Source organism: Melanerpes formicivorus, unplaced genomic scaffold (genome assembly GCF_026170545.1).
Source record: "Melanerpes formicivorus ecotype bairdi unplaced genomic scaffold, bMelFor1.0.p_v2 SCAF_23, whole genome shotgun sequence".
Taxonomy (NCBI): domain Eukaryota; kingdom Metazoa; phylum Chordata; class Aves; order Piciformes; family Picidae; genus Melanerpes; species Melanerpes formicivorus.
In genome coordinates this window covers 10003898-10285348 of record NW_027142375.1, presented here as the reverse complement: position 1 = coordinate 10285348, position 281451 = coordinate 10003898, and the positions used below count along the sequence as shown (strand labels likewise).

The 281451-nt window shown below is 41.7% G+C and overlaps 7 protein-coding genes across 8 annotated transcripts; 3 read left to right on the top strand and 4 right to left on the bottom strand.

Annotated features, from left to right (window-relative positions):
* Window positions 1-10565: 10565 nt before the first annotated feature.
* On the bottom strand, window positions 10566-13981 carry SOSTDC1 (sclerostin domain containing 1). Its single transcript, XM_068152492.1, has 2 exons — window positions 13621-13981; window positions 10566-11522 (listed from the first exon to the last, which is right to left on the bottom strand). The coding sequence occupies exons 1-2, from the start codon at window positions 13823-13825 to the stop codon at window positions 11107-11109; spliced, it is 621 nt and encodes a 206-aa protein (XP_068008593.1). The 5' UTR covers window positions 13826-13981; the 3' UTR covers window positions 10566-11106.
* Window positions 13982-44431: 30450 nt separating this feature from the next.
* On the top strand, window positions 44432-67654 carry LRRC72 (leucine rich repeat containing 72). Its single transcript, XM_068152403.1, has 9 exons — window positions 44432-44670; window positions 46204-46299; window positions 49955-50024; window positions 54410-54491; window positions 54815-54928; window positions 59929-60018; window positions 62019-62183; window positions 64805-64832; window positions 67286-67654. Exons 1-9 carry the CDS (start codon window positions 44432-44434, stop codon window positions 67446-67448), a joined length of 1047 nt encoding a protein of 348 aa, XP_068008504.1. The 3' UTR covers window positions 67449-67654.
* A 3460-nt stretch (window positions 67655-71114) lies between these two features.
* Window positions 71115-101295, bottom strand: ANKMY2 (ankyrin repeat and MYND domain containing 2). The gene is made up of 10 exons (XM_068152488.1): window positions 101081-101295; window positions 97838-97902; window positions 83819-83957; window positions 80694-80792; window positions 78410-78570; window positions 77029-77243; window positions 75813-75948; window positions 73613-73741; window positions 73057-73198; window positions 71115-72267 (listed from the first exon to the last, which is right to left on the bottom strand). The coding sequence occupies exons 1-10, from the start codon at window positions 101145-101147 to the stop codon at window positions 72044-72046; spliced, it is 1377 nt and encodes a 458-aa protein (XP_068008589.1). The 5' UTR covers window positions 101148-101295; the 3' UTR covers window positions 71115-72043.
* A 297-nt stretch (window positions 101296-101592) lies between these two features.
* On the top strand, window positions 101593-160368 carry BZW2 (basic leucine zipper and W2 domains 2). Of its 2 annotated transcripts, XM_068152490.1 has the most exons (12): window positions 101593-101708; window positions 122088-122152; window positions 127014-127190; window positions 128497-128600; window positions 132797-132862; window positions 139304-139439; window positions 142744-142853; window positions 145468-145638; window positions 146772-146918; window positions 151079-151217; window positions 158138-158260; window positions 159907-160368. In XM_068152490.1, exons 2-12 carry the CDS (start codon window positions 122095-122097, stop codon window positions 159933-159935), a joined length of 1260 nt encoding a protein of 419 aa, XP_068008591.1. In that variant the 5' UTR covers window positions 101593-101708; window positions 122088-122094; the 3' UTR covers window positions 159936-160368. The 2 variants fall into 2 exon arrangements, with proteins under 2 accessions (XP_068008591.1, XP_068008592.1); XM_068152491.1 differs by lacking the exon at window positions 122088-122152 and having other exon boundaries at window positions 101635-101708.
* Window positions 160369-184779: 24411 nt separating this feature from the next.
* TSPAN13 (tetraspanin 13) lies at window positions 184780-198882 on the top strand. The gene is made up of 6 exons (XM_068152486.1): window positions 184780-184889; window positions 193310-193477; window positions 194809-194889; window positions 195740-195853; window positions 196525-196635; window positions 197734-198882. Exons 1-6 carry the CDS (start codon window positions 184827-184829, stop codon window positions 197806-197808), a joined length of 612 nt encoding a protein of 203 aa, XP_068008587.1. The 5' UTR covers window positions 184780-184826; the 3' UTR covers window positions 197809-198882.
* A 3619-nt stretch (window positions 198883-202501) lies between these two features.
* Window positions 202502-208622, bottom strand: AGR2 (anterior gradient 2, protein disulphide isomerase family member). Its single transcript, XM_068152487.1, has 8 exons — window positions 208573-208622; window positions 206515-206652; window positions 206183-206246; window positions 206055-206107; window positions 204835-204908; window positions 204396-204459; window positions 203415-203498; window positions 202502-202821 (listed from the first exon to the last, which is right to left on the bottom strand). The coding sequence occupies exons 2-8, from the start codon at window positions 206642-206644 to the stop codon at window positions 202772-202774; spliced, it is 519 nt and encodes a 172-aa protein (XP_068008588.1). The 5' UTR covers window positions 206645-206652; window positions 208573-208622; the 3' UTR covers window positions 202502-202771.
* A 22601-nt stretch (window positions 208623-231223) lies between these two features.
* On the bottom strand, window positions 231224-240746 carry AGR3 (anterior gradient 3, protein disulphide isomerase family member). The gene is made up of 8 exons (XM_068152548.1): window positions 240668-240746; window positions 238274-238406; window positions 235656-235719; window positions 234190-234242; window positions 233483-233559; window positions 233175-233238; window positions 232076-232159; window positions 231224-231320 (listed from the first exon to the last, which is right to left on the bottom strand). The coding sequence occupies exons 2-8, from the start codon at window positions 238377-238379 to the stop codon at window positions 231271-231273; spliced, it is 498 nt and encodes a 165-aa protein (XP_068008649.1). The 5' UTR covers window positions 238380-238406; window positions 240668-240746; the 3' UTR covers window positions 231224-231270.
* Between the last annotated feature and the right edge of the window lie 40705 nt (window positions 240747-281451).

Here is a 281451-nt window from a genome sequence, read left to right as displayed (position 1 = left end):
AAAGTTTCTGTAAGGAACAATTGTGGACATTGAAGGAAACAGATGTGAAAGAGAGGAAAGAATATGAGTTATACAGATTGCTGAAGGACTTCTGGAATGGAGACCCTTTTTACCAGTGAAAGCATTAGCAAGAAGTTGAACTGCTGTCCTCTAAACAAGTATTGGTGTCATTGTCTTCAGTACTGTTTATCAGGTGAGATTTTCTTCTTTTTCTGTTTTTTTAATCCATTGACTCAGAAACTGTGTTCACCTGTTTCTTTTCCTTTTCAGTGGCTCTTAAATTTTCTTTCCTTGGGAAGTATTTCTCTACACCTAATTCCTGACTGATGACATAGGTTTGTCTGTTGTCTCTTTTCAGGACTTCCAGGTTTGCCCTGACTTTTCCCTACTGTGCAGATTGCTGTCTGTTTGGCATCTCTTCTTTGCCATCAGATGCCCTGAATTAATTTTTCTTCTAAAGGTAGGCACTTCCAGCATCCACAATCATTTTGGACCTGATAGGTTCCGTTATTCTGACTTTTTCTTGCAACAGTTCTGTTCAGATATGTTCATGACAAGTTGTTCCACAACATTCCCAGTTTTTTCTTCTTCCTTTTTTTTTTTTTCTTTCCTTCAGTGTTACAGACAGTCTGAATTCCTGACTCAGGTCTTTATCTTTCCATTTCATAAAGAGCACAGACATTCATCTAGTCAGCTGTAGCTGGTTTTCCAGGAGCAAAATAAAGTCTTTTTTTGTTTCCATGGCTTCTCCCACTGTATGCTGGTTCTAAGGAGTAACTAAGTAGGATATCCACAAACACAGCCTTCAGAATTATTTTCCCCTTCCCTCTTGACATGGTTTTGCATTGCTACCCCTGCTTCACCAATCTCCTGTGCTTAGTACCTTAGAGTTGATGATCTCCAAGGTCCCTTCCAACCCATGCCATTCAACAATTCTATGATTTAACATCACCATCAATTTGTGTCACGTCTTAGCATGAATTAAGAAAACTGGGATTTGGGGGTTACATGTTTTTAATACTCACATACAGCAAGGGACAGGGGCATTTTGTGACTGCATCATTTGTTTCAGTTCCAGTCCATCTGTATTTTTGTTGAATCTGCCTAATAATTTGGTTACTGTGCATATAGGTACATGCTCATACATAAACAGTTGAAGTGAGATAAAACTTCTCACATACTGGGAGAACAATTTTACACAGTTTTTAATTGGCTAAAGAGGGACAGAGGCAACATTTTTGCCTCAAAGCAAGTAAAGAGCTGCCTAATCCATCATTTCTGTGCAAGGGTATAATAACATCTGAAACCACAGTAGTAGTTTTCAATTAAGCAGTAAATATGCCAATCCTATGTTTGAAGAGTAGAAGTCTTTTCTTCTTTTATTGAAGAAAGAAGATACCTACAAACTGGAATCAAGTTGCAGAAGTTAAATTCACCTAAAAATTTAACTTTTTTTGGGAAAAGAAAATACATCTGTTCTTATGACTGAAACTTGCAGCAGTGTTGCCAGAGAGAATTAAGTTATTGGATAGGTAGAAATCATACTGAAGGGTTTTGTGAAAAAATAGTAAAAGAGTAAAATTCCTTAATTTCAAGTTGCAACTGAGTCTTCTGTAAATGTGGTATAAATTAATTGAAGAATTGTCTCTCCCTTGCTTTAAAATAATTGCTAAGCTCTTGAAGTATTTTGGTTTTAATGCAGGCAAGATGAATTTACCTTTTCTTGACCAGCAGCAGAATTCACTATTGTGTGTTTTAAAGGGAAATGCACACAATCAAGGAATATTTTTAAAATTGAAGTGAATTGTTAGAGCAAAATAAACAAAATAAACCCCACAAACAGCATAACAATAATACTTCCTACTATGGAAGTGCAAGATCCACAAAAGACAATATAAAGCTAAAACTATTTAAAATCTGAGAGCCATTTTTTCATCTAACACAGTATCTGCAGCATTCTGAACAGTGAGTCTTTTAGCCAGAACCTTGTATTTGCAGGATTATATTTCACTAATTTTATCCAGATATAGAAGTTCCAACTTTGTTGGTGGCAAACCACAAAGTGAACATCAAGAGCTTTAAGTAGGCAAGGGGAGTATCACTTCTCTTGAGAGTTTTTCTGTTGAGGTAGCATAACAGTCTTGGCTTTATTTAAGTCACCAGTAATGTCCCTAATTGTTTAAGTCGCTGTTTAGAGAGACAGACACAGGTTCTTTGCACATTTAAAGAGATTAGAAAGTCCCCCAGAAGACAATATTTCAGGTTTTATCTGTTGTTATTTCTAGCAGTTTACAAGAGATCTCAGAGGTTTAGGCTTTGACATCATTTCTACATCTCTATATGAGAAATAAAAATAGCAATTGAGAAAGCATAGCCTGGGTAGGCAGTTTATTTCCAGATATTTTATTTTCTTTCTGATTGATCATTCGAAAAAATAATCATGTGTAAGTTTTTTTTGGTGCTCCTCACAATCTTTTACATGTTGCCTGTGACTGAGACCTCCTCACCCCTCCAAGAAGTCCTTTTGGACTGATATATTTCAGTCTTTGTTGCTCAGAGTATTTTCTCTGTGGTGACAGTGGTTCCCAATCCAATATCATGTCTACGAACATGTAGCTTGAGGCAGTGTAATAGTGGAATGTTGAAAAAGGCAAAACTATTTTCCCTCCAAATCATAATGAATACCTTCAGGGAAATCTTATTTCATGTTAGCATAGTTTTATGTTTCTATTTTTAAAAATACGATTGCAAAGGGTTATTTCTTGCTCTGAGATTCTTTGATGAAAGAGGCTATAGATGTGTGGAATACATAAAATGTTGTGCTACTGATTTGCTCCTATTGCTATGTGAGATCAAAACAGCATGTATTCAGCAAGGGAGTTACGCACATGCATAACTTAAATGATGTAAATAGCTGACTATCAAATATCAAAGAATGTGCACAAAATCACCGATAAATCCGATCCCTAAGGGGAATTCTAAGTGCTATTGCCTTAATTAATGAGACAGAAGTGTTCCATGATTTTTAGTTTGTTAGTAGTTGAAGTGCAAATAGAGAATATGAATGCTATAAATGTAAGGGAAATTTGTTCTCCAAAGACAGTGGAAGCTTTTCATAGTTGCACCTCATTTTAGATAAGTGCTGAAAAATATGCTGAGTTCCACTTTTTCTATCATGTAGTTGATATCCACCTTTGGCATAGTTCTACATGGTTCAGGTAGATAAATTTTCTCTAGAGTCTTATGAATATCTGATAACACAGAGAAAGCATCTTGGTTATGTTCTGTGCAAGTGCTGGAGAAAAAAAAAAAAAGACAGAGATTTTATTAATTTGATGTTTAACCCATTTTAAAGCTTCACCCTAGAATGCTATATTCACCCTAGTGTGTTTATCCACTCTGCTCAAAAATACTTCAGGTTATTTCTCTGGGGTATGGAAGGTTAATTCAAGAGCTAATGAGTATTTTGTGTACACAAAGTAAAAGAATTTAAAGATAAGATAATTACCCCATAGGATCTAAGCTAATAATTCATGTGAGTCCCTGACTACAGGAGTCTCTGTGAAATTCAGAAACATAAAAGATTTGAAGGAAGTCTTCTACTGCTTTGGGGAGTGCTTTGGCAGGCAAGGCCTCATGTAATTTTTCATTAGAAATGGTTGAGTAGTCTTAAACATTAGATTCCAGGAGGGTCTTAGTATGCTCTAGGTATATTGGTCAGATGTTGAGTAATGCCAAGAGGAGGAGGTTTATTTATCTGTTCAGCTTTTAATGTCAGCATTTATTGTGCTCATTTATAAGATTTATGTTTCAGGATGTTTGACTGTCAAAGTGTCTTGTATGGTGACCCTAACAAAGATCAAGACATGGAAGCCAAGGCATAGAAATTTTGGAGGTTCTTTTCCACTGCCACTGTGACTTAAAAGCTGGCACCAGCCATTAGGGTTACCTTGGATGAAAGACTAATGATGGTTTCCTTTTCCCAAAATGATTGAAAGCAGAAATAATCTGAACTGATTCAATATGTAGTTTTAAGACAGAGATGCCAGTGACACAGATGAAACAGTACAGAATACTTAAGAGATGAAATTAGATTTGGAATAGAGTTGGGATTTTCACTGATCTAAATATTTGTTTAATTTTTGGTATGCACATATTATCATAGTGTGTCTTACTGCTTCACCATGTTCTGTGTTCTCTTCATGCAATGTTTGTGAAGGGATGAGGAACAATTCACCAGACTTAAAGGGATGGACAGAATCAAATAATAGCAACGAAAATGCGCAGATTTGGTATGAATAGGAGTACAAGCTTTACTCTTTATTGCTACACTGAAAGCGTTACATCTGCATCAGTTGTCATGTTAATAATGATCCTTACTCTTAGAATCCCAGGAATGCTATCCATTATTCCCATATCTGAAGAATATAGATAAACTAAGTTTGCCAAAGTTCATATAGGAGGGGTTAAAACTGTGCAAGTTTTTACTTAACAAATGAAGACTGGTCCTAGCTGTACCATCAGGGACTGAAATTACACTAAGTAAGCCAAGACTCTATCCAACACAAAAACTGGACTTTGCCTTCATGAAGTATTTTAATGGTGTATATTAGACAAATCAATCATGTGGACCTAGTTCATTTTTCTCTTCTTTTAAGGAGTTTTTAGTGCTGTATTATAACTTTGGCAGTTTGTTAGGGAAGTGCCTTAAAATGAAGCCTGCCTTGTGGAAAACTCTGTGAATCTTTTTTTCTCCTTCCAAACATTTGCTTTATAGTGAGCAAAATCTATGGGGTGGCAGTCCCTATAAACAGTACTCTTGTTCTAATCCTTTGCCTCATCGTTTGCTGGCTTGTCCAGTTTTGGCATGAAAATGTCAGATTGGAAATGGTCAGTCCTTTGATCCTGTTCAGTTTTAAGAAAGATTGAGGTTACAGATTTTTCCCAGCTGCAGCAATGTGGCTACCTGTCATCCAGCAATTAGATAGACTCAGCCTGTTTAATATATACCACTGAGCAACCATCAAAGGTTAACCATTTTCCAACATACTAATCTAGTTGGATGGAAACCAACTACCTAATGAAAAATGCTCTGTATGCTGTTACTGGTTTTCTCAGTAATGCAATCCAAGTTTAAAAATTCTTCCTGACATTTGCCTGTGCCAGTGCACTTGTGTTCCCACATACGCCGGTTTCTTCAGTACCCAGCACTTTAGGAAACTGATTAATGTATCCTTTTTTGTTGTTGAAACAGAGATGTGGAACAAGTAACCTAAATACTGTAAAGAAAAGAGACACCATGAGAAAGAGCATTTAGATTTTGCCAGACCCAGAGGTTTCAAAGTAGAGGGCAGAAGCAGGCAGATTTGCAAGGGAGTGCAATGTTTGTGTACCACAAAGTACTGTATTCTCAAGTTCATATTCAGACAGTGGTTTGAATAGTCTGCCTAATGAGGGCTTTTGTGGAATAGCTATGCAAAAATGTATTTAATTACAGAAATAAAAATGGAAATACATCTTAATATGTACTTTATTCTTGGCAAAGGATGTGGCAAACATTTTCTTCTGCAGAAGTGTCAAGATTCAGAACTGTTGGCAAAAAGCTCACAAGAAAATACAGGGGCAATAGTTACAGGGCACCTAGAAGAGGTTTATGGATGACTCACTACTTGTATTCCTAATAGTCTTGTTCACAAAATCAGATTACTGTAATTTTATAAGGCTAGTACTGAGAGGGAATCTGCTGGCAGATTTTCATAGGTTGTAAGCAGGATTTGAGACAAAATTTTCAACAAGGAAGTCCAGGTGTGTGATTGATTGATAGCTTTCAAAGAAACCAGTACATGAACCTTTTCAGTTTAGTTCTTTCTCCTCAGAAAGAGGAGGCTGTGGACGCTGACCAATGTAGTGCAACATGAGTTTCTGTGAAGATTTCAGATTCTGAAATCTCTCAAACTTGTACTGGTTCAGTAGGGAACGTGTGGATGGTACAGACACACTGTGCTGTACATTGTTCCCACATTCTTGTGGGAGGAGAAGACACAGAGACAGTCGGAAATGGTTATGTGCCATGTAGATTTAAACTTGGCAGTCTGTTAATTCCCAAGGGGAGCATGTGCATTGGCTAATGTTTGGCTTGGCAATCTGCAGACAGAACAAGTCTTTTGAAGTCTCATTAAAAGTTGTGATGATCAGAAGAAAATGAAGGACATCCATCACATGCTGTCCTCCATGTGTGTGATGTCATTTTGTTCCTTTTTTTTTTTAAATCCATTTTCTCATCTTTCTCCTCTTCTAGACATTCAGACATTTCAATGTCTAAAAACCAAAGATGCAATGCAATGCAATGATACAACCTGTTCCCTGCTGCTATGAACTGTTTTGGCTATTGTCCTAAAAACTGCAATAAAGATGTACAAAAGCAAAACTTTCAGCAGGCATTTTTCAGTGGGGAAAAAGCCATAATCTAGTGATCCTTGTTAAAACCAACATTTTTGCAGCTTTACAGTTTAGAAACATTCAGACCTCTGTTCTCCATCCCAGTTTAATGGCCATAGGGAATCTAAAAGAACTTTCTTCAGCCAGCCCCAAAAATAAATGAATAAATAAATAAGTAAATAAGTAAAGTAATGTAACAAGCAACAGATGTTTAAACTTGCTTCAGCTGCAGTTATAACAAAGTCTTTGTGCTAACGGTGTCTGGTTTTTTTAAAGCTCGGCATAGTCCTTCCATTTCTCAGGGGCTGTTCTTGTGGTAGGGCTAGAGAAATACTTTCCTCTTTAGGCCCTCATCCTCAACTCTCCACTCTTCCATATAAAAGAACTTTAATGAATATGCCTGGTTAGCTCTTCTTTAGCCCACCAAAGCATTGGACTTCACAGACTGGTTCATGCTTTTACTGAGTTTCTTTGCCATTTCCTCACTAAGTTACTTCTCACTGGTCTAACTAAACAAATGAGATGTGGAACTCCCAGGTCAAGTCAGAGCATGACTTTTCCTCTCAGTACTCAAAATTAAAAGATTATACATCCAGTCATTCTTAAAAGAGATTTAGATATTTCTGTATCAAAAGGAAGTGTGCCATATTAAGTATACTTCAGAACAGCCAAGGATTTATTTAAACAGTGATACACTCTTGCTCAACTACTAAAATAGGGCAGGGAAGAAAAAACAGGCAAAGTGTTCAACAATACATCTTTAGATTATTTAGTATTTTTTACTTAAGTAGATAGTCACACAGGTTACTTTTTGACAGCACTTGTCTTTGCTGTTTAGTAAACACAACTATATTATTGCTGTAGTGTATTCTGATTTAGGCCTCTTTTCTTTATTTTCCCTTGCATTCATGAAGGACCATATTCCACAAGTAGCCCTATCAGAGTCAGTGGTCCTGATTTTTATTGATATTAAGATGTCCTCTGTGTTTCTTTGTGGTTGTATAGAGGGATTAAAAAGGCTTGAACTCTAGCTAGGTAATGTAAGGCTACCTCATTCACTCATATGTTTTCAAACTGAAGTCTGTTAAACAAAAATGGCTCCTAAAATGAAGTTACACTCCAGTGTTTGTAGAGATTTTTCTCAGCAATTAGTAGAGACTAGTTATTTTCATGACATGCAGTTTGATGAGCATTAATCAAGAATTAAGAGCATTTTGTTGTTGTGGAAATACTGAGGAAGGTAAATATTTGAATATTAACTCAGTGATGGGAAATAACACTTGTAAATCCCACTTCCCTAGTGTCAGTCTATGTAACTCATGCAGTGAGTGAGCTGAAAGGCTCCATGTGCTTCAGAAAGATCCACAGGCAGGTTTTTTGTTTGGGGGTGACACTTGGGCAAAATTAACAAATCCAGTGACAGAATGTCTGCTTAACTCATAAATCTCTAGAGAATTTTCAGTTGTAGCCGGGAGCAATGTTGATATGTATGTCAATGAACTTAAAATCAAAGCCCCTTGCCTGGCCTAGGGGAAAGGAAATGCATCATGAGAATAGGATACCTTCCAACACTAAGGATTCCTTCTAATTTTCCACTGAACACCTCCAGGTTAATACTGTAGCAACAAGACTCTCAGAGTGGAATGTATTGAACAGTCCTTTCTTGATTAATGTTGTACTTCTCTGGGAAGGATATAAAGGTCAAGGTTAGGAGGACTACAGTGATTTACTACCAGGAATCTGTTAGGTATTTTGAAGGGTGTGATTCAAATGTCTGCTTTATTTCCAAACAAATGACTGAACTTGGATTGGGTGCTTTTGATTCCAAAGCTGCGGGAAAGGAAAGAGCAATATTACTATTGCTTAGAAACTGAATCAATAAACTTTTCAAGGGCCTTTCTAGCATAGACTGCAAGTGTCAGGCCCTTCTGACTCCCACAGTTGGTAATGTCTTAATGGCACATACTACCTACCACTGTCTCAAGGGTTCCTCTGAGTGCTACCATGCTATCAAAGTGATTAACATCTGGTTGAGTTTGTTTCTATCACACAGAATCACAGAATGTTAGGGTTTGGAAGGGGACCTCAAAAGATCGTCTAGTCCAACCCCCCTGACAGAGCAGGAGCACCTAGAGCACGTTGATGTGATGTCTGAGGAAAAATGATTTTAATTCATTATGTCCAGCAAAATTTCAGGAAGTTATCATAATGGAAGTGTGTCAAGTTATTCCCCTTCAGGTAGTTCTGTGTGAAAAGACCAGCCAGAAGTGCTCTCTGTTGCTAAATGCAAGCTCTTACTAGATGTTCATATTGTTCCTACAGTCAAACTTCACTGCCTGGAGAAGAGTCATGAGCAAGATGTGTGGGGTATTTTCCACCGTTCTTATTCCTGGGACTCAAACACAGAACAGGCAGAGCAATCTTACTGATATGTAGTGATTATTTGCTGTGAAAATAATTTTGGTTACATTTTGGTCCATTATGTCAATCTTTTGTGCTTTATCATCTCAAACAAGTATCTGGAGAACACTTTTTAAATGGGCATATGCTTGACATTTGGAAATAACAATTCCCTCATAAAATAGATTGAATGACACTATAATGTCTATTAAAATAAAAACTAGGATATCTGTAGGTCCACTGAACTGATGTACCTAGGAGCAATGTCATGTCACCTCTCTCCCTGATAACTCCTTTATTCATCATCTGTCCTCTTAGTCTTAAAAGAAGCACCTTTAGGATCAGAGAATTTAAGTCTTGATGGTCTCTGATCTCATTGTTCTGATACGTTCATGACCAAGGAACTCAACTTGAGAAAACTAGGTCATTAGTGCATTGTTTTTAACTGTACCCACAGGTAGATCACTTTGTATTTTTTCTTTGACATATCTATCTTTTTTACACATAGCAGATTTTGGAGAGAATTCTTGGATGTTGCTTTGAAGAAAAATCATTACATCTTCTCAATAAAACTTAGGATTCACAAAGTCAAGGAGTTGCAGTGGTTTTCAAACAGGTCTGCATTAACGACCAAGAAAGATCTCTGCCAAGAAATTTATGATGAATCTTTTGGAATTAACATGCAAAATAGAATGAGATAAAGTGAAGGTCAAAGGGAGCTTGTGTGAGACCTTATCAGAAAAGACTTTTCATTACCCTCTTCTTGGGTATTCTTTTCTTCAGGTGGAAGTGGCTTGTAAAAGTTAATGATTTAAAAATAGCAAAATCCCTTGATGAAATCTTGCCCATAGTACTTCAGTGGAGTTTGAAAGATGAAGAATAGGTGATTCATGGACTATGTGTTGACAGGTAGATTGCTTACTGTACATTTCCTGCTACATTCCATAACAATGTGTAGATAATATGCAGGATATTGTCTACTCTATGGGAAAGATGAAACTGTTATTTTTACCATTAGTGTTACCATCAGTCTTTTCTGTGCTCATCTCTAATAAAAGGAAGACAAAGTGGTTGTGTCCTACTGGCTTGTAAAATTTCCTTAATACACTCTTCTTTTGCAATATACAACTTTAAGAATCATTAGATAAGCACCTTGGTTGGACCACTAATAAGCACCATCTGCTTAACAGCCATATAAGATTTTTAAATCCAAAAAGACCCCACAGAAAGATTGTTTTAATGTTAAGTATCACAGATAAGATGTTTGCTTTTAACCAAGTTACAGCCTCCTTTTTAAGAGTAAGTATTGGGAGTGATGAAAAGATGGGCACTTTTGTACATAGAGCCAGACCATACCATTTTTAGCAGTGTTTATTTTTGTAAAAAGAAACCAATGAATTTGATAGACATCATACCTGTCTTTAGATTGCACACTTTTAGACAAAAATAATACAGAGTGGAGAATGAATGAAACTGAAGCTTTTTTTTTGTGGTTGTTATTGCTACTTCAAAATAACACCTAAGTCTATGAATGTTCAAAATGAAAATATATATATATCAAGAATGCTAAAATGTCTATTTTACATTATCTACAAAATGCATGTTCTAATCCAGCCATCAATCATAGGAAAATACTTTGATACATGAGAAAAACTATAAACATAAGAACATTTTGGAGGGAAGTAACACACATAGAAGCTCATTAAATAATTACAACAACAAATAAATAGTTTGTTCAGCTTTACTTTTTTTGCTGCCATGCATATTTTTCATTTTCAGTATACTGAGATAAGAGAAAGGTCAGCATGCAAGGCTTTTTTTATTTAGAATGAATCTGAAAGCAGATACTAGGTGTTGTATTTTTAAGTTGTCAGAAGTTCATAAAACATGATGTAGAAGGCAATAGATGTGATAACTGTTCTCATGAAAACACACAACAATGCATCTTTGTACAAAATAGACTTTGGTGAATATTCATGGCAAATTTTCTTTGCCTCCACGGCTGGAGAAAATGTGAAAGTTTATAGTGTGGGTTTGGAAGGCTGGTGTTATTCCCCATCTTGAGCATTTGGAAAATCACCTAAAAGGTCCATATGCTGAGAATGCCCCTTTTCATTTTGGTCAAAGCAGTAAGCACGTAGCGTCAACTGAGAACACAGCAATGGCAGACTTGTCTTTAAGCAGTCAGAATGGTAAAGCAAATGGTTACAGGTGAGTTCAATTTTGGCACAAGGAGAGGGGGATGAGAGAGGATGGAATGTCTGACTTCTAACTTGTACTGTGTTTGCTGGATTTACTGCCTCTTTTCCTCTCTTTGTGATGCTGGATAGGTTTTGCTTGAGAAGTTCCCTCAAAGTTGTGGCTGGACTCATTGTGCTGCCTGGTGTATCGCTTGCACTTGCAGGCTGTGACCACAGTTATTTTGTAGGTTCTTATACTTCCATCCTGGCACTGAAGCTGGATCCTCTGGGTGCGGGTTTTGTCATTGACACATCTCCACTCCTGCGAGCTCCGCCTGCTCCAGTATTTGGTTCCATAGCCTCCTCCAATCCAGTTGGGGAGCAGTGGCAAAGGGAGGCATTCACCAGCACACACTAGCTCCTTCAGTGGATTGATGCTGGTGCACTGGCCATCTGAAATGTACTTGGTGGATCTCAGTTCCCGACAGCCAACCTGAACACGATCTGCAGAATGCACAGAACAATAAACACAGACTGAGAATGGAGAGGTTTCCTTAACCAGTCATTTTCACATTAATGAGCTCTTTTGCAGAAGTTAAAGTAGGCTGTAATCTTTACAGGACATCTTTTTACTGTTGTGTCCCCCAACACAAGGCCCTGAAGCACAGATGGTATCTCTGGGTATTACCACAGCATAAAGAAATCATAATGATATGTACTTCAACAGTTGTGGTGGAAAAGGGAATTTTATTCTCTCTCCTTCTTCTCAGGGATGTACCTTTTAGAAGAGGAAAAAATGCCCCAAGGGAAGAAATGTTTCCTGCTTCTTCTCTGTCTAGGGAATTTGCTCTGTGATGTTTACAACAATTATGTTGGATCATTAGCAAGGGGGAAAATAGTGCTTTGGAAACTGTTTATGTGCTTTTAAATGAATTCCAAATAGTGTGTTTCTTCTCATTCCACAGTTACAGTGGACTGAGTTTCCCATGAGCACAGCTGCTTTGAATGTAGATACTACAGAAATGATAACAGCTAAAGTTACCAGGGCATGGTGTTCTGCATATAAACTTTGAATGATTAGCAGCAATGATTTCAGTGTGATTGTTTTGCCCTCAGGGTAACAGCATCTTTGTATCTGTAGCAGTCTTTATATTAGATGTAACATAGAGGATCCTGTACATTCTCTCAGGCAACTGACACAGAATCAACAGACAGAGCTTCTCACACAGGCATGTTTGTACCCGTCTGTATGTGCAGCTCTGCACCCTGCAATAAACACAACTGTTTATTTCGGTAATTACACTTTGAAATAAACGCCCACAGCGTGCTTAATTTTAATAAGCAATCTTTACTGGCTGTGCTCTCCCGCTTTCTGAAGGACAATTACGGCACAGATTCTACACACAATGCAATTAACTAACGCCTTTAAAACAGAAGTAATTACTAGAAACATGTTAGAGTGAATCATAAAAAGGCTTTGAAGGTACATCTACATATCACAGCTACAGGCTGCTTCTGTTTCTGCTTGGATTTTTGGAAGCAAGTTCTGAACAAAGACACTTAGATTACTTCACCCCATCCCTTTTGTCTCGGGATGGGCAGTCAAAGGGACTGTAAATCTGCAGGTTGATCCAAGGGACTGTTTTCACGGCTGTTCTCCTGCCTGCCTTGCGGAAGAGATTCGAGTTTGCCTTCCTGCAGCTGCGCTCAGGAATGTACCTGGAAGCAGCTGGTCAGAGATTGGAGTTTGTCTCTCTTGTTTTTATGTCTTTCCTGGATCAGCGTTTTTGCAGTGACAGCTCGCTGACAATGAATACCTACTGGGCTGCTCCAGTAATCTCATCCTGATGAGATGTTTCCTGTGCACTTACACCCTCGGCATTCATAGAAGCTGACACACCTGGCTTAGCTGAAAGGCATCGGTGTCGCGTTTGCCTTTGCTTTCCAGGGATGACGCTATTTTTATCGAGTTACTGTGAGTGGGTTGGTGTGTGCGTGTGTGTCTGTTTGAATTTCTTTCATTCTAAGGAGGCGGGCAGGGGAGGGAACAAAGTCAGCAGAAGATTTCCAGAGCCCCATGTATCTGACATGTATACATACAACTCAGCAGGAAAAGACTAGATATAAAAAGGCAAGTTAGAGCAGAGATCACAGGTAAATCACGATCTGATTTGTTTACTTTTGCTGGAGGTGTTAAGCAGCTAAGTGCTAGAGCAGGAAGTAAAACTGAGCAGCGGGAATGAAATACAGAGTTTTTTATTGCATTTGAAAAGTAGCCCGGACACCTCCCCCGCCCGCAGTGAGAGGGTGAGTTAAGGAAGCGAGCGCTTTGGAAATGCCTCTCACTCCTTTTCCTTGATCTTGCTTTCCCGCCGGATAACCCACAAACCCGGCTTTCCTGCATCAACCTCCCTCAGGAAGCAACCTGCCCGAGAGAGCCGGTCCTACAGGACTCGCACCCCGGGGGCGCCTGGCGAGGCAGAGCCCAGCAGGGAGCCAGCAGCATCTTCCCTCGCCCCGGCTTCCGGGCGCTGTTGTGGCCCCGCGCTCGGAGGGGGCTGCGGCCCGGGCCGCGCGAAAGTGCCACCGGTGGGATACTCACTGTTACGGTCGGATCCCGCGCTGGGGTAGTGCCTGCCGCCGTTCCTGGCTTGGTTCAGCGTGCTGTTGCTGCTCGGGCTCGCCGCAGCAGGTTTAACAACGTGTGAATAAAGTATCTCTGTGGCATCGTTCTTGAAAGCCAAAGAGCTTCTCGTGAAGATGCAAGCCAGGAGAAAGCCGTAGAAGGGAATGGCAGGAAGAAGCATGGCTGGTTCAGTGTCTGTTTGACAGAGCTGTAGGAAATCTTCTGCTGCTTCTGGGTAACTCTGAAACTGCTCGTGAAGGTTTCCTTTATATATTCAGAGAGGCTTGGCATTCATTCAGGTGTAAAGTTGTGGATAGCTTCAGAATGAAAACCCACAAAAGGGGTGGGATCTTTACATGAGCCTGCGAAGACCTATTACCAATGGGAGGGAAGACTGCAGTAAAGGAGGAGTTAGATGCACTAATTGCAGGATTCCTGTTTGGGGCTTTTGAGGGTATCAGAAAACTCTTCGGCACCACACAGCAGCATTCGGGCTGAGAACTAGAGGCTGCTGGGTCTGCCCTGCCGTGCCACACGGTCCTGCATGCCTGGCGTGTTTGTGCGATGTGACTAACACGATGTCAGAAGTCATCTCAGTCCTGTCAGGCAAAGTTACATTCCCTCTTCTCCAATGTGACTTTCAGAAAACTGGCTATCTCTGTAAGGATGCAAAAGTTTATAGAACTTACAGAAGACTTCTAGTTACACAAAAACACTGTCTTCAGTATACCAAGATCACTAAAAAAAATATTGTGAATAATTTAAAGCTGCCTCTAGATGCTTTAAATTATGCAGCTTTGATCAACAAGGAGCACTGCTAGAGAAACTACTTGTTTTAGGGGAATATTCTCTCCCTGGTGTGCGGAGTTACAAGTATGTATTTCCGTATCACCACACATAAAAAGTATCTCCTCTAGGCTCCTTGGTACAAAAATATCCATATTCATAGTCTCTCACTATGTTCATTCACCAAACCAGGTCTTTTCTTTTCTTTTTTTTAGTTTTGGATGTTGCCTAGAGCATTCTTATATTTTTAATGTATTATTTTGTGTGATAACAAAAGCAAAAAGGAAATAATGCTTGTTTTGGCATACTTTTTTTACTGCATCACACACTTATTTGATTTTACAATAAATTACATGGCCCAGCTCCAAACTAGTGTAAATTGAGATGCTGTCAGTAGGCCAATGCTTGTCTGCCTGCTGATGAATGCTTTATAGATTTTCATTATAAATAAAACAATGATCAACACTGAAAACAATAATGTTCTAATTAAAAGGCAACCTTTCTCTTGGGAAAAAGCATAACCATGCAGGAGGCCACATTATGAAAAAGTTAGACTCTAATCCCTCTTAGACTCTTTGTAACTGAGTTGCTACGCATAGTTATCCTGGATTTTGTTTGCTGCAATGAAACCAAAAGTGGAACACACGTCAGTTACCTATGTTGTCAGGGCCAAAATTTCAGTCAGTCAGAGAAGACAACATTGTGTCATCCTGGTCCCAGTAAGAGATCTGACTGTATCAGCAACACTTTGCTTTTGCATCACTAAGAAAGTTACCCTGGATTTCTGCAGGAGTAAGGAGAGATCCACAGTAAGTGCCAGATTGATAGTCTTTGCTTAATACACTGGAAAAACAGGAGCGCTGCAAAGTGAAGTAAGTTTTACTGGCAGAGCTGTGTGTGGGGACGTTGATTGCCTGCATCTATTATGACTAGCCCAACCCAGTTCTGGAATAACAAGAATGTTGCAAGGCAGAGTGAGATCTTTCAGCACAGTAATGTATGGAGGAGTGGGATCACTGCTAACCCCTGATGAAGCTCCAAGTTCCATTCTCATGGAACATCTTACTGAATCACTAAAGCAAAGATGTGCATTTTACCTTCCCTTTTAAAAAAGTACAAAATTGTCAGAGAAGATTGTACATTACAGACCATTTATATTTGAGCATTACTTTTCTTCAGCAGCAGCTAATGAAGGGTCTACTGTGTCAATGCTCAAGTCCTACTTCACAGATCACACAGATCTTCACACACCTCACCTTCCCTGCAGTCCTTGAGGTGAATTAAGCCAATACAAAAAAACATGGAACCCATTTTCCAGTTATGCACTTGTGGATACCTGTCAGGAGACTTCTTCCTAGAGAAAGATTTTCTTACCTTAGACAAGACTTGGGAAGTTTCTTTGAGAGCTTCTTTCCTTGAAATAAGGCTTAATCTTCTCACAGGAAACACAAATGGGACCTTGGAGTGGCTATGAACTTGGGTCTGCAACTTGCTAAGCCTCAACCTTTTCAACTTTCATTGAAAGCTAAAAATCATCCTTGAAAAACTGGGCTATATGAAAGCATTAAGATTGTCACATACTTCTCTTGGTCTTGTCACTCAGAGAAGGAAGACCTCAAGAGAAACACCTTACAGCCTTTGTAGAGAAGTTTGGCCCTCAATTTGCCACAGGAAAGATAATACAGATGAACTCATTTTCCTGTGCACTAGGCATAGAGTTGACATTATTTTAATTTCATTTGTATTTCCCACTCATTGCAAATAGCATGTGGAAAGTTCACTATTTCAGTTTCTTAGTCAGTACTGTCAACCTCCCTGCTTTGAAAGATAAGCATGCTTCTGAGGAGGTTGTCAGTTAATTTGGTTTATACTTTCTTTAGTCAAGCCTAGAGACTGCAGTCTCACTTTTTCTGAGTCTTCCTGAGAGAGATTAGAAGTTGCATGAAAGGAAATGATGCTGTTCAGTCAAACTGGGTTATTCTTCTTGAGCAAGCTGCACAATCAAAAGAAGTTTCTTGATGCTTAGCTCAGAACAGGTTTTTTGCTGTTGGTAGATAGATGATTACAGTAAGCTCTCAAAGGTGAAGGCTGTAAGTTACCTTTGTAGCCTCCAAAAAAGGCTTCTAGAAGCTATAGTCTGTCCTTATTCTAGTCAGATACAGTGGCTTGTGTAGAACATTGCTCTGTGCTTAATCTGTAATATTTGCCATAAGGAATATATTACACAAGTTCTTTGAAGTCTGTACTGGCTTCCTTTTTGCCTCTGGGCATAACTCAGGATGTTCTTATTGATCTATAAAACCCTATATACTTCGAGTCCTAGGCAATAAATTCTCTTTCCTTTATCTCCATTATGATGCATAAGATCAGCCAGGGTGTACTGACTATACTTGAGTGTCTGGAGAATGCTCAGCATGAAAGGCCCAGGAGACTGGATCTCACTGCTGCTATGGATCCACAAGAGCTCTGTTCTGCTGCTGGGCATGGTGAAAATGCTGCTGTTAGTCAGATCCTTGGAAAGTGACTGAGGGGAATTTGATGTTTGTATATGTGCCCAGGGATGAAGTGCTATATTTAACTACATGCCTTTCCCCCCCGCAACTCAACTACTTTTTGTATCTTAACAGCCTTGCTTCTGAATGAACTTAAATATAGTAGTAAAGCCATCCATCACTCTTCAGAGAGTTATCCACACCTTAAGTCTTGCTTTCTCCATTTTCTAAGATGGAAAGAAACACACTTCTCTCAATGAATGTGGAATAATACAAGGCATGTGTTCTGTTAAGATCCCAAAAGAGAATTCCCTTCTTTGTGGTCATTTATAAGTCTGTCAGGATCCCATCCTCCATGTTTCTTAGACACTATAATGATGTCCGAAGGGCAAAGTTTTGTGTGGAGTGCACACACCTGTCTAGCAGCACAAAACAGCCACAGGGAATAGAGGGGTATGTGCTGACAAGTACAAATGACTGCCAGAAAGCCTTGTCTTTGCAAACCACATGATCACTGAACATGCACAAAATAAGAAGAAATTCCCAATTTTTCATCAAACTTGGGCCTGCACAGTTTTAATAATGACAGGAAAAGGCCAGAATTAGAATGAAAGCTGCGCAGTAAGAAAGGCTCAAAATTTGTTGTCCCAAAGAGAAGGCCATCAGAGCATTGCACTCTGACTTATTTCCAAGGGCAGTTATTTTGATAGTAAGTACAGGGTCAGATAAACAACTGCAAGAAAAAAGAAACTGACATTTATTACTTTGCACCTTAAAACAGAAATGACTGTCAGGCTATTTTCTGTTAAGCAATAAGCATATTAGTAACGTACTTCAGAGCAGCATAAAATGTGATTTGGAGCATGATAAGAGAACATGTCTGCAAGTGAGGTAAAATTGTAATAAATGCAACTGTTGAGAACTTGTAAGCTGTTGTGCAACAAGTCAGCATAACTTTAAAGCTCATACAGAAAACATGTTAAAGACCCAAGGTACAGCCCCATGCAAATGTTCAAACAAAAGATACTTGGAATACCAAGGCATTTCAATTCCAAGTGGTACTTCTTAATTTTCTCAGTAAATTACATTTGAGAAATTCAATGGCAAACATAACCTATATTCTCATTAATGAGAATGATTAATTAGTTCTGATTTATGTCTTCTTCATCTCCCTAAGATTTCATACTGCAATTTTATTTTTTTCTCCTTGCTCTTATACATAATGCAGACAGAATAATTTAGATCAGGCTGTGGCTTCAAAGGAGGCAATTTATCACTTTTAGCACAAAAGACATTAAATAGGCTGAAAAGGGGGAAGTACTTCAGTTTATTTTGAAAGTCTAGGAACATTTACAGCACAGTGAAGAACTGTTGACATGCACTAATTATAATTGCCAGGTCTTCCTGAGCATTTGTAGTACGATGTTAAGACCAGATTGAAGACAGTGTGGCTTATTATAATCCAAATCATGTTTTATGATATCTGCATATGTTGAAGAAGAAACAAAAAGAAAATGAGGTCTTACACATTAAAACAAAACAAAAAGAAACAGAGAGAGATAATAGATTGTTTACTGAAACAATTTTCAGAAACTCCTAGGTGACCCTGAAATGTAACACTTCTACTTTAGAGAGTTTTAAGGCAATAAAGCAGGATTCTTCATATGTGTATAGACACTGGACTTTGGTATCTACATACTTTCTAAAATGCTGCCCTGAGGAGCGAAAGTCCTATTGATTTTCAGTGAGCCAGTTGCTTAAATGCTTTTGAAAATTTTACCCTCAGGTTAAAATTCTGAAACTCCTACTCGGTGTTAAGCAGGCAGAGTCCCAGCAACATGCCCCAGTTGCAAATAAAATAGAAACTGAGTGAAGGTTTTGAAGTCTGACTTGTTTCTTTACATGTAATTAACTGAACTCTTAATATATCACTCTGTTTCAGTAAACTGCTTTGTGTTTCTAATTATGTGGTCTGAAATGATTACAGTGTATTTAAAAAATGCACACTCTACAACAAACCAGCTAAGGAAATCTGGCATAGTGTCAGGATTTCCTAGGCAAACACTTGCCAAACCTGTTGTTAGATCCAAAGTCATAATTTAAAAACAAGCCTACAAGGTATCTGGAAGAGGATCCCTCTTTCCTTCCTTCTGCTCCATCTTCCACTCCCTTACAAGGAAATCACTTTACCTTATCAAAACAGAACAGTTACTGACATTTGTCTCCTGGTAAGAAACCTATCCCTGCTACCTTCAGATTTTAGATTTGGCTACTGTACATTCATGCTAAAGAAAAATGTTACCTTCACCAAGAATGTGAGTGTCCAAATTCTTCAATCAGATAAACATGCTCAACTCCCTGCTGAAATTAAGGAAGTACCTGAGGGCAAAACCTGCCCCCAAATTAGAATTTTAATAATTGTAATACTGTGTAATCTTTTTCCCTTCCAGGAGACAGGAATGGCCCATCCTGCACAATGAGTTCACAGACTTACCATGCACTTGGTGTCAGGGTTCCACTTATAACCCATGAACCAGAATATCATTGAATAAAATGTGTATGGTTTATTTTATTACAAGTAATCCATCCAATATTATGGCCCATTTGTACTAGTATTGATAATCTCTTATTTGTACCTGTAAGATCTACTACAATGCAGCAAATGCTTCCACATTATCACCCCCAGAACAGTTTTAAGCACTGGGAACCTTAATTAAAGTGGACACATCTGTCTCTCTCTTTCAAAGGAAATTTAAGAATACCTTCATGTGTTGTTTTTCAGTCTCAGGTGCTGATATTTCCTTCCTACCTGAAGTTAGTTTTAGTCATCCAGTTCTAAGTACCAAACTGTTTCATACAATCAATGAATGAGTTGGGCTGAATGAAATTAAGACACAGACCCAAGGATCACCTACCTATGCAGACACTGCAGCCCATTCCAGACTTCCTTTCCAGCTACTTTAATTACCTTGAATTCAAGTGTAAAAGAAAATGGGTCTGTGGTGACAGGTTGGACTCGATGATCCTTGAGGTCACTTCCAACCTTGGCGATACTGTGATACTGTGAGAAGGAGCTGATAAATCCCCGATGATTAAAGATCTTCTTACCAGCATTGTCTGGGATCTCCTTTAGTACAATAAAATTACATTTTTACTAAACTAAAGCTCAGTATAGCTTACTATGACTACAGTACAGCCTTAACTAATAGAGTGGCAAAATGCATACCAAGAGCCAAGTTTCCAAACTCATAGGGCTAAATGTGTAACAGTTCTTTACACGTTTTTACAGCAAGAACATTTTGCTGTTTCTGTTGACTCATGTACACAAAGATAATCTACAGAAATGCATGTTTGGTTAGCAGTGTGAAAAAAATTATTGCCATAAAGCTGAGCGGTGGGAATTCAGTACCTTCTACTCATTCTCCAGATTGTATGTAACATTTAATATCAAAACACTTTCAGGGAGGAACAAAGAATGGAAATTCTTTGCAGCAATAACTGTCACAATTTCAAAATCTTTCCTTCAATCCTAGTCAGAAAAAAGTAAAAATCTTCACATTATGGGACTCCTTACTGAAGAAATTTCAGAAAAATAAGAAAGTCAAAGCAGATGTTACTATTTTGATTGTATTCTTTGATTATTCTTGACTTTTAATAATGGCAGTTCAGTACCAGGAGGATAATTCCTGCCTTAAGCATGACATTAAGTTTTAAAGGACTATTTACCTTATATAAGCTTAGAAGTCTCTCAGTATACCTTTATGGTAATAAACAAATATTAGCTGTACTTATCATAGTATCAGTCATGGTTGGAAGGGACCACAAGGATCATCTAGTTCCAACCCCCCTGCCATGGGCAGGGACACCCCACACTAGATCAGCCTGGCCAGAGCCTCATCCAGCCTGGGCTTAAACACCTCCAGGGACAGGGCCTCAACCACCTCCCTGGACAACCCATTCCAGGGCTTCACCACTCTCATGGTGAAGAACCTCCTCCTCACATCCAGCCTGAATCTCCCCACCTCCAGCTTCATTCCATTCTCCCTAGTCCTATCACTACCTGAGATCCTGAGAAGTCCCTCCCCAGCCTTCCTGTAGGCCCCCTTCAGATACTGGAAGGCCACAATTAGGTAATCTCGGAGCCTTTTCTTCTCCTGACTGAACAGCCCCAACTCCTTCAGTCTGTTCTCATAGGAGGTGCTCCAGCCCTCTACTTGCTTAATCACAGACTTTTAAGCAAAACCATCCTCTAGCCTGAACTGCAGCAAGATTTCAGTCTTCAGCTAATGCTCTATATATCTATATAATCACAACAGATTAGCATTTAGGATTAAAGTGTAGTTAAAGTAATACAGTTACAAAACAATTTAACAATGAGGCTGCTGTCAGCAGAAATGATCAGCAGTGATTAATGTAAAATGCCTACTTCTCCAAAGATTAAACTTGATGTCCATACTGTTCATAACTGACCTAACAGTGGTTCTTGCCACTATTGAACCTAACATCACTGTCCAAAACTGAAGAGGATCCTTAACAAACGTGTTACTCCATTTTCAAAACCTCGTCACTTCATTCAGACAATGAAGACATTCTTTTTCAAATGCAAAACATGGTTGGGAGAGACATTTATTTTGGGACTTCAGTCTCAAGTCTACTTACAATTACAAACTGGTTTAGATGACACATAAACAGTATTCAGGAAAGGAAATGTCAGAACATTGTTTGTTCACTTGGCCTTTCTGCAGTTCTTCAAAGCTTTTCACAGCGCTGCTTTTCTACAATGTATTCTAACATGGAAACTTTATACAAATAAAGCTTTCATAACTGTTAACATCTGAATTTGTTTTTCGTGAGGAATATATCCAATAAATTTTCACTTTGAGGAAAACCAGAATAGTGTCCTCCCTTCTGGTAATTTTCATCTAGAATGTAGCTCTCATCTCACACATTCATGCCTGCCTGATTAGAACAACCTAACAATTTTTACTGTAAATGGAAACTCCTTCAGGTGAAAATCCCTGGCATGATTCTTCCCTGATGGTAACCAGATAGACCTCCTCTAAGTCCAGGAGATGGGTGTTTACTTTTTAAGGTTGGATGTAGCAAGCCACCTTTGTATAAACAGCCAGTAAGAGATAGTATTTTGCACAAATTTTGGGGTTCTTTTTGCTGGCTACCTTTGCTACCTCTTGGGAGGGCAGCATCATGAGCTCTTGTCTTCCATATCCCAAATAGAGTTCTGCATGACAGATGCTCACTTCCATCCATCTGTTGTGTGGCTGAATGGAATTAGTGTGCCACACTGACTCCCCCCTTCACTTTTTCCACTGCAAAGTCTGGCAAATGTAAGAGATGGGATAATGACTGCCTGGCATTTCCATGTCTGTCTACCTGGTCCCTCTCTGCAGGAAGCACCTTTAGCAACCAACAGGGGAGCCAGAGAAGTGGGAGGGTATCCCTCCAGAGATTTTTCTGCACAGTTGAAGCTTCAAGAAAGGAAAAGTATTTGAGATACTTACTAAGGCTGCATACTTACACAGCATCAGAAAGAGCAAGTAGATCAGGCAGGTCCAGGAGGCAATATGGGGATAAATTTTCTAAAATAGGTATTCTGAGGAGATTCTCTTAACTAGTCAGTGGCAAAATATTTCATACCCATTTATGTCAAAAATGAGTGAAAAAGAATTTTAGTAGTTTCTGTGACAGCTGAAAGTGCCTGTTGCTGTAGAACTTCTTACAGTAGCAAAGAACTGTATCTGTGAAGGGGTTTTTTTTTCCTTTTAAAAAACTACTTAGAGGAAAAGGACTTCACAGTTACTTCTGATTCTGCATGTACAAGGAGTTATAGTACAATTTCTGGTGTCTAGTGGTAGTGGATATAAATGCTGTTATATCTCAAATGCCTACCTCAACTTTCAGGTTGTGCCCACTTAGTCTGCATCCAGTTCTACCTCTGCTTCTTACTTGAACTGTGGCATGCTTACATACATAGCATGTTACAAGTTGTGCATAGAATAGGTATTCTGTGCTCCTTCTAGAAAATAATACAGAGAACATAAAAGAAGGATATCTTACTCAAAATATTTTCTTCTGGGCAAGCCAAAACATAAGTCTTCTCGACACTCAGTATCATTATAAGGTCTCTTTACAAAGCACTAAAACTGAACTACTGGAGCTAATTTACTCAATAAGACTTTAATGACCTTCTCTGTTCCTAAGTGAAGTGAGAAAAGTGGTTATTTTATTACTATTCATTTCGTCAACAAGTCTAAACAAAAATGGAGATGATGGTTACTAAGGACAAAGGTACCTGTGGCCATGAAATAATTGTATTTGATGTTCTAGAAAACATTTAAACTGTTTAAGATAGATAATTTGTTTTTATCAGTTGTCAGAAGGAAGAACTATGCATGCTTTTGCAGCAGCATTAACTTTCTTTAAGGGTACAATTCAAATTTTGTTGAAGTCAACAGAAATCCTTCAATTGTCTTAAAGGGAGTTGGGTTTAGAGCTGAGAGACTAGCTGGCTGTGTTCCAATAAACTTTGTTCATAGCATGCACATGAAAATAACTTAAACCATGTGTCCAGTAGGTGGCATATGAGATCTCAGACTCTAAAACATAAATAAACCAATGGCATGTCACCACCAACACAGGAAAATGCTATTTCACCCGTTAGATCTAAAAGGCCAATATGAACTATAGCTGTCTATGAGCTGCAACCAATGTGGTCTTTTTATGAGCTTTTGTTTAATTAGCATTCTTAGAGTCACATTTCCATGGTAAGAAGAACTGATCATATTTATGAACAGCATGGCTGTAAAATATTTGATTTATTCAGCTTGTTAAAAATAGTTTACATTTTTGATTTTTCCATTCCTTAATGTATATTACTAATGTCAGCACACTTGTGCTTACAATGTGTGGGCAGTCCTTCCCAAGTCCTTCCTCCAAACAGCTGAAGGGGAACTCTTTCTCATTCTTCCTGAGTTTGCTTAAAGGTCATTAGTGAATACACCATTCCCTAGAAGCACCTTTGCATTGCTTCCTATAGACATTCAGCACTGAGAGTCCAATTTCAATGTCATGCCACATGCAGTAATGCCATTGTAAGAAATATGGGGTGATTCTTGAAAGGAAGGCTTGAGAGTCCTCTATGCCCATTCAAGTCCTCTTTGTATCACTAACTGTTCTTTATTTTGATACTACAAGTGACTTAACCACCATCTAAGGCTAAACACCACTCTGTGAAACTACAATACGTGAAAGAACTTCAAAATATCTTAGTTATCCCACACACAAAGATTAAAGGAAGGAAGACTGTCCCAGGAATAAAGAGGCTGCTTAATGTAATCATACCTCAGGATTGCACTTGTTTTTTTAAGGTCCTTTTTGGCTAGGGATGATGTAGAGGATTGAAGTCGCTTGTTGTTTGCCTTATTACCTTCAGTGAAACATCTGAGGAGACAAACACAGAGTTTGCTCTCCAAATCTAGCCTTCAGCTTTGTGGCACACATAATCTTTGCATGGTAAAAGTTCAGGCTGTATCAATCCAAATTGGTATGGGCTTCAGCATCAGAAGTTGGCAGTGTGTTTGGAAATAGCTCATTGATCTCATCTCATAATTTTGAGGCCAATAAAATGTTTTGGTTTTTTATTTCTAGGATTTGCATTTCTGCTGTCAAGCATGTGTGGATCTCAGAATATTCCCAAGACTTAACTTTCCCATAATTCACACCACAAACCCTTAAACTAATACCAAGGCATTATTTTAGCATGAGTGCCAGGAGGTGGGAAAACTCTTACTGTACTCAGAAACACTGATTATACTCCCTGGCTTTGTGTGGGCCAAGCTTTTGTTCAGGCAGTCTGCCTGGCCTGCACCCAGCCAAAATCAATTGTAGTAGAGGTTCATCAGCTAGTACTGGGAGGTTGTTTTTCCTTCTACCAGTGTAGATTGTTTCAAACCAAGCTGCAAGTGGGCTATATACAAAAGTATAGATGGAAAATTTGTGGGACATGTGGCATAGGGTGCACATGTGTGCAGTCAAACCCACTTTGCAGTTTGTAGTCTAGACACGGCCTTGGCTTGGATTTGGAAACACCAAACCTCAGAGAGATGAAAGTAGTGTTTAATACCCTAAGGCAGATGGGTTGGAATGTGGAGAAAACCTAATAACACAGGTTACTTTAAAGTCTGCAGGATGACTGTGGTCAATCCCGCTTTTTTAGATGGGGAGGGGGGGATTTAATCTCATCGAAATTTGGCAGGTACAATTCAAGATAAATAGTTTGAACGTCTAGTGGCTGTGGTTTGGAGGCAAAATTAAACTTGTAATAAATTTCTGTAAATTTTCTTTCTGTATGTTCTGCTAAACACAACTTCTCTCTTGGAGGCAGCTGTAATAATATAGTATTTTACCTTTATAAAGTGCTTTTCATCCTGAAAATTCCCAACAGGCTTTGCAAACTGCATTCATTCCAGATCGCCTAAATGTGATTAAGCTGCATGGGGAGCAACAACCATACAGAGAGGCACAACGCATACCTTAGACCATGGAAGTTTTGGCTAAAATCACTACCTTGAAATTCTATCACTGCTAAAAGCAGAGTGCTTTTTATTTTATCTACATGAAAAGGCCAGGAATATGAATTTTTCAGAATACTCAGTTGATTGTAAACTTTACCAGTCTACTAAGTACCTAGGAAGGTAGAATCAGTGAAATTATTTGGTTGGGACTGGAATAATAATAGTCAGGGTGTCTCAAAACTAATGTTAGGCTTTCCTTGCCAGATGTATCTAGATATTAATTCCAGCCCCCTATATTTTGCATGCAGCTGAGATAGTGGTTGGGTACAAAGCCTTAATGAGGCTGCAGACAAAAGCAAAGCATTTTCCTACAAGAGGGTAGAGAACTGAATGTTACTATTAATCAGTTGCAGACTTATATGTTCTGTTAAAAATAGAAAATACTAAGCACAGCAGTAATTCAGAAAGGAAAGTACTGTGTACAAACAATCAATGCAAGTAAGAGCATTAAGTTAATGTATATGCTAAGATCATGAGCTTTGTCATTACAGTGGGACTAAAACGGAGGATACAGTGAATGCTCATTTTGTTAGCTTACAAAACTGTCATATAGCATTATATTTTGGCATCAAGCATGTGCAAAGATCCAAAAATGCTCAATACAAGTTAGAACTGAAATGTCTACTTCTCCAGAAGAAAGAACTCTTCCAGAGTTCAACAGAAATTGTGTGTAAGTGAGGCAGGATCTAGCTTGCTGGGGAGTAGCTCCACCGTGCATTGAAACGCCGTTAGTTAAGTCTTGGGAAGTACTGGCTTAATGAGTGGTGTAAGAAATATTACATCAAATTGAAACTGCATTGTTGTACATTGAGACAAAGGTCTCAACAACATTTCAATGCATTTCACCAGAAGAAACAGATTACACTGATTCTTGGTTTATGTACCCCATACGACCTCCCTCCTGCCAAAAGGCCAGTCTTTTTCCGGGCATTTTTAGTCAATTGTCAATAAAAGGCTTATGGACAAAGCACAACTCATATGGAACAGATAATGTATGTGTATATAAAACATTTCTAATTGTACATTTTCTTTTCCCCTTTCTAATTGTAAACTACATACTTTCCTCCTTTTCTTTTTGTATGAGCTTTTGGAAGAATTCTCTTAACACTGGACCTTTTAAAGTTTAAAATGAAGTAGTGATAACAATTGATGCTGTTCTTTGGAACGTATTGTTCAGTAAGATTAGAGTTTCTTTTCCACTCACAGTCTACTGGCCAAGTTGTGTGTTGTTCTGTGCCACGGGCTGTAAAGTCTTGTAGACAGTATTTCTTTGTCTCAAGGATAACTGTTTAGAAAAACAGAAGGAAAATGCTCTATTTATTTTTAAGTGTATGGAAGGCAAATTTTTCTTGTTTCTCAGACTGTATTTGTAGGACATTCTGGCTGAAGTCTTTAAAAGAGCCAAAGAAAAGCAGTTTGTTCATGGGGATGGTTTAGTTTCTATGGGCTTTGCATTCACCTGAAAAAGAGCCACTAAAACAAGGCACAATTTTTATTGCATCCTTCAACTCTGAGCCTACCGAAGCCATAAAACAATTAGGTAAAATATTCATTCTAAAGGCTACATATAGGGCACAATATTAAAATGTTATTTGTGCCCTGGTGAGACCCCACTTGGAGTACTGTGTCCAGTTCTGGAGCCCCTATTACAAGAGGGATATGGAGGTGCTGGAACGTGTCCAGAGAAGGGCCACAAGGATGATCAGAGGGCTGGAGCACCTCTCCTATGAGGACAGACTGAAGGAGTTGGGGCTGTTCAGTCTGCAGAAGAGAAGGCTCCGAGGTGACCTAATTGTGGCCTTCCAGTATCTGAAGGGGGCCTACAGGAAGGCTGGGGAAGGACTTCTCAGGAGCTCAGGTAGTGATACGACTAGGGGAATGGAATGAAGCTGGAGGTGGGGAGATTCAGGCTAGATGTGAGGAGGAGGTTCTTCACCATGAGAGTGGTGAAACCCTGGAATGGGTTGTCTGGGGAGGTGGTCGAGGCCCCGTCGCTGGAGGTGTTTAAGCCCAGGCTGGATGAGGCTCTGTCCAGCCTGATCTAGTGTGGGGTGTCCCTGCCCATGGCAGGGGGGCTGGAACTAGATGATCCTTGTGGTCCCTTCCAACCCTGACTGATACTATGATACTATGACTCTTTTTTGAAAATTAAGAGTAAACAGAGATTCAGTTTTACTGCATTTCCCAAAGCTTTTGTATTATTGGATGGCCATGGTAGATGGTAGGATGATAATATACAATACATCCAAGTACTTTTGTACTGTACTCCGTAACCTATATGGTATGAACCTAAACCTGCACGTTATGAAGCTAAAAAATGTGTTTCAGAAAGGTACTAAAATGTGAAGGAAGCCTTTGGCAGATGCAGGATCCATTTCTTCTGCTAATTTGGACATTGTTGATGGTAAGAATTTATATCTTATCTGTAGTCTTATGGTTTGGGCTTTCATTTTTTGGGTCACAAAAATATTTCTCATCTGTAATACTACCTGGTACTTTCCCTTTTAAAGGTACAGGCACATTAGATTTCTGTAATCTCTAAATTGCCTTTTCTTACTCTCCCATTTATCACTGCTCAGTCTCTCAGACAGCTACCAAGCTACTCAGCTGAACACAAAGGAGTTATTTTTGTCTCTAAGAATATGGTATGAGGCCCACTATACACAGAGTACAAAACATCAAGGCATTCATGACAAAAATCTAATTTAGGAAGAGTGCTGTCAAATTCCCAGCAGTATCGAAGTGAAGAAAACCTTAATAAAAACAGATATATGTGCCCCTGCCTTTTACAAGATCTGCTTCATAGAATCATGGAATCAGTAGGTTGGAAAAGACCTTCAGTATCATCAAGTCCAACCATTAGCCCTTCTCTGCCAAGTCCACCACTAAGCCATATCCTGAAGCACCACATCTACATACCTTTTATATATCTCCAGGGACAGTGACAGCCATCTCCCTGGCAGCCTGTTCCAATGTCTGACAACATTTTCAGTAAAAAAACGTTTTCCTAATGTCCAGCCTAAACCTCCCCTGGTGGAGGTTCCCCCTAATTCCTACTGACTCAGCAGACATGGTTGGGCACCTTATGCAATTGAGAATCAGGTCATTGATTCCAGACTATAGCTGTAGACTCCTAATTTTGAAAAAGTATTGAAAGTGTTGGCTTAAATATCAAGAACTTATGAAGCTTTTTTTACAGACAGTACTATAACAGTATCACAGTATCACAGTATAACTAAGGCTGGAAGAGACCTCGAGGATCATCGAGTCCAAACTATCAACACAGACCCCATGACTAGACCATGGCACCAAGTGCCACATCCAATCCCCTCTTGAACACCTCCAGGGACGGTGACTCAACCATCTCCTTGGGCAGCACATTCCAATGACTAATGACTCTCTCAGTGAAGAACTTCACCTTATATGATACAGTACAGAATCTTAAAATATATAATCTGTATATAAACCTTATTGCCGAGACCTCTTTCAGTTTAGGGCACAGACACATAACGAACAACAACGCTACAGGAACCACAGATTCTCATTTTATTTTCTGTTCATGTCTTCCTGTCTTATCATTCTGCTAGTAGAGAATTTGAAGTGATGTTGTATGCTTTTGTAAAGACAGAACCAGACTCCACTCAAACACACACCTATAGCCCTGTTCACTAAAAAACTTCAAATTCTCATCTGGCTTTCTGTGAGGTTTTTTTCAGCCTGTCACGTTTCCTTTCCCTATTGTTACTACAGACTCCATGGGGTACCATAAGTGAAGAATCACCAGAATTCTCCATTGTAAGATCTTCCTTTTGTGCTGGCTTTTGTCCTGGCAGGAGATAAACCATCTTCACTTTGTCTGGGACACAGATGGGTATGGGCAACATTTTTCCACTGCTGAGTCATTAATCAAAAGGATCTATTTTTCCACTTTTTAGTGGCCTCTCTTTGTCAAAATTTTGTTGTTGAGTAGACTGTTGAATATTTTCTATTTATATAAACCTGACATTTTCCTAGAGCAGCTTGAATTGATTAGTGTAGTGTCAATATTCTCTAAACTATGCAGTTTTTCTACTCTTTTAATAAAATATGGACACTTGAGAGCTTCCTGCCTCTGTGGCTCATTGAAAGACAAAAATGGGCAAAATATAACCCAGCAATAAAGACCATTTACCATGATTTTTTCCAGATATGGCATTTTGGTAGAATTTAAAATTTGTCCTTGAGCATCCAAGTACTGAAAAAAAAAAGAAATTGTGAGTTTCAAAAATCCATTGTTGGTATCTGTGAAATAGCTGTAGAACCATTCCTCATGCCTTCAGGAACCTCCTAAAGGATATGTTGTGGGACCCCATCTGGTGGATAAACATAGTCAAAGTAAATATTTATATTTGCCAACAAGTTTGGGGCTTTTTTTGCCTCTATGAAGTTCATATTTGCTCAGATATCTGACAGTTTCCCCAGCCTTATCTAGTTTCTAACTCAAGGAAGAAGTACTATTCTGATGCAAATCCTTCACAAGCATGGCTTCTAAGATCATGGAAGACCTTTGTGCTTAAAGTACTGAAATGTAACTAACGTTGAATGTTGATGACACCCATGGCTGCGTTTCTCCATTAGCATTAAAATGCATGTGCTTCTGGACTGTTTGGGAGGCTGTTATTCAAATCTCAATGCATAGGAATGGGTTGCTTTTGTGTGAGCTCAAAGGAGAAGATATGCTCCAAAAGCACACCTAATGCTCTCCAGCCACAGGACCAGGCTAGAAATACCTTTAAGGAAACCTTCCCGAAATGTGTGGTGTGGATGTTAGGCTCTTAGCACTAACTCTTACATGCCACAAATCCTTTCCCATTCGACTCCCCTACTTACTAACTTCACTATCATTCATCTGGCTCACTTGAACCTACCTGCAGAGCAGGGACAACCTAGATGGCCTTTGTGTATGCTACACATTTACTTGAAAAATTGCATTTTGTCTGCTACTTTTCTATTTCTCATGAAGCAAACAAATAGAAGAGAGAGAGAGAATCATATCTATGTATAATTATAGCTGATGTGCAGAAAATTAGTCTTATAATTTGGACTTTCCTACATCCGGACTTTCCTACATCCTAAATGTAAAACTCAGGCAGTGTGTTAGGAACTCTTATCAGCATCACTATATCTCTATTGAGCTATGATACACTGCTGTAAGCTGGTTTCTAGGTCAAACTTGGCTGTAAATTTGTAAGCATACACAGCCACGTATAACTTTGGCAGAATCACAGAATCACCAAGGTTGGAAGAGACCTCAAAGATCATCAAGTCCAACCTGTCACCACAGACCTCATGACTAAACCATGGCACCAAGTGCCACGTCCAATCCCCTCTTGAACACCTCCAGGGATGGTGACTCCACCAGCTCCCTGGGCAGCACATTCCAATGGCTAACGACTCTCTCAGTGAAGAACTTCACCTCATATGATACAATACAGAATCTTAAAATATATAATCTGTATCTTTAAAACAAAGGACTCACAAATTGTTGCAATTCAGAGAAAGGCAGTATACCTGTAAAGAAGGGACAGCACTTAATGCAAAAGTTTTCTTTAGGCATACCCAATTATTATTCTTATGAGGCCAAGATTTCTTCAGTTGTTTTAACATCAAACTTAACTATTCCAGCTTTGCAGTCACTTTTAGGATCAGTATTGCCTATCAGATTGATGCTTGCATTTAAATAGAGCTTTTGATTTTATTTTAAGAATGTAAGAAAGACTTTATTGGGTCACACCATTGGTATATCCAGCCCAGTTTTCTGTCTCCAGGAGTGGCAGCAGGAGAGCCTATTAACATAGAATAATCAGCCTAGGTGTTTTCAGCGTGTATTGATTTCCCATGGTACATCATTGCTGCATTAGGGATGTGGAGGTACATCCCTACCTAGTGGTGATATTGAGGTGGTGGAGTCACCATCACTGGAGGTGTTTAGGAGTAGACTTGATAGGGTGCTTGGTTGCATGGTTTAGTTGATTAGGTGGTGTTGGATGATAGGTTGGGCATGATGATCTTGAAGGTCTCTTCCAACCTGGTCTATTCTATTCTATTCTATTCTATTCTATTCTATTCTATTCTATTCTATTCTATTCTATTCTATTCTATTCTATTCTATTCTATTCTATTTGTCTAATCCGTTTTTGAACCTGTCGACGCTCATGTGGTAACAAGTGCCAGCAGCCCTCTACCTTGTGTTGTGGTTTAACCTCAGCTGGCAGCCAAGCACCTCCATCTCAGTGGGATGGGGAAGAGAATTGACAAAAAAATGTAAAATTTGTCAGATTAAAGAATAGTTTAATAGCTGGTAATATTAATGAAAATGAATGTAGTAAATGAAAACAGAGAAATAAAATCCTGATTTGATGCACAATGCAATCACTCACCGCTCACTGACTGATGCCCAAGCAGTGATCTGCCTCTCATGGCCAGCTCTCCCCAGTGTGTATACTGAGCATGACATTCTATGGTATTGAGTATCCCTTTGGCTTAGTTTAGGTCAGCTGTTTTGGCTTTGTCCCCTCCCAGCTTCTTGTGCACCTGCCTGCTAGCAGATTATGCAAACTGGAAAATCTTTAATTTAGGATAAGCACTACATTGCAACACCAGTGTGTTCCTGGCATTATTCTCACACTAAATCCAAAACAGAGCACTGTACCAGCTGCTAGGAAGAAAATTCACTCTATCTCAGCCAAAACCAGAATGTGTGTTTAAAGAAATCCTTTGTTTTATCTCTGATGTTCTATTACTTCTATTAAGTTTTTATATTGCAGGATATAGTCAACCTAAGTTCTCCCTCTACCTTATTCACTATTTTCATGACTTCATAACCCTTCATCACTTTCCTTCACAGCCTTCACTTTTCACTGCTGGATACTCAAAACCCCGTAAGGTTCAATCCCTTACTTGTTTAAGTTGCCCTGAGAGTTACATGTTTTCACACACCAAGACACTGCCAAGACATAAAAAGAAAAAGAAAAAAGCTGAGAACTTCTTAGCAAATTCTGGAATCCTACTGCCTTCCTGCTGAAAAGAAAACAGAAGGTTTCCATATTCTCAGTCTGATAGTTCTAGTATGACAGCTTACTTACTGCTTATTTCTAAAGTTTAAAATAAAATAAAAAAATATCTGGAGGACATAGTTTGCCTTTTCTCCTTGCTAATTTTAATTTACTATCTGATATATAATGCTGCTCATTAACTTCCAATTTTTGAGTACCTTATTTTTGCTGCAGCAGGCTAAGACATTTAGCTGTGCTTCAGTAAAACACTTTCCTCTAATGTGCCATTTGGTTATTCCTTTAATGCATTTGTCTACCTACAGCTCCTTTAATTACGTTAGGCTCCTCTGGAATGTCTTTAAAGTTTTCCTCAAAGACTCTGAACCATATATATTCATTGCCTTCTCTGACACTCAGTATTTCTCCTGCTTTAGCTACTTAGGCTGAATATTGGTTGAGAAAACTTTCCTTATCGCTCTCATTTGAGAGGTATTTTATCCACCTCATATGTTAGAGGTTTAATTTTGCATTAGTAACAAGTATTACATACAAGTACAGAAGCTTAAGGCCACAGGTAGCTATCTTCTTTTCTCCCAGGAGGAAAATACAAGTATTGTGCTGACTGTTACTGATGTATAGAACACAAAGGCCTCATTCATTCTCATTTCAAGGTCATCACTATGTGATCTTCTTTGAACAACTTGCAGATAAGCATCAAGAAGTGCTCCTGAATAACAATTACTAAACTGTCAAGACAGTAATAGTATGATTGAAGAGAGCACCCTCTAAATGCAACATGTACTAAGGAATGTGCAGAAAACTTCCATGCCTTACAGTTGTGATAAAATGGGATGTGTCATTTTTAATGTAATGGTGAACGGGATTCCTGATTGGAATCAAGTCTTAAATGAATGGCTTATTTAGCCAAGAAGAGAAGGGTTTTGACATTTTTAATAAAGCAGAGTGATGTGCAGAAAGCCCAGAGAATATAATATCCTTCTTTGGCTTCTTTGTTCCTCTGTGGGAGGCCACTGTATAGCATTCAAGGAAATTCCTTGGTGCTGCTGAGTTTTATATGAGTAGATTGACAGGATGCACAGTTTGGCACAATTGTCTATTACAAATAGCAGGGGTGGCAAAGATTCAAACTGACCTATACTTGTGGAATAATTTGAGTAATTATTCAGGGATCATAGTGCAAATACATTTAGTCCTTTCATGTGGAGTTCAAAATGCTGCAAAAAGCTCATAGTATCCCACACAATTGTGAGTTCCCTGCTGCACATGTTGAGTAATAGCGTGGAGAGGTACCACATCAGAGTGAGACAAGAAGATACACACAACAAGGTTCTAAAGAGTGATAAACTGATTCTGTTTAATTTCTAGATATATTTCATAGAAGTAGGACACATATGTGAATACTGGATGGTAAAGATTCCCATGCCCAGTACAACCAGGAATGTCATGTATACTAATTAAGCAAACAGAAACAAGAAAATAGTTTGTATGTATTTTTTGAAGTGCATAGAACTCACAATAGAACAGGTTTCCAGTCTGAGTGCCAGCTAAGCACAGAAAGGATAATTGATTGGCTTTATGCACCATTGCACAGTGTCTAAAGGCATTCATAAATATGGTTGATTACATTTTGAATATTGCCAAAATGAATACAATCCCTTCACTGTTGAACAAGATCATAACATTTATATTGACAATTGAGACCTTTGAATAATACATAGGCCCAGCACATCTTTTCTATAAAATTAAGACTCTTTTATGTCAAAAATAAAAAGCAGATTGCACAATCCACATACTTAGGATTTTGTCAGCATTTTTCAATTAAAATTGCTAATTTGTATAAGTTATGTCTTTGTCATATAATTATGAAAGCACATTCTCACTGAATGGACTTGGGACTGAGTTCAACTTCCAGTCTGTATGTCTTTTAATGTTCTTACAGTCAGCTAAATGCCCTCTCAATATTAGATATAAAGAAAATTCTTATAGTAATAGGACAAGGGGTAATGGTTTAAAACTGAAAAAGTATAGATTTAGATAGCAGGAAGAAATTGTTCACTGTGAAGGTGGTGAAGCACTGGAACAAGTTGCCTAGAGAAGTTTTGGAGGCTCAAAGCCTGCAAGTATTTAAGGACAGGCTGGATGGGGCCTTGACTGACCTCATCTAGTGGAAGGTATCACAGTATCACTAAGGTTGGAAGAGACCTAGAGGATCATCGAGTCCAACCTGTCACCACAGACCTCATGACTAGACCATGGCACCAAGTGCCATGTCCAATCTCCTCTTGAACACCTCCAGGGACGGCGACTCCACCACCTCCCTGGGCAGCACATTCCAATGACGAACAACTCGCTCGGTGAAGAACTTTCTCCTCACCTCGAGTCTAAACCTCCCCTGGTGCAGCTTGAGACTGTGTCCCCTTGTTCTGGTGCTGGTTGCCTGGGAGAAGAGGCCAACCCCTTCCTGGCTACAACCACCTTTCAGGTAGTTGTAGAGGGCAATGTGTCCCTGCCCATGGCAGGGAGTTTGAAACTAGAGGATCTTTAAGGTTCTTTCCAACCCAAACCATGCTACGATTCTTTGTGAGGCTGAGAGAATAAAACAATGTTCCCATTTAAATATCGTCTCAAAAGTCAGTATTAAATACAGAGACATCTTTCAAGAAGACAGATTCACTTTGACAAAGCACAGGCTGAGGGAGAATACGTTCTCTCTCTGAAAAACATCCGCTCATCAGCCAAAATTTGGAAGAAGTTATTTCAGATTTTCAGGAGCATGGAAGCAATCACTATATTCTGTGAGTGCCCCAGTCCAGCAAGAATCATAGAATCATAGACTGGGTTGGGTTGGAAGGGACCTTTAAAGCAATCAGTGCATTGAGTGTAAAAGTGTCACACTGTGGTGTTGCCAGGAAAGCTGCAAAGGCACATGCACACTGGCTGTTCTGTAAGGGCCATGAGGTCTGACTGCCTTGCTGAGGTGACAAGATGCTTTGAGGTCACAGAGCACCATTTTGAAATGTTACCATGGGACACCGCAGGTACCAGGTCCAAATACTCATTTGTATCATTTTTGAACTTCTGTGAGAATTTCCCAGAACTGCTCTCTACCTTTGTTGAAGTTATTTCTAAAACACTAATTAAGACTTTGAGTTTTTTAGGCAGCATGGGAGAAGATCAGAGAAAATTGTTCAGGATGTGCTGTTTGATTTTAGTGCATACATTGTATGCCAAAGCTGTTTATGTATGTGGTTAGTGTGGTAATGGAAAGGTGAGAAAAAATCAAAACACACACACACCAAAAACAAAACACAAAAACAAACCAGAAAGCCAGTTGCAATGAATGGCAGCTTAGCTTGTTCTTATTTGTGGTGGGGTTTTTTTGCTAGTGATTTTTTAGGATAAACCAGTATTTAACTACAATCCTGTCTACCCAAAAGTTAAATATTTGGCACTGCTTACTAGTAAACTAGCACTAGCATTAAAAACTGTAAGATTTACTGTCAGCTATTAATGTTCTAATAATGGATGTGTTAGACTGTTCTGAGAGTTAAGATGGGGCAGTTTGCAGATACATGTCCAGCTCCAGTAAAGTCTGACCAATGCATTGTCAGACATAGGAAATCTTGATCGAAACTACCCCAGTGCAGACTGGCTAGTATTTTATTCATGGCCCTACAGAACTCACCTCAAATACTGAGTTCCACCTCAAATACTGGGTTCAGTTTTGGGTGCCTTACTACAAGAGGGACTGGAGCATGTCCAAAGAAGGGCAACAAAGATGATGAGGGGTCTACAGCATGAATCTTATGAGGAGCTGCTGAAGGAACTGGGGTTGTTTAGTTTGGAAAAGGAGGCTGAGGTGAAACTTTCTCACTATCTGCAACTGCCTGGAAGGGAGTTGTAGCAAAGCAAGGGGCCAGTCTCTTTTCCCAAATAACAAGTGACAGCCCAAGAAGAAACAGCCTCAAGCTGTCCCAGGGGAGGTTTATATTGGATACTGGAATAATTTCTTCATGGAAAGGGTTGTCAAGGCTGCCCAAAGGAGGGGTTGAGTCACCTTCCCTGGAGGTATTAAGACTGTAGATGTAGTCCTTAGGGACATCATTTAGTGGTGGGCTTGGCAGCTCTAGGTTAACAGTTGGACTCAGTGATCTTAGAGGTCTTTTTCAACCTAAACAATTCTAAGATAATATTTTAATCCAGGCATTTAGATATGTAAAGTCGAGTTTCAGAAAATGTTTCTTTTTTCTTTCAGAAAATATTTTTTTTTGTCTTTCAAGCTGAAACTAGAGAATAGATTTAAAAGCTATTCAGATGTCTACAATTATGAACAAGTGCCTAGTGTCACCTTCCAAGGCACACAGCATGAATCAGTTTTCTTAATCAATCAAATTTTGCAACATTAATTGGGCATACACATTGTAATGGAAAGTTATTCCTACTTATCAATAAGCAGACACACAAACCAGGGAGCTTCCTTGTATGAAAAACCATCAACCAAGAGCAAATCTCCTGTTTCCTCAAGGCAAACAATCAGGTAGCTTTGACACCTGCAGCTACTGGAAACATCTAAGAAGGAATCAAACTAATAGGATGCAGGGGAAATATAAATACAGTAAATGGATTGAAAATACTACAGGTGGTGCTCAGAATTGTATAGTCAGGAAGTACTACTCTTTGCTAATAAAATTCTAGAACTCACCAGAAGTTAGCTTAATGTGTGTTGAAGCAATTATCAACTATATAAAGGAGAAAACTGTATTATGGATTAAAGCAGTGTTTGTACAGCAAACTATATGAAGGCAGAATAGTTCTTTAAAATGAGGATTCCTTTGAAGGTATTACAGTTTAGCTCAGGGTTAGGGCATAAATAATGTCACTACCTCTCTATGTACATACCATGCCTCTACATATCATTGCAAGACAATACTATGAGAAATGAGAAAATGGGCATAAGAAAACTTCAATGTAAAATTATTAAACTGTTCCTACAAGACAGTGAAATCACCATGGCTACCAGCCATGGCCTCTAAAGTCAATCAAAACTATGTAGTTGGTGAGAATCTTGCAGTTCTTTCTTGCAGTGCTCTTCAAGCACCTTCTCCAGCCCATCATCATGCAGTGTTTTGTGTTCCTTTGCTCTCAGATATGAGTAAGAAACAGAATCAGAAACAGCTGTGAAACATAATTATGCTATTTTCATTGCACTGTTAATTGACAATAACATAAATTGATGAATGTAATTATATGAACATACAAGAAAAACACCAGACAGATCTAGATGGTCTGTCTCAGGCCTAGATCCTATTTTCTGTGTGGGACATTATTGTAATGGTGGCTTCTGCCATGTACACAGATTCAAGAGACCACTAAGAATTAATCTATCAACTGCCTTTGCTACACTGCTACAGTGTCCAGGTGCCATTTCATCCTAACTCATAGTTTCATAGTTTCATAGTTTCATTCAGGGTTGGAAGGGACCACAAGGATCATCTAGTTCCAACCCCCCTGCCATGGGCAGGGACACCCCACACTAGATCAGGCTGGACAGAGCCTCATCCAGCCTGCTCTTAAACACCCCCAGGGACAGGGCCTCGACCACCTCCCTGGACAACCCATTCCAGGGTTTCACCACTCTCATGGTGAAGAACCTCCTCCTCACATCCAGCCTGAACTCCTTTACTAATTTTTAGAATCTCTAGCTTAGATACAGTACTGAGTATATGGTAATAATTAGAGAATAACAATAGTGTGCATGTAATTAATTCTCACAGCTTAGGTAGGTAAAGCTCAGACCTCGGCTTTATTTTATATTTGCATATGATCATTTGCATGTATTTCACATTACAATAGAAATTCACCACAGGATATGCATTTGCCATGTTATATCTTGATGGCATTAACTGAACAACTGCGTTATTATACTTTCTGTTGTTACTGAGAATGCCTGTGCTCTCTGAACATGTTCCCCAAAACCCTCATGGTTCCACAGGCAGTGTTTAGGGCCAGCAATTGATACACACTATCCAATACCCAAGACAATTAATTTAGAACTTTTTTTGTGCATCTCTGCATGGAACAGTCTTGCACCATGTAAACACAGCCTCATTGCCAACATATTAAGAAGGCAGAATACCAGAAGGTTGTGTCTGGAAATGACTTTGGCAGCCATCACAAAATGGAAATTATTTGTGGAGGTTATGAAATCAGCCCAGTGACAAAGAATCCTCTGGATTAATAGACACACTGCTATCAGGCATCAGTAAGAACAGCATTGACTTCTACATGTAGAGAGCTCTGCAGACAGTATTCTTTCAAAACCAGTTATTACTTAAAGGCTAAGGTGGTCAGTTTTGTTAGGAAGCAGTATTAAAAGTCTTACACATAATATGTTTTGGCACAACTCTAACCATTCAAGTTGATCGCTAGCTTCAAACCAAACACGTTGTCCCAAAATCCTGCTCCTGAACTTGTTAAGGTCAATGGGAAGTTGTCAGTGCCATCAGCAAGATTAATAGCAGGAGTGAGAGAAGTGTTTCAAATACCTGAATGCTTTACACAGGGTGGAGTATTTGAAACATCTGCACAGGGCTTGCAGCTACTGGACCTACGGGAGACCTGCACTCTGCTGGAACAATAGCTGGAATCCAGGTGGGATATCCTACTGATCTTTCCTCAGGCACCTGATAAACACTGATAAAATATTTCCGGTAACAAGAAGAAAAAAGGAAATATGCATTTATCTGCAGCGTTTTGCATTCACTTCACACCTTCCCAAGAGAAAATTATTTACAACCTCAAAAGCAAGTTAATTGTACTAGTTTCTGTAGCATTAGTAATAATGCAGGCAATTAAAAATTTGTCCCAGATAATTCTCTTCTTGTTGATAGATGTTCTGTAAGTATGCAGAACTGCACAAACGTGTCAGATGGAAAATAATTCTGTAGTATAATCTGCTTGCTTTGGTGAGGTTGCTTTAGATAGCCTCCAGAGATCACTTCCAACATGAATTAATTGATTCTATAAAATGAAGATGCAGGTTTTAAAAATACTCTCAATGAAAAAGCCATAAAGCACAGTACCTTTGGTAAGTATTTGATTACAGAAGATAGTAAAGGAAAGCACTGTGCAAGCACCATACTGTAGTGCTGTATATTGTATCCATGTCCATATAGGGGGTCAGTGCCATCTTAGTGTTTTGTTTTTCATTATTAAGTATTTTTCTTTGTTACAGTACATAAACATGCTTTAAAAATACAGGCCTTGTTGGGGAGGTGCACTGAAACAACATTAAATCAGGGGTCAACAAGATTACAGGGGTAAGACTAGTATGCAAGTAGTTTAAATTACCTGTGCAAAAATGAAAATAGAGTTTACTTACAATGTTTGGGACATTGCATGAAACAAAAATCTTACCATGGTAACAGAGAGAGAAATTGAGACTTTCAAAGCTGTAATTTTTAGAAATTATACAGGACATGAGAAATAGAAATTGAATATAAACCCCGACAAATAAACAATGTTGCTTTAAAATCATAGGCAAAGAACTGAGGTTTGAAGATTATAAACTTTAGTGATTACAAATGTTGTGTATTAGACATTGATTTTATCAAGTTGCATCTTTCACAGCTGTTGATTAGGTTAAGTTACAAAGAGCCATCATGCTATCAGGTTTTCAGCAAAGCCCTATTGTATTGGGGGGAAAAAAACTGTAGAATGATTTAGCCCATCACCTACTTGTTGTCCAAGTGTCACTTGCCAGACTGCGATAAAACTCTTCCCACTGTATTTTCCCCAGAGAGGATGGAGAATGTGGGAGACCAGACTAGAAAGCATCCAAGTCCATATATGAGTCCATATGCTAGGCTGCATCAAGATGGGTGTGGCCAGCAGGTCGAGAGAAGTGATTCTTCTCCTTTCTCTGCTCTTGTGAGAACCCCACCACAAATACTGTGTCCAGTTCTGGTGTCCCCGTCATAAGAATGCAGAGCTGTTGGAGTGAGTCCAGAGGAGGGCCACAAAGATCATCCAAGGGCTGGAACAATTTTGCTATGAGGATAGGCTGAGGGAGCTGAGGTTGTTCAGCCTAGAGAAGACTCTGGGGGGGCATTCCAATACCTGAAGGGACCCTACAGGATGGCTGGAGAGGGACTTTTCATAAGGGTGTCTAGCAATAGGACAAGGGGGAATGGTTTTAAGCTGAGTGAGAGTAGGTTTAGACTGGATCTTAGGAAGTTCTTCAGTATGAGGGTGGTGGGACTCTGGAATAGGCTGCCCATGGAGGTTGTGGATGCCTCCTCCCTGGAGGTCTTCAAGGCCAGGCTGGATGAAGCCTTGAGCAGCTGAGTCTAGCTGAAAGACATCCCTGCCCATGATAGGGAGGTTGGAGTAGATGATCTCTAAGGCCCCTTCTAACTTAGGCCATTCTATGATTCCATGATATACAGGGGCTCATCAAGGTATTGTGTGCTAGCACCTTTGTCCATAAAACCAGGAGATCTGTGCTCTCCCTATTTTTCTGTTATCCCAGACTTTAAGATCATTTTGTCATGTTGCAACTGTGTATCTACATATAAGCAAATTGGTTTTAGTGCAGAAGAATAATAAGAACATTTCAAAAAGGCACATATAGCAAGTAAGTAATTAATTCTGAATATCCCAAAGGACAAGTGATCATTTATTCATTCATGCACAGCAATCCAGGAATAGGATTAAATAGGTGATAGGTTACACATTTTGGAAAAAGACATCTAGTCAGCGGGGGTTGCTTAGCCTGGAGAGGAGGAGACTCAGGGGTGACCTTATTGCTCTCTACAACTAACTGAAGGGGGGTTGTAGACAGGCAGAGTTGGTCTCTTCTCCCAGGCAGCCAGCACCAGAACAAGAGGACACAGTCTCAGGCTGCACCAGGGGAGGTTTCGGCTGGATGTTAGGAAGAAGTTCTATACAGAGAGAGTGATTGCCCATTGGAATGTGCTGCCTGGGGAGGTGGTGGAGTCACCGTCATTGGAGGTGTTCAGGAGGAGACTTGATAGGGTGCTTGGTGCCACGGTTTAGTTGTTTAGAATAGAATAGAATAAACCAGGTTGGAAGAGACCTTCAAGATCACGGTGTCCAACCTATCATCCAACACCACCTAATCAACTAAACCATGCAACCAAGCACCCTGTCAAGTCTCCTCCTGAACACCTCCAGTGATGGCGATTCCACCACCTCCCCAGGCAGCCCATTCCAATGGGCAATCACTCTCTCTGTGTAAAACTTCCTCCTGACCTCCAGCCTGAACCTCCCCTGGCTCAGCCTGAGACTGTGTCCTCTTGTTCTGGTGCTGGCTGCCTGGGAGAAGAGACCAACCTCTGCCTGTCTACAACCCCCCTTCAGGTAGTTGTAGACAGCAATAAGGTCACCCCTCAGTCTCCTCTTCTCCAGGCTAAGCAGCCCCAGCTCCCTCAGCCTCTCCTCATAGGGCTTGTGTTCCAAGCCCCTCACCAACTTTGTTGCCCTTCTCTGGACATGCTCCAGCAAGTCAACATCCTTCCTAAACTGAGGGGCCCAGAACTGGACACAGGACTCGAGGTGTGGCCTAACCAGTGCAGTGTACAGGGGCAGAATGACCTCCCTGCTCCTGCTGGCCACACTGTTCCTGATGCAGGCCAGGATGCCATTGGCCCTCCTGGCCGCCTGGGCACACTGCAGGTATGTTTAGGTGGGTTGATTTGGTTGATGGGTTGAATGCGATCATCTTGAAGGTCTCTTCCAACCTGGTCTATTCTATTCTATTCTATTCTATTCTATTCTATTCTATCCTATCCTATCCTATCCTATCCTATTCTATTCTAAAATATGGTGATAGTTGAGTCTGAAGACAAAAATATTAATTTTCTGCCCAAGTTTCTTTGTACTTTGTGGCAATGTTGTCAACTTGCTGACACAGAAATAAAAAGAAAATCACTGTATTGAATTTTAAACAGTTTCTATTTAGGCATCCAGGCTGAGTTTGTAGCTACCAATTATTAATAGACACAAGCAACTCAAAACCCCAAAACATATCAAAACAAACCTCAATCCACTTTTATGTCACACACCTGTGTTGGAATGCAACACAGTATCTTCTACAGGTTCCTTCTCCATACATTACTGAATTTGTTTGTCATATCATTTTAATTGGACTAGCTGAAAAGACAATTTTATTATTAAAGTTGACTTTTGTCATCTTGCTTTTCACAATTCTGATGCGAAAGCTTTATCTTGATTGAAAAGACAACTCAGATGTAAAATGAAAAAAGAAATTGTTTTGTATGCCAGTTTCTTCTTCTCTGGTACTACCTTAAGGGAGGTTGTAGACAGGCGGAGATTGGTCTCTTCTCTTAGGCAACCAGCACCAGAACAAGAGGACACAGTCTCAAGCTGTGCCAGGGGAGATTTAGGCTGGAGGTTAGGAAGAAGTTCTACACAGAGAGAGTGATTGCCCATTGGAATGGGCTCCCTGGGGAGGTGGTGGAGTCACCATCACTGGAGGTGTTCAGGAAGAGACTGGATGAGGCACTTGGTGCCATGGTTTAGTTGATTAGATGGTGTTGGGTAATGGGTTGGACTTGATGATCTTGAAGGTCTCTTCCAACCTGGTCTATTCTATTCTATTCTATTCTATTCTATTCTATTCTATTCTATTCTATTCTATTCTATTCTATTCTATTCTATTTCCCCTTTTTATCACGGAATACTCTAGATAGTTTTCAGAAGCTAAAATAAGTGATTAAAGACATTTCTGTTGTCAGTTTTATACTTTTAAGATGTCTTTCTCATTTGTGGTTTCTATTTAGCGTTACCTAGCTGAAATGGAAGCCACCCACATATTTTTTTCCATGAAAATTAGATATTTGCAATATAATACTTGCACTGTAGTTCCATTCCTCCATCATGCACATTACATCTCGTTTCAGTGGTCTGAACAAGCAAAGGCATGCACATAATGAATTCCATGAGGGGCAGCTTATTCGTACACTCACACACAGCACTCTCGCTCTTTGTCTATCAGTTGCACATAACTTGCAATGAGTATTTCTGATAAATTGAGTAGTCTGTGTAAATTCAGGCCTAAATAAAGCTCCACATTTTCAGACGTATTTTTATCGTAGCTTGATCAAACATTTTCTGTTGTCCTATGCAAACCTAAGTGCACAGGCACACCCTGGAAAAGGCTTTCTCCTATTTTTCAGCTTGTGCTACACAGCAAAATGGTTATAAAAATAACACAGCGACAGTTGTTGGCACATGTGGATGTCATAAACATTTTGTGTTACTTTACAACCAAGCTCAACCAAACACACTATGGTGGCAGTGGGGCTGTTCCAGAAGCAGGCACGGGAGACGTGTTCTCAGGCACCCAGGTGATTTGCCACTTACAGATGACTACTACACACGGTGCAGATTAGTTGCAAAGCCAACTCACACGTGTTTTTCTTTATAAGTGACATATACACATTCAGGCACATAGGATTTGTGCTTAAAACAAACCCCAAAACCAAAAAACCAAACAACCCCCCCCAACCAAATCCCCAAACCTACACATGAATGTTTTGTTTTAAAACAATCCCCGGGCGCCTCCCCATTTCCCTCAGCCGGCGTCGTCTGAAGGTTTCCCCGGGGACACCCAGAGCCCTTCTTCCTGAGCCCCAGCTCTCCGGAAAAGCGACCCTCGCTTGCCATCGACCTTCTTCCCCTACGGGAAGCCCGGCCTTGATGGCCGCCCAGCTTCGGGCTGCCGTTTCGGTGTTCGCGTGGCACCCACGGCCAGGCCACCCTCTGACACCCCCGCAGCTCGCGCCCCGTGCCCGCGGCCGCCTACGAACGGGACCCTAAAATGGCGGCGGCCGCCAGCACCGGTGGACAGGTGAGCGGAGCGGCGGCCTCTCCCCTCACCCCGCCCCGGCGCTCCGCCAGCTCCCGCACCGCTCTGCTGGCGCCCGGCGCCCGCCACCGCTCTGAACCCCGGCCGCCCCTTGCGCGGCCCCTCGCAGCTCGCCCGCCCCCGCAGCGCCCCCGGCCCAGCCCCACAGGCGGGCGGCGCCGGCCTCGCCCCCTCGCTCTGCCGGGCTGGGGGTGGGAAGGAGAGGGGAAGGCACGGCACTGAGGACCGAGTGAAGGCGTGCTGAGGTCCTCCCGCGGCGGCAGTAGGAGCTAACCTCCCCCGCTCGCCCTGGCAGAGCGCGTCTGTCCCGGGGCCTGGGCTCCCTCGAGAGAACCGCCCGCAGCCCCTGCGGGACAGCCTCCCCTTCTTGGAAGGATTTGGGAGAACCCCCACACCTGACCTCTGCGGGGGCTGACAGAGGAGCTCTCAGGGTGGGGGGAGGATAATAGAATCATAGAATCAATAAGGTTGGAAAAGACCTCAGAGATCATCAAGTCCAACCTGTCACCCAGCACCTCATGACCACTAAACCATGGCCTCAAGCGCCGCGTACAATCCCTTTTTGAGCACCTCCAGGGATGATGAAATCTCACATCATGGGGCTTGAGAAACACAGGGCTTGGAGCACAGTCTTCTTGACTGTCGAGATCAGAATCTGGCTCTCTGTTCTCTGCAGTGGATGTTCATTCCCCATTGGCATGGCAGGCACCCCTATGCCTTCAGCATTTCCAGAGATGGGTGTCAGCACACTTGGGGTTGTTGCTCGCCTGCTTTGCTCCACTTCTTGTGCCATCTGCAGATTTTTTTCTGTATAGAAAGAAAAATATGGCCATTTGTGCCAGGTTTGGCTGGGACCAAATGGCTGTTGGCCATATCAAGTTCCTGCGCAAGTGGCCACCCACCTCACATCAGCTATGTGAAATAAGGGGTTCATGCACACTGCAAGTCCCACAAGCTCCTTTCTTCATCCATTTGGAAAGAGTCACAAGTACAGCATGTTTGCAAGCGTGCTCACAGTTATTTCATGTATATTAAGTGTGCCCAGAACATGATGGAGTGGTGGTGCAACCAGTACAGGCCGCTCTAGATGTGCCTGTCAGTGCTCCCAAGCCATTTCGTATTTGCAAAGTTACATATTTTATATGTTTTAAATAATAGTGATCTTAATGATGTTGGGCATAGTAACTCATACATTAAAAGTGTTATTTGTTTGATAGACATTTCTTATCAACCACTAGTGAGATCCATAATCATGTTACTAGTATTCATTGCTTCTACAAATTGCAGCACATCAGTAATGCACTCTGCCAATCAAAATTGTGTCTACATTTTTCAACATTAAACATGCAAGCACAAATGTCTGGGTGTATAATTTTCAAATGTGTGCATGGAGTAAAATTGTATGGAGTAAAGTTGCAGCTCTCTTGCACTGGGCTGGTTGACCTGACTGAGGAGCCCCATTCTCCAGACAACATACTTTACTTTTTCACTCCATGCCTATGCATTATGATTCTCTACAGGAAAAGTAGTGTAACATAATTTTTGTAGTACTTTTATCAAGTTTAAAATAGAGACTGCTAATTTAACACCTCTTTATCTTTCTTAAGACTCTGTTGCTCTGTTACAGTTTGCAAGGTTCTGTGATGCATAGATTTTGTTGTGCATATTAATTTGGACACTTGAATATGCATATGTCAAGATGTAATGAATTTATAATTATTCAGCATATGTACTGTTCACTGTCAGGCAATAGAAAAACAGCTGAAGATCTGTGGCTTTAAGAGGAATGTGGATGTCTTAGTGTTGTATCTGGCTGGACAGTAAGTAAAATGTTTCTTGGTTTGGCTGTTGGTAAAAGTAGAGCACACGGTAATGTATTGAATACTCTCTGAACATCATTTTTATGTGAAATATCAGTAAATCATATTTATCTGTAGTTCATACATGTTAACAGAAATACACTCAGTTAACAGCTTCAGCCCTTGATGTGCAGTCCTGCTCCGGCAACCCAGAATGGTTCCAGGATCTGTAAGTTATCAAAGTTGCGCATGAACTTCTACCATAGGAGCTGAGAAGTGAGGCTTAATGGACTGATCTCTGCCTAACTGGCTTGTGAAGCTGGGTGGGAAGAGTATCAAGGTGGTAAATAAAAAAAATGTAGGATCTGCCCAGTCTTAAGAGCTGCCAAAGTTCTGACCTCCCTGAAGAAATCTCATGTTTTTAACAGTGAAACTCACTGGCAGCATCTTTGAAATTACCTGTGTCTCTGCTAGTAAGAGCTGAAGGGTGGGCAGGGCAACGTGGAGTAAAAGAGCACTTGTTTGGGTCTGGCAGTACTGATCAGAAAACTGATCTCTGAGAGCTTCATGAAACACTTAAGATGTAGGGCAGATGAGGAGAACAAATCATGCTAAGTGAAGGAAGGCAAAGCTTTCATGAACTTGTGGGTGATCTAGGCTGATAGAGGTGTATGTTGTAGGATGAAAATGCTGAGAGGCTACCATAGAAAGATGGTATGTGACAGGGCATACTTCAAAGTTTTTGGAAAGCATACTTTGAATTTCTGGCCAGGGCATAATTCCAAGTGTTACATACCTGTCTGCAGCCTCACAACTGCATTTACTGTTTGTACAGCTGATATCACATATAAAGATCTAGTGAAGTTTAATACCTCCAGAGACAAGGTTCTCAAGGTCTATAGGTCCTGTGGATGAAAAAAAACAAAATGAAGGTCTCAGAGGATTTCACTGTTGTCTAGCCTGGATTTAGTGGAAATCAGACGGTCTTGAAAATCTGTGTGCCCACTCATATCCCTAAATTCCATAGCACATCTCCTAATTTACACCAAGAAAATGTTCAGCTCTTTGTGAAAAGAAAATGTAAACCATATAGTCACTGTCAAAATTATGAAAATGTGTGTTGTAAAAATAAGGAAACATTCATAAAATCTAAGGGAGGAATTTAAATACTGAGAAAGTTACAAGATGCATAAGTCTATTTTCTAAACAATACAGGAAAATTATCACGGGCATGTGTAAAAGAATTAAGATTGTATATACAGTCTTTACAGACACATTGTCTGATTTTTAAATACTCAGATGTGTGCCCTCACTGGCTTTGAAGTATTTTTTTTGGTTTGGAATAAAAAGAAATGTTCAGATGGCAGATACAGGAGTGATATGGCTTTTCATGAAACCGTGTTGAGAAAGATGATGCAAGCTGGCTTCTTTGATGACTGGAGAGAAGGGAATTCTTTGTATTCTATACAAGTTTATATAAGCCTTCAATCTCAGCCAGTCTCAGTATCAGATCATGCCTCCTTAACTGTTGGTCTGACATAATTTTCTGCTGGTTCAAATAAGAAAATGAAGAAAAAATAAAGGTAAAGTCAATCAAATAAGAGGGAACGAGTTTGTATTCTTAAACCACTACTGTTGAAGTGACATGAAAGAAAGTGTACTTTTGGACACGAAAACTGTCATCCTAGGAAAACTGATTAACTTAGCAGTAGGTAGGAAAAGAGTGCTGCAGGCCAAGGAGGATCAGTTCATAAGAGACAAGCTAAGTCTAGAAGGCATACAGACAGGGCCAAGCTCTTTTAAAATGTTAGAGGAATTAAGCTCTACCTGGGGCAAATTAAATGCTTTAATACCAGAAAAGGAAAAAAATAGGCAAAACAAAACAAAAAACCAAAACAGATCAAGACTTGGAGATAATCAAGATGAGGCTGTTACTACCAAGCAAGTAGAGCCAGTTAAAATGTAAATCTGTAAGCTAGGTATAGAATGGCAGTGACAAAGAACATGAGGGAAATTTTGGCTTTGCTGCCTGAAATATAGTTCAAAAGTATGCAGGTAGAACTATACAGAGGAATTGGACAGTAGCCCTGTAAGAGCTCTCAGTGTCCTGCCAACATTCATCTGCTTGTGCTTGCTGCTTGTAGTGATGTATTTTCTGGTTACTTGTGACAATGGACACGAAAATACGTACTTGCAGGGCTTGATTTTGGGGATTATTTGAAAAAGCCAAAAAGCAAGTTTAACAAAGTAGCAGCATGGGATAATAGTATCATAGTATCATAGTATCATTCAGGGTTGGAAGGGACCACAAGGATCATCTAGTTCCAACCCCCCTGCCATGGGCAGGGACACCCCACACTAGATCAGGCTGGCCAGAGCCTCATCCAGCCTGGGCTTAAACACCTCCAGGGACGGGGCCTCGACCACCTCCCCGGACAACCCATTCCAGGGTTTCACCACTCTCATGGTGAAGAACCTCCTCCTCACATCTAGCCTGAATCTCCCCACCTCCAGCTTCATTCCATAATCTAGCTTCATTCCATAATCTAGATGATTTTCAGAAATGCAGGAGAATAAAAGGACAGCACCTCAGGGTTTGATCTTGGCAGACTTTCTTTTCGAATACAAGATCAGAAAAGGTGCCCACTCAACCCCTTTGTCTGTATTTGTGTCTGTCAAAGGAAAACAAAAGCTAGTCTTCACAGCTGGAAGACAAGTAAATCATTTTAGGCTGATAGCGTGAGGTTAATCTTTATCAATCCTTTTAGGTCCTTCTGAAATACTGTCCCTAGTCTTGCAACATGTAGAGATCCACAAGGAATGCTTTATTATGTCAATTAAAATTTCTCACGTAGAGGCCATCTGCAGTTATTCTAGTGGAAATCAAGAACGTTTATTTCATGCAATGAAAAATAAGGAGGAACAATTAGTGAAAATTACTTGGCAGCTCACTGATGCTCTCTGGTTAGCAGGTAATTTGCTATCTGTAGTACCGTGGAAAGCTCAAAGTGCTAGACACACATTAAATAAAAAATCTCCCAGCATTTAGGAGATGGTTCCAGCTTTAGTGGGTGAGCACTTTGATCTAAAACAAGACTGCTGAAGAATATGAGTAAATACTAAGTTTGTATGAGGACAGGAGAGAACAGGGATGAAAAAATGGACAAGAAAATGCACACTATGCACTGATACAAACAATAATAAGAAATGTCCATTGATGTGCTTGGTGTCTGACTTCTGTTGGCTTCTCTGGCACCGTAGCTGGACAATCCATGCTGCACCTTCAAAGCAATTTTCTCTTTAGGTCTGTTTGTGTTGCCAGGATGCCAAACTTCTCTTCTTGTATTCTAAGCAGGATTTCTGCAAACTGCACAATACATACGGGGCTCATACTTCCTGGGAAAATAAATGCTGTTGTGGGGGGGAAAATAATATCAATTTATCACTTGGTTTATTCCCATTTCTGTACCACCTGTTGCTTTGTTCCATTTTTGGTTGCATAGAATGCTTGCGCTGCCTGTCTTAATGTTGTTTTTTTGCATCTTTCTCTGCTGTGCTTTTTACACCAATGTGGCTTTTTAGTGCTTGTATCACATTCTTGAAAAAAAAAATGTATAAAGTGATTATGCACCATTAATGTTAAGATATTTGTTACTCTTTTTTTTCCTTCCACCAGAGAACTGAGAAGTGTCCCAAGTCTATCGCAGTTTCGTAGGTTAAGGTATTTGTGGATTAACAACAATAAGGTAATAATATATTCCTTTAAAGAGCAGAACAATACATCTATACTCCCTGATTATTATTCCATCATTTTTGTAACATAAGGTATTATATAATTGTCAAGCTAGTAAGTTGGTTTTGATTTCCAGATGAATTTTGGAAAACAGTGTTTTGGTTTACGTTACACAGTGTAAGCAGGTACGTTTGCCTTTAGATTCACACCACATTTATAAGTCCCGTGTAGTTAAGAAACAGGTTTTGTGCTACCATAACAATGAAAGAAAGGATGAATATATTTAGAACCGAGCTATTGGCAAAATTGCCTGGTAGCATACTGACAGCTGAAGTCTGGGATTGTGGTTTCCATTATAACTCACTGCAAGTATGCCCTGCCCACTAGAGTGGGCAGCTCTTGGAACTGGACCAAGCAGTGATATGGCTGTATGGTTGTGATATGGCTGTAAGGTATTCTTATGCCGACTTCTGGGCTTCTGTTACAGTTTCATGTTTCAGGAAAGAACTGGACTGCAGGAAATGGGTAGCTTATGTTTTTATTCCCTTGCAAACAGGCATAGTTTATTTCCTTGTAGGCGGGTGGTTGAGGCGAGACTCACTTTTGCCTTCATACACACAATAGTGAAGTAGAACTCATTAACAGTGCTTCTCACTGTGCACAGCAAATACAACTGCAATGCTAGAGCTGATGGGGTACCTTCTGCCTCTCTGCAGGCCATTGTGTTCAAGATATGAAGGATTTCCAGGTGAATCATTAGAGTTTGACAGTGGGTCACATGAATTTCTCTCATTTCCAGTGCACTGCGTAGTCATAAATCAGTTACACAAACCATGTGCCTTACTTTCTGCTTCTGTGCAAATCTCCATTGTCATGTTTATTATAGGAAGGATGTTGACTTGCTGGAACGTGTCCAGAGAAGGGCAACAAAGCTGGTGAGGGGTTTGGAACACAAGCCCTATGAGGAGAGGCTGAGGGAGCTGGGGCTGCTTAGCCTGGAGAAGAGGAGACTCAGGGGTGACCTTTTTGCTCTCTTACAACTACCTTAAGGGAGGTTGTAGACAGGCGGAGGTTGGTCTGTTGGAGATTGGTCCCAGGCAACCAGCACCAGAACAAGAGGACATAGTCTCAAGCTGTGCCAGAGAAGTTCAGGCTGGAGGTTAGGAAGAAGTTCTACACAGAGAGAGTGATTGCCCATTGGAATGGGCTGCCCAGGGAGATGGTGGAGTCACCATCATTGGAGGTGTTCAGGAGGAGACTTGACAGGGTGCTTGGTTGCATGGTTTAGTTGACTAGGTGGTGGTGGATGATGGGTTGGACGTGATCATCTTGAAGGTCTCTTCTAACCTGGTCTATTCTATTCTATTCTATTCTGTTCTGTTCTGATCTATTCTATTCTATTCTATTCTATTCTATTCTATTCTATTCTATTCTATTCTATTCTATTCTATTCTATTCTATTCTATTCTATATCCTGTAGGGGTTTAAGACAATGCTGTCAAAATCTCTGGACACAACAGTTCCCAGCCAAGTCTAAACACATTCTGTCTTACACAAAATCAACTTACTTGACAGGAGAACTGTCTGATTTAGAAATCTCCAAATACATAGCCAACCATTATTAAACATTTGAATTCATTCCAAACCTTCAATATTAGCCTTCACTGACAATGTGAAAGTAAAAAAAAGTAATAAACCCCAGAAACTTTTAACATGCTTTAAAATAACTTGCTGTAGAGTCATTTATATGACTTTCACAATGAGCCCAGGTTCTTAACAGAATTATTTGCTCAAGTAAATAAGTAGCTCTGTGAGCAGCAGAAAGATACAATAAATTATATTCCATGTCACTTAGGAGCACATGTGTATGTGCTGCCCCAGGCTAACATCAATTATAAAGCATCTTAAGCCATCATAAGTGAAAGACCTGTGCTTATCCAGCTATTTTCAAAAAGAGTAAAAATGTGGCTACATTAAAAGGTTGAACTAAAATCACAGGTATTGTGAGGCTTTCTCTTGTGTTTCTAAAGGCCACTAAAGAAAACTAAGAAATAGCCTGATGAACTAAGCAGAACTGATCTTGCTAACCATAAAAGAGAAATAAATCTGATTTTGCAGAGATCTCACTCTCCTATCTAAGAAGTAAAAAAGACTGTTCTTCTCTTGTTCTATATAACATTTATGGAAATGCAGGTTTTTTATATAACCTGAGTGGAGAAGCCACTCAGTAGCTTTCAAGGAGAGGTAGAACAGAGAACGGAACGGAACGGAACGGAACAGAATAGAATAGAATAGAATAGAATAGAATAGAATAGAATAGAATAGACCAGGTTGGAAGAGACCTTCAAGATCATCACATCCAACCCATCAACCAATCCAACCCACCTAATCACAGTATCACAGTATCACAGTATTAGTAATCAACTAAACCATGCAACCAAGCACCCCATCAAGTCTCCTCCTGACCACCTCCAGTGATGGTGACTCCACCACCTCCCCAGGCAGCACATTCCAATGGGCAATCACTCTCTCTCTCTGTAGAACTTCTTCCTAACATCCAGCCTAAACTTCTCCTGGCACAGCCTGAGACTGTGTCCTCTTGTTCTTGTTAGTACCAGCTAAATGCTGTAATAGGAGGAGCATATTTTCCTGAACTCACAACAAAGATTTTTTTCCATTAATTTAAAAATGCATCACAATCATTTTATCATAAAAAAGTAAATTTCAGATGGTCCTTAACCCCCCACATTTTTTCATGCAGAGATAAATGTCTCTATATCCAGTATGTGTCAGCTTCAAACTACATAAGAATAGAATTTTTCAATGTGTAGAATATTGCTGTTTTCTCTGAACCAGGTAGTCCTGAGGTGAAGCAAGACTTAGAGAATGGTACAATTTTGAAGTTTTGTTTCTCAGAGGATTTCAGAGCACTTTAGGAATGGAAAAACCTCTGTCTTATTCTCCTTTCAGCTTTCACATACTGTTAATATGCAGAGCAAAGCACATCTGTTTCAAAATCCATGGTGCAATTCAAGGACTGGAATAATTCCCCCACTAACAAATTACTCTGCATCACAGAAATCAAAGTAGTGTCAGGAATAAAATTCTGTTTGTTTGGTTTACATTTAAGCTGTAGGGTAAATACTTAGGTACCATTAGTACTCCCAGTTCTCAGCTACTGTAATGATCAGCTTGGTATCCCACAGCACAGACATTGCCTTGCACTGAAATCAGGCAAGATGAGATTTCACAGTATCACAGTATCGCTAAGGTTGGAAGAGACCTCAAAGATCATGGAGTCCAACCTGTCACCACAGACCTCATCACTAGACCATGGCACCAAGTGCCATGTCCAGTCCCCTCTTGAACACCTCCAGGGATGGTGACTCCACCACCTCCCTGGGCAGTCCATTCCAATGATGAATGACTCTCTCAGTGAAGAACTTTCTCCTCACCTTGAGCCTAAACTTCCCCTGGCACAGCTTGAGACTGTGTCCCCTTGTTCTGGTGCTGGTTGCCTGGGAGAAGAGACCAACCCCCTCCTGGCTACAACCATCCTTCAGGTAGTTGTAGAGGGCAATGAGGTCACCCCTGAGCCTCCTCTTCTCCAGGCTAAACAATCCCAGCTCCCTCAGCCTCTCCTCACAGGGTTTGTGCTCAAGGCCTCATTGCCCTTCTCTGGACACATTCAAGTGTTTCGATATCCTTCTTAAACTGAGAGGCCCAGAACTGGACACAGTACTCAAGGTGCAGCCTAACCAATGCAGAGTACAGAGGCACAATGACTTCCCTGCTCCTGCTGGCCACACTATTCCTAATGCAGGCCAGGATGCCATTGGCCTTCTTGGCCACCTGGGCACACTGCTGGTTCATAGGGACTGAAGATAGATGGTTATTGGGAAATACATCCATACAACATTTCTCCTCCTGTAATTGTAATTGATTCTGTAAATCTGATTAAATGTCATTTTGGGAAATTTAGGACAATTATGTGCTCTTTGGACCTGCTGGTGAAGAAATAATTTTAAAACTAGGTGTTGTTTTCATTCCAATGGTATATTTCAGAAATATTCTTAAATCAACAGAGAATTATTAGATCCTACAAGGGTGTCCTCACAATTAAAAAGATTGCAAATGTGAACAGGAGAAAAAATATGAAGACCAGTAATTCAGTAAAATCTGTTTCCAAATACAAATGTGTAGTTCAAATAATTAGGGTAAGGCTGTACTACTTGCATTTGATGTGGAATTAACATTTCTGATGAAGGTTCTGCTGTCAAGGAATCCTTACACCAGAAGTCTTAAATATAAGAATCTACCTGTAGTGTTCAGGAAGCTGTGTTTATGCTTTTCCAAAGTTAGACTCACATATAACAGTCTTCCTAACTCTAATTTCAGATTCCAGATTTAACTTTTTTGAGCAAGAACTACTGTTTGACTGAGCTCTATCTCCACAATAACAAACTGACAGATATCTCAGGTACCATTCTTTGCTGCTTAGAATGCTGAGCAGAGGCTATATTTCTTTTTCTGTGTATGGGCACTCAAATGTATAAACCTGGACAGCAACAAGTAACTTAGTAGCTGAAAAGTTGGAAGGAGGGAAGGGAAGAAGGGAAGGAGGGAAGAGAGGGAGGGAGGGATAAAGGGAGGGAAGGAGGGAGGAGGGGAAGCTGTGTGCTAGCAAAAGGCATAGATGTATAACTAGAATGTCAAACTCTGTGTGCAGCATGGCAAAATAATTGCCTAATAAAGGCAGTCAGGTATGGTGAGAATAATTAATTACATTTCATTTTATTTCAGGTGCTCTGAAACACTTACATGTATTACAGATTCTGTTGCTTCACAACAACCAGTTAATATCACTTGACAGAACAGTGAAGGAACTGAAAGGAATTAAAAGCTTGCAGACTCTAAGTAATACCTTTTTTTCTTTTTCTTTCTTTTCTTTTTCAGAACAGCAAGCAGTAGGTTTTTTAATGTTTCTTATCAGGATGTTTCTTGTCTGTTTCCGCATCATTTGCCAATGGCTTTTGAAGCTAATTATCCATTTCAACTAAATTTGACAGAAGAAAGAGCTCTCTAAGACATGAAAATTCCACAGAGAGTACCTCAACTAAGAAAAAAACCTGCCAAATTATTTCAGAAGTTAACTCTTTCTGCTGGCTAGCCAGTCTCCTGGATGTGTACCTTGGAGGCAGTCAAAGCAGCTTACTGCTGCTTTTTTTGTAGGAACATGAGAGTGCAGTGAGATTGTCATAGAGGTGGAGTCATGAAATAGGTGTTACTGCTATTGAGGGTGGGAGTGACAGGTTACAGAACCCAAATTCCTGCCTTGTTAGTTCTGTTGCCCATAGAACTTACTTTCTGCATCTTTTTTTGGGCAGGCTGTGAATCACTTAGAGTCTAAGAGTAGCTATAGCTTAGACATTATAACAGTATCTGCTAAGTATTATACTTTTTGATACACAGCCTGGAAATTGAAGTAGTATGGGCTCTAAAATTTCAAATTAAATTATACAAGACAGAGTTGGCACCAATAAGTTTGAAAGTAAGAAGTAGCCTCCAGGGAAAGTAGGAGTATGTGCTATTAACCTCTTGAAGGTGAAAAATATAAGCAGTCTTTTTCCATAGTTCCTAAAGGAATGTCATGATAGGTCATGCCAAGCACTCAGTACTTAGACAAAACAGTTAATGGAGGTGAATATAATCAACCCACTTTATCCATTCAGAAAACCAAATGTCTGATTTCAAGAAAGGAAAATATGACTTGAAAAGTACACTTTTAGGTGTACTTAACATTGGGCCAAAACTACAAACCAAATCAAGTGTTTAGGAAGACAACATGACACCCAATGATTGTATTTTTTTTCACTATATGCAAGATGGATGAAGTGGTCCATTTAAGAATGGAGTTGTCTGAAGTGATTATGCAAAGCCCAGACAGAAATCTTATGTATGAATGGTGCAGTCACTTAAATAGGATTTTGTAGCCCTACAAATTAACATAAGGAGCTTCAGCAAACACAAGGAGTTTGTTGTACTTGTTGCAACCATCTGAAGGAAATAAAGATAAATAGGAGGTAGCTAAAATGCTGCTGAGTTATTATGCATGGCAGTCACAAAGACATAGTGAAAACTGGGTGCATGTTGGACTGGCCACCACCATTGAAGTGCAAGTGTTTAAGAGAACTGTCAAGCAATATATAGAACATACCAATCTACCCGGGGGGGGGGGGGGGGGGGGGGGAGGGGGGGGCGGGAGAAGAATTGTTCTTTAGTTCAAAGATATGAGAGTAAATGCTAATGAGTGGAAGAAACATTAAGTTTTCAGTCATTCCTTTTGGGCCTTTTCAGTTGTGAAAACATTGTCAGTGTGCTTGTTTGAAATGAGTTCTCAAATTAACAGAACTCTATGTGCTGTCGTATTTGAAGTAAATCACAGCAGTAAATGAACAGAATAAATTTTCCAAGTCATGTCCTGTATCATATCATACTACTATATCATTTAGATGCCTCCTTGTAATATCAAGAAACGTGCAATGTGTCTAGCTTTGGAAAGGGCTCTGCCTATAACTCACCTTTATAAAACAGGAATTGTTTTGGGAAAGGGGATGTTCTTCTTGTGAGGTAGAGCTTCATTTAAGGTTGGACAGTGCCATTAAAACAAACAAACAAGCAAACTACAAAACCCTTTTCCTAGCTTTCAATAGAGTTTCTGGATGCATGGTAACATTTGATTACTTTGTAGCTCTTGGGGACATTAGAGCCATTAAAATGGGGCAGTCTAAGACGCTGTTATTGTTCACTTCAGAAGCAACACCCAGCTGCCAAAATGTTGCATTTCTCTTCCTTAAGTCTCTCTTCTGATTTTTGGCCACTGCCCTGCACTGGATTTGTAACCTAACACTGATCTTCAGGCATTTAGGGAAAACATTCAGCTTCTGGATTTACTGTCTGGTTGCTCACAACTGCAGCCTTTTGGGAGATATAGAAGGTTTCTTTACAGGCTCACCTTGCTTACATCTCCCTGTTGGAATCCAGGGGGTTTTGTTATGTACTCTGTAAATTGCCTCACCTGATTTATTAACTGCTGCTGATAACATCTTGCTGCTAGACCTCAAAAAACTCTTTTTGGCCTTCACTGTGTTTATACCACAGTAGTTACTGTCTGCCCCATGTGGGATAGGCACACTGCTTTCCTGTACTCCAAATAGAGAAAACAGACAAAACTGTGGAGGAAGAAAGCCTTATCCCTAATTTGTAGAAATAAAATGGCATGACCTTGACAAGAAAATAGATAGCAAAACCAAGAATTGATTCCAGGTGTTCTGTAAATAAGACCATCTTGATCTGTACAATGGTGGGATTTATTGTAAGGATGAGGAGTAGGAAAATTCATATAGTCTAAAGTAAACCAGCAAATGAGTGTCGATGAAGAGGGACATGCTCCAAGTTGCATCCAGCTTCAGAAGTACTTAGTACAAACCCTGAGTTGTGCCTTGGGAAAAAAATCTCCCTTGTTTGTTGGAAAAATATCTCTCTCTTGAATCATCATTCCGTTCCACTACTAAATGTACCTGCTTTTGGAGATCTTTATGAAACCTTTTTCTCTCTCTGGAATGCTATCACATATTTCCGTGACTCAAGAACAGACTTATCAGATTTAGAGCTAAAATGTTTTATGATTAACACTTTCTGGAAAAAATAGCTGTAGACTGCTTTGGTAAAAATGAAACTTTCTTTTGCTGCCACCTTGTGGGCCTCTTACTGCTTCTGGGTACAGGGAATTGTATAAATTTGTTAAAGAATTAAAATATTTCAAGTTCTCCTCTGTGTAGGAGATACCAAATGCCCATTCCAGCCTTATTGCACCCTCAAAATAACTGGTGAAACCCATCAAGCACCAAGCCACAGTATTACAGTATCACTAAGGTTGGAAGAGACCTCGAGGATCATCGAGTCCAACCTGTCACCACAGACCTCATGACTAGACCATGGCACCAAGTGCCACGTCCAATCCCCTCTTGAACACCTCCAGGGATGGTGACTCCACCACCTCCATAGGCAGCACATTCCAATGACGAATGACTCTCTTAGTGAAGAACTTTCTCCTCACCTCCAGCCTAAACTTCCCCTGGCGCAGCTTGAGACTGTGTCCCCTTCTTCTGGTGCTGGTTGCCTGGGAGAAGAGACCAACCCCTTCCCGGCTACAACCACCCTTCAGGTAGTTGTAGAGGGCAATGAGGTCACCCCTGAGCCTCCTCTTCTCCAGGCTAAACAATCCCAGCTCCCTCAGCCTCTCCTCATAGGGCTTGTGCTCAAGGCCTCTCCCCAGCCTTGTTGCCCTTCTCTGGACACATTCAAGTGTCTCAATGTCCTTCCTAAACTGAGGGGCCCAGAACTGGACACAATACTCAAGGTGTGCCCTAACCAATGCAGAGTACAGGGGCACAATGACTTTGCTGCTCCTGCTGGCCACACTATTCCTAATGCCAGCCAGAAGCTCTCTTTGGCAGTCATACTTAACCTTGAAGAACATAAAATGGTATCTTGTAGTTTACAAATCTGTGGAATATTTGAAACTATTTTCTTCTTCTACTATCTCTTACTTGCTTCTGTAATACAATCTTTCCCTCCTTGACTACTAAAGCTTAGAACAGGATTCTTTGTGCTAGAGTGATTATTAGCCACAGCCTTTCCTCAAAAGGAGAAAAGTAGACCAGTATAAACCTTGGCAGAAGTTGTCAAAATTATTAATTTAAGATTTCTTTTTCTCTGTGCTGGTCTGAAGGTAGCAGCCTTCTGATTATTTTTACTGTCTCAGAAGAGCAGCATTTGTGTAAGGAGGATTGATACCTGTCTGTGTTGCAAAGGTTTGGTTATTCAGGTAGTGAACCTGAACATAACTATTTTAGTCAAGTTGCTAACAGGTTTTTGGAGCTTAGTATCATAGTATCATAGTATCAGTCAGGGTTGGAAGGGACCACAAGGATCATCTAGTTCCAACCCCCCTGCTATGGGCAGGGACACCCCACACTAGATCAGGCTGGCCAGAGCCTCATCCAGCCTGGTCTTAAACACCTCCAGGCATGAGGCCTCAACCACCTCCCTGGACAACCCATTCCAGGGCTTCACCACTCTCATGGTGAAGAACTTCTTCCTCACGTCCAGTTTGAATCTCCCCACCTCCAGCTTAATTCCATTCCCCTTAGTCCTATCACTACCTGGGGTCCTGAGAAGTCCCTCCCCAGCCTTCTTGTAGGCCCCCTTCAGATAGTAGTACCTCAAGCCTCAGTGAAGGTCAGTGGGACTGAGGTTCTCTGGAATGTAGGCCCTCTTAAACATTGCATTCTCAAAGTTTCTTGGGTTTTTAAACTCATCATCCATAAAAACATCAGAAGATTGGGTATTTGTATTTTATATTGTGCCTAGGGGATAGAAACTTCCTATCAGCTGTGATAAAGCCTTAGGTGTTGTGAAGCTCTTCCAGCTTTAAGAACTCTTTTTCCTTGTATCTTTAAGTTGTGACACCGAAAATATTACTATTATTTAAAATAGGATTTACCTAAAAAAACCCACAAACATGAGAAAATAAAAAATCTGTCTATCAAAAAATCTATATCTCATGAAAAAATAGAAACAAAAGATTGGAGTGCACAAGGGCATCTGGAGTCAGTTCTTGCCTGTGGTACTTTGCATGCTCTGCAATAAGCCAGTTCTTGCAGTTCATGCCGGGGTGAGTAGTTCTGCATGGGTAAAGAGACTCTGCTTTGTTTGCCCAGCATGAGAGCAATTGAAATTTGATAATACTTTGGCCCCATCTTTAATTTTCTTGCCTTTCTAAACGAGTTGTGTTGCTTTTGCTGGGTTTGGTTTTTGTGCTGTAGTTTGTTTTTATTGTGTATGTTTTGCAGACTTATTCCATAACCCTCTGGCGCAAGACACAGGCTACCGGCTTCATGTGATATATTACCTTCCTTCAGTACAGCTCCTTGACAGGAAGTGTAAGGATTGATTCCTCTTCTCACAAAGCATGAATTGCCTTTGATTTTAATCTGCTTGGAAACAGAAGTGAATTAATCTTGCCTGTTCTTTTGCATGCATTTGTTGAATAACAAAAGACGTAATGAACAGATAGCCCTTTTGTTCCCAAGACTTGTCCCAAGCAAATAGGGTTAGCATGGCATAAACAGTTTACTTTGCCAAAGAGTTTTGATTTCAGTCTTTTTCTTAAGTTGCATATGGCTGAATTGTATCTTGGTGTATCTATTTTTAGGTAAGACAGGTAAAAAACCTGTGCTTAGAAATGTCTGCCTAAATTTGTGCACTCAAAGTGATGTATTCACGTGAGTGACCATGCTTACTTAGATACAAAAAATAGCCTCAGCTATCTAAGCTTTTCTGTACAATATAAATATATATATGCATGTTTCTAGTTGAGGTACATCCTGGCCAAGCTCTCTAATATAAATCTTCATAAATCATCAAGAGATCTCTCACAGTTTGTCTAGTGTAAATTCTACAGAAAAACAGCCAACCAACCACCCCAAGTTGTCCTAAAAATGGCCAGGTGATTAAACAGTCAATCCATAAACATGCCATAGTGGACCCAGGAAACCAGCTCTGCTGATTTTTGTCTCTGGTGTTTGGAGAGCTATGTGATTGGCAAGGGACTGCAAATTACTTGAAAGCCCCGAGTGAGGTGTTGATTCCTGCCCCAGCTCTGCTGTGTAAGGAAGTAATGTGGAAAAGCAATGTCATCATGAAAACCTGCTCCCAGTCCCTAGGAGAATGCCAGAGAAGGCAGCCACAGAACATCTTCAGTTGCTGCCAGACTTCATAGTTCTGTCCTGAAGGAAAGCTGGTGGTTGGGCCACAGCATGTGTCAGGAGTTGATGAGGAACTGCTGGATCTGACCACATAGTCATATCCCTACACACTCATTTTCACTGGTACCTCCAGTCTCTTGGATATTTGGTCTTGTGTTACACCTGTGCTTAGCACATCTGCCAGACTGTTACTAATGATCCTTTTTGACTAGGGAGTGATGACTGAAGCTTAATGTGCTGGAAAATATGTGTTGCATTTACAGCTCTAGAAACACTTCCATGAACCTTCCTGGACTTAATCTCCTAAATACAGTTGTAGTATAATCAGTCCTGGATTAAGGCTTGAGGCATTAATTTGTATCAGGCTGTACCCCGAACTTTTTATTTGTTGAACTATTTCTCAGAATTACAAAGCTTCTTCACCATCTGTGGAACATTACCACAGCATAGCCCTGGCTGCCTGCTTTACTCAAGACATGTGCTCACACTTCTGTTACCTCCAGGCGTGACTACTGCAGTTCCTTTCTAATTGGTCCCCTAGACACCATGGCTTAAAAACTTCCCTAAATTCAAAATGCTTCTGCTGGAGTTACTTGGTCTAAGCCTTTAGCTCACTTCTGTTCCACAGCCAAAGTGCTAGATTAGTATGCAGTTCATGTCATTGAAATCAATAGCCTCTATTTGATTTAGCAGTCTCAAACTCTTTGTTTAAAATTTAAAGCTCTTCTTTTTTTTTTATCCTTAATTAAAATGCAAAGCAGAAAAATCTAAGGCTTTTATTTTCTCTGTAAGTGAGCCCTGGGAATTGAACTGGCCTTGAACAAAGGCTTGGTCTTGCTCGTCGCAGAGAAGCAACCAAATCATTACTGACTTCTCCAGTAGATCTGGTTTAAGAATGATGAAAAGTCTTTCTTTCTAGTTTCTTGGTCTAAAACTTCTGATCCTACTGCACCCACAAGATAAAAATAACTATGGTATTGTAAAGAGCTTCACCCTAAAGCCTTAGACAGTATCACTCCCATGTTCACATTTTGAGTCGTTGTGAATTTACGCAGATTTACACTACTTCTACAAAACTCAGCACACAAAGTGACTCATGTTCTGCATGCAGATAGGTAATAGCAGCCATCTCAGGCAGTAGAAGGAAAAAATATTTTGTATTTGCCTTTTAACAGCAGTTACACAAAGAGAAAGGGAGTCAGCGTTTCATCAGTACAACTCCGAAAGGTCTCGTATTGTGCAGTCAATAGCCTTTGGAAAGAGAATAAACTCGCCCATGAGGACTACAGTGGGGTCTAGCAAATGGACTCAACCAGCCAGAAAACTGATGATGCCCTCAGGTAACTGATAGAAAATGACTTGTTTTACTAATGAGTATAAATACATCAGGAACTCAACCAAATTGCTTCATAAATGACTAGTAATAGCAGCAACATGCAATGAATAGACTAGACGAGGCTAGACTAGACTAGAATAGACCAGGTTGGAAGAGACCTTCAAGATCATCATGTCCAACCTATCATCCAACACCACCCAACCATCTAAACCATGCAACCTAGCACCTTGTCAAGTCTCCTCCTGAACACCTCCAGTGACGGTGACTCCACCACCTCCCCAGGCAGCCCATTCCAATGGGCAATCACTCTCTCTGTGTAAAACTTCCTCCTGACCTCCAGCCTAAACCTCCCCTGGCACAGCCTGAGACTGTGTCCTCTTGTTCTGGTGCTGGTTGCCTGGGAGAAGAGACCAAACTCTGCCTGTTTACAACCCCCCTTCAGGTAGTTGTAGACAGCAATAAGGTCACCCCTGAGTCTTCTCTTCTCCAGGCTAAGCAACCCCAGCTCCCTCAGTCTCTCCTCACAGGGCTTGTGTTCCAAGCCCCTCACCAACTTTGTTGCCCTTCTCTGGACACGCTCCAGCAAGTCAACATCCTGAATGAATCTTTCTGCTGAGAGTATTGTGGCAAATATTAGTTACAGGATTGTCTATAAAAATACCAAGATAGCTGAACAAACTGATCTTTTTTTCCAATGCATGTCGTGTGAATGGCTAAGTTTTACTTTTTGTTTAATTAAAACATCTCAGTAGACTTCTAGGCTCTCAGACAGTGATCAGCATCATAGAGTTTTGATGCCCTCTAGTGCTTTTATAATAATATAATCTCTGAAAGAAAGCATTGCCTTCAAAGTACTGTTTCACTCTATGTATCTTGCCTACTTTTGTAAGCAGATTCCTTTTTTATGCTTTACAAGCTGAAGGTATTTTAATGAGCTCTTATAATCCCATATAAAGTAATTTTTAGAGTTCTTAAAAATTCAGATCTGGAAGACAGCAGGATCCTGGCACAAGCAAGCAGATGAGTACCACCTGGAACCTTATGATTTCTGACATTGCCAATCTAGAACAAACTTTGAAATCCATACAATTTCATCTGCTTTTTTTTTATACGTTTTAAAGATAAGAAAATCACTATTGTGCATAGATCACAGTATCACAGAATCACCAAGGTTGGAAGAGACCTCAAAGATCATCGAGTCCAACCTGGCACCACAGACCTCATGACTAAACCATGGCACCAAGTGCCACATCCAATCCCCTCTTGAACACCTCCAGGGATGGTGACTCCACCACCTCCCTGGGCAGCACATTCCAATGACGAATGACTCTCTTGATGAAGAACTTTCTCCTCACCTCGAGCCTAAACTTCCCCTAGTGCAGCTGGAGACTGTGTCCCCTTGTTCTATGATGACTGAAATGGTAGCATTTTAAATAGTAGTGCAGATGAAGTTTGGAACAGTAATAACTGAATTACTTTTGTGAGTTCTTTTTATGCATATGTCAGAATAGTGAAGCTGAAATCAGTGTCTGTAACAACTGAAAAGGTTTTGAAAAAAAACATAGTTTAATCATATTGGGGAAAATAAAGGACAGCTTAACCCTATGTAACAATTTATTTGGTTTACTGATTTTTGTCAGACGTAGGCATACAATTCACTTCATCTTTACCATGCTATCATTCACTTGTAGAGGCAGTGGCATCATTTTCAGTGAAAGAAATAAAGAAAAGAAAAAAAGCCTGAAAATATAAGTCTGTGGGAAATGGAATACAAGAACCTGTATACAAGGGGCCTGGGGGTACTGATCGACAGCTGCCTAAACATGAGCCAGCAGTGTGCCCAGGTGGCCAAGAGGGCCAATGGCATCCTGGCCTGCATTAGGAATAGTGTGGCCAGCAGGAGCAGGGAAGTCATTGTGCCTCTGTACTCTGCATTGGTTTGGTCACACCTTGAGTACTGTGTCCAGTTCTGGGCCCCTCAGTATAAGAAGGACATTGAAACACTTGAACGTGTCCAGAGAAGGGCAACAAGGCTGGGGAGAGGCCTTGAGCACAAGCCCTATGAGGAGAGGCTGAGGGAGCTGGGATTGTTTAGCCTGGAGAAGAGGAGGCTCAGGGGTGACCTCATTGCTGTCTATAACTACCTGAAAGGTGGTTGTAGCCAGGAAGGGGTTGGTCTCTTCTCCCAGGCAACCAGCACCAGATCGAGGGGACACAGTCTCAAGCTGCACCAGGGGAGGTTTAGACTCGAGGTGAGGAGAAAGTTCTTCACTGAGTGAGTCGTTCATCATTGGAATGTGCTGCCTGGGGAGGTGGTGGAGTCACCATCCCTGGAGGTGTTCAAGAGGAGATTGGACGTGGCACTTGGTGCCATGGTCTAGTCATGAGGTCTGTGTTGATAGGTTGGACTCGATGATCCTCGAGGTCTCTTCCAACCTTAGTGATACTTGATACTGTGATACTGTGAACTACATAAACTTAGAAAACCCCAACAGATACTTTTCCCACAGTCATGTAAGATGATCTTGAGCAGTTTAAATCATCTGCTAGTTGATAATTTGTTCAGGGTCAGCTAATCAAAATAGTGTACAGCTATGATTGTCTTAATGTGCCCTTTTGTTACAGATTTCAAACTTGGAAATCAGACAAATAAGTAAGTACTCTTTTTTTTTATTTAAGCCTTTTTTATCTCTGAAGCTCTTAATTTCCTCTTCTCATGCCTAAAAAAATACCTTAACCAGAGAAAATGTCAAGTGCAAAGGAGCTTTTGACAAATGTCCCATTCTTTTGTGTTTAACATAGTTCCAACTCTGTGCCATTCTGGTGAGATAACCTACCTGGCTGCTGTCTGAAGTTTAATGTGGAAAGGTATTCCCCACATTGGGAATTGGGCATATAAAAATGCGATTGATTTGTAAGATCAAATGCTGATCACTAGAAAAGACACCCTTTGAGTATTAAAGCATCAGAATGGCTGTTCTGTGTTATGGTCCAAACAACTTGCTCCTGACTAGCTGTTCAAAAAGACATATTCTCTGGAAGCTATTATTGACTTACAGAAGGAAACATCTTTAGTCTGAGCTTCATGTTACTTTTACTCTCTTTGATTTCAAAGTCATAGAAATAAAGGCAAAACTTAGCTCTGTTATCTCTGTGTCCAGAGTGAGGCACTATAAAGGCTGCATTTTAATGTGATGACATTTTTAGATGCTGTTTTTGTAAGAGTAAATTTCCCAACTTCAGATTTCAGGCTATTTTATGCTTTCTGGTTTTACCTATGAAAACATTTCAGAGATTTATTAAAGGACATCATAAAGGCCTACATACAATGATACCTTTAACAACGAGATTTTATATAGCTACTCACCTTGAGCACTTTGGCCACGAAAATGATCAGGGGTTTTGGAGCACCTCTGCTACAAAGACAGGCTGAAGGAGCTGGGGGCCTTCAGCCTGGAGAATGCTCAGGGGAGACCTAATAGCAACCTTCCAGTACCTGAAGGGGGCCTACAAGAAGGGTGGAGAGACAGACTGTTTACAAAGGCCTACAGTGATAGGACGAGGGCTTCAAACTAGAGAAGAGTAGATTTAGATTGGATGTTAGAACACATTCTTTACCATGAGGGTAGTGGAACACTGGAACCCAGACCATTCTGTAATTCTGTGAGCACAGCTCCTTGCAATCAAGCTAATTTATGTTTAGAGATTAATTCTTTCCTGCTTTCAGTGATGTTAGGTGTCCTCACTGAAGCAGTGGATGCACAATCCATCTTATTTATGTAGATACTTGGGCTTTGCAAGGTGCCTGAGCATGTGACAAAGTATTTTCCTTGCTGGGGACAGCCACATCGTTTATCTTAGGTGTCTGTTGCTGCATTTATGAAATGAATGATATTGTAGCAGAGTGAAAAGGTTTTCTCTCACAGAGAGATCTTGTCATCTCTGCAGTGAAATGTTGTGTGTCTGCCACTTTTGTCTCCCAGATTGCAGCTGGGGTAGGACGTGTGAACAACACAAGCACAGCATCACAGTATCACAGTATAACTTAGGTTGGAAAGGACCTCAAGGATCATCGAGTCCAACCTATCAACACAGACCCCATGACTAGACCATGGCACCAAGTGGCACGTCCAATCCCCTCTTGAATACCTCCAGGGATGGTGACTCCACCACCTTCCTGGGCAGCCCATTCCAATGACGAATGACTCGCTCGGTGAAGAACTTTCTCCTCACCTCGAGTCTAAACCTCCCCTGGTGCAGCTTGAGACTGTGTCCACTTGTTCTGGTGCTGGTTGCCTGGGAGAAGAGACCAACCCCTTCCTGGCTACAACCACCTTTCAGGTAGTTGTAGAGGGCAATGAGGTCACCCCTGAGCCTCCTCTTCTCCAGGCTAAACAATCCCAGCTCCCTCAGCCTCTCCTCCTAGGGCTTGTGCTCAAGGCCTCTCCCCAGCCTCGTTGCCCTTCTCTGGACACATTCAAGTGTTTCAATGTCCTTCTTAAACTGAGGGGCCCAGAACTGGACACAGTACTCAAGGTGAGGCCTAACCAATGCAGAGTACAGAGGCACAATGACTTCCCTGCTCCTGCTGGCCACACTATTCCTAATGCGGGCCAGGATGCCATTGGCCCTCTTGGCCACCTGGGCACACTGCTGGCAACAGGTTCTGCATTTGGAGCTTAGAGAAGGGTTGTTTGCTTGGTGAAATGAATGTGCATTCACATGAATGGGCATCACATCACTATGAAATCATGAAATTAGTGGCATGGTTTCCATTGCAGCACAGCATTAGAACTATACAATTATAATTAATTTTTGTTTTTTTTTGGGGGGGAAGGAAGCAGTGAAAGCAAGATTTCAAAGTCTACCATAAATGTATTTGAAAGAATTTTTAGCATAATTTTTTTCTTACTATCCTGTGATTCTGACCTTTTCCCACTTTGTTTTGCTTCATTTCATAAAAGGAAACCCTCCAAAATTTAAAACTGTTCCAACCCTGTTACTGTCATTGTGACTTCACTTTCTACACAGAGTGCATGTGCTAAATTAGCTCCAAAGCAGCTCAGAGACGTTCAGATAATCCACATTTCTTTGTTTCCTTTGCAGAGTACCACTTGAGAACCCTGAACATGCTGTTTCAGCAAGGGCAATGACAAGATCTGTAATGGAATTTTCCACTGTTGACTGGAACACAGTAGCCACCTGTCAAGAACGACATTGTGAAAGCAAAGCAGCACCCCATGAGAGGCTGACTGTCCAATTTAGATGAGTGCTTTCTTCCTTAGGAAAAGAATTATTCCTCTCTCTAGAGTGAAGATAAGCCTCTTAACTAAGTTATTATCTCAGTGAAACACATGCACTAAAACATGCATCTCATTAAATGAACTTCCAGCATAATGAGTATTAGTGTAATGTTCCTTTTACCATCAGGTATCTCATATGGAGAATGAAGACATTACAAAACCAAATGCTAAACAGTGGCAATGTTACAATTAAAGTTGCTGGAAATCTAATTCTTAACAGAATTGTGTTACCAGAAATTATTAAAGCTAAACCGCAAGCTAGTTTAAACCAAACAAACACAACCCAAACTAAGGATAAAGGATTTCACTCCTTAGTTTCTGCTGGAGAATTACCAGTGATGTGTCTTCCTCCATCAAAAGAGAGATGATAAAGCAGTGCCTGAGCTTTTCTCATCTCTGAGGGGGTTAAAGTTTCCATCTGCTAATTAGTATGTTGCACAAATGCACTGAAAACTCTTAGTTTTATGAGGATACTCATTTGGTCTCAATGCAGTGGAGCCATAAGCTCTCAAGCATGCTGATACCCAGCTGTTGTCTGTGGCTGCTGGTAGCCTCCAGGATGCAGGCCCCTGCTAAATGGTCCTTCCGGAGAGACAGGACTTGCCATACACAGTGCACTGCCCCAAGATTGCTGACTGCCTTTAATACACTGTTTTATAACCACGTGGGTTGTACAGTGCTGCAGAACTTGACACTTTCAGCTTCTAAAGCCTCTTACCACTAAGGAAGCTAGAGGGACTTGTGCATATAGATGGAAAATAATCAATTTCCTCTCATCCTCCTCCCTCTGTTCTGCCAAACACTTAAAAGTCAATGTTATCTGGTGTTACCAGCTTCTGACAAAGCTCATGGATATAGGAGCCATTTCACAGTCCTGGCAGCTGTAGATTTTACACAGAAAGTTGAATTTAAAAGCTTTTCACAGAAAGCAGACTGCACTTGGAACCTGGGGCTAGACTAAATTAGTAAGCAATGCTGTTTCAGAGTAAATCCAACTGGTTTCAATATTTTGGATCAAATTAGAGGCACAATATTTCTGGCCTGGGATATTTTTCTCCTTTTTTCTTCTTTTGGTTAAAATAGAAAAATTCCAGTGAAGAATTGCTTCAGTTTTCTGCTTAGAGAATGCTGCAACACAATCTTTCACCATAGAAGAATTTTATTACAGAATCTTTTTAAACAACTAATTAAACCTTTTCCCCCCAGAATATAGACTTTAAAATAAAAAATAATGCATTTTATAATCGTTAAAGAATTTTAACATGACTTCTTGTAATCTTTTTGAGTGCATAGATGGGCTCAGAGAAGAGAGGGAGTTGATTTATACATGAGATTTAACACATCCAAGTGCCAGGTTCTGCACGTCGGCCACAGCAACCCCCTGCAGTGCTACAGGCTGGGGTCAGAGTGGCTGGAGAGTGGCCAGGCAGAGAGGGACCTGGGGATACTGGTCGATGGTAGACTGAGCATGAGCCTGCAGTGTGCCCAGGCGGCCAGGAGGACCAATGGCATCCTGGCCTGCATCAAGAACAGTGTGGCCAGCAGGAGCAGGGAGGTCATTCTGCCCTTGTACACTGCACTGGTCAGGCTGCACCTTGAGTACTGTGTTCAGTTCTGGGCTCCTCAGTTTAGGAAGGATGTTGACTTGCTGGAACTTGTCCAGAGAAGGGCAACAAAGTTGGTGAGGGGTTTGGAACACAAGCCCTATGAGGAGAGGCTGAGGGAGCTGGGGCTGCTTAGCCTGGAGGAGACTCAGGGGTGACCTTATTGCTGTCTACAATTACCTGAAGGGGGGTTGTAGACAGGCAGAGGTTGGTCTCTTCTCCCAGGCTGCCAGCACCAGAACAATAGGACACAGTCTCAGTCTGTGCCAGGGGAGGTTCAGGCTGGAGGTCAGGAGGAAGTTTTACACAGAGAGAGTGATTGCCTATTGGAATGGGCTGCCCGGGGAGGTGGTGGAATCGCCATCGCTGGAGGTGTTCAGGAGGAGACTTGACAGGGTGCTTGGTTACATGGGTTAGTTGATTAGGTGGTGTTGGATGATAGGTTGAACGCGATGATCTTGAAGGTCTCTTCCAACCTGGTTTATTCTATTCTAATCTTTGATGGTGAAAAGTCCATCAAAACCTCTTGGATTTGGCTCTCCCAGTGTGGCACATAAGTACCCCAAGAAAATACAGATTAAATGATTTCCCCCCCCCCGCCCCCCCATGGCATCCAGAAGCTTTTCTTTGTAATGTTTGCTACCTGTTCACATTTGTGCTTTGTAAATGTTGGGTGCTGTCCAACGAGCCCCATGTCAGTAGAACCATCCGCTGTGAACAGGTCCACTTTAAAGGCAACACTTTCCCTATCCTCATCCATCGGAGCTTTGTCAATAGGTTTGAGTCTGTTTTCGAGCCATTAGTGATGTTGGCTATTTATATACAAAGAAACAGTCAAATCAGAGAGGTAATTTCAAATTTTGCTGAGAATTCCCTTTAGTTAGATGATGAAACACTTTGAATATATACCTATATCAAAAATCTGAAGTGATCTGAACACACAACATTTAGTTCACTAGAAGAGTTGCTCAGGTACTTTCAGAAGCTTTTATACATCCTTAATTCAATCAGATTTCCCAGGGTGAAGAGAGAGTCAATATTAAAACAACACTTAGCATAAAAGCAAGCTAGAGAGCAAGAGCTATGATGCTGCAGGCCAGGCAGATTCACAGCTGCTGTGTTCTGGTATCTAGCAAAACATCTGGAGAAGAAGTGAGAATTCCACTTTTCCTAGTGGAGGGGAGAAAAGTGTTTTGAATCACACAGCCATGAAGGTGCAAGAGTGTGTCTGTAGGCTTTGCTGTCTTGTCACTTAAACCCCTGCTTAAGAAATCAATAAATTGCACATGAATTTTCATTCTACTGTAACTTTCTTTTAGGTAATGTCCTGAGATGTTTCTTCGAATTCACGGTTATGCAAGAGCTACTCATTACCCCAGGTTCATGTATGAACTATCAATCAAGATCTTCCAACAGGACAGCTGTCACCAGCTCAAGCTGAGAAAGGCAGCTCTGGAGCCCCAGTGTGAATCAGGACCTTAACTTGGATGGCAATTGCTCTCTTCTGAGACATGCTGCAAAGACAGGGATGTGTTGTAGCCTGTCCTTACAACTTTAAAACCTTTTCAAGTTAGAATGAGAGCAAATGCAACTCCATGATCTGCACCAACCACCCCATGCTTCACACCTATTTCCAACCTTCATACTTTTTGCCTATTGCTTGGACTTTCAGGAGAAAAGCATTAGCTGGCAGAACGAAAGCAGGGTTTGTGCTGTGGATCTTGCCACACCTCTGAATTGTTTCTCCTAAAGGGTGAGGATTTTCACAGGCACCCTGAAGAGCAACACAGGCCCTGTGAGCCCCAAACACCACACGCAGAGCACAGTACCAGCAGCACTTCTGCACTCCAAGGGTAGATGGTGACTACATCATGACCTATGTGCAAGTTGCAGGCATGCATCTTTTGCTCCCCAACTGGTGTGAAATGAAACGCAGAGACCTCAGGAGGCCCATGCATGTCCAATGAGACCATTGCCATGTCCCCAGAGGTGTCACAGATGCAGTGAACAGAATTGCCATGCAGCTCCTTTCTTGTAAAAAACCTCCCTTTTATTCCTCAACGTTTGCTGATCCTTGAGGTGAAAACACAGGACCATTCCCTGCACAGGTGCATTTATGTAGCCTCACTCTTTACAGTTTCCATAATTTTAAACAAAATCTTTCAATATATTAAATAGTACAAAATTATCAGTATTCTTCCCTCTGAGGATGGTTCTTATTCTGCTGTGTTACAGGACACTGCCATGTTCAAAACACCACTTACTCATCTAGCAACTACAGAATTTCAACTTTTTCCCTCCTTATGCAGCAAGTGATGCTTTTGGTTGTGGCATTCCCATTGCTTTCACGAGATAGTAGCAAATCTGAGTGAAAACAGCACAGTTAAGGGAAACTATTTTCTAACTATGGTTTTAATTGGAGGCCTAAGTGAAATCCCACGTGAATTCACATAGGAGGTTCGCCATCTCATTTGTTGTGAGGAGGTTCTGCGTGGACAATATTAAGCAGTTTTTATGTTCATGAAATAATTCATAAGCAGTATCCCACTTTTCTCTGCAGCTTTACCTGAAAGAGGAGACTTAAAAACCATTACTCTCCTCACTCAAAATATTGTAAGTAATTCTGCTCTTCCCTTCATCAGACTTGGACAAATTTGGACTATTTTTGACCAAACCAATGCTGACAGAATTCTGCTGAAACACACATTTCACGGTCAGCTTGAGACAACTGAAACAGCTGTACCATTGAACAGAACTGCCACAAAATAGACACTACTGTGGTGCACCCACGAGTCAAAAACATTTACAGTAATGTCATGACAAGTTCAGAATTCAGATGAGTATCTTCAGAAACTTAACTGCTACTGGATTCCTTCAGATAAAGCTTCCTAAAATGGTGTAAAAAAGCAATTTGACAGTTGGCTTTCCAATGCTTTTAGTCCTTTCCTACCCTCTTCTTACTCCTCAGAATCTGGAGCTTTCTGAAGAGCAATGTCATCTAAGCCAGTCTCACTTTCCTGTGGGCTCTCAGCATTCAGAGATAGTGCTTCCATCTCTTTGGTACATTCAGCTTCTTTCTCTTGGTCAGCAGCGTGATTTGGGTCCACTTCTTTGGTAGCATCTGGACCAGCATCTGACTGTTCTTCCCTTGTAGAACCACCCTCTGCTAGTTGTGCCTCTTCTAAACAAAAGAGAAATCGCATCATCAGTAAACACCGAATTCATCTGCAAGCAGACATTTTTGCTATGGAAGATTAATAAACACTAGGAAACCTTGCATCAGTTGCAGAAGCTTCACCAAAAACAAATCAACAGAGGCATTCTAAATTGGTGTAAGATCACTCTGAAAATAACCCTAGACAAAGCTCTCATCTTCAGCTTGCTTATTATCCAACTTGTCCCAACACTTCCCGATGAAAGGTGGAGTACCAGGACACTTCTGCACCATCTTGGTGAAAGAGTTGGATTTTGGAACAGTACAGTGTAGCTCAGAATGCTTTAGCTGTAGAAACCTGGGTACCCCAGTATTAAAACACAGATCCTAGACAACAGTATCACAGTATCACTAAGGCTGGAAGAGACCTCAAGGATCATCGAGTCCAACCTGTCACCACAGACCTCATCACTAGACCATGGCACCAAGTGCCACGTCCAGTCTCCTCTTGAACACCTCCAGGGATGGTGACTCCACCACCTCCCTGGGCAGCCCATTCCAATGACGAATGACTCTCTTGGTGAAGAACTTTCTCCTCACCTCGAGCCTAAACTTCCCCTGGCGCAGCTTGAGACTGTGTCCCCTTGTTACAGTACACAGTGTTTGGAACCTGGCAGACTGGGATTCCAACCCACACAGGTGTGCTACTGTGTTACAAAAACTTTTTCTTTCAGCCTCTGCTGTGACCTCTTACTACTGTCCTTGTGGTGCAGCTAAGGCAGCATTAGTTTCAGCAAGTAAATTATAATTCCTAACCTTTCTTTTGCCTTTTTTCCTGCTTCTTTTTTTCTTTGGCAGCTTCTAGTTCTTGCTTCTCATGAATCTCCTTTAGGGTCTTGCAGACTTTTTTGTGGGTAAACCAGTGTATTTTCTGGCAGTTTTGGTCGCAGTACATCACCTGAAAGTTACCAGAGCTATCAACTGATCTTCTAAAACAAATGCACAATATTACAGCATTTATTAGTGTGCCAAGTTAAATCTTTCTATATAAAGCAGTCACTGGTATTTTAAAGTGATTTGTAAGGTCCCATGGAATGATTTTAACATACAGAAAAAATATCTATAAAAACCAGTTTGTTAACTCTGAACATACAGAAATTTTACTCTCATTCTTAAAGACAGACACTTGGAAATCCAAGGGCTCTTACTTGAATTTCAGACATCTCTCCCAGAAGCAGTTTGGGTATTTTTGGTGTAGGCATGCATGCCATTCCTCCTGAGGCTGCACAGCAAAGAGTGAAGCATTCAAATTCCTCTGCACCTCAGCGGCACTGTATTTTGTGATTCACTAGAGCTATTTATGTATTCTTACCATTTTACATACTGAACATCTTTTGTCTGCTCCTTTTCCTCCACAAGTTGTACAGAATTCAGCATCCACAAAACCCACTTGGCCAGTAATAGCTTGTGTAAGTACTGAAAAAGCTGTAGGATCAGAACCCTGCGAAGTACGACAAGAGGCAGCAATGAGATTTAAAACCAACACTGTCACAAAGAGGCACTTGCAAGAACAGAACAACCAATGCAAGCTTCCAACCATCCAGATGCAGTCCCACTGCAGATGCCAGAGCAGCAAGAACATAAAACTAAATCAGTAGTTTGGAATTAGAGAAGATTTAGATGAGATGTCAGGAGAAAGTTCTTTACAATGAGGGCAGTTGAGCACTGGAACAGAGAGGTAGCTGAGGCCTCATCCCCAAAGATATTCAAGGTGAGGCTTGACAGGGCTCTGGGCAACCTGCTCTATTTGAGGATGCCCCTGCTTACTGCAGAGGGGGCTGGACTAGATGACCTTTAGAGGTCCCTTCCAACCCAGACTATTCTATGATTCTAAATCACAGACCTTCAACTAACATGCACAACTTAACAGTTGTCGAGCTGGATCCATTTTTGTATATAAAAATAACTTAGTCCTTTAGATTCTGTCAAAGGGAGGATAAAAATTACCATTTTCCTACTCTGCAGATTATTAATAATGCTATTAATGAACTGGGTGTTCTTTACACACTGTCACCTGCTTGTAGATCATGCAGCAGGTTATTGCAGATTAGTCTCTGTGCTGGCACACAGAAATGTATTTTAGATGTACTGTATCTCACACACACACACACGTATATATGTATACATTATTTTGCCCAGTGTACTCAGATGCTACAGAACTCAGAATCTTCAAAACAATTACTTGTATACAATTATTTAGATATTATTTGTAGCACCTCTCCCATGCTCTGTAAGCAGTAATATTTAGTATACTTTACCGGTAACCAGGAATTAAGACTATTCTTTTGGGCAATGACGTAAGCATCAGAGAGAAAACCCACCAAGTCCCTCCAGCTCTAAGTAAATTCTTCAACATGCATGCCCATAACTGCTATGACTATAATGAGATGGTCAGCCTGAATCTAATTGTGCCTGCCAAAGGTCAAAGGCTTCCTGAGAAATAAGAATTTATAGCATCTCCTCCTTTCCAGATCTTCATATTGTATAGAAATCCAATGCAACAAACAGTATTTCTTTAAAGGCAGAAAAGACTGCAAGCTCTTCCAAGAAAAAAAAGGGACAGAAAGGAAAATGTTTGCTCTAAAGCAAGTCACAATGCATCATGATGGCTTATGCTTTCACACTGAGTTTATTTTTTCTGGCTTAGACAAACAGTAGGGATTGCATTAAGCCTCAGGACCTTTTAGTACACTTGGAGCCACTTGAAATGGAGACTATTTTTAATTCATTTAGCATAAACCAAACATGTCACAAAACTGTTCCACTTCCCCTGTGTTAGTGCATACAACAACAACCAGCTCTCAGAGACCAGGAAGAATGTTCTCAAAAGAGAGCAGGAACTCCTGTGCAGGTTTATGAAGTAATTAATAGTACTACAATGAAGAGAGTGTTAGCAAAGGCACAGAAGGGAAAATGAAGTTAGTTTTTTCACTTGTAACTTTGATTTGCTCATTTAGATAAACAATGCTCTAGATTACATCATCTTGCCTCACCCTGTGATTAAAGCACCTCCACAGAATGGTGCTTTTTTTCTTTTCTACCCTCACATGTCACTAACTTTTCATGTGCACTAGAAATCATGAATGCATTAAACCTAGGAAATGATTCCATCTTAGATTGAATTTAGGCGTTGTGAAGAGTCCAAAATGAGTTTCATCTGTGTCTGAATCTAAATTTGTAGAAGTGAATTGGCAAAGAAAAACTGAACAGACATGCCAGAGTGGGGGGGAAAAAAAAGAAAGCTCTGACACAGAAACAAATTGTTTGAATTTTCTTTCAAAGCTGTGATATTTAAAGGTTCATTATGGGCACAGGAACAAACTACTGAAGTATTTCAGAATATCTTCCTGCAATAAAATAAAATAGCAGTTTGCCAGAGAGTTCAGGGACATCAGAAATGTTCCTTAACGTAACACACTGCAGAAACTGAGAAACAGAAAGACAGCTTAGCTTAAAGTGAATTTCCTCTACAAGTGGTTTAGAAAGTATTTTGTTGATAGGAAAAAACTTACTATTTCAACAGGGGCAATACTTCTGACGAGCTGCTGCAGCAATGTGGCTTCACAGTAAGGGAACTTTCGGATGCTTTCTCGAATTAGCTTCTCTTGGTATACAGGGAAGCCATCCTTCTCTCTCCCCTTTAAGAGACTAACATTTCAAACAACAAATTGAAATAAGAAATCCCATAGTAAATGTTCAAGAACAAATGCACAGTATGCTTGCCTCTCTTGTGAAGACTCTGTCCTTTATCAAATTATAGAGAAGAATTGTAATTCAAAATAATCAGGCAGCTTCATATATGAAAGAGTGAAAATGCAAAGAAAAATACTTTTATTCTATCAGACAATCATTCTGAAATATAAAATTACTAAATGTATGCTCTAAAAGTGCTACTTACTCATTCAACCACACAGAGAAGAAGAATGATCTGCAGGCAGACTAGGATCTACATCAGACTGTGGCAGCAAAATGCTTTGTTGTGCATGAAAATGAGCATTGTAGAACTGAGCACCGAAGAACACACAGTGCTTGAAGGTACACATCCTGCTTTACTCAGGTTTAACAAGGCGTTATAGACCCAACGTCTCTGTCGGGTTAGATCCCACTTTTTTACTAGGGATCACTGATCTCAGTAAGTGAAAGCTGACTTCAAAATTTATTTTCAGTGTAGAAATCCACAGAAGCCTGTGGGCAATGTGATCCTTCTACAAGCCAGGCCGCTTTGGTACTTAAGTTTTTTAACTCTGAGCGGGTTCTGAAGATCTAAGTGATTTTAAGCATCCAAGCCTCATTCAGAGCCAGTGGGATCTGCAGTTCTCAGATGCCTCTGTACTTTTGAAAAAACAACCTCACCCTGCTTGACTGTTGGAGAGCAAAACGTCAAGAGAAATGTTCCCAGATGATCCATACTGGACACATTCTTTTCAAGCTTATTACTCCTATTCTAATACAACACATGTTGCGCTCTGCTGCTGTAGATGTGATTGCCAAGCTCTAACCAGTTCCAGCAGGGAGCTGAAGCTCTAGGAATGTTTCCTTTGTACCCCAGGAAAGGACAATGTCACTTCAGACAGAAGAAAGGGCATCAGTGCCACCCTAAAGTGACTGCAGCTGGGATTATTTCAACATTTACTTGGCATAGCTTTTATCCAAGACAATGCAATCTATTACTACAGTTGTCTTCTGTCCCCTGGAAAATGGTTCAGACCACTCTGTAGAAATCCTTACCTCTTGATCAATCCATCTAGCTTGTCCTCTCGCTCTTTTAAAAATGTAATGCACTTCTGGAAGATGCAGCTGATGTAGTGCATTTTCAAAGCAAGGACTTCATTCATATCTTTCTGCTTCATACATTTCTCACAAATGAGATCCAGAACCCTGTAGCATTTCTGCAGTGCTTCCACTTCAGCCAACAGAGGGTTCTCTTTTACCAGCAACACAATCTGTGAGAAAGATTGAAGAAAATGGAAACCAATCAGGAACTGATGTTTTGAAACTTGTGCACTAAAGGTTACACAGCTCATTGTAGCTACTTTTCAGGGGTGTTTTCTCTGCTTCCACCTTACAGAGCCTTCCCCTTCTTTTTTCAGTCATTATTTAGTATACTGTAATTCACAGTTCCCATACAAGAAACATTTACAATTAAGACTGATATTAAAAACAGTAAAGATTTTGTTCAGAACAAGAACCTGAAGAAGCAAAACCATTTCAAATGAAACAGTTACAGAAACTACCATATGCTGCTCTGAAATCTCTTTCCCTTTGTACATCTAAAATGAACTGGACTTGTCTGACTTAAGCAGTTTCGAGGTACACAACAACCTCACATAATCCTGGAGTACTTCAGGCAGACTAGGCAAGCACTGAACTAACCATTTTAAGAAGAAACTTTATACTCTGCACACTATATCAGCTGCATTACAGCTTGTATGTACCACAGATACCTGGTTGGCAACTTGACAAACTCCTGGCTTTGAATGGCAAGCCCAAGGAGCTTGTCTTTGAATTTAAGTGTATTAATTTCTCTGAACAAGTGTATTAATTTAAGTGTATTAATTTCTCTGAACTATACTGGAGAAGCAAACCATAAAAGGTAATTTTTTAGGAAGTAAACATCTCTTTTAGGAAATAAACATCATCATTTTAGAAAGTAAACATCTCTTGCACACACTTGCAGAAACAGCAGCAGCAGTGGATGTTACTATGGTGAAGAAGTGCTGAAGGTTAAGAATATACATTGCTGAGACAAGCATTGAGAGAACACTGAGCTTTTATTAAGATATGAAGTTACTTCATGTCTCCAAGTGAGGTTAGGAAAAAAAGAAAGCCAAAAAAGAAAGCTAGTTATGGTTATGGATGTTAAAAATAAGAATCTCTCCTCTTAAAAGGTGTTAGCTCAAGATTCTGGTTTATATAAATGCTGAAATAGCTTCATTTTTTCATCATGTCTAAATGTTGAGCCTGATTCTTTCTCATTTTCAAAAGCACCTGAGATAGTGGATAATGTTCCTAGTCTTAGATGGACTCTCAGAAAAGCTGAGAGCTTTCTGAACCAAAGAAACAATTCCCATGCAAAAACAAATAAATTACAACTTTAGTATTACTCCACCTTCACAGGATGCATATTAGTAGTAGTAATAATTTTATGTAGAGGTCCAGCTAATTTCACTGGCAGTTTGGGTTCTTTATCTAAGCCTTGTGGTTTAGTGTAGTAATCCAACCTTTCACGTGGAAAGAAGTTGTTGATGACAGTCACACAGTCATGTTGACCTACAGGCAGAGAATTAGAAGAAAAAAACAAGACAAGAATGAAACAAAATAATAATTAAGAGAACAGCTAAACCCCACTAAACAAAAACTCAAACCAAAAAACCCAACCCAAATCTAATCTAGAGTAATGTAGGTGAGAATGACCCACAAAGGAGCTTAACCAGATGTGCTTTGCGCGGGTAACAGGCAACTCTTGCCGTCCTTTGCTTTGGAAATGTTATGTTCAGTCAAAACTCTCTAAAAGACTCTCAACAGGGACTGACTTCATGGAATTTCATTTTGAGAACTTCATCCCACTCCCACATCCTCTTTTCCTTGGTAAGCCCAAACTAAGAGAAGAGCTGTTTATCTCCAAAGATACACTGTACTAGTAGTCTCACACTGGTGTGAAGACTTTTCAAGAGAAGTTCTCTCCACTTTGTAATTTCAAAGATTGTGTTTGCCCTGACACTTAAAAGTTTTCAAACCTGAAACAGAAAGCAGTGTGTTAGCCTAAAGTGGGAGAAATTACAGGAGCAGAACATGCTTAAAATTTACCAAAGAAAAAAACACACACCAAAAAAAGGACTGTGATAAAAGTAACATGAGAAAAGTTACACCCCCTTCTTGTTTTCTACATCTGACAGTATGATGGATCACTTGGCTAAAAGGAAAGTAAAATTTAGCTTCTCTAGTTCAAGACCACATTCTTTAAATTGATGGATTTATCTTGGCACTAATCCTATTAATCAATAACGGAAGACACAGCCAACCAAAACCCAGCACTTTCAGACTCTCCACTGTTTTAGAAGAGACTGTTCTGAGCTAATAGAGCACAGCCTAAGACAAATGACAGGGGAAAGAAGTATCCTCACTTCCCACATGGACAGATGAATTCATGTTTATTGGACAGAGAATAAAAACAGAACAAGAATGGATTCCAATGCTCAGACTCACAGAGTAGCATATTATCATCATGCCTGAAAATATTTATTCTCTCTTGGTGACATGTCAAGATTTTAAACAAGAATTCTCCAAAGCTATGTTGTAGATAACATTTGCCATTCACTAATAATTCAGCATCACAGTGGAAGAGAATCTCCAAATCCCAAGTGTGATTAGTAAGAGTGGACTTCTCTGATGTATTAAGTGAATAGTTAAGGTTTTGCTGCTTGAACCTCAAGTGAGCAATGGCAATCTTTTCTTCTTTAAAAGAGCTGAGTAGGATTGAAATTGAAACTGCAGTAACTCACTATTCAAGGAAGCAAATCTAAATGGCAAGGTAGGCTCTTGAATCCAGAACACCTTGCAAGGGAGTTCTCAAACATTTAAAGACTATGGGAAGGTTGTGTTGAAGTAAAAGTACAGGTCTTCATTTTTGGGGTTTGGGAAGGACTGCTGGACAGCAATATCTGAGTCATTTAAATTACTCCACTTTTCTCCTTGCCAGAAATAGAGAAGAAGTGGCATATTTGAGGAACATTAATCCAGGAGTCTCCCAGCAGTGTCAAAATGGGTAAAGAAGAAAAAAAGTTTAGGAAAAAACTAAAAAGACAAGAAAAAGCAACATAACACCACTAAAAGGCCTGGTGGCATGTTTTGCCCAGAATCACCCAGCATGCTGGAATGGCTCTAGTCAAGCTCAGGCCACTAAGTACTGACTGCCTCAGAACCGGTTCTGAGACCTCCTGTTCTGTGAAATGCAGAGGTGGAAGGGCAGGAGGTGACTCATTGCGAGCATGCTGTGCTCGCAGCAAACTCAGATGAGAGCTCTTGACTCCTGGTGCTATGTTCGTTCCTTCCCGCAAAGGCAGCTCCAAGCGTGCACTTTGTGCCGCACTTCAGACACCCCAAATGCTACCAGCTTCCTCTTGCTGTCTGAGAAGTGATGACACTGCAAAAACCTCCAGCCTTGGAGAAGAGCAGCATCTGCTCTCGCCAATAAGACCAATTGTGCTTTTATGAAACAAAACATGGGAGCAGAATATGAATTGACTCTCTTACAGGATGGGATGTGGAAAAAAGCTGAAGGACTGCATCAGTTCAGAGCAGGTCATCCAATAACACTTTTCCACTAAAAAGCATCAAAATTTAACTTTTTACTTCTTTAGGAATTTAAGAAATTATAATAGATTTCACCTTACCCACAAAAGCTGCCATCTGAGCTGCTGTTCTCCCCACAGAGTTGACAACATCAGTCTCTGCTCCAGCCTCTAACATCATCCAAGTGATTTCTTTGTTTCCTGAATTTGGGGGTAAAACACGGGGAATCAGAGAGAATAAACCAGACAAAGAAAGAGTGAATGTTCTTAAAGACCAGGAACAGCACCGTGGGAAATGGAAGTTCTTAATGGCATTATTTTAAGAATGGATTAAGAGAAAGGCATGGTGATGCCACCTAATTTATGGTTCCAGAGGGTCAAACCAAAGTTAAACCTAAATTGAGGCTGGGTATAACACTGCTCTCTGTAATTCTCCCCATGGAGCTTATGGGAGTCATATGCATGTAACTACGCCAGGGACTGGTCCCTCTGGATAGCAGTATAGAAGCAAATTCTACTAATCTAGTTTGACAGTTCAACATTTGCTATTCTAAGAAGAAAAACAAGCCCAGTACTATTATGAAGCAGGAGCATAGAGAAGAGAACAGATTGTTCCTTTCTCCACAGTGGGAACTGGGTGTTCAGACTGGGCTAAATACCAAGTAAAATGAAGCTAAAATTTGATGGGAAGATTAGATGATTTAATTGGTGCCCTTCAGAGACTAACAAGGACACTTGTCACTACTCATGCTGGTTCTGCTTTCAGAGGTATTCTTACTTTGGCAGGTTTTGTGCACATGCTAAGTACAGAAAAGTGAATATAAAAAAGGGGGTGGTGGATGGAAATTACTGTTTCTGATTTAAAAACAAAAGCATTGCATCAGCAGTGCTTGTGTACCTTTTGCACTTGCAGATAACAGACCTTAAAGTCAACATTCAGAAGCATTCACACCCAGGATGACAGGTTAAAAGCTTAGCTGTTAGAAAATGGTATAAAATCCAGCATTTTCCATGAAGCTGCAGTGATTTAACAACCTCTAGAAGCTTGTTCTCATCTATCTGCTGAGCTCTGCTCAGTACCACAGAAGAGTGAAATTTCCCAAATATTTTTAGCAAGGTTTTAGCAGGAAAAAAATCTGATGATCCAGTTAAGGCTCATCTACACACACATGCCTTTCTTTTTTTCATACTTATGATGAAAGAACACAGAGTTTAACCTCTACCTGGGAAGATGCAAGCAGCCTAGTAAAGAAGATCTAATATACCTCAACCTCATCTTTTCCCCTGAAGGAAGAATGTTTTTTTTATGTAGTGTCTTTTTCTCACTCAAGGAAAATTATTCTTTCTTTCATCAGGGCAAAAGCACAGCCAAATGAAAGCTGCAAACCAACACCCGAGGCAGAAGATATACACAGCTACAATGAAAAAGAAGAGGGGGGAAAATCAAGGTGAGAAACCACGGTTTTAAAACCTGCAACTTTTTAAAACCCCACAAAATAATTGCAAAAATAACATAGAAGACAGGCAAAATTTGAAAACTGGATTGATTTGACAAGTATCAAATACTACTAAAAGCTACTGACTTGTAGTCCCAAACCCGGCAGTTTGTTGTAGCACCTTTTTGAGCGCACGGAGTAATTACACGGAATAGAATAGAATAGACCAGGTTGGAAGAGACCTTCAAGATCATCGCGTCCAACCTATCATCCAACACCACCTAATCAACTAAACCATGCAACCAAGCACCCTGTCAAGTCTCCTCCTGAACACCTCCAGTGATGGCAATTCCGCCACCTCCCCAGGCAGCCCATTCCAGTGGGCAATCACTCTCTCTGTGTAAAACTTCCTCCTGACCTCCAGCCTGAACCTCCCCTGGCACAGACTGAGACTGTGTCCTCTTGTTCTGGTGCTGGCTGCCTGGGAGAAGAGACCAACCACCTCCTGGCTACAACCTCCCTCCAGGTAATTGTAGAGAGCAATAAGGTCACCTCTGAGTCTCCTCTTCTCCAGGCTAAGCAGCCCCAGCTCCCTCAGCCTCTCCTCATAGGGCTTGTGTTCCAAGCACCTCACCAACTTTGTTGCCCTTCTCTGGACACGCTCCAGCAAGTCAACATCCTTCCTAAACTGAGGGGGCCCAGAACTGGACACAGTACTCAAGGTGTGGCCTAACCAGTGCAGTGTACAGGGGGAGAATGACCTCCCTGCTCCTGCTGGCCACACTGTTCTTGATGCAGGCCAGGATGCCATTGGCCCTCCTGGCTGCCTGGGCACACTGCAGGCTCATATTCAGTCTACCATCAACCAGCACCCCCAGGTCCCTCTCTGCCTGGCTGCTCTCCAGCCACTCTGACCCCAGCCTGTAGCACTGCATGGGGTTGTTGTGGCCAATGTGCAGAACCCAGCACTTGGATGCGTTCAATCTCATGCCGTTGGATTCTGCCCATCTGTCCAGCCTGTCGAGGTCTCTCTGCAGAGCCTCTCTACCCTCCAGCACATCAACTCCTACCCCCAGCTTGGTGTCGTCCGTGAATTTACTGATGATGGACTCAATGCCCTCATCCAGATCATCAATAAAGATGTTAAAGAGGATGGGGCCCAGCACTGATCCCTGGGGGACTCCACTAGTGACTGGCTGCCAGCTGGCTGTGGCACCATTCACCACCACTCTCTGGGCTCGGCCCTCCAGCCAGGTCCTAACCCATCGCAGTGTGCTCCTGTCCAAGCCAGAGGCTGACAGCTTGGCCAGGAGTTTGCTATGGGGGACGGTGTCAAAGGCCTTGCTGAAGTCCAGGTAGACTACATCCACAGGCCTCCCCACATCCACCAGGCAGTCACCTGCTCGTAGAAGGAGATCAGGTTGGTCAGGCAGGACCTGCCCTTCCTAAATCCATGCTGGCTGGGCCTGATCCCACTGCACGAGACAACCACCACAGGAGACTAAATTTTGCAATCTGTAACAAACAGGACAAAGTCCAGACAGACTACATGCCTCAAAACACTGAACAAAGGAGATTCTGATATGAAAAAAGATACCAAGCCTGGACAGTAATTCCACTGGCCTGCTGATTCTACTGGCCTCAACGTATCCACAGGGCTCAGAGAAAGAACAGCAAACCCAAAAAATACCAACACATCAAGGTTTTTCTCTAAATTATTGACTTGTGGCAAATTGTGCCCACCAATGCCAGAAAAAAAAAAACAGTGAGCTAAGTTTGGTGCATAGTTACCTGAAAGCCCAGCAAACATCAGGGCAGTATAGCCGTGCTCGTGTTCATTGCAGTTAACGTCCGCTCCGTGTCGCAAGAGCAGCCTGCACATGTCTACCTTGCCTTTGTACGCTGCGTGCATCAGAGGGGTCATGCCATGCTGACAGAAGAAAGAGGACAGAAATAGCATATAAAAAATAGTAATTAGTTGTATCTCCATATTTTCATACCACTGATAACTTGGACATACACACTCAGTGTAACTACCAAAGCCTTGCATAGCAGTTAAGATAGCAACAGCAACAAACCTCATGAAATCTTCATGAAGCAAAATGGTTACCAACATGCAGTAGAATTGAGACGTCCACATCGCTTCTCTGGCTGTGCTGTGCATTATAGTTGAAAACAGACCAGTGCTGAATAACTGGAAACCACTGATCATCCATTTGTCATTCATCTCTTGTACAGAACATTAAGGTTAAAGACAACTAATGCAGGAAAAGCTTGGTCTGGAGAATTTGTTAGGTTCCTAAGTTAGTTCCTTTCTCTCCTGCTTTGTATGCTAATCAACAATAAAACTAGGAATAGGCTCTTGTTGGTTTTGCTGTTACAAAGCTTTGCAGTTCTGAAATCCATCCTGCTTTGTTTTAGTCATGATAACTGGTAATTGTGCTATCCTCCCCTCTTTACCTCATCCTTTTTGGTACTGAGTCCGTGATGTCAGAGGCAGAGATCTGAAAGCCCTTTGTAAAAGCGCACAGCTCTAATTGGACTTTAACAACCACAGTCTCAAACCATGCCTTTTTGCTAAACTGCACCAGCACAAGAAGGATTAGCTGCAGCAAGGGAGGCACTGAATTTTCATTAGAGCTGCTCTGCTGTAATTACACATGCAAACCTGGGCAAACCCTAGTGGAAACTTTCAGAAGTCGCATGACCTATTAGTGCTGGCTCTCCCCCTCCCCCAGGGCAGGGAAAAATGTATCTCTTGGTGAGAAAATTGCATGACATTCCATTTTTAGAATTTGATACACTTTTTCCAATATGCTGTTTATTTCCACTTAACACACAGTCAGGATTCATGTTATCTGCCAAGACATAGTAATTGCCCAAGAACATTTCTCTAACACTGAATACAAGGGAATGTGCTCTAGCCTGTCCCTGCAGAAAATGGTATTATCTTTTTTTCAGGTGAAGGCAACACTCATATACATGATTACTGCAGCTCTGTAACTAACTGCATGGTAGTAAGATACCCTGAAATCCTGCAATTGTCAGTCTGAGCCTTAATGTATTTCTTGTTTCAATTTAGGATAAAAAAAATAATTAAATCTATCAACACCATTAAAAAAACCTTCCTAAAGATAAGGAAAACTGGGGAAGTTAAAACAATAGTAAGAGTTTTAAGCATTCCATTGTCATTATTCCCCAGCCTAACTGAAAATAATTACAAATGATTACTTGGAGAATAAATCTTATGAAGAGTGACTGAAGGAGTCGGGGCTGTTTAGTTTGGAGAAGGGGAGACCTCATTGCTCTCTATAACTACCTCAAAGAATGTTGTGGAGAGGGTTGGTGCTGGTCTCTTCTCACAGGTAACCACTGAGAGAACAAGAAGGAATGGCCTCAAACTACAACAGGGTAGGTTTAGACTGGACATTAGGAAAAACTTTTTCACAGAAAGAGTGGTCTGGCATTGGAATGGGCTGCCCATAGAGGTGGTTGAGTTACCATCCCTGGGTGTATTTAGAAGTCATTTAGATGTAGTACTTGGGGATATGGTTTAGGGGTGAACTCTGTAGAGTTCATGGTTGGACTTATCTTTTCCAGCCTGAATGATTCTTTGATCAAGGTTTGGAAACCCAAGATATGCTGGTAAACTGTTGTGGTGGGATGGAAGGTAAGGCCGAGAAGCCTCCTCCCTTCCCCCTTTGTAAAGTAAAAGGGAAAAAAAATTGAAGGGAAAGGAAAAAAAAACTCGCAAGCTGAATTAGCAAAGCAGTGGAGCTATATTTACAAAGCGATGTAGGGTTTGCAGGGAGATATTTACAAATTTACAATATCTACAATATATACAAAGATATACAACGGAGTAACACAGAACTGAGAGTGAACCCCTCTCGGCAGAGAGGGGGTTCCCCACCTCCTCTTTCCCCTCTTTCCCCCCTTTCCCCAGATTAGGTTAGAAGAGAAAGAGAAGAGAGGAAAAAAAAGTTAGAAGCAGTTTGTGTTAATTGGAAGGGAGTTAGTATACAGGCCTGTTATCTGGTTTTCAAGGCCGAGGCGTTGGCAGAAAGCCCAGGACAGAAAGCTGTTGCCTGAAGAAGAGGCGGAAGCAAGACTGACTGAGAAGTGCTGGAAATGTCCAGTATAGTCCCAGCTCAGAAGTGCTTCCTCCCACTCGTCCAATGAAATTAGTTTAGACTATTCCTTCCGTTTACCAACTTCCGTCCACCATGTTCCCTTTCTTAAGGGGGCAACGTCAACCGGCCACAATCCACCCCTTCTAAACAATTTCATTGGCTGTTCATACTGTCCATCCAATCCAAAACGATATTTACAGTTCGTGAGTAAAGTTCATAGTCCATTCCGGCTATGCTCAGATGTAGATGATTCAAAAGTCCAAGAAAATCAGAAAATGAGAAAAATGGAAAACAGTTCATTTCTTCACCGATGAAGCGAAGAAAAGGGAAACAGGGAAATCTCAGGGTCTCTTAGTTGACTCAGGGCTCTCAGGGATCTCAGGGTTCGTGCACCGTAGACTCCTCGTTGATTCTTCCTTTGGACGCGATGTAGCTGTACAGTAGTTCAAAATTAACCTCTTTCAGCTAAAGTTAAATTTCTTTGTGGAATACACTGAATTTCACCATTCTCTTGCATTACCCAATAAGTGTGACCCGGACCTTCAGCTGAAACCACCCCTCGGACAGGTTTAGCCTCTCCTGAGGGTGAAAATACCCAAACAGTTTTACCTAACAGATTCTTTTCTCTAACAACAGGAACTCTATCACCTTCTACTTTCCGTAGCAAATCTGAATGTGCAGGTCCAGCTCGGTTCACTGAACCTCTACTATTTACCAGCCAGGTTGCTTGTGCTAAATGTTTTTCCCAGTTTTTCAAAGATCCACCTCCCATGGCTTTGAGAGTGGTCTTCAACAAACCGTTGTAGCGTTCAATCTTTCCTGAAGCTGGTGCATAGTAGGGAATGTGGAATATCCACTCAATACCGTGCTCTTTTGCCCAGTTCTTTACAAGGTTGTTCCTGAAATGAGTTCCGTTGTCTGACTCGATCCTCTCTGGAGTTCCGTGTCTCCACAGGATCTGTCTCTCCAGACCGAGAATGGTGTTGCGTGCAGTTGCATGTGGAACTGGATAAGTTTCCAACCATCCAGTGTTTGCCTCTACCATAGTAAGCACGTATTGCTTACCAGAACGAGAACGTGGTAGAGTGATGTAGTCAATCTGCCAAGCTTCACCATACTTGTACTTGGACCATCTGTCACCATACCACAAGGGCTTAAGTCGTTTTGCCTGCTTAATAGCAGCACAAATGTCACAGTCATGGATGACTTGTGTGATAGCATCCATGGAAATGTCTATGGATCTGTCACGAGCCCATTGGTATGTTGCATCTCTGCCTTGATGTCCTGACGAATCGTGAGCCCACCGAGCTAAGAATATCTCACCTCGGTGTTTCCAGTCGAGATCAAAATTAGAGTCCATGTCTACTTGAGAAACTCTTGCAGCTAGATCTGCCTGATGGTTGTGTTGCTGTTCCTCAGTAGCTTTGCTCTTAGGAATGTGAGCATCGATGTGTCTCACTTTCACTGGAATTCTCTCGATTCGATCAGCAATGTCCTGCCACAGGTTGGCTGCCCAAATGGGTTTTCCTTTTCTCTGCCAACCACTCTTCTTCCAATTCTTTAGCCAACCCCATAGAGCATTGGCTACCATCCATGAGTCGGTGTAGAGATAAAGCTTTGGCCATCTCTCACGTTCAGCTACGTCGAGAGCTAGCTGGACAGCTTTTACCTCTGCAAACTGACTGGATTCTCCTTCTCCATCTTTCGCTTCTGCAACTCGGCGTGTTGGACTCCACACAGCAGACTTCCACCTTCGCTTGTTTCCAACAAGACGACAGGAACCGTCTGTGAACAAAGCATATTTCTTTTCATCATCAGAAAGGTCATTGTAAGGAGGAGCTTCCTCAGCACGAGTTACTTTCTCCTCTGGAGGTTTGGCACAGTTGATGCCTTCAGGCCAACTTGAGATCACCTCCACTAGACCAGGTCTTTCAAGATTTCCCATTCGAGCTCTCTGTGTTATCAGAGCCATCCACTTAGACCAGGTTGAGTCTGTGGCATGATGTGGTGTGGAGCCTTTGCCTTTCAACATCCAATTCAAAACTGGTAATCTGGGAGCTAAGAGAAGTTGTGATTCAGTTCCAATCACTTCAGAAGATGCTTTTACTCCTTCATAGGCAGCTAAGATTTCTTTCTCTGTTGGAGTATAATTAGCCTCTGAACCTCTGTAACCTCGACTCCAGAAACCAAGAGGTCGTCCACGTGTCTCACCTGGAGCTTTTTGCCACAAGCACCAGGTTGGACCATTGTCACTTGCAGCCGTGTACAAAATGTTCTTAATGTCTGGACCATCTCGGACTGGTCCCAGACCCATTGCTTGAATTACCTCTTGCTTTATCTGGTCAAAGGCTGCTTGTTGTTCAGGTCCCCAGTGGAAATGGTTTCTCTTTCGAGTTACATCATACAGAGGTTTCACAATCTGACTGTATCCAGGAATGTGCAGTCTCCAAAATCCCACTATCCCCAAGAAACGTAGGGTCTCTTGCTTGTTTGTGGGACTTGCCATGGTAGAGACTCTATTTACCACATCCACTGGAATGTGTCGGCGTCCATCCTGCCACCGCACTCCCAGAAACTGAATCTCTGTGGTAGGTCCTTTCACTTTGTCTCGCTTGATGGCAAAACCTGCATTCAGAAGAATGTCAATGATTTTGTTACCTTTCTTGAAGACTTCCTCAGCAGTTTTACCCCAGACGATGATATCATCGATGAACTGGATGTGTTCTGGAGCACTGCCTTTCTCCAGAGCATCATGGATCACTGCATGACAGATGCTTGAGCTGTGGATCCAGCCCATTGGCAATCTGTTGAAAGTGTACTGGATTCCTCTCCAGGTGAAAGCAAACTGAGGCCTGCATTCCTCTGCTATGGGAATGGAGAAAAATGCATTAGCAATGTCTATGGTAGCATACCACTTGGCCTCTTTGGATTCCAGCTCATACTGAAGCTCCATCATGTCTGGTACTGCTGCACTCATAGGTGGTGTTACTTCATTTAGGGCTCGGTAGTCTACCGTCAGACGCCAGTCTCCATTCTGCTTCCGCACAGGCCACACTGGACTGTTGAAAGGTGAATGAGTTTTGCTGACGACTTTCTGACTCTCCAACTGACGAATCAGATTCTGAATGGGCAACAAAGAGTCACGGTTGGTTCTGTATTGTCTGTGATGCACAGTCTGAGAAGCAACCGGCAATTTAATGTCCTGTATCTTATGTTGTCCCACAACCGCAGATTCATCAGAAAGTTCAGGTCTAGCAGATAGCTTCAATTTTTGTCCATCAATTTCTATAGAAGCTACTCCAAAAGCCCATTTGTAACCTCTAGGGTCTTTGAAACGCCCTTCTCTCAGAAAATCAATTCCCAAAATACAAGGTGCGTCAGGTCCGGTCACAACTGTATGCTTCCTCCATTGTTTACCAGTTAAACTTATATTAACCTCCACCTTACTTAACTCTTGAGATCCACCAGTGACTCCCAGAATAGTTATAGACTCTGATCCCTGATAATTTGATGGTATTATGGTGCACTGAGCTCCTGTGTCAACCAAGGCCCTGTACTTCCGAAATTGTGAAGTGCCAGGCCACTGGATGTACACATCCCAATAGATTCTGTTATCTCTGTTATCCCTCTCCTCCCCCTGGCGGGAGGCAGGGCACCCCTAGTTATGGGGAACATGCGCACATGTGCATTGCACATATTGTGCAGGGTTATAACTTTGCATGTTATAACTGGAGCCACTGTTGGAGCCATAAGAGTCGTTCTGGGGAACTGTGGAAGTAACAGCTACCCTTCTGGTATTGCTACCTCGGGTTCTGCCACTTTGCAATTCCCTCAGTCTCCTGAAAAGATTAGAAGTTGGTTGGCCATCCCAGCGGTTCATGTTCTCACCAAACTGATCACGCAGAGTTATCCAAATAGTTCTACGTGATTGCCTTGGTGGTCTGTTTTGGAATGACCTGTTTTGGAATGTCCTGTTTTGGAATGACCTCCTTGGAGGACGTGTATTCCTCACAGATGAAACTTGTACCCACCTGGAGGAAGAATTGAAATTATCCTTCTGTGCCAATTGGTATATGGAATCTTTTAACTCTCTTATGCAATTCTGAATATCACCAGACATCGTTTTAATGGCTGAAACCAAAGAACCACGTGTCATGCTATCCTCCAATTGTCTCATTTGATCACTGAATTGGCCAACCGTGGGAGAAGCTCCACCATAACTTCTTGACACAATTCTGCTTGCCAGAATGTTTGCATAATTAGAAGGAGCAAGTTTGATGATCTTTTTAGCAAGACCAATACCCACAGGAATGTCATCAGGATTCAGAGTTTCATGTTCACCATAGAGTAGCTCTCTAACAGCAAATTCCCTCAAGCGCTTAATTCCCTCATCTATGGTAGTCCAGGGTTTAGGATTCCATGGAAGATCATCTCGGGAAGGGTATCTCAGGGCAACCGCTATTAAAAGGCGTATCCACAGATTAACCTTACCGAGAGCTTCACCTAGATGTCTATCTATTCCATTGTCCCTTGAGAGAGTTCCTAACTGAGCTGCTGACTTGTCTCCAACTGTTAGAGCTGAAGCACCTGTATCATAACACCTACTAAGCCAAGCTAGAACTGGCTCCTTATCTGCCCTGGTGAAATCTTTACGGACATTTCTCAATTCCTCCCTTGGTGACGAACAGTCCGTAATATCATCTTCATCTTCATCTCCCTGAATTCTTTGCCCATAAAATCCTGCTGTCATTCTCCTAAGGATCTCTTTAAGCTGAGAACCACCTTTGCCAGCTGCCTTCCTAGCTTCATCTCTATCCTGCTTTGATCTCACTAGGTTAGCTAGATCTTTAAAACAAACCTTCTCTTCCTCCTGAGCAGGATCTTTTAGAGTAGAGGGCCCCTCACCAGGATCAGTCTCCTCCTCTTCTTCTCCATCTTTGCCCTTTCCAGCTCTAGTCTTTAAAGGAGCCACCTTAACTGGAGCTGTGTTTGCATTTACAGCCACCTTAATGGAAGCTGACAGGTCCTGAGATAAATCAGCTGCTGGGGCAGTGACTTCCGGTCCCACTGAGGGAGTGGGTGGAAGTGACGTTGCTCCATTACTGGCTGACGGAGAAGAAGAAGAAGGAGAAGGAGTGGGAGAAGGAGTAGGTGCCATGTTGATACCAGCCGATGCCCTTGGCTGCTTGCCAGAATCAGCAAAGTCATTTAGAGCTGCTTTACCAATTAACTTTTTAGCCTTCTTTTTAACTGACACGGGTTCTCCACAGTCCTCGTCACTAGATGACTCTGGGACTGATCGAGAGCCACGGCGTTTTCTTTTTGATCTAGTTTTAATAACAAAACACGCCCTGGACACCTTTTTCTCTCGCCACAAGGAATACAGAGAAAACACATTAGTTATCACCAGCAGCAGAATTATACACATCACATAAATCACCTTTGGATCCCAGGCATCACCTAAAGTTACTGTCTCCTCAGGCGGAATCTTAAAACCCTTTATCTCAATTGGGAGAGTGGTGGAGGTAACATTCCTGTATCTCACTGGCCATAATAAATTAATACATTTTCCATACCATAATTTAACTCTATACATAACCCACATATAAATTGTCCGCACCAAATATTTACCCAGGTAATCCAAAATCAAACCCAAACAATATCTGTAAACCAGAGCCCCAAAAATTGAAAAGAATAATCGCTCCACAAACCACAATACCTTCATGTTTGCTAATTCAGCTGGAAAACACTAAATCAATCAAATAATAAATTAAACTAATTATCTGCCGCACGTTGGGTACGCCAATAAAAAAAAATGTGGTGGGATGGAAGGTAAGGCCGAGAAGCCTCCTCCCTTCCCCCTTTGTAAAGTAAAAGGGAAAAAAAATTGAAGGGAAAGGAAAAAAAAACTCGCAAGCTGAATTAGCAAAGCAGTGGAGCTATATTTACAAAGCGATGTAGGGTTTGCAGGGAGATATTTACAAATTTACAATATCTACAATATATACAAAGATATACAACAGAGTAACACAGAAATGAGAGTGAACCCCTCGGCAGAGAGGGGGTTCCCCACCTCCTCTTTCCCCTCTTTCCCCCCTTTCCCCAGATTAGGTTAGAAGAGAAAGAGAAGAGAGGAAAAAAAAGTTAGAAGCAGTTTGTGTTAATTGGAAGGGAGTTAGTATACAGGCCTGTTATCTGGTTTTCAAGGCCGAGGCGTTGGCAGAAAGCCCAGGACAGAAAGCTGTTGCCTGAAGAAGAGGCGGAAGCAAGACTGACTGAGAAGTGCTGGAAATGTCCAGTATAGTCCCAGCTCAGAAGTGCTTCCTCCCACTCGTCCAATGAAATTAGTTTAGACTATTCCTTCCGTTTACCAACTTCCGTCCACCATGTTCCCTTTCTTAAGGGGGCAACGTCAACCGGCCACAACTGTAACATCAATTGCCACTAAAGACAGACCTGAAGAGATAGCTTCAAAACCATGAAACAAATTTGTCATTGTTTTAGCTAGGTTTTATTTATGGCTCTATAAAGGTAAGTAAAGACTTTGTGTCCTAATATATAAAGTTATGTTGTATATCTGTTGACAGCAACTTGTCAGGGCCAGTCCCAGACTGGAATCAGAGCTGTGCCTCCTTTAGCAGTGCATTAAAGTCCCACTGTACAGGGAAATGAACACAGTAAGGTTTTTGACTGGAGAAGGAGCTTAAAGAAAACAATGACTTTAAGTATTCTGAAGACCAGTTGTTTCAATTAAAAAATCTGAAGACTGTAGGACAAAAGAAAAGCTTTGTGTATTTTTGTCATTGTCTCCTCCCGGGAGAGGAGACAACCAAGCCTTTAGTTGAATTATGGAAGTGTCAGGCTGTGGTGTACATCAAAGAAAAATAATCAAACCAAGCAGAAAACATGATGATAGTTATTAGAAAATTGGGACTTGAAGTCACACTAATGTCAGCCTTCCACTTTCACAGCAAACAGAAAAGGAACAGGAAAAACTTGGGATGCTGTATTACATCTCTGTGCAGAAGCTGAACTGACTGTAAATACTTTTCTCAGGCTGAACATCAAAGCCAGGTCCAGCAATGGCCTGTTTTCTGGTGGGTGACAATGCAACTTGAAAGACTAAACTAGCAGTTTAACTAACTAAACTATCTATACAGATGAAACATTGTTTAGTGTTCCAATATGGAACATAGGGTAAAAATTCATTTTCTAGCAGCTACTACGTAACATTCTTCTGACCAAAAATGCAGTCCTTTAACCTCATTCCCTAGGGCAAAAAAGAGAATGTTCTTGCTTACTTTACAGGGCTGTTACAGAGTTTAAAGGGAGCAAAATTAACATCTCCTGTCTAAGTACTCTCTGTGACTGTACAAGGGGTAGAGGTTGTGGTGCTTTTAGAAATTGTTTGCCACTGATCAACAAGGAGTTCCAGGCATAATGGAGTTGCACCTCATGGCAGAGCCAACCCAGCTATTAGGTACCACCCTTCCCATGCCTGAAATTGAAAACATACCAGAAGCAGACAGAGGGAAGGGATTCCAACAGCTAAGGTGCCCTAATGCTGCCATAGTGACAGAGCCAGTTGAGCAAACAGTAATACTAGGGCTCAGGGGGCTGAATCAGCCAACAAGGGAAGAAAAGGATGCATGGGGATGCAGGAGGGGCAGATGAGTACACCATAACAGGGAGGGGTTGGACTCCACAGTGCGAAGCAGGGGAAGAAAAAGGCAGGTCAGTCTATGTCTCTTTAGCACCTGGAAGAGTTGTGCTTCCACAGGAAGAATAAAATCAGATTTATAAACTGACAAAGAAACCTTGTGTCTTCCAGGAACTATGGAGGAAGTTTTCAACAACACTATTTCTCAACCTCTGTTGACCAGAGGAACTGGGAGTGTGGGTGGCCAGGGTACAAGAGTCAAGACAAGAAAAATAAAACACAATACACAGACCATGTCACATCCAGTGGCCTGTTCATGTTTGGCAGGAAACATACTATTGTGAGCATTGAAACAGCCAAGCTGACTGTGCAAGCACACAGACACAATACATGTCTACTTTTTAAAGCCATTGTTTTGTGGGTAACACGCTGCTGGTTTGCTACTGAAGTAGCCATACAGACTTGTGTTAAGAGAAAAGAGGAATCCAAGTGGGACCAATATTCCTAGTGTTTTACAGTTGTCATGCTCGCTTCATCCATTTTCTCAACTGTGGAAACTTGGACTAGATGTGGTGCACACAGGCTAAAACACACTGAGGCAGCAACCTCAGGTATTAGGGTACACCACCACATCACATGCGTGAATGCCAGCTACCTAGTGAGAAAGGGGAAGGGCTGTAAAAACCCCAGCTAAAGCACTGTAGGCACTTGCATGCTGACAATGCTAAAGCATCTCCCTCTCCCAGGCTCATTCTGCAAGAAGGAATCCATCCCTCATTACCATGGCAGGAGTGCCTCATACTATTCTTTGGATTCAGGCAACGATACTAGTTCTAGTCATCCAGAAAATTACAAACTAAACACAGACTGAAGGTTTGGCTTTTGAGAAAATATTTGGGAAGCTATTAAAAAAGAAACAAGTGATGCAAAAAGAGCAGGTGCCACAAGGAACACTACTTGATGTATGACTTCAAAATCAGCTCTCCTGAATAAAAAAGGAAGAGCACTACTGAAATCAGACTAACTCACTGCAACTTGTTCAGGTAGGTCTTTGGAATTAGACTGCAAAAATATCTCTGGCTTTTAACAGAAATGGTACTAGTCTAGAAATTAATTACTTACATTTTCATTGGATGAAAACCTTTAAAGGTGAAATTTCTAAAGCTTTTGAGTAGGATTGCCCTTACCTGTCTTAAACCCATAGCAAGCATGATTTGGAAGGTAGTCAATAGTTACATGCATGAATAATTTTAGCTATAGCCAAGTATGAGCTAATTAGAATAGGAAATACTGTTCAGTGAATGTTGATCACAGCATAGTTCTCCTTCACAGTCATCCTGCTACGCTGTTAGTTTCACATATGCAACACAGATTCCTCTGATGATCTTTCTGTTCATCTGCAGTGATGAAAAGTTCAGTTTCCATCAGTCAGCAACCTGAATTGAAACCAGATAGTTCTTAATAGCTGTTGAATTTTCTTTGGCTCGTGTATTTTGAAATAATATGTAAAAACCATCAAAGGCACTACTTTTTTCCTCAGTGAAGGCCAAGGATCTGGGCATTTTCTGCTAGCACAGGAAATTCATCCTGGAATAGCAAGATAGATTAACTGAAGAATCCTCCACTGAATATAATCAGTGTGAGTAAAGCTAAACATATCTCCTACACTAATAAGAGGGTTGCTGCTGTAATTCCTCCAAAGTATTCCATTCTGTAATTAGCAGAGAAGTGGACTGGTTCTGAAAGCCATATTTTATTACAGAAGCAAACAGCTGAATTACCCACCTAGAGATAAAAGTACTGCTGCTAATGCCAAGTGAGAGTTCTGTATGTAAGAAGATTATGAACGACTGTGAAATTGAATTCGGAAAAAGTGTGAAGCCGTTTTCGGGTCAAGCCTCCCTGCTTGATCTGCAGAAAACACAGAACTGCAGCAGTACTACAGTGCTCCTCTGCAACTTTAACTACCAACGAGGCAGGAGGAAACTTCCACAGCTAGAAAATCCACCTGCTTTCTCCAGACTGCCTTTCCATAATAATCTGCACCATTTTAGCCACACCCTGCAAAGGGATGGAGTAAATCAGCAAACTGCCAACACGAAGTCACAGCGCTATTTACTAGTCTCCTTTCCCAGGGGAAAGAAAAACCCTGAACACTTTCTTCCACACTACATTTCAAAACCAGCAGCCACTCCAGCTAAAACATGACCAAGAAAAAGTCTAAGAGGTGTGCCTTTGAAATACATGTGTGTATTTTGTCCATCTCTTTGTCCCAATACTGTGGGATACCTGAGCTTAAATTCCCTTTAAAGTTGCCAGAGTCAAATGATTAAGGTTTTGTGGAAGAGCTGTGTATTTCTTTGCTTTCATAAAGACAACAATTAAGCCAACATACCTTTCCTTTTTTCAACTACCTAAATCCATAAAGAAACAGCAGAAAAAAAAAATAGATTTGGTAAGAAAAGATGCTGGGGTAAAAACAGGGCTGTATCTGCTGGGTATCTAAAAAGCCTTCAGCATCTGTGAAACTAATTTGAATACATGGCTCTTACTCTGCTTTCAAGTGATCTGCTACTCCCAGTGGACCACTGCAGATAGGCAGAGGTGAAGGGTCAGTGAGTCTTGGCACGTGGGCAGGAAAAGCAAACAGACTTAGCTTTTTTTAATTGTTTTTTAATACATGTAACAGCAGGAGCAATGCTGAAATACTGTGTCAAGCTCATGCCCATATCTTTAAGGCCCCTCTTGAACACCTCCAGGGACGGTGACTCCACCACCTTCCTGGGCAGCACATTCCAATGATGAACGATTCGCTCGGTGAAGAACTTTCTCCTCACCTCAAGTCTAAACCTCCCCTGGTGCAGCTTGAGACTGTGTCCCCTTGTTCTGGTGCTGGTTGCCTGGGAGAAGAGACCAACCCCTTCCTGGCTACAACCACCTTTCAGGTAGTTGTAGACAGCAATGAGGTCACCCCTCAGCCTCCTCTTCTCCAGGCTAAACAATCCCAGCTCCCTCAGCCTCTCCTCATAGGGCTTGTGCTCAAGGCCTCTCCCCAGCCTTGTTGCCCTTCTCTGGACACATTCAAGTGTCTCAATGTCCTTCTTAGACTGAGGGGCCCAGAACTGGACACATCTAGGTAGTTAGAATATATGGTCAAGTAAAAAAAAAATTAAAGGGACATTTTATGTGTTTATTTCTTAAAACCAGGAGGTGCAGAATCTTAGTCTACTTCTGGATGCTATGGATTGTCCAGCTTGTGGAAATTACTAAACTGTGACTGCAAGTTTGCTGTACCACAAATAGAAAAGGGAATTACATTAAAATTGTGCTCATTCTCTGGATTCTCAGTGAAGAAAGTTATTCCTTTTTCTTCACTAGTTCATCAGCTACACTAAAATAAAAGCTTTTGAAATCCATACAATAAAGTACACTTGCAAATGTGCTTCCCTTCTCCACAAACTTCCTCCTATCTTCAGGTAGCACTTAAGGATTTTATCTTCTACTTTTCTATCACATTTGCCTCTTGCAAAACAAAGTGTGTTTTCTGCTTCTGACCCGGCTGGTCCCTCTCCAAGTATGTTTGTAGTTCTGCAAAAGCAAAGCTTTGACTGATGAGATGCAAGCATGAGATAGAGACAAGTAGTCTATACCCAAGCTGTCTGCTGCTATTTAAGCAGACGGACTACAGCTTGGTGGAGGTGGCAAGAAGTCTTGTCTCTTGCTGAGAGTTCATCCTACCTTACACCAGAATTCATGCTAGAACTTGAGAGATAATACAATCAGCACAGTACTTTAAGAAGCATTAATCTTTAAACTTAAAACATAAATAAGGACCTGTTCAAAATAAATTAAGAGCTGTTCAAAGGTTCATTATTCAGCTGCAGGCTGGAAATATCTTCAAAATAACTCTGATTTCCATGAAATCTGTGTAGAAATGTTATTAAATAAAAAGAAGACCTTCAGACCTAGTATTTTCCTTGCTAAACACAGCATAATGGTTGTACAGTGTCGCTGTACCTCATCCAAGCAATTGACACGGACATTCTTGCTGCCCAGTAGCCTCCCAGCCTCCTCGGTGTTTCCTTTAGTTAGAAAACAAAACAAGACACACAGAGAGAAAAACGATGGGTGAGAAAGTGAACACATTGAGAATTAAGAGGAAAAAAAATATCAGTTCCATTCCTAATTAGAATTAAAATCTCTGTAGATTAGTTACTTGGAATGCAGATAACCACCAATAAATCAAATACACTTAGCGAAGAGGCTTAGAGGTGAATAGTGTTCTGTTCTAAAAGCTAAAAGCCAAGAAGTCACAACATCAAAGAACAGCCTGAGAGCATGCACTAGAAGTAAACACCCATTTTTTGTAAGCAACACATTCAGGAACAGGACACGAATATGTCTGTTCATAACAGCACCAAAACAATTCTGAGTTAGTAAAATGATGTTGAGCATTTAAAAACATTCTGTACTTTGACCTATTTTGGAGCATCTCATGTTTAAAAGAGCTTATCCCACAAAAGAAAATTATCCAATTTGACTTTTCTGGTCTGACTGAAACATGCTTTATAGCTTACTCACATCTCCTTTCCCATTTAAATTTGAAATAAGCAAAACTCCACCTCCCAGGTCCACCTCGAATACTGAGTCCAGTTCTGGGCCCCTCAGTTTAGGAAAGATGTCGAGTTGCTGGAACATGTCCATAGAAGGGCAACAAAGCTGGGGAGTGGTTTGGAGCATAAGCCCTATGAGGAAGCTGGGGTTGCTTAGCCTGGAGAAGAGAAGGCTCAGAGGAGACCTCATTGTTCTCTACAACTACCTGAAGGGAGGTTGTAGCCAGGTGGGGTTGGTCTCTTCTCCCAGGCAACCAGCACCAGAACAAGAGGACACAGTCTCAAGCTGCGACAGGGGAGGTTTAGGCTGGATGTTAGGAAGTTCTTCACAGAAAGAGTGATTGGCCATTGGAATGTGCTGCACAGGGAGGTGGTGGAGTCACCATCACTGGAGGTGTTTAGGAAGAGACTGGATGAGGCACTTGGTGCCAGGGTTTAGTTGATTAGATGGTGCTGGGTGATAGGTTGGACATGGTAATCTCAAAGGCCTTTTCCAACTTAGTTAATTCTATTCCATTCTAAGTGGAAGGAATTTACTTTAGGTAATACAGAGGTGGGAAGGACATGGACTGATCATTAATATTTCTCAAATGCATAAGCAGACTACGCCTGAAAAAAAAAATCCAGGCAAGGAAAAGACAAACAGGCATAACTATTTTATTTGTCAGTTTGCTAAAAGAATCCCTCCAGTGAAGATACAGATCCTCATTTTAAAGACAGGCTTCATCTTCACCTTCACTAAATCACAAGGTGCTCTTCTAGCAAATTTCCAGCAAAGTATCTCTCCCAACTGCACATTTGGATCATTTTATTTCAACAAAAACCCCATTACAAATACCAGAAATAATTTCTTTTCATAAAGCTTTTGGTGTCACTTAACTAAAAAAGTCACCTCACACACTTGACAGGCCCAATAAAATACACTTACTGAGAGTCAGGGCACTGCCAACTAGCTTACTGCCCCAAACATAAATATTTTAAATATGAGGAACTTTGTCAGACTTGGAAGAGCTTTAAGAAGACTATCTCAGCAAAAGAACAAACATCAGAAAGAGCAAGTCTTCAAGGGGTGATCTTCAGAGTAAACTTTCACACAAGTAAAGCAAAGCAAAGTTGCATTTACAAGTTAAAATTCCTGTACAATAAGACACTGAAGGATTTCCAAGTAAGACACTACATGGAAAGAAGTCAGACTTGGCTAAAGCTTAAAGCTGGCAGCAGGCTGTGCATAATGGTGCCATGGTAGAGGGCTAAGGGACAGCAGGGAGAAGTTGAAAGAAAAAGAAGCTTTAGATTGGATAAGGACAAACATTTCCACTATGCACCCAGGCAGGCAGCAAAACAGGTTACCCAGAGACACCATGCTGTCTTCATCCTTGGAGGTTTTCAAGGCCTGATAGGATAAAGCCCTGAGCAATCTTGTTTTACCTCACAGATGACCTGCTTTGAGCAGCAGCTTGGCCTAGAGAACTCCTGAGGTCCTTTCCAACCCAAATTACCACATGACCTTAATCGTGAGTTAGATAAAGGTGTTTGATTAAAGTGAATCAAACTGACTTTGACCCACAATAAATTTATTGCTGACTGTCCTATGCACGCATCTTTGACACATCAAAACGTTTTGAGGTAATTGAGAATGAGGCCCCAAACCTACGAATAAAATGGGTTCAAACAGCCTCAAAAGTACATATAGATATGCACGGAGCATACCACGTGCTTTCAGCTTACCTCTAACTAACAATCCACACTCAATTTTCAAATACCCTTTGGAGTATAACCATTTAGACGGCTGGGAAATCGGTACTGGTGGACCATGAAACTCAACTGCTACAACAAGCCTTAAAGAAAGCCCCTCAGCAATAAGCATATGCACCACATAAACGTGGCAAAACTGCAACACTCACATAAAATGCAACATAAACCTCGAATGCTTAAGAGGTGTACAACACTCTGGACAAGCTCAACTTCTGTTCATTTAAGAACATCCTGTCTGCAAGGACATCCTGCTCTGGCAGAAGCACTGTAACAGGCTAAAGAACTGGATTATCCCCAGGAAAACATGTGCTTTTTTTCTGCAGAGCACAGCAACACGAGCCGTTAGATAAATGTCAGCGTACTTCACTAATATGGATACGCGTAGGAAGGAGGTAAGCTTTCCTTGGCAGAATTAAACCCGCAGAGTTGGGCCTCCTCAACCCGAACTGTGTAGCAATGCGTATCATGGAATTGTTAGGGTTGGAAGGGACCTCAAGGATCGTCTAGTTCCAACCCCCCGCCACGCCTGGCAAGCAGACCCCTTTGGGTAACATAGGCCGGCCCCACACAGGGCCGCAGCGAGAGAAGCGCACGCTCGCTGCCAGAGGCACAGCCGCCTTCTCTTCAGGGGAAAGTGCCAGCGCCCGGGGCCGAGGCGACAGCGCAGCCGGTAACGGCCGCCAGCGCTCTCGCCGAAGGGCCGCAGCCTGCCACCGGCCAACCGAAGCTGCGACACAACACGGCCCAGCACGCGGCAGGCGAGGACACAGCGCTGCACACCACCCGCCCAGCGCGGCGCGGGCGACAAAAAGGTGAAGGCGCCGGGGCCAGGCCTGCCGGGGCAGCACTACCGCCCGCCGCCGCGGAGGGGCGAGGACCAGGCCGGGCTCACCTGCGGCGATCACTCCCAGCAAATCCTTCTCCTCCGGACTCAGGTCACCTTTCCTTGGGGGAGCCATCACAGCCCCCTGCCTCCCGCAGACGGTAAGGCGAACTCGGGACGGTACCTCCCGACGAAACAAGCTCAGCCCGGTTGCAACGACAACCCAGGCCAGAGAACACCGCCCAGACACCCCCTACCCACGGCAAGCCTAGCGACACCCACCCCCACCCGGCTCCTCATGTCGACTTCCTCCCACTGCTCCGCCCTGCCGGGGCCGGGAGCGGGGTAAACCATTCCTGCCCAGGCGTGGGGGAATTGGGTGCCGATTGTCCCGCTTCACCGACTTCCCAGCTCGGTGCTGCTGGACAGAAAGAGTTTTTTTCCTCTGTTGCCCTAACTTTGAAGTGAAGAAACGGATTTTGCTTTCATTTCACCCCTATTTTCTGACTTCCCTGAGGCTCCTCCTCCGTGCCCCCCCGGGGAGGTGGCGGGATTGGTGCAGCCGGGCGGAGGAGGCGGCCGCAGAGGCGCCCGTGTGTCAATGTGTCCGTCCTTCACTCCTCCATTGTTTGCTGCTGCCTTCGTCGCCGTTGCCGCGCCTGTCCTCCCCTCCCCGGACCGCGCAACCACCTGACAGGTGCGGCAAGCGAGCAGGCGCCTCTCACGACCTGGCCGCTTCGCCCCGCGGAGAGCGCGGCCGCTGTCGGGCGGGAGCGGCGCCTCACCTCCGCAGCGGGGCTGCCCTGGCGGGCGGCATCCGTGGGCTGCTGCGGGGCAGCACCGGGCGGGCGAGGCGCGGGGCCTTCTGCACGGCGGCCATCGCGGGTCCGGGCATGAGATGCCCGCAGAGGAAGCCGGCGCTTGGAAATGCCGCCGTGCACTGGTTTGCTCTCCCCGGCCACCCTCGTCTCCCCGACCGCAACGAGGGCCGAGTGCCTGGGCGTCAGCTGCGGGCACGGGAAGCCCCGAGGTCCCTGGAACGGGTGGCGGTGCGGGCTGGTACCCGGCGCTGGCTAGCCAGCCCTGGTGCCCTGCAGCCCGTGCTTCTGGGAGAGCTGCCTTGCCTTTCTTTGGCATCGGTTTGTGGGGTGGGTTTTTGGTAGGCAGGAAAAGCTGTTTGTTCGGCTACAGTGGCCGAATAAAGCCCTGTTTGTGTCACGGCGTTGTGTCTCCAAAAGGAAACAGACTTTGATGGATTGGGAGGGGAAATAGCGCATTTGGAGTGTAGAGAATGGTGCCTTTTGTTAGCGCCTTTCTAAAATTAAACCGTCGGTGGAAAAATGATCTTTGTTACGGCTCCAACTTTCCACTCCTCCAGCTGAAGCTCTGTAGGCACAGGGATGATCTTACAGATCCCCAGCAAGGAAGGGAGGCAGAGGTTTAACATCCTTGATTTCTGCATGTGCTTGCACGAGAGGGATAAGCAGAGCCATAGTACTTGGTGCTGACTGTGTACCTTCCTTTGTCTTGTTCTTCAGTGGTTTGGGATTCTTTTTCTTCTTGGTATCTTTTTACAAGGAAGGTATTTTTTCCTGTAACTGATTTTTTTAAGGCATAGGTTTATTAGAAAACTGATTTCTTTGCTTAGTACTCACAGGTACTTAAGGCTGCTGATGTGTTGGAATCGCTCTCTCATACCAGCCTTATTCTCTAGTTTCACGTTTGTCAGTTTCATGACTGACTTTCAGGAATGATGAAGTACTGTTTTTTCGCTTCCTGGTTCCATGAATGTAGCGTATCTTCGGAACGATTTGAGTACGAAACCGAACTGTGATACGTTTTTAGTTAAATAAACCAGCAAACTTTGTCTGGTTTCCTGATTTTAAAAAATCAGGGCAGCAGCAGGGTTGTGCCACAGTATAGTTTAACTTGAGTCAACAAGTGTAAACTAGATCAATTGCTTTGGACTTCAGATGATAACAAATTCCAATGACTTTGTTTGTTTGTTTTCTGGAACACCAGCAATGCCTTGAAGGAAATACCCTTAAATATTTATTTATTTATTTTCTGATCCGGAAAGAGACCCCCGTGTAGCGCTAACAGAAGTCTGCTACTGGCTTAACCATGCAGGCTGAAATTAGGGCTTAAGTGGTCTTTTGTTCGTTCACTGCAGGGTGTGAATTTTACCTGCTGTGAACAAATTTTCTGATGCTATAATATGCTGCTAATCTCTATAGCACTATTAAATAACAAGAGGCTACTGGCTTCTTTACATATTGAAAAAAAACCTGTTAGGCATTCAGTGTTCAAAAGTCCGCATATTGCATTCCTTTTTTTAAATGTGAGACTGTCAGTACTGTCACTGCACCCTAGTTCACAGAGTGAACAGCCAAACACAATTTTTCCTTGGCAGCTTCACTGGAGCTCACTTGGTGACTAAGGCTACAGGAGTGCTCCATCTGCAAGGGTAATAAATACTTGAACACCAGTTAAAAATGTTTCTTACTCTTGTCTGTGAAAGTCTTCTCTATGACCTTCAGCCCTGTAGCATGTGGATGCTTCATAGTCTTTGGTTTATTGCTGTGAGTTGTGATGAGGTAATGCAGTGGTGTTGCATCCATTTTATGTATGGAACTGAAGGATGGAGCCAGCAAATGATTTTTCCAAAGCAGTGTAGGGAGCCTGTGTCAGGGCAGGGAATGTGAAAATGCAGGTTCTGTACCTTTGTGTCTTGCCCTTCAATGCATTTTTTTTAATCTACTGTATATGTTTGTTTCATATAATTAGGTTGTGGATATTGCTCTATGGTAATTAGTAATTTAAGTTCAGGGTGTTACAGCAGGAGAAGGAAATGTTTGCTTCACTGTCTCAATATATAGTTTAGATCTCAAATGATAAGTATTACATATGTATATATAAAAAATATCCTTGTTTGCTCTTCAGGTGATACCTCTGGTGCTTTTGACTTGCGAAGCAGATACCAGAAGGTACCATTTTTCCCTTGGGGCTTGCTGGTTTTAGTGTGTAGGTGTGCTTATGGGAATTTATGATGGCTGTAGTAATGGATGTGTAGGTGATCCTAAACACCTGATGCTTTTTGCAGTTGTTGAGAGCGAGATTTGTGCGAGAAAATAACAAGGATTTCTTCAGCTGAGTAACATTGACTTTTGGTGACTGTAAAAATAAACTTCTTGGGTCAAGCTAGGGGAGAGGATAGTGCCTTATGCCTTAGAGAGTTCACCACAAAACTCTGTCTTTGAATATGGAAGAGTGGAAAAGGAAATGCTGAACTGGTTCCAAGCTGTTTTCTCTCAAATGAGTAACCTTTACTTTATGTCTTAGAGGCTTGGTTGAATTATGGCAGTGTACTCTGCTGCTCTGCTAATGATAGCATGGGTCAAAGATCTTTCTGTGTCTGAGCTTGGCATGATCCGAAGTTTGGTCTGATCCACTACATTTTAGCTAGAGAAAAATAGAAGAATAGTCCAAGGAAGTACTGATTTTCCTATGACTTACTCTCCTAGCTCCCATCTCTCTGGCTCATTGCTGAGGACTTCCTCAGCATAAAGTGGTGTCTTTGTATTTGGCTTTGTATTTGATAGGCTGTGGTGGTTATTTTGACTGTATGTAAACATTGTGCCTGCAGCATCCTGTGATTATAACTTTCACAGCTGCTCAAAAAAACCCAACCCTCTTCTGAGTTGTTTTTGAACCTGCCATTTCATGGTTTCATTTGATTCCCCACCCTCAGCCCTCAGTTCCTGTTTTAGGAGACAATGCGGTGGGTTTTTTGTAGGCAGGAAAAGCCTGGATGTGCTGTCATGCCTCTACAGACCTGTGTTATCCCCTGTCACTGTCTCTTTGGCAGGCTGAAATCTTAGGTCTGTCTAGTGGTTCCTATAAAAAAGCCATTTCATATGGTTCTCTAGTGTGTTTTGGCAAAATGTGTTTTTGTCAAATTCAAGAATTCTTATGTCAGTGTTGCACATAAGGCTGTAGGCTGTCACCTATATCTGTCTTGCTGCCTGAGCCTACAGATAAAGTAATTCTGGGATCTCTGGTGCATTAAATGCCACCTGAGAATAGCTGTGGGCAACAACTCATAAGATTGTGGATTTTATTTCTGATACTCTGTCTTTTTCCATGTTATCCATTTTTGATTAAATATTAGTTCTCCCCTCAACACAGCAGTATGTACTTGTTAATTTAATATAGTAGTTATCCATTCAAAGACAACTAAAATTCTTGACAATCACTCAGGGGTAACCATGGTGTATGAAAGGAAAATTGGCAGATTGAAGAAAATGTATTGCTTCTCCCTAGAGAGAAGTCAGTGGAAAGCAGTAATATTCCAACAAAGCCTGAAAACACTTTTGAACTTCTTGTACCATACTTCTTAAATCTAGCTGCAGATCTTGCAAGAGACTGCAAAAGTCAAAATAAAAGCTATTCCAAAACCAAAAGCAAAATAAAGAGTCCAGTGACCAAGGGAATGGGTACAATGGTGTAGTGGCCACATTTATGGCGCCATAGTGCTCGTCAGGATTTTTATATGCTGTAAAGCTGAGAGCAGAACGAAACACTAGAGCTTCAGGGTTTAATAGCTTTGGTGTTCTATAAAGTGTGGTTGTATAGTGCAGACACAATAAAGGGAAATCATGTGGTTGTATAGTGCAGGCACAATAAAGGGAAATCATGTGTTTGTGACATATGGGTGGTCCAACTTGGATCACAGTTTTGCAGTAGGGTTGGGTAAGTACAAATGGCAGCTTGTGTAGATCAGATTCCAAGTCTAGGATGTGCTTGGTGCATGCTTCCTAGGTGAAGGGAAAGTAAGAGGTAAGCTGAAATTAAGAGATGAGTCAGTCCAGAAACTGGGTAGTAGTTGATGCACATGGTAAAAGCTTTATTTTTTTTTTAAATGCTTTTTTCCAGTCCTATTCCCACTCCATCTTGAAATGTGCTTTTATCACCAAGTATGGTTTTAGGTAGTTAGAAAAAAAAAATCCTCATATTTTCCATATAAAAATTGAATAATCTTTTGCTAAGATCTGACTTCAGGAGAAACCAAAATACATGAAAATATTTCCAGTAGTAATTCCTACTGTAGTAGGGACTTTATGGGAACTGTTGGTATGCATCTAACAGCTTTTGAAAGGAAAAAGACTCTTTTTTCCTGGCACAGAACCTGTAGGGTTTTCCGTACAAATGTTCAAGTTCACCAAGTACTTTGTTCATAGGCATGTTTTGGAGTCTTGCATCAGGAGTTGCTCTGAAAAATTGGAGTTATTCTTATGTCAGATGGAGAAGTTTCATATAGAGATTGCTTGCAATTATTGCAGGGTCATAGTAGTGGATGAAGATTATTGCTTCTAGTCAGGCTGTAAGAGGGATGGATTACCTCTGGAGAGAATTAGACTTGGGTACAGATGGGTCAGGCAAGGAAAATGCTAGACATTGTCTGGGACAGGGAGGTTGGGCAGGGACACAGGAAGGAAGCATCTTCTGTGATGTCTTGAATCCCAGCGAGTTACACCCTTCTACAACCCCTTCAACTATTGAAGGCAGAACAATTAAATATGGCTTTGGGGTTGTACTTCATTGTAATAACCACTATTTGATGTGTTTTCCTTGCATGTGTTTTCATGCAGAAAAAAAATCTAAGCAATTCAACAGTTTGTAATTTGCAAGCATAAGTGACCTTTTCATTTGAAGTTTTATTTCCAAAATTAAAATCCTCTACTTCTCTAGACATGTTTTAAGAAGGAAAATTCCCTCAGTGCATTCAGGTTACACATTAGCCATTTTTCTTCTGGTAAGGCACAGGAGTGAAACCTTAGGAACATGTGGCTGAGCATTAGCAGGTACAGGGCTTGTCATTTATTTTCACAACTGGTTTGTGCCATGAGTAACAGAAAATTAGAAAACCCAAGCATGTTACTTGTTTTAAATGCTCAAGAAGTTTTTAAATACCCTTTAAAAAGAAGAGGGGATGGTAAGTTTCTTTTCAGTCTACAACCTAATCTGTCTGTGCTGATATTGGTATGAATTTGGTTAGAGCCCTGTGGTGGTTTTGTCCTGTTTCTGCACTTCTCTGAGGTTAGTGCTGAGGCATGTGCTGTGAAATTTCATCTCTCTTCATCTGCTTTGACTATATTATCTTAATGCATGATTTGGTGTGACACAGACCTCATGATCCCCAAACCATCAGCCAGTGCTGTGGAAGCTTGGTGTTGTGCTGTTGAATCCCGTTTTCTGTCTCAGAGGTGTTTGTTCCCAACGTTCTATGGCAAGAAGAGGCCCCAGTCAGCAGGTTATCAGTGCCATGTGAATCCTTGAGATTCACCATTCTAGTGCATCAGTCTCAGCTCCCTTGCTAGCACAGGGAAATGCCTACTTCTCCTGTGCTGAAGTACATGGATGAGGTTTTTTGGTATTTTTGGGGTTGGGCTCTTTGTTTTGCAGAACATTGTTAGAAGACTTTTCCTTTACTTAGAGAAAGGAAAACAATTTACTCTTTCAAAGGATCCAAAGAAAGGGCTCTGTATTTTCAGCTGGTTTATTCCTCTTAAAATGTTTACTGGTGTGTCCTGAGAAGTGCCTTCTTCCCAGTGTGTCCTGCCCATCAGTATGTCAATTTATTTGCACTGCTGTTGTGCTGCCATGATCCTCTGCTGAGATAGTGGACCGGTTGTTTTGTGACCTACACTGCCAAATCATAAAGGCCTCAGACCCTCAGGTCCCTCCTGTGATGAAGTTGTGTAATTCTTCAACTTTTGTCTGTAAGCAGTGGTCCACCACCCTGAAGCCAAATGTGTTAAGCCAAAGCATCTCATGGGTGTTTGATGCTAGGATTAGTTCACTAGCTTGGTGCCCTCCTGGAGCTGTTTGTTTCCTGGGTTATAGGAAGGCCTGATTTGTTACCTGCTTCCTTCCTCTTGTCTTGTCAGTTTAAACAGTTGTTGACCTTTTCAGTCTGACCTGGTAGCTGCTGCAAATGCAGTGTTAGTGGGGTATGAGGGGTTTGAAGCTGAGGGAGAGCAAGGTGTCCCTACTGAGGAAAAGGGCACTGTCTTCCTAAAGCAGTCTAAGATGTTCTCCATTTATCCTTTTCTACATCCTTGTCACTGTTTTTTTTCTTTTTAATCCCAGTATAAATTATTCAGTTCCTGTTAACAACTACACTGTTGGATTAATGAATAGCTGCCTTAATTAGTGTTCTCAACAATAGATTAATGAAGGTTCATATCAACATATTTTTAATTGGAAATACCAACTCTGGTTTTACAGCATCATCAAGAATACAGGAAAAATGCCACCTATTGTAAAGCCCCTGATTGAAAGTTATATTGAGTAGATTATTCCTTAAATAACAAATTTAGATTGGCATTTCTGCTACCTTTTCATTCTCTCATATGCCAGGTTTGCTAGTTCTTCAACCTTAGAGAGCATATCAAACCAGGCAGAGTAACATTCAGGATACAAATGTGTTGTTCTGCATGGGCTCCAACAGTCAGTTCATGGACTTTGAGAGTTTGGCTGAAGTGATTTATATTTTGGGGTTCAGCATCAGTTCATTTCTTTGAATTAGGATTTTAATAGTTTTTTTCTTCATTGCTTAAAACCAGGAGCTGCTTTTTCTTCTATTGAAGAGCTTCTGTGTCTTTCAAAAAGACAGGAGGTGTACCCCTGTATGGTATATACCCCTTTTTTGGCTAAAAGTTAATGTAGAATTCTTTTCTAGGTCCACGTTCAAGAGCCCTAGGTTAGCTGGTATGCCTTTATAAAGTCCTCAGAGAAACCAGCCAAGCCTTTTGTTGTTTCCCAATACAGAAAAATCCCCAACATAAATTCTTTCAGCTGTCTTGTTAATATATCTTTTAAATTTGTCACATCTTTCATCCTCATAAGAAGGATTTTAGTGGTGTTATTACTCTGCTGTGTGTACATACGTGTGCATACACCAACAGATATGCATGCTGTGGAATCTTTGTTAGTTTATCTACAGAAGTAGGTTGCTGGTATTGCTCTTTCCAGTGCATGAGCAATGATGCCATAAACAAAAAAAAAACCCAGATTTCCCTATTAATAGTGTCGAATAGAATAGAATAAACCAGGTTGGAAGAGACCTTCAAGATCATCGCGTCCATGCTATCAACTAATCCAACACCACCTAATCAACTAAACCATGGCACCAAGCCACCCCATCAAGTCTCCTCCTGAACACCTCCATTGATGGTGACTCTACCACCTCCTTGGGCAGCCCATTCCAATGGGCAATCACTCTTTCTGTATAGAACTTCTTCCTAACATCCAGCCTAAACCTCCCCTGGCGCAGCCTGAGACTGTGTCCTATTGTTCTGGTGCTGGCTGCCTGGGAGAAGAGACCAACCTCTGCCTGGCTACAACTTCCCTTCAGGTAGTTGTAGAGAGCAATAAGGTCACCCCTGAGTCTCCTCTGCTCCAGGCTAAGCAACCCCAGCTCCCTCAGCCTCTCCTCATAGGGCTTGTGTTTCAAACCTCTCACCAACTTTGTTGCCCTTCTCTGGACACGTTCCAGCAAGTCAACATCTTTCCTAAACTGAGTGGCCCTGAACTGGACACAGTACTCGAGGTGTGGCCTAATAAGTGCAGAGTACAGGGGGAGAATGACCTCCCTGCTCCTGCTGGCCACACTGTTCCTGATGCAGGCCAGGATACCATTGGCCCTCTTGGCTGCCTGGGCACACTGCAGGCTCATGTTCAGCCTACCATCAACCAGTAACCCCAGGTCCCTCTCTGCCTGGCCGCTCTCCAGCCACTCTGACCCCAGCCTGTAGCACTGCATGGGGTTGCTGTGGCCAATGTGCAGAACCCGGCACTTGAATGTGTTAAATCTCATGCCGTTGGACTCTGCCCATCTGTCCAGCCTGTCGAGGTCCCTCTGCAGAGCCTCTCTACCCTCTAGCAGATCAACTCCTGCCCCCAGCTTGGTGTCGTCAGCAAATTTACTGATGATGGACTCAATGCCCTCATCCAGATCATCAATAAAGATGTTAAAGAACACCATTGTGCTGTGCTGACATTGACACGGGCCATGCAACTGCAAAGCAGATATCTGCTTCTTCTGCTGAAGGAAGCCCGGCTGGTTGCCCTAGTGATTTCATTAATTATTTTTTTCCCCTCTCTTTTAAAAAGATACTCAACATTTGCTACTTTGAAATCCATAACTCCTGCAGTAATGCTTTGCTTCAGAAACTGGGTTGAGTGTGGGTGGGTTGTTGTGGTGTGACACTGCGCCTATTCTCTCAGCGTATTTGTGGTGTGTTGGATGTCGTAACTTCTCAGCCAACAATGGAAGTTGTGTGAATCATTTCAGAAAAATAAACAAGCAGATCTGCTGAATTAACTATAGAACTGGATAATATGCCACTAGTAATTGTCCTATTGTTAGTTTTGGGTGTGTAATTAAACTCTTCATTCTGGCTGAGATGTTTTTAGGTGTTACTGAGCTATAGGCTTTAGAACACGTTGCCAGTCTGCAGGTGTGAATTTCTGTTGTAGAAGCTGATGGAGGGAGCTTGATCTAGTTGAAATATATATAAAATGCCTAAAGCTGAATCTGTGAAGCTGTCCACAAGAGACTCTCTTAAGATCTCACCCTAAGATGGCTAAGAGGAGGATTTTAGATAAAGTGCTTTCTAGAAATGGGAAGGGATCACAGGGTCAGGCTTAGGCATCTCTTGTCATTAATTTTTAAACTTAGGTCAAATACACACCATTTTGGAGTTCTAAGAGTTAGCTGTTTAGTCAAGAAGAGTGGATGTTGGTTGTAGCTTAGCTGATTGCCTTCTGAAATGAGGCAGGGATCCTTACAACCAATAGGATCAATTAAATTGGGGGGTTTTGCCTTGAAATGAGCTGATCAGCCTCATTTCCAGTGTGTGGGCATGAAGCACTTCAGGAGCTGCTCCAGTGTGTAAATGCAACTGCCCCTGGCTGTGTTTTGCTCCCTCCATGACGGAGTGAGGTGAAATATTTCGTACCTGCTCTGGTCTACATCTGGGTGAAACAGTTGTGTCTTCCTCAGTAAATTCTACCAGCTCTTTCTAATGTGACTATGCTGTTAGCATGTGCTGTTAATGCTGGAAAATAGATACAAATTGGTGAAGCAACAGTCTGATTATACTTTTTTTCTAGCTTGGGTAATTTATACTGCTGCTTTATCTGACTTCTCTCCATGGCAGTGTTTCTTAGTTCTGAGGTTCTGGCCACCTGTGTATATAAATATATTTTAGACAACTGAGTTTTCATCTGATTGCAAATTTGATCAAAATTGCTTATAAATACATCTTTTTGATGAGCAGCACAGTTTGCATTCATAGTGTTCATAATAGCCATTGCTTGCAATGCTCTATTTATAGATAGAATTGAATTCTTCTGGTTAATTTGATGGGCTTTAAAGTCTTCTGAATCTGGATTGCCAGCAAAGACATACTCTTGGCTTTATGCAATTATATTTTCAGATAAGCGTTGCATGCTTCTTGAAAGAAGCAACCTAAAGTCCTCCTATAAAAATAGTAACAGAGCATACTGACACAGACTTGTCATCTTGGGATTTTTGTTCACTTCTCCTCCTCACCTGGCCTTAACAGAATTGCCACTCAGCTCTCAGTGCTGTTGTCATAGTACTCTTAAGCGGAGTATGCTGTCATGGGTGAGTAATGCTTGTCTTGTACATTTGTGGATTTAAGAGACAGGCTTTCTGGAAGCACAGAGTGAGAAGGAGCTATGTGGGTTACATGATGATTGTGTTACTTGACCACAAAGCTTGACTTACTGGGAGAAATTTGCCTCTGGTCTAGAGTCTGGGGTATGACAGCAACCTGCAGAGTTGTGTAGGTGTCAAAAAAGACCAATCTAACAAACCAAAGCCACCTCCACCACCCCCCATTAAAAAACCAAACCCAAAAAAACCCACAACCAAACAAGATGTTGTACCATCACTGTGTTTAATATCTCATAATAGACTCTCCCATGAATTCACCTAAGAGCGTTCAGGCTTCTGCACAGAGGTGAGGAGATGCCTTTCTGAAGTAAGACTGAGAGCACTGGTAGGATGGCAAGTGTGTGCCTCTTCTCTGCATGTTCAGTCTGCAATAGCTATTTTTCTGACTCACCCAGGATAATAACTGATTGTTTAGGCACCCCATGGCATAAACTATTGGGTGGGTTTTGTTGGTTTTTTTTTCCCCAACACCCAACCCGTGTATGTGAATCAATATCTGTTGCCATAGAATTGCCTTGGCCTGGTCTGAGAGGACTTGTATCCATCACTGCCTAGAAAAGAACAGTTAGCAGGTTGAAGCAATCCTGGCATTGAATTCTTTTATACCATACCCCAAGAATTTGTTCACCAAAACTAATGTATTCTGTTAAAATGTTCACCCAGCTCTGAAGAGCAGGAGAAATCTTCAGGGAACACAGGACTGCTTTTTGGATGCAGGGTGATAGAAGTCAGTTATGGCCTCCCTTTCGATCCAAGTGAATGCTGCTAACAGCGTAATCAGTATTAGCTGGTATGTTTGGAATAGCTGACATGGTGCAAAGCTTTGTGCCTTTCCAGTGCTGGCTCTTTGTGCCATCTCTTTTTAGTCAGAAATACCCAAATTCAAGTATCTGGAAGCTGATTCGCTTTCCTGTCATGTGTTAACTTGATGAACTCCTTTCCCTTGCACATGCTTTGAAGAAATAATTAGGGAGTTCTAAGTTAAAACTTGCTTTTCTGCTTACAGCAGTTGTTGTTCCATTATAGCCAAGGCCTTCACTGCTTGCAAGTGTGTGGGAAGTGCTGGCTATTAATACATCCCTCCTCAGATTACTGTTCTTAGTTCATGGAATAATAAACTGTCAGCAATGGAGGGGCACTGCTTGCTCGAGAATGCACACTTCATTTTTTAATTTATTATCCTTAAGCTTAGCCTTTGTAATTTTGAAGACAGCTCATGGCTTTTGAGAAGCTGCAGCACTGTATCCTGGAGACACTGGCTTTTTCAGCTGCTGCTCAGGGCTTTGAGGTAGCAAGAAAAGTGGCAGCGGGACCTCTTTAGATTTTGTTGTAAAAACTTTCAGTGGGCTGATAGGTTAAAAAAAGAGAAACAGAGTAAACTCTGCACAGAGGAGTGATGCACTACAGGATAAAGCTGCTCTCCCTGCACTGGCCTTCAGTAGTGAGCTGGTTTGTTGTCTTTGACAGACTTCACTGTTAGGAATTGGTAATCTTTTTATAAAACACATTTTCTTTCAGGTAGTTGCATTTATTGGTTTATTGAAGACCTGGTTCATGGAACAGTATAGAGTATGTCCATTCATGATTTCTTCCAGGTGTACTGTGAGCAGTGGCTGGTACAACTGTCTCTGCCAAACATTACTGAAGGATTGAGCTAAATTGCAACAGTATCTTTAAAGTAGGTTTTTTGCAGAATTTCAGCTACACCATTTTCCTTTAGCAATGTCATCCTTTACAGCAGTTGCTGCGATGGCTTTATTTTTCAGGATAAACAACACATCCAGTGTCCTGAATTCAAGAATCCTGTTCTAACACATACAGTCCGTAGAAGCTGGTGTCTTGCATAAAAGAAAAAAGCCTTGCCGTCTTTGAAAGAGTCTTCTCCTTGTTTTCTAAGCTTACCTGACTCTGATCTCTGCTGATCCTTTTTATCCCCTTCTAAGAGGTTTTCCTGCTGGCAAAGCAAGCAGGCTTGGAGTTGGATGACTAGTCATCACCTTAAAATGAATGTTAATTGGGCATGAACCGATCTGTAGCAATACACCGTTTCCATTATCTCAGGGTACTCCAGTTAGAAGCTCAACAACCTAAGAGAGCTCTCAAGAGTGAGGAAAGCTCATACTAATATCCTGTCCTTGAAGAGTTGTATCTAATTCCTCCTCCTAGTTTCTCAAAGAAACCTTTTTTATCAAAAGATGACTTTTAATGTGTGTCAGCTTAAGTGTATGACTTTATTTTCTTGACTTGTATTTTCACCTGTCAATGATTAGGCATTTTTTTCTGGTTCTTTTTTTTTTTTTGTTTCTACTGACTGCCATGAGTTAGGCATTTTCCACATGGCTGCTGATTACAAGACACAAATCCATTGCCCCAGTGGTTCACTTTACAGTGCTCTTGACCTTATGAAGTGCATCTGGAGTGCTTTGGTCATGAGAGGTTTCTCTCTTGTTATTATCATCTTATTCAGCTGAGCTGCCTCTGTAGACATTCGTGGTTAGTGACCTAAAAAAGACCTGCTCTTCTGAAATGCACACAGTGAGCTGGGTCTCTAATGCAGTGTATGATTGTCCATTAATTGGTAGCTGTAGGGATTTTGACTGTTTTTCAAGAATCATCTTCCTCTGCATCCCAGTTTAGCAATTAGGTGATTGAGATTTATGGAACAAATTTTGAGTTTGTCTTCTCATTTTCTTTTTCTGGCTGGGTTTACTTAGTTCTCAGCTGGATAACTCCTCACAGGTTTCACAATTCTTGGCTGGAGAGTCTTGCATGAGCACCATTTTTAATTTTCTCGTAGATGTGTGGTAAGTTTCGTTTTCTTCTGGTATTTGTTTGTACTTGCTGCAGAATGAAACCAGTCCCATGTGTTTGATCTCTTTGTTTTCTCTCTCCCACTAGGCATACTAATAAAAGAGAGGTACTTCTATTGGAGTGGACACTTACTCTTTATTGTGGAAAAAAGCTGTTCTGTAATTAGAAAAAAAAAGAAAAAGGTGCCTTAAGAGTTTCTGGAAGGCTATTCAAGGAAAGACAGGGTGTTCAGTATGTTAAAAACTTGCTGTGACACTGTCTTAAGATACTACACGTGGTAGATACAGATGACTAGGGCATGCTTCCAAGTATGAAATTCAAAGGTTGGGATCTAGTTGCTTCATGTACTGAAATGTCCTCAGCAAAATGAATCCATTACAGAATATTTATTTTTCAGCAGTAAGCATGTGGTGAGACCCCACCTGGAGTACTGCGTTCAGTTCTGGAGCCCCTATTACAAGAGGGATATGGAGGTGCTGGAATGGGTCCAGAGAACGGCCACGAGGATGAGCAGAGGGCTGGAGCACCTCTCCTGTGAGGACAGACTGAAGGAGTTGGGGCTGTTCAGTCTGGAGAAGAGGCTCCGAGGTGACCTTATTGTGGCCTTCCAGTATCTGAAGGGAGCCTACAGGAAGGCTGGGGAAGGACTTCTCAGGATCTCAGGTAGTGATAGGACTAGGGGGAATGGAATGAAGCTGGAGGTGGGGAGATTCAGGCTAGATGTGAGGAGGAGGTTCTTCACCATGAGAGTGGTGAAGCACTGGAATGGGTTGTCCAGGGAGGTGGTTGAGGCCCCATCCCTGGAGGTGTTTAAGCCCAGGCTGGACAAGGCTCTGGCCAGCCTGATGTAGTGTGGGGTGTCCCTGCCCATGGCAGGGGGGTTGGAACTAGATGATCCTTGTGGTCCCTTCCAACCCTGACTGATTCTATGATTCTATGTGGATTACTAATATCCTTTTTTTCATTTAAATATTAAAACATGGGGTTGACAGCATTTGCCCTGCACATGGGTAAGTGACTGCTTAGTTGTGGCACAGTGCCATTGAGGTTATTAGTGCAATAGAATCAGTGAGGAGATTTTAATGTGGTGAGAGCTTGGCTCTGGCTTTGCTGTTTGGAATCAGTGGGTCTCAAACATTGTAGTGCTGTTGGTGGCCTCTGCGGGCGAAAGATAAACCTACCAGTTGCCAGTTCTGCCCTTCTTGCTGGTTTCTATCATGGTTGGAGTTACCAACCTCCAGGTTATTAGTCACTTCTTAAAAAAAAAAAACAAACCCACACCAACAAACCACCAAAAACCCCAACCCCAAACCCCACAGCTGTTTTAGGAATGGAAGGCAAGCACTCAAAAGTGGTGATGAAATAGCACAGAACCCAGCGTGTCTTGGTAAGTGCAAGGGCTTGGTCTTGTCAGTACCCAAGGTGTGGAATGAAGGAGAAAGGAAAGGTGGCTTCTTAGCATTGCTGTGGTCCTGTTCACAGCACTTGAGACTCTGAGAAGCAGCAAATAGTGCTGCTCATGTCCTTACTTTTCACCAGCATCAGAGTAAGCTGTAGCAGCAGGTAGTGAGCATCACTACCGCTCTTCACATTGCAGGCTAAATCACTGTTCTGTCTTGGTTATGCAAATAAAGCACTTTCCCTTCAGGCTGACCAAACCTGGGAAATGTCAGCAGCTGAGGTGGCTCTCCTAGCCTTAGAGGGTGTGAAAACCGTTAAAGCAGAAGATGCTTCACAGCTGTCACGGCAGTAAATGCTGCAGCAACTGCTCAGGCTGCGTGAGCAGCGTGCATTGCGGTTGCTTGCTTCTTGCTGCGCCTGGGTGCTAGGAAGTGCCTGTGGAAATGGAGGAGCTGTGAGAGTCCTTGCAAGGACTCAGTGTTTGGGTGGAAAGTGGGAAGCCCAAGAAGGAAATGGCAGTTAACTGGTGGTTGCATTGCATCCACTCTGTCCTGTTGTTACCTTACATTGCTCTGTTTCTCTGTACTGGTAATGATTTATGAGTTTTCCACCTACAGATTCTGTTAGCTCATAATCTGGCTGCCTGATGCCTTCCTAGGGAGCAGGCAGCTGCTGGCTGTGTGCTGGTATGCTAGTTCTCCAGCAAAATTGCAAGGACATCTCTTCCTCCATGCTGTTGGAGTGTGGGAATTTGCTTTTAACGTAACAGTTTAGGTTGCTGCTGAAAGAAGAGGAAAGCTCTCTTTAGGTTTTCATACTAAGCCTGGAACTACAACAGCAAGAGGATGAAAATGCCTATTGTTGCTAAGGATGAAAAAGGCTCAGTAAAGGCTTATGTCCTGGGTATTCCACTTTTTTGCAGCAGAAAAAGATTGGCCTCAGGGTTGGACTAGATGATCTCTTGAGGTCCCTTCCAGCCCCTAACATTCTGTGATTCTGTGGTATGTGGGTTGGAGTTTTTCCTTCATAGAAACTCTTCCCATCTGTGCTTTTATTTTATTTGACTTTGTGATGAGTGCTCCTGTCTTGCATGATGTCTGAGCAAGAGAAGGAGATGGAAATGATTCCTGCCAAGCATCTGTTCCTGTGAAAGCTGGTGGTGCTGTGTTGGTGGTGGTGCTCTGGCAGCTCTCTTTAGCACCCAGTCAAATGCCATTGGGGTGAGTCCCTTTCAGTAGCACCAGCATCCAGTAGAGCAGTGCCCCTGCAGCCCATTGGTGGGTTGCCACCTGCCCCTGTGGGCTTCCTCGCTTGTTACAGTGCTTTGTGTACAGCGAGCCAGGGAGTTTCATTAAACAGTTATTCTCCTTTTGATGTTGCCTGGCATTGATTTCTCTCTCTCCCTAACTAGGGCAGTGAAGTTTCACCACTGTGAAGCAACCGTTCTTGAATTCATCATGAGCATGTTAATGTTGAAGAATCTGAGATGATTCTGAGATTTTGGTTGAAAGAAATGTTTAAAATGATGCTTAGAAAAACAGTATGGGTTTGGATAAAGGTTTTCAGTACTTTTGTATTTATTTTTGATTTTCAATTCAAATAGTATGTTTCCAAGAGCAAACATTACCAGTATTTTAGCTTGGTAGAAACTTCAGCCTTGTTAAGGCTTTAAATAATTTAGGAGTTAATCATCATAAGAATTTCCCTGTGGTATGGATAAAAGACTGCATTTTCCTAACTTGTTAAGCAAGTTCAAACTTGCTGAAGCTTTTACTTCACCTGTTGCTGGTTTTATAAGTTGATTTTATGAATTAATGTTTGGTTTGTTAATTAGATCTGTTACAGTTTTCATTGTGTGAGAAGGATTGGTCAGTTATAGAATCTTGTTATCATGTATGTCCAGGTATCTACAACTTTAGATGTCCCTCAGTTTTACTCTGTTTAGCATGTAAATGAGAAGCAGTTGCAGAGGAAGCTTAAGTTGTGGACTTCAAAGACTCTCAGGAGAATGTACCAGCTCAACTGATGCATTTTTAAAGTGTGAATGTTTTGTCGAAGCCTGTTTACAAGAATGGGAGTGGAACTGGGGAAAATGTTTTGAACTCATGCATTTTTAGTTTTGTCTCTTGACTTTTGTGGCTGCAAGTTAGGTATCAGCAGGCTTAGACTTTCTGAGCTTTGTGTGGAAAAATGAGCCTCTTCTGGAGTGTAGTACCTGCTCTCTGGTTTCTCCTGATTGAGGCAGCCCAGCCCAGCTTCTGATTTACCTGCTTTAATAATAAGGACTTGGATATGGAATTTGAACACATGAGTTTTTTCCCAGAGGTTTTCTGGATCCTAAAGGGAGAATCAAGAATAAAGCATCTATTGCTGAGCCTGTCCTGTCTTCTCAAGCATTGGAGCAGGCTGCCTAGGGAAGTTGTGAAGTCACCATCTTTGGAGGTATTTAAAAGATATGTGGATGTGGTGCTTAGGGACATGGTTTAGCTACAGTGGCCTAGCAGTAGTGGTGGGATTACAAGCCTCTAGGTGAGTGGTAGTACTTGATGATCTCAAAGGTCTGTTCCAGCCTCATCAGTTCTATGATTCCTTGATTCTGTAGAAGAGTCTGTGAAAGGAGTGTGTTAAAGGAGCTATCATTTCCACCTTTCTTGCTCTCTTTCCTGGTGGCAATTTGTATGAATCCAGGAGGATGTTGAGCTCCAAGATGCAAGTTTGACTGGTGTCAACTGGTTTAAGTTTTTGCTTTTTCAAATTACTTACAAATTACAAATTACAGTCTGGAGAAGAGAAGGCTCTGACATGACCTAGTTGTGGCCTTCCAGTATCTGAAGGGGCCTACAAGAAGGCTGGGGAGAGACTTCTCGGGATATGAGGTAGTGATAGGACTAGGGGGAATGGAATGAAGCTGGAGGTGGGGAGATTCAGACTGGATGTGAGGAGGAAGTTCTTCCCCATGAGAGTGGTGAAGCCCTGGAATGGGTTGTCCAGGGAGGTGGTTGAGGCCCCATCCCTGGAGGTGTTTAAGACCAGGCTGGATGAGGCTCTGGCCAGGCTGATCTAGTGTGGGGTGTCCCTGCCCATGGCAGGGGGGTTGGAACTAGATGATCCTTGTGGTCCCTTCCAACCCTGACTGATTCTATGATACTTCATTCCTACATGTACCCACCCTTAAGTTCTTTACTCCTCTGAAACCATTATGACTTCTGTAGGTGGCATTTCACGATTTGCCTTAGGCTTTGACCTACTCATGTCCTGTAGCTTTCAAATTGGACAATATAAGTAATATTTCAATGTCTTTTATGATTTCAAGGCTTTATAGCTATGTGACACCGAGAGGCCGATTGCACTGCAGTGCAATCAAATGTGCTGTGCAAGTTGATGTGCTGCCACCCCAAATGTACACCTCTCAGCCATCACCTGTGTGCTGTTTTTGGAGCATTCTTCATTATAAAAATGAAATGTTTTTTGCATTGCACCTGTTGTGGTGTCAGCAGCAGTTTAAAATCTCGTCTGCAGTAGCTGGTGTCGTTGTAGTACAGATACATCCTGGCCTGTTCGATAGATCCGTGGATTGGTTTTGCTCAGGCTCATGCCGCAGTTTCTCGATGACAGTGCTTGTGCTGTCCCTGGGCCAGTGTTGGAGGGGAGTGCCTTAGAAAGCCTCAACCTCACTCCAGCAGATAAGTGCAGTGTATCTAAATATAGGAGGAGGCAGATCTTGTATTCCTACTAATTATTCAAGAGTCTCTTCTGTTGTGCTGAACCTGCAGTCATTATATCTGCCACAATTGACAAGTCCTACTTTAACTGCTGCTTTTTTTTCATATAAAAAATACTCTTGTTTACTCTTGTTCCCAGCTGTCTTAAGGGCATATTTTTTTTTTATTCTCAGGGAGCAGTTTTAAAATCTGGTGGTCAAGCTTCAGGTGAGTCTGAGTCTCCTTGCAGTTTAAAAAGCCTGCATCAAAGGAAAGGAGAAGTCTAGTGCTAGAAATTTACCATATACATTTATATCTTCTATAGGAACTGGGAAACCATACCAGTATGGCTAGGTTGACAGGTCAGGTGTCATTAATTTTGTTGCCTCTAAGACTTCTGTATATTCATTATTGATTCCAGCCCAGCGGCATGTTTGTGCTCAGAAGGAGGACAAGTGGATTAATTCTTACCTGCTGTGTGGCTTGCATGACACTTTATTCCCAAACCTCACTGACTGCTCCTGCAGCCTGTTGCAATGAACATTTTTTAGACCCAGAGCACAGTGTAAAGTGGTAGGGTCAAGAATAAAAACAGTCAAAAATACCTGGGTGAATATTATGTAATATAAAATGGTCAAATATTGGTGGTCAAAAAGACAAATCAGATAAATATGTCCAATCTGGCTGGCCACTGGCTAGAGGCTGGGCTGGTGTATATCCTGTTGACTGCTAGATTAACTGCCTAATTGACTTGTAAGGTGCCTCCTGTTCCTCTGCCACCAGACAGCTAAGTGAAGGAAAGAGACTTTCGAGCTCTGCTGTGAAGGGAGGCTTGGATCCTGCAGTGCTTCAAAAGATCCTCTGACATCCTGGTTTGCCATTTTCGAGTCTCTTTGCAGATGCACAGAAATTTTCTTTTTTTTTCTCCAGAAGGCTATTTAGTGTCACAATTGTTTCAAAATGCTCCTTAGTCTCTTAAAACCCTATCTTTAAATCTCAGTGATGAATGTGAACCTCTTAGTTTAACTGCTTGTGTCATCTTTGTATTTTTAATGACTCTCAAAGAAAAAGCAGTCTTGCCTCTGACCTTTACTGGCTATTTCCAGTGCATGTGGGTGGTTTTTTGACTGTGGAAAAGTGGTAGACCTAGGCTGGTGGCTTGCCAAGTTAAATGTTTGAAATGCTGCAAAAGTGATTAACTAATGATGCTGAAACTAGAAGAGGTGGTCTGGTGAATGGGAGCATGTTGTTTAGCTGGAGGATTAACAGAGTTATTGAAGGAACTTTCAAGGGTAGATAGAGCATATCTTGGACTGTAACTTGTGATTGCTGTTACTGTTGTGGTCACAGACCTTGAGTTTCTCTTCAGTCATGGAAGGAGGAAGTGTTGGCAAACATGTACTTTTAAGCTAGACCTAGAGAGTCCACAATGAAGAAATACAAGTGTCCCGGTTTTGCTGGGACAGAATCATAGGCCAGTATAATGGGTTGGGGCAGAACCCCTCCCCACCACACGCAGAAATAACGACTCAGACAAACAGATTGCAAAAGTGATGGAAAGTTTAAATAGAACAGTGAGTGTGTGCAGAGAGCTAGAAACACAGTGACAAGAGGAAACCCCAAAACAGACCCAGAGAGATCCCATCCCCACCTGAGGGTGCACCCAAACCCCCAGGGCTCCTCCTTCCCCCCCCACTGCTAGGCTAGTCTCAGCTGGCCAGATCTGAGACTGCCCATCCCCCTGTGGCCTTGGGCCTAACCAGGCCCATGGCCGGGAGATCTCTCCCCCAGTTACCGGGTGGCGAGGAGGAAGGAAAGAGGAAGTGCCAGACCCCGCCATAAAACTTATAGTGGTGCAAGGGATCATGGTAGGAAATAACCTAATTTCCTGTGTCCACCCACTGGGCTGGACTTCTGGACACAGGAAACACCCCTGTAGCAGAGGGCACCCAGCCCAAACTACGACAGCCAGCTTGCAGGCCACCCGCAGTTTGGAGTCAGCCAGGACAGCTGATCTGAGTTGGTCATAGGTGTATGCCATACCCGGAAGGTTCTCACTCATATGCCCCCAAGCTTCCCCAGGAGCTGCATGGGCAGTGCTGTTAAACCCCTCCCCCAGCAGCAAGGGCAGAGGCTGCATCACTTACCTGGTTGGATCTGAGCTTTCAGGAGTTTTTGAGAGAAGCACATCTCATCAAAGTTATTTGAGGATTGTAGCACTCTTCATCTTTAAGATTATGTGAATTATTCTTTGAGTATACATCAAGAACTTTCTGTTTCACATGTTGGGATTCTACCACACTTAATGCTTACTTTGCCTTTGGCTTAACCTGTTGTCTGTAAATGCCATAGTAAAAAAATATTTTTCTCTCTTTTTTGTTTCTTTTTCCTCCAGAAATTTTATGAATAAGAATCAGAAGCCGGTACTAACAGGCCAGCGGTTCAAAACTAGGAAGAGGGGTAGGTTGCATTACATATTTTTACTTTATTTTCCTCTTTGTTGAAATGACTAGAAACAGGCTTGGTGGAATGACTGAAAATTCAGTAAGATGAAGGGTTTTCTCCCCTTCTTCTTCAGCTGTGTAAGAGTGCAGATTATTTTTAACTAAGCTCTATACATTTTGGGGTTTTGTGATGGATCTCAGGGCTTTCTCTAAAACTTGTATTTATTAGCTATTAAGTCTTGTATAAGCCTCAGTTGAAAAAAAACAGTTTCTAAGGGAGCTTATAGTATATTTACATATGTGAAAGAAAACTTATTAGATGTTTATTTCTGGCTCTTAAAATGTCCTGTTTGGCTCAGAAAGCAGAATGGAGCTTTTGTCAAAAGGCTGTGTAAAGAAAGTTACCTGGCCTTTTTCGTTAGGTTTTTTGCCTTTATTTCTTTGACTCAAATCAGTAGTGAACCTTTCACATCTAAAAAGGAATTCTCTCACCTTAATTCTGCATCAGCTGGTCAGTCATTGGCCCTGCTTTCTGTGGCAACAGAGGTCAGAAGTATTTATTTCTGCTCTGTTACTGTAGTTTCATTGTTAAAATAAACCAGTCACGATTGCGTACGTCCCGTTTTACTCATTGTGGTACTGATTTTCTGTAAGCATGACCAACACTGTCTTCCTTTCTGTACACTACTGCATCCATTTTAAGAAGTGCTAATTATCTTGATCATCCATGTGTTCTGCTCAGTGAGTGTCATCCTAACATACTTGCTCGTTGTACTCGGTTTGCATTGGTTTAAGTGTCGAAGATAAATGTCCAACACTTTGAGGCAGAGAGCAAAAGTATATATAATGATTTGTACCTTTGTTTTCAGGGCAGAAAGAAAAGTCTGGTTGCTGTGCTTATGTGTTTTTTGGGGCTTTGGCTGTTGAAATAACAGATTATTATAGCACACATCTGGGGCTCCTGCCTGTCACATAACAGACATTTTCCATCTTGACTTTCCTACTTTCTGATCAAAAATGAGCACTTATTAAAAACAAGAGCATTCTCTCAGTGTGGAAGAGAAAACTGAAAGGAATTGGTAACCCTGCTCAGAACATTGCAGATTCTGGCACGAGTCTGGCATGAGAACTACATGAGTGTCTTAAGATCTAGGATGGTCACGAAGCTTGGATGAGAATTGCAGAAGAATTTGTTTTCAGTCATGTTAGAAAAAGCAGTGCCAGCTTTCCCTTGTCTTTCCTCCCTTGCACACATCACTTCTTCAGGTCATTTGACTGGTGCAGTCTCTTAAATAGAAAATATATGATGCACATACCATGTTTGTAGCTATAACTAATTAAAAAAACCCAGCAACAAACAAACCTATATTGTTTGTAATTAAGTGTCATGATATTCCAGGAATCAGTGGGATTAACTTTCTACCAGCATGGTCCAGAACAGGGCATTTCATTTTGCTGCCACAGAAATATATTTGTGGGCCTTCTGCTGAGGAGCCCAGATTAAGGAGTGGGATATAAATGTACTTTGTGATTTCTTTGGAAGCAAAAGAAAGGAAATAAGGATCTGGGAACATGATGAAATTGAAAAGCTGTGTATAGCTCTGATGTTGTATGCAGCACATCTGCAAGCTACACCTGCATCTGCTAGCCCATGATTGAATCTCTGCTTGTTTAGTCATTGTGTACTTGACAGCTCAACATGCTGTCACCACTTCTCGATGATGGCTTCTTCCTCACCCTGTTGTACCACATCAGCATATTCCTCTTCAGTACATTAGCTTGGTAGGAAAATGTTTCAATAAAGCTATAAATCATTTTCTCATGCAATGACTTCACCTCCTCTTCCTGTGTAAATTTTTAGATCATGCTAGACAAGAAAATAAAAGGGTACTCCAGATGAGAGGAGGACTTCTGGGGCAGGAAAAGAATCTCTTTAAAATGGCTAAGAAATATTAATCACAGCACTTGTGCTTGTACTGAGTAACCATGACACTGAGCATAAAATACCTTTCAGTTTAGACAGGAACATCTTAAATTTTTAGACAAAATGCATTAGGATAAGTAAAACAGGATTACTTTTTAGATCCTTCTCTTAAGACAGAACTCTTTCTTACTGGTTTTGATATATATATATATAAAAAATTTTTTTTTACCCTAAAAATAATACATACTTATTCAATGACCTACAGAGTATGACCAGAATAATTTTACTCAGATACTTGTTCATGGGTGGAGATGGGTTACTTGTATGCAAGTAAAACCATCTGGAATACACATACAGAAGGTATCATGCTTACTTCAGTAAAAGTTGTCTTTGTTAGTGACTTCATTGGTTAGCTTGTTTTGGGTTACTTGAGTTCTTCAAATTGGAAGACAACTGCAAGTATTTGGTAACTAATGTGGTAGCTCAGGTGTGATTCCAAGATTATGCTTCTCTGCAGGCTTTTCTCCAGAGCAAAGGCACAGTCTTCAGTTTCCCCACTCAGCCCTCTCTGGTTTGTCCACCACAAGCATGCCCTACAGATACAAGAGATGGTTACTTAAATAGCAGATCCCACATCTTGATCACAGCTCGAAGTCCAAGTAACACAGCTGGAAGCCTGACTATTGCCAAGATCTGAGTTGGAATAAAAGCCTGGAAAGAAGTTGCTTGCAATCCAGAAAAGGAGTGTATTAAGTAGCTTATTAGATGAAGCGATCACAGTAGGGGAGAAGCTAGTTTGGCCCTATAGCTGTGTGCATCACTTCATGATGAGCTGGGTTTGGGAGCAGGTGTTTTCATGACTGTATATATGGTATCCATGGAACTGAGTAATCCTCAGCTTTGGTCTGAGGAGGTCAGATATGGTGAGTAGAACAGCAAGACATGTGGAGATAAGTAGTACAACTACCTGAAGGGAGGTTGTAGCCAGGTGGGGGTTGGTCTCTTCTCCCAGGCAACCAGCACCAGAACAAGAGGACACAGACTCAATCTGTGCCAGGGGAGGTTTAGGCTGGAGGTTAGGAAGAAGTTCTTCACAGAAAGAGTGACTGGCCATTGGAACGTGCTGCCCAGGGAGGTGGTGGAGTCACCATCACTGGAGGTGTTTAGGAAGAGACTGGATGAGGCACTTGGTGCCATGGTTTAGTTTATTAGATGGTGTTGGGTGATGAGTTGGACTTCGTGATCTTGAAGGTCTTTTCCAACTGGGTTAATTCAATTCTATTCTAATAGAGTCAACAAGCCACTAAAAGCTAGGTGTTGCAGGGGATTTCTGGAGGAAAAAAAAAGGGATATTTCACTTTTCTAGTCTTCCTGAGAGCTTGACTGACAGCCTTGGAGCTGCTCTTCGCTGTGTGCTGCCAGACTTCTTTGAAGGACCGGTTGACTATTTCCCTGAGCTTTGCAGTGGCCTGGAACATTGAGTGGAAGGGACTGTTTTGTGCCTTCCAGAGAGTTATGTGGGAAGGGGATGCATTGGAAGAGGGGGAGAATGTGCAGGGTGACGCACTGAAAATGGTAGCATGAGTGCACCCCAGGTACAACAAGAGAGAGAAACTTAACTATATTATAAATAATGAAGTCAATAAAAGTGGGCATTGTGTGTGAAATATTTAATTGCCATAATTGTGTCTAGAGGAAAGGGATTGGGGAAAGAAAGGCTATTGGAAACCAGCATCTTTTGGTTAGTGACTGAGATAAAGAAACTGCACTATGAGTTGCAGGGAATGGAAACCTTCAGTGAGAGGCTGTGTTGTAAAGTCCAGAACCGACTCTTCTAAAAAGTCTGCAAGAGTTGCAGCTGGCATGTTTCACTCTGCTTTGGCACATGCTTAAACAAGAATTTTACTAATCCTCATTCATCCAAGTAACTGAAAATTTCTGGATTTCTCCTGTGGATATGACATGTGGAATGTGGAGGTTTTTCAGAACTTACATCAACATTTGTGACAGCCCGTTATAACAAACTAGTTTGGCTGTTGAGTGCCACAGAACAGCTTGCAGCTTTGTTTCTGAAGTTCAGTTACTTTGACAGTAACAAGCATTTATATAAACACCCTTAAATAAAGCCAGGATTTGTTGTGTTAAGAAGCTTCAAGTGTCTGTGGTAAGCTCTTAACAGCGTGCAAGAAGCAGCAGCAGGAGGTATGAGTAAATCTACCTAGCTGTACCTGGAGATTGCAGTTAGGTCTGCTGTGGCTAATGGCCTTGACAGAGGGTTGTTGTCTGGGGGCCAGACTGCCTTAATCGAGTTCAACCAGGGACAGCTGTAGAAAATGCAATGTGAGTGCTGCATTTCTGTGTTCCTAAGGCTGCTTAGAGTTGTGATTATGAAAGGTAAAGTCTTGGTTGTGCTGTCCTGGCTGGTCCTAAATGTTTGCACAACACCTATTTTTGTGAATACATTGATCTCCTCTTTTTCTGAAGGTTTGTCTTTTTGAAAATGCTGTAGAGATGTGACCATAGTTCTTTAAAGAAAGCAAGACAGGAAAAATGGTGTTCCTACAGTAGAATTAAGAACACATAACTGACGTTCTCATTGCTCTGCTCTCAGATCTAGCAGTGCGTAATGGTAACACGCATTTGATAATCTCTTCAGCAAGGGAAATAGGAGTGGGAAATTTGAGAACAGTTTCAACAGTTGCTTTTGCTCCCCTTGATTTAGTTATTCCCATATGTTTGTGTGTGTTTTGGTGTTGGGGAGATGAAAAGGAGAGTGCAGCAAGGGTAAACACTGCAAAATCTCTGGAGGCCATAAAAGCCAAATAAGCTTCTGACGTGTTGCCCAGCATGGGAAGAATATGTTTAGATGCTGTGATCATTTCAATCACTGGCTGATAAGAGATTTTAACAGGAAGTTTTAAAGCTGACTCTCTCTCCTTTATTTCTGTTGCAGATGAAAAGGAGAAATTTGAACCCACAGTCTTCAGGGATACAATTGTCCAAGGCCTCAATGAAGCTGGGAATGACCTGGAGGCTATAGCCAAGTTTCTGGATGCAACAGGCTCACGCCTTGATTATCGCCGCTATGCTGACACTCTCTTTGATATTTTGGTAGCTGGCAGCATGCTAGGTAACCTGCAGTGTACCTGAGACAGAATTTTAATGATCAGCCTTGCTGCTTTTGAGATGCTGTTTTCCTTTATAAAGTAGAGATTATAAACTGTATTGCAGTTTCAGTTATCTAGATGCTTCCTGCATCTGTATTGTTGATTGTTTGTAGTGTAGCAATACCTAGGGACTGGATTCTCTGAGACATTATGCAAACACCACAAAAAATGGATACTGCTCTGATAATCCTTCAGTCTGAGCTGAAACAGCATAAAACTGCAAGAGCAAAAGAAATGAGACATGAACTAGGGAAAACAATACATGAATATTTTTATTACCATAAAAAAAGTATAATACAGCACACCAGAATATTAGCTCTTGCAAAGTTTGCTTTGTAGATGCTGGAACAAAGACTAGCTAAGATAAGAAATGAAGGATAATGAGGAGTGCTTTGTGGATGTTCATGGACTATGTCTCACAGGTATCAATGGCAGCTTGGGCAAAAACAGAGCTTTACTTTCCTCCTAGTTTAGAGTTAGTTGGCTCTGTTTACTGGTCACATTGGTTTGATTTCTGCTTCCTGCCCCTTGGTATGTAAGAAGAGATGATGTCTTCGTAAAACATGAGGCAATGCAGGAAACAAAAGCCAGTAAAAATACCTTGGGGGGAAAAAAGCTCTGAACAAAATAAGCCAGGAGAAAACTTCTTCAGCAGTGTTTTGAACATTTACATGGGCTTGGTGGGCATTACAGGGATTAGGACGATGTTCCAAGTCCTCAAATTAGTAGCATAATGATATTTTTCCCTTTAGAAAGAGTTTAGGCTATTGTAGTGCTTAAAGTAGTTAAAATATGCACAAAGGATATGCTCCAACCCATACTTATTCTATCACACTGAGTGCTCTCAAAACCAGCTGGGATTTCATAGTGTGAGCTGAATGTCTCAGTCCTGTGGGGTGTGTGCCATCTAAGGTGCAGCATATTGACCTCCTGTGCCTTCTGTCAGGTTCCACAGCCTTGCAAAGGCTCCTCTAGGTGTTTAAAAGGGGATTGGATGTGGCACTTGGTGCCATGGTTTAGTAGTCATGAGGTCTTGGGTGACAGGTTGGACTTGATGATCTTTGAGGTCCCTTCCAACCTTACGGATTCTATGAAAGCTAGATCTCTCTCTGTTTCCCTCTCTCCCTCCCCTGCTAGCTCTTACCCTTTCCTTTTTCCTCAGTGATAGGAAGATGAGACTTACTAGACTTAGTAAATTTGATAGAATATTCTCTGAGTGAAAGGTTCTTGCTGTTTTGGGTTTATTTTTGTTTGTTTGCTTTCTTTTAGCTCCTGGAGGCACACGCATAGATGACAATGACAAGACCAAGATGACCAGCCACTGTGTATTTTTTGCAGATGAAGATCATGATGCCATCCGAAATTATGCTCAGGTCAGTAAAGGCATCGTTGTTTTTCATGAGTTTATCAAGAGGGATTACAGTGGAACCTCTGCAGTCTGTCTAGGCTGGCAGTTGGCTAGTTACAGGGTAATTGAAAATCAATTTAACAGGTTATCTGCCCTAACCTATAATTTTTAGGTAAGGAAATAGAACGTCTAAGGTAATTAGCTGACAATGCTTTCTTTTACAGAAAGCAGTCTTGCTTATTTCAGTCTGCCATTGGTTCAGTATATTTTTGGATGCTGTGCTACAGACTGGGGTCAGAGTGGCTGGAGAGCAGCCAGGCAGAGAGGGACCTGGGGATACTTGTCGATGGTAGGCTGAACTTGAGCCTGCAGTGTGCCCAGGCAGCCAAGAGGGTCAATGGCCTCCTGGCCTGTATCAGGAACAGTGTGGCCAGCAGGAGCAGGGAGGTCATTCTGCCCCTGTACTCAGCACTGGTTAGGCCACACCTCGAGTCCTGTGTCCAGTTCTGGGCCCCTCAGTTTAGGAAAGATGTTGACTTGCTGGACCGTGTCCAGAGAAGGGCAACAAAGTTGGTGAGGGGGCTGGGGTTGCTTAGCCTGGAGAAGAGGAGACTCGGGGAAGACCATATTGCTCTCTACAACTACCTGAAGGGAGGCTGTGGACAGGTGGGGGCTATTCTCCTCTCCCAGGCAACCAGCACAAGAACAAGAGGACACAGTCTCAAGCTGTGCCGGGGAGGTTTAGACTGGATGTCAGGAAGAAATTCTTCTTAGAGAGAGTGATTACACATTGGAATGTGCTGCCCGAAGAGGTGGTGGAGTCACCATCATTGGAGGTGTTTAGGAGGAGACTTGATGGGGTGCTTGGTGCCATGGTTTAGTTGATTAGGTGGTGTTGGATGATAGGTTGGACATGATGATCTTGAAGGTCTCTTCCAACCTGGTTTATTCTATTCTATTTTTGTTGACCTTTTCTGTATGCACATGTTTTTAGAAACACATGAAGTATGTGAATGACAAAAATTATGGAGTTCACACCTCCAACCTCTAGTTGTATAACTGCTTAGAAACTGGGCATATATTCCAAGAGCTTTAATTTTTTCTGTGTATATGATACAGTATTCATTTTTGTTGCAGTAGGGCTTGCATAAATAACCCAATGCAAATTAACACACAGAAAAAAAGCAATGAAGCCTAAAACATTGAGGAGAAGCTAATGTTGTGTAATTTCTTAATGGAAGATAATAATTATATGTGAAAATACAGTAAGAATTCTTTTCTAAGTTCAAAGCCGCCATGAAGTTCTGGATGTCAGTGTTGCATAAAAATGCAATACCACTCAAAGCCCCATTTGCCAAAAGTCTATTGTTACTTAATTGACATCTTAATCTTTTTAAATTGGGTTTTTGGAGACCATAAGTGAAAGTGTAAAATCCACTGTCCCTGCTAAAGTGTTGCAGGTAAGTTGCTGAAAAGGTGCGTGGTTGATTTAAGAGGTGCTGGGATCAGAATCTTCACTGGTGATGAAAGTTTGCTACATAGCAGAAAGCTCCTTGAAAAGCACAGTTTTTAACAATCTGAAGTGAAATAGACATATTTCTGGAAAGGGAGCTAATCTATCTTGTCTATCAGCTTTACCATCTCTTAAAAATAGGATATTCTACTTCAGGAAAATCTCTCTTGTGGTAGACATTGATTCTGTCTCCTTGAATTTTAATATTTTAATGATTTGATTAAAAAAAAATTGGCAGCAGCAGTCCTGCAAGGAGAAATGTAAAGTAAAAGATTGCATGTTGGAAAATGGAAGGAAAGGCTTCAGGATTTGAAGCAGTGAAATTTTCAACATAGTCTCTGCATTTCAAACCAAAAGCCACCAAAATAAGTCAGCATTTTGTAGTTGATGCCTGAAGAGATGTATCCTTTTATATAGAGGTAGCTTTTTTCCCCCCATGCTTAATGAGAAATAGAGCTCTTACTGTATTATGGAAAAGTGGAGTTAAGCTAATATAGTGTTGCAAAGCTTCCTTATCTTCTAGATAATTTCTGACTGTGACTCCCAAGTTAACCAGTAGTGTGACTGGGTTTTGTTGGTTTAGTTATGGAAACAATACAAAGAGTGAAAACTCGAGACAGGGGGGCAGGGAGAGGAGAAGCCAAACAAACAAAAACCCCACAAAGAAACCTCAAACCTAACACCCACCACCACCACCAGAAATCCAAACAAAAAACTCCACAGAACCAAACTGAAGCTAGCTTTGACTTTTGTTTTGTTTTGTGTTTTTTTTTTTCTCAGATCATTTGCTTGTGAAGTGTCCTTCTGTCATGTACAGGGACTTAGAAATATACACAAAATGTGGTTGTGGTTGGGATGTGTGAACAAGATGCATTTTCATCTTACACCTTAATTTATCAGAATTCTGTATCTCTCCACCTCTCAGCATGGCCACAAATTGATTTTTCACTTGTTTGGAGCCAAAATGCTACCATTCGAGGGTGTTTGTTTATGTGCTATGAAAAGTGAATTGACACTTTTTGAGCTTAATTACTACCCTCCCCACCATTCAACCTGACAATAATATAATTAGTTCCCTATATAAACCTTTCTACCCCTGACAGTGAGTCACATGTTTTGTGCCCTTCATTCACTAGGGAGACCAGTGATTTACCTAGTTTCTTTCTTCTCCCTTTATCCATCTGAGTGCACCCTGTACTGCTTCTGCTTTCATAGTCGGTGGTTGCATAATGGAAAACACATGGTGAAAATTGGAGACAAGTTGTGTCCAAGATCATACTTGTTGTAAAAGCTTTGTCAAATGTTCTTCCTTTTTCTCTGGCAGTTGTGTGTTTTAATGTAAGTATTCACATCAGTGGATTTGTCAGTGATCCTGTGTCTGGACAGATGGGCAGAGTCCAATGGGATGTCATTCAACAAGTCCAAGTGCCGGGTGCTGCACTTTGGCCACGGCAACCCCATACAAAGCTACAGGCTGGGGTTCGAGTGGCTGGGGAGCTGCCAAACAGAGAGGGACCTGGGGGTGCTGATTGACAGCCACCTAAACATGAGCCAGCAGTGTACCCAGGTGGCCTGCATTAGGAATAGTGTGGCCAGCAGGAGCAGGGAAGTCATAGTGCCCCTGTACTCTGCATTGGTTAGGCCGCACCTTGAGTACTGTCTCCAGTTCTGGGCCCCTCGGTTTAAGAAGGACATCGAAACACTTGAACGTGTTCAGAGAAGGGCAACAAGGCTGGTGAGAGGCCTTGAGCACAAGCTCTATGAGGAGAGGCTGAGGGAGCTGGGATTATTTAGCCTGGAGAAGAGGTGGCTCAGGGGTGACCTCATTGCTCTCTACAACTACCTGAAGGGTGGTTGTAGCCAGGAAGGGGTTGGTCTCTTCTCCCAGGCAACCAGCACCAGAAGAAGGGGACACAGTCTCAAGCTGCACCAGGCTGGAGGTGAGGAGAAAGTTCTTCATGGAGAGAGTCATTCGTCATTGGAATGTGCTGCCCAGGGAGGTGGTGGAGTCACCATCCCTGGAGGTGTTCAAGAGGGGATTGGACGTGGCACTTGGTGCCATGGTCTAGTCATGAGGTCTGTGGTGACAGGTTGGACACGATGATCTATCTGTGTGGTCTCTTCCAACTTCTGTGATACTTAAGGTGCCCATCAGTGCACCCGATTGCCTCATTCCACCAGCTTACCCCTGACAACTTGCCCAGACAGCTGCATTTACCAGGGGAAGGTGCAGAGTTAACCTTTTCTTTCTCTCCTCCTTTCCTGCTTTTGATCTATGAATAGGGTGAAAAGAAACATTTGATAAACACATAAAAGATGACTATGGCAGGGTCTACGATTCAAACATTGCTCTAGGAAGCAAGAATTGTAAAACTTGTATTTTTCCACGTGTGAAGAAGCTTACAGAAAAGGATGTTTCGTGGTCTGTGATGACACAGTGCAAACAACTGCAGAAATAGCATTGTGCTGGATGCTTATTTCCTGGAAACAATGTCTAAAGGAAAACTGGGCAGTGGAATATTAGAGTCAGCAGTGCTTCCTACTTCTTTCCTGCTGAATTGATAATAAAAAGTTGAGTAATTATGGATTAAGTCAAAGATGCTCTTTATGGATTCAGTAGTAGCAGTGCAGTTTTCCTTCACCTTTTCTATGAAAAAGAATGGCTGCAGTTGTTCCATTTTCTGAAGTTAATCTGTGTTTATCTTTAGGTCTTCAATAAACTTATCAGGAGATACAAATATCTGGAGAAAGCATTTGAAGATGAAATCAAAAAGGTAATGTTGGTGGCAGTCTTCTTCTGAGCATTCATATTCTTTTTCCTGGTGTCTAAGATAATTGTGTAAGTACAAATATGGTCCTGTTATGTATTTTATGTAGCCCTACTGCAAAAGAGGATGGAATCTACAGGTGGCAGCTTTAATCTGCAAATTTAGCTCTGTGGGAATACTGCTGGCAGCTGTTGATGTAGAGTAATTCTGAATTAATGCTTCCTTCCGTTGCTTTGTCCAAACTCACCTTCTTATCCCAGGCTGTTTTTGTACAGAACTTCAGTGTGCTTTGAGGTATAGTTTTGGGTGAGAAGTGGTGTTGCTGTCCTACCAATAGAACAGTTCCTGTGGTTTTTCCATGGAAAAAATGCAGATCTGCTGTGCAGAATGTCACTTGATGTATGAGCATTCAAATACTCCTGTATTGTAGAAGGAATCCTCACCACAAGATTTTTGTATTTGAGGCTACAGATACGTGCAGGAGACAGTTAACACCACTGGCACAGTGCTCAGGATTTGTGTGTTAGACTGCAGTGGTTATTTGTGGATACTGTTTTGTGATGCTGAATTCTAAGGAGACAGGAGAAACCTGGGTAGAAAGTATTTTACAAACAAAATACAGATTTCTTTTGTCTGTTTTGTGTTCCTAGCAACAGATGTAAATACCTTTTTCTAGTGGCCTGAATAATAAACACTGTGCTGTGCTGTAAGTTGACAGGCATGCTGATAATGGCAAAACCTGTCCTGTGACTGAAATACTGTTTGTTAAAAATGTGTTTCTGTATTATTTAAACATTCAAAAGATTGCTGCAAAGGTCAAGTGAGGGTAAGTCTGGAGCATGATGCCTCGCTACCATCTCTTGTGGCTGAATAAATTTGGCTCTGATTAATAAGTCCTTGCTCATATAGGAAATTATTTTTGCGCTTGTGGCCAGCATGCCTATTAACTGCTGCTGATTGCTCAATGCATCATTCTAAAGGCCTAAATTTACCTCTATTCCCACACAAATCCAATGTTCTTGCTGTTAATTACAATAATCATTGACATGAGAAGCGCTGACTCATAGCATTCAAGTTTCAGAGAGTGTTCAGCATATTAAGCAAATGCCGTGTCAATTCGAACCACCTCCTCTCTCTCTGGAACTTGCTTGGCCTTGAAACCTCTAAGTTTCTTGGAATTCACTGTGCACACTTAGTGCCAAGATAAGACTGTGGTTAACATGTAATTTAGCTCTTCAGCTGAGGAACAGGTGCTTCTAATGCAAAGTTTGGCTATATGCTGGCTTGAGAGAAAGCAGTAGTTTCAGGTACAGTGTGACTGGAGTCCTGCTGTTAATTTAAAGCTATTGAAAGCATTCCAGCCATTTTAGCTTGGGGTCAGAGTGGGCTTGTTCACCTTGTACACTGGAAATACAAAAAGCATTTACATAATCTGGTACTGGAAACTATACCAATTTTACATCTTGTATAACAAATCAGAAGATTAGATTTGCATAGTGGTCCTAGGCTGAGAGGAAATTTTTCCATTTGCCTTTGTATAGCCACCCTTGGTGCTGGTGTGAATCTGGATGTGGCTTCTGGAGACCTGGCCTTTTGGTGTGGGTGCTGGGTGTGCTTTCTTCCTCAGTTAATGCAGTTTGTCTAAGAATTACAAGCTAGAAAGGTGTTTAGGAAGGTTTTGGGACCTGTGTTTCACACCTGCACTATCATTGCCTTCAGACCTTTTGACAGATGTTTTTTACTTACTTTCGTTCTCCCCCTGCTCGTGTTAACCACCCAAGTGATTATCTTCTCACCACTGAAGCTGCTTGCTTTAATTTATTGCTTTAATCCTTGTGTGTGGTGACAAGTATGAAAGTAGCTGCTCATAAAGAGTCAGGAAGATAGATGTTAGCATTTCAGAGGGTGTTTCTGCAAGATTTAGTAGTTCAAAGCCTACTGCAGTTAGTTGAGGGTGATGGTTCTCCCTCTCTACTCCACTCTGGTTAGACTCCGCTTGGAGTTCAGTGTTCAGCTCTGTCTGACAGGCGTTGATGTGTTGGAGCAGGTCCAGAGGAGGGCCATGGAGGTGACTGGAGGCTGGAGCATCTTGTCCCCTGTAAGGAAAGTTTTCTTTAAGGCAAGTTTGTGGTAGGATCAGTAGGTCTTGAAAGGCTAACTGCATTGATGCCCATCTTTGAAGATTTTGGAGGTTCTTTCCCTCTGGAAACAACACTGTACATACTTTGTAGAAATCAGTCTTTCTTTCTTGAGACATGTTTGTGTCTTTCTACCCTATGTTAATATGATTCTCATTTAGAAACAGGAACTGTGAAATGTGCTGAGAAATGAATTGGGCTCCTCATAAATAGACATTGTCAAGGAAGAGCAGAGGAAGTGAATTGTGCAAATTCTTAGAACCAAGTAGCATTTATTTCAGAAAAAGACACTTCTCAGGTCAGAATGGCTTTGGCTTTGCAAGTAAGTTTTTTCTCTCTCTTTCTAGTAATGGTAATGGGGAAATTTGTGATGGCAGTTCTAGCAGATGAGAGGTTGCAGAAGGTAGCTATTTGACTGTATCCACCAGCTTGATATTGGAACAGCCATCAGAGTTTTAAGTCAAAGTGGACACTACAATGAAGCTTGTGTTATGTCTCAAGCAGTCTCAAGCTGCTCCAGGGTAAGTTCAGGCTCAAGGTGAGGAGAAAGTTCTTCACAGAAAGAATAATTTGCTATTTGAATGTGCTGCCCAGGCAGGTGGTGGAGTCACCGTCCCTGGATGTGTTCAAAAAAGGATTGGATATGGCACTTGAAGCCATGGTGTAGTCATGATGTGTTAGGTAATAGTTTGGACTTGATGATCTCTGAGGTCTTTTCCATTCTTATTGATTCTATGACAGGCTAAGAATTTGGGGGTATTTAACCTTGATAAGAGAAGTCTCTGGGGAGATCTTATAGCAGCCTTCCAGGACTTAAAGAGGGCCTACAAGAAAAATGAGGAGGGGCACTTTATCAGGGAGTGGAGTGTAGTGATTGGGTAATGATTGCAGACTGAAAGAGGGTGGATTTAGATTAGATATTAGGAAGAAGTATTTTACTGTGAGGGTGGGGAAACACTGAAGAGAGGTTGTAAATGCCCTCTCCCTGCAAGTGTTCAAGCCCACATTGGAAGGGGCTTTGAGCAACCTGATTTAGTGGAAGGTCTGAAAGGGGAGTTAACCTGACCAGGTTCGTCCCTTCCAACCCAACCCATGCTATGTTAGTGCTGCTTTCTCTGTTGCTGATGGCTCAGTGCTGTCTACCAGTGTGACAAACTGGCAGATACTAGAGCAACAGGCCATGTAAAATAATGAAGGTACAAAAAGACACCACACTCCTTGTGTGGACAGAATTTCTTAATTTTCACTTTTAAGGTTTCCAGATTGCAGGAGGAGAAGAGAAGCACTTGGGTTTTACTGCATGCTTTTTAATGTTATATGCCTGTCCTTACTTGTACGTATCTTTTATGCCCAGAATTTGTACCTAAAAGACTTTTAAAAGACAAAAATAGCATGGAACAGCACATTAGGTCTGGTCTTTTGCTTATTAGGCATTCTGAACTCCTACTTAAATAGGTGGGAGTTCTTATAGCTATCATAGCAATACAAAATTGTGAGCCAGAACTGTGCATTTAATGCCTGGAATCAGTCTGTATCTATAACAAAAGCAGTAATGCCAGTGCTTGGCTAACAGCAGGAAAGCATCAGCTTGGAGAACTTTCTGTGGGTGGTTTAGTACTATTCAGAAGTGACTTGGACATTTTGTGACTTCCCTGCTGAGGTTTGTAATAGCGATGGTAAAAGAAGAGCTCTTAAAGTAATCAGCAATAAAAATCTGAAACAACAGCTTTCAACTGAACGTTTTGTTCTTTTTGATGGCTTTTAAGTGGGTTTATTAAAGGTTTTGAGTCTTCCTATAACCCAGTTTCCCCTTAAATTGAACTGCTTCACAATTACTTGCAAGTATAGAAGAATATACATGTTATTTTCTGCTGTACAAGGGTAAGTTTATTTGAGCTGCTTTTCAGAAGTATTAGTAAAACAAAAATTATGCTAATAGCACTAACTAGTGAGAGACAAATAGAAGACAAGGTTCCTGCTCAAAACATGCTGCAGTTCATGAAACACACGTAATTCAGATTCATGCTGAGATTTCCAAGAATCATGTTTCAAGAGTCTGGGAAGAAGATGAGGCTGTGAACTTGAATGACATGATTTCAGACCTTCTAAAACATTTGAAGAAATACAGATTTCTCAAAGCTAGAGTGGATAAATACTTGGATCTCCTTCTCTTAGGAATGGAGGTCACAGCTCAGCTCACTTGTTTGTCATCCACATCTGTAGAAATAATAAGTCCATTCATCTGCATCCCAAATTTGTGTACATTTTTGTTGCGAGTCACAGATTGTTGAAATAAAATTACACCTTGAGATTTTTATAGTTCCCTTTTTTCTTATGAGGAAAGGCTGAGAGATTTGAGTCTGCTTAGCCTGGACAAGATTCAGTGAGGACAAGCCAGTGCTTATCAATAATATCTGAAGGCTGGGTTTCAAGAGAATGGAGCCAGACTCTTCAGTGGGGCCCAGCAGCAGGCACAATCTGCAACACAAGAAGTTCCATCTGAGCAGGAGGAAAACCTTTTTCCTTTTGAGAAAAAAATTAATGTTAAAATAAGTACTTTGTTACTTTATTGGAACAGGATGCCTGGAGAGGCTGTGGAGCCTTCCTTCACTGAAACCTGCTTGGACAGGCTCCTGTGCGACCTGCTCTAGCAGGAGGGTTGGACTAGACGATATTCAGAGGTCCCTTCCAACCTTTCCCATTCTGTGACTGTGTTGCAACCACTTGGCTGAAGCCCACTAAAAAAACCCAAATGACTTGTCTGTGGTTGAATCATTCAGTCCTATGTAAACTGTAATTTAAAGCTGGTGCTGTTATGAAAGTGCTACTGTATGAAGGAGTTTTTTCCTGTTCTGTTCACTGATGCAGAGCAGAGCTTTTTACTTAAAAGTCAGGGAGTGTTTTATAATCACTACTTCATTAGTTACCTGACTTTTTAAAATGTCACTGCATTCAGAAAGCTTTTGTTGGTGACAAGCTGCTTAGATATCCTGCAGGAGAGCTCTCACTGTCTGTGGTAACTCCTTGTTGGGGTAGGATTTGGTAATTAAGAAATACTCTCAGTTTGAAACTGGATGGGAATTTTCCATCAGGATGAGCTGTTTGGCTTTGATTGCATCTGTTGCTCATTTGGAGAAGGAAAAAGGGTGTCATGACAGCAGAAGGTAGCTGAATAAAGTGCTGGTATTTGAAGAAGGAAATGAGAGTTCTTTTTTAACTCCAGAAATGGATGTCTGCAGTCGCTTTTTGTTTGTTCTTTTTTTTTCCTTTTTTTTTTGGTGATGAGGGTCAATTTGTAAAGTAGCTGTTGCTGGAAGACTTTTTTTGCTGTGAATGAAGCTGCCCTTTGCTGTCTAGTCTCCTTTTTCTTATCACCCATGTTGCGATTGCTAACTACATGTTAAGAAAACATTATTGTTAACAGTAATGCTATTGACAAGAGCTCATTTTTCTTATGTTTTTCATGATGGAAAGACAAAGAAGTGTAATATAATTCCTCAATATGCTTTCCAATAATTCATTTTGACATATGGGATTAAGTTGCTAAAAATAGACTTCATGGCCATTTTTAGACTTCCATGAGGTAAACATGTTCATATCTTTAATTGCTGGTTTATAGGCTTCTGTGTTCAAATCTCCCAGCACTTTAGATGGTGGGACTTGTAATTTTGTTCTCAAGCTGCTTGTTTCCTCTTATAATGAGTAGTGAAAATGGCAAGGTCTTCAAGCAGCCTTTTTCCCTGTTTGCCCTTAGCCAGCTTCATCAAGAATGTCTGAACTTGAAATATATTTCTTATTTTAGCCAATAGAAAATCTATTGTAATTGTGCTGTGTTCCCTTTCCAGAAGGAAAACAGGAAACTTTCTCATCCTTTTATTATTTGCATGAGTAATAGTCTTTCTAAGCTTAAAAAATGAACTGCAACTCTATGGAGCTTAGTCTGAAGATGTGAATGGGCAGGCTCTTGTCAGCCTGTTGTGATCCAGTAATTCCTGTGGGTCTCAGGCCTTTAACAAGCACTTCTATTTTTACACATACATTTGGAGCAAACTGGCCTTGTCTCCCTGAGTGGGGTCATATTCCATGTACTTGAGTCCTCAAGAAAAGTGAAATTCCAAGTGATCAGTGAAATGGCACTGCTTTGCTTCAGGACAGATTTTTACATGACTAATTTGCTATTAATTATAGTGGGACTTCTTGAGAAATAAGAAATTAAACTGTCAGCTAATATTTGTCTCTACCTGTTATCACTGCCTATGGCTCAGATTTTTCTCTTAATTTTGTTTTTCCTCCCTTGTCTGACCCACAGCTACTGCTGTTTCTCAAAGCCTTTACTGAGACAGAACAGACAAAACTGGCAATGCTTTCTGGCATCCTGTTAGCTAATGGGACTCTTCCTGCCACAATTTTAACAAGCCTCTTCACTGACAACATAGTCAAAGAAGGTAACTTTCTATATTTTCTTATATGATCTTTAATAGGAGATGTATTGCAACACATTTTAGAAACCTGTAAGTGTGCAGCAAAAATCAGTATTTCAAAGCAGAAGCATTATACAGACAGCAATGGCCAACATACTTGTGTGAAATCTAATAAAAGGACAGTCAAAAATAGGAAAAAGCAACAAAAAGGAAACACAAACACAAAGCATTTATGGTTTTTGGAAGTTACACCTGTGAGTAAAAACTTGCAGAATAGATCTATTATTGTGATACTATACAAGTGTGAAATGTAACAGCTATTCCTGAGGCATGTCTACTAACAGTTTTTCATGCATTATTAGTGTCTTTTGCATGTGTGCAGTGGAACAGAAAGCCCCTGCAGGCCAACAGGGTAGTATAGAAGGCTAAAAATACATTGAAGCTCATTTTACCTTCACACCAGCAGTGATTGATACGATTTCCCATTGACTTGTATTTGCCGTACGAGAAGTAACTGTTGTTTCATTATTAGGAGTCGAACATCTTTCTGAGATCAGGGTGTTCTGGGAGCTTTTATTAGCTGTTTATTTAGAGGCATCTATCTTGGAGTCCTGGTTTTCCAGATACTTGCTCAATCATGTCTTTCTCTGCCGCTTACTGTCTACCTGGGGTGTTTGCAACTGCAGTTTTCATGCTGTCTTTTTGTTACCAGTTACAATGTATTCTCCCTTTTTAACACCACCAACCGAAAATGCTAACTTTGTTCTCATTTGCAGCACCCTAACCATTACATCTCTTTTTTTTCCCTAAATGCTTCAGAAAGAAAAGGCACAGCTGCAGCATTGCTCTGTCATCACCCACAGCTTTTGGAATCAGAATTAAGCTAGGAGAAAATTCATGCAAAAACATTAATCCATGTCTTCGGCTGATTGCCTGCATTGCTTTTAAATCAAAGCCTGTTCCTGGCTATGGGAAGACAAGAGGCATCTGAAAACTCAAATTTTTAAAAGTCAAGTAATTTTGTGATATTTTAAATTTAATATTTGGGCAATACAGTTGTTACAAGTTCCAGAATGAGCAATTTCTATTATGAACTTATGTTTCCAGGAATCCTGAGGTTTTATCAGGAGCTTACATGTACTTGCAATTTTTGGTTTATATATCATGAAACTTTGTCAGCTTTTAAGGAAAAGATGATTCAATCAGTTTTCTGGACTAGATCTGCTATGGAGGAATAATTAAAGATTCAAAGATAATTGAAAAACAGGGAAAAAGAACAAGGCTTAAAAACTGGCAAATCATAGAAGAATAACCTGGATACTTTATTTGATTTGCCAAGCAGTGCTGCAGGCAGGTGAGGTTAAAATACATGAGGAAATGTGAGCTGAGGGAGTTACTGATCAGTGTGGGCATTGCAGCAAGAATTGGAAGTGAGCTAAGGGTAGATTGTGTGGACAGATCTGTCACGGTGGAGGGAAAATACCCAGTTCATGTTAGGATTACCTTTTTTCAGTGTTGTCATTACTTCTACTGTGATAGATGGAAAAATATCTTTGGGTGATGGCTGATGTATTTCTAGCAGAGGGAACAGTGTATGGAGCAGTGGAACCTCAGCTTGTACCCTTGTCACTCATTCTGAAAAACCAGTGCAAGTGCAAAGAGCAGCTAATGGGAAGGGGAAAAAAAAGAAAAAGAGAAGAGCTCTGTAAAGGAAAAGATAGTGACAGCACATGAATAGAGTATAAGAACTGGCCAATAAAAAAATCTGGGCTGTAGAGGTAAGTTTGAAATCATATGTGGGTGGTGAAGTCCTGGAACAACCTCCCTCCAATACCAGTGCTGGCATAAAACTTGTTTTATTTTAAGCTAAAACTTGCAAAAGTGTTTATGACACGAGTATTAGGGCTGTGCTTGTTGGCAGAGACCATTCCTTTCAGTTTTGGTATTGAGCACATAAGCACACGTTGGATGTGCTAAACTGGTTTCAGGTTTAGCAATTCCAGGTGGAAGTTATGCTTAGGTTCCCTGTTGGTTGACCAGCCTTTGTCAGTTTGGACTAGGCAGCCTGCAATATTGAAGGTTGCTGCTGATTTCACAGAGAACCTGCTAAACAATGTGTAAAGCAAGCCCAAAGTAGCATTTGCAGGTCTCTCTTGATGTGACGTTGTGCATCTGTGGTTCCATATAGTTCCTTCTCTAAGGATCATGCCTTATGACTAAGCTTTTATAAAAGAGTTGCCAAAACTTTCATAACAGTCAAGATGTGTAATAAAAATGTTAATGAAATTTACACTGCTCTGGGAGTAATTGCTTCTGTTCTGGTCTGATGACTCAGTCACTGCATCCTAGAAATAAAAAGAATGGATATCTATCTATGAAGTAGCTAAGAATGATGTACCTACTTCCTACCAATAAGTCCTGTCTAACTGTAAGAGCTTCAGGATTGTTTGAAGGTGAAACAGTAAATTGACTGGCTGTAATAGTGTGTCATTATTATGACCCTCAATAGCACTGTAAATGTTGATAGGAGTGTAGTATGGAGAAATGTATCTGGCCTGCAGGGGACCTTCCTTAAGGATGAGCTGTCTCTCCATCTTGGAGACCTTTCAGCTTTCTTCAGCTCCCTGCACTTAGCACTCACAGCCAAGAAGCTGAAACAAAGCTGTGGTGGTGCTGCTCTAGGAACACATTGCTGGAGGGAAATAGGTGGTGTGGGGCTAATGGTGTCAGCTCCCCTGGGAAAGCTACAGCTAGTTGAGGTACAATTTAATTTAATGCACGAAGTTGTGCCTTCAGGAAGGAATTTTTCCACTTCAAGCTGGTGTTTGTTCCTGGTCCAAGTAGCTACTGAATGCCTTCTGGGAGAATGGGGTACAATCTTGAAGTTGCAAAGTTATTTAAGTGTATTCTAGGACTTTCAAAAGCTCTTTGAAGAATTTTTTTCCCCTAGTTCTTATTCCTGAGTGGCCTTTGTTATATTGTGCCTTCATTTCCTAACTGATGTAACATGCTATTTTTCCTTTTACATTGAACCTGGTCTGTAAATTGGGGAAGTAAGAAAAAATAATTGCAAGGAAAATATTTGAACAATTGAATGGAGATGGGCAATACAGAATGAAAAGATTTTTCAAACAGTCTAGCATACTTCAGAAGATTAGAGCTGCACTAAAGGAAAAGAGCATTTCAGCTCTACCTAGTTGGTCCCATTGTCATAAATGTATTTTAATTCCATATTCCTCTGGTTATTTTGTCACCTTGTCATTCTCATAACCATCTCTAATTCATGTTGAAAATTACTGAAGCATGTTTTGTGTTTTTCCTCAAAAAGGGATTGCAGCCTCTTTTGCTGTAAAGCTTTTTAAAGCGTGGATGGCAGAGAAAGATGCCAATTCTGTTACCTCTGCTTTAAGAAAAGCCAACCTCGATAAGAGATTGCTAGTAAGTACAATCTGTTTTCAATAATCCTTACCTCTCCTTGGGAAAGAAAAGGAAATAAAATGCAGGTGGTTTGGTGTAAGTACATTAACTCCTAATGCTCTCTGAGCACTTTTTGAATATTTTGAATCACAACAATATTGTTGTGACTACAGCACTGGGAGCAGATGTTGGTCAGTTAGAGGGCAGAAGGGCTCTGCAGAGGGACCTCGACTGACTGGACAGATGGGCAGAGTCCAACGGGATGGCATTCAACAAGTCCAAGTGCCGGGTGCTGCACTTTGGCCACGGCAACCCCATGCAGAGCTACAGGCTGGGGTCAGAGTGGCTGCAGAGCTGCCAAACAGAGAGGGACCTGGGGTTGCTGGTTGACAGCCACCTAAACATGAGCCAGCAGTGTGCCCAGGTGGCCAAGAAGGCCAACAGTATCCTGGCCTGCATTAGGAATAGTGTGGCCAGCAGGAGCAGGGAGGTCATTGTGCCTCTGTACTCTGCATTGGTTAGGCTGCACCTTGAGTATTGTGTCCAGTTCTGGGCCCCTCAGTTTAAGAAGGACATCGAGACACTTGAGCGTGTCCAGAGAAGGGCAACAAGGCTGGTGAGAAGCCTTGAGCACAAGCCCTATGAAGAGAGGCTGAGGGAGCTGGGATTGTTTAGCCTGGAGAAGAGGAGGCTCAGGGGTGACCTCATTGCTCTCTACAACTACCTGAAAGGTGGTTGTAGCCAGGAAGGGGTTGGTTTCTTCTCCCAGGCAACCAGCACCAGAACAAGGGGACACAGTCTCAAGCTGTGCCAGGGGAAGTTTAGGCTCGAGGTGAGGAGAAAGTTCTTCACAGAGAGAGTCATTCGTCATTGGAATGTGCTGCCCAGGGAGGTGGTGGAGTCACCATCCCTGGAGGCATTCAAGAGGGGATTGGATGTGGCGCTTGGTGCCATGGTCTAGTCATGGGGTCTGTGGGGGCAGGTTGGACTGGATCTTTGAGGTTTCTTCCAACCTTGGTGATACTGTGATAGAGGTTCAGCAATATGAAATGCCCCATGTTTTTTACATTCTGTCTTTCCTGTACTTAAATGCCCTCTGAAACACTGGATATATGGAGCTTGGGAATTAATGAAATGGGTTGGGTTTTTTTACCTACAAACAGAACACTCCACCAGCAACTGTGCATGGGAATGTTTTTCTTTTTAATATGTTTTACTTCTGTAAATAAAATATAAAGAATTCTGATTAGAATTTTTCCAAAGCAACAGTATTTAAATAGTACAGTGAAAGTACAGTAAGCTGATTTTCTGCAGCAGTAGCCACCTGGGTAGCATAAATGGTCCTGCAGTGATGACAGCAAGACCCAGTACGAGCAATGTAGGAAGGCTTTCAGTCTTTGGACTCAAAACCTGTGCTGTGGGTTTGTAGCAACCGTCTGAGGTATTTAGATTATACATGAATGTGCAGCAATGTCATGTGCCTTCCTCTCCCAGTGTCTTTCTGAAGATCAGTAGCATGCTTTAATCCTCAAGAAGATTGCTGCTGTGATAATCCAATCAAGTGCTCTACATCCTGTGTAGCACTGCCTGGAGAATTTCAGCTGTATTTCCTGTTTCTACCTCAATAATTTATGGTTAAGCAGGAATCTTAAGTAGAGCAACCTCCCCCCACCCCTTCAATTTATATTTGGCTGTAAAAGTCCATGTCTTAAACAATTTGCCATAAAGCTGGGAAATGGGCTAATTACCCTGTTTATTAGGGGGAAAAAAAGCAAACTGCATCTTGTTTCTATTTCAAACTTCACTTACAAACTTTCAGCTGTTTCCTTTCATTATGCTGCTATATTAAACAACTATAAAGTATCAGATGATGTTGCCTAGCACAGATGCCTTCATGAAGGTCTTCTCTTAATCTCATTCTCAGTAAACAAACAGATTGAGGGTCTCTCACTTCTTCATTAGAAGAAAAAGAAAAAAAGTGCTCTCTATCCACACAAATCACTAGCAGACACCAGGAGCTGGGCGGGAAGCAAATGCTGTTGAATCTTTGCCAAGATGGGGCATTTGCTGCAGCAATTTTAGCTTTCCTAAGTAACTGGACATTAATAAATCATACTGCTGGAGTTAATGTTAACAGTGCCTAGTGAATTTTGTGACTTTTATCAAATGATGCATTAGTGGTTGTCATTGCTTAGCTGAGTAGTGACACTGGGCCAGGGTGCCTGGGCAACTTAGGCTGGACACACTGGCAGGGCATGGTAATTGTGCTTTATAATGGCTTTACCATCTACCCCTTTGGACTTTCTTTCTAACTCTTTGAATCTCAAAAAGGTACAGTTTCTGAGGATTTTTTTTAGATCAACATCTGAAGCTCATGGCTGTTCCTAAGTACATGCACGTTGTGTGGAGTGGGTGTTAGGGTTTTGTGCATAACTGGCCATCATTTTTCTTCTCCACTCTAATGAAACACAACAATGTGAAGGAAGTGCTGACCTTTCCAGTGCTGAGACAAGCATTGACTTTAAGTGCAGTGCCAGGTGGTTCCCACTGTTCGTTGTTAAAAGAATGTTCTTTCCATTCTGATAAGAGCCTTAGTTGGTTATTTCTTTAACAAAGAGCATTCCTGTCCTTTCAGGAACTGTTTCCAGCCAACCGGCAGAATGTGGACCATTTTGCCAAGTATTTTACTGAAGCAGGTCTAAAAGAGCTCTCAGATTTCCTTAGGGTCCAGCAGTCACTGGGGACTCGTAAAGAACTTCAAAAAGAGCTACAAGAACGTCTGTCTCAGGAATGCCCAATCAAAGAGGTAAGGAGTGGGGTTTTCACAGTTTTTACTCGGGTAATCATAGTCAAAGACTTAAATTGACAGTGGGTACAGAGGAACAGATAGGAGCACCTCAAAGAGAGATTTAATCTGCTTTTATTTATTCATCAGTTCATTCCTAAAGCAACAAAACATTCTCTGGCTTTGCAAGTCCAACTGAGTTTGGGTTTAGGGTTGGGGAGGGGGGGTTGATCAGTTCCCAGGCAGCCAAGAGGGCCAATGGCATCCTGGCCCGCATCAGGAACAGTGTGGCCAGCAGGAGCAGGGAGGTCGTTCTGCCCCTGTACACTGCACTGGTTAGGCCACACCTCGAGTACTGTGTCCAGTTCTGGGCCCCTCAGTTTAGGAAGGATGTTGACTTGCTGGAATGAGTCCAGAGAAGAGCAACAAAGTTGGTGAGGGGTTTGGAACACAAGCCCTATGAGGAAAGACTGAGGGAGCTGGGGTTGCTCAGCCTGGAGAAGAGGAGACTCAGGGGTGACCTTATTGCTCTCTACAACTACCTGAAGGGAGGTTGTAGACAGGCGGATGATGGTCTCTTCTCCCAGGCACCCAGTACCAGAACAAGAGGACACAGTCTCAGTCTGTGCCAGGGGAGGTTCAGGTTGGATGTTAGGAAGAAGTTTTATACAGAGAGAGTGATTGCCCATTGGAATGGGCTGCCTGGGGAGGTGGTGGAGTTGCCGTCATTGGAGGTGTTCAGGAGGAGACTTGATGGGGTGCTTGGTGCCATGGGTTAGCTGTTTGGGTGGGTTGGATTGGTTGATGGGTTGGACACGATGATCTTGAAGGTCTCTTCCAACCTGGTTTGGTTTATTCTAAATAAAGGTTGATTTTATTATATTCTAAATAAAAAATAAAGTTATACTTCATGAGAAAGTATTTCAGGTAACTGCCTTAAATATTAGGTTGGAGGGGAAGGGCAAAACATCTAGTCAAGTAGTAGTAATGTTGCTGAACAGAAACATGCTAAATGCTTCCTTTTGTTGTTATTGTTCTAATTTGTTTTTTCTTATTTGTGCTGTTACTTGTAAATGACCACAATTTGATTCATCAGCATTGTTTCTGGTTGATCGGAGACATTGCTTAAGACAGCAGTTTGTTTCCTACTCCAGGTAGTCCTTTATGTAAAAGAGGAAATGAAAAGAAATGAGCTGCCAGAGCCAGCAGTGATTGGTCTGCTGTGGACCTGTGTCATGAATGCTGTGGAATGGAACAAGAAAGAAGAGCTGGTTGCAGAGCAAGCCCTCAAACATCTAAAGGTGTGTGCATGGGTCAAGAGGGGAAGGGCTGCTGTGGATTAACAGGACGCACTCACAGTTTTTACCTGTTTAAATCTGGGAGATTTAGTTTGGAGGGATGACACTGAGTGCACCAAGCATTGTGTGTAGTCCCTTCTCCTTTAGTCCAATGAATGCAAAACTGAGGTAGTTCAGATTATTAATGCCCTGAGGTGTACAGTGCAGAGAACTGGGGCAACCAGAGGTGGTCAGTCTGAGTGCCTCTGCATTGTGCTTTCTCAGTGTGCCAGATCCTGAGAGTCTTCTTGCTTTGGGGACAGTTCTAAGCAAATGCCATGCTTAGACCTGACTAGCGAGCCTGCAGGACCTGTCTTTGCAATGTTGTTGCCAGAAGGAAAGCTTTGAGAAAATGGTGAGATGGCACCTGTGCTGGCTTTGCACAGAGCTGGTTAGATCAAGGCAGGACTGCTGGGCTCAGAATCTGTGAAATGGCTGTTGCTGATGTTGACTGAGAGGTGGATACTCAGCAACTTGTCAGCTAGCAGGCCAGGCACTGGCTTTGAGAATGTGTGTTGTATAGTGTGGTTTTACTGATCCAGGTACTGTTCTAGTGGATGAGAGAATGGAATGCATAGAAAGACTGTAGTTTGCAAAGTGATGACAGATTGCAGTGTCACTATTACACATTGGTACAAAAACTCTGATGACCTTGGAGTGGGGAAAAACCCCCCAAACCCTAAAAACAATGCAGAGGCATCACAGCCAGTGCTGCGGGTGGCATTCCTTACTGAAGCCTGATGGAATTGTTTGGTGCAAGACACTTGAACTGAGAACAGAGGGGGAGAGGCTTTTCAGCAGAAATAGTCCTAAGCTGGTAAACCATGAGCAAGCAAATACTGCCTCATAGCCAGGGCTGTGAGGATTTGCCTTAGCACAGAAGCAGTCTGTACTTTATTCTGTATGGCAAAAACGGATTTGAAGGTTGATCTGAATTCCTTTCTTGTTCATATTAGATGGCTCTACATACTTGGAGTTCCCACGCTGGTTTAGCTTTTACTGCTGTTGTCCTTTTATCTCAATTTAGTTTCCCAATCAGTCATTCTGGTCTCTTGGGATCTTGTGTTGTCTTTGATGGTAAAATTGAATGCCTTGAAGTCTTCTCAAGTGACCCAAATAGCAGTAGAAAGATGAGATTGTCTCTCCTCCTCCTGGAAACTTTGTCTGTCTTATTCTTTTGATGTAAAAATTGACCATATCTCTTTGAGGTGTAAGAGTGTATCCATTGAGGTTTGTTGTCTAGTACTGCAGGGCAAATTAACAAACACTTTGTGGAGTATTTGAACATTGGGAAGAGAGGCTTTGTACAAATATTATTGGCTGGATGCTTAATCCTGATCATTTTACTGACCCAAGCTATCAGCTGTGTGTGTAACCCCACTACACTAGGTAAAGCATCTTGCCTGTGGAACATACCCTGTGGTGGGATTTACTCTTGGGCGGTTGTACCTGACACATCACTCTCATGAAGCAGTTCTCAAAGCTTGGACATCTGGGTCCCAGTCTCTTTAATTTGTTAAATCTGTTTTTTGTAAGCTGTGTGCACAGCAGCCCTGAAAAGATGTATCAAAGCACAGAATACTGACCTAGTTTACCTAGCTCCTAACAAGCCTTACTGGGTGGAAGTCTTCCTACTGGAGGTGATGGGCAGCCATGAGACTGTATTCAGGCAGTGCAGTACATGTGGTATGTGCCATCTGTATAGCAGGAGGTGATAGGGCAAGCTATTGAACATTGAATCTTGCAGGATAAGCTCCTCAGTGTCCCATTAACCTCCCTATGACCCTGGGGCTTAGCCCCTAGGCCTCCTCCAGTGCAGACATTCTCTGTGGGTGGTGGAAATCCTTCAGACAGCTGGCCCTGTAGGCAGACTGTGATGTGAGCTTCATGGCACTGCAACTGCTGACCTGCTGCTGCCTAACTTCAGGCAAATGGAAAATAAGGCCACTTAGCTCAGCCAGCAACGGGAGGAAGCTAATTTTATGGTTCCTTAGTCAGACACCAGTTAAACATAATTTTGTCTCTACCAGTTGAGCAGTGAGAGAAGAATGTGAAGGGAGTCAATCAGATGTGGCAAAATTAAGGTTCCTTGTGAACTGAAAAGATAGGATTTTTATTATAAATTACTTCACTCAGACAGCAGCACTTCACAAACTGAGGATGGGCGTGGGTTCTGCTCAGGCTATGAAATAAACTGCAGGGTATATTGCCCTGCCTCCCTGCGTCTTGCCTCCTAAGTACTGGCTGGAGGCTTCAAGGGCTAAAAGGAGACAAAGAGGAGGGAGTCTTGCTACCCTAAGCCCGCAGGTTGTTTCTAAACATGTGCCTGTACCTGCCAGAAGAGGCAACAACTCACCCGCTGGTGACTACACCTACTGACTATTTGTTGTAGTTATTTTGTAAGGGATTTTTTCCTGAAGTGGTAATTCTGCCTGCTTGGCTGCTCTTGTTACAGGTGCTGTGTGATGTCTTGGATTTCTCTAATAGCTGTTAGTGATCTTTCAAAAGCTGTTCTGGACCAGCCTTTCACATTTCAGTTGATTGTCATGTGTTTTAGTTTTGTTCTATGGATCAAGTTGAAAAAACCCTCAGGTGTTAGGCTCTTAGGGAGAATGCCTGAAGTATATAGATGTTGGAACATGTCCATCAGTGCTGCTGGTGATGGGTGGTTTTTTTCACCTGACCACATTCATTGCCAGCCCTGGTTGCACAGACTGGAACTCCTATCCCAAGCTATTGCAAATCCAGCTGAAAAATGCCAAAGTCAGAGTGCAAGTGCAAACGATGAAGAAAGTCTGAGCTGATCAGTACAAGAAAAATTTAAATTGTAACCTTAGTGTATATTTGGCTGGGGCCTCTGAAGGATCAAGGGTAGTTTCTCTTCCCTTCAGCTCTGAAAAATGATCTTAATATTACTTTTAAATTAAAAATGCAGTCTTAGTTGGACTTGTCAGTGGCTAAGAGGAAAGGAAATTGGAGAGATATAGTGTCATAGAATCATAGTATCAGTCAGGGTTGGAAGGGACCACAAGGATTATCTAGTTCCAACCCTCTGCCATGGACAGGGACACCCCACACTAGATCAGGCTGGCCAGAGCCTCATCCAGCCTGGGCTTAAACACCTCCAGGGACAGGGCCTCAACCACCTCCCTGGACAACCCATGCCAGGGCTTCACCACTCTCATGGTGAAGAGCTTCCTCCTCACATCCAGCCTGAATCTCCCTACCTCCCTACCTCCCTACCTCATTTCCATAGTCCTATCACTACCTGAGATCCTGAGAAGTCCTTCCCCAGCCTTCCTGTAGGCCCTCTTCAGATACTGGAAGGCCACAATTAGGTCACCTCAGAGCCTTCTCTTCTCCAGACTGAACAGCCCCATACAGTTGTAAATGCTGTAGTGTTTAAGGAAGCAGTGAACAAGATATATGGTCCTTTAACACAATTTTTATTGTTAAAGTCTGAAATAAGAGGAAAAGATTACATAACACAAAAGGTTTTGGTTTATCTTTTATTATATTAATAAACTCCAGGAAAAGACAGTGGAATGTACTGCTGCTGGCTTGTCAGAGTAACTTTAGCAGTTACTGCTGTGCTTTGAAAACATTGATAGTTACCAGAGCAAAGGTTGTCCTCTGATGGTCATAATGGGAAAAAATACCAACTTGATCACCAGTTAATCTGAAGTTTAATTCCATTTCCTGGGACTTCTGAAACCTCTACAAAATCAGAAATTTGCTTTTTCATACACTTCATCCTTGGATGTTTTAGGATATGAACATCAGTAAAGCATCACTGCTGAATCAGCAGCATGCCACCTTGTGAAATGTTTGAATAGCAGTGCTGCAAGGTGTGGACTTTACAAATTGATCTAGCACAATGCAGTATCTGCAAGTGGTGCTGAGTTTTTGCTGACAGAATGCAGCACATCTTACAAAAGCTTACAGGTATTTATGTGCATGCATCATTGTATGTGTTTAAGTAAATGTAAGTGGCAAGTAAATCTAATGTCTCCCTGAAACCTCTTCAGGGATGAAATTCACCTTGCATACATTTGAAAAAGTTCCTGATTTTTATTTTCAGTATGCTGACATGTATTTTACTTTTTGTCTTCTTTTCCTTTCAGCAATATGCCCCTCTGCTTGCTGTGTTCAGCACTCAAGGCCAGTCAGAGCTGATTCTTCTCCAGAAGGTGCAGGAGTACTGTTATGACAACATTCACTTCATGAAAGCCTTTCAGAAGATAGTGGTACTCTTTTACAAAGGTAAAAAGCTTTATCTGTTGTGGTATACTCTGTGTGGATTCTTCATGCCAACCAGTCACCTACCATGTAACAGGAAACAGATGTTCTCTGGGTACTGCATATGAGAAGGGTGTGTTGCAGTTGAGGTCTGAAATAGCATGGGCTTTGATAGTTCAAAGGAGCATGTGGCAGCAGGGAAAGCCAAACCAGCCCTTCCCTCTCTCTGTTGTGTTTATCCTGTAATCAAGAAGCATGATCAGGATCCAAGTACTGTCCACAGTCTGTTCAAGTGCAGTTTAGTCTGTGTGGAAAACCATTCCTAGGAAGACACTCATAAAAATTCCTGGCAGATCTAAAAGGTAGATTAGATTTTAAGAAACCCTCTTAGCAGTAAGACTTTTTGGGGTTGGGGTTTGGGGTTTTTTTTTGTTTGGTTAAGGTTTTTTGTTTGTTTTGTTACTCCCTCCCTGCCAGAAGGAATTTTCCTTGCTCTTCTTTCCCTTTTCCTTTCCCTGCCAGTTTCTTACAGGCGCCATAGTTTGAGAGATTTAATTTTTATTGTGAAGCTGACTTCTTTACAAGTTTATTCTGATGGGGTTGTCATAGAGACTAATGATCTTGCACTGCGTTTGATGGTTGGGTGCCAAATAGTTTGTTCTGACATTCTTGCTATAAATAGCTGGAGGAGAAAAATCAGCAGGAGTAGAAATCCAATATCAATCTTCGTTCATCATCTTGTGCCCAGGTACATGCTCAAGGCAAACAAGTTCAGGCTGTTAAAATCATTTAATGGCTTCAAAAGGCTGAAGTAAGTAAATCACATGGATTTATTTCCATCCTTGTGTCAGTATAGCTTGGTCTCAATGATCAGATGAAAAAGCAATACGTTTTGTCCCTCTGCCCTCAAAGTCTACCATTTGTATACACTATTAATGACTGAGGACAGATTTTAAACTGCAGTCTGCAGCAGGCACTTTATTCAATTTTCTTTGGATAGGAAAATTCACTTTGGGCGTGGGGAATGAGTGCCCTAACTGCTGTGCACTCAGACCACAACGGATGGTTGGTTTCTGATGGCTTCAGAAATAGTCTTGTGTAGGATTCTCTTCAGAATTGTTGTAAATTCATTACTGAGATAGCCTGCAAGAGCAACCCTGACACTTCAAATGAAATAAGTTACGAAACTGTATGTAGAACTTAACATGCTCCAAGAAGTTTCCCTCTACTCTGCTCACCCCATATCCTCTTGTTCTCACTTTGCACATGTACTCAGGGAGACAGATTAGGAAGGCTGAGAAGACTTTAGCCTCAGCACTACAGGTGCCAGAATATTGTTTAGGATTTGCATATGTCTAGAAGACTGTTTGGAGCTGCCATCTGGCCTGTCAGTGGAAGCTGAGTTCAGTGTCCAGTATGTTCAGTACTCACCGTGCCCGTATTCCTAGCTGGAATATCTTGGGCAGGTGTGCCAAAGTGCTTGCTTCTCTGCCATCTGATGGTACAGCTGCCAGCCTTTCCTGGCCCTGTTTAGGCTGAAGCTGGATCTGCTCTGTTTGGCAGACTTACTGCTGCCTACTAGCAACTGCTCACCTGACTTGACAGCCATGAGCCATAGGGTTCTTCTGAGCACTGGTCACAGGAAGGAAGTCATCAACTCCATCTGTTTAAAGCAGCTTTGCAGTTACAGTGGCCATTAGGGGAGAACATGGTACTGTCTTAACCACACAGAAGACTCTGAAGATTCTGGGAACACTAGTCCTCCAGTTTTGTTTTTCTCACATGATGTTACTGAGCTTTAATGCCTTTCTCTGCTGTGTTTCAGTGCTGGTAGATCTCTTCCTGTCCTTCTCTGCAGTTCATAACTGTCAACTAGGAACAAGCCACTGAGTCTTCTGTTTCCTCATAGTCAAGAAAAACAAACCCCCAAAAGCTACTACTGGCGTTGGCAGTGGTGAGGGAACAGCAGACTCCTGTGTTCCTGTGCTTCAAATGCAACCTCCACAGAATCTGGAGGGATTTCAGGGTACCTAATGAACTTTTTCTGGTTACAGATAAAGACATCTGAAGTAGCTATGGATGGGCAGACAGAAGTACAGTTACCTATTAGTATGAATGTGGACACTTAACTGCTTATTCCTCATTATGATGGAGCACTTCCTGGACATGAAGACAGTGGTGATAGCTGCCAAATGCCACTCATGCTTTGACAAATTTAGTTGTGTGACTACTTTCATCAGCACGTCCACATCTTGCATTTAAATCCTTCCCTTATTTCTATCATAAAGTAGCCCTTGGATTACTTTTCTGGGAATACCTAAACACATTAACAGGAATGGTGGAGCTCATTGGCACCTAGGTGGTCTAGAAAGCCTTGTTGTTAGTTTTTTGTTTATGCTGCTTTTCCCCTGGTGAAAGCCCAAGCCCTGTTTTCCTTTGTATGATAGCATCTTCTTACCAGCTTGTAGAACTGCAAAAGCAGTTCTGTGGTCAGTTAAAACTTGTTGATATTTGGGCCAATCCCAGGCACAAATCCAGGCTGGGTGCAGAGTGGGTTTAGAGTAGCTCTGAAGAAAGAGACTTGGATGTATTCATTGAGAAGCTCAGCATGAGCCAGCAGTGCACTCATGCAGCCCAGAAGGCAAATCATATCCTAGGCTGCATCATGAGGAGTGTGGTCAGCAGGTCAAGACGGGATTCTGCCTCTGTACTCTGCTCTTGTGAGATTCCACCTCGAATACGGCATCCAGTTCTGGTGTCCCCATCATAAGAAGGACATAGAGCTGTTGGAAGCAAGTCCAGAACAGAGCCACAAAGGTGATCCAAGGACTGGAACACCTCTGCTATGAGGATAAGCTGAGGCAGCTGGGGCTGTTTATCTTAGAGAAGACTCCAGGGGGACCTTATATCATTCCAGTACCTGAGGGGATCCTACAGGAAGGCTGGAGAGGGACTTCACATAAGGGTGTCTAGCAATAGGACACGGAAGAATAGTTTTAAGCTGAGGGAGAGTAGGTTTAGACTGGATTTTAGGAAGAAGTTCTTGGCTGCTCAGGAGGTTTGGGTTGCCTCATCCCTGGGGGGCAGGTTCAGGGCCAGGTTGGAAGAAACCTTGAGCAGTGGAGTCTAGCTGTGAGGTGTTCTTACCTATGGCAGGGAGGTTGGAATAGATGATCTCTAAGGTTACTTCCAACCTAAGCCTATGATTCTATGATATTATATTTTTGTGTTCCTGGTACACTAGAGAGAAAAAGCAGCTGACCAGTTCTGTACTGATCCTTGACTATAATGTTACTTTTCTGGTTGGCACTTAAAACAACTGCAGCTGTAAATCTGTGAGCCACATTTTGACCAATAATCTAAAAACTAGTTGCAGAGTAATAACTACTGAATTCTCCTGGTGACACCTAGGAGGTTTGCCAGCCTCCTTGCCTGCTCGTGCTTACACTATGTATTGATTTTCAGCATTTTCAATGTTGCATTTTGTTCCCATAAGTAAAATCAGCATTGTTGTCACTGGAATACGTGTTATATAACATATCCATTTGCAGAATCTCCTTTCTTTTAGTTTCTGTCCAGCCTGGAAATCTCAAGTGTGACATCTTGATGCTGTTGAAATAAAAAACCATTCCTTTCAGGAGGATCAGAATTTCACCCTTTAAACAGCAGGCAGAAAGCCTCTGTGTAGTTGTGCATTAGAATTCAAGACATTTACAAAATGGGGGGAAAAAAATTAAAACCCCACAAGTACATGTGAAATAATGCTGTGGTTTGCAGCTGCATAATGTGGCCATAGAGATAGTCTTCTGCCCTGCAGAGATGTTGTAACCAAGCCATGCAGACAGTCTTCTCAAATGCTGCAAGAACCCTGTGCTTATGAGAACTGAATCTTCAGGTTGCACTTGATACCCTGGTTTTGTTTTTACAATGGAACACGATTATCTTCAACTAGCTTCATTATTCAAGTACTTGCTTTTGGTACTGGATGCACAATTTTCCCAGCAAAACCCATGAGCTGTGTAACTGTACTGTGGGTGACATTCCTTGTATTGAAAGGACCCTTGCCTTAAGGCTTTGTCCTCCCAACTGAGTTAGCTGCAATAGAGTTGAATTTTGCAGACAGATTGACTGTGGTGACAGCTGACAGGGTGTGCTTTTCCCTCAACTGCCGGTGGCTATGCAATTTGAGTTGAAAGCAGAAATTCATTAGAACCAGGTGATTTATTACAAACTTCACTTCAAGTACATTTCCAGTGAGCCCTGCAGTGAAGACATAGGGCTCATCAGTTTCTCTCATCTGCAGCTTCTCCCTTTCATGAGGGACGTTGCTGGAGGCACTGGCCATGGCTAGTGTGAGTGGCAGTTGGCTGCTCCTGCAGCAAAGCCAGCTCTCTCAGGCTGGTATCACCTGGGACTGCAGTGAAAATGCTGTGCCCACGCCCACAGCATTCAGCTTCAGCCATTAAACCATATCTGTAATCAACTTCAATGAGGAATAACTATCTATATACAAAATGAATCATTCCCTTCCTCCTCCTGTCCCCCCCACAGTGTTCCCACTCCTTCAAAGCAACCTAGAGGTATAATTAACTACACCCTGTCCAACATGATTGTTCAATTTAGCATCTCTGTGCTGACAGGAGACTTATCTTCTCTTGTGAGCACTAGAGGCATGAATATATTGCAAATAATATTGCTCAGAAATGAAAGGGGTTGGCAGTTGTCCTTTTTGTAGTTGAATGCATTTTGTTCTTCCCTGTTAGTGTAGGAGGATTATTGCTATGGAGTTATAGAGGCAAATTTTTCATCCTTCTGACTTGAGAACATTTTCATCTCCAAGTCATATGGTGAGATTGCATGCTGCTGTTATCATGTTTGGAGGTTTGGGAAGGGAGAGAGAAGTTCCCTCTACCTCTTTAGCAACAAACCCATTAAGCTTTCAGTCAGAAAAATAACTCCTGTTACTCTTGGACTGAGCTGTGCATAGTTAGAGATGCATTCTTGTACAGGATCATAGTACAGACTGTAATACAGCAGGGGTCTTCTGCAACTTGGTGTCTTTAAATGTCCACAATTCCCAAGAGCTAGTTTGAGCCCCTGCTTGGGGGTTGCTCTACTCTGGGTTGTTGGCTTTTTTTGTTGTGGTTTGGTTTTATTCCATGAAATCTCTCCTGATTTTCTCAGCCTGAGAATCACAATGTGTGTCACTCCATGACTAATTCTGCAGGTGTAGTTGTGTGAACTTCAGGACTATGGTAAACATAAGCTTTGTTTATGCAGGGCTTAAACTGCAGTTCCATGGGTGTCCACATCAAATATTTTCACATTTGCTAAATGAATGTCCTGGTTTATCAAATGTTGAAATGCCTTTGAGCTGCTGCTGAAGACTCCTGAAGAGTATTTAATGCAAAAGGTTTGATACCTCTCCCTTAGCTCTGGTGTTTTGCTTGCATTGAGGAGTTTGCTGTGATGTGTTGTGATTTCAGCAAGATGGGACTTTCAAGTGCTGTTCACTAAGCACAACTCTCACAGCTACTGAAAAAAGCCCAGAGCCAGCACAGTCTTGTTTTCCCTACATTTTCAGCTTACTGCCAGTTGCAGTGAGCTGCAGAAGAGGTTTTATTTTGGAGAAATGTCTGGCTTAAGGTAGCTTTCAGCCACATGCACTCACTGAATTCCAGTTTTTCAGGATGACTTTCATAGTCAGTTACTGTTGGATGTCTTGGGATAGTTCTGGTTAAGTTCAGATGTATCCGTGGTTGCTTCCATCTGCTTGTTATTCAAAAGCATATGTGAAATGTGTCTACTTTGTCTCATCAGAAGCTTTGGGGTTGTGGTGTCATTTATTTCAGTTTGCCTTCTTCCCTTCCCTGCCACATTTGTTACAACCTTTAGGCTGAATCAGAAGGTGACAGTCAGGGTCAGTGCTGCCGCAGGCGAATGTGAAATGGGTAGGATGGCACTAAGGAGTTCAAGGAAGCAGTGAAGAGCTCAACATAAATGTGTTAATTTTGCAGAGCAAGTTTGTTCACAGACAAAATGAATGGACATTTTAATGAGATGTAGAAAGCTGTCTTTAGTCCTTTTATAGAACAAATACAGTTTGGGTTTTTTTGGTTTGATTGTTTGGCTTTTGGGGTTGGATTTTTTTTTGTGTGTTCTTGCCTCTTGCATTACCTAACTTCCAAAATGCCATTATGGATCCCAGATTTTGTCTCCACTGCCATCAATTACACAGTTATTTGACTTGGCTGGATTGTAGGAGCTTTGTTCCTGGGGCTAGAGGTCTGTTGCTAGACCTAAATTTGCATCTCTCAGAAATAAGTGTCCTTGCTGTTTATTAAGATGTCTTTATTCTGGATCTCACTGACAGCTGTTTTATTCTTAGTGTTTGACATCAAAATGTCAGCTGTGCTGTCCATCTGAGCCAGTCCCTTAAATGGGTGGTCTGAATAATGACCTTAAAACTCATTAGCTAAGAACAATAAAAAAGCTTGAGGGAAAATGACTGCAGAAAGTCCCCACTGGCTGTCTTTTAACTGTTCAGTTAGGAGGTGTCTCTCACTACAGATTTCTAGACCCATGACATGGTTCTGTGAAGCAACAGCAAAAAAAGCATGGTATTTCTTCTTGTGGTAACTTCTAAGATGTTTTGGGATAAAAAGATGATGAATAGAGAACTCTCCTTTACAGAAGCAAAATATTTGGTACTTCAAGCCTAATATATTACACATGTTATCACATCTGGAATCCCTTCTGTGCACCAGATATGCTGCAGTTGTAGCCTAATACAGTCTATGCAAAGCTTGTTCCACTCTGATCCTATGAAGTTATTTTCTGCTGCCTTTAAAATAAAGTAACATTTCTTCTTTCCTGTTCAAAATCTTCTAACCTCTAAAAAAAAGAATGTATTTTTTTTTAACAAACCCTGATTTGTATTTCAGCTGATGTTCTGAGTGAAGAAGCTATCCTCAAGTGGTATAAAGAAGCTCACGTTGCTAAAGGCAAAAGTGTTTTTCTTGACCAGATGAAGAAATTTGTGGAGTGGCTGCAAAATGCTGAAGAAGGTATGAGTTCATTTAAAGAACCATGGTAGTCTCTCTGCAAATCAAATGTCTTCTTTCAGATTTTAACTGCATCAGGCATAAAGTATACAGACCTTGCATAGAAAATAGCAGGCATGACTCCTCCAGACTGTTTCCAGCCATGCCTGAGCCTAAACAAGACTTTCTGCTTTTTAATGCTTGTGGTGTGTCCTTACAAAGCCCTTAAGCCACCAGGTACCACTTCCTTGCAGATAAATTCTTGAAGTTCCTGCAGAGAGGAACACTGCACTGATGACAGCGTGAAGTACCTTGGTAGTAGCATGAGTGACCTAACAGTTTCCTGTATCAGTGTCTTTCTGCTGTTACCATCTGTGCTGGGGATCTTAACACAGCATAAACCTGCCTGTGCCACTGCAACTGAAACTGAAACGTAGCTGAGTGATCAAGCTAAGATATGTGGTCTATATTTACTGCTCTAACAGAGCTCCTGGGGAGGGAACTGGTCTTTGCAGTCCATAACATTTTTTCTCATGTTCTGTATAGGAAGTTACTTTTGTTTATACTGAAGAGGTAAGTTGTCTTTTTTGCCTTGAAGAGCAATTCCAAGTCACTTGGAAAGATCAAACCATGTGTAATAGATGGAGATATAAATTATTAATGTTCATTTGCATCTATTTAATGTAAAATTGATTTTAGAAATTTGGAGAGAAAATGTAGTAATGTGAAGGGGCAGACAGGACTTTGCAGCAGCTCACATGGGTAGATAGCAGTATAAAAATGGTAGCTCCTTTCACACTTGACCCTTTGGACTTGCGATCTTGGTCTAATTAAGCTTTTTTTTTACCTCTTTCAATCTTCTGCTTGCGTGCCTTTCTGTTGCTCTTTAGTTTTATCACTTCCTGCATGTCCCCTCTGCCAGATGCCCTTAATTACGAAGTCCAGTACAAACGGAGACAAAATGTTGCTGTAAGAACACGCAGACCATGTTTGCTCTGGGAAATCTGATCTGATGTGTAATACTTGTTGGCAGCAAACCCTTTGCTCTCAGGTGAACACAGAAATACAGTATGATGTAAAGTAGCTTTTGTTGACAAAAACTCCCTTGTGTAGTCCTAAACTTATTTCTCCCGCTTCTACTGCTAAATTGCTTTTAGCTGATGCTACACCAATCATAAAGAATTTCACTTGTACAGATTTTATACCTGCTGTAGGGTAACACCACATATGCCATTCTAGATAGGCTGGAGGATGATGATGATTTGTATTTACAGAGCAAATAGTTTAAAGGCTGCTTCCTGGATGATGGCAGTACAACCTGCTCATGGAGATTAGAAGAGTAAGCAAGTAATGCTGACTCTTTATTAAACTCATCTCAGCTACACATTGCATGGCTATGCAGATGAGAGACCCGAGTTAAAACTCTAGTGACAGATCTGTGAATGAAGAGCTCTATCATGGAGAGTAACCAGAATAGATCTTGGTCTTCTGAAGCTGTGTGTTTCTTCCTGGCTTGCTCTGCTTAATCTGCCAACCTTTTCTAGGAAGGACCGGATGTGATGAAAATCTTTGTTTGAGTTTTGGAAGGACATCTTGTTATTTTTATAGAATTACTCACATTGCTGTCCTTGGGCCACACTCATGAAATGTTTTACTTTCTTCTCTTCTAGAGTCGGAGTCCGAAGGGGAGGAGAACTGAGACAGTTAAACAAAGCACAGTCTCAATCTAGGTTAATGCCAAAAGCGCTTGGGAATGCCCTACTGTTCAAGCAAAGAGGCTTTACTTCAGTGTCATACAGAAAACTATAGGCTAGGCTTTACTTTTGTTTAGAAGAATAAAGGTTTTTAATGGAGCCCTGAGGCATTAGATGCTTTACTTGGGACTCTACCTCTGGCTCATTGTACACTAACTTAGGCAAAGACATTCAGCAAGGAGCCATATAGGAAAAAAAAAGTGAAGTGAAATATTTATGGACTCCTTTTTATTAACAGTCTTTTTCAGGTACTATGGTATATGAACACTCCAATTTCTGTTTCTAGAACTGTTTGGTCTGTGTTTGTAGCTCAATATTGGCTTGTGTATGTGATTTGACACCACCACATTTTTTTGAATAAATGGCTTTTGTATCTTAGTTTCATGCTGTTCGAGTCTTCTCTAAACCCACCCAGCCCACAGCACTTCTGCCTCTCTCTAGTGGGACTGGGGAGAGAAAATACAACAAAAGGGTTGAGACAAAGGACAGAGAGGGCTCACTCCCACCCATTATGGTCATGGGCAAAAGACAGACTCAGCCTGGGGAAACAATCAGTTTAAACAAGACAACCACCACCAATTTACCAGCTGAATAAGAGTAGGACACGGATAAATACAATTAGGTCTTAAAAAACACACCCTCCTCTCCCTTCTTCCCTGGGCTCAGCTTTGTTCCCAGCTCTCCACCTCCTCCCTCACAGCAGTGCAAGGGGGCAGAGAATGGGAGTTGTGGTCAGTCTATCATCCTGTGTTGTATCTGCAGCTCTTTCCTAATCAGGGGGAAAAGTGGCTGCAGTGTGGTGTCCCTCCCATGGGAGACAGTCCTCCACAAACTTCTCTTCCATAGGGTGCAATCCTATCTGTGACAGATTGCTCCAGTGTTAACTTCCACTAAGAGTCACATCCTTCTTCAAGAGCAGTTCTCTGCTCCAGCATGAAGTCCTCATGGGCCACAGATGCCCTCTGTGGGCTGCAGGGTCCCAGCCTGACATTTCCAAAATGGAACTGTTGGTCCCTGGCTGACCTGTCTGCATGGTTGGTTGTCTCGCATATCCCACTCCTCTCCAAAACAGAACTCATCCAACAGGCTATTCCTGTTATCCTAGAGGTGAAAATTACACAAGAATGTCAATAAACTGTTTTCATACTTCTTAAATAGCATCCACAGTTAAGTGGGACCACTGTCTAATCCTTATTCCCATACAACTTGAGCTAGATTAAGCACATTCCACAGAAAATCTTGATTTGCTCAGTTAAAGAGAGAACATGTACAGGAACAAGTCTGCTGTTTGCATGTACAAAATTGATTCAAATGGTAAGTAGAATAATACACTGTGCTCAGTTCAGATGTTGGTGGTGGCTAAATTTTGCAAGGTAAAAACATCTCATTTTAGAAGCCCTGTCTTTAAAACATGCATGATGCCAAGCACAAATACCGGCCGGGTGAGGAATGGCTTCAGAGCAGTTTCAAGGAGGAAGACTTGAGGGTGTCAGTTGATTAAAAACTCAAACTGAGCTGGAAATGTGCACTTGCAGCCCAGAAGGCCAACAGTGTCTAGGGCTGCATCAAAAGAAGTGTGACCAGCAGGAAGAGGGAGGTGATTCCCCCCATCTATTTTGCACTTGTGAGGCTCCATCTGGAGCACTACATCCAGTTCTTGTGCCCCCAGCATAAGAGGGACATGGAAATGCTGGAGTGGGCCTAGAGGAGGGCCATGATCAGAGGACTGGAGAACCTCCCTTGTGGGGACAGGCTGCAAGGGTTAGAGTGGTTCAGCCTGGAGAACACTGAAAAGGCAGCTCTGAGGCGACCTTATAGCAGCCTTTCAGTACCTGAACCAAGCTTATGAGAAAGCTAGGAAGGGGTTCTCAGCAAAAGCTTGCAATAGGATGAGAGGGAATGGCTTTAAACTTGAGGAGGGCAGATTTGGACTTGATATTAGGAAGAAATCCATTACAGTGAGGGTGGTGAGACACTGGAACAGGTTGCCCAGGGAGGTCATGGGCAAGCTGGATGAGGCCTTGAGCAACCTGATCTGCTGGAAGGTGTCCCTGCCTATGGCAGAGGAGTTGGAACTAGATGATCTTCATGGTCTCTTCCAACCCAAACCATTCTAGTAATCTATGACAAGAAGCCATGATATGTGGAATCTGAAATTTCCATGTGCAATTTGAAATACACAAAGATATAAACTTCTCAAGACTTATTCTGCTTTCTTTATATTCCCCTTGTGCCTTGATGTGATGCCATTTATAATTCTGTTGCCTGGGACCTGGTTAGGGTGTTGCATACCTAGAGCCAACATGCAGGTTTGTGCATGCATGCAAGTCTCAAGCCCAGAGCTAGAGGTCTGACATTGTGGGAATACTCATCTAGCACCTGGGATCACAATTTCTGGAGCCCTGGGTTGTGTCTTGTGGATGCAAACTCAACACTGTCTCCTGACTGTCTCCTCAGCAAGTTTGCTGATGACACCAAGCTGTGTGGTGCAGCAGACACGCTGGAGGGAAGGGAGGCCATCCAGAGGGACCTTGACAGGCTGGAGAGGTGGGCACAAGCCAACCTCATGAAGTTCAGTAAGAGCAAGTGCAGGGTCCTGCATCTGGGTCGAGGCAATCCCAGGCACAAATACAGGCTGGGCAGTGACTGGCTGGAAAGTAGCCCTGAGGAGAGAGACATGGGGGGTGGGGGTGCTGGTGGACAAAAAGCTCAACATGAGCTCTCAATGTGCACTTGCAGCCCGCAAAGCCAATCAGATCCTGGGCTGCATCAGGAGAGGTGTGGCTAGCAGGTCGAGGGAGGTGATCCTCCCCCTCTACTCAGCCCTGGTGAGACCCCACCTGGAGTACTGTGTCCAGTTCTGGAGCCCCTATTACAAGAGGGATGTGGAGGTGCTGGAACGTGTCCAGAGAAGGGCAACAAGGATGATCAGAGGGCTGGAGCACCTCTCCTATGAGGGCAGACTGAAGGAGTTGGGGCTGTACAGTCTGCAGAAGAGAAGGCTCCGAGGTGACCTAATTGTGGCCTTCCAGTATCTGAAGGGGGCCTACAGGAAGGCTGGGGAGGGACTTCTCAGGATCTCAGGTAGTGATAGGACTAGGGGGAATGGAATGAAGCTGGAGGTGGGGAGATTCAGGCTAGATGTGAGGAGGAGGTTCTTCACCATGAGAGTGGTGAAACCCTGGAATGGGTTGTCCAGGGAGGTGGTCGAGGCCCTGTCCCTGGAGGTGTTTAAGCCCAGGCTGGATGAGGCTCTGTCCAGCCTGATCTAGTGTGGGGTGTCCCTGCCCATGGCAGGGGGGTTGGAACTAGATGATCCTTGTGGTCCCTTCCAACCCTGAATGAAACTATGAAACTATGAAACTATGACTTGCACTGTTTTTCACACAGCAATTGGTCAGGTAGTAGCTGCTGCCCATTTATTTCTTACAAGTCCAGTTACTTTGGAAGCAGTCTTCTCCTGCCCTATTCCCCACCAACTTTGCTGTCCACATCTCTGACCATGCTGGTGGCCCAGAATGGCTAGGGCAGCAAGTCAGCTTGCTGATACATCCCACTGCTCCAATCCATCTCTTTAAAGAGTATCCTACTGCAAGCACTGAATCCTCCCCTTCAAACAGAGTTAAATCCACATGAACAATAAGAGTGATGAGATTTGTAAGGTTTAGAAGGGATGGGCTTATATCCTATGGGAGAGAAGCCTGAAGGAGCACAATTAACTAATGAAGTTGGCTATTTTGTCATTAGAAACCAATAAGCTAGCACATAATACAGATTTCTCTACAGGAAAATCAACATTTTGGATAAACCACAGCTCATAGGTTGTAAATTACTTGTCTCTGGCTGTATCTGGCTTTACTGGAAAAACAGCAAAGAGCAAGTGGCAATCAAGAGCTATTGAATGCCAGTATTTCTTTTTGTAACAGCTATTGATCTTTGGAAGGGGAAATACTTCATGTAGGTATCTCCAATAACTCTGAGGAGACAGTAGGATGGTCACTTTAAAAAAGCAAGAGTGATGCATTAGCTGTATGCCTTCACAGTGTCACACAGTATCACCAAGGCTGGAAGAGACCTCAAAGATCATAAAGTCCAACCTGTCACCACAGACCTCATGACTACACCATGGCACCAAGTGCCACGTCCAATCTCCTCTTGAACACCTCCAGGGACAGTGACTCCACCACCTCCCTGGGCAGCACATTCCAATGATGAATGACTCTCTCAGTGAAGAACTTTCTCCTCACCTTGAGCCTAAACCTCCCCTGGTGCAGCTTGAGACTGTGGCCTCTTGTTCTGGTGCTGGTTGCTAGAGGGAAGAGATCAACCCCTTCCTGGCTACAACCAGCTTTCAGGTAGTTGTAGAGAGCAATAAGGCCTCCCCTGAGCCTCCCCTTCTCCAGGCTAAACAATGCCAGCTCCCTCAGCCTCTCCTCACAGGGCTTGCGCTCAAGGCCTCTCCCCAGCCTTGTTGCCCTTCTCTGGACACATTCAAGTGTCTCAATGTCCTTCCTAAACTGAGGGGCCCAGAACTGGACACAGTACTCAAGGTGTGGCCTAACCAAAGCAGAGTACAGGGGCACAATGACTTCCCTGCTCCTGCTGGCCACACTATTCCTAATGCAGGCCAGGATGCCGTTGGCCTTCTTGGCCACCTGGGCACACTGCTGGCTCATGTTTAGGTGGCTGTCAATCAGCACCCCCAGGTCCCTCTCTGTATGAGAGTTCTCCAGCCACTCTGACCCCAGCCTGTAGCTCTGCATGAGGTTGCTGTGGCCTTTTATTGCTGTCTTTGATATGACCCAAAATAAATTTGCCAGCCACAACTGACCTGGGACCATCTCTTCATAAACTCTGCAGCTGTGAAGTGGAACTATTGAGATGTTACAGGTACGGAACCACTATTGCTAAAAAGGTTTTAAATTCAAAATTGCAGTTTCTAAGGGACTGAGAAATATTCAGCTGGGTGTAGCTCAAACTACTTCTCTGTATACTGTGAAACTCAGGCTGATTTCAAGAGGTGCTGACCTCGAGTAAAACACAGAGGACATCACAAAATGCCCCTGTGGAAGGACTGGCAGTCACAGCACGGGGAGGCTGGCTGCGAGCTGGCTGAGCCATCTGCTGGAAAACTCAGCAGCAGCAGGAAGTGCTTCGTGGCACAATGCAGCAAGTCTTGGATGCCTGCTGCACCAGCGTCCTCAGTGTGTCCCAGTTATTAAGAACCAAAACAAGCACAAATTACTCGAGTATCATTTTCCCTCCAAACCCCACATTTTTTTATTATAGAGGGGGAAAAGGCAAATCTTTAGGGCTGGCTTCTTCCAGTTTTCCACCAGGCTTTTGGTTTTGTGCTATGATATTTGAGGAAAAATTAATTCCTGCTCCTTACCAGCCATACAGGCCTTTAGAGGTTCATGTAAATGGAAACAACTCTGGGGAGGGTAAGTTATGCCAACACCTCCAGGAGATACGATTCAGGCAGGCAAGCACTCCCAGGCTGTGCACATAACCTATATACATAACCCACAGAATGTTTAAGGATGTTGCTAGGTCTTGTAGGAAGAGAATTAGGGAGGCAAAAGCACACTTGGAACTTAAACTGGCCTCTACTGTGAAGGACAACAAAAAGTCCTTCTATAAATACATTAATAGTAAGAGGAAGGGGAAGGAAAACCTCCACTCCTTGGTGGATACGGAGGGGAACATTGTAACCAAGGATAAGGAAAAGGCAGAGATACTTAACACCTTCTTTGCCTCAATTTTTACTAGAAGGGCAGAACGTCTTCCTGACAGCTGGTCTGCAGAGCTAGCAGAAGGAGCCAGGGAGCTGCACAGTTTCCCTATGTTCCATGAGGCGGTAGTTGGAACTCTCCTTAGCAGCTTGGATCCCCACAAGTCCATGGGACCAGATGGGATTCATCCTAGGGTGCTGAGAGAGCTGGCAGATGAGCTGGCCAAGCCACTCTCCATAATTTTCCAGCAGTCCTGGCTCACTGGCGAGGTCCCAGAGGACTGGAAGCTGGCCAACGTGGTGCCCATCCATAAGAAGGGCCGGTTGGATGAGCCAGGGAATTACAGGCCTGTCAGCCTGACCTCAGTGCCAGGCAAGATCATGGAACAGGTCATCCTGAGTTCAATAACACAACACTTACAGGATGGCCAAGGGATCAGGCCTAGCCAGCATGGATTTAGGAAGGGCAGGTCCTGCCTGACCAACCTGATCTCCTTCTATGATCAGGTGACCCGCCTGGTGGATGTGGGGAGGCCTGTTGATGTAGTCTACCTGGACCTCAGCAAGGCCTTTGACACCGTCCCCCATAGCAAACTGCTGGCCAAGCTGTCAGCCCATGGCTTGGACGGGAGCACACTGCGATGGGTTAGGAACTGGCTGGAGGGCCGAGCCCAGAGAGTGGTGGTGAATGGTGCCACATCCAGCTGGCAACCAGTCACTAGTGGTGTGCCCCAAGGATCAGTGCTGGGCCCTGTGCTCTTTAACATCTTTATTGATGATCTGGATGAGGGCATTGAGTCCATCATCAGTAAATTTGCTGACGACACCAAGCTGGGGGCAAGAGTTGATCTGCTGGAGGGTAGAGAGGCTCTGCAGAGAGACCTGGACAGGCTGGACAGATGGGCAGAATCCAACGGCATGAGATTTAACACATCCAAATGCCGGGTTCTGCACATTGGCCACAACAACCCCATGCAGTGCTACAGGCTGGGGTCAGAGTGGCTAGAGAGCAGCCAGGCAGAGAGGGATCTGGGGGTGCTGGTTGATGGTAGGCTGAACATGAGCCTGCAGTGTGCCCAGGCAGCCAAGAGGGCCAATGGCATCCTGGCCTGCATCAAGAACAGTGTGGCCAGCAGGAGCAGGGAGGTCATTCTGCCCCTGTACACTGCACTGGTTAGGCCACACCTCGAGTACTGTGTCCAGTTCTGGGCCCCTCAGTTTAGGAAGGATGTTGACTTGCTGGAACGAGTCCAGAGAAGAGCAACAAAGTTGGTGAGGGGTTTGGAACACAAGCCCTATGAGGAGAGGCTGAGGGAGCTGGGGCTGCTTAGCCTGGAGAAGAGGAGACTTAGGGGTGACCTTATCACTCTCTACAACTACCTGAAGGGAGGTTGTAGACAGGCTGATGATGGTCTCTTCTCCCAGGCACCCAGTACCAGAACAAGAGGACACAGTCTCAGGCTGCGCCAGGGGAGGTTCAGGTTGGATGTTAGGAAGAAGTTCTATACAGAAAGAGTGATTGCGCTATGGAACGGGTTGCCCGGGGAGGTGGTGGAGTCGCCGTCATTGAAGGTGTTCAGAAGGAGACTTGACAGGGTGCTTGGTGCCATGGGTTAGCTGTTTGGGTGGGTTGGATTGGTTGATGGGTTGGACACGATGATCTTGAAGGTCTCTTCCAACCTGGTTTGGTTTATTCTAATAAAGGTTTATTCTAATAAAGGTTTATTTATTTGACCTTTGGCACAGAGCTGCTGCCCTGCTGTCCCAGATGACCTGCCCACTTGCTATTTTTTCCTGACAGAAATCTGATTACCAGCACAACAGTGGCTGCAGTTTCCTCCCACTGAGACCTGGTAGCTCACTACCAGGGGTTTCAGACACTTGGGCCCTTCTGGCCTTCTTTCCAGATTAACCATGTTACTGTCTGCACGAAAAAAGCCTGAAGCTTACAAGGGGCCTCAGAAGCTTCAAGCAGGAGCTGTGCAAGTTGGAGCCTCACCTCACCACTGCTCCCTGCTGTCCCAGGGCATCAGAGGCCATGTTGGGAGACCAGCATCCTTAGTACTCACCTGAGGTGATCCAGAGAAGAAGGAGAGTGAAGAGTACATTCTTGTTTCCTCCCTGCCTCTCCCATAAGGGATGCTAGAGGGAAAGGCACTTGTCAGTCTCAGCAATCATTGAGCAGGACCACACAGATGGCTCAGTTTTGCAGACATACAGTACATGTCCCCTATGCACTGGAGAGGCATTGCTGGACAGTGTATGCCACAATCAACCACCTTCTCCCAGTCAGCATGAGGAAAGAGGCTGGAACTGCTAAAATGACACAGCTGCAGACTGACAGGTAACATTCTGGTACTTGGATCTGTCACTCCCATGGCTGCTGGCTGCCAGAAATTCAATTACCTCAGTCCAAGTATCTCACTTAACAGTTCAACATTAACAACTGCCACCACATCCTACACTCATCACTTGCGCTTCTGCTGATGGTGTTACAAGACTCAAATGTCTGCCTCCATACAGACTAGCACCCTTCACCCTATGAGACTGCAGGGAAACTGCAAGCTGCTCTGGAACTTCACTAACAGGGATAAATGCATCCAAGAACACCAAACTTCTCTGCTTTAGGAAAGCACAGGAATAAAAGAAAAAAAAAAAGGAAGAAAGCTATGACCCAGAACTAACAAATGACTGTATCATGGCAACTTCATCATGCTAAGATGGGTTTGTGTTGCAGCCTCTCCCAGCACATCAGTTGCCTGAGATTTTTCTGTTTACTTAATGAAGTTCAGAAACATTGCTGACAGGCCTAATTCTCTACATATCATTACTAGTTATTGCTGGGATGTTTGCCTAACACTGACAGCTGTAAATTATGCCAAAAGGTATAACAAAACAGCATTGTGAATGTAGCCAAGGATATGACCAAAACAAGGTTTGTAGGCAGACCTATGTTATTAGACCCACTATTCTAGCTGGGAAAAATCAATAAGCTTTCAAGTACATCAGTAATTCTCTGGGGCTAAAATAGAAGCAGCAGCCTTGAAAAAATAAAACCCAATTGAGAACTAATTCAGTTAGATTTGACTCAGTCAGACCACCCAGGAGAAAATAGATGGTATCTGTGATACTAAAAGATATCCTGAAAAGGGAAGCGGGCAGGCTGATAGTTTACAGTTTGTGCAATAAGAGACAGACACGTCAGTAGAAGAAAAGGTTAAAAGACACCACCATCTCTCCCTGTTATTGTATTGATGACCTAAAGAAGTTCAGATATAGGAGATTCAGACTCTTCCACCTTTGCTCGAGGGTCAAACACAAGACTGCAATAGCTGGAGAAAAAACGGTATTTACCATATGGCTGGGTGCCCATCTCCACATCAAGTCAGTCCCTTTCTGTCCCTACAACACAGGCCCTTGGGATAAAGCCAATGCAAAGACATCTTCTGAAAGAGCCTGGGGATGAAACCATATTTCCACTAAATTTCTCGTGTCAAGAGAAGTGAGCATGTCACGAAGCAGAGCATGGACAGACCTAAAAGATCTCACTTTTCCCATCTTTTGAGAGCAGAAATATTTTCCTGTGGTTTCATCAAAGCAGCAGGATTCTGGGGTTAACAGAAACCATGTCATATTTCTTCTTGCTATCAAAGTCTTCATATCTCCTGTATTTTGGTTTGAGTTTAAGTCATTAGCGAATCCAGAAACCTCTGACTGTGCCAAGCCATTTCAGAAGAAAGCCTCTGATTAGAGATCAGCCTTATTGGTATCTCCTCCTGTACCAAGATGAGAACATTCTGAATTTTTCTCCCTTCACAAAACACACATAGTTCAATAAACCTAACAAGGAAACACCTTCTGCTTCCAGACAGATCACCTCTCACTTGATGCAATATCTCACCTTCCTCTTGCACTTTGGCACAGGTTTCCAAAAAGACTGGGAAAACATTTTACCACTCTAGATTCAGCTTCTGGAACTGCAATGAGAGCCATCTGTCCTCCTGGCTGCCAAAGAACCTGTGCAGCAACACCTCCTGAAGCCCTTTGCTTTGGGGAAGGAAGGGGGATACCTCCTTCCCCTCCCCAGGGTCTGAGACAGGGACTAAGGACTATTGCTTCAGATTCACCCTGGTCCCCCTCCAGCCTTCAAAGCCTCCCTGCTGGGTTCAGGGGAAGCAGAGTACATGAACCACATCTGCTGGCACAGTTCCTCTGATCCTCAGAGGAATCTGCATCAAGTATTAAAAACAATCACAGTGGCCAGATTAACAGGGATGAAGTCTCCAGAAATCCCAAATAGGTCTTGTCAGGTGTAACACCAGCACCTGGAAACAGTGCAAAGAAAGGGACAGAAGTCCCAGTTTTGAGAGAAGTAGAGAATACAACAAATGGGATAGAAAAGGAATTCAGGATAACTGCATGACTCAAGGTCATGCACTGCACTTCTGCACCAAACAGCTGTAAGCTGATATAGACAACTGACTGCAGAGAAACACATGGTGGTGCTGATGTCACAAAGTAACCCTGATTTTTTAACGTGAATTAGGCAGAGGAGAAGTGTGGTTTTAGGAATACCAATCTGCAGGGAGGAAAGGAAAAGGACAATTCCTTCCCATACCAAGGGAAGAATCCATTAGGAATAACTTTAATAGTATAGATGGGAATCTAGAAGTAAACTGGAGGAAAAGCACAAAAGCCTTCTACAAACTCAAATAAGAAAGTGACAACAGAACAACAACCTTCCAGCTGAAGTCCTACAACAGTGGGAGGGTCTGAACTGCACTGCAGATGACATTTAAGCCAGGATTTTGTTTCCATGATTCAATTAATGCTAACTCTTCTCACAAGAAGTCACTGAAATTATCAGGAACCCAGAGATATTCTAGAATTCCCAGTGGCTCTCACTCTACCTCCTAAAATGAAAACACTGGAAATACAGATCCTCCCCCAAGACGCAGGCATCAGAACCAGAAACTGCTTCAAAGTTTGGAGTAGGTATTTTGAGAAAGTGTAATTATGTTACTGACCCACCTCTTACCAGCCCTCTGCAGCATGCAGAATTACATCCTTCTTCACAGGCAAACAATAAAAACCCCAAACTGAAATCACCCAACTCAGTATAATACTACTAAATAGATCTGATAAGGATCTGTGAAAACAAAGCAAAACAAAACAAAACCCAATAATTGAATCAAAAGATCAAACGTGCTCTACAGAGGTGCAGATGATGCTTGGTTAGTGCAAGGCACATACCTTTGAGACAGGAGTGTCAAATAAGAGGAGGCATATAATTTCAAAGAAGAACTGTCTCAGCAGCTTCTGCAGTTCAGGATTTCCCCAGTGTTTGGTGTGAACTCTGTATTTTTGAGGGATCTCCTGCCTTTATTGGTTTTTTTGCCTTTATTTTTGCCTTTTTTTGTTTTTTGCCTGTGATGTAGTTTTTGATCAAATTGATGAGCTGGAAATATTATAAAATATGAATATGATTTATTAAAGATCAACAATTATTTTCCTGAGCCAATTTGATCCAGGTTCATTTGCCCGGTCGATGATAGGTTGATTCACACAACAGGATGCTAATAAACAATGGAATAACAGTCTAGGAAAATCAGAACTTGGAATACAGAGGAACAAACTAGGAAACTCTTATATGCACAAAACCAAACGACAATGCTGCCTCTGGTGGCGAGATCAACCACAACAGAGTTAAGCAACAGGTAAACAGGCCATAAACCTTAGACATAACCAGGTAAATTAGAATCATAGAATCAATAAGGTTGGAAAAGACCTCAACGATCATCAAGTCCAACCTGTCACCCAAGACCTCATGACTACTAGACCATGGCACCAAGTGCCATGTCCAATCCCCTCTTGAACACCTCCAGGCATGGTAATTAACATAAGTTACTCACGAACCACGTTAACTACCAAAACCTTTGCTGAATGAAGTGCTGCTCTGAGTTCATATTTGTAATCCAAAAGGCAGGAATAACCCCAAAGGTAGTATCCAAAATTAGAGGAAGTGAGAGAGTAGGAGAGCATGCTGCTGTGGTGGAGATCTGTGACTCAAACGCTATGCTGCTAGGACAAAAGAAGCTGATTGCCCTGAAGACAGGAGCATGAAGCAGGTACTTGTCATTGCCTTGAATCCCATTAATGAACGGGAAGGGGGGCGAGGAGGGAGAGAGATAGAGATAAGAAAGAGAAATAAGATGTGGGCTCTGAAATCTTCCCCTACAAATTCCCTTTTTGAAAACTGAACAGCCCAAGGGCAGATTACCTATTCAAATCCCGCCAATGAATCCAAAATGCTGTATGGTGAGCAAAACTGCACAAGCCTTCTCACACAGCCTCTGACACGTGCAGTCGCCTCTCTGAAACGTGAGGCTCGGGGGCCAGCTTCCACCCCCTCCAGGCAGCCTTCATGGCACTCAACCTCAAACCTGGACCCTGCAATGGGGAGGGAGGAGAAAGGGCAGTGGCCAAACAGGTTTAGCTGGCTTGTTAATGTATCTTCCAGGACATCCTGTTAGACCCATGGCCTTTCTTTCCTTTGGTTCACAGACAGAGATGACACTCAAGGCAGACATCAAGTCACCTGAAAATACTGCATGAATTCTGACAGCAGAGACTTAAGGGGATAAAGTGTTGGGAGCCTCAGCTTCAATACAGATACACCAATGAGAAACAGATGAAAGAGACCTGAGTCCACTCCTACTCCAGAATTGAGCCTGGAAACAATGACTGTGCTGCTGTTGAAAAGGACAAAGCTATAAAGCCTACCTGATTTTTGTTAGCCTGCTTCTATCATAATATTGCTTGTAAAAACTGATAGCACTCATAATATCTGTTATCACTCATGCCAGCAATTCCAGTGAATGGCTGAAAAGAAGCCCTGCAGTGCACTCACAGGTGATCAGTGCTTCAGATCTGTCTGCTCCTAGCACGACTGATTACTTGCTCTAGCTAAATCACATGAAGAAATATTTCCTGGAGAAAAGCAGCCTTCAAGAGCACTGTATTTTGAGTGCATCATATTTGTTCAAGGCTGGACCCTTTAAAAGGCAGGTTCATATTTTAAATGGATTGCTCCTGCTGAAGCAGCCTTGTTTTTCAGCAGCATCCCAGTTATTGCTTTGCAAACTGTTACCTTCTTTGTGGCATCCACACGACAAGCAGCACCAAGAATACTGCAAGGTGCCATGACTTGGACTTCTGTAGGGAAACCAAGTTTCACTGTACTTTCAGAAGAAAAGCCACACCTGTGGAGACAGGCTGGTAGCTTCCAGCACTGACATCTCTCACTCATACACAGAAGGTGGAAATAAAACACAAGAGTGAGCCAAAAATGCTTTCCAGCACATACTGGGGAGTAAACAAATTATTTTGAACTTGAAAATCTATCACAGTTTAAAACTCTGCAGAATTATGTTTAGATTGCCCCATGACATTTGCTTGGAATTTGGTGTACTTTACAGAAAGCAGTCCCTGCAAATTTTGTCTCATTTTGGGATTCTTCACTCATTAATTTTCTTTTAAAAGAAATAATTAGAGACTAGAAGTGCATAAAGTCCACTGTATCCTTTCTTCATCCCTTACCATTTGCTGCTCTTACTCTCTTGCACAAGGGTTCCTAGCCCATGCAAAAGTACATAATTAAGTGGAAACTGTGTTAGCACACTGGCGGAATACTCTTCATGCAAACAGTAAAGAAAAAAGCAACTGCAGAGAAAACATTGAACAATCCAAAAGTTCTATCTGGCTAATACATGTCACACCATTTTTGATTGATGGCTGCCTTGACTAGCACCAACCAGAAACATGGAAAACCACAGCTTCAAAAGGGCAAACCCTAACCTGGGAATGGAGCCTAGAAAGCCAGACAAGAGAAAGCAGCAACTCTTGGAAGAAACTGGTGAAAGAGGAATGTCTACACTTAGCCTGTATCTGAGGCTAAACTACAGCAATTGTTCCATCATCCAGTAACCCCTCCCCAGCAGAGAAAGGGGATGGGGAAAAGGAGAGAAGAGCCACAGGTTGAAATGAAAATTGATTTAATGAAACAGCCAAACTGATACCAGTATCAAAGTTACGCTCAACCCTGCAAAAGTACAGCACTCACATTAAAGGGGAAAGCAGTCCTCCAGAGCAGGGGTATGAACAACATCAGCAGTAACACCAGCAGAAGGCTCCTCTCCTCTCAACAAACTTCCCCCTTTATACTGAGGATGATGTTTATGGACCTGTGACCAACTCTGGTCAGCTGCTCTGGCTGACTCAAACTGCTAATGGCCTGAAGCCCATGGCTGGCCTGTAATTCTGACCCAGCAAAACCAGGACAATAAGCCTTGACTTATCACCTTTATCTTTCTTTGGGGGAAATGGTAACAAGCAAATTCAACTGACAGAAAATTCCTGTGTGCTTAAGGGATTAATTACGTATTGCAGATATCAGTATCTGAGTGTTAGGTTGTGTAATATCCCTGATGCAGATCTTTGGGCACTGATAGCAGAAAGCACTGGCAGTACACTCAATAAACAGCTAACCTATAGGATAAAATAGGAAGCTAAGTTTAAATGTGTAAGCCTATATATTGCCTAGCCTACATAAAGCCAGAAATGCACTCCACGTAAAGTCTTGCTGTTGAGGAGCTGGACATACAGCTCAAGAGCACAGAGGGAATAAACCTGAGACTTCAGGGTTTTGCTCTCAAACTCTGGATATCACCCTACACCCCAAGTAACAAAGCAGGTTTGCTTCTTCAATTTCATAGTTACTAGGTACCCCTTCACCGTTAGTGTCATCTGCTTGCAAGAAGACTACTGAAATACAACAAGCTCTGCCCATAGATGAACACATTCCTGAGCACTCATGTCGCTTCAGATTTTTATGTAAGGGCCTGATAATCTTTTGGTGAAAAGATGAAGCAATGAAACTGCTTCCCAGCTTGCCCACAGATGGTGGTGGTGAAGCAGCAGAGGTGGCTGGCAGCAGCAGGCAGTTTTCCTAACAGGAGAGAGACGTAGATTTTTCTGTATGCTCCTCACGCACATTCAAAAGTACTGCGTTCACAGTCCGAGCAGCTCATGGCTCTACGTCTCCTCTTCGCAAGAAAAGTTAGGTTGTTCTAGCAATGAGAGATTTAGAAGAAAGACAAATTGCTGACTCAAGTGCTTCAAAATGTAAGGCAGTTTAACCTTCTGAATTTTGAGTCTTTTACTGCTCATGTTTTCAAGATTTTGCTCACAACCAAGTTGCCCATTTGTGAAAGATTCTCACATCACAGGACCACAGCAGGTAACTTTATTACAGGTAAGACATGTTGGTGGAGCAAGGTGGGATTGCTGACTGTGCTTTACAGAAACCACAGAAGAATACCAAAATTGGGTGTATCTGTGGTTTCCTTTCTCATCTTCCTGTGAATTTCTTTCACCTGGGGATTGCTTGCTGGGTTAGACCAAATGTCTCTATTCTCTCACAAATGATCCATCCCAGTTTGGCAGGAAGTCAGAGAACAATGCCAACTCATAATGTCACAGGAGAAAAAAGGAACTGCTCTGGCTCCTGACCAAATGATGTAGAAATGAGGATGGAACTGTGTTTATTTAACCTAGAAAAAGAAGGCTGGAGGGCAGATCTGACTGCTGTCTTCCACTCTCCAAAAGGAGATAGAGCAAAAATAGAGGCAAACTCTCCTCAGAGCAAAAGTAAAGACAATGACCACAAGTTGCAACAAGGTTAATCCTGATAATGGAAGTTTTCACAGTGAGAGTACTCAAGCACTGGAGGTCATGTCCCTCCATTCTCAGAGGTGTTCAATACTTGACTGAACACCCTCCTGAGCAAACTGTTATGGCTCAGGAATTAGCCCAGCTTTGAGCAGAAAGTTCAATCAGATGATGTGCAGGCACCCCTTCCAACCTGTGTTCTTTCCATGGTTCTGCAAAAGACACAACACAACTTGTCACACAGCTCTCACACAGAGCATGAACAGTGACAGACAACACAAACCTGGTGACAAGCACTGAGCTAAGCAGCTTACATACAAACCTTGGTGCTCGAGCTTCCTTTGTGATGCACACTGTCATGGTATGGCCAAATGGGCCCAGCACAAACCCAGACAGGTCCTGGAATGTCTGGACATGGTCACCCTTTCCCCCCTCCCTCCTGCAGGAGTTGGGGTAATGCTGAAAAAGGGACAAAAGGACAGGCCCCAACATGTCTGGTAACAAGTCTCCTTTTGGGGTAAGAGCACATGTACTGGCCACTGCTTATCCCAGACCGGTCCTATGTTTCTGCCTTTTATGGCCACAGCCTGGCAGAGTCCCTTTTCATTGGGTAACTGTTTGCTGGCTTTGGTTGCCCTATTGGCCCAGTTGAATCTTGGGCATGTGATAAATACAGGCTGATTTCTAGGCGCCTTCCCTTGCCTGCTTGGACCTGTCTTGCCTGAATCTACCTTGCCTCGAGTTGCCTGGTCCAAGACCTGGGATAGAAGCCACAAGCCCTACTCACTTTAAGCCAGAGAAGCCAGGAGCCTTAAGATCCAAGCCTCGCTTCCCCTTGCAACTAGAATTCAAGCCATGCCTCAGTTTACCCAGGAAGATGCAAGAGCCTGTCACAGTAATAGTGTCATAACCAGCCCGCTGTCCCGTGGGAGCCAGACCAGCATCAAAGATCGCTTGGCATTCCTGCCGGCAACAACAGCACCCCCAAAAGCCTCAACAGCTAATACAGCAGCAGCACCCCCTATTTGGGATAGAACTCTTTGTAATTCATTCATTGCCTCCTTAGCTTAATGGTTCTTGTTGAGGCTTCCCCCGTGGTTGAGCACCATTTTACAGTATCACAGTATCGCCAAGGTTGGAAGAGAAGACCCCGAGGATCATCGAGTCCAACCTGTCACCACAAACCTCACGACTAGACCATGGCACCAAGTGCCACGTCCAAGCCCCTCTTGAACACCTCCAGGGATGGTGACTCCACCACCTCCCCGGGCAGCACATTCCAATGACGAATGACTCTCTCGGTGAAGAACTTTCTCCTCACCTTGAGCCTAAACCTCCCCTGGTGCAGCTTGAGACTGTGCCCCCTTGTTCTGGTGCTGGTTGCCTGGGAGAAGAGACCAACCCCTTCCTGACTACAACCACCTTTCAGGTGGTTTTGCTTCAGGGAATCCTCTCTTTCCCAGTTATTCCTCCTGGTTTGCTTAAAATCGTTAACATTTGTTATATTGCCTAAATATTGTACATTGCCACTGTAAATACATATTCCAGCCACACATCAAACCTATTTGATATGTTTGGGGCAATTTTTCCTATTAATCAAAAGCTATTGATATTTTTATTAATATTCATATTTGCCATATTATAGATTTTCATACATTCATAAATTCTAGAGCACACACACTTTCTCCCCAGCCTTCTGCTCCCACAGTAGGAAGTCTCGCTTGGACCACCCTCTACTGCTCTATGTACCTGTAAACACTTTGGGTTTCTGCTTCTTAGCATATGATTGCTGATTACTTCAGGATTTATTGGAACTCTCTCAGGGAATCATCTGTGAGGGTGTTCAGCAGATGGCATCCTCTTTCTCCTCAGGCTAAAACTGATTCCACCTGAATCTGATAAAGAAGAAAACTTTTGGGATGCGATGGTAATGAGAACCTGCAGCAGAGGTAATACCAATAAAACTGTAGTTAATCTGAAAACTATTTATTCTCCTGCTGCTTACATCCCACTGTTAGTCCACATGCATTACCATGTCTTGTTAATCACAGAGTTGTCGTCCTAACATACATTCAGTGTGGAAGTTTGCTGATTTTATTTCAGACCTGAAAAACAGATGTGACAGTGGAGCAAGAGCCAGCACACTGCACTGATACAGTTCCCATGAGAACAGGGTAAGGTAACACTGTTCAAAAGGCTACCTTCCCAGCAGTTACCCAACTATTAAGAGCCATGCAAATGCCTTGTATGTAACAGCCCAAATAAATTGGGATTTGGCTGCAGACCACTTGGCTTCCTGGATCTAGAACATCCTTTTTCCTCTTCTAAACTTAACTAAAACAAATATCAAATCCTGGTCCTGAACAGAAGGACTGGACTTTGGGTCAAGCCTTTCAAGTGCTACTACTCAAAGTATCATTATAGTGCTATTTTCAACCTCCAGTTCTTTCTTTAATGTATAAGATGAAACAAAGTCTCCTTATCCTAATCCTCCATCAACTCAATTTAAAATGAAATTTAAATGTGCCAAAAAGCAATTCTGACCATTAAGATCTTCAGAAAATCCCATGGAATCACAGAATATATCTGGTTGGAAGACACATCAAAGATCATCCAGTCCAACCCTTGACCCAGCACCAAAGGATGGACACTAAACCATGACCCTAAGCATCAGGTCCACATGCTGCCTGAACACCTCCAGGGATGGTGACTCCACCCCTGCCCTGGGCAGACCATTCCAATGCTTGAGAACTCTTTTAGTGAAGAAATATTTCCTAATATCCAGTCTGAACCTCCCCTGACACAGCTTGTAAGCATTTCCTCTAGTCCTCTTTTACTATTTCTAGAAGCTAACTTCTGAAATACACTTTCCCTTTAAAGCCAGTGTCCTTCTTTGGGTTTTGTCAGTCGCCTGTCCGTCCGTCCCCCCCCCCCCCCCCCCCCCACCTGTCTATAAACATTAGATGGACAAATCTCACCAAGTCTATCCTTTGTCTGGCAAATGCTATTCATGGGATGATTCAAAAGATGTGGACATAAACTGAATGAACAAGCAGACATGCTATTGTTACACTCCAGTGTTATTTTCACCCACTGCATGGCAGATCCAGTAGGGATTATAAAGAATGGCTTGGAAAGCCAGGCTGGATATCCAGCCACTCTACCCTGAACAATGGCTTCACACTTGCCTGTAGCTGCTTTTGCTTGAAAAGAGTCTCTGTTCTAGGTAGTATTCTAACAGCAATTTAACTTACCAGGCTTAATCCAAGCAGTTTCTTACAAGTTTCTTAAAGAACACATTCAGCACCTGTCTTTCCAGAAGCACAATGAACAAACCATTATTTCATCAGCAGTCATTCAAAACCACTTGCTAGATTTATGAAACTGAATCTATTGCCATGTCTTTGTGCCTTTGGAGGAGCTAATTTCTGACCTAGTTGTGGGTTGCTCTAGCCACTGCACTTGAAGTGGTCTATTTTCTTGTCCTAATTTCCCTGTCTCAATCTACATCGCTCCACATCGCTAAAAAAAGATGAATAAACAAAATTTCCATACCATGTTGTCCATTTCCCCTCCCTCCCCCACTGCAGAGAAGAACCTCTGACCCAGACAACACAGAGAAGTTTATTCTCTATGCCAGAATCACCTCTCTTGTGTCTGGCTTGTAACGGTCATTGATATGAAATAACACGACACCCTGTGTGTCTACCTACAGGGCAGCAAACATCCACGCAAGAGCTACACTTCATGACACAGTTACTCAGCATCTGGAGTCAGAAAAGGCTTCTTTAAGGATGGGGTTGGAATGGCACAAGCACAACAGCACTGCTGGGATTTAGAGAAGGACAAGAAACTCAGGAAGTTTCATGTATTATGCTTTTATTACAGCGCTGGACACAGGGGGATCTTTCCCAAAGGCCTGTGAAACAACAGAGAGTTCAGCGCAGGCTTATATGCGAATAGTTGTCTATCTAAAAGGACAGAGGTATGTTGATATTTCACAGAAAGCCCCAGTGCTTCCTATCTATACAAAGGTTATCTATCTAAGAATGACAGAAGTATTTCACAGAATGTCTTGGTCCCTGCTTGATCCTCCCCTCTTCATGGTCCATCCGCCCCCTCCTGTGTTCCAGCCAATCATAGTAAGGGGAGCTCTTCATCAATTTTGTCATTTCATTAAGTGGGGTATCTCCTTATCAACTCTCTTACTCTGTTGTCTTGTTAAAATCAGTAACTATTTTTAAAGAATTTTCTGCTCATCAGCTCCAAAGATTTTCTACTTTTCAGCTGGGAAACGGATTTTGTTCCAGGAAGCGGAGAGAACTTCATCACTGCATGCAAACACCATGGCACAGCCAATTCATTACTAAACAAGTCAGTGAACAATTGGGGCATCTCCACAGGATATTTGCACTGAAACCAGCTTTAAAATAAAAGAAAAAGCAAATCAATCAATCTCAATTATTACTACAGATAATATTTTAAGTATATGTTTCATTGACTCAGTATACTCTACCTGCAGTGTAACTGATAGCTAAAGTGACTAATTGACACGACTAAGTAAGTGACATGGCTCAGGTGACCAAAATGACTCAGATTTCCCTTTTCAGTGACACTAGAAAAGGCTGGACACCGGAACCTACTTTCCATGGAGAGACACATCTGGTCATACACATATTATAAACAGCATTTTGCTGCACAGACTTTGTTGACCATAACACAGATCCTATGGCCAGTATCGATCTTCACACACTTACAGTCCAAGCACAGGAACAAACTTTCATGGTCAACCAAGGCAGGACAAGTCCTTTATTTACTCCAAGTTAAGCTAGCTGCAACCCTGTCCCCCTGTGCTGCGCCAGGGGAGGTTTAGACTCGAGGTGAGGAGAAAGTTCTTCACCGAGCGAGTTGTTCGTCATTGGAATGTGCTGCCCAGGGAGGTGGTGGAGTCGCCGTCACTGGAGGTGTTCAGGAGGAGACTTGACAGGGTGCTTGGTTACATGGGTTAGTTGATTAGGTGGTGTTGGGTGATAGGTTGGATGCGATGATCTTGAAGGTCTCTTCCAACCTGGTTTATTCTATTCTATTCTATGCTATTGGACGTGGCACTTGGTGCCATGGTCTAGTCATGGGGTCTGTGTTGATAGGTTGGACTCGATGATCCTCGAGGTCTCTTCCAACCTTAGTTATACTGTGATACTGTGATACATTATTCACCTTCATCCTAGCATCTAAAAATGTCAATTGTATACAATAAATACTTTGGAAACAATACAGGCAGACAGCAGATCCTTGGCTTGTTTTTAAGAGCTGATGCAGTTAAGCTTTAAAAACTATTCCCCCAGGACCTTTTTGCATACATAAAAGGAAATTCCCTAATGCTGCATCATCACAGGAACAAGTACAAAATAACTGATTTTAACCCAGTCAATTTGCAGTTTTCCTATAGTGTCATAAAGGAAGCAAAAAAAAATGATGCTAGACTTTAAAAGAAATACCAAGACAAGTGTAGCCAGAGAAGAAAACTGCATTTGTTTTAACACACCCGATTGTCTTGCAGTGGAGTTCATACAGTTTAGACTCACAATGTTTATTTTTCCTTCTAGCATAAGTATTTGGCTTCTACATTTAAGAAGAGAATGTGAAAATTAAAGTCTATTTTTAATAATTACAAGTACAGCACTGCTGCTCCTGGGAACACCTGGACATTTTTTTTAACCCTGTTTTCCCCCCCTCCCCAGATTTGATGTACATGAGAGACTTCATAGAAATAAGGACAGAAAAATGACCTTACAAGACAAGGAGTGAAATGAACTACTTAACTGCTGTTAACAGCTAATTGTAAACCTGGGAAAAAGAAAGCAATACAAAAAATCAATTTCTGCAAACAATGTTTCACTTACAATGTTTTAGACACCCTGTAATAGTAGAGAGGACAAGAAAAGGCCACACTGTCTTTTAATAGTATATATTTAAGAGAACTTAAAGATATGCTTGAGTCTTCAGATTTCAAATCTGGGCCTTAGAAGTGATGCAGACTTTAAGACCTCTAGAGCATAATAAGCAATACAAACCAGCAGCAATAATGTGGGATCATGAAGAGAAGAACTATGCCTAGAAGCTGTGTTTGCATTCAGTGTTGCAGCAGAAGGCCCCATGCAGAAAACCTCCTGAAAACAGCTCAGCTACTGTGATTTTAACAGGGAAATGAAGAGCAATCTACCCAAATGTCTCCAATTTGAAGCTCTTCTAACTAGCAAGAAACATGTCAGCGTCAAGCCCCAGTAACTCTTGAGTTTTCACTCCCCCCTCTCCTCGCAGGAGTGTTTCCCTGTACACGTTTGTACTGTCTGTTGGTGCACGTCAGCAGCATTACAAGTGCCCAGTGTACTCTCCCCCTCTCACAGTTTCCCATGAAAGAACAACTAATTCACGCTGTTCATAGCTCCTCCCGTTGTCAGCAGTGCCATTGAAAGGCAGAACAAAGCCTGTGCAAGGAAGCGGGAAAAAATCATCAGAAAACGTGAGGGAAGAAAAGGAAAAGGCATATTCTGCTCTTGGTTATGTCTGGCAGCTCTGGATTCATGCAACAGATGGGAGTGCAGGATTTGTGCCCTAGAGAGACAAAGGGTGAGCAGACAAACATGGGAGATCCTCACTTGGACCAGCTATTTAAGTAATCTTAAAAAACCTCAACCCAAAACAACAAATAAACACCATGCGTTCCCTACAGAGAAGGAAAGATTCCTCTCCAGCTGCAAGGGAGTCCTTTTATAATTAAAAATTTGTAATTATTGATTGTTAAAAATGTCACCAATTTAGTTCTAACCAGAACACAAGCTACATTCTGCAGCCCAGTATGGCATAGGAGCACAGATATTCACCTGACCACTTCCAGAAATTACAGCAGCCTGGGCAGCTGAATGCTGTAACAGCAAAAGTATTACCTTAAATCCAAACCGTATTATACCAATCTCTTGTGAACAGAACCGTGAGGAAGGGGTGAAGGGGAATGCAGGGGTGGGAGAACTAGACCCCCAATAACATTCATCACAGCTGGCATAAGCCTTGGAGCTTATGGTCAAAAGTGGGTACAAAGCAAATTGCATTAGACATGGTTAGATGCCTACCTGAAGAAGTAAACCTGTAATAGGTACTTCCTGCTCACAAAAGGCTGTGATCTCTTAATGAGAAACACCAGCATTAATTAAGAAAGTGGAGGTACACCCTTTAATAATTAATATGGAGAAACAGATCTTATACTAAGGCAGCAAACCGATGATAACATCAATAATTCAGCACTATAACCAAAGGAACAACAGTACAGTAACTTTAGATGTATTTGTAACAAAATCCAACAAAAACATTTGATATGCTGATGGTTTCTTGTGTTCAGGGAAGTGCATGCACTCAAAATACTCTTTCCTACAGAGCAGGTATCAGTTAGTTTCTGAAACCAGTCTTTACAACAAAATTAAATACAGCTAGTGAAACTGTGCCAAAGAAAGTGACCTTATACTGGGCTTACGCTCTGCCAGACTTCTGCCCAAGAGATCAGAAGCATGTCCAGTAAAGGCTATAGCTCCAGTCAGTAAATCTGCATTCCCAATACAGCAAATTAGCCACAACATCATCAGTTTAATTAGCAAGGGAAAAAAAAACCAAAACACAACAGAGTTTTCACTCATCCTGTTGCTTCACCAAGCAACATAGCCTACATCTGTGAAGTTTAGAAACAAAGAGAAAGCTTCAGCAGCCGTTGAGCATTCAGCTTTAATTTGTGGTCACAAATACTGGAGAATTTTGTTGCCTGGCTAGCAGCTGAAAGGTAGATATACACCAGTAAAAAACAAAACAAAACAAACAGGAGGGGGAAAAAAAAAGGCAAAGCATATTATATTTACTTGCAGAACTCTGGCAAAATATCAGAGCATAGGGAAAAAAAAAGTTTAAAAAAAATAAAGTATCTGAGTGACAGACTAGGAAAGATAAAGCCTGCTGCTGTTCAGTCCCTTTCCGTCTCACTGCTGGCAAGGATTATTAGCCTGCTGTGGCTTCCCATAGCAGCTGGCAGCCAGCCAAATGACATAAAACACTTCCAGAATTTCCTTCTTAAATTGTTTTGATGACAAGTTCCTATTGAGAATTGTTGTGAATGCATCAGAACGTAGATGCAGCTTCCTCTTACTGACCATCACAACTTCTTTGGCACCAAACCCTACTGAAGGAAAACTACCGTGCTATGTACCCTTAGGAACTCGTCTCTGTATCTCTCAGTGAAGCCCAGCAAAAGGTAAGTATCTTTGACACTAACCCTGCAACACGTGTACATGCTGAAGGAGCTGGCAGCTATTAGATCTGTTGCATTTATTATAACATAACATACAGCAGAGTCCAGCCCATGGCAACATCTATCAAGACAATTAAAAACAGTAACAGAAATCTAGTACTGACTCGTAGGAAATTATTGAGAGATGAAAGATTTTGTTTCACTACCTCTAAGTACAAATATTTAGCCCCCAAACTAAGGAAATAATCAGACAGAAGTATGTAACAAGATGCAGTGAAAACATGACAACCAAAAGTCTGAGAAGTAAACATATGGATGAATAGCAGGTAAAACTTTAATAATACTCTAGAAAAATTTAATGCCTTCGGAAAGGAAAAACTCGTGTGTTTCCATTCGGTTACACAGGGGATTTGGACACCGATTATAGACAATACCATCATAGCAGGAACTAGGACGTACGCCTTGTGCTCTAAACAAGAACATGGCCGAGGAGATACCAAATCTCCTCCAGCTATCCCTATGCAAGGCCCCAGTAAGTTTCCCCTTTCCCAGCTCATCCCGCAGTCGGAGCACATAGCCAAGAGCAGCCCCTCGGCCGCCTCCACCACCTGTGGATGCGGCCCTGGAGCAGGTGAGCCCACAGCCGGAGCGTGGTGCCCGGTGTCCTGGCCCGGGCAGGGCAGCGGGCAGTTCCCAGCAGGCTGGCCACATTCCGCAGCCTGAGGGGTTAGTGAGGCTTCACCGACCTGCCTAACAACAGACTGGAAGAAAGGGGTGCAAAGCCAACACCCCCTGCCCCAATCGAGCACTGCCAGGAGGCGGGGGGTAACGCACAGCCACCGATGTCCTCCGCCAATGGGCGCCACAGGCCGGCGGACAGAGCGGCAGCTAGCCCTCCCAAACCCCTCTGCGCCTTCTCATTTGCATATTTTTACCTTTGCGCCCCGGAGCGGCCAATCAGCGGCTGTAGCGAGCGCCGCTCACCTGCTGCGGCCGCGCCCTCTCGCTGGCGGACTGCGGGGGGCGGAGCGGCGGCCTCCTGCTAAGCGGTTACGCGGCGGCGGTGGTGGCAGCTGTGTCGCGATGGTGTGCGGGGGCTTTGCCTGCTCCAAGAATTGTCTCTGCGCCCTCAACCTGCTGTACACGGTGTGTGGCTGTCGCCTAAAGGGGAGGTAGGGGGAGGGGTCTGGGCTGCCTTGATTTGGTGTTCCTCGATCTGCGGGGTCCGCCGCCGGACGAGGAGGGGAGGTGGCGAGTCTCGCTCTGGCCTGAGGCGGCCTTCTGTTGGCAGGCTGCTGCTTGAGGGCCCGGGGAATTAGGAGCTGGTGCGGCCGCTCGTCGCGGCCTGCGGCTGGGTGGGGAAGGTGGCACCGGTCAGGCTAAGCTTTGTCACCGCGGGGACGTGGCTCCCTAGGATCAAAATCCAGGGCGGTTCGGCAGCGGGTGGCACAGCTAACGCTGCTCGCCCGCGGGGGCACGGGGAGATGTTTCCTCTCCTGTGCCCCTGCCGCCGGGCTGGAAAGGGGCAGTGGTGAGGGTAAGCTCGGCCCGCAGGTGCCCCTTTTGCGTGTTCGGAAAGGTCGCAGCCCCAGCCCCCACGTGAACGAGAAGGGTTTATTTTGTTATTGCTCAACCGAGGAGCAGCTCCGGAATAGGAGCTGTTCAGTGACAGACGAGTGCCGTGACGGTGTATTGGGTCCTACGGGACCCGATTAGACCACAGCACACAAGGAAAGTCGGGGGGTGCGCTGGAGAGATGCTCGGTCACCCTGAAGAGCAGACTTCCCTGCTCTTCTCTAGGATGGACCAGCGAGTTACAAAGTCTTGCTGCTTCGGGGTCGTGGGAACATGTGTGAGGTGGGAAAAACAAAATAGCGTGCCGAACTGAAATAGCCGACTTACTGTGGAGTCCAGGCAGGTGCATGCTTTTATTTGGGCAAGCTGTAGGACAGAACAATAAAATTGCCACTTGTGGCGTAGCTGTGGGGTTTTCTTCACATTATCTATTTTGAAGTGGCACAGAAATAGCAAGAAGCAGGCACGTAATGGCTTCCTCTCACAGCACTGTGAGATACTGTGTCCTCTAATGTTTTGTGTTAACAACCGTGGTAGGGGCTGTCTTTGGACAGACTGAAATTGGGGTCAGCCAGTGCGCACAGGCAGTTGTATTAGTGCTTTTCTGAAAGGACTGCCTGATCTCAACTCAAGGCAGGACCGGGGAACAAACATATCTAACGCTATTCATTGGAACAAAAGGTTCTTCTAGCTGGAGGTTACTTGACCTGATGTTGATCACCAGGATGCAACATAAATGGTTGTAGAAGTGCCTGTGCTGAAGCTAGAGTTGATTGTTATTATGTTCTTTGGTGTACGAGCTGATCCTTGTTTTTGAATGGAAACCTTAATATAGGAGAGGCTGTGCAGTAGAGGAACTGTTCCATCCTGCTTTCTCTTGTCAGTAAAGCAGAGGTTAATGCAGGACTTCTGGTTGTTGTTGCTATTACTTCTTGAATGAAAGATTAGTGAGATAAATCTGTATCTAACAATGTGTACAAATCTCATTTTGATGTCATGGACAGCAGGTGTTTTTGCTGAAGACGTCACTTGTACTGCAGCCACATAGCAACAAGGTGTAAGGGGCCTGGTATGTCTTTTAGGAGTATTTGACCTCGGCAAGGGTGGGTTGATCTTTGGAACCTATGTAGTTCTGCTTGTGATACCTGTATGATGCACCTATGACCTTAACCTTCCTCTGATGTTACCTTGAGTAGAATTTACTTTCTGGGCGTCACTTTGGCATTTCATCTGACCTATACAGATCATAGCCTTTTGCTGAAGGGAAGGAATGATTTAGTTGAATTATACTAATTGGAACATTGTTACTGCTTGTGTTGCTTATTAGTTGTAGGCAAGTTGTAAGACTAATGCTTTTAAATTCTGATTTTCAGCAACAGCATTGGATCAACCGGTCTAGCCAAATGTGTAGATTTCTCAGGTCCTTGATTGGACAGAAACCTGACAGGGCAAGACTTGGATTGCAGTAGCACAATGCATGACTGACTTTTTTTTTTTCCCCTCTTTTTTTACCCATCTGGGAAAAAAGGACATAAGAGGAAGTACTTCATCATCATCTTTTAAAACAATGTTAATTCACAATACTAATTGATGGGAAGGGTGTAAGAAGAGATACAAGGTCAAATAAGTAACACCTCTTAAATGTTTTTCCAGCTGGCATTGATGTGTCTATCACATGCTTGGAATGAGTTAACCCTCAGAACTGTATATTGGAGGTTACAGTTCATATTCTGAGGTTTTGGGGTTTTTTTTAAACACTTCTAGAATAGGATATTGGAGCTTGTTTTGTTTTGTTTTAATGCTGTCTTGTTTTACTTTTTGCACTAGTATACCAATAATAATATATGTCCTGGCAGTAGGAAATCAGTTACTGGTTTAGGGCAAGAAACCAGAGTTGCTTGCTTATCGTTCTTAGCAACTGGTACTGTGCTGATGACTTTGGGTGCTTGTCTGGACTAAGTTAATGTCCTTGGGCCATGGTTCTATTTTAAAATTTGTTTTATGTGAGTAATTCTAGCATCTGTGCTGAGTATTGCTGACTCCAGTATGCTTCCATATGGGTATTGGAAGAGTAGAGAAAAATAATTGAGACTGTTGACTCAGTGTGTATATAGTGACGTGTATTGCCGGAATAAAATCTTACATGGAAGGACTGCTGGCATACAAAACCTTTAAAACGCTGGGTTTGGATAGCTGACCAATCTTGTCTTTATTTATTCAATCATATTTACATTTCCAGTCGAATGGCAGACCCACACAAACTGTTTAAAATGCCTGTCCACAGAACTCAGACAGATTCAAAGAGGTGTATGTAATTCAAGGCTTCTAATCTTCCGTGTATGAGAACCTTAGATGCTGTCTCCAGTAATATTTGCTCTCTTTAACCAGACAAGGATTTCCTTAGGTAGATGGTGTTCCTCCCAAGGAAGTTTTGAGTCATGTTGAGGTGTGAACAGTTGATATCTTACTTCAAATCAGATTCCCAGAAAGGAAAGGGAAATTCTTAAGTCCTAGCTAGTGATGAAAGAATGAAGTGGTAGCCAGACCACAAATCTTAAAAAAAAATCTTAAAAAACCCCCAGTCAGTTCATTTGGATGGTGTGTGCTGGTTTTGTCACCCAAGCAGCTACTCAATTATTGCTGCAGCAGCAGACATGATCTGTTTGTTGTCAACGTGTAAAGGTCAGTATGTAAACATTTTTCCTTTGTTTTGATAAGCAGGCTTTCAGTTTTTCTTACAAGTAGAGTGGCCATTGGATTTAAAGTAAAACCCCTGTGATAGAACCAGCACAGTTACTGAGGAGCCCCTTGAATGCCCTTTAGTAGACTTGTATCTTAAATCATTAGTAGTGGTTTTTTTTCTGACGCTGTTTTTGTGTGGAGTGAGATATGCATGGGAGAAAGATCTCTGGGGTCACCAAGCTTCTTGAAAGTGTTTCACTTCTTAAACAATTAATAAAGCAAGGAAGCAAAAGCAAACCTTTCAGAAGTTGTTTCTGCTACACAGCAGAAAGCTTGCGTTTCAAAAATCAATGAGGATCAAATGGGTCAAATCTCACAGCCATTTTAACATGAAAGAAGCTTGTAACATGTTCAAAACCAACAGCTAATAATATGAAGAATTCTGAGCTAGGAGTAATACTGAAAGAACTGTCTTTCATTATAAGGGACAGGAATGCTGCCTTTCACTTAGCATTGCTTGTTCCACATCATGTGTCTCAAGGCTGTTCAGTAACCAGGCTATGGTTTGCCTCTCACTTAAATAACTCATCTAAAGGTAGAAGATTCTGATTTCTGTTAGAAACCCTTTGGAGATGCCCAGAGCTTTATTTACTGTAAATGTAATGTACTTAATGTAATGCCCTTTGCTTTCACTAAAGCTGAAGAAGTGCTGTAAGGAGATGAAGCCTGCTTACAGGTCGGTTAGCTTGCAGCTGTGATGGAAATCAATTTAGCTTAGTCTTACCTCGCTAAAGATGCAGCACTGTGTACAGCCTATTGCTTAAGGTGGTGTTTTCAGATGAAATGCAGGGAACCAGAAGGATTGTATTCTGGATTCTCTATGGCTGTGCAGAAAAGGTTGGCCAAGTTGAAAAGGAGGGTGGCAAAAATCTCTAATTTCAAAATATATACCATTCAAGGCTTAAAAAATTAAGGCCCCTTAAAGTGGGGTATGAACTTATGTCGAGAGGGTGCTTCACTGTGTGTGTACCCTCTCTGGTTTTAGTTCCTGTTCCATATCCAACCTGACAGCCATTTGTAAGTATTTCCTTTGCTGATGCTGCTGTAAATGCTGTATAGTCTCTACCCAGGAATGGTGAGGCTGTATTTCTTGATATTTAAATTCTGAAATGCAGTTCTTTATAGCTCCTTTTTCAGCTGAGGCTGCAAGAAAACAGTGGGAACATGAAGTTCTGCATATGACTTCCTTCCTAGTGAGCAGTCCAAGCTAAATGACATGCTGAAAAGTTGCTAGTTAGTCAAAACAGCTGATTTGCTTGTGGCTTGCTGTTGAATGAAGGAGGAATTGGGTTTGATACTTGAGTTGTTTCTCACTGATGCTGTCTAGAAAAATAACTTGTCAGTACTTTGGTTTCTTTTTGTAATGTAGACCAGCAGCGTATGGATCAGTACACAAGGGGTAAGTGTGAAGAGAAACACATTTCTCCAGTATAGGAGTGAGGGTAATGAGCAGCTATATGCACAGAAAAACTTGAATTTAAAGGATAGAGCAAACTACAAGGTAGATGGGGCTTTGTGTCTTTCTTGTTTTGGTATTTTTGTTGCTTCTGAAGTAGTGTTTTATGCAGCAGTAAGGGGAAACAGCTCCAAGTACAATAAAGGCTAATGCTTTAATCATTTTAATAAGTTAACTGGAGAGCAGGACAAACAAGCTTGTGATGACTTTACTTCTGTGACAAACTTTTCTCTGCCGAGAAATTGTGATTATTTCTGAAACATCACTCTGATTTTCAGGTATATGTGTGTGTGTGTGTAAAAAAAATAAATATATGTAAAAACTGGGAGTCAATTAAAGTGAAATCTGATGCATTCCACTGATCTTGAACTTGCAGTTCAGCAGTGCTGACACTGGAAATAACAGTTTGTCTGTTGGTAGTATGCTTGGGTTTTGTTGGGTTGTGTTGTTGTTGTTGTTGTTTGGGGTGTGTGTTTGGGAGTTTTTTAGGTGATTTGGGTGGGTGGGTTGGCTGGTTGGTGGTGTTTGGTTTTGTTGGGGATTTTGGCTCTGTAGAGAAAGTGCTGGGATCTCATATTGAGAATGACTGCTCTTCCCTTAGGAATTGTGCTGCCCATAGGCTTGTTCCAGGGAAGCGTTTACTGAATTTCAAGTTGATTATTTTATATAGTGGATTATGCTAAGCCTGTGTTTGCATCTGTGCTTTTTAAATAAGGTTGCTTGGGTTTGTATTGATGGAGAAGGCAGTATTTAGTCTGTGAGGATATTAAATTGATAATGCTAGCTGTCCTATCTCCCTACACACACATACCCCATGTCTCTGTTGCTGTTCTGGTTTGTGGACAGTGTGTGCTTGTAGTATACCTCTGTGAGGCAAATAGCTCGACTGAGGTGGTAATAAATTCTTTTATGCTCAATGCCTTTTGGCCTTCTATGTCAACATGTCTTAAGTGAAGAGAACCTTTTAAAACACTTCTCAGAAGTGTTCAAGTACCCCTGAAAACTGTTCATTGCTTGTAAGAAGGTGTGGTGTTGATAGGGGTTTTGGGAGCTGGTGGTATTCTTGATTTAATGAGCTAAGTAGTAGAGAAGAATCCTTGCCAAGTGCTAAATCTGTCCCTTATTGGTTTATGGTGTGGAGAGCAGCAAATTTCCGTGGTGGAGGAGTTGGCTGTGGTGTGTGCAAGTAGAGGTTGGAATGGACTTCAGGGGCTCACCTGGCCAGGTTCCTGCTCAGAGCAGGATTTGCTAGCTGTGGCTTTGTCTGCTGAGCCTTGAAAACCTCTGAGAAGAAAGATTGTCATTTCTGTTGAACACAGTATCAAACTACCACTCCAAGCTGAACCTCTCAAGCCATTATTTGTTGTTGTCTCTTGTTTTGTGGTTGGTTAATAATGACAAGTGTTTGCCTTCATTGTTGTAAGGCACCCTCACCTTTGGTTGCTGTTAGATTATCCGTGGGTAGCCTCTTTGTTAAACAAAACAAACTCACCTCCCATCACTCCCTTTTCAAACATCATCTTCAAGGCTCCAGGCCATGTTTTTGACTCTTTCCAGGTTCTCAAATTCCTTTTCAACCTGGAGGACTTGAAATAGGACACAGTATTTGAGCTGCAGTCTCACCAGCATTGAGTTTTGTTTGATTGCTCTCTTCTTGGCTTTTCCTGTTCGCAATGAGAGCAGTCTCTTGGTTCCTATTCTACTTGACAACCAGTGTGATCCCCAGGTCTATCTTGGTAAGACTGTTGTTAAACCAGTCTGTTGCCAGAGTCCACTGTAGAACCCCAGGAGCAGAATTTTACACTGTTTCTGTTGGCTTATTCCTCAGGTTAATCAACGTCCCTTTGAGTTGAATCTCTCTTTGGATAGTCAGTTGATTTTCCTTATGTGATATCATTCACAAATTTTCTGAGAATTCATCCTATCTTATCACTTAAGTTATTGATGAAGGTATTGTATATTAGTGGCCCCAGCATCAGCCTTTGTGGTGCTCCTTCCTGCTACCAGATAGATGCTGAACCATTGATGGCTACCCTCTAACCTCTGCACTCCGGCCTGTTGCCTTTCAGTCAGACAGGCCAATTCTCCAACTCATGCCTTCTCAGCTTACTAATGAGAGTATTGTGGGGTAACCAGATAAGTCCTAATCACTACAGACTGGACTGTGATTTCATGTATTTCTGGTAGGTTGATCAAACCATTAGAAATTCTGGGTATCTTTTGGTGAGGTCAGGGGTTTTGGTGAGCTAAAACTTGGAGGTTGAATTGGTGTTATCAACCATTACAATCTGTGTTAAATATGTTACTTGTTGGTCTAACTGATTCAGACTAGGATGTTGGATATTATGTACTGGACATCTGATTTGGCTTTGTCTGCTGCTTCCCTCCTGTTGTACCTCATTACAGGTTTCTCTGCAGCTTTTCATGCTGAAATTTTTTGTTGTTGTTCTGTGTTTTTGGCATGGAAACAGGAAAGGCTGGAGCTTCCTGCCCTTGTAAACAATAAATCCCAGGGACAGATTCTGCCTGCCTTCCCTGAATACCATCTTTAAAAGGAAGGAAACAGCATAAGAGTGTTTTGGGTATTGAAATAGCTCCATGGTGAAGTCAGTCCTGTTTTCTTGGAGAAACATGCAGCAGAGGCAGGACACCTTTTTAATATTTTGCTACATGAAATCCTCAACAAACAGATCTAAAAATGTTTTTATGCGACCTTGTTAACGCTTGGTTTACATCATCAGCTATGTAGGAGTTTCTCTAATGATTTATTACTACTGTGTTCCTCATGACAGTAAGTCTTAGCAAAGGGCATTTTTTAACCTGTTCAGTGCTGTGGAGATGTATATCCTGTTTTCTTTAAATACACTGCCTCTTTCATAAAACATCTGGAAATTTCATTCTATTTCCATTCTGTGAGTTACCAGCAATGATTTTTAGCTTGTCAATTCTGTTATAATCTACGTTTCAGTATCTCTGGTCAATCACAAGAATGCAACATGGCTTGACTTGTAGATAGATTCAGTTGCAACAGCTCCACCTTAATGGCGTTGAAGAATATGCGTGCCTTAAAACATCTGGAAACAAAGTTACCTCTGCAATGAAGAGGAGGATTGTTTTGTTTGGTGTTGTGCTTCTCTTTATACTGGGAAGAAAAATTGTACCTTGCTAATAACTTTAAAGAAGGATGTTGAGTTGCTGGAACGAGTCCAGAGAAGGGCAATGGAGGTGGTGAAGGGTTTGGAACACAAGCCCTATGAGAAGAGACTGAGGGAGCTGGGGTTGCTTAGCCTGGAGAGGAGGAGACTCAGGGGTGACCTCATTGCTCTCTACAACTACCTGAAGGGAGGTTGTAGACAGGTGGAGGTTGGTCTCTTCTCCCAGGCAGCCAGTGCCAGAACAAGAGGACACAGTCTCAGGCTTCACCAGGGTAGGTTTAGGTTCATGTTAGGAAGAAGTTCTATACAGAGAGAGTGATTGCCCATTGGAATGGGCTGCCCGGGGAGATGGTGGAGTCACCGTCATTGGAGGTGTTCAGGAGGAGACTTGATGGGGTGCTTGGTGCCATGGGTTAGTTGTTTAGGTGGGTTGGATTGGTTGATGGGTTGGACGCAATGATCTTGAAGGTCTCTTCCAACCTGGTCCTATTCTATTCTATTCTATTCTATTCTATTCTATTCTATTCTATTCTATTCTATTCTATTCTATTCTATTCTATTCTATTCTATTCTATTCTATTCTGGATTTAGCTGACTCTATTAATATGCAGACTAACTTTGTTTTCTCTTCCCTCCAGCTGGTCAGCCTGCTGCTGATTGGAATTGCAGCATGGGGAATCGGCTTCGGCCTGATCTCTAGTTTCAGAGTTGTTGGAGTGGTCATCGCAGTGGGAATCTTCCTCTTCATTATTGCCTTAGTCGGATTGATTGGTGCAGTGAAACATCATCAAGTATTGCTGTTCTTTGTATCCTGATTCATTACATGGATTGCAGTTTAGTTCAAGCCATGTAAACAGCCTGCTCTGTCAGCTGATACTAATGTGGGAGGTGCTTTAGAAAAAGAACAGAAATTCACGGTCCTATTTTGGTCAAGTGCATTCTAAGTTAAACTTCCTTCCTGTTTAACTTTTATTCCATCTTCCTTTTTCTTCCTTGTTTTTGCTCTGAAGACAAACAATTTTTAACAATCAAAATACTTAAAATTTTTTTTGAGAGCTTTTTATGGTAGGTCACTCTATCATAGGTTCCTCTTACTGTGAGCTCAGTCCTGCACCAAGCTGGAGTATGTGAACTATTAATGTTTAACGACAGAGAAAGCTGATACTTCCAGATATCAAGCTGGCTGTAGCTGGCAGGGGAATGCAGTGTGGTTAATACAGGCTGTCAGGAAGCACTTTCTTTTCATACCTAATCTTTACTTGGGAACTCAGATAGGCTTTCTCAATATGCTCTGCTGCCCCTTTATGCTTGCTGACAGCATGTAAGCAGTCTTTGGTGTTGTCTTACATAACAAAATTGATCTGTTTGGAGGAGAAAAGAGAAAGATCAGATAAAATTCCTCTTTTACTGTTTGGGGTACTTGAATAAGTGGTGACTTCCACTTTACAAACACTTTAATTGTGTGAGAGAAATACCTGCCTCTGAACACAGCAGCCAGGTTGTGAGGTCAGTGACCAACTTTTGAAGTGTGATCTTTAGTATCAAAGTTTCTTTTTGTTTTATACTGTTTTCAGATGCATTAGTCCAAAAGCATGTGAGGCTGTGTTCTAGGAACAAGTTTTGCCTTTTCTTTTGCTTTCCTCCTTTGTTTTTCTTTTTGTTTGATTTTTTTTTTGTTGTTTGATTTTTAATCTAGGCTAAAATTGTCATTTGTAATTACTGACAAGACTGTGTCTTTGCAGGAAAAAAATTTCAGGATATGCAATACTGAGAGAATGATTTTACTTATTGCTTTATTTCTGGGCAGTACCTTGGAATGACAATATGACTCCCTAAAGCTGGAGAAAGTGGCTGTGGGTTTTTCTCTCTCAAAGCTTCCTTTATTAACTTTTATGCTCATGTTGTCTTGCTATGTTTAACCAAGGGATGCCAGCTATGTATAGTAGTAGCCAAAAGGAGATAATATATGGTGATTTAGTTCTGGAGACATTATTTAACTCATCTTTTCCACATGCAGTCAGAATGCACTTCTGCAGTTTTAAAGAATTTGTTGTTATCCAGTGGACTAAGAAATACTATTAGGCACATGTGTTATAAAAGCACAATTTCAGTGTGTATCCTTAACTATCATTTTTAGTACATGATTATTCTTTTGTTAGTCTTTATTGTCCAGTTTTCTGTCTCCTGCGCCTGTTTGGCACTAAACAAGGAACAGCAGGTAAGACATTTCCTGACTTCTTAGGTAATCTCTTTTATAATAGTATAAATTTAGAGTACACATGCATTTATTTTCATATATATGAAAGTAACTGTGTACCATAGAAAGCACTTACTTAATCTTCCACAAAATGGGGAGAGCATATAAGAAAGTCAGCATTATCCTTTTAAATAAGGACTAGACCTTAGGCAGTGCTTGGCTGTGATAGAAAGACATACATCTACCTTCTAAAAATTACTTTCAGCTGTCTGTTTTGGTGTTTTTTAAGCTTCCTGTGTAGGTTTCTGGTTACAAATGTAGCAGAATGTTATCTTGACTGTATCATGTGTTCAGCAATTTCAGATAAGCTGATGAAATGTTACAGTAATCATAATGTAAAGGCGATAAAGCCGCTGACTTGTTCTTGCATAATGGAAAAGGTTGCCACTACATTTGGAACAGAGGTAACCCTTAAACTGTGAAAGTAAAATCAGCTTCCGTGGGGTATGAAGAATAAGAATCAGGCAAGGGTACAGGGACTAAATAATCACCTTCCTACATGAAACTGCACTTGTCAGCAGTCATGGTTAGACCAGTTGGATGTCGCGTTTACCAGCAGTCTTAATGGGCTTAGGAAATAGGAAAGAAGGAAATGAATTTTAACCCTGAATGTGCTGCTGGTAGGTGCTGCTATTTCTTTAGCTACATACTCTGTTAGAACATTTAAATCGTACTTTAATATATTACTCTGTTAGACTTCAGGATCTGAGGCTTTTAGTTAGGAAATTCTCAGCTTGGCCTAGTGTACTGGTTTCCAATAAAATGCAAAGCTGTTCAATTAATATCGTGTGTATTTGCTTATCCCTTCTAGAGTCAACTTCTAGAGGTGGGATGGAATAACACCAACAGTGCAAGAACGGATATTGAAAGAAACCTGAATTGTTGTGGATTCAGAGCTTTTAATCCCAATGAAACCTGCTCCTCTGTAAGTTCTCCCATCGTGAAAAAGTTTACAGCTTCACTTGGTTTGTTCAGATATGTACAACTCTATCTACAGCTACCTAAAGGGAGATTGGAGAGAGGAGGGAGCCAGCCTCTTCTCCTTGATGACAAGCAACAGGGCTAGAGGAAATGGTTACAAGCTGTGCCAGGGGAGGTTTAGGCTGGGTATTAGGAAATAATTCCTCACTGAAAGGGTTCTCAAACATTGGAATGGTCTGCCCAGGGCAGTGGTGGAGTCACCATCCCTGGGAGTGTTCAAGCAGCGTGTGGACCTGGCGCTTAAGGACATGGTTTAGTGTCAACCCTTCAGTGCTGGGTCAAGGGTTGGGCTGGATAATCTTTGATGTCTCTTCCAACCAGATGTACTCTGTGAACTGTTTCTATAGCTGCAGAAAGCAGACTTTGTTTTGAAAAGTGTGAGGTAGTTGTTACAGTGATAGTAAGTTCTTTAGATTACTTACTGGAATTGTAATCACACAGCACCCTGCAAAGGTTGTACTCCTTTGTCATTTGTATACTTGGCTTTTTGAAGTCTTTTAAAGATGCTCAAGTTTTCTCCATGGCTGGCAGTCTTGTCTAGAGCTAACTAGATTGTTTTATAAATCAGTGAAGTGTCATTGGAAAATGGAGTGAAATTCTCTCTATCTGCTGCAGGATTGTTTTAGAAGTCACCAGTGTCAACCATGTGCACCAATAATAGAAGAATATTCTGGGATGGTGCTGAGATTTGTTGGAGGCATAGGACTCTTCTTCAGTTTCACAGAGGTGAGTAGCAGGTTAGAGAATTGAGTGCTTTTTTTCTCCTCTTCCAAGGCTTGGTTTTGTGAAACTATTAATTTTAGGGTATTTATTACAGGAATTCTCAGTACTGTCAAAGGAGTCAAATAATGAGGTCAAATTTTCCAAGCTGTCAGCTTGCTTAAGTCTGGCACAAGGGGAGCTTGTCTTTACTGTGGGAGTTAGTGCAACTTTGTTACTTAGGCTACAAACCACAACCAGATACCACAGGAAAACATGGTGCTGTAAACTTTAAGTTTGCAGGAAGATAGCTATTCTTCTCCCAAGTCTGGAGGTTTGGGGATTTTTTTTGTGTGCTTCCCCTAGTGTAAAGATTCATAGTTTCATGATGAGTCAGCTGTATTTGAAGATCAGGTTAGAAAGGTCTTTGTGCTTTAGTGTCCAGATTATACATACAATTGTTTTATTGATCAGTGGATAAAAATCCTCAGAGCAGGTCTCTCATAACACCACAGCAGAGCATGTGAAAATACTCCTGCTGCTTAGTGCAGTCTTTCAGAGAGTTTTTAGGTATTACAGCAACAGAAGGGATACAGCAGCTTGAACAGAATCACTCTGACATCTACCCTCAATTTGTTTACTAAAAATGTGAAGCTGGTGGAGGGAGAGAAGGTGGTGGTTGGAAAGAATGACAGAATTTGAAAGTGTGCTAGAAAAATAGCCTTAGAGTTAAGTGGTAAGTGCAAAATGAAATAAGCTGGAGGATTTGTTTATCACTACACTAAAATCAGGTGTTTGAATATTTATCATTTGGGGAAGGGAAAGAATAATTCAATGCTAGACATGGCTGTAAAAAATATTTTACATTGAAGACAGAAGTTTGGCCCTTTTTTGTGTGTTGTGTGTTTCTTCTTCCCTCTGTTGCTAGGTATGAATTCTGAGAGGGTTCCATTTTCTAATTGAGAAAGCTGGTGTGTGGTTGAGCGGTTTTAGCAATAGTAAACTACTCTAAGCTCAGGCACTGGATATTCATTGTCAGGATTTTGTTTAAAACAAGTATTGTAGAACTGTTGGAAGATGGGGTGGAGGCTCTCTGAGTAATAGTATCTTTGGGTTTTGTTTCAGATTCTGGGAGTGTGGCTGACATACAGATACAGAAACCAAAAGGATCCTCGTGCAAACCCCAGTGCATTTCTTTGATAAGTTTATGAAGGACTGAATCTTCCCTCTGCACCCTCTGCTTCAAAGTACTGTGGAATCCCTATTACAGATAAATACCAATGTACCCAAAAGAAAACTGAAATTTCCCAGAGCAATCTGTACTTTCCTTATTTAACATCCCAATTCTTTTCCTCCAAGAGTGTCTTTCTTGAAGTAGACTGGTCCATTCAGTAGCTGGGCAGAGTCAGACTTTGCCTCTGAGCTGGTTAAATAACTCTGCTAAGACTTTGGTAATCAGTGTGGTGAACTCTGTACAGTGAGGTTTATAAGTACTACTGGCTTCTCAAACAAAACAAACAACAACCAAAAAACACCACAAAAAAAAAGCACCCAGAACCACCAAAAAAACCCCAAAACCCAACAACCAACCCAAAAAAGCCCCACCCAAAAGTATTTCCTGATGTATCTATTGATTACAGAAATTGACAAGATTGCTCATTAAAATGCTGACAACATACAATGGATGGTTGGACTGTATGATTTGATTAGGCTTTAGGATGAACTCCAGTCAACTTTTTGTCTCTGTAATGGTCTCCCTCTTTCCTGTTAAGGTAAAACTTAGTGCACCTAAGTATGTGTTAACGACTACTGTAGTCTTCACCCCTCCCCTTCTTTGTTTGTTTTGGCTTTCTGGTAGCTTTAGAGTTTTGTTAGAGAATAAAAATAATTCTTGACTTCTAGATGGCTATCTTCACTATGAGAACAATGAAGAAAACCAGAAGAATGTAATCTGCAGCTGATTAACTTGAAACTTTTTTGTTCTTTGACAAGTGAATGAAGTTTGGTATTTGCACAACCTCAGAATCAGTAGTGTTTTGTAATCTTTAATGTAAAAAACTTGATGTCTGGGAAATTGTTGTACAGCTGATTTTTCAGATGGTGTAAAATCATTGTTACAATAACTTGGCTGTGTATGTTCTTCTGCCATGCAGTTCATGAGAGATAAAATGATGGGGAGTGGGGCAGAAAGTGTTGGTTTCCAGTAGTTTGCTTAGTTTTTGTTTGTTTGCTTGCTTTTTAAAAGAAAAGGATTAAAGTTAGAATGGTACATTATCCCTGTAGTATTGTTTGAGCTGAAGGAAAGCATAGTCCCTCTTCCAGCTTGTAATACACTTGATGCATCAGCTGGAACATCAGACATCTAAACCACCCAAGGTACGTAATTGTTACATTTGGTTCTGATCACACTGAATTACAGACCTGCCCTGCACTTTTTCTTCATTCACTTTCTTCTGGTAGGCAGCTGCTGTAGCCTTAAAGCCAGCTCCTCGGGAGGAAAAAGAGAAGAGTATTAATGCCATCTGTCAAGGAATGGAGCAGCTGAGCAAGGATGAAACAAAGACAGTGAGGGCAGACAGAAGTGGGTCTCCCTTTACTAGGGAGATGTCTCCCTTCCTTCTGCAGAGGAGGCAAAAGGTTGAAATACACACCCACTTTCAGACTTCCATTTGCCCAGTGCTCCTAAAGAGGAGTAAGGGACAGTAAGAGTTGAATCTTAACTGCAGAGGGACGTCAAGAACTCGCTAAGGACAGCTTCTCTCCAGGTGTAGTTGATTCAACATCTGCTGTCAGCGCCATCTCCTGGTGTTTGGTTTGCGAATGGCTGGTCTGTTGAGAAGTAGTGATGTCTGCTTCAAGCATGTACTTGTACATTCACTGTTAAGAGCCCACTCGTGTGCTGAAACATCTTGAGAGCCTTCAGGCTATTACTGAAGTATAAAGTAAATGTATGCAGCTTTTTTTTCCCCAAGTGTGGTCCTGTGTAAGCAACTAACCAGCCGTTGTCAAGAGGACAGTGCTCATCTTATGGCTGTCTTTAGCAGCAGTCAATTTTCCTATTCTAGATAGGTTCCATATTTTCTACATTACTGTAATGAATTAAAGGAGGGGCTTTCAGAAGAGGGTGTGTGAAGCTTGAAATAATACCACATTGCTGCTTCAAATTTGACTTTTATTTCCCCCCCCCATTTGTTCTTTGTGCTTAGTTCTGGGTAGATCGGGTTTCATGAATATAGTAGATAATATTGGAGTGTGAATGTGCATCACTGAGAAAGTACTGAAAATGTTACTACTTGAGAAACTCAAGTCTCTGAATTTTAGTAGTCAGAAGGCAGATCAGTGGAGCATATGATTTGATTAAAGTTTTTCTGTCCTATTAATAATACTTTATCTCTTCAAGACTGATTTTAAAACGAAATCAAGTCAAAACAACAACAAAACACTCAAAAGCAAGCCAAACAACAGAACACAACCCTTGACATTCACATCAGAGATGTATATTCACTTTCATAACCTAAGAGAGGCAATAAACCACAGTGTCTGACCTTGGTTTTGAGGGGGAAGAGAGCAGCCTCCCTCAGGAGAGGTCTGACTCACACCTCAGTGTACATGAAATGTACTCTTCTGAGGTGTGAACATTTCTTACCAATATTTTCTCTCAAGAAAATTTGGATCATATACATTTTTTTGGATTGGTTTCTAGAGAGGCATTTTAATTTGTATCTGCTTGCTCGAGAATGAGACTTCAATTGTAGCCATTATTTTCTAGAGGTTGTTTCATATATGAGTATCAACAAAGTGTGATTTAACTTTGGGCATTCTTAATGTGTCATTAGATATCTTTTGCTCTTAGTTCTGTTGAAGTGCTTTCTTCAAGCTTGTTGTGCTGAAAAATGTAGAATTCTGTCTTGACTTCCTTCAAGACCCCCACACTTTGATCCCATAAAAATAGTTATAAAACTGTTGTGCATCTGTGCAAGAAAGTGAAGCCAGATCTTAGCTAGCATGCTAGTATCACTCTACAGCCTCTACCTCCTTTCATATGAAAAGAAGTATTAAAAAAAAAGGCAAAAATGCTTGCATCACTTGAATTGGTACCTGTGAAAATGTACCCTTAAAACCTGTAGCTGATAAGGGAATAGGAGGGTGATGGAATGATTAGCTTGCATGACTATCTCTAGACCTAATTTAAAGGTTGTCTGAATGCTGATGCGTTTCTGGAAATCTGCTCATGTGCACTTCAAGCTACTGAGCATATATTCTTCTGAAATTATGTCCTAGTTGCTCCAGCCTCCCTCTGGGCTCTCCCTCTGCTCAGTGGTGTAACTATTTACTTTTTGTGGCTGACAGCTGATTCTAGAGAACATTTCTGCCTCCACTGCATTCTTTTCCTCTGTCTTCTAGATACTGCAGTTAAAATAATGTCTTGGTGAGCTGTGAGGGAGTACTCAGCTGCATGTCTGGGGCCATTTCCAGGTACCATTTCAGATTTTCTGTTTGGTAGGGTTCACGTAGCTTGCCAAAGGATAGGTTCTATGCTTCTAATTTTGCTGAGAAATTGCACCTCTTACCTGTCCTCCCAGGCATATTCCTCTCTTGTGGGTCTCATAACAGCTAGTACTGGTAGTAATGGCTGACATTGCCAAAAAGCTAAGATAATGGAAGTATAGTCCTGAGAAAAGTTTTTCTCACTGATGCTGCTGCTGAGCTCTTAGATATTTGAGGGTGGTTTAAGGTGATGTGTATTCCCATGGTGTTCAGCTGCAGTTTCTTTTTGTTCTGACCCGTTGCTTTGGGGCTTGTAAATGAGCAATCACAAGCTGCAGTGCAATCACCAATCCATCCCTGTGCTCAGTACAGTATCACTGCTATTGATCATCTCAAGGCTTTACTGAAATCTGATGTAAACAAGAATCTTTTAAGGAATACAGGTTGTGTATATTAAAAAGTAAAATGTAATTTAGGTGATCACTTCAGGATGCAGCCAGTTTTAAAAAGAAATAACCCCTCTCCACACACAAAAAAATCCTGTCCTCCAGGCTCAAGCACTTTTCTGTTAAAGGCTTGCACATCTTGTTATCAAACTGTAGAGAAAGGGCTGATAACAACAGCTTCACGTAGGCTGGTGCTACAGAAAATGGAGATAAAACAGGCTGGGCACTACAGAGCTTAGCTAGCTGGTGAAACTGGAGATTAAAAGCTGCCTTCCTGTACTGGTTTTGGCTGGGTAGAGTTAATTTTCTTCATAGTAGCTTGTATGGTGTTGTGCTTTGGATTTGAGACCCAAAGAGCGTTGATAACAGGCGTGTTTTCGTTCTTGCTGATGCTTACATGGAATCCAGGCCTTTTGTGCTCCTCAGAGGACCTCACAAGCAATTAGGCTGAGGCTGCACAAGAAGTTGGGAGGGAACACAGCCAGGACAGCTGACCCCTCACTGCATACCATGTGACATCATGCTCACCCTGTAAAGCTGAAGGAAGAAGGATGGGGGCAGGGGCAGCATGGGTGTATGGAGTGATGGTGCTTTGTCTCCCCATTTAACTGTTAGGTGTGACTGGGGCCCTGTGTTCCTGGAGGTGGCTGATGAGGAGTAGTGAATGGATCCCTTGTTTTGCTTTGTTTGCATGTGCAGCTTTTGCTTTGTCTATTAAATGTTTTAATCTCAACCCATGGATTTCTTTCATTCTTACCCTTCCCATTCTCTCTCCCATCCCTCTGAAGGGGATCAAGCAGTTGCTGTGTGCAGCTCAGCTGCTGGCCAGGGTTAACCCACCACAGCCCATTGCCTTCTAAAATGCTTGGATGCAAAATTGGAAGCTGGGGTCTCAAGTAACACAGCAATTTTACTCTGACAGTGGTAGATAATAAGGAACAAACCAAAACACACCAATGTGTTGTATGTAAACACTTGAAATGGATTTATTTTTTAAAAAAATCATTTTTACAGTTGGACCACACAGGGTTCTTCTGCATGCCTTACAGTAAAAGCTTTCAGCTCTTAAAAATGCTGTCCAGTACAAAAGTGCTAACGTAAAACTGTAATGTTTATGTATATAAACCAGCACTACACATCACTAAATATCACTAGATAGCCTCTTCACCAGTTTCAATGAATGGAGAGGAGACAGAGGATCATAGTACTTGAGGGCTTCCTTCTTCCCCTCACAGCTCAGTCTTCAGGAGCTTCAGTGCTTTCTGCATGTTTGAATACACTAGAAATGAAATATTCATACGTGTTACTTTTTGTGGTTGCAAATTCCTTTGCCAGCAACTCTAACTGCTGGAGAGAAAATGTCATTATTATTAAAGCCTACTGCTGTTTGGATTCTGATGCACTGTGCTCTTCCAAGCACTTGTGAATGTCATCTGTTTAATTTTGGCTGGTGAGAACATACATCTGTTAATCCAAACACAGGCATTCACAGGGCAGAAGTGAGAGCTCTGCAGTGATGTGGTGGGGGCTGTAGCTCACAGCTCTCCCCTGCTCTCAGAGGGTTTCCTGACCTGGCCTGGCAGGGCTTGTTCTCACCAGTGCTTGCTGTGAGTGCTGCTGAATTATGCAAGTTCCTCTTGATGTATGCTGTCCTTAAAAACAGATGGATGCTTAAGGCTCTAGGGCTCTGGCATCATTCTCTTCACCTCGCTGAGTTTGAGGCTAGCATACTGTTTAATTTTAATCCTACTTCACTGTCTTTCAGCAGGTACTGATTGTGAGAGTGTGTAATATCTGGTGTTACTCCTTGTTGTATGAAAAGCATGACTGCTTTCAGAGCATTTCAGAATATTTCCCAGACATCCTACTTACACAATGAAATGTCAGAGGGCTCGTATGCATAGAGACGGTTTGAGTATCTTCCAGTAATATCTGCTCTCACGGTCAGGGAAGGATCTGGAGAAAAAGGAGAAGAGAAGTTGTAGAGAACAGGATTAACCCCAAGCAGAAGGGAATAAAACTTTCTGTCTTTCTTCTTGCTCCTTAAATGCTTCTGCAAGATGATTCTGCTTCCTCTAGTAACAAAGAGGTGGTTCTTGGACTCAGTCACTGACACTTCAATTTTAAGTGTTTTTGCGGGTTTATTAAGAAGGGTCTAGGTTTAATTCTGATCAGTGTTGATCAGCCTTGCACCCTGTGCCACTCTATAGTACCTGAATGACCTTGGAGGCTGCTTTCAGGCTACAAATGTCATTAAAAAAAAGAAATAATAAAGGAAGAGATAACATGGCAGTTGCTTCTGTTGAAAATGGTGATTGTGCCATAGATTTATAAGGGTATTTGTTACTGATGCATGTATTCAGTGTGCTGGTTTGGAAGAGGGAATACCTGGGTATGTGTGACCACTAATACATCTCCAGAATGCAAATGCTTTGGAGGAGTTTGTGGCACACAGAACTGAGTGCTGAGATTTGAACATCAGCCAGTGAGCTGCTGTTCCTGCAGCTTCCAAGATAGTGCTACAAACTGAGACCAGAAAGGTTTACAGTGTTTCTAGAGATAGGAGGATGAGCAAGGCTGAGCCAGTGTTTACCCATTCCAGCGACACTGATACCATGTTATTTCAATGACATGATGGGAAGAATTCCATCTTTCATGGAATCCATGGGATAAGAATGCTGGACCTGTGAAGATAATGACCTGTCTGGGATTCCTTTGAAACTTCACCTAACAAAACCAACTAGGAATTTTATATTTCTCATGGAATCAAATCCTATTAATAAACCTGAGGATTTGAGATGCATAGTGTGGCAGGGACTTCAGCCTGAGATCAGCTTTGGTGCTTGAACTCACCTATGAACAAAACCCGAGGGACATACTGGCCGTCAGGAGCAAGATTCTTGTCTGTGGTTTCATACTTGAAGAAAACAAAGTAAGTTCCTGGTCAAAGAGGGCATGTGATTTCCCCCTCCCCCCTTTTACTTTCTGTTACAAAATACAGCTCAAATAACACACTTTGCAGTTTAAAAGATTTGCTGTCTGGGATGCAATCATTTAATGTCTGGAACTGCAAACTGATGATAGCAGCTCATGTTCTTATTAAACTTGAAATTCCTTCGTATTTTGAGTTTATGATAGCTACAGATGAAAAAGACTTGTTCCTAAATATATTATGCTTCAGCACTGGTCATTTTCCTAGCCAGCCCTAGCTAGCTGACTGACTATAGCTAGAGAAGCCATACTTAAAAATAGAACTTTATTGCTTCTAATGAAATATAACTGGGAAACTTACCACAAGGTTCAGGAGAATGAATTTTTCAGCCAGTTTCTGTATATCTTTATGTTCAGCAAAGACCTTCTTGAGGGCTAGAGTGGAAACAAACCAGAATATAAATAGGAAATATGCCCCTGAAACATGCTGTCCTTGAAAAAGAAATTTGAGCCAAATGATAGAACAAAAATGAGAATCCTCAGTTTACAATTAGAGCAAATGAAGACTTTGTTCCACAGGAAGATGATCAACTTATTTATATTCTGCAGGAAAGAGTGATTCTAGCAGTACAAAATGTCCTTCCTTCCTTCAGATGATGCAGCTCACTCAAATTTGTCTGCTCAAGTGTGAATTTGAGCATTTGATCCTTCAAACTGCCTACTCCACTATTGCAGTTTCTGGCTCTGGTTCTTAAGGCACTGGCAATACAGTGTGTAGGACTTCAGGCTGAAAGGTATGGAAAGATTTTGATGCTTGTACAAAGATCCTTCTGGAGTTACTGGAGCACAAAGGTCTTACTGTGTGGATTGGCTTACAGGAGCGAGGGCCTTCAGGTAAATTCAGAAACACTGGGAAAAGAGCAGTCCCAGTTACCAGAAATCCCACAAGAGCACAGTTTCAGCCCAGTTTGATTGAGTCCCTGGCTGGATTCAGGCTCAATCATCAATCATACTGAGGGCCGAATACAGTCATGGAATTATTTTGTTTGGAAAAGACCTTTAAGACCACCTAATCCAACCATTACATGGCTTTTTTGTGTTAATTCTGACTTTTTACTACTATTGGTCTTGCCATAGGTTTTGACTGATGGTGACATGAACCAAAATGATGTTTGTCACAGGGCAACCCCTGCTGAGCACATTAGAAAATACATACATGGCACGGTGGCTGGAAGAATACTTCCCCATGCCTGTGCAAGGCAGCATTTTTTACCATAAGGATGGTGGAACACTGGAATGGGTTGCCCAAGGAGGTGGTTGAGGCCCTATCCCTGGAGATACTCAAGGTGAGGCATGACAGGGCTCTGGGCAGCCTGATCTAATTGAGGATATCCAACTTAATGCAGAGGGGGTTGGACTAGATGAGCTGTAGGGGTCCTTTCCAACCCAAACCATTTTATGATTCTATGATTTCATGAGGCTTGCCCAGCAAAAAGCAGAATGGTGGCCAGTTGTCTTTTTAAGCAGCATTTAGATATGGAAAACCAGATGATTGATATTTTTTCAATGCAAAGGACTTACCTTGGCTGTGTGGGCAGTCTTCCAGGTGATGGATGATCATCAGGGGTTTGTTGCTGGAAAAGAAGAGTCCTGGTTAGGGGCTGGGGAGGTGCAGGGGGGTCTCAGGGGTGTGGAGCATGGTGCTGTACCTGTGCTTGGCACGGAAAAGGGCTTCCTCGTAGGTCTGTGTCCAGATGAGCTGGTCTCCCCAGCCTGTGAGGAAGGACAAGTGGCACATTATAAGCAGGGATAGTGACCTTGTGGCTTTGAGAAGCCACACTGCCAGAGGGTTTTTAATTGACAATAAAGGGGAAGGGGGTGTTAGGAAATGCTAGAAAATGTATTTGCAAAATGAGTTGCCGGGAAATTAACGTATTAGGAGCACAGGAGTCATAACTTCAGCAGATTGCACTTAAAACAATTTGTGGTGCTTTGTTTTGTTCGGGGTTTCTGTTTGTTTTTCTGTTTCTTTGGTTTTTACCTCTGGAGAGTGTCTGAGGCAGTTTTGGCTTAGCCGTAGTTTCCTTTGTCTCCTTCTTGCCTGCATCCTTTGCCAGAGCACAGGAGATCACAATGAGCAGCAAGAACACGGACACGTAACTCTTCTCCATGGCTGCTCCTGCAACAGATGAGGGAAACTTCAAGTTGTGCTGCCTCTCACACTGGGCTTGCCTTGAGGCACACAGCAGATAAGGACAAAGAGAGCTGCACGTCAAGTCACAAGTATGCAGCAGGGTGAGTCAGGGCTGAAAGGAACTGCTCTAGGCAAGGCCAGGATCTGGGGGAATGTCCAGGAAGGGTGAAGTTTGCTAAGCAAAGTACTGTGATGGACCTGGCTGCATTCTACTGCTCTATTCATGCTGTTGGTCTGTGATCCTTTTAAGATGCACACTTACATGTTAGTTTCTCTCTCTTTGTGTTTATTGAATTTGCTCAGAAAAACAACTGAGTTTTGGCAATTTCAAAAGTACTTGCAAGTCCTACTGAGTTTACACTTCTACCTCAATCTTCCACTGTTAACAGTAACCCAGCACCAGGTACTGAAACATTCATTGTGCAGCAGGAACCACTCAAATGAGAAGTGAAAATTTTAAGCTAGGCTTTATAGTGAGCTGCTGGTGTAGGCACAGCTTAATGCTGTCCTTGAGACTTCCAATCATGTCTTCCCTCTTCTCATCTAATCTTTAAAACAAGTAGAATCTATAATAAATAGAGTAGGGAGGAGTTGCTGTGAAGAGCCAGAACTGAAAAGCAGTTTGCTGGTTTAAGCAGAACAAGTCCTAGAATCATAGAATAGTTTGGGTTGGAAGGGAACTCAAAGACCATCTAGTTCCAACCCCACTGCCATGGGCAGGGACACCTAGACCAGGTTGCTTAAGGTCCTGTTCAACCTGGCCATGAGCACTTCCAGGGAGGGGGCATCTACAACATTCTTGGGCAACAGGTGTCTCACCACCCTCAGTGTAAAGCATTTCTTCCTAATATCCAGTCTAACTCTCCCTTCTTCCAGCTTAAAGCCATTGCTGCTCATCCTATCACTACAAACCCTTGTAAAAATGTCCCTCCCCAAAGCAGAAGACTTCTCATGAGCTGAACTCTGGAGCATGTAGAGGGAGACGAGACATATCTGATGGGAAGCTCCTCAGCTGGAATGCTTCTTTGAGGGGGGTAAAAGATTTTAGCAACATGACCATATGTGTCCTCATTAGATTTCCCCCTCAGAACTAGGGCACCAATGTAATAGGTACAGCAAAAAAAATTAACATGTTCAAAAAACAACACAGAAAATTCAAAAGGTTCATGCAAAAATATCTACAGGCTGAAAGCTTTAAAATTCAAGCAGTGAAACTGCAGGGAAACAGAAACACTTTTTCCGGGTAGGAACTGCAGGAGGAGACCTTAGCTTAGTAGTACAGTGCTCTTAGCTGCTATAGACCTAGATCTCTACCAGCAGACCACAAACATCCAAAAAGTCACTGGGCATAAAATATGATTTTTGCAGCAGACTGCTTTTCAACTCTAAGGAAAGTCTCCCTGGCAAGGAAGAAAATTGCATAAAGTTAAATTAAACCCAGTGGATTTTCAGGGTTGCCTCAAGAATTGTTTTGCTGGAGCTGTATAGCAGAAGTAATGCTTCTTGAGAAAAGAAAAAACCAAACCAAACCAAAACCCAGCTGCAAAAAGGCAAAGAAACCAAAGACCAGGCAAATGTTATGCTGTTGCTGGTGTAGAGTGCAGAAAGCAAAGACAGAGGTACATTAAACCTGCTCTTTCAAAACTTCTCCTCCAGAAGGCTACGTGCACTTTTTGCTGTGTTTCCCACCCTCCCCCCAAATCCCTCCTCTCCTGGCTATTTTAACCTGCAGAGCCAACATTTCTCTGCACTTTTTATTCGCTTCCTAGCAAGCTGTGTCGAGCTGCAGCGACACGGTGGCAGCTTTTTCTTTCCTTTGATGGGCTGCACCAGCCATAGCTAACTTGGGCTCACAGCTCCCCCAGGTCCTTTCCCAAGCAGTTAGCGAGCCGTGCTGTGCCTTACCTTGTTTAATGTCCCAAGCACCTGCCGGAGTGCGAAGTGTGAATGCTGCCCTTCCTACTGCCTATTTATGCACCTTCACACACCCAACTCCACCCACAAGCTTTCCATTTGAATACTGCTTCAAAAGAACTAAACTTTCCAGTTTTCTCCCCACCAAAACATCTAGGAGTAAGTTTGTAATGAAAGAACGTTGGTTTCCTCTCAGATGCTGTATCTAAAGTTCAGAGATGTTTCTACAGGCTTTGGGGACGTTTATTAAAAGGTGATTTTTTAAAACATTGGCAAAGATCCAAGTCCAGGTAAGCCTGAGTCAAGATTCCTGATTTGCCCAAAGAGTGATTTGTCTTTTTTTCATTGGTTGGAGGAGGCAATATGGGTTGGTGTTCTTTTAATCCTCTGAAACAGTTAAATGGATGAACTTTAGATGATCAGCTATGCACCTTACACAGATCCGTGTACACATGCACGTGTGACGCCACATAGGAAAACTGCAACAAAACCTAAAAGAAACTTTGTAAAGAGCTCCACAAAAAATGTATTTGGAAGCTGTAACAATAAGTGGTGTTTGCAAGTGGAGGTCTAAATAAACCTTAAATTCAAATTCTATGGCTTGTTAGGTGTCTAGGCAACTATTTTTAACCACAATGTCAAAAGCAACCATTTTATGTTTCAGGTACACGCATCACACAGTCACAGAATTGTCAGGGTTGGAAGCGATCTCAAAGATCATCTAGTTCCAACCCCCCTGCCATGGGCAGGGACACTTCACACTAGATCAGGTTGCTCAGAGCCTCATCCAGCCTGGCCTTAAAAACCTCCAGGGAATGGGCTTCCACCACCTCCCTAGGCAATCTGTTCTAGTGTCTCACCACCCTCATCATGAAGAACTTTTTCCTGACATCCAATCTGGATCTACCCATTTCTCATTTTGCTCCATTTCCCCTAGTCCTATCACTACCCAACACCCTAAAATTTCCCTCCCCAGCTTTCTTGTAAGTTCCCTTCAGATACTGGAAGGCCACAATAAGGTCTCCTCAGAGCCTTCTCCTCTCCGGACTGAACAATCCCAGCTCTATCAGTCTGCCTCCACAGGAGGGGAGCTGCAGCTCTCTGATCATCCTCTTGGCCCTTCTCTGGACATGCTCCAGCAAGTCCAAATCTTTCCTGTAATAGAGGCTCCAGAACTGGACACAGTACTCCAGGTGGGGTCTCGACAGAGTGGAGTAGAGGGGGGAGAATCACCTGCCTCAACCTGCTGGCCATGGTTCTCTCGATGTATAATACAGTACAATGTATAGGGAAGCAAAACTTTTCCAGGAGACCGGAAGAGCATCCCTAGTGTTGCACTAACTGCAGGTGATCCTTCTTTAGAGGTCAATACTATTCTGTCCTCAACAATATATGCTGAAATTAGTGTGTTCTCCTTGACACATGCCTCATATATTTCAGTGAGATTATAATCATGTGTTCATGGGTAGTGAACTCTTAACAGTTCAGCTGAGTAGATGAAATCCATCAGATATGGATTTTTCTGTTCGGTTTAGTGGCCGTGACAACGTTGGGCTGGTGGTTGGATTTGCTTATCTTAGAGGTCTTTCCCAATCTTTATAATCCTATGAAATTCACAGTGCTCTCTGATGGCTACTAACAGCACCCTCTTTTCCCCCACAGAACATACTTAGGAGAAGGTAGTGCTTTGGATCCCACTTTGGGGTTTTTCTTTTGGTTTTGTTTTAATCTTTTGCAAACAGTGAGGAGCTCAGCCTTTCCCACATCTCCCTTCTTAGGGTCTGAGACTGTACCCAGCCACTGGCTTAACTTCTGACTATTTTTCAGGGGCTTCTGACTATTTATCCTTTCTCTCAGTGACTAAATCCTGCAGGAGTTGCCCCAGGACAACCTGGAACAAATTAGGACTGTCCCAGAAGATTTTTCCTTTTTACTTTAGCTGCAGAGATCTGACAGGTCCTATTACTGTTAATATTTAACATCTTTACAAAACCAGTCACTGGGCTTTTCCTTTGTGTTTCATTTCTCTGGTCTGAAGGTACCTGTGGTCCATATATCACACAGAAATCAGCGCAATTTTGGTGACTGGTATTACAGCCATTTTAAAGGCATTTCTGAAGTGCTTCATTTTGGCTTGAGTTTTGTGATATATAGATTTTACAGTTCCTAGAAGCAAGGGAAATTCAGACAGTTTTCCTAATTTCATATCAAATGTGTGCTTTCAAAATTTAAGAGCTGATATACCTCTGACACCTATGGCAAAGGCAGATCCCATTCTATTTCCCTCTCCCACTGAAATAATTCAAATGCTTATCTTGAAGATTATAGGTAGGTGCTCTCTGGACTGGGATATGGCATGGTGATCCATGTTCCCAGTCACCCATGTCAAGACCCTTTCTTTTTGTCTAATAGCCTTTTATGCTGGAGCAGGCACCAGACCTCAGGTACTCCACTTTCCAGCTTAGTTCTTGGTTTGTTATGCAAGAAATTGATTTTTCTTGCACTGGGTGAGGAAACTTTTGCTAATATGTGCACAACTAAATGAGAGACAAGGAAGGACTTGGTGTCTTGTAAGTGATCCAGGGAGGCAGTGAATAAGGGAGGGATTCTTTGATAAGATTAGGAAGCTGGGTTTGCTCCACAGCCTTTGGTGGTGGGATTTGTTTGTTTGGTTGGTTGCTTTTTAATTTTAATTTTTTTTTAATCAATGCCTAGTAAATCTATCTGTTCAGGGAAGTTCCAGCTGAACCCACTCAGATAACTGCTTTTCTTGCCCCATGCTAATAGACATTACTTTTGCTTTCAGAGCAATATCCTAATCAGCATCACCTCTGCAATGAGGCTAATTTGCTTTGCCAAGTTATCCTCTGTTACTAAGAGTGTTGGTCTTTTTCTCCAAGCTGTGCAGGCTCTAGTGGTGTTAGCACCTTCTGGTCAGCTCCTTGGTTTGTGTATTTGTCACAGAATGTGCAGTTCCAGTCAGTCACACAGACTGACCACTCTGCAGCAGGTCTCAGAGTTGTCATGCCTTAGATATTCTGCCATGTCCCCACCATGTCCACATGACAGTACCATTTTTTCTCCCTCTACTCCAGTCTGAACAGGATGAGAGTCTTTGCTTGGAGAGTTCTAGCTGCCTTGTCAAGGTTAAATCTGGGACTCTGCAGTCTCATTTTCTGACTTGGATTTCCCAGATCCCAAATGCAATCTGGTTTTATCAGCTAAGTCTCCATCACAAAACTATAAAACTGTCTCTCTAGACCTGTGCTAAACTCCTCTGTTTTTACCTTCTTCTGTTCTTCTTCCTTTTTTTTCTTCCCCCCTCCCTGGGTTGGGGTGGGAGTGGGGATAGAGAAGAGAGTAATGGGCCATAACAGGTGTCTCTTCCAAACACCCTGAGCGCTGTTCTCTAAATTTCTCTCTAATGTCATGATGAAACTTCTTGACCAAAATACAAGAATTCTCTGGGCTTGTGTAGTGTTTTGAAGAGGAGGATAAGGGACTCTTTCTAACTAACTGATGGAATACTTTGGATCCTTCATCTTTGTAGCACCTGTTCTGCAGCTGCAGATGCGCCAATATGTGCCAGGGTTCAACCAGATGGAAAATGCCCAAGGACTCCTCCAGCAAACTGGACATGAGCCAGGGGCACGCTCTGACGAAGGCAATCAATATCATTGCCAGCATGGAAAAGCAGGTGAGGCCACATCTGGAGTGCTAGGTTGAGTTCTGAACTCCCCAATATGGGAAAGATGTGGCCATAATGGAACAAGTCCAGCAAAAGGCTTTAAAGATAGTGAAAAGATGGAGCAGCTGCCACTCAAGGAGGGACTGAGAGAGCCTGGAGAAGAGATGGCTGAAGGAATCTCATCAGTGTGTGCAAATAGCTGCTGAGAGGGAAGTAAATATGGAACCAGGCTCTTCTCTGCGTCATCAAGTGACCAAATCAGAGGAAATGGGCTCAAAGTGACATTCAGGAAAAGCCATGCAAATGTAAGATAGAACTTTTTTTGTGATGTGAGGATGATGTAAGACTGAAATAAGCTGCCCACAAAAGTTGTGAAATCTGCATCCTTGGACACATTCAAAACCCAGCTGGATACAGCCCAGAGCAACTTAGGTGACCCTGCTTTGAACAGCAGTATTGAACTAGACAATCTTCAGAGATGCTTTCTGTTATTTTGTGATTCTACATATGTACTTTATACAAAAGAAAGGTTAAATAGTACAGAGGTGAACTGATAATTAAACCCAGATATATCCCACTCTCAGCTACAGCTGACCTGTTGCCACATAGAGGTTAAATTAATGGAAGGATACCATGCCATGGTCACAGATCAGGGTAGTGTGGCAGGAACAGTAACAAATGGCTCTCAACTGTTACCCATGAGGTGCTCATGTTTCACCACCTTTTGGGTCAGAAAATGCACAATTATAGTTGTAACATCCCTATCTGAACAGTTGGTTGGATATTTAAGCCAAACATAGTGACTTAAGGCAACGTGTACTTAAAGTCTTGTTTAAATGTTACAGCCTGGAAATGGTGCGCACACTCCCGCAGGTGGTGACACTAAACAAGCAGTGTCAGTCACAGGGAGCTGATAGGAGGATGGGTGTTCCTGCTCTCCTACTGGCCCAGTTCCAGCCAGTGGTATGATGATAGCCTGACTTTGTCCTGGTCTTCAAATGAACAAAGCTCCTTTAAAACTTTCTCTATTTTTCTGTTTTTGGTAGCTGGTATAAACAACACTATCCCAAATCTGAAGAAGTACTTCCAGTGCTCCAAAGGCTGAGATGTATTTAAGTTATCACTCAAAAGACTCAGAGACTGGGACAGCAATCAGCTGTCATTTCCTCTCCCTCCCCATAAGATCATTCTGGCAGCTGAGAATGGCTAAAATAGAAATGGGCTTAAGCAATGTGGACTTTTTGCATCCAGCTGTTCCCTGTATCCAGCTGCATAACTTGGAGATTCCCTGGGAGGCAGGGAATTCCTGCATAGTCAAATCTCAGGTGGTCTAATTTCTACATGTCAGAGATGGAGATGTGAGCATGATCTGAAAGCAGAACCCTTGAATCTTCCTAAGGAGCCATATATATATGTAAAACTGTGCATGCTATGGTTGCAATGTCAATGGTCTGCTAGGAGCCACTCAGGCTTTCAACACATCTGAAAGGAAATTGTGAAGTGATTTGTCATTTCTTATTTTCTGTGCAAAGACCTGCTGCTATCCTACTTTGATTAGTCAGGTTTTCAGAGCTGAATGCACTGAGTCATTACAACTCCCAGCATGCTGGGATGCCATTTCCTCTGCTCTTATTTGATATTGTGCAGCCACTGGAGCTGCAAAGCAATCAGGCAACTGGTGGAGAGCTGCTTGTGGTCAGCAGCCTGCTGCACTCTGCAGGTGTTGCTGGGCAGAAATAACCTGGTGCCAATTGTTAGCATCCACCTGCTCTCTAACGTGGGAGGTGGGAGGGTGGGATATAAATCAGCAGCACAGTAAGAGTGAGGGAAATGTCTTTGCTTGGTTAGTGGGAAGCTCTGGTGCCTGCTACTTTGGTGTATTGGCTAGCAGTGCTGAGGTCATAGATGTTAATTCAGTATGCAGTGCTGCTCTCCCCACAGACTGTAAGGTTTAAATGTCGAATATCTTGCTGACAAGCAAAAAAGCTGAAGAAACAGAAAGTACCATATAGCAGTCAGGTAAGTGGTGTCAGTTACCTGGAGAGAAGCAAGTAATCTATGCTATACTCTTTGGTAATGCACAAATATGGGGGTGCCCTGTGCCAACAGACTGTAGGCATGGAAGCCTCTAAGTATTACCATTTTCATTAAAAGTTTGCGACAAAAGTTTTCACTTGTCTCATATGATGATCAAATAGTAACCTGTAAAAAGCTGCTAAGCTCCATTGTCTCCCTCTACTTCCCACTTTAAAATCCTGAAAGAAATACAGAGAGATGTCCTCTAAAAGTCAAAAATTACCTGTAGCTTTAGGTGAATTCGATGTGGCCATGTGTGGGTTGCAAATGTCATGCTTGCATATGTGTGAAGCTTTGCTCTGTGGTTAGGAGTCAAAAATTACCTGCAGCTTTAGATTAATTCAGTGTGGACACATGGAGGCTGCAAATGTCCTGCTTGTGTACATGTGAAGCTGTGCTCTGTGAAATGTCTTTCTGCTTTTAGAAAAAACTGAGTCTATCAGATGGTGTTTCAAACTAAGGATGCCATCATCATTCTTTTATTAAGGGTGCTTACTATACTCAGGTTTCTTCCTTTCACTGTCCAATCAGATTGCCACACATGTATTTCCTTGCAAACTTCCTGGTGGCTGTGCATCTAGTTTGCTTGACTTTGACTTTTATGCAGGTGCTATGCAGAATCAGTCCTGCTTTGTGTTCATTCTTATCCTGGTTCAGCCCCCAAAATAAATAACATTCTTACAGATGGTTGTTTAAAGCAGAGTCATCATAAAACCCTAGGAACTGATGTAAGCAGTAGCAAGCTGCATCTTGAATTGTGAGACTATCCTTTTGGTGACTGGCACTGCTCTGTCAATGACACTTAAGCATGAGTGCACCATGATAACAGAAATTTTCTAGCTGTCTCTCTGAGGCAGTCAGATTGGTTTAGAAATAAAACCACCTTGTTTTTTCTTCAGGAAACATAGGGTTATAGATCTCCTGATGCAAATAGTTCTGCCTTTCAATTGCAGGCTGAAAGCAATTCTGGGAGCTGCTGAATTGTTTGAATCTCTGTGTGAGCTTGGACTGCTAGAGCCTGTGGTGTGAAAATGTGTAGCACTAAACACATTGTGAGGTGCTCCAGGGAGGGTGAAGTGACCATTTACTGTGTGTGCATTCAGCTAGCAGAGCTCAGCAGTGAATCAATCACAGGCTTTTTAATGTGCCTTCTAATTCAGGGAACCAGGGAAAAGAGTTTAACAAGTGTGTTCCAGGTAAATGGCACGTCTTAGAAAAATAAAGATACTTAAAGATGTTAATGTTAAAAGATCTTCATTTAGAGGAAGAAGTGTTAAATTCACAGAAGTGTGGGGGAAATGAAAGTAGAACTTTGTGTTTGCAGGTGATTTAAATTGAAGAGAAAAATTATTCCAGATGAAGTTTTCCTCCTGTCACTAATGTTGCTCTTATAATGCTGCTGAAAGGCTCCTTTTGCTCTGCAGGGTCCGATTCTGTTAGCAAGGTGAATATTTAGCAGGGTGACTCTATTATCGAGGACCCCTCTGGGAAAGTCAGTTTTGCCTTCATTGAGAGCACACCATGTTGACATGGCTTTTTCCTGTTGCCTGTTTGGTGAGCAAACAAACCTTCTGTGAGTTCATTCAGTGATCTGGTTCATACTAAGCAGAGAGGCTTAAGCTTTCAACATCTCTATGCAACTCTCTTAAATGTATCTGAAAGCAACTTCTAAAAATTGGTAGGTTAAAGAAAAGCTCTGTTCTTGGTCATTTGTGATAAGAATTCTGCTTGATCAGAATTCTGAGTCCTGCTTAGGACTACCTGCAGAGAGCTGGTGAACAGGAATTTCTGATAGTAACAGCCCTGGGTGTTGGCTCTCTCCTCTGTGGTACCATAGCAATTTGGGAGTGGTTTTGTTTAATTAATAATCAAAATACTCTTTCTGCCTTTAGTTTTATTAGGGAAGGAGGGAGAGGGAAGGAGAGAGAGAAAGGGTGAATTGGTGGTTTATCACCACAATGAAGTTTACATGTTATGGTGGATAAATGGCAAAAACTTTTTTCTGTCCATGAGCTAGGATATCTTTTGACTTTCCTTTTATGTGTTTTGTGCAGGGTGGTATTACATTCTGAACATACTGGAGAGGGCAGGAATGCAGTTCTCAGTCAGCAAATTTGAGATGGCTAAAAGTTTATCGTACATGTTAAACAATAGCTTGCAGCTAGGTTGTACAAAGAATGTTACTGCAATTTTACTAACAGGAAGTGAACTCAATGTAAAAGAAAATACAAATAAAAGTTCCATCCATTAATTTTTTGGGGTGAATATTATGTCACTCTCCTGTTCTAAGATTGCTTTATTCTCTAATTTGTTCTAAGACAGTTTTAAAGATACTAATGCAAGAACCAGCAACATTTATTTCCTATTAGCTTCATGTGGCGTTTTGGAAGTGCTGCAATAATATCAGTAGTTCTTTGTTTTAATGATGATAGAATAGAATAAACCAGGTTGGAAGAGACCTTCAAGATCGTGTCCAACCTATCATCCAACACCACCCAATCAACTAACCCATGCAACCAAGCACCCTGTCAAGTCTCCTCCTGAACACCTCCAGCGATGGCGACTCCACCGCCTCCCCGAGCAGCCCATTCCAATGGGCAATCACTCTCTCTGTGTAAAACTTCCTCCTGACCTCCAGCCTGAACCTCCCCTGGTGCATTCTGAGACTGACCCCTCTTGTTCTGGTACTGGCAGCCTGGGAGAAGAGACCAACCTCTGCCTGTCTACAAGCCCCCTTCAGGTAGTTGTAGACAACAATAGGGTCACCCCTGAGTCTCCTCTTCTCCAGGCTAAGCAACCCCAGCTCCCTCAGCCTCTCCTCATAGGGCTTGTGTTCCAAGCCCCTCACCAACTTTGTTGCCCTTCTCTGGACACGTTCCAGCAAGTCAACATCCTTCCTAAACTGAGGGGCCCAGAACTGGACACAGTACTCAACAGCACTCACCCCAGGGCATATTCATAGCTTCTGCACCACATACAGCTTCTAGATGGCAGTGGAGACAGATTCAGGGCACATTCATTTACTTATCATTTCACTCAAGCTTCAGCAGAGGGGTCAAAACAATGATTTAGGCTACACTTTTGACAGGGCAGACTGGAGGTTGAGTGAGTTACTTGTTGTCAAACAAACAACTTTATAAGAAAGATAACCTACTTGTAAAAAAAATTCCTAGTGAAGCCTTCCACTACTTATTTCAAACTGTAGAGCTCCAGTCTGAAGCCTTACAGTGGTACCACTGAAGTGTTTTGGGATATATTAAAGTCTTTGGGCCTAAGCTTTGAGTGTGTGATCAAAGATTGTGATTTTTACTGTGTCAAATTGTCATTTTGGAAAAACAAAAACAATAGTCTGAGAATGAGAAGGAAGATTTTATTTTTATTACTATTATTTATTTGAAACTTCCTCATGCAACAGAAATGAAATCTCTTTTAAAAGTAATCACTTTGGCTTCGCTTCCCAGAATGAAATTGTGTTGAGAAGAATTGCTTGCGTTACCTCTGAGTCATGGGCATCTAGTAAGAATTGGCAGTGTGAAGGATTCTTGAAGTGAAAGCATGAATCAGTTGAAGTCAGTATTTTAGACAGGATCTAACAGTTTGGTGGGAGATTGGCTAGGTGAAATAGGCTAAATTGTAAGAAGATGGTTAGGAAAAATGTGGCATGACAGATGAAATATGTATTTCTTCACAGGAGTCTTCCGCTTGAGGCAGAAAATCAGGTATTGGGATGTTGCCTTGAAGAGTAAAATGAGGTTTAGTGCTGCTTCAAGTGCAGTGAGCCTTTTGAAAATACTACAGCTAAAGATTGGGTTGTTTTTTTTAAAGTTCTGTTGATTCAACCTGTAACTGCAGGACAAAATGTCACTGAAAATTGAGCAATTTTGGACTCAGCACCTGGTTCCACACCCCAGTTTTGCATCTGATGCCTACTATTACTGAATTTACTTGGGTCTCCCTGCTCGGTTACCCTGGTGGTGTTCTTGGTTAGAAACACTTTGTTAAATGTGGGTTAGATGTTTAACACTGCACAATGGCTGTGGTTTTTACCTTGCCTGAGGAGTTTGTTTTGGATATGAACCTGGGGCTTTCTAGAGTTCTTGTTGAGCATCTCAATATAACATCTGCAACTTAGGACTATTTGTTTCTTTAAAGGACCTCTGCCATTTACGGCTCCAAAAAGGAAGGCAAATAACCAACAACTGTAAACACTTTAAATGGTTACTGTAGATCAATTCAGTTAAACTCCCAATGTTATTATATCAGGAAAAGAAGTAATATAAATGGAAATGTGAGAGCACAAAGTGCTTGAGAGGTTGCCGGTGCCAGAGCTACTGAAGAAGAGTGATGCTGTAGCTGCACAGGGCAGCAAAGGAATCAGCAGGTCACAGGATAGCTATGTGAATACTTGGAAAATCTGATGTTGGGTGTGAATTCTTGGTTCATGTGATATGATACCATGAGATATATTCATTCCTAAAGGAATAAATTTGACCTATGCAGCACTGCAGTTATTTGGAAGATAGTAGTGATCATGCTGTCATCTGGACAGCTGGAGGAGAGGTTCATAATTCTAGGTGGTTAGGTAACTGCTTAGGCAGGTGCCTTAATTCCTACATGGTCCTTTTCACTAGTCACTGCCAGATTTCCCCTTTCTTCTTGGGTCAGCTTGGCTATATTGCTGAAGAACCTTTCTGTCACTAGAACTATGTAAAGAGTTTCGCTTCTGCCAGACATGGTTTTTAAGGTTAAGATAGCTGAGGTATGCCTGTGTATTATGCACAAATGTTCATTTAAGTCCTGGTTCCTCTCCAGTTCCAAGGACTGGCTTTGAACCAAGGCACCAGTTAGAGATCTCAGCCCACTCCCTGAACATCCTGGGGGCATGGTGATGCATATATCTGTGATGAGAACTCTTGGTTTTAAAATAATGTGGCAAGGAAAGGTTTTTTTACCTGCCTCAATTTTTTTTTTAATTAATTCATTTTTCATCTTTCCCAATTATGGAGATGTCAAGGTTTAATGACCTTTGAAACACTCATCCTGTAGCACAGAATGTGGAAATAAATCCTGCATGTGTTTGGGTATCCTGAACCGGACGTGCTGGTGGAATTGTCCTGGAACCACCTTCCTCCTAATTCCTGCTTTTAGCTCACTTACAAAGCTAATTGGATATAGTTTCTCCATGTAAACTGTAGCTTGGCTTGTGCTTCTACTTAGTTTAATGACTAATCTCCTTCCAATCTATATATGTTTAATCAGGAGATGACCTGGGTCAGATAATGTCTGCTGCAAATGTCGTTCTACTTGCTGTATGTTTCGCTAAGTGATAGCAAAGCTGTGGAGAAGTCCTGTCATGCAAAGCCCTTTTCAAACACTTTTACTGAAGGAGATAGTACGTGTCAGACTGTGAATGGCTGCTTCCCTGTTCCTTACTGCCCTGGTGTTTTCAAGAACAGTTTCAGGGATGCCATATACCCCTGCTATATTTATCCATGGAGGTTTCTGCTTCTCAAGCTGCTGCTATTTTAAGTTTCAAAGAACTTCCTTTGGTATTAAACAATTATTTATAGGTTGGTTATGTTTAGTTAATTGGTCCTAAATCTCAGATCTGTTTTAAATCTTATTTGCTTAGATTACTATTATCTTTCCTGGTTTTAATAAATGTGTATCTCCACATATAATCCAAGTCTGCTCTACAAACTTCAAATTGCTGTTTGTGTCAAATCTCCTTTTATTTTATTTAAGACATTTATCTATGGATGACTACACACAGACTCCAGAAAGCACAAGGTGGTCTTGCTGAAGCTGTGACACAGTAGGTCTCTTTTTCTGTTAGTATTTAGGAGCAGGAAAAGTGTGTCTTTCATGGCCATTTCAAACACTGAATATCTCTTAAGACTACTGCTTTGTGTTGCAAAATAAAAAAGCCTTGTGGACTTTTCTGCTTGTTTTGTGAAGAATGACGTCAAGACTATGTATCTGAGAGTCTTTTTGTCATGGTCAGCAGCCAACATTTAGCACTAACAACACTGTCACCAGTGGCACTACCTTGAAATGCCAAAGCAGAGCCATTGCCTGCTCCACTATGAGTAAAACTATTCCAAACCAGTAAGTCATGTGTAGGGAAGGAGGACTGTCAATTTGAATGAATCTGCCCACTGACAAAACACATGCTGTCTTCAGCAGAGGCCAGGCCTCCTGTTAGTTCCTGGTCTGGTGTCCATGACATGGCTGGTGCTAAATGAGATCACTGCCTCTCTGGTGAGGGAGATGGCAGTGGATCAGATCTGCCATTCCAGGCTGAGGAGAGTCTCAGTGATGACTCTAATTGACTCCTACTGCCAAGGAGCCCAAAATTATTGACATAGAATGGTCTGGGTTGGAAGGTACCCCCAAAGGTCATCTAGACCAACCACCTCTGCAGCAAGCAGGGGCATCCTCAGCTAGATCAGGTTTTCCAGAGCCCTGTAAACCCTTGCTTTGAATATCTTCAGGGATGGAGCCTTCACTATCTCCCTTAACAGGGCAACCTGTTCCACTACCCTCATGGAAAAGAACTTGCTCCTATGCTAAGATGCTGCACTGAGCAAACAGGGGGAGGGTAGCCTGTTCAACAAAGCCTCTAAATAAATCCATGTGGGTGAATAGCTGTTATCCTGACCCTGGATGTTTGTTTCCCTCCTGCCTGATTATTGCAGATTAATATGCTGCTTTTTTTGCCCTTGAAATATTCTGGGATTGAGGGGGTGGAGGAAACAGTAAATGCTATGAAATAAAATGACAGGGAATGGTTTTGGAAAGCTTGATCATTCTTTCATATTGTTTGCCTACATTTACTTTCCCTTCATTGTAAATGTTCTGTAAGACCTTTGATCCCTGAGCTGGTCACATGAAGTTCATTGCTCAGGGTGAGGCCCTGCTGTGCATTCAGTGAAGTTATTGTATCTGTGGAGAAGAATGAAGGGCCATGGGCTGCTTTGTGCAAACCAGCCTGGGAGGCTGTGTTCTGGAAATTCAGCTGCCCCTGCAGAGGGAGCAGCATTGAGGTGCAAGCTGGCTGCTGCAACTGAACCTGCTCTGCCCTGCAGTGTTTGCTTGGTCTAGCAGGAGCTAGGAGACAAGGGACAGTATGAAACAGCTCTGGCTACTTTGCCAGCGTGTAGGATCCTTGATGAAACAAGAGTCATCATGCAGTGAAAAGGGAAGAAAGCTGCCCTGAGGTTTCTGTGCTGGAAAGAGAGGATGTGATGGTCACTTCCGGGCTGTTTCCTCACTGGATGCAGCTCTGCACTGCAGGAGGAAGTGAGGGATCAGGATGGTGATGCACATGCTTAAGGTGTGAACTTCCTGTAGATAGGAAAGCATGGTATTATCTCCCACAAAGCCTATAGAAACAAGTGCAACTGCCCTTCACATGAGTGACTTTGAGCAACTCCTTAGTGGAGACTATAGTGAATAGCTGCATTGTGAAGGGTTTGGCTCACTTTTGTTCTCACTGGTGCTTCAGAGAGAAGGATCTCAAGCTAAATAAAGATGAATACAACCAGTGGTGTAATAAACCGCACAAGGACAAAGAAGATTTGGGCAACAATCAAAACTCTAGGCCAGGACCAAAAGTTTGCTGTCATGGATACTTATTATTTCTGGGTTCTTTTATTTGTGCAGCCAATTCTGTAATGCAGAACAAGACCTGCTGTTCTAATCGGAAAAACTATTGTACCTATCATTTTACCTTAAATTAAAGGTGTTAGTTATAGTACTTCTTCTGATTGCAAAAATTCCTCTGCTTTAGGAATAATACTTCGATTATCTGTCCTGCTGATGAAATAATATGCCAGTCACTTTTGAAAGAAATCAGCTGGAGAAGTATTTCATAATTTACACTCCTTGCCATAGAAGTTGCCACTCTTCCCTTCTTGGATTCATTTACCAGCTCAGCTAATCCACGTGGCCTTGCTTTGGTCATGCCTATCATTCTTCTTCACCCTAGGAATGACCACAGGAGAGGCACAGCCTACTCATATGAGGAAGATGCATGGCCCAGTCATAAGAAATAGTGTGATGTGTAACACTGTTAATGGGGAGGGCAGATTTCCCAGCTCCTTTCCTGACAAATCCATGCTGGGAGTTGACTGCTTAAAATAACTCTGACCAGCATCTTTGATGCAAAGAGTTTATTTGTTCCTGTTTTTCATTTTTACAGAAAGTGTGGACTACATGGAGAAAATGGCCAACAGAGACATGTTTTGCACTGTTGTCCTTTACAGCCTGTGATAATTTTTTTCACTGTCATCCCATCTTTTGTTGGGTATGACAAGACACACGCTGATAAGTATGCTGTATCTGTATCATCTATATCTATGTGTCAGTGTGACGACCCTACCTCCCCTTGGCAACTGCTGACAGCTGACTCATGCTTCTCTCTTAAAGAATGACAGCCTCAAGGTTTTAATTCCTGTTTTGAGTCTGGCTCATGTTCAAGAAAATATAATTTATGCTATATAAAGGAATTTGCTAGTGAATAATTTATTCTTTCTTTCTCTACTGTCTTCTAGATTCCTTCTACCCAGTGTCATTGCTTTGTCTTTTTTGTTTTCCCTTCTCAACTCAAGGGTTGCTAAATTGTCATGCCCAGTTATCATCGCCTCTCTTATTATCTTATCCAAAGAATAACTTAAAATACAAAGGTGAGGTTTAGGTCCATATGGTACATGTGGTTGTGTCAAAATGAAAAAGAAAAAAACAGGTGTAGAAAGAGAATACACTTTTCAAGCTTGCTTAATGTGTAGTGTGGCTACCCTTATGCAAGCTACTTACATAAGTTACATATCTATAAGAAACACCTTATTTACATCAACTTGTGCCTAAAAATCCCACCCTGAAATGCCACCAAAAATCTGTGTTTTAATTCAGTGTCTACTTTTGCCTAGCATTATGACTTCCACTCACTGTGCAAGCTGTCTTTTCTCTATTAAGCTAACCTCTGCTGTTCTGTTCTGGTGGTATAAAGCTTAGCTTATACAGGAGATGAGTTTGAAAATGCTCTGTAATTTTTGCACAGCAGTCACCTTGGTAACTGCATGGATAATTAGAGATAGGTTTTATTCCTCTAAGAGGTGCATAAAGTAGTGGTTAAAGCTACCATATAACAGGAGGGCACAGCCTTTCTCTATTAGGCGTTTTACAGGAAGAGATTATAACCACCCCTATAATTTAACTGTAGAAACACATTTACAACATGTTTGATGTTTCATGCAATAAGTTTATATTCCCTCATATAGGCAATAAAATTAGTAATTGAAAATACCACCACCCATTTGGGGAGAGACAATGTGTTACACGTATGCATGTAAACTGCATTTAACCACTTGATGTGTAGGTAGGTCACATAGAGTATAGATCCTCATATACTTGTGTACTTTCACCTTCAGGTACAAACAGGGGACTCAATGCATCTGTTCCAGCTGAGGCATTTGATGACAGCAATTATTCTGATTTTAGAGCAATCCAAGTGCCGGGTTCTGCACATTGGCCACAACAACCCCATGCAGTGCTACAGGCTGGGGTCAGAGTGGCTGGAGAGCAGCCAGGCAGAGAGGGACCTGGGGGTGCTGGTTGATGGTAGGATGAACATGAGCCTGCAGTGTGCCCAGGCAGCCAAGAGGGCCAATGGCATCCTGGCCTGCATCAAGAACAGTGTGGCCAGCAGGAGCAGGGAGGTCATTCTGCCCCTGTACACTGCACTGGTTAGGCCACACCTCGAGTCCTGTGTCCAGTTCTGGGCCCCTCAGTTTAGGAAGGATGTTGACTTGCTGGAGTGTGTCCAGAGAAGGGCAACGAAGTTAGTGAGGGGCTTGGAACACAAGCCCTATGAGGAGAGACTGAGGGAGCTGGGGCTGCTTAGCCTGGAGAGGAGGAGACTCAGGGGTGACCTTATTGCTCTCTACAACTACCTGAAGGGGGGTTGTAAACAGGCAGAGGTTGGTCTCTTCTCCCAGGCAGCCAGCACCAGAACAAGAGGGGTCAGTCTCAGGCTGCGCCAGGGGAAGTTCAGGCTGGAGGTCAGGAGGAAGTTTTACACAGAGAGAGTGATTTCCCATTGGAATGGGCTGCCCAGGGAGGTGGTGGAATCGCCGTCACTGGGGGTGTTCAGGAGGAGACTTGACAGGGTGCTTGGTTACATGGGTTAGTTGATTAGGTGGTGTTGGGTGATAGGTTGGACGCGATGATCTTGAAGGTCTCTTCTGGTCTATTCTATTCTATTCTATTCTATTCTATTCTAACATAAGAGAAAAAAGGTATTCTAAGAAAACCCAAGACTTGGCTGGTAACTCTCTACACACTGAAGACTCTCTGCTCTGAGGTGATCATTGCTCTCTAAACAGGAGCTAGCTTCATATGTGGTAGACACAGGCCATTCCTTTGTTCCTTCTATAGCCTTCCCCAAGCTGTAGTGGCTGCTCTGCCTTTAATCACAATTATTGTTTTTATGGAAGGTTCTGCCTGTTTTTCAACTTTTTGGTTTCAAAATGTGGTTAGCAGCCTGACATCTTCCTGGCAACTTGACCCTATAGTCATTCCGTAGTTTGAACACTTCCATGATTTATCAGCATACTGCCACATATTGAGTCTACATGACTGAACTATGCACATCAAGTAATGACAAAGTATTTACTGGTACTGGCAGTGCTTGCTATTGTTATGCTTGGAAACACAATTTCTTCTTTAAATTAATTTTTACTTTACCTGGGATCTAACATAATACTTCTAGCCCTGTAGCTAAGAGGGTGGAATTATCTGGTTGCCACAAATATCTCTGTAATTTACTATTTTTCAGAGATATTTTTCAGGGGGTTTTTTATGGCTCAGTAGAGCATATTATGAAACTACATAGCACAGGAAGAATTTACTTTAGCTTTCCTCTTGAGCCATTCTTTCTCTAGAGGGACATGTATCATTTGGTTTGTCTCAGCGCAGGAAGGAAAAGCCTTATGCTGTAAGGTTTATGTATTGATTACAAAATTGTGGATCCTCTAATTTATGTTGGCACAATCCCCTTTCCACCTCAATTTCAAGCATTTAAACTCTTAATAGAAAACATGGCACAGAAAGAGGTGGCACAGATTAGTTTGTATTTATTTTCGTTCACATCAGCTGGATCAATGTGCCTTCAGTTTCTTGTCCTGATGGATGCTTTTTGTGTAATCTTAGCCTGCCTATGTTTTACTTCCTTCTTGTATAAAAATACAAAAAGCTGAACATCCATAGCTCCTGTGACTCTCTTCAGGGTAAATAACCAAAGGATCTATCAGTCTCTTTAATGCTACTTCCATATCACAGGCAACTTTCAGGCAGCATACCTGCCTGCTGCTTAAGCTGCCTGGTCCTTTGTGCTCTGGAGATGCCCTACAGCTGTACCTGGGGCTATACAAGTTCAGCTCCCATCTGTGAAATCAACACATCTGGTCAGGAAAGGCAGCCTTGAGGTGTTCCTTGTAGTCATACTCACTGGTGTTAATATAGTGGATGCCACATAAACACTTAAGGTAGGTGCACTGTTGCCTTCTAGAAACATATGATAAAATACTTACTCCTTTAAAAAGCTCAATGAGACATCAACAAAGTTGTTTCTTGGCTTTTATAAAACCAAACAAACCACAAATCTCTTAACTTTCTATTCCTTTAAATGAGTAATTTCATGTCCCATATCTTTAGTCTGACAATGCAGATCAACCCATAACACATTTTTCACTGGAGTGTGTCTCCCTGTGTATTAATTTGTTTGGTTAGTAAATAAGAAAGGGTGTTTTTCCATGGAAGGAAAGATTGGGTTTCCAGGCCCAGGTTAACTGCTGCTCTGAATTACCAAAAGGAAATTAATTGTGGGATTTAGGGATTTTTGACTCTTTTTTTGCTGTTGTTTTATCCCCAAGGTTGAGAATTTAAGAATTAATTAGAACTAAATTTTCTGAGGCCATGGGGGAATATTTTCTTCCTTTAGGATGAGAATGCTCCTCAGTGGGCACGCATATGTGAAAATACTTGATAATAGTAACATGTACTGAAAGTGGATTTGTTTCCCAAGAGAAGCAGTGCAGGTCTGGGAGATGTGAGCTCTTGTTCTGCTGTTAAAGTACTCTGATACAAATGCTTAAGAACTGTAAAATCATTGACTCACTTGTTTGTATGTTTGAAGCAAAAAAACAACACGTTTTTCTCATTGTCCTACACAGTACACCTCACCTTAGGGTGTAGGTTCTTCTCCAGGTAGTTCCTATCCTCTTCTGCATATGTGAATGTAGACAGCAAAGCCAGAGTTTTATATGCATCCATGAACTTGGCTCTCCCCAGCTGGCTGAGTGACAAATAGCAGGGTGGGTTCAGGTGTGCCAACCTTTCACAAACATGCATCCAGGGTGTGCAAAGCAGTGATGAATGGTCTTCAGTGTGCACAGAAAGGTAGCAGAAGGCACAGTAGATATTTTTGAAGGATTTTTAGGTTTTTTTTGCAGAAGCAATAGCCAAGTCTAAGCACCAGAAAGAAACCCATTGAGGACTTCTGTCTCATGAGTGTTATAACCTTGAAAATTTATAGTATCTTTTCTCTTTCCCAAAACTCACACTTAGACATGTACAAAAGATGATTTGATGATCATCTGAAGAATGATTGGGGTTGGAATTAGAGGGCAATTTTGAAATGCACTGCTTGATATGGTAGTGTGATCTAAGCTGTATTTGGGTTTGTTCTTATTATGTACAGATTGGAGAAGCTGGGTTATTTTTTGGTGGGTTTTATCTTATTCTTCAGGGTTAAGCAGATATCTGTTACCTCTTAAAAGAAGAGTCTACTGAAATAGATCTGCCTGCAGTGATTAGTGGTTCAGTTACTTTACAGTGTGCAGTAACGATCCAAGATGGTAAGTGATGAATATAGCACGACAACCTCAAACAGCAAGGAAAAGGTATGAATATATAAACTGCACACTCTGGAGATTTTCTGGTAGAAGAATAAATATTCCTCCCTTTCTAATTAGTGTTTTGGCACTTTTTAGTTGCCATGGAGACTTTTTCTTTCCACCTGACTTGTACTGTGGATCTGTGCCTTCGTCTGAACAAAGGAAGAAACAAAATGGAGCAGGGAAGTGACTTGGCTGATCCTGTGAAGGACACCTCAGCATTTGGAGATTTCTGTGTCAGCCTTTGGCAAGAACACGGGTAGCACACGAAACGATCCCAAGTATATCAGCCATATTCTGCAAGGTAAAGTTACTTTTGCACTTTAAGTGCTGAGGTGTCCCACAGTCTGTCACCCCCACAGTACACAAAGGTATGGTGGCTTTTCTTTTGTTCTGGTCAAGCGCAAATATTTGCGCATGGGAAAATGCTCTAGCTCTGCAGACCAATACATCAGCCATCTGCCTGGAAAAGCCAACGCCTTCCTGCGCTGAGACGGATAGGTAGGGGAGGATCCTGTTCTGTCAGTTCTCAGATTCCTGTGCCTCACCTCACTGACGTTAAGTCCACGTTTGTTTAACTGCCCATGGTCTGATTACAACAGATAAGTCCAGACTGTAAAATAGGCATGGATATGTGAACAAGTGTAATAAGATTTGCTTCCCAGGATGTGTCATGTTCATAGCAAAAGCAGAGCACAGAAGTCTTTTGTGCAAGACGTGGACTTCCAGAGGTGATTCTATATCATGCTCATGTTAATATTAGCATCCATCCATACAGTATACAGGTTATGAGTTCTGTAAGAGCAGTCTACACATGTAGCCATTCTCAGCTGTTGGTCCTTATATTGAAACTGAGTTTTTTGCATGTGAAACTGCTGCTGCTAAAAAAATAAATAATAATAATCACATTTTCAGTCTTTTATCTTCCTTCAGCTGTAACCCAAACAGCAGAGATCAAATATACCAGGTTGGTTTAGTTCCAGTTGAGGGACAAAAGGAGTATTTTCCTACTCTTTCTTATGAGAGGGAAGTAAAGAGTGGGAATAAAAAGCTGTCCATAAATAATGTGAATAAAGCTGTGTGGCACACAAACAGACAAGAATGGAAGAAAAGAGGGAATAGTGTCTCATACTTTTCATTTCATAGGGAAAAAGAATTATGTTGTGTCTGACACTGCAAAGGCAAGAGACTTATCTTATCCCAGAGCAATGAGACTCTAATCCGGGATCTGACTTTCTGTTCTGTCAGGGGAGATATTACCTGGCAAAATAATCTTCAAAGAGGAGAAGGCAGAAATATAGCAGCAGCTCTAAAATTAAGGATGAATGTTGAACTAAGCTGTGAATGGGAGGTGCATGCAACATACTGGGTGTGTTTTACCTGAATATCTAGCTCCACCAATAGGGCTAGATCTGAATCTTTGAGAATGACAAAGATTTAGCCCTATTTTTCAAGGCTATGGCTGAGAACAGATTTCAGTCTGGTACCTATAGGGATGTGAGAAGGGAGAGAAGAGGATGAGAACCTCTTTAGTCAATATGCAGAGTGATCTCATCTGACACAGAGGAATTTATGTGCTTGTGGTGTTTCTGGCAAGTGCTGTGTATTTGGAGGAGTCAAAGCTCTCAAACGCTTGTGCAGTGGAAAGCGTTGTTCTAGATTACAGATGCAAACAGTATCGACAATACTACTGGAAATTAATCCTCTGATTTTCTTCAAATATTAAAATAACATGCATGTCAGTCTAGATATAAGGGCTAAATTTTGTTTGGGAACGAGAGTCAATGATCATTGTACTGTTCTGAAAATGTTTTTCATAACACAGTATTTTATTTCATTCACATAGCTTATTTCATGTCTGCTGGCTCTATATTAAATTCCCAAAATAAGAACAATGGCAGACTGTGAGGTCTAGATCTTGCATTACTTGTTTCTTCCACAAAACCAGTAAGTGATAATTCTATCATTTATTTTCTGTGTTGATACCAGTCAGACTACAAGGCTTAGCATTTCTTAGCCCAGGCAAGTTCTGGACTGTGGTCCCAAACCCCAAATATTTTGGGTTTCCAGCTTTGTGGATTCTTGACAGCCATCTCTTTTCTTATGAATGGATCTACTAAAAGATGCAGTCCACGTGTAATCCCTAAGCATGCAAATCCTCCTGTAAAATAATAGTCAACATACAACTTCCAAATCAAGCAAGCTGAGACCTATCTCTTCATAGCTGAGTAGAGCACAGGATATGTGCAGGAGTTCAGTGTTTCTGTAAGGAGCAGGATGTCTTTGATATGAGTATCTAGTTTTTTAACTTGGTACTCTAACTGCTGCATCATAGATGCTAAAAGGAAAGCATCACAACACTACCCATTTTAATATAAACCTGTACCAGCAAAAATAAGTATGTATCAGTGTGTATCTTATTAGCATTTCTAATCAGCAGTGAAGAATGAATAAACCTTGATGTTGACTGAGTGGAGAGTATGTGGCATCCCTATAAAAATCAGAGCTTGCTAAAAAGAGCATTTGCTCACAGTCTGGGAAGTGTTGCCAAGTGTGGAATGGCTATGGACATAAGTGATTAGAGCTAAATACAACCCAAAGGAATGTGATTATTAGGTTGTTTCTAGCATTTTCCTACAGGTTAAAAAATAATAATTACCTAGTAATGATGACCATATGTTGTTAATGACTAATACAAGATTAATTTTTGGTGTGTCTTAGTGTATAGGACATTGGTCACTACTCTGGTGGAACATATGGCTACATTCAAATTTTGCATAATTATGAAGGCATAGGTAGGTGCAGTAGAACATGTGCATAGGTGTTGTAGATTACCAGAGCTGTTCTGCAAAGAGCCTTCCTGCTCTTTCATATCTGAATACAGTCAGCATTATAGAAAATGGCGGCACAAACAAGTGACACTGCTGCGTTGCACATGACATAAAGTATGTGCTTTTACTGCAAATGAGTCACCACCTTGCTCTAATTAAAAAGCACACTGCTGGGATAACAAATTATTTCAAACTACTTCAGGGTTTTACTCAGATTTAGTGTGCACCTTTGCATGTGGTTATCCTTGGGAAACTTTGTCAAGACTTTGTATGTGCTGATCCTCTCACTAAGCTGCCACCATGATGTCTGGGTTGTGATGCCACAGAAAAAGAGGGAATGACCTGGGTTGAGTTTCAGATGAATCAAGTACCATTTACATGAAAATAACTAGGAACAAGCCTGCTTATTTTTTCATGTGTCAGCCTTTTACAAACTTCACTTGTCCTCAGGTGTGGAGTACTGGGACTTAACATCTGTTGCTTCACTCTGTGTTTATCATGGCAAACCCTGTAGTTGCTATTTGATGATTATAACCTCACTGAGACCACATGCTTAGTCTGAAATGTCTGTTCTAATTTCAGATAACAAAATTATAAAGAATTCTGGTGAAGAAAGCTAAGCTTGGCTTTCTTTTTTTCTATATAAGCAGTAGCAAGATCTATAGGAAGATTTAACAGCAGAATTTCTCTTCCTTTGGGAGATGTAAAGTCACTCTAGCAACTTAAAATCTTGTAAACAAACAAAAAAGACCTTAGAAGATGCAGCTACTAACTTCTACAAAATGCTGCAGAAACCTCATAAAAAATGCTTTTTATAATTCTCAGTCAGAGGTCATACCTCACTTAACAGAGTCGTAGCTGGATTAATAAAACACAGCTCCAAGCTGGCGCACTTTTAGTTATTTAGTTATTCCAGTGTTTAACAGATTTCTTCTCTTATTTTCCAAATGGATGCTATAGTCTGTCTGTGTTTGTTCTTCAAATTGTGCATTGAAATTTCTTATGAAATCTGAATCACCGAAGCTGCTTGGTAGAACTTCAAAATGCCAGTGGAGACAGAGAAGTTAACTAGAACATTTGAAAATCTTAGGTTCCTTAGAGCAGCTTCACCTCGTAGAGGCTATGGTCATTTCAGTGGTTACAGTTCTGTCTGAATGAGGCGTAGTGCTTTCTTCATGTTCTCTATTACTGAAAGAAAAATAAATAAGGACTGTAAAAATGTACTTAAAAGTGCATTTGTATAATTACAAAATCCACTTAGCTTGATTAGTATATTGTTCACATTGAAGTTACTGTACGGTCACACTATATTTTAGAGCTTGCTATTGCAGTAATTCTGGCACTGATACTTAAAGCAGGCGGTAAAACATTTTATGAATCAAGATGTTTAGCTTGAAAGGATTTGACAAGACTCCTTTGAACTCCCTCATTTCTCATCAGCAAGTCGGGTAATCAGATGTGACGTGCAGATTTGTGGTGAGATAGTGCACTGGTTTCAAATAGATGGTATAGAGTAACGACCAGTTCAACCTGAAAAATCACATTCCTTCCTGCAATAGGGGTGTTAGGTGGTATCCAGGTAATCGACAGCATTTCTTTACTGATTCCCTCCCACCACTGCCTGTTTATATTGTACAGTTGGATACCTTTAAGCATAGTGACTTTCACCATTGTCCAGCAAACCGTTCAGATCTTGAACCTGAAAGTTTTCATCCATGATCTTTGAACTTGTCTTACCTGAGTAGTCCCAATAAATTTAGCGGGACAATAGGTATTTTGCTGGAACAGGTTAGACTGCTATAGTTCATTGCAAATGCTCACACAGAGTCTTTATTCATTACTCTCAGATTGTAGTGCATTCTCGAGCACAAACATCTGGGACAGTGTGTATCTGGCTCCTTGCAAGGCGAAATGCAAAGTAACCCAGCAAAGGGGGCACTTACAGAATGGAATGTCTTGTGGTTCGTAAGTGTAGAGCCGGTTGGAGTACCTTCCTGTGATATCAGCTCTTACTGTGAGAGATGGATCTGAAAAAGTAATTGCATTAAGCACTGCTTTCTGTTCCCACAACAGCTGGGGGTGATGTCCCTGGCACAATGTGGACAACCCCATTTCTGAGGTGTTCTGTTTTCCTCATGAGGCAATCATGGGGCCGTTACACTCTGTTCCAAATAACTGCTCTTTTACTTGAAGAATGGAAACTGAAGCAGCTGTTTTTAAGTGATAGATTATACATGCTTTTCAACCATATTTAAAGAAAAATATCCTGGTGTACAAGTTCTGGGGTTACATCAGGAGTGACCAATTTCACAGGATGTGCACATAGTGAGGGTCATGTGCACCTAAGGCAATATTAGGATGACATACCTCAAGCCTTCAGAATGAAAACCTTGTGATTCTTAATGTTTTCATCATGGCAGCAAGTTGTGGATGTCTCTTTTCCCAGTTCCCTTTCCAAGTTTTTTGTTAATTAGCTGACTCCTATTACTATGTTGCTCTCCCTCTGAGTGTGTGCTTCATCTCACCTAACTTTGGGTGCCACCACAGGCTCATGAACTGTCAGTGAAAAGGAACAGGCACTTTAAGGCATGATGCATTCAATCTGTTCCAGAAATCAGCTTTACCATGGGTTAAATAATTCCTCAGATGCAACTGACTATTGACTAGCTCTGTGGTAATGTCCACACTGTAGGTATGTACATTCAGTCAGGTATTTGACTGTTTTCAGTAAGTTTCATCCTATAAAACACAAACATGAAGCACAGAGAGCACCAGCCCACATGTTAACAGATATTTAAGCTTCTTCTCCTCAGACACAGATTAGGTACGCGGCAGAACGTATCTGTAACCTGAGGAAGTGCATGAAGGTCAAAGCTGGTGACAGTGGGAAAAGTCATATCTGCCAACTTCCAGACTGCTGCCATGGAAATGATAAATTGTGAGCTATTTTCTTTTTGGAAAGTGAATCATCTTGATGGTCCCAAAAGAGGACACTGGCATAGATTCAGATCTCACAACTCTGAAGATAAATATTTTACATACCTATAAACATGATTCGAGGCACATATTGTCCATCAGGTGACAAGTTTTTGTCTGTGGTTTCATGCTGGCAGAGAAATTAAAGCTGGTTATGAATGTATTTCTGTAAATTTTGCTGAAGGAGTTGTACCAGAGAACTAACACCAAAAGGGGTACTACTTCTGTGTATATACACACACAAATTCCTGTACTCACATTTAACTGAAAAGCCAGAGATATTTGGTTAAAAGACATGAAAAAAACAAGACAAAGAGAAAATACAGGCCAAAAAAAGAGAACATACCAGTCAAACTGCCCCAAACCCTTCATACCATGAGATTCAGCATAATGAAGTTATTCTGGGCCATTTCCTGTATCTCTTCACTTTCTGCAAAAGCTTTCTTCAGTGCTAGAAAAGACACGAGCATTTTGAGGTCCATCTCAAACACTGCCTTCTCTTCTGAGTTTCAACACCACATTGGCTTGAGACTGGCCACGTTGCTCTTATCTCTGATACGCATTCCTGAGGTGGGCACATAAAGGCTCTACTTCTTGGGGTTTTTTTGACCCATGTCAGTATAACCTCCTGGCTATGAAAGTGGGAGCTCTTGTCTGTTATTTATGAAGCCTGTTGTCATAATGGATACCATGTCTCAGCTTGACAAAAGTGCATTATTCTGTGGAAATTCCTATTAGATCGATTTCAGCAGCCCTGTCCTCATCTCCTCCTTCAGTTACCAGCCGAGGAGAGCCAGACAATATTAAATCTGTTCAATGAGTCAGTAGCAAATCTTGTCTCTTAATTCAAACTGACCGGGGCTGCATTAGGGACAGCAGCACTGAGCGTTTTTCCTGTTCTTTGTTGCATTTCATAGTGGAGTTTTTGTAAACAACAGCAATAACTGCTTAGCTTTTCAAATATGTTTTAATTTATCTCTTTCATAAATGATTTTTAACAAGTGGAAAGTAAATATATAGACAGGTGCAGTTTGTTATGAAGATATTCACAAATATGTAACACTCAAAACATCAAAATTACCTTGGCAGTACTGACAGTCCTCCAAGTGATGAATTACCATCAGTGGCTTGTTACTTCATTAATAATAATAAAACAGGTAGTTAGATCATTTGACAGGCATGCAAATGGGTGATTTTGCTAGTGGACCAGAAAAGACAAATTGCACTTTTACTGTGGGTTAACATAAGATAAACCTTGCAGACATTCTGTAGAGCATTACAGGCATTTTTTGGTTTATTTTTTTTTAGCAAGGAAAAAGAACATAGAAGAAAGAAATAGGGAAATAGATTTTCTATATCTGGATTTGTTAGTATATAATCAGGCTGAAGGTGTATTGGATGTTGCTTTGATGTGAAGTTTTCTGTAATTAAGAAAATAAAAATGATATGCATTAACTGCCCTGGAATGGGTTATCCAGGGAGGTGGTTGAGGCCCCATCCCTGGAGGTGTTTAAGACCAGGCTGGATTAGGCTCTGGCCAGCCTGATCTAGTGTGGGGTGTTCCTGCCCATGGCAGGGTGGTTGGAACTAGATGATCTTTGTGGTCCCTTCCAACCCTGACTGATACTATGAACTGCAATAAAATATTTTTATAGAATTGAATTGATTACCACATACTTCCCAAGAGAACTTTCCTGGGTTTTAAGCTTTCTTGAAGAGATATACAATTAATTGTGCAGGTTTTCCCTTGCAAATAGTTTGGCAAAGTATCAAAACTTTATATTTTTGGATGTCAAAACACAAAACAGTTGTGTGCACTTTCTCCTGTATGTTTAAAACACTACTGTTCAGCAGATCAGTTCCTAATGTTTGATCTGGTATCAGTGTCAACAATTGTTCCATTCCTAGCCATTTTCTTATAAGGGATATGGAATGAATAGTCTCTTGTTTTTAAAATACATTGCCTTCAATTTAACAACAGCTCATGCTATACTGTTATGATCTACAATGAACTGACAAAGATGTTCTTTAATTAGTCATGGATTCTCAGATATATTGTCATCTGCATCCCAGAGAAGATTCAGATTGGAACTTTCATCTCTGCCAAGATGGTAAGAAACTGCACATGTCCCAGCTAATAGCGTCTTGGGGGAAACATTAGAGACAGGAGACCATCATGCAGGGCCAAAGGTAACTCATTTCCAGCTGTTGATTAAGGAATGGATCAGAGGTAACATGGTATTAAGAAAAAAACATAGCAGATGTATTTTTAAAATGATTTTGTCTATGTACCATTTCTTGCTCAAATGACAATCCTGCTATTGTGATAAAGACATGACAGAGTTAAACTATCAGCCCGTGATGTTGCTTTGGAGTCAAAAGAGCCCTACAATAGCTTTTATTTATTTATAGACACAAAATCTGTTTTATTGAACTGGGTGGTCTGCAGATCAGCTGTCATAGTGTTTCTTTGTTCTCTTTCACCATAGTATATTCAGGCATAACTGATTAACATCTTCAGCTTTCAAACCATTTTCAATCTCTTACCTTTTTTTTGCTTGATAAAGCCCTTCTTCATAAGTTTGTACCCAGGTAATTTCATCTCCCCACCCTAGAAATACCACAAAAGGATCAACTGGTGGCCAAGGAAATAAATTACAAGAAATTCCTTTTCTTATCTTTGAAAGTAGTTGTATACAAATATGATTTTGGTTTTTAGTCTCAAAGGTTGTGGATGTGTTAATTCTACATCTCCCAATAGATGCGCTGAAGGATTAAAAAACCTCAACCAACAAACTCCCCCCAAACCCCTCAGCTGATTGCATATCCAGTTAAAATTCTTTGGAAAACCTATTTGACATCTTTCTATATAGTCAGAAGTCCCTAAATCAGCGTGCAAATCCTTTGCATCTTTATAGTGTCTGCTCCATGTTTCCTTTAGACCCTGGGACTTAAAGAGAAAGTTGGCTTAGAAAAGAGAGGGAAATAAAATGTGACAGCTCATTTAAGGTCGACTTTAATATGGACACTGTCAGAACAGTCTTGTGTGCCAAACTTCACACTTCATAATGAATTTCAGTCCCTGAAGTTCCAAGTACTTCATGTAATTAAATAACTTAATAAAAGAATGGCTGTTAAATAAAAATCCCCAAAACAAAATTGTAATGAATCATCAGCTTCATAGCTCATCCACAGCTGGTGATTGCACTGATCTCAAAAAGATTGCCCAGTTGGTTTCATGCCTTCAGATCCCAAAGATGCCAACCACTGTGCAGTACATCTCTCCCTTCCATGCAGTTGTGCTCCAGTCATGATAGCCTTCATGGGAGTTGTAGAACAACTTCTGCATCTGTACCAGGTTAAAGTCTTGAAGGTCTCTTCCAACCTGGTCTGATCTATCCTATCCTATCCTATCCTATCCTATCCTATCCTATCCTATCCTATCCTATCCTATCCTATCCTATCCTATCCTATCCTATCCTATCCTATCCTATCCTATCCTATCCTATCCTATCCTATGTTTGGGCCAGCCATGGTTATGCAGAGATTTGCTGCTAGCCTCCTCATGGGACATTTGCTTGTGATGCTATTAATTCACCTCTTCCTTCATGAGTTAGTTTTCAATTACAGATCTGTTTGGTTGGTGGGATTCTTACCTGCTGACCAGCATGTTCCCACTGCTCGTGTAGGTAACTGCACAGAGGAGTCAGCAAGGGTAATTTTCCAGCAGGTTAATTACAGTTAAAGTGCAAGCACTCCAAAAGGTCCGAAACTGACAGGTGACCTCATCAATATTGATAAATATGTAATGGGTGAGTGCCAAGAGGGTGGAGCCAGGCTCTTCTTGGTGGTGGCCAGTGATAGGACAAGGGGCAATGGGTGGAAGCTGAGGCACAGGAAGTTTCACATAAATTTAAGGGAAAAAATTTGTCATTGTGAGGGTGACAGAAGACTGGAACAGGCTGCCCAGGGAGGTTGTGGAGTCTCCCTCTCTGGAGATATTCAGAACTTGCCTGGATGCGTCCCTGTGTAACCTGGTGTAGGTGATCCTGCTCTGGCAGGGGGGTTGGACTAGGTGATCTTTCAAGGTCCCTTCCGGCCCCTGAAATTCTGTGATTCAGTGAAATCAGGATTAGAGAGCTGACACTTGTTGTCTGTGATATTTTTTTTTCCCAAAAACTGCCAGAATTGAAGGGATTTTGTGATTTGTTTTTATTATTTTTTTTTTTAAATGCATTTAGGCTTAGTTGGAAAATAATCCTGATCCAGGGAAGATAGACAACAGATACCAGATTAACTACAACCTTTCTCCAAGGATACCAGTTAGGAGAAATTATTTGCAATTTGTCTTTGGTGCATTTTGGTGTTGCACGGTTTTGGCAAGTGTTTCCTGAGCATTTAGGCTGAGATAGGGCTTGGTGATAGGCAGGACTTTGTCAGTCCTTTATATGGGAAGATTTCAGATATAACCTGCAGGGTCTGCAGGCTTTGCACTGTCTGCAGAAGAGGTCAAGATGGGAGCTGGAGGAAGAGGCCTGAAGGGAGAAGGAAGATGGAGAAGAGGAAAAGATCTTGGTAAGATATTTCTCTGCTTGTATTTCTAAAGACTGAGCAGACATAAATACCTTAAAATAGAGTCTTTGGTTAACACTGAGGTTGAAAATTATGCATTGCAAGGAAGTGAATTATTCACTGCAAAGCATGACTGTGACTATCTGATGAAAAGCAGCAAAACACACCAGTGGCTCAAGCTAACAGTTCTGTGTATAAAAATGGGTCTGTTCCCATAGCAACTGATGTTATGAATCTGTGTTTCAGCAGTAAGTAAATACCATAATACAGCAGATTTTAAATGGTATATGAAAGAATATTTTTTCAACAGTAGTCCTGATTTGAGAGACTGTTTGGGTTATTTGCTTCTACAAGGTCACTAAGAGCAGTATAAATTATGCAGGTTATATGAGACCCTCAGCCATATCCATAAGAACAAACTGATGGAGTGAAATGATGCGGAATAAGATGTGCTGCTTAGTGTGTCACTTAACAACAGAGTAACACACCTCACTAAGTGTATATGTATGCTTCCATTTGCATTCTAAATAAAAACATTTGCTGACCTATATGGCAAGATAAGGAGATAACTGTAAGCTGTAAATATACAGTACCTCTCGACAGTGTCTGAGGCGCTCGTTTTTCCTTCTTGATTGCCATTGCAAGGTTGGAAGAGACTGCAATTAGCAGGAGGGACAAGGCCAGTGTTGAATGGAGCATTATTTCCCTTTCAGTGCAGCGAGAAATCTGGAAAACAAAGCACCAGCTTTAGTCACATGGATTAGTCACCTGGCACAGCGTAAATTAATATCTTAGTGGTATCAAAACAAAACATAGTACTAGCTGTTTGTTCTGTTAGGTTTTTAATGTCAGTGAAACATAGCAGCATGGGATCTTTTTTTCTGGATGTTAGGGGTGGTTTTTGACCAAAGTTGTCTCATTGATCTCCTCAATTAAACAGGAAGACTGGCAAATATTTGCCTCCAGGTATAATAGCTCTTAAATTGGCAAATCCCTCCACAGTGTTGAAATTCCCATTATTATTTTTGTTTCTAGCCTACACTCTGTGAAGCAGGATGGTAAAGACTGAAATAAATGTCCAAGAAATTTCCAGCTGCTTCTCACAATGAAAACTTGAAAAATGTCCCCATTCTTCACGGCATTTTAAAACTGATTTTCAGTTCAGCTCCTGTTGAGTAAAATAATCCATCTGTGTTCCTAGCTGTTTCAGTATTCCCAAGATACCTGCTTCTCTTCCTGACAAAGATCATTATAAGAAATTCAGTAACTTCTGGGCTTGATAAAAGTTGGAGAACAAAATCAATGTTTGAGGGAAAAGCATTGACAGATGAATTCCTTAAATTGCAAAGTCTTCTTTCCACCCAGTACAATCATCTTCAGCTGTTAACAGCTCTGATGTTCAGGTGAATACATGGTGGTTTGAACAGAGTTAAAAAACAATACAGGTAGCCCAGTCAGCTTATAGTTCTTGCTGGAGATTTCACTCTTCACAGGCTGAGCTTTACGCATTATCAAGTAGACCGGTTGAGAAAGAGCTTTTACATATAAATAAATCAATCTCCTCCAAAGCACTTGTGCTTGCACTGATAAAGAAAATGACAAATTTGAATTTAAAAGTGATATCCAGTATGGAATTACAGCCCTGAGCACTGGCAAAAGAAGATGCTTCATGCTTCTTAGGACAGAGAGGCATGAAAAGTGCAGCCGCAAGTTTTGTCCTTATATCGCTAACGTCGCTGTTAACAGTTCAATTTCTAGTGAACAAATTCAAACTCCACTTCCAGTAACTGGGAGTCTCAATGCAAGAAGACCATTCTATTTGAGTGACTGGAAAACACTTTGCATGTTAAAATGTGTGAAGTTTTAGAAAAGAAATTATTGTAGTAAGAACCTCATATTTCTGAAGTATTCCCCCTAAAAATTGCTAAAATAATTAATAAATGAATTATAACATTTCTCTCCTCAGTCTTGTAACAAGGTCCCTCACATGGTATCACAACTCTGGAGCTGTTCTTTGTTTCATGTACTTCCTTAGGCTCATTCATGTTAGCCATTGTTGAATGAGTTTTAGAAAGGAGCCTCATTTGGAGCTTACTAATTATGCACATTAATTTGACTGGAGATTTTTGATAGTTCATAAGAAAATGTGAAGTTGTCCTGTGCTTCCTAAGGAAATGCTATAACCTCTAGTTAAATCTGGGGGATGAGGACTTCTTGGCAATAAGAATTCCATTCAGATTTTCCCCATGTTTGTGCAGACCGCTAACTGCGGTTAGCAAAAGCAGATCATTACACCCCTCTACTATATTGGTGATGAATAAGTATTCGTAGCAACTCTGTGTGAAAGTTAGTAACTATATTTAGCATCACTTCATCTATGAATGATAAAATGTGGCATTATATTAACAAGGTAAAATTCTGTTTGAACATGATAAAATGATATTATTGACAATGATAAAATGATATTAATGATAAAATGTAGCATTATATTAACAAGGTAAAATTCTGTTTGAACATGAGTAGTTATGCCTTTGAAATCTCAACAGATAATCTCCCTATAAAGCAGGTAAGGAATCAGTTCTTTCTTTCATGATATATTCATAGAAAAGTCAAAGTGTAAATCTCTCCAAGTCACAGGATTAATTATCTGAAGTTTAAATAATTAATTACTATCCTATTGAAAACCAATAAGGTTTTGGAAGGATAATTTATGGAGCTATAACTGGAGGCAGTTTAAATTCTGAATGTTTGATGTTAAATGATGCAATACGAGTTAACTGATTGAAAGTAAAAAATGACAGCCAATGTCATATAGATTGCCTTAATCTGTCAGAACAATTGTGTTTTTTCCCCTAGCTGCTCTAGGCATCTGTAATTTATCCTTTTTTAATTAGTTTTTTAAAATATAATTAGGCTTGTAATGCATTTGTCAACCAAAACTCATTTCTGTACTAAAAGAAAGTTAAGAATGAGAGATGCTTGCTCACCAGCAGTGATCAATTCTCCTGATGGAAGGTCTTTTTTTCTGGAGCTGGTTAGTTAAAAGTCAGTGTGATTTAAGCACAGAACACCTGAGCCGCCCAGGTCTCTGTGTAGCAACAGCAGCACATTCACTCAGGGAACAAAAATAAGAGGAACCTTTCAGCTGAAAATCAGACTCACGTGTTTCCACCCTCCCCCTTCCTTTTCTGCCATCTCTCCAGCTTTTGCTTTTGTGAGTTCCCATGCTTGTACATTGAATCCTTGGTATTCTCTTCATCTTGGATTGTATCAGGTGTCTTGTACGAGGACTGGAAATAAATAGTGGCTTATGTGTGTCTGCTACTTCCCCCTCAAACAGTTCTAGTCTGGCTTCTGTCCAGTGAAAAAAGAAACCACCAAGGAAAACTGGAACTGTAGGTGCTTTTGTTCCCAGTGAATGGGTAGGTTCACTGGCACTGGGAGGTAGATATGAACCTAATAAGAAAACACAAAGGTTACTTTGTGTAGAGGAATGTAATTAACAAATAAAGATTTTTTTTTTGGGGGGGTGGGGGGGTGGGGAGGTCATGGAGGATATAAAAGTATTTATTTAAAGAATATAGTTTAATGTATCTAATACCTGCTTCTGTGAGCTGTAGCTTTAAAATGCTCATGATATTTTGCACATGATGCTTGATACAAATTTGACCTAGCTTGAGTAATACAGGGAAAGCCCTTTATTCATTGTCTTTGCACAAATAAGAAGTGAGTTGGATCAGCTTTTCCCTCCTCCCTTGTATAGCTTTTGCAAAGGAGCCAGAAATAATCCTCTTTTGGTTCTTCTTTTCCTGTATATTTATTTGTATGAACTATATGGTTACATTTTTTTCCACTTTTTTTTTAATATAAAGCCTGATTTTGTGTGGGTGTGTTTAATGCTTTAATATCTTGATATTTGTTGCCATTTGCCACTGACAGTATATGATTAATGATGGATGTTAAGAAGATGTTCTATACAGAGAAAGTGATTGCCCATTGGAATGGGCTGCCCTGGGAGGTGGTGGAGTCACCATCATTGCAGGTGTTCAGGAGGAGACTTGATGGGGTGCTTGGTGCCATGGTTTAGTTGTTTAGGTGGGTTGGATTGGTTGATAGGTTGGACACAATAATCTTGAAGGTCTCTTCCAACCTGGTCTGGTCCATTCCTATTCTATTCTGTATTATAACCTATTGTTGTACCCAGAAGTGCAAACTGTGACTTTCTGTATTTTTAGTGCTCAGTTATCTTTAATATCTGTGTAGGAGAATTCAAACTTGCATTTCCAGTTACAAAAGGTATAGTAAATAATATGCTTAAGGGCTGAAAAGGCTGACAAAGGAAGGTTACAAGAGAAATGCAGGCAGATATTTAAACCAAAGTACTATGTTGCATTTATTCATTTAAATTTTAAGCAAATGAAGAAGACTCTCTGAAGTCAATCCAATGATGATTTGAAGAACCTACCTCCATCTGAGGTTGGGGTCTTCACATAGAAATTGCAGGCACTGAAGCACTTAGAAATGTAGAAATGTTCCATGTGGGGAATGGAAGAGAAGACAGCAAGAAGCTGAGCAGTCTTTGGGTCTGCCTTACTTAAACACGGTACTTCCAGCTAATGCTCATTAGGGACAAGACTAATCATCATGGACTGATTTTGGGGGTTAAACACTTGTTGTTGATCTGCTTCTCCAGCAAGGCAGGTTGCTGACAAAGTTCTACCCTGTTCAACTCTGCTTTAGATTATACATGAGCAAGAGACAAAGTCACAGCTCCTGTGACAGTTCTGTTGTTCCAGCAACATCTGTTGATCACTCTCTAAAAGGGTTTTACAGCAGCCCAATGTGCCTTTGCAAATCAATGCAAAATTAATTAGATTATGCAGACACAATGCCCAAACAAATTTTACATTAAACAGTATGAGAAAGCTTCATGGAGCAGATATTTCCATGGGTGAGAGGTGATCCGGCCCCTAACACAGGTAATTGGTGTGTAGTGAGTCTGAATCTCAGGGCACAATCCAGCAGCACCTAGTACCAGAACTGAGAACTGTGCTTCAGGTTTCAGTTCTGAGCGTCAGCTTTCACTGCCAAGCCGAAAAATGAATGAATGGAAAATCACTGCAAGTGTCCATTGGACTTAGGGATTGACTGACAGCCAAAAATCATTAGGAAATTTCTGGTCCGTTTCCATTAAAGCATTTAAAGAAATCTAGATATGACAAATGCACTTCTTTTATTCATTCCTAAAAGTAAAGCTCTAAGTAATAATCAAATAAACAAGCTACTCCAATGTTCCTTGAGTCCCAGTGGTTTGATTTCAGTGGACCACTGTAATTTGTTAGCTTTCTGTTCCTGTAAAGACATTGTTATGGAACATGAGCATACTATTATAACTGGAAAAACCTTTATTGAATTACTTTTTACAGTGGTTTACACTGGCTGCAAACCATATTCTCTACTCCCCATGCCAATGTCTATGCCTTCACTTCTAGGCCTTCATCTTATTCCAGGGGTGTCATCTCTAACCCCTTCCAGGATTTTCTCTGAATTTTTGGGAAACCGGTTCTTCCATCTGTAAACTGCCCTATGGTACAGCCCCATGAATATTTGGTTCCAGGCTTAATCAACTGCTGTCTATCAGCTGCTCTGCAGCCCTGTGCCTCTGTGAGTCACTACTCTCTATTGGCTTCCACTTCCCAACAAAATCATTTTCCTGCCCTCTAGGCTTCTCAGATTTCCCAGACACTTTTATAGATATAAAGTTTTGAAGACTGTCAGGGAACAGTGCAACTTAGTATTTTTCATGAATTTTGCTGGGCAGATCCTGAGTGACAGAGCACAAAGAGTTGCCACCTGCCTGCTTTTATTTCTCCATCTCTGAAGGGTCCCTTGGAAACATCTTTTCAAAAGGACCTGGTACAGGTACAGTTCCCTAAGCTGTTTTCTGTTTACGGTTCTTAATAAGGCAATGCAAGACTTGCACGTTCTGCACCCTGTGAGTCTGGAGCACAGCACATAAACCTGGAAGTACGGTGCATCCTCATTCCTCGTTTTCCTCCCTGCCAGCAAACTCTGCCTGTGCAAAGGGTCACATTTGATTTGGCTATAAGGCAGAAGAGGGACCAAGGACAGCTGGGATGAGACCTTCTCCAAGGCTTTGTTGGCTGGCACAAGAACCTGAAGAATGTCTCTGCCCTCCTTTGATATAGCTTCCTCTTGCTGGACACTGGGCAACTCCACACTGCTGTGCCCATCAGGGCCATCACAGGAAAGAGGGCAGGGATTGCAAAGCAGGGCCCAGGCAGCTCTGGTAATCACCAGCTTTGTATTGAGTTTCATATAGTGATCTACCAAACATGTACACATCAGGGAATCACAGGTGACAGATAGTAATAGCCTTTCTGGTTCAGTGCACGCTTTCTCTGTTTTCTGTCTTGTTGCTTCAGCTACAGACAAATACCTTCCTCCTCAAAGCACAGGCCATCATAAAGATAAAAACATACAGAAACTGTTTTTTTAGCTCACCTGAGCAGACTACGATTTCTGTACTCCAACAGTCTTATTTAAGCTGTGGGTGGAGAAAAGGATATCTGGGATTTCTTTTGCCCTCAAAATTATAAATGTAAAATCTTTTCACACTTGCAATGTTTTGTCTAACAGCTTCCAAAAGCTGTTAGAATGGCTCATTAACACTTTGAGGAACCTGAAGGAATTTGAGATCTGATTATATTTGAATTTCTGGATGATGTGGTGTTTGGTTTCAATAAATGACATGCTGAAGCATTAAGCACATTAAATGCAAACAGTGCTCTGGCTGGAGGATTTGGGTGGGATTTCTGGAGAGCAAATAGAATCTTGCACTATTTATAGCTGTACAACCCTTTAAGTTTATTGATGTGGTCCGCAAGACAAGAATCTGAGCGTTCCCAATGCCTCTAGTTGGCAGTGTTGCATTGCTAATAGCAAAAGGACAAATGTTTTTGTTTTAACTGTGCAGTGATATGCTCAGAATGCAAATCATATCAACATGAAAGTGATTGCACACAAACATCCACAACGTGTGGGGAAAAACACTTCAAGTCGATTTTTCCAAATCAAAATGCTTTGAATTTTTAGTTATTTAAAAAAAAATAATAATTATTTGGGGTAATTTTATGTGCACATAAAGTAATTTGAAAGGGGGCAGGGGTAGAAACCCAGACCAGATTTTAAGGGAGAGAGCCAGGAAACTCAACATGTGTTTTGGAAGAGATTGAGAGCCGAGAAATATTCAATGAAACTTTCTGACTGCCGCAAGAAATGAAAAGCGGCTGCATGCCGCTACAGTCAGAGTGTCCCAATAAAGACTTCACAAGCAAGAATGCTCTCCAGAAACACATTGGACTACTTTGCTGCAGCTGTGGGAGTGAGTCAACCAGGCCTCTGTTGAAAGAGGTGCCTGTTACTGCAATGCTTTTGTGATGTTTTCCCTCAGTGACATCACTGTATCTGCTTTGACATGTAATACTATCTAAAAATCAAAAGACATTATGTGCTGTAAAAATGGGAGTGTTTGCAGTATCCCGTAGTGTTTAAGGTTGCTGTACAGGTATTCCTTTAACTTTCACTATAATAAGGGCTTTATCCTGGGGCTTGCTTTCACGAAGGACTGACGCAAGAGGGCATGAGAGCAACTTGGTCTCTTAGCTTTTGTCTCCCATTTTTCTCTCTGTTCTTCAGCCAAACCTTGATCCTGCAAGTTTTTGAGTCTTTGGCTCCAGTCCAGCACAGCACTTGATACATATTTAATTTTAGACACATTAGCGATCCCATTGATGTCCATAGGACCACTCTCATGCTTAAAGTCAAGCATGTTCTCAAGTGTCTATACTGGCTCAGAAAATAAGGAATTGAAGTTTCTGGCAAATCTCCAGGAGGCTTCTTCTAAAGAAGATAGACAAGCTTCTCTTCTGATGTTGACCTGTCCTGGTGCAGCCATGTTTATCCCCAACAGTCAGTTGCTAGATAGGGGTTCTAGGTGATCATTCCTTGTGGACTGTGCAGACCATGCTGCTTTACCAAAAGAAAGGTTTCTACTTTGGCTGTTGCGATATAAAGCTGTTCACCTAAGCACTTTGTAGAGCCACAACCTGAGGTCCCTGCACTAGTCTCTTTAGCGGTGCTCACCCATTATCCTAAGTCTGAGCTGATTTCATTGCAGTTGATCCATTTGGCTGTCATCCCTTCCTCTGCAATCTCTTGTCATATGGAGCGCTTTTCTTTCTGTCTGAAATAATAAATGCCTAAAGCAGAAAGCTTCTTTCATGTAATATATGCAAATACTGACTATATTCAGAAAATTTGAATAGAAGTAAAAAAATCCCAACAAGCAAAACTTTTATGGCTTGCTATGGCTTGCTATGGCTACAATTCACATCTGAGAAATGGGATGAAATTAGCATTGCCTAACGAAAACAACTTCTCTTTGAGTAGAGTGGCAGAGATGAAGAGAGGGGACGTATGCAAATACATGGGAATATCTTGAAAGCTTGACAAGTACCCCAGGTGCTGCTTTTCTTTATCTCCCTGGTCATTAAAAACCATTAAATATCACAGTCTAGCTTCCACTCAGTAACAGTTTGCTTTTAGTATTGGAATATATTTTTAGCCTGACCAGACATGATCTTTTGCTATTTTGTTGTTACATTTATAGCCCACATGATTGATGCAGAAAAATCTTTAGCTTTAGATTAATTTCTAGCTACAGTAGTTTCTTGTTGCTGCCTTTTTAAAGCCAAGGATTAATAGCAGACAGAAACATAGGACTGAGTTATCAAGTGCTGTCCTCTTCTCCTGGAGGCAGCCACACCATAATATCCTGCTTATATATGTATGAAAGTTACTTAGGAATTTTGCCCAATTTTCTTTCTCAAGCCTGCCTTTGAAACTCAGTCCTTTGAGAGAAACTCTGATTTAACTACCCTAAGCTTATGCCTGGCAACTTCTGATCAAGTGTTCTTTCACCAGTATTGCCTTAAGTGATTCTCCATTCTTTCTCCTACCCTTTCTGCAGGGAAATTGTATCTCTGCCTGGTCTTCATTCTTCTACACTGAACAAAGAAGAAATGTTGAGTTTCTTGTTTCTAGAAAACTCCTTGCCCTTATTTTGCATCTATTCTAGCAGGAGTTCAGCGTTCCTGAACAGAAACAGACTGCCACAGTTACAGATATGATCCTATGTTCAACTACTCTGTCTCTCTGGAAACACTCTGTATGATACCTCCCAGTGTCACATCTGTCCATCTTGCAGATGTTGGTTATGTTGGTCATGGGTTATGATGAATCATAATATAATCCATCCTATGGCTGACCACGGACTTCTTTATATTCTGGGAACTGTTTTAACTGACAGGCCTCAAACTGTTTGAAATGCCTGCCAGTGGTCTTTCTGAACAGAATTTTTATTGCAGTGCCTTTTCAATCTGTGACTGTCTTTAAAAATGTGGATGGGCTGGCCTCTATAGTGAGGAAAACTGGAACAACTTGCATTTTCCCTGCAGGAATGTTCACTCAGGCTATACCTACCCTAAAGCAATTACTCTCCCTGAAGCCACTCTGTTAGACGAAGAGCATAAAGAGAGATGACTGCAAACATATAGGTTAAGTCTACTCTAAATCACCATCTGGAGAAGCCATATGGGACCCGTATGGGAGGCACTAGATAAAGAGACCTTAGGAGATTGGCTCGTATCAACTGATGTTAGCCCCTTTAGATATCTTTCCAGTCACATCTTTGGAGGAAGATCTCATTAGATCTACGTTCTTCCTTAGCACATACATCAAAATGGATGTTGATATATCTCAAAAAGACCCTCAACCTCCTAAAAAAACCCCAACAACCTTAATAGATTTCAAGACCAAAGATCTAGACATTTCAAACAGTAAAATCTCTGTTGCTGATACTGAAGCTAACCTTAATGAACCTGTTATGCGCCCCAGCCATCACCATACATCTGCTTAACGGACATTCTGCTGACAATCCTTTCCAAGGCCTGCATAACTGCTTCCAGCTGTGATGCACTCACATAAATGTTTTTTTTCAAGATAAAGGATGGTCTTTTGTTTGAATTAGTGAGGTGTCTCAGTTGATAGGTGCAACCTGGCAGGTTTTTATTATCTATGATGGTGATGTTGCACAAAAGACACTGTAAGAGATTCCAGTGATTTTATCCTTTCCCCTTTGTTGAATAAGAAATGTTATTGTTGGGTATATATGTATATATATATGTAAAGCAAACTGGTATTTGATGGAAAGATTTTGGTGCAGTGTTTTGGGAAGAGTGGTATGTGGTGAGGTGTGGGTTGCAGCTACTCCGGTGTTCTGATCAGTTTCTGCCACACTGCATTTCCATGATGAAGAAGAAATTAATGAACTTTCTCTCTCAGCTTACACCACTGCAAATAGGAGACAGCCCCCAAAGAAACCAATGCATTCAGATTAAAGGTTGTGAAGTGCTATTCACATTTCTTAATTTTATGTCACTAGTGAGACAGAGATTTAGTCCAGGCTAAGACAGACTAAGCTGGACTCCTATTCTTATTCACCCCCTTGGGAGATCCCTTCTTTTTCAATTGACCAAAAGCAGATACTGAGGAGATTGGCCTCTTCTGCGAAGTGAGGTGCCTTGGATTGTCTAACTGTAGATTCCTCCTTGTTCTGCAATGAGTATTTCCTAAGCAGAAACAAATATGGTTGGGAAAAACACATGATCCCCAAATATATGAGAAAACACAGATCATTGGGAAGTGTGTAGGTCTTGTATTTATCTTAGCTATCAACTGTACCAAAGATGTTTGGGCTATTTTCTGTACTTTTCAACAAAACAGAACAAAGTCTGGATCTTACCACAATAAAGGACAACTTTCTCCTTTATGTTAATGGAGCCATGCTGTCACCTCCAGCTGTCTTCTACTTTTGGAAATATGGTGGTATGTCTTCTGAAACATAACCCAACTTTTGACAGCATGTAATTTTACCCAGAAAATTCCCCAACACTTTTGATATTAAAAGTTCTAAAATTCCCTTTCTGTCACTTTTCCTAAGTGATGAAAAATCCCTATTTTAACCACAGTTATTCAGGATAGTATATAAGAGCCGTTCTAATGCAGGGCCACAAACATCACTGGCACACTGTAAAATGGCAGAAATGCTTATTTATTTTTAAGGGAAGAACATGAAGCTGTCTGAACATGAGCCAGCAGTGTGCCCAGGTGGCCAAGAAGGTCAATGGCATCCTGGCATGCATCAAGAATAGTGTGACCATCAGGAGCAGAGAAGTCATTGTGCCCCTGTACTCAACACGGGTTAGGCCACACCTTGGGCTCCTCAATTTAAGAAGGAGATTGAGGCACTTGAACATGTCCAGAGAAGGGCAACGAGGCTGGTGAGAGGCCTCAAGCACAAGCCCTATGAGGAGAGGCTGAGGGAGCTGGGATTGTTTAGCCTGGAGAAGAGGAGGCTCAGGGGAGACCTTATTGCTGTCTACAATTACCTGAAAGGTGGTTGCAATCAGGTGGGGTTGGTCTCTTCTCCCAGGCAAGCAGCACCAGAACAAGAGGACACAGTCTTAAGCAGTGCCAGGGGAAGTTTAGGCTCAAGTTGAGGAGAAAGTTCTTCACCAAGAGAATCATTCATCATTGGAATGTGCTGCCCAGGGAGGTGGTGGAGTCACCGGCCCTGGAGGTGTTCAAGAGGGGATTGAATGTGGCACTTGGTGCCATGGTCTAGTCATGAGGTCTGTGGTGACAGGTTGGACTTGATGATCTTTGAGGTCTCTTCCAACCTTGGTGATTCTGTGATTCTGTGAACATATGTGAAGGAGAATACAGAAAAAATTTCAGAAAACATTTTCAGAGTGGAGCATGTGGGGAATGTGGAGGGGTATTTTTACTTTTAAACTGAGGATGTATAGTCTTATAGTTTGTCACTTGACAGGTGCACACACATTACACAGTACTCTGTGACATTCCTTGAGAGGTGGAAAGAAAGTAAAATTTCCTAGTTTTCACCAGTGCTTGAAAGATCTCAGCGGTGAGACTGGAATGCAAGGAATATCTGCCAATGGCTGAGTGGTTCTGCCCATACTGCAGGAAAGACAAATTCAAAGAAATTAATAAAAAACAGAAAAGAAAATATTTAATTACAATATTTAATTATGGCAGGAAATTTTAACACAAATAGCATAGCAAAGGTCAGTGGAAACTTGCTGAAAAGAGAGTGTTATTTGTCATAGGAGCATGAACTAGACTGTATGTTGAACTTGATCTGCAGTGTAGCATTACTGCAGAAGTAACTGGCACATCTGTGGGAACTGGACTGCGTGGGAGAATATTAGAGGCTTACAAATACTTTCCCCTTCTCTTGCATGTTGATTTAATTCTGGCTTAGCTTGGCAGCAGCCTTACATTGCGTAAGAGTGGTATATGGGCGCCATAGTGCAATTTACTACGCTGTTGTATTCTAGCTGAGATAAAAGACCCGGTTCCAATGTGAGCACAACACAAATGCTGTGGGGATTTTCCCTCTTGCAAATGCAAACATCTGCACTGTGTTTCCTCTTGTTCTAATGTAGAATTCTAAAATAGCTTGGTGGAGATTGCTACATTTTGTGTTCCCACTGATTGTAAGACGCTCTCTACAACTACCTGAAGGGAGGTTGTGGCCATGTGGGGGCTGGTCTCTTATCACAGGCAACCAGCACCGGAACAAGAGGACACCGTCTCAAGCTGTGTCAGGGGAGGTTTAGACTGGATGTTAGGAAGAAATTCTTCATTGAGAGAGTGATTGCCCATTGCAATGGGTTGCACGGGGAGGTGGTGAAGTCACCATAATTGGAGGTGTTTAGTAGGAGACTTGATGGGGTGCTTGGTTGCATGGTTTATTTGATTAGATGGTGTTGGATGTGATAATCTTGAAGGTCTCTTCCAACCTGGTCTGGTCTGAATATTCTATTCTATTCTATTCTATTCTATTCTATTCTATTCTATTCTATTCTATTCTACTCTACTCTACTCTACTCTACTCTACTCTACTCTACTCTACTCTACTCTATTCTATTCTACTCTACTCTACTCTACTCTGGTACATTGACCAGCTCAGGTATGGAAGCATGCACTGTGGACATCTGTGGCAAAGTTGTGTGCAGGGAAATCTCTCCCATATGTTTCAGATGGGAGTGACAGAGGGAGGGCACACTGGAGGAGCCTCTGGAGGATCCAGCTGCTGAAACTAGCCTGTCCTAATGGATGGAAATCTGACACTGAGTTTTGACTGAATGGAGGTCTCAGATTCAGAATGCCCACCAAACTACAAAGCAAGCATAGGCAAATGACAGGTCATGACAGTAATAGAAAAAACATCAGCTATTACTTGTAATACATTGAACATAATTCAGAGGGACATTTCAGTGTGGCATAATGAGGCCCAAATTAGCTACAGTGCTGAAATGGCATTTGAGTAACAGGGAGATGTTCTAAAACCTAATAATTTTTTGATTGTTTATTTATCTTCCCCTTAAATTTACAAAACTCTTTCTTGGCCATACTGTCTTCTAAATCATGCTTTTAAAGATGGATATAAATGTTTTCTTCACTTGTTTTGAGAGACATCCATTTCCTGTCTCCTAACTGACTCCAAATTAATTGGTAGTGTTTAAATTCAGAAACAGTCAAGCTGGAAATGATCTTACGAGGTCTCTAGTAAAATCTCCTGCTCAGGGCAGATTTGACACCAAATTCAGACCACATTGTTTATGGCTTTGCCCAGTTGGGTCTTGAAAACCTACCAGGAAAGGATTCCATAACTTCTCTGAGTAACCTAATGCTTCATTATCTTCAGAGAATAAATTTTTGTGTGTCCTTGAGTCCAGTTGGACCCTCCCCTGTTGCAGTTTGCAACTGTAAACCCCCAGTGAAAAGCTTGGCTCCTTCTTCTAACCTCTCAGTAGGCATTGGAAAACTTCTGTTAGGTCCTCTCTAAAACATCTTTTCCCCAGGTTGAGCAAGTCCAAATCCTCCAGCATTTCCTTACAGGACAGTTGCTCCAGCTCCTAACCATTTTGGTGATGTCTTGCTAATATGCTTGCAAAGATCTGTCTTCATCTTTAATGCATCTGAGGCTACAAAACGATGCAGGTTTATATATGTAGTCTAATCAGCAGCAAGTAAAGGAAAATAATCAGCAGTAGGACTCTTACTATTTCAGTCCAGGATGTTGTTGACCTGTCTTTCTTCCAGGGCATACTGCTGGCTCATGTGGAGCATACTGTCAAGCAGGACCTCAGTCCTTTTCAGTAGAGCTGTTAAAGCTGATCAGTCTCCAAACTGCAGTGAGTTAGCTCATCTCACATTTAGGCCTTTGCGTTTTTTCCTTTTGAATTTTATGATACCTCAGAAATATAATCACATTAAATTAGGCTTAGAACAAAGCACATCCAGTTCCTCATCCCACTCAACCAACCAGCAGAAATGCTTGGAGTGGAAAAGCAGAAATAGAAAAGGACAACCACCAAATAAATCTATGAAATTAAAACCAGGCAAGCACCTAAAGGCAATCTCTCATTTTGATTTAGCAGTTCACAATTAAAGGTTTAAAGCTCAACCCTGCAACTTTACATCCCTAAATGTTCTGTTTTCACAGCCATGCCCTAAAGGAAGGAAAAAATCTTGGGTATGAGAAGAACCAAGCGGGTTTTCTGGTTTGTTCACAGCACAGTCTGTTAGCAACTCTTGAGACTACCTTTGATACGCTCCTATGTCTCTGATATTCACAGAAGCATGTGGAAAGTGATATCTGGAAACCAAAAATGAAATCTTATATATGTACATCAGAACTGATCCCAGAGGTGAATCTCAAAAGCATTTTTAACCTGTCAAAGAACAGAAAAACTTGGGAAAAAATAATCCCAGCAGGCATAAGTTAAACTATGTTGCTATTAAAACCAGTAAACTGACTGTGTGTGTCAGAGAGAAAGGACATTACAAATGTATAAATGTAGGTATTAGATGGGGGGGGGGGGGAGTGGACTTTTATGTAGAACTAATAATCTTAGACTACTCTAAGCACCTAGTCTACCTGTTTTTGCAGCTATACTCTTCTTCCTTGTCATCTCTTCATCCATGCCACTATTCTTTGGTTCTGACTTTAGCTTTTTACCAAAATGCTGTGTGCAATGTCCTCAGTGAGCTATATTATTAATTTGTGCAATAACAACAACAATATGACTTGATCTCCTCTCTCTTAATCATTACACATATTAAATAATGAACATTTGCAAAAGTACTGAGAAATTATATCACTGAAAAATAGACAGGGACAAAGCTATCGAGTGAGAAAAACAGCAGAAGAAATAGGGGGAGGTCTTGGAAGTAGAGGAGGAGAGGACAAACATCAGATGCACCAGTCAAACCTCAGATTGGATGGATGGTGCTTTGCTGCCAGTTTAAGCTGTGACTGTCACAGACATTCCTAAATAATGCACTAAACAAGCTCATAGTATCTAAGTGTAGAGCTGAAATAACAGAACTGTTCTATTTCTTCCCAAACTGAACAAATTCATTCTAAAAATTAGTATCTAGGTTAACCTGACTGAGGTTATCCAAGCCAACTCCCTGTGCCTATCCAAAATGAGCACAAAAGAAGACTAGAATGCAAAAGTGTTCTTTATGCCCTCCTAGCTGTCACATTATTTTGTGTGCAACACTCCTAACTCACAGCTGCCTGTAATACCACGAGACCAAAACACAGCACAATGTTAGTGTTCTCTAGTCTCTAGCCATGTCCTGTTTCTTTCAGTATGAGTTTCTTCCTAGTCCAGTGAAGTCAACTGTGATGTGGAGGAGGCCTTAAGCTGGTGTTTGATGAAATGCACGTAATACATAAACTCTGTTCTGCATCACATGAGCACTGTAGATATAACCCACTGAAGAATGAACTGGTGGGCTAAGGGAAGCACAGGTGATGCAGTCAATTGCACAAGAGGAGAAAATACTGTTCTACATCTCCTTTCTTTCTGGGAACAACTAGGAGGAAGAATATTTTCTTCTATTCTCATTCCTGAAATATCTTTTGTGTCTGTGAACATAGATGTGTGGACTGCTTCTGTCACGACTGCCACTGAAGAAATATGTCTCTGCCTTTGATTACCATTGTTACTTAGACATAGATCACATCAGTGAAGAAATGATTGAGAAAGTCACTTTCAAAATCAATTTGTTCCTGCATCTTTTCTATTAACATCTTGATAATGCCTCATCTTTTGTGCTTTCAAAGTGAAGATCTAAGGTAGGCTATTTATGATCAGTTTCTGTGAATAAAAAAGAAGTTGTGTACATTTCTTGTAACCCCTTGTTTTATTCCTTTGTATAATTTATTTCACGGTATTTACCCTTTGCTTCAGATGTTTCTGCTGCCTCATGTCTTTGTCTTTTTTTGTCTTTGTGACTTTGTTGTTTTGCTTTCCAAAGTATTAATTGAATCTGTCAATTTTTACATACATTTTAACTACTAATTGGTATTTTATAGTAGTGCCTGTTGACTCCCATGGGTATATTTTCTGTTGTGCTACACTGGCTTGACTAATTTCCCCATGTTTAACTTGGTCATATTCATGGCATCAGGGGCTGCATTTCTCACTGCTTATGAACTATCATTTTAATAAATTATTGTTGAAATATGTAATGGTGTGTCAGTGGTTTTGCTATGTTTGTGCCCCTGGGAGATGTATTATTATACATTCATAATATGTGTGTGTGTTATGATGATACTGTCTACAAAGTCCAGTTATGGTTTCATCCTCTTAGATTTTGCTAAACGGTTGTGACAGAGATGTAGAGTCCACGTGACTTTCTAGTTCTATACAGAGAGAGTGATTGCCCATTGGAATGGGCTGCCTAGGGAGGTGGTGGAGTCACCATCATTGGAGGTGTTCAGGAGGAGACTTGATGGGGTGCTTGGTGCCATGGGTTAGTTGTTTAGGTGGCTTGGATTGGTTGATGGGTTGGACGCGATGATCTTGAAGGTCTCTTCCAACCTGGTCTGGTCTGGTCTATTCTACTCTATTCTATTCTATAGCACATTTTATTGTGGTTTAGTCTCAAACTGAGCAAAGAGATCACTCCTGGAGAATTGCAAAAAAATCCAAACCCAAACCAGCACTAATATTTCCATTATTGCTGTTTATTATTATATTATATACAAAGGCTAATTTTTAACTTAAACCATTTAATTCATTCATTCTTCATCATGCAAAAATTTCATCATGAGTTATTGCTTTGTGCTTTCATGGCAAATAGTTATGTTAAAAACAACTACCTGAATATAAAAGACAAAATAAATATAATAATAATAATAAAAACAATAATAATATAAACAATAATAATATATATAATAAATATAGAAGACAATGCTGGTGAAGAACAGTATTAGAAGAAGCAGAGAAATGCAATCTCTTGCATTAGTGAGGTGGAAATTGGCTAGCAAAGGGTTGTAAAGAAATCTCTGACAAATGGTGTTACTTGGAAGTTCCACATGCAGTCAGTTGTGCCTCTCCCTACCTAGAAGAACACTTCCTGCCGCCAAAAAAAATCAACAAACCACAACAAAACCCCCCAAAACTTGTTTGAAGCTTTTTACAGCCAGCTTTACTTTATTCTTCTTTGGTTCAGAGAACAGGATATACAAAAGAAGTGTTACAAACCACTGCCTGTAGCAACTAAATTATGTATACCACAATGAGACCTAATTTTTATTTATTTATTTATTTATTTTCAAGAGCTGAATAAGGTATAGCTATGTCTAAAAATATCTAGACAGGACTTCCTTTTCAGAGCTCTGGCAGTATTGTGATTCAAAAGTAACGTTTTGGACAGTTCATATTACAAAAAATACAATATTTAATACAGGAGTTCAAAATTTGAGCTCCTTTGTTAAAGCCACCAGCTACTGGAAGTTCTCCTGCATCCTTCCACAGGTAGAGGATATCTTTGTTTCTGTTGTTGGTTTAGGTCATTGAATGCAAGAATGAGCAAGTTCAACATACCTTCATACGAAGCCTTGTGCCTGATCACGTAGGTTTGTTTTCAGCCTCATGGAGATACCTTACATTGAGACAGAGTGGAAAGAGATTTTGGAAATAGACAATTCCCAGAGGAGGTCTTCTTATGGGATTATTCAGCTAATGCAAAGTTTATGGTGGGGCTACAAAAATTAATCTGAGTAAGTATCAAGGTCTTTATTTGTGAACTCCTTTAGTTTTGCTAGAGGCTATGTACAGGGAAAGGAGTCTTCCTTCCTTCGTAATCACTTCACCAGGAAGCTTTGCAGCTGAACTGATTTTTTTTTTCCCCAGATGGTATTTAAATTAATGAACTTACACAGGTTAAGTAATCAAATCCATGCCTGTCTGACAGATTTGGTTTGTATGGTGCAATGAAACAACATTTCCTAGCCCAACAATGCTGCTTTTTCAAGTTTCTAATGGGTATGCATTTATTCCAGATCCTTCTGACTTCAAGAATATGTTTTTTAGATTGAAGCCTATGGAAGCAAACAAACAAACAAATCTGACTGTACATCACCATCTACAAGGCCTCCCATCTTCATTATCTTTAAGTTCTTGGCTTGATCACAGAAGTCAACAATCTCATCCAAATTCCTCATTGTTTTTGAGTGTCTTTCCACTTACATGGCCTGTGGCCATGGTGAAAACCACATTTATTAATATTCATCTGTCTTTGCTGGGAACATTGGCTTGATATAGCTGTGGATCTTGTGCAACTTTGCCCACAGTAAAGCACATCAAATGAAACTAAGCTGTCCAGCACAGGCATATTTCTCTGAAGATTTCCATCCTTTCAGTGATAGTCTATATGTCTGAAGTAATGATTACTATCAAATGCTCTTTTATTTAGGCAGTCTACTCTTCCTTGCCTTCTGTGATTTACATGAAGAAAATGTCACCAATCATGAAGTCCACTTCTTAACATGTAATGTGACCCAAGCAGCTGCCCCTTAAGAAGGAAGTTATGATTGAAAAGGTGTCTTCTTGAAACAAGTCATTAAAGACATCAGGCCTCATCTTTGACATTTATGGTGGCATGCTGGATTTTTAAAGGAAACATGAAAGGATGACAGGAAGCATTCAGATGTGGCCATGGATCTCTGCATGTAGTTAAAGAAAAAAATCGAAACAAACAAGCCAAACCCAAAAGAACAACAAAACCAAACAACACAACAGAGTTCATAGGTAACCTGGAAATGGAAAACAAACATTTCTTATTTTTTCATATATGCAGGGAAAGTGTAATGTATTTTGCATCATTTTAGAGTCACTTGGCAATATTGAGGAAACATAATACAACAGTGCTGGAGAAATACAGACAATTCTAGTATGCATTGGGATGTTACCCATAAGACCCATTCAGGCTAAGGATCTGCCTCCTAAGCCCAGAAACATACCTTGAGAAGAGACAGAGACCTAGCACCATAGCAGTTCATGGCAGCTTGAATAGCGAATTATTTACTCCCACGAGAGAAATGATTGTTAGAGAAGGAATGCAAAAGAGGAGAAAGATGGAAGGAGAGAGCTAATGGCTGAAGAATGCAATAGCCAGGACTTAACAAGGTAATAATCCTGACAATTTATTATTAAAAGGACGAATGCAAATGTGTAATTTGTGTTTGGTATATAACAACACTGGATGGAAAGATACAAATCAAAGTAGGATTTGTTTTGTGCCAGACAGTTATTTGAGTTTCTGCCACCGCCTTGTGTCTACATAATCCTGCAGGGTAGTCAAATAGATTGGAATAGACTATCTTATGCAAGCCATACTCCTAAGGGAGTAGTGCAGCTGGAACTAACTACAATCACTTTTGACCTTCCAACCTGATAACCAGGTAGCCATTTCTAATTTGGTTGATCGTGGTCAAGGTGCAAGGATTCAACTCATTCTCTTAGCTCTTTCAGTGAGACCTACTCTGCTAAATTGATTTATAAACCCTGCAAACACCTTGACATCTACATCAAATACAACAGTTCAATTGATAAACATCATCCTAAATAAGAGCAGACAAAGATAATTTTAACCACTGTACCTGTCTGGTCACTTTCAGGAAACTAGGTGTTTCATGTTACTGCAGGTATAGTTCCCTTGTTGAGGGCAGACCATTCTCTTGTATGTGGTACCTTCTATTAAAGGTACAAGTTACATAGAAGCTCAACAAGTTGCAGTGGAAGATGGAAACTTGCTGTGAGTATTTTGTTTTTAGAAAACTGAATGGATAAGCAAGGAAAGAGTTATGAAGGAGGACTCTGCAGGCTGTCATAGGTGACATGTTCCCCATATACCTGCAGCTGACTGAGGCACAGCTGATGCTTTCTGTTTCTGCTCAACTGCAGGTATTTGTTTGAAACTTATCTATTCCAATGACATTTTAAAACTTTCTTAACGTTTTTTTAGGCTCCATGAAGTATAATTTCTGCTTTTCTTTAATCTGCCTGTCTGCAACATATGGAAAGACAAGGGAGAAAAGAGTCACTTGCTGGGACAACCGAGAAAGTAAGAGAACTGGTTAAGATGCCCACCTCTGAGGTAATTTGTCTCAGGTTTCTAGCAATCAGCCAGCTTTTCAGGTGAGCTAGCTCTCTGATCCCCAACTGCATTGCTCTCTTGAACCCTTCCCTGCATCATGCTATTTCTCATATTCATTTTCCAGTAAAAAAAAAAAGAAAGAAATTAAATTAAAATATTCAGGGAACGGGTTGCTTAATTTTTTCCAGCCTGCTTCAGCCTTGAGAGAGAAAATATCTAAATAAAAGCAAATGGTCCCAAGATCATTTCACTGCTGTTAAAAAGCTATTTTTTTTTTTTTTGGTTAAAAAAGTAATTTCACTGAAAAAAATAAATCTATAATTGAGCTTTTGTTGATTTGGAGCCTGCTGAAGCCAACTGGGAGCTTTTCCCACTGATTTCACTGATTTTGGATGGGGTCTCTTATGAGCTAATGATGTGTTGTGGATTTAGTGTTTATTAGAAGAGAAGCCAAAACTTTCTGAAACTTTTCCTCAGACTCATCCACCAGCACCCCCAAGTCCTTTTCTTAAGGGTTGCTCTCAAGCCAGTCACTGCCCAGCCTGTATCAGTGCCCAGATGCAGGACCTTGCATTTGGTCTTGTTGTCATGGGCCCACCTCTCCAGCTTGTCAAGGTCCCTCTGGATGGATCCCTTCCCTCCTCAGCAAACCTGCTAAGGGTGCACTCAATGCCACTGTCCATGTCACCAACAAAGATGTTAAACAAGACTGGTCCCAGCACAGATCCCTGAGGGAGTCCACTCTTCACTGGCCTCCACTTGGACATGGACCCATTGACAGCCACCCTTTGGGTGTGGCCATCAAGCCAGCTCTTTATCCACTGAACGGTCATCTGCACCAGCTTGGAGACCAGAGTGAGGCAGCAAGGTTCATGCTAATGCAACCTTAGCTCTTCCTCCTGGGCTGGGCTGCAATCATTTGGAGTTGTCTGCTGGTATCCAGGGAGAAAATTCACTTTTTTTCTTGTTAAAACTTGTTATTTTGGTCTGAAAAGAGCAGATTTTTCCACCGAGCAAAATGATAATTATGGAAAGATTTCATTGTAACAGGCACCATTCTGCTTTATTTTCTGAAGTATTGATGGGTTTGTTCTTGTTGCATGGAGGCAAAGCAAACCATGAACTGCAGTTGTGCATTATGATTTATGGAAAATAAAGTTATTTTAAAATCCCCTTCTTTCACCACCACCTCCCCTTTTCCACCCCACCTACCCCATTTCCCCCCTTTCCCCCCTCAAATCCCAGAGCACCTGGGCTCTGCTGGAGTCTCCTCCCACCCCAGGTGTGGCCACTTTGCTCTCCCCACCCACTCCCCTTTTTAATCCTGCCCAGGAAAGGCAGAAGCCCCAAGCTGAGCCCATCTGGGCTGAGGGATCCTCCTCTCATCACTGGTGAGTCCCCATGGTGCACACTGGGTGATGGTGGTGGTGACAACAAAGGCCGGGGGGCCTGGTGGCCCCCCGGTTAGGTAGGAAGAAATTTGATGACTACTCCAATATCATCCACGGGTGCTGGCTGGGCTTTGTTAGTGGGGCTGAGCTCCTCTGTGTGGTATCTTGGCTGGTTGAGGGTCTTGCCCCTGACTCTGGGCTGGGTGCAAAAATGGTGGTGGAGGAGCAGGAGCTGTTTAGGCAGGGTGGAGGATGATGTTGAGGGAACAGGAGCTGCTTTGGGAAGATGAAGGCTGGTGATGGTGGAGGCAGGGGCATTAAACTAGATGACCTTTAGAGGCTACTTCCACCTCTGGTGATTCTGTGACTCTATGATCTAGTTCCAACCACCAGAAGGCCACAATAAGGTCTCCTTAGAGCATTCTCTTCTCCAGAGTGAATGGCCGCAGCTCCCTCAGCCTGTCTTTATGGGAGAGGAGCTCCAGCCCTCTGATCATCCTTGTGGCCCTTCTCCAGACACTTTCTGGCATCCTTCTTGTAATAGGGGCTCCAGGTGGGGTTTCCCATTCCCAGATAATTGTCAAACACAGATAAGTTTCTGTTACCAGTGTGAAGGCTTTAATCTGTTTTTCTTACCTATTTTATTTAAAATCCTGGGAGAACCATTCAGGACAGCACAGTAACCTTGTAGAGTAGGCTTATTGGCTGGACTTGGTGATCCTGTGAGTCTCTTCCAACCTGAACATTTCTGTGATTCTGTAGTGGGAAATATGAAAGGAATATAAAAAGGTCCAAATGCATGTGACAACTATGGTATGCAATAACCAACTAACTTTTAGAGAAGAGGAGACTAAAGAGTGGCCTCATTCATGTTTACAAAGATGTAAAGAGTGCCAAGAGGATAGAGCCAGGCTCTGCTTGGTGATGCCCAATGACAGGACAAGTGGCAATGGGCGGAGGTTGAGGCATAGGAAGTTCCATGGAAGCATGAGGAAACATTATTTCATTGTGAGGGTGACAGAACCCTGGAACAGGCTGCCTGGCGGGGGCAGGGGGTGGTGTTGTAGACTCTCCTTCTCTGGAGATATTCCAAACCTACTTGGGTGTGTTCCTGTGTGATCTGCTCTTGCAAGTGGTTTGGACTGGATGACCTTTCAAGGTCTCTTCCAGCCTCTAACATTCTCTGATTATCCTCCAACTGAGTAAGTTTCTGCATTTCTTTGAATGTATGTATGATATCAAAAAGGACAAGGGAGAGATGAGCTTGAGTTTACATTTCCCCTTCCCAGAACTTTCATGGAAACTTCATTTGTTGCCTGTTGTTTTAATGTGTAGCAGGCTTATGTTGCTTTCAAAATGGAAGCAGAGATTTTCATTATTCTATGGGATGCATTTTCACAGCAAGATCCTTGGAACATTTTCCATTCCAGACTAAGGCAGAAAAGGAAAAAGCCATGGGATACCATTAGAAAATATTTCCTAACACCTAAAAAACAAGTCTGCCTGCTGTTTAAATCAATTTCCTAGAAGCCCACTGAGGACTGCTCCTGACACCTTGTCATCTTGTCAAAAAGAAATTTTCTTTTGCCTTTGCTCTGAGGGAGATGGAGCCATTTTTACAGATGGCTTGGTAAAGAGAAGAGGAGCCCAGAAAAAGAAATAATTATTAATAAGTTACACTCCCCTCCCATTTCTGTGGTTTCCTTAAACAGAACTGATACGCTAATGTTTTGTTCTAAAGACAGGGAAGGATTTATGGTCTCTCTGTCTTATCTCCTGGGAGTGCAGATGATTTTTTCAACTCTTCAGGATGTTTTTTGGGTTGGTTTTTTTTTTTTTTGGCATTTAACTCCAGTCAGCATCCAGAATCCTGACTATGTAAAGACAAAATACCCAATAACTGGACAGCTGCTGAGCTATCAAACTTATGCCTTTCATAACATCCAGGAGCATGTCATTTTAATGATATCATTTCTTAAGGATAATTTGTACTGGGTGTGAAGCTTTAGGTCATGCTCTAGCTTTGTTTTCAAGCCCAGGAGGTGTGTGATGGGAAACATTCCCTTCTGGGGCTGTGTAAAGCAGATACATGGTCATGGCAAGACAGACAGATGAGTCACAGGTGGGAAACCACCGTGATGTTGAATTTGGCTGTAGCCATTTTCAGGTATCTCAGGTTGAGGTAACTTCCTTCACCCACGCTGATGTTCAGTTTTGTCTCGCCCTTATTCAGGCAGAAATCTGCAAGTCACCATACAAAGTCTGTGGAGGTAGAGCAAAGAATGCCTCACATTCCTAGGTTCATGCTGCTCACAGGGCTTAGCACAGCTGTTGTGTACTTCAGAGTATTGAGATTCAGCAGGCAAATTAGACCATAGGGAGTAAGTTTAAACTTGTGTGCCTTAACTGTGTAGCACATTGACTAGGGGCATAGTGCACTTTGGGAAGCCTGGAAGATGCTCTTGCAGGCTTAGCATCTTCTCTGTAGATTTGGTCAGGCTTCTTCTTTTGCTTCACTGAAAAGCCTAGCTTTCTTCTTATGACATATTATTCACTAACAGGTTGAGAATGGTCTGATGATGAATAAAGTGTAAGAACTGTGGAGCTGTATAAACTTGTCATTGAAATGTTAATAGAATAGAAATCACCCACTCTTTCCTATAAAGGAAACAGTGTATCCAACACTAAAGGACCCTCTGACAACCACACAAAGGGGACTTTTCTTACTTTCTTGTACAAAAGAAACTTGGAATCTTGTCCTAAGATGATCCTGTCTTAGCAGAATTAACAGAGGCTTGTGACTTTCCAGTAAATAGCTTGAAAGTTATGGACAGCACTGGTAAGGCCCACTGATGAACTGTGGGGAAACAGACGCAGTCCTGTGTGTCTTAAAACCCTTCAAGAAAACCAAAGATGATTTTCAAAGGGAACATAGGAATAGCAAGAAAAATACTCCTCCTCTCCAAGACCATGAGCGATTGAACTTTCTTTTCTGTCTCCTCTTGATATCATCTTTTTTTTTAAAGGTAAGGTTTTCTTCCTTACAGACAGCTCCACTTTGGTTTGCTACATCCACTATATTGTGATTTTTCTTTTGATCTAACTGCTGAAAACTCAAAGGACTTGAAATGTTCTGTTAACCTTATTTTAAACCTTTTTCGTACCTAGAGGGATTACACTACAGAAGCTGAACCCTATACTTCATGGAAAAAAATTGCTTAGATGGTGCTCTGCCAAATATGCTAACTTTTATTTGGCAAAAACATCCTCTCAACATCCTTTCAAGGAAAAAAAAAACCAACAACCTACCCACAAATAAAACCAAACCAAAACAACAAGAGCCAGAGTCTTGAGCTTCCTACAGCATGTGTGATCAGCACCTGCCAAGCACATGGAAAGTGCATGAAGAAAGAGTTTCTTTAGTGTTAGTGAATCAGCTGCTGATGAAAGAAAGCATGATGACATTGTACTTACTCAAGAGACAGATATAGTGAAGGCAACCACAATGCAGCTGTCTCTACTCCTCCAGCACTGTTAACCTGTGATGTATGCTCTTCCCTGCCAAGGCTGAGACAAGCTCTACTTCAATGCTTGCTTCAGCTCTGGTCCTTCAGCCGCCTCTTCCAACTAATTAACCAACTGTCCGGGTTCACAATTGCATGGAAATGCATCTGTGAGAGGCTGGATTGTGCCCATAACCACAGTTGACATGTATCACCATGTTATCAGCAAATACTGTTCACTGTTGACATGTGACAAAATAGGTATCAGTAACCCAGGGCTGGCTGCCGTTCTGCAGTGTTTCCTCACTAGTTTCTTTCAAACACCAATAAATGAGTTGTGATATTGCAGAAATTGGCTGTTTTTTTCACACCAATCCCAAAATAAAGTTGTTTTAAATGCAAACACTAAATAGTGTGGGTGTGGTTTTTTGGTTTTTTTTTTTTTAAAGTGTATTGGTAAAATACAGTGGATATCTTTTGCTCAACTCTCAGAGCAAGTTTGAACTAATATGATGACTCTTAAAAACCCAAACCCCTTATGTTCTGATTGTAGAAATATTCATTCTGATTGTTCCTAACAAGGTGTTTCTGCCCTAAGAGGCAGAGTGATTGCTGTACTGTACCATTAGGTAGCTATGTATTGAAGTAATTAATAGAGATTCAGTAGACATCAACGCTAGACCCCACCTTTGCTGCCAACACTCCCTGGGACAGGTCCTACCTCTAGCAGGCTTCTTGGGTGACCCATATCATGTCCAGCTACCAGTTTGTGCACAGCAATGAGTAAATGATGTAGCCAGCAGAGGGCAATGAAGGTCAGTTTTTGAAGAGATTACATAAACCAATCTCCAAGTGGCCCAAAATGTAGGGTAAAAAGGTCAAACAAAAGCATGTTGTGAACCGCTGTAATATATACATTTCTATTAATTACTATGAGACATAAGTGAACCCTTGTAATCATATGATCTATAGACCCTCTTTTTAATGGCCATGTTAAACAATATACTCCCTTATTTATGACAATGTAATTAATAGTCTTTTCAGCAGGGGGAAAAAACTCAGGAAAAGTGATACTTTCCTAAAAATAGGATGAAGAGCTTAAACCTGTAGCAAATAAACCCATAGTTCCACGTATAAATCCTGTTTTATTGGTCTGTTCTGGAGAGAAGTTGTTTTAACTTGATAAACAGGACATTTCCCCCAAGATATTTAGGTGTCTGGATGAAAATGTGAGAGGGCTTGAGGAGTCAGCTGTTGCTCAGTTCAGAGAGAACAAAAAGAAAGCTGTTTCTTTCAGTCAGATGTAAAGCTCTCTATCACAGATACTAATCCAGCAGCTGGGGATAATGTGAATTGATGGTAAATAACTGCTTTTTTTAGCTTGGGTGGTATCTGCTAGGGATGTTATTTATATCTAGGTACTTGCCCAAGTAGCTGATGCTGTGAGAGTGCAAGCTGTGTTATTTGCCTCTGATAAACTGGACACCATCTTTTTGAGCCTAACTGTGCCTCTAGGTGCCAAACATTTAAAAACTCCTCTCTTGACATTCTGTGCTAACCAATGAACAACTTAATGGCAGGAAATGCCTGGAGTGCTAGTGGGAAATTGTATTTATTTATTCTGTGGAAGATCCTAAAGCAGCTCTTCAGGGCTGTGACCCTGTTGCAGCTCTGTAGTGCTGCACAGAAAAGTCCCTGTGTGCAGGAGACCTGGGTTTCACTACTTTGTGTCATGCCTGCTTGACTATCTGAGGAACATAACTTGGCTTTTTTGTATTGAGCTTCTCAGCTCAGAAGAGTGTTAGTAATTCCTCCTATTTAAAATACCATGACTAAAATGGCTATATAAAAACCAGGTTGTATTTTGATATGGGATAGGAGAGCAAAAGTAATAACCATTTAATGAATTTGGTAAGTCCAGGAGAAAAGTCTTGGGCTATTTGACTGAACTACATAGGTCTTTGCTTCCCAAAATTTCAGTAGAAAGCTGGGAGGTGTAACTGTCCTGAGGAGTTTCTTGTCTGATCATCCAAAGCAATAGAGCTTGCCAAGTATGCCACAAGACCCCATGAGAGACAAAATACTCAAATACTCTTTTAAAAAAGGGGTTGGGTAGGGAGTTGGGGAAGGAAAGTAAAATCTTGTTATGATGATGTGGACTTCAAATATTTGTGAGAAGGAAGATTGAAGTTGTAGAGGAAGAGGACAAGTGAGTCACCTGTCTTGTGTTTCCAGCAGAGAATCCCAGACAGGGAGCAGTAGGTATCTTGTGCTAAGTGCCCTAAAGCTCCTGGCTATCAGCAGCAGCAATAGTTCTAGCTAAAGCTCTCAGAGCCTATGTGTGCTTATTTCAGAAAGAATACTATGGTGTGCCAGACCCAGTAAAGAGATGTTAATAAGTACCTGCTTGTGTACGAGGTAACTGTTGCTTCTGAGTTTTTATGATGTCTCATCAGCTGACAGCCAGGAGTCTGGCTGGCGCCAGCTCAGATGTCAAACGGGATCTACCTGGAGAGATGGCAAATATTTGACTTGGTGCTGATGAGCTAGGTTTCAGACATGGCTCTCTGCTGAAGTAAATTGTGGCAGAAGTGGTGGGTGTGTCTGAATCCTGACAAGTAGTCTCTTAATGACTGCTAATTTTGGTTTTATAACCAATATAATGCAATCAAAAAGTTATGTTTACATGAGCATAACTGAAGTGCAGCCACAGAGTGGCTCTGCCTGGGACTCTGATTACTCCCTCGAGAGCAAAGTGATGCTGTTCTAAAGAAGATGGTCTTCCCGGGGGCACAATGTCCTTGAGAAGGTAAGAGTCTGTGCCCTGGTGGGGGCCTCATTGGGTCTTTGTGGCAAATGCAGGCTCCCAGGTGTGCAGTGGAGGGCAGCCTGCCTACACTTCCCCTCTGCTAGGGCTGATTTCCCTCCTGAGTCATCAGGGCCAGCTGAGGATTTGATAAACAGAGGGTTGCCCCAGTTTAGATGCTGTGCAGTGTTTAATGGAGTCAGTGCGCTGTAATGTAGCAGCACTTCAGCCAGGCTGATGCATTCCGCCAGTGTAGATTAAGTGAAATCAGTGAGCACAATAGTTGTAGGCAAGCCACAAATAAATTATATTTGTAGGCTTTAAATATTTCATTTTTTTTTCCTGAGGCTGAGCCATAGTAAGTCCGTCTCCTATGACTCAGACTTTCACCCAGGTGCTCCTACCTTTTTGAGGACAGATTTTAGACCCTAAAGAAAAATGTCAGCATTCACTGTTACCTGCTAAGATGTGTAAAAACAATAATCTCTATCTCCTAACCCATTCAAATAATCATATGGGGATTTTCTTTCACATTTTTGTCTTGAACTGTAGGAAGAAAAAGAAAATGCAGAGGCATTTTTTTTCCTTTTCTTTTTCATGTCATTACTTTTGAGACATTCACACATTAGAGCAAAACAGAAGCATGGGTCAAGGAACAGCCAGCCTTCCTCATTGTTCTTCCCATGTCTTTCACAGCCAGATCAGTGTCAGCTGTTTGGAGAATGGAGTGGACAGGCAGCTCCAAGAAAGGAGGTTCATATCCAGGAGAGTGTGGCAGTGGCTTCCTTGGACCCCTTCAGCAGGACGTGGAAGAAGTGGAGGACAGCTGAGCCCTACGTGGACTTATCTTGTCATAGTAATGAGGAAAACTTTGAAGTCCTACAAGTTTTTTGATAGAAGTGTAAGTATTGAAAGCATTGGGAAGTATACTCAGGAAAAACAAGTGAAAGTGGGGTTTTTTTTTGACAATGTCAAAGTTTTAAAACATGGGACATTATCAAAAATTCTTGAGGTCTGCTTCTGTCTCTACCATTATTGTTTTGTCTTGGTGATTCGCAGCCTGTCCATTTGTTAGATATGGAGAGTGGATTCTAGAGCCCTTTTATATCTAAATAAAAAAGTCACAGATTTAGCATTTACTTTCCCTCTGAAATATCTAACAGTAGGATTCTTTACTCACAAATCAGGGTTATACCTTTAAAAGAGAGGAACAGGAAATAACAGGAAAAAAAAAAGAGAATATCATAAATTAGATGAAATGTTGATTTTTTTAAAGTCAAAGACCTGAGCCTTAAAGCTTAATTTATTTTGCAGTCCCAGTAAATGATATTTAATTGAATAATGTAGAATAATTGGGAGAAACCTGATCAGAGAGGTGAATGAAGATTTTCTAGTTTGCACATTAAGGAAACACGTAGCCAACAGCAGTGAAAACAAAACACTCCAAACCCAAACAACAACATCTTAAGGGAGCAGAGTTGTGAAGATCAGAAGTCTGTGTGACAAAATATTTTTCATCTTTAAAGAGCAAATGGTTGCTGTTGTACAAGAATCAGCAACAATACTTTCACAGATTTCAACAAGGAAGTGATATGGTTTACGAGTGGAGAAGATAAGATGTAGAAGGTTAAAAATGTTTTGTAACCACACCACAACAGGGAGCTAAGAAGTGAATTAAGAGTTTTGTAAACCTGGAAATATTCACAACCAAGCATAACCAGTTTGTATGCATGGAATTGGAGTTTGTTTGTGTAAAGATTTCCCTGTAATCTGATAGAGATGCTAGCAATGTATGCATTCTTTAAAAGGCAACTGTGTGTTCTTGGTTTAGGCTTATTATATTTTACAATGTTCTGTGACGTTGATCATGTTTCTGTTTCTTTATAGTGAACTATAATGTCTCCTTAGCTAAGAACAATTAGCCACTCTCTGGTCAAAAGGCCAAAAATAAACTGGAGATTTTCCTGTTGATAAGAAAGCCAAAGCCCCCAAAAATAGCATAGGTGTGGTAATGCAAAAAGTATGATTTTGTCATGGGCCAGACCGGTTCTGAGCCGATCCTACCTTTCTTCATCCCTACTTAGTTCTTTCCCATCTTTTTCTTCTTTCCTATTCTTCATTGCTCCAAACTAAAGATGGCCAGATACAAAATGCTGGCAGTCAGGATTCCCAAGCTTCAAAGGAATCTCTCATCAGCAGAGACAGAGGCTCTTTTGTATAGCTGTTGGAGAATGGTTCTGGCTGCTTCCACACAGGCAGGGAACTCTAAAAGCTTCTCTTCAGCCTCTCCAGGCACCATCTGGATGTTGCAGAGATCTTTTTGTATGTTTTCCCTAAGGCTGAAGGTGAAGTAAGACTGCAGTCAGTGCAGGTCTGCAGGGAAACATCATTCTACATGAGTGAATGCAAAGAAATGGGTCTCTGCATTTCAGCACACTGGGCAAGGAAGTGTCTCTTCAAAAGGTGCTCTTGGGCTTGTGTTTTGACAGCTCAAAATAGTCTTAAAACTAGAGGAAACAAAAGCTAAATTTATGCTGGGAATTCATCACCAAATAGAGTCCACAGGTAAAGTAATAGAAAAAATGTGGAAAATGTATTAAATAGAGGTAACATTGAAATCTTTAGTTTCACACCATCATCACGAGGGTCTGAGGGTCAGGAAATGCAGCTGTGCTTTCTGAGAGATGTCTGGAATTTCAAGAGGCTTTATTTTAATCTTCTGTGTTCTGCTATGTGAAAATGTGAGCATGAAGTTCTGTTTTACCAGCAGGTCAGGTTAGTACCTACTCAATGAGGTGCAAACAGTGTGCCAAGTGCAAGAGCCAAGGGGAGGTGACCCTTCTCATTTGAGCTGGTGATACGGAATTAGTGAGAGGGCAACCTAAGAACAGTCATGGTGAGTTGAACCTCTGATGTGGTTGACTCAGTATTTTATCAACCCATGTGGCTAGCAGGGAATACTTAGCATGAATTTAAAAAAAAAAAAACAAAAGAAAAACACAACAGGTAAAATACAGGAAGTGTTTCTCAGTAAAACGACACGTCATCTGGGAGAGAGGGAAAAGACTTTCTGAGGGAGGTTGTGGAAGTCCTCTTGTATCTCTTGCAGTACAGAATTCAGTTGCCTGTGATTTACTCTCCTGTAGAAAGACAGCATTTATCCATGGCTTTGCAAAAGGCAAAACTTGCATTTACTTTCTCTGTGCTTTTTGGCATCTGAAGTTTAACATCGCTGCTTTTGGGGGCCAGTGGCTCCATGAGGCAGGGGCCAGTGGCTCCTTGTCTATCAGCAACAGAGTGCCAGTTCTCCCTGGGCTCTTGCACACTCACATCACAGCTGTTTCTTCCACTTCACAGGTCCAGGAGATCTTACCTCTGGTCAGTGGTTCATGGAATCCCTGCTTCTCTAGATTATGTGGCTGGGGTTTTGGGTTTTCACTGTGAGCCTAAGGGATGGGGACTATAAGAGCCAATTTGATGAGTGAGAAGCAGCCTTCTGTGATCATTGATTTCTGATCACTGATAAAGCTGTGCATTAATTTTTGAGAAAGGAGTAACAACCTGGGGAAAGAAAAAACCTCCTGGTGATCTCTTACCCCCTTCCTTTGTATCTGAGGAACCTATGAAAGTCTAAATTTGGTGACCACTTCACCTCCCCTGTTCAAGGAGAAGGTACACAGTCATGCAAAGCTTCTTGCAACAGTTTCCTGGGTGGGTTGTTATTATGTTGTTTTTTTTTCCCACGAGTGCTTTATTTGAGAATGCAATGCGGGATGCATTTGCTGGGATTACAACTAAAGAGGAACCTAAAAAGATGTGCTGTGAGTCATCTCTAAAAGACAGTTTCAGATGCTCTAAGAATTTACCTCGGGAACATTTGACCATTAAAAAATCTCACAGTGAGCCTAAATCAGCATTGAATTTTAACACTTTGTGGCTTTATTGGCACACAAAGGCACAACCAAAGGCAGAACTTGGTTGTACAGCAAGTAAAAGGGTTTTTCTGACAGTGCATTGTACAGTGGGTAAAAGATGGTGCAGTTCTTTGCCCTTCATTGGGCAGCACTTCAGCATATTGACATCTTTTATTCAGCATTTAACAAGATCTGCGCTGTGTCATGGATGCATTTCTGGGTGATGCCACTACCTCAGGGTAGAAATGTGCTAAGTATAACACAAATGTACCTTACAATAATGGAAAATCCTTTTGCAAGCTGGAGAGTAATGCACTCTGAACAGCAGAGATGCTCTGATGGCCCCAAGGTGGTATCTTCCAGAGCAGCCAGGAAGGTGAATGCGCAACAGCAGCAGCAGTACTTACAATAATTTACAGGAAAAGAAACAAAATGACAGAGCTGGAGGTTGCAGTGAAAACATATGAAGATTTTTTTTTTCCCCTTAGCATTAGTGATAGCAAAAATTCTGTGTAAGGATTTTATTGAAGCTAACATGTTTTGGGGAGACAAAAGTAATCTGTTTTTATTCTTTCTTTCCTTTTCTGTTTTCCTCCATTGTCATTTGGAGAAAAGTCATCTTCTTTAAGAAGCTTTGCACAAACAGTAAAGTGGATTCACAAATAGATGATGCAGAAGGCTTATTCATTTTCCTTAGAGTATATCTCACTCTCCAAAGTAACTGAGAGCTTTTCTTTGTTGCTTTCACTGTAACTGCTGAAAACCAACTGGAGTGTGTAACCTTTATTGTGTAAAAGAGCTGGGAACTGTTTTGAAAGGTGGTTAAGGTCACAACATTTGATGTGTTGCTCAGCAGCACCTTGGAGCCAAGGAGTCTCTCACTCTGACTCAGCTCCTCCCAGGTATGTGCCTTGGCTGTCTCCCAGCTCTGCAGCAAGAACTGGGAATGCACCGACCCCAGCAATCTGTGTCTGCTTATCCAGGGGGTGCAACCATGGGGGAAGAGGCTGTGGAGGCGTGAAGGCATGTCACATGATATCTGGACAACCAGGGAGCCTCTTGGAGGGTGGAAATATGGGGAAGAAGCATATTGCAGAATGCAAGTTAGATGAAGCCTCATGTTGTTTGCACTCTAAGTAATATTGTACCACAAAGGCTGAGATACTGCATACAAGTGGATCTAAGCAACTGCTATTTACAATCCCCTAGAGGTATTCCTCCCTCCACCTTCTATTCTCTCAAAAAATATAAACAGATTGTTAACCAAGAGTGTGTATTGCCAGGAAAGTAAAATTTCAAATGCTGACAAGATCTCTGTAACCCAAAGCAGTGTGGCCCAGCAGAGCTGGCTAGGAACAACCTTCCATGGGTCCCATTGCAAGGGGATATGGAAGAGCTGCTGAGCACCAACAGCCAGTACCTTCCTCTACATTTGCAAATAGCCTAGAACAAAGAAACCAAAAACATTTGCTGCTTTTGCCTCCACATTAAGGAGATAGAGTGGAAAGCTGGAGGCGTTGTAATATCTGATGCATGTGGTCCTTGGCACAGAGGAACCAAGAATTATTACTGTCCCCGTGGCCTGGGGCAGTGTAAAGATATTCTGGGAACCAGCTGCAGTGGCTACTGTGGTTGAGTTATTTAGACTTTAGAGTAGTGAGGTTTCCTTCATGCCCAGTGTTTTAATCCAGATTTGCAGGTCTTTCCTACAGATCTCTATCAAAGCTAATGCAATCCCTTTGGCTTTCAGTACAAAAGAGTAGTTTGGTGATCTCCTGCCTCAGTGTTGTTCTTTATTACAAGATTAATTGCCCTGACCCATCCTTTTGTACTACCTAGGTTTTGCACACTTGAACAGTAATGCAAACTCAGGCAAAGAGAGATAAACCTCTTCTGTTTTTCCAAGCATCACATGTCATCTTGCTGTCTGCTTTTGCTCTAATTTGTGGGACTCCTTGTACTGTGAAAATGGCCTTGGAGATTTTTGCCTCAGGTCTCTTGTGGTATTTTTGATTCCTTGTGTTCACAATGACAGAGCCCCTTTCAAGATTCAATCTGAACTGGTGACTTCTTCTGCTTTTAATATTCCAGTGGCTGTGTGAAAGCTGACTTTAGGGGCTCTCCATGGTCTAGCTAGGTGAGTGTTTGTTCTCAGTTCTTGGACATGATTAACAGGGTCTTCCTGTGTCTCAGCCACAAAACTGCATGATCAGAACTAAGCCTGACAGAAATACTTTGCTAGCTTTGGTGATAAGAAGCTCATCTCCACAGACATGAAGGAGCTCAGGGGCACAATGGCAGGTGGAAGACTTCTGTAACCTAGCCAGGGAAAGGGACATGGTCCTGCCTAGGGCTGTTCCATCAGCCTCATGTGCTGGGGGTGAAACTCAGCACCAATAATGGCTGCTCTCCAAAGCACCTTTTGGACTAAAGATGGCACTACCTGGAGGTATAGGACACGTTACAGAATGCAGCAGGAGATTATTTTGGGATTGCTGAAGATTTGTTGTGGAGGTTTAGGGGAGGAATCAAAAAGAGGGAAAGAGAGGGACCAAGGCGGTTTGGGGAGGAAGAAATGTGGGAAAATAGAATAGGAGCTGGTTGTAAGCAAACAGGCTAATTGTCAGTAGACTTACCTGTCCCTCCTTATTCTGTCTGCACTATTTCAGTGCTCTACTTGGCTTCCCAGAATATTCATAACGCTTTGTCCTAGCAAGAGGCCTTGGTCTGTCACCAGTCAGACTGTAAGAGGGAGACCTGGTACATACACACCTATGAACATTGCTTAACTTCTGCATAAAACAGAAAGCATTTCCATCTGGCGTACACTAAAGCTTAAGAATGTAGCTGCTCAAAAACTTGTCTTCTTTTTGCCCGCTAGCGTTTCTTCATGAAGCAGGTTGAGGATAAAACAAATAATTAAAGCTTATCATGCATCAATCTCTTCAGGGCAAATAATCTGGGTAAGTATTTTGGGTTTAGTAGTGGGTAAGTGGGCAAGTTTGGTATTTCCTGCACCATAATTCAAATTTATGGCAGCAGACTAATTCGTATGCCAGATCTCTTACAGGGAGCAGTCAGTTTGGTGCCACGGCTTTACTTGAAGATGATTCATATCAGACTTATAAACATAACACATTATCACATCAGATGATGTCTAATATCTATTCCTGGAAATGAACAAGTGATGAGATAAGGACTGTAACAGAACATCACAGATTTCAGGAAATAAACTTTTTTTTTTCAGTGAAAGCCAAAAACTATGTTAGGCCTTTTTTTTAAACCCATAAATCTCTCAGGAAGTTGTTCTTACACTGTTTCACATTTAACATGATTATTTTCTGTTTTTTCAAAGCAATATCCTGTGCTATTGACCTGTTATATCTGAATGGAAAAACTACAAAGCCATAACTGAAGAAATATTTTATCTAGGAAAGGTACATCATAGGTGGATACCAAAAAACCAGTCAGGTGCAGTGTGGGAGTTAAAAGACACCCAGATATGAAAACTGAGCTGTAGCATTGCTGGGTTAAAAACAAAACTAAGCATAACCTCGATTCAACAGAACTGACTCATCTCAAGGCAGACACAGGTTATGCAAACAATCCTGGCCAGCATAATTTCAGAAACCGATCAGATTCTATGAAAGTCAAGATAAGGGAGCACTGAAAGGGGGAAGTTATTGTGATTCAACTTGACTGTTAGCTGAAGCACTGTTATTCATACAGAAATTCATCCTAACCCGAGTGTGTTGTCACCTTGGTTCATGCACACAACTTCTTTCAGAAGAACATCATTAACATTTCACTTTGCTGTTCAGCACATGATGCTACATTTGCCATAGAATGGCTTAGGTTGGAAGGGATCTCAGAGATCATCTGCTCCAACCTCCCTGCCCTGAGCAGGGATGCCTCTCCACTAGACTCAGCTGCTCAAGGCCTCATCCAACTTGTCCTTGAAAAATCCCAGGTAGAAGGCATCCACAGCATCCCTGGACAACCTATTCCAGAGTCCCACAACCCTCATACTGAAAAACTTCTTCCTAAGATCCAGTCTAAACCTATTCTCCCTCAGCTTAAAACCATTCCCTCTAGTCTTGTTGCTAGACACCCTTAAGAAAACTTCCTTTCCAGCCTTCCTGTAGGGTCCCTTCCAGCCTTCCAGTATTGGAAGGCAGCTGTATGTCCTGCTGGAATTTTCTTTTCTCTAGGCTGAGAAATCCCAGTTCCCTTGGCCTATCCTCATAGCAGAGGTGTTCCAGCTCTTGGATCATCTTTAAAGTCCTCCTCTGGACTTGCACCAACACTAGCTCGGTGCCCTTCTTATGATGGGGCCGCCAAAACTGGACACAGTATTGAAGATGGGGCCTCAACAAAGTAGAGTAAAGGGGCAGAATCATCTCTCTTGCCCTGCTGGCCACACTCCTCTTGATGCATCTTAGGATACACTACACAAATTTAATGGCTGAAGACCAAATTATTTATTATGTCATAGACTCTCTATGTTATTGTTAATAAAGTCATTCTGTAGGAGGGAGACAATTCAGATTCATCCATCTTTCCATATTTCCAGGTGCCTGACTTTGTATTTATAAAGTTTTGATGAGCTTGTGCCAGTGTCAAAGTGCTGGGAAGCACAAAAAGTGGTGCTTCCCCAGGAGGGAGCTGGAGCAGGGAGCCAAGGGTGAGTCCAGTCTAATCTAGGCAGTTCCCTCATGTGCAGGGCACAGCCCAGGAGAGCTGGAGACAGGGTTGGACACATTAGCTTTGTCCAACTCAAATGTAACATCAAAGTATCAGACTGAAAAATTGATTCTTATAATTGAGATGAAACAATCTTTAAGGCTGATGTGATAGCAATCCATTGTGTGAATTATGTCTTAGATGTAATACAGAAATTAACTCTTTCAAGGGCAAGAAAAGTAAAAAGTGATTAAATACTTTCTAATTTTGACTTGTGGATTAATTTTCAAAGCAAAGGTGGGACCTAGAGGATTTTGTTTAGGGTATTTCCTTCTGGCCTTCTGTGAATTAGAACCTGCTTTGTTAGAGTGAGGTGTTTAGGTGGAGACTTGACGGGGTGCTTGGTTGTGTAGTTTAGTTGATTAGGTGGTGTTGGATGATGGGTTGGATGCAATGATCTTGAAGTAATTTCCATTCTATTCTATTCTATTCTATTCCATTCTATTCCATTCTATTCCATTCTATTCCATTCTATTCCATTCTATTCTATTCTATTCTATTCTATTCTATTCTATTCTATTCTATTCTATTCTATTCTATTCTATTCTATTCTATTCTATTCTATTCTATTCTATTCTATTCTTTATTTAGATAGGTCTCAGCCAAACCTCCTTTTTTTAATCTCTGCAACTGTAAGTCACACTAAGAGGCAATCAAGCAGGTGTGCAAGCTAGTCTCCAGACTTTTCATGTTAACTTGTTACTCTCAAAATTTATAGTGCAAGTTTAATTCCATTCTTGGAAATTGTCTTTTTTTTTTTCTTTTGTAAATCAGATATTTAAAAAATGTTATTGAATCTTTTGTTTAGAAAGTGGATGTCATCCATGGACTAACAAGACAAACTCCAGTCCAGGATGCTAGCTCAATCCGTAGTACTCCTTCAGTGCTCACACAAAGTATGCTGGCTTGTGTTTCAAGGGATAAGTTGGAGTTTTGTCTGAATAAAGACTTCATCTGAATAAAGACTTCAACTGAGGATCTTTCATCCTACAATTAGAAGCATCTGTTTTGATGCAAACCTAACATGATTATTGGAGCAACCTTTGATGACCAGAATTTTCAAGCCTGAAATAAAATTAGTCTTAAACAAATTTGGTTTGCTGCCCAGGGTATAGCTGAGCAATCGGATTTCAAATGATTGGTCTGACCCTTTATTCAGCTTGAAAAACTGGGGGGATTTAAAGGCTAACAGCTTTCAACTAAAACATTGCAAGTTTATGCTATTGATCATTACAGATTAGTTGGGTAGTTGCAAAAGATTTTTGGTGTCTGAAGTTGTGCATAATATTGTCTGAGTCTTCTGAAGCCTAGGCATATGACTGTTTCCAGTTCCTGTATTATACAGCTTATTACTGTAAAAATTAGGGACAGAATGAGGAGGAATAATCAGGTTAGTCAGCCCAGTACCAGCCCTTGAACAATGGGAACTGCACATCTGTAACAAAATAATTTTCAGGACATGTCTTTTAAATATTTTCATACGAATATTGGAGAGAAATAAAAATACTTTAATAACTATCTTTTTATTGTAGCAGTGTTAAAAATATTTTACTAATTTGATATGTAAAACATCATCTCTGAGGTCATCTAATAAGCAAGGAGGGAGAAGAGTCCAGAACTGTGCAAAGGGACAAATGTTCTAAGAACAGCCACCCTTCCAAGCACTGCACAAGTACAAGGCTTGGTTTGTATTGTTCTGGTGAGATCCAAGATCTCTCCCCTTACTCCTGCTTCACCCTGAGGAGTGGGAAGTGCAGCTTCCTTCACAGTGTGCAGCATTTCATTTTCTGTAGTTATTGTAGAAGGATGAAGAAAATGGGTACAATGTTTGTCATGAGTTACGTCACTAAAGTTGGGCACTGTATGATAAAGCATATTGGTAGTGAGATGTGGGTGAAACACAAACCAGCTTGCACCATGAGTGATGTCTGTGGTTCACATAATGAAAATGGTTATCTCTTTTGGAAAAAAAAAATTAGTACTGATGTCAGTGAAGACAGGTCAGGAATTTAGAACTGTGTCTTGAGAGCACTGTCCACAGTGAATTCCTGGTGGAAAGTTTCAAATGTATGGTTAGAACAAATTATTCAGACAGCTGAACTCATACTGAAGCTATTTTTCATCTCCCTAAAAGACTTCTGTGGCCAATTGTAAGAGAGGTGTCTCCAGTTACTTGTCAGAAGATCTTGAATGGCTTTCTCTCTGGCTCATGTTCAAACATTAGGATGTGGGATCTGTTTTTACTTTATTTTTTCCCCCCGAATGATGTTCAGTCTATTGTCTCTGAAGCACTGTGTCCCTAGGTAGCCAGCCAGGGTACATGTGGTGCCCACTATCATGTGTTTTACATATTTGCAGCACTTAAATATTTGTTGCCTCAGTCTGTAGACATTTCCCACCACAATTGAGACCGTCTCACTCAGACTGGGATGAACAGTGACCCTGGTTTCGTGTCTATGTAAAATTCAATTCATTTCTTGTTATACAGTATGTCAAATTAGATGAATGAGTATATTATTTCCAGAATTCTGTGACTTGTTTTAATAATAAATAATAATACTGCTGGTAAAACTGTGAGAAAAGGTCTGAAACATAGAGTTGTTTCTGTATAATTCAGTGCACATTACCAGTGCTTTCCAAGAAAGGGTTTACATCTCTTGCATGCCCACTGCGCAGCTGGCATTTGTCCTTGAAAGAGTCCGGTTCCATTCATGTTGTTCATATACAAATATATGTTAATATACATACATATATAGTCAATCCTGACTCCAGAGGCTAGTCCTGGTGAGCCTCTGGGCTCTTTGCTAATGTTTCTACACTTAATTGCAGCTGGGCAGATGTCTGAACTGGTGGCCTTAGCTGGAACCAGTGCTAGTCATTGCTGGCTTTCTGCTACAGCTGGAGCCTGTCTCTGAGTAGTCTTCCTCTATTGCATTACAGAGACAGGTTGTGGCCCATGCTGCTCTGATGGAACAGACCTAAGGTGCTTGTATAATTCAGCTCTTAGCAAAAGGTGTTCATGGTGCTTTTCCAGCTGCCACAGATGGGTGTTCTGCATGGACCCTTATCCTCTCTGCAGGAAGATCAGCCTCTGCGTTGCATCAGATTTTGCAGACAGAGAAATAGGAGCAGGAGCTATCAGAGTGTGGGTCAGGTATTTAAAGATCTGAATGGTCCAGAGGTCAGGGCTCAGTTTGACTAGCCTAGGCACAAGCCCATGTTAACTGACAAACAAGAGTTACCTCCACTGTCACATTTATTTATATTTGGGCAAATTCTGCCAAGCATTCTAACCCAGCATTTTATACTTGCCTCTGGGAAGACGTTGAAAGCTTTCAGCTCCCATTAAAGTCACGCTTTGCATAGGTATGGGTAAACCTTCAGTGCACTTTTCACTTCTGCAGGCTCAGAACAACAAGGAATAAATTTTCTCTGGTTTGCAAAAGTATGATGGTTTCTTACACTGTGCTTAGAGTTTGGGACCTGGGCATACTCACAGCTTGCAGGTGTGGGTGAATACACCAGCCTTGAAGAAAGAAACCAGATGCAGTGGCCAGACACTGAGGCAACAGGAACTGAGACTGCGAAGGACATGACAGTGCATGCCTGACCTACAGTCCTAGGGAACAGTCTGTCAGGTTACAACTGACTGGCACATTCGCTCTACTTGCCAGCCTTGTCTTTGTCCCTGCATGTGACCAACGGGCTGTTCCTGAGTTCTGGAGCTACAGATAAGTTCACTGTTTAACCTTCTTTAACGCAGCTTACTGCAACAAGCGTGGGAAATTATATTCACTCCTCTCACATGGGATCTCCAGTGAATCCCCCACTGATCACTGGCTTGGAGGAACAAACTCAAGTTTGCAGAATTTGCGTGTCCTGGTACAGCCCAGCACAAATTTCTGTTTGCCCATCAGTGGACATGTTTGGACATGGAACTATTAAATCTGTGAGAGAAAGAGCTTTGAAAAGGCAGTTTGTCTCTTTTGCATTAATCATCATTACCACCCACACCATGAGAAGTATTCCAGAAAATTCTGTTAGATAACACCACATGTAATTAAGATATAAATTGCTTAGCTTCTGAGTATAAAGAAAGAACAATATACGTACAAAAGTATTATGCTGCTAGTCATGATTTAATAATCCACTTAATCATTGTTACTGAAATATTGGACAATTAACAACAACAACAACAAAAAAGTTTTATTTAGCTTCAGTCCTTCAGTCTCATTCCTGAAAGTAATTAGGTATAAAAGAGGGAAATTTATAATATGAAGTTTTCACACGTGAAAAGCGGAGTGGAGCATAACACCAGACTGGAGTGTTTTGGTGAAAAAGCTCACAAGTTGCCTACTCAGTGATAAATGTTGTGTGATATTAAACCTATTTGTCTTTTCCCTTGTTCTTTTTTATTTTTTCCCCCTTTAGAATATTATTCTGCTTAACTGGCATTTGGAATTAAACCTGAAAAGGAGAAAATGCACAAAGGAGAGGACAAAAAATTAGCATTCAATGGAAAAATTTCCATCTGCTTCTAAACTCTGAAAAACACCCACCCGTGTCATCCAGTTTTGAAAATACACTGCTGGATAGGAACTTGCCATCTAAACAAAGATATCTCTCCATGCAAAACAGAAGCAAAACATTTAATTAATTTGCCTCATCTGATAACCCCCCCCAGGAAGCATCTGCTACACCTGTCTGACAAACAATTCCCATTGAGAGCCCTTGTTCCACGTGCTGGGGATACTGTCACAACTCCCTCTGTGGAGATGCACTGTTCTTGTAACCCACATCAGGGGAGAAGAAAAGTTCTCGCTTCAAAGAGGAGATGGTAATTGCAAATCCTACATCCTATTGCCTATGACTAAGAAAGTTTTCTCCTTATTAAAGAGAAATCCCATGTGCTGAGTTTCTCTTTATTAGAATAAACCAAACCAGGTTGGAAGAGACCTTCAAGATCATCGTGTCCAACCCATCAACCAATCCAACCCACCCAAACAGCTAACCCATGGCACCAAGCACCCCATCAAGTCTCCTTCTGAACACCTTCAATGACGGCGACTCCACCACCTCCCCGGGCAACCCATTCCATAGTGCAATCACTCTTTCTGTATAGAATTTCTTCCTAACATCCAACCTGAACCTCCCCTGGCACAGCCTGAGACTGTGTCCTCTTGTTCTGGTACTGGCTGCCTGGGAGAAGAGACCATCATCAGCCTGTCTACAACCTCCCTTCAGGTAGTTGTAGAGAGTGATAAGGTCACCCCTGAGTCTCCTCTTCTCCAGGCTGAGCAACCCCAGCTCCCTCAGCCTCTCCTCATAGGGCTTGTGTTCCAAACCCCTCACCAACTTTGTTGCTCTTCTCTGGACTTGTTCCAGCAAGTCAACATCCTTCCTAAACTGAGGGGCCCAGAACTGGACACAGTACTCGAGGTGTGGCCTAACCAGTGCAGTGTACAGGGGCAGAATGACCTCCCTGCTCCTGCTGGCCACACTGTTCTTTTCTCAGCTCAGCAGCAGTGCTGCTGGATGGTGCCCTCTGCTTTCCCCATTTACTCTCTATTCTACAACAGAGTATAAAATGAGAACCTGGCCAAAATTGGTAGTCATTTGACTAGAAAAATGTGAACATCAAGCAGTTGCAGATTCTAGGGTTTTCCCTTCTTCTGAGAAGTAAACCAGTTTATGTGCTACAGATTGAGACTGTTATTATTTGTGACTATAGATGACATCAAGATACGATGTTTGACTCGTGAGTCATCAGCAGCACAAGTATTGCTTTGTTGGTTTTGTTTGTTTTTTCTGATATTTGTGGCACAGTTCCTCCTTTCTCTCTTAATGTAATACCCTGCTTTTCTGCTTGTCTATCTGATCTGAATGGCGATCTGTCTTATAGATTTCTGTTTAAGTCACTGTTAAAATAGGAAGTGTTCTTGGTTACACTTTATTTCATAGCTTCTTACTTGTGCCTTTCAATTTCTGACCCATTAAAATTTGCTGGAGTACACTCCCTTCTGTCAGTAAATACACAATCTCCCACTCCACAGTGCTTTCGTAAGAAATGATTTAGAGCTGTTTATGCAATGTCCTTGCATTCAGTTATCTTGCATTTTGATGTGCATAGCAAGTTAGAGGACGCTGAATAAATAATTTCAGCTCTTTGAAGTGCTCAATTTATTTCCATTCTGCATCACCAGAGCATCACAAGCAAGTACTTAATTACAGTGTAACACTACTTAAAATATACATTTGTGTGAGCAAAAACTGTGTTTTCCTGCATGCTCGTGGTGCAGCTGAGGTCATGAGGCTCCCTCATGATGATAGTAGTGATGAGCTGGTTAGATACACAGTGTGATGTGCAGAGCATACACCCAGCACACTTATCCACACATTTTTTAATTGTTTTAAATAATGATGTATTGATCAAAAAAGGCAAAATTCAGCAGCACAGTTCTAAGGTAAGTAAAAGACTTTAGCTCAATTACAGCAACCTGACTAATCCTGGAAGTATATTTTACATGTTTTCTACTTTTAAGTTGTAATAGATGAATTTGCCTTGCTTATAGAATCACAGAATCACCAAGTTTGGAAGAGACCTCAAAGATCATCGAGTCCAACCTGTCACCACAGACCTCATGACTAAACCATGGCACCAAGTGCCACGTCCAATCCCCTCTTGAACCCCTCCAGGGATGGTGACTCCACCACCTCCCTGGGCAGCCCATTCCAATGGCTACAAGTGTACAGAGTGCTACAAGACCATTGTTTTAGAGATAT

Excerpts from the sequence above, each read along its gene's own strand:
- TSPAN13 (XM_068152486.1), top strand. The coding sequence starts at position 184,827 with ATGGTGTGCGGGGGCTTTGCCTGCTCCAAGAATTGTCTCTGCGCCCTC. Across the intron at positions 184,890-193,309 it reads CCCTCAACCTGCTGTACACG|CTGGTCAGCCTGCTGCTGAT; the intron begins GTGTGTGGCTGT and ends TCTTCCCTCCAG. Across the intron at positions 194,890-195,739 it reads CACTAAACAAGGAACAGCAG|AGTCAACTTCTAGAGGTGGG; the intron begins GTAAGACATTTC and ends TATCCCTTCTAG.
- AGR3 (XM_068152548.1), bottom strand. The coding sequence starts at position 238,379 with ATGCTCCATTCAACACTGGCCTTGTCCCTCCTGCTAATTGCAGTCTCT. Across the intron at positions 234,243-235,655 it reads CTTTATCAAGCAAAAAAAAG|TAACAAGCCACTGATGGTAA; the intron begins GTAAGAGATTGA and ends TTATTAATGAAG. Across the intron at positions 231,321-232,075 it reads ACCACAAGACATTCCATTCT|TAATAGAGAACATGAAGAAA; the intron begins GTAAGTGCCCCC and ends TTTTTCTTTCAG.
- BZW2 (XM_068152490.1), top strand. The coding sequence starts at position 122,095 with ATGAATAAGAATCAGAAGCCGGTACTAACAGGCCAGCGGTTCAAAACT. Across the intron at positions 122,153-127,013 it reads GTTCAAAACTAGGAAGAGGG|ATGAAAAGGAGAAATTTGAA; the intron begins GTAGGTTGCATT and ends TTTCTGTTGCAG. Across the intron at positions 145,639-146,771 it reads AGGAATGCCCAATCAAAGAG|GTAGTCCTTTATGTAAAAGA; the intron begins GTAAGGAGTGGG and ends TTCCTACTCCAG.
- SOSTDC1 (XM_068152492.1), bottom strand. The coding sequence starts at position 13,825 with ATGCTTCTTCCTGCCATTCCCTTCTACGGCTTTCTCCTGGCTTGCATC. Across the intron at positions 11,523-13,620 it reads CGCGGGATCCGACCGTAACA|ATCGTGTTCAGGTTGGCTGT; the intron begins GTGAGTATCCCA and ends TGCATTCTGCAG.
- ANKMY2 (XM_068152488.1), bottom strand. The coding sequence starts at position 101,147 with ATGGCTCCCCCAAGGAAAGGTGACCTGAGTCCGGAGGAGAAGGATTTG. Across the intron at positions 73,742-75,812 it reads GTATTGCCCCTGTTGAAATA|GGTTCTGATCCTACAGCTTT; the intron begins GTAAGTTTTTTC and ends CGTACTTCGCAG. Across the intron at positions 73,199-73,612 it reads GATGTTCAGTATGTAAAATG|GTGATGTACTGCGACCAAAA; the intron begins GTAAGAATACAT and ends GGTAACTTTCAG.
- LRRC72 (XM_068152403.1), top strand. The coding sequence starts at position 44,432 with ATGGCGGCGGCCGCCAGCACCGGTGGACAGGTGAGCGGAGCGGCGGCC. Across the intron at positions 44,671-46,203 it reads CTCGCTCTGCCGGGCTGGGG|CATATGTACTGTTCACTGTC; the intron begins GTGGGAAGGAGA and ends ATAATTATTCAG. Across the intron at positions 64,833-67,285 it reads CTTGGAAATCAGACAAATAA|AGTACCACTTGAGAACCCTG; the intron begins GTAAGTACTCTT and ends TTTCCTTTGCAG.
- AGR2 (XM_068152487.1), bottom strand. The coding sequence starts at position 206,644 with ATGGAGAAGAGTTACGTGTCCGTGTTCTTGCTGCTCATTGTGATCTCC. Across the intron at positions 206,108-206,182 it reads CTTTTCCGTGCCAAGCACAG|CAACAAACCCCTGATGATCA; the intron begins GTACAGCACCAT and ends CTTCTTTTCCAG. Across the intron at positions 204,460-204,834 it reads TCATTCTCCTGAACCTTGTG|TATGAAACCACAGACAAGAA; the intron begins GTAAGTTTCCCA and ends GTTTTCTTCAAG.